General features: G+C 47.3%; 31 protein-coding genes and 1 pseudogene across 52 annotated transcripts; 18 read left to right on the plus strand and 14 right to left on the minus strand.

Moving 5' to 3' along the window:
* Positions 1-6442: 6442 nt before the first annotated feature.
* LOC117862781 (uncharacterized) lies at positions 6443-10743 on the plus strand. Its single transcript, XM_034746306.2, has 10 exons — positions 6443-6713; positions 7366-7422; positions 7599-7700; positions 8059-8135; positions 8230-8353; positions 8593-8657; positions 9219-9288; positions 9896-9971; positions 10066-10162; positions 10236-10743. The coding sequence occupies exons 1-10, from the start codon at positions 6659-6661 to the stop codon at positions 10362-10364; spliced, it is 852 nt and encodes a 283-aa protein (XP_034602197.1). The 5' UTR covers positions 6443-6658; the 3' UTR covers positions 10365-10743.
* Positions 10744-18714: 7971 nt separating this feature from the next.
* Positions 18715-23461, plus strand: LOC117864062 (protein FAR1-RELATED SEQUENCE 6). The gene is made up of 3 exons (XM_034748041.2): positions 18715-18973; positions 20606-23073; positions 23188-23461. Exon 2 carries the CDS (start codon positions 20645-20647, stop codon positions 23054-23056), a length of 2412 nt encoding a protein of 803 aa, XP_034603932.1. The 5' UTR covers positions 18715-18973; positions 20606-20644; the 3' UTR covers positions 23057-23073; positions 23188-23461.
* A 987-nt stretch (positions 23462-24448) lies between these two features.
* Positions 24449-29978, plus strand: LOC117864755 (C2 and GRAM domain-containing protein At5g50170). Its single transcript, XM_072295241.1, has 9 exons — positions 24449-25223; positions 25942-27138; positions 27255-27434; positions 27531-27817; positions 27893-28009; positions 28315-28577; positions 28668-28839; positions 29110-29382; positions 29456-29978. Exons 1-9 carry the CDS (start codon positions 24782-24784, stop codon positions 29654-29656), a joined length of 3132 nt encoding a protein of 1043 aa, XP_072151342.1. The 5' UTR covers positions 24449-24781; the 3' UTR covers positions 29657-29978.
* A 792-nt stretch (positions 29979-30770) lies between these two features.
* On the plus strand, positions 30771-33772 carry LOC117863228 (plant intracellular Ras-group-related LRR protein 3). The gene is made up of 3 exons (XM_034746847.2): positions 30771-31700; positions 32655-32821; positions 32898-33772. The coding sequence occupies exons 1-3, from the start codon at positions 30996-30998 to the stop codon at positions 33541-33543; spliced, it is 1518 nt and encodes a 505-aa protein (XP_034602738.1). The 5' UTR covers positions 30771-30995; the 3' UTR covers positions 33544-33772.
* A 903-nt stretch (positions 33773-34675) lies between these two features.
* On the minus strand, positions 34676-39567 carry LOC117863227 (protein JOKA2). Of its 2 annotated transcripts, none has more exons than XM_034746846.2 (7): positions 39353-39567; positions 36811-38147; positions 36648-36738; positions 36293-36508; positions 36014-36166; positions 35318-35926; positions 34676-35219 (listed from the first exon to the last, which is right to left on the minus strand). In XM_034746846.2, the coding sequence occupies exons 1-7, from the start codon at positions 39431-39433 to the stop codon at positions 35217-35219; spliced, it is 2490 nt and encodes an 829-aa protein (XP_034602737.1). In that variant the 5' UTR covers positions 39434-39567; the 3' UTR covers positions 34676-35216. The 2 variants fall into 2 exon arrangements, with proteins under 2 accessions (XP_034602737.1, XP_034602736.1); XM_034746845.2 differs by having other exon boundaries at positions 34676-35235; positions 39353-39565.
* Positions 39568-43908: 4341 nt separating this feature from the next.
* Positions 43909-46419, plus strand: LOC117863351 (BTB/POZ domain-containing protein At1g67900). Its single transcript, XM_034747012.2, has 4 exons — positions 43909-44063; positions 44153-44222; positions 44351-45550; positions 45648-46419. The coding sequence occupies exons 1-4, from the start codon at positions 44005-44007 to the stop codon at positions 46212-46214; spliced, it is 1896 nt and encodes a 631-aa protein (XP_034602903.1). The 5' UTR covers positions 43909-44004; the 3' UTR covers positions 46215-46419.
* A 1207-nt stretch (positions 46420-47626) lies between these two features.
* On the minus strand, positions 47627-49376 carry LOC140223386 (uncharacterized). Its single transcript, XM_072295182.1, has one exon. The coding sequence runs from the start codon at positions 48385-48387 to the stop codon at positions 47866-47868; it is 522 nt and encodes a 173-aa protein (XP_072151283.1). The 5' UTR covers positions 48388-49376; the 3' UTR covers positions 47627-47865.
* Positions 49377-49516: 140 nt separating this feature from the next.
* On the minus strand, positions 49517-51583 carry LOC117864756 (uncharacterized). Its single transcript, XM_034748856.2, has one exon. The coding sequence runs from the start codon at positions 51461-51463 to the stop codon at positions 49889-49891; it is 1575 nt and encodes a 524-aa protein (XP_034604747.1). The 5' UTR covers positions 51464-51583; the 3' UTR covers positions 49517-49888.
* An 11561-nt stretch (positions 51584-63144) lies between these two features.
* LOC117864757 (uncharacterized) lies at positions 63145-65292 on the plus strand. Its single transcript, XM_034748857.2, has 2 exons — positions 63145-63389; positions 64621-65292. Exons 1-2 carry the CDS (start codon positions 63168-63170, stop codon positions 65182-65184), a joined length of 786 nt encoding a protein of 261 aa, XP_034604748.2. The 5' UTR covers positions 63145-63167; the 3' UTR covers positions 65185-65292.
* A 484-nt stretch (positions 65293-65776) lies between these two features.
* Positions 65777-70704, minus strand: LOC117863237 (SUPPRESSOR OF GAMMA RESPONSE 1). Its single transcript, XM_034746858.2, has 6 exons — positions 70495-70704; positions 68128-68266; positions 67394-67580; positions 66786-67285; positions 66288-66557; positions 65777-66178 (listed from the first exon to the last, which is right to left on the minus strand). The coding sequence occupies exons 1-6, from the start codon at positions 70500-70502 to the stop codon at positions 66122-66124; spliced, it is 1161 nt and encodes a 386-aa protein (XP_034602749.1). The 5' UTR covers positions 70503-70704; the 3' UTR covers positions 65777-66121.
* Positions 70705-84478: 13774 nt separating this feature from the next.
* LOC117863314 (NAC domain-containing protein 10) lies at positions 84479-89937 on the minus strand. The gene is made up of 6 exons (XM_034746973.2): positions 89435-89937; positions 86954-87092; positions 86176-86362; positions 85545-86041; positions 85024-85297; positions 84479-84911 (listed from the first exon to the last, which is right to left on the minus strand). Coding segments are annotated over exons 1-6 (1107 nt in total). The 5' UTR covers positions 89443-89937; the 3' UTR covers positions 84479-84909.
* A 5458-nt stretch (positions 89938-95395) lies between these two features.
* On the minus strand, positions 95396-98577 carry LOC117864309 (uncharacterized). The gene is made up of 2 exons (XM_034748359.2): positions 98075-98577; positions 95396-96915 (listed from the first exon to the last, which is right to left on the minus strand). The coding sequence occupies exons 1-2, from the start codon at positions 98138-98140 to the stop codon at positions 95815-95817; spliced, it is 1167 nt and encodes a 388-aa protein (XP_034604250.1). The 5' UTR covers positions 98141-98577; the 3' UTR covers positions 95396-95814.
* Positions 98578-107337: 8760 nt separating this feature from the next.
* LOC117863932 (pachytene checkpoint protein 2 homolog) lies at positions 107338-112054 on the plus strand. Its single transcript, XM_034747846.2, has 14 exons — positions 107338-107625; positions 107735-107798; positions 108323-108429; positions 108519-108586; positions 108944-109047; positions 109119-109223; positions 109350-109439; positions 109510-109585; positions 109805-109874; positions 110285-110355; positions 110446-110536; positions 111010-111137; positions 111349-111477; positions 111566-112054. The coding sequence occupies exons 1-14, from the start codon at positions 107424-107426 to the stop codon at positions 111704-111706; spliced, it is 1446 nt and encodes a 481-aa protein (XP_034603737.1). The 5' UTR covers positions 107338-107423; the 3' UTR covers positions 111707-112054.
* A 619-nt stretch (positions 112055-112673) lies between these two features.
* On the minus strand, positions 112674-116735 carry LOC117863933 (uncharacterized). Its single transcript, XM_034747847.2, has 4 exons — positions 116576-116735; positions 115093-115641; positions 114853-114992; positions 112674-113570 (listed from the first exon to the last, which is right to left on the minus strand). The coding sequence occupies exons 2-4, from the start codon at positions 115635-115637 to the stop codon at positions 112963-112965; spliced, it is 1293 nt and encodes a 430-aa protein (XP_034603738.1). The 5' UTR covers positions 115638-115641; positions 116576-116735; the 3' UTR covers positions 112674-112962.
* Positions 116736-117443: 708 nt separating this feature from the next.
* LOC117864388 (isocitrate dehydrogenase [NAD] regulatory subunit 1, mitochondrial) lies at positions 117444-121048 on the minus strand. Of its 2 annotated transcripts, none has more exons than XM_034748471.2 (4): positions 120450-121048; positions 119206-119433; positions 118272-118350; positions 117444-117966 (listed from the first exon to the last, which is right to left on the minus strand). In XM_034748471.2, the coding sequence occupies exons 1-4, from the start codon at positions 120987-120989 to the stop codon at positions 117692-117694; spliced, it is 1122 nt and encodes a 373-aa protein (XP_034604362.1). In that variant the 5' UTR covers positions 120990-121048; the 3' UTR covers positions 117444-117691. The 2 variants fall into 2 exon arrangements, with proteins under 2 accessions (XP_034604362.1, XP_034604361.1); XM_034748470.2 differs by having other exon boundaries at positions 119206-119445; positions 120450-121043.
* Positions 121049-126550: 5502 nt separating this feature from the next.
* Positions 126551-128303, plus strand: LOC117865596 (probable purine permease 11). 2 transcript variants are annotated; one of them, XM_034749814.2, is made up of 2 exons: positions 126551-126691; positions 126905-128303. In XM_034749814.2, exons 1-2 carry the CDS (start codon positions 126655-126657, stop codon positions 128077-128079), a joined length of 1212 nt encoding a protein of 403 aa, XP_034605705.1. In that variant the 5' UTR covers positions 126551-126654; the 3' UTR covers positions 128080-128303. The 2 variants fall into 2 exon arrangements, with proteins under 2 accessions (XP_034605705.1, XP_034605706.1); XM_034749815.2 differs by having other exon boundaries at positions 126557-126824.
* Positions 128304-129453: 1150 nt separating this feature from the next.
* On the minus strand, positions 129454-140487 carry LOC117862485 (cycloartenol synthase). Of its 13 annotated transcripts, none has more exons than XR_011898804.1 (19): positions 140137-140485; positions 137822-138007; positions 137640-137729; positions 137367-137561; positions 137195-137279; positions 135976-136142; positions 134754-134942; positions 133801-133914; positions 133420-133542; positions 133213-133335; positions 132890-132988; positions 132507-132563; positions 132085-132131; positions 131854-131997; positions 131591-131768; positions 131378-131442; positions 130786-130866; positions 130612-130695; positions 129661-129716 (listed from the first exon to the last, which is right to left on the minus strand). XR_011898804.1 is itself a non-coding variant. In XM_034745971.2 (18 exons), exons 1-18 carry the CDS (start codon positions 140332-140334, stop codon positions 129597-129599), a joined length of 2280 nt encoding a protein of 759 aa, XP_034601862.1. In that variant the 5' UTR covers positions 140335-140483; the 3' UTR covers positions 129454-129596. The 13 variants fall into 13 exon arrangements, 5 of the variants coding, with proteins under 5 accessions (XP_034601862.1, XP_034601865.1, XP_072151233.1 ...); XR_011898803.1 differs by having other exon boundaries at positions 131369-131442; XM_034745971.2 differs by lacking the exon at positions 131378-131442 and having other exon boundaries at positions 129454-129716; positions 140137-140483.
* An 11786-nt stretch (positions 140488-152273) lies between these two features.
* Positions 152274-156547, plus strand: LOC117863375 (eukaryotic translation initiation factor 4B1). The gene is made up of 3 exons (XM_034747048.2): positions 152274-153571; positions 155340-155729; positions 156176-156547. The coding sequence occupies exons 1-3, from the start codon at positions 152394-152396 to the stop codon at positions 156198-156200; spliced, it is 1593 nt and encodes a 530-aa protein (XP_034602939.1). The 5' UTR covers positions 152274-152393; the 3' UTR covers positions 156201-156547.
* Positions 156548-156653: 106 nt separating this feature from the next.
* LOC117863374 (DNA-directed RNA polymerase V subunit 1) lies at positions 156654-167384 on the plus strand. Of its 7 annotated transcripts, none has more exons than XM_034747044.2 (18): positions 156681-157247; positions 160304-160459; positions 160544-160804; positions 160911-160961; positions 161193-161363; positions 161455-161616; positions 161703-161858; positions 161947-163527; positions 163609-163784; positions 164101-164161; positions 164244-164371; positions 164658-164824; positions 164937-165211; positions 165308-165481; positions 165579-165722; positions 165822-166588; positions 166818-166929; positions 167011-167384. In XM_034747044.2, the coding sequence occupies exons 2-18, from the start codon at positions 160358-160360 to the stop codon at positions 167167-167169; spliced, it is 4647 nt and encodes a 1548-aa protein (XP_034602935.1). In that variant the 5' UTR covers positions 156681-157247; positions 160304-160357; the 3' UTR covers positions 167170-167384. The 7 variants fall into 7 exon arrangements, with proteins under 7 accessions (XP_034602932.1, XP_034602933.1, XP_034602936.1 ...); XM_072295170.1 differs by having other exon boundaries at positions 166821-166929; XM_034747043.2 differs by lacking the exon at positions 156681-157247 and having other exon boundaries at positions 157291-160459.
* A 2319-nt stretch (positions 167385-169703) lies between these two features.
* LOC117864758 (uncharacterized) lies at positions 169704-170860 on the plus strand (annotated as a pseudogene).
* A 267-nt stretch (positions 170861-171127) lies between these two features.
* Positions 171128-172846, plus strand: LOC117865780 (uncharacterized). The gene is made up of 3 exons (XM_034750018.2): positions 171128-171386; positions 171467-171790; positions 171892-172846. Exons 1-3 carry the CDS (start codon positions 171279-171281, stop codon positions 172471-172473), a joined length of 1014 nt encoding a protein of 337 aa, XP_034605909.2. The 5' UTR covers positions 171128-171278; the 3' UTR covers positions 172474-172846.
* Positions 172847-182118: 9272 nt separating this feature from the next.
* On the minus strand, positions 182119-184361 carry LOC117865959 (BTB/POZ and TAZ domain-containing protein 2). Its single transcript, XM_034750236.2, has 3 exons — positions 183889-184361; positions 183024-183808; positions 182119-182594 (listed from the first exon to the last, which is right to left on the minus strand). The coding sequence occupies exons 1-3, from the start codon at positions 183988-183990 to the stop codon at positions 182420-182422; spliced, it is 1062 nt and encodes a 353-aa protein (XP_034606127.1). The 5' UTR covers positions 183991-184361; the 3' UTR covers positions 182119-182419.
* Positions 184362-192262: 7901 nt separating this feature from the next.
* Positions 192263-193199, plus strand: LOC117865340 (peptide methionine sulfoxide reductase A2-1). Its single transcript, XM_034749507.2, has 2 exons — positions 192263-192712; positions 192815-193199. The coding sequence occupies exons 1-2, from the start codon at positions 192374-192376 to the stop codon at positions 193049-193051; spliced, it is 576 nt and encodes a 191-aa protein (XP_034605398.1). The 5' UTR covers positions 192263-192373; the 3' UTR covers positions 193052-193199.
* A 206-nt stretch (positions 193200-193405) lies between these two features.
* LOC117864759 (protein ROOT PRIMORDIUM DEFECTIVE 1-like) lies at positions 193406-194109 on the minus strand. The gene is made up of 2 exons (XM_034748858.1): positions 193947-194109; positions 193406-193857 (listed from the first exon to the last, which is right to left on the minus strand). The coding sequence occupies exons 1-2, from the start codon at positions 194107-194109 to the stop codon at positions 193406-193408; spliced, it is 615 nt and encodes a 204-aa protein (XP_034604749.1).
* A 1449-nt stretch (positions 194110-195558) lies between these two features.
* Positions 195559-196194, minus strand: LOC117864760 (cinnamoyl-CoA reductase 1-like). Its single transcript, XM_034748859.1, has 3 exons — positions 196111-196194; positions 195943-196013; positions 195559-195889 (listed from the first exon to the last, which is right to left on the minus strand). Exons 1-3 carry the CDS (start codon positions 196192-196194, stop codon positions 195559-195561), a joined length of 486 nt encoding a protein of 161 aa, XP_034604750.1.
* Positions 196195-199158: 2964 nt separating this feature from the next.
* On the plus strand, positions 199159-200109 carry LOC117863213 (Bowman-Birk type trypsin inhibitor). Its single transcript, XM_034746832.2, has one exon. It carries the CDS (start codon positions 199241-199243, stop codon positions 199772-199774), a length of 534 nt encoding a protein of 177 aa, XP_034602723.1. The 5' UTR covers positions 199159-199240; the 3' UTR covers positions 199775-200109.
* A 959-nt stretch (positions 200110-201068) lies between these two features.
* LOC117864761 (small ribosomal subunit protein uS17c) lies at positions 201069-201560 on the minus strand. The gene has a single exon (XM_034748860.1). The coding sequence runs from the start codon at positions 201558-201560 to the stop codon at positions 201069-201071; it is 492 nt and encodes a 163-aa protein (XP_034604751.1).
* A 6659-nt stretch (positions 201561-208219) lies between these two features.
* On the plus strand, positions 208220-209102 carry LOC117863035 (Bowman-Birk type trypsin inhibitor). Its single transcript, XM_034746610.2, has one exon. It carries the CDS (start codon positions 208296-208298, stop codon positions 208839-208841), a length of 546 nt encoding a protein of 181 aa, XP_034602501.1. The 5' UTR covers positions 208220-208295; the 3' UTR covers positions 208842-209102.
* Positions 209103-214305: 5203 nt separating this feature from the next.
* LOC117865387 (peptide methionine sulfoxide reductase A2-1) lies at positions 214306-216658 on the plus strand. Its single transcript, XM_034749578.2, has 2 exons — positions 214306-214724; positions 216273-216658. The coding sequence occupies exons 1-2, from the start codon at positions 214398-214400 to the stop codon at positions 216507-216509; spliced, it is 564 nt and encodes a 187-aa protein (XP_034605469.1). The 5' UTR covers positions 214306-214397; the 3' UTR covers positions 216510-216658.
* A 138-nt stretch (positions 216659-216796) lies between these two features.
* On the plus strand, positions 216797-218659 carry LOC117865386 (probable long-chain-alcohol O-fatty-acyltransferase 5). The gene has a single exon (XM_034749577.2). The coding sequence runs from the start codon at positions 217452-217454 to the stop codon at positions 218484-218486; it is 1035 nt and encodes a 344-aa protein (XP_034605468.1). The 5' UTR covers positions 216797-217451; the 3' UTR covers positions 218487-218659.
* A 3992-nt stretch (positions 218660-222651) lies between these two features.
* Positions 222652-227952, minus strand: LOC117863323 (putative multidrug resistance protein). The gene is made up of 8 exons (XM_034746979.2): positions 227009-227952; positions 226862-226916; positions 226559-226749; positions 226009-226466; positions 225394-225934; positions 224612-225324; positions 223296-224534; positions 222652-223210 (listed from the first exon to the last, which is right to left on the minus strand). Exons 1-8 carry the CDS (start codon positions 227225-227227, stop codon positions 222823-222825), a joined length of 3804 nt encoding a protein of 1267 aa, XP_034602870.1. The 5' UTR covers positions 227228-227952; the 3' UTR covers positions 222652-222822.
* An 18103-nt stretch (positions 227953-246055) lies between these two features.
* On the plus strand, positions 246056-247949 carry LOC117863224 (uncharacterized). The gene has a single exon (XM_034746842.2). The coding sequence runs from the start codon at positions 246357-246359 to the stop codon at positions 247743-247745; it is 1389 nt and encodes a 462-aa protein (XP_034602733.1). The 5' UTR covers positions 246056-246356; the 3' UTR covers positions 247746-247949.
* The last annotated feature ends 9023 nt before the right edge of the window (positions 247950-256972 follow it).

Here is a 256972-nt window from a genome sequence, read left to right on the forward strand (position 1 = left end):
ATAGCTGCAGTTGTCCGTGAGACCATGACGCTACTCGACAATGTCAATGGGAACCCCAAGTCGTGCGCACGATAAGGATGAGTCGCAAACGTATTTGACATTGTAGAGCACTGAATTCTCGTCACTATGCACTTATCACAAAAAAGTGGTGCGGTTTTCCAACATATCGATGTGATCGAACGCAATCCACTGTGAACATCGGGGAAACGCACCAAGATCGGGTGCAGTTGCTACTGCGACTGCAAGTTAGCAACTGCACGCGATCACGGCCGTGCATTTTTCCTGCGAACGGATCAGATTTGGTGCTACAGTGGCGGACAGCAGCAAACAGTAACTGGGTACCGCACGGTGCTTTGGGTCTGCTCCGGGTTCTGCTTAACTTGCAGTCGATACTGCAACTGCACGGGAACCCGGTCCCGGGGAAACACTGATGGCACCTCGCAACAAACATGTCCCTAGCATCTCACCGCAGGACGACTCTCACGTTTCTCATTTCCTTTTGTCATCGTTTACTGATCGACATGCCATTTGTATTGTCAAATACTTCGGCTGGTACGTGATTTCTCCTTTTCATCAATCAAAAATTCAAAAGTTAAAGAGAAAAAAAGAGAAAAGGCCACCAACCAGCCAGTACTGGTCGTGTTCGTCAGTTCATGCACCAGAAGGCACTTTTTGTCCGTCCTGCTTGTCACGTTATGTGGGGAGAATATTGCGGCATGGCAGACGCAGGGGCATCGTATCGTGTCCTGAACCGTGTGATCCCAACTTGAACAGCTGATCGATTTTTTTAACGCATAATCGCTGCAGCTAGAATGTGACTGGCGGCGCACGCGAGTGCATGATCTGTGGGCGAGAGCACGCACACGTCAAGCGCTCTGACAGTGACAAAGCTCCGTGTCACGGACGGGCCATATGAGCAGAGATGACGAGGTTCTCTCTTCTCCGTTCTAAATCGCAAGTCATTTCAATTTTTTCCTAGAGTCAAACCTTTTACATTTTGACAAAATTATAGAGAGAATCACAAAAATTTATAGCACCGAATAGATATGCTATAAAAATATATTTAATAAAGAAACTAATGACACTTTATTGGTATCATAAATGTACATTTAGTACTTTACTTATATAAATTTGATCGAACTTGAAATGTTTTAATTTTATAAGAAAGTTAGAATGCCTTGGAACGAAGGGAGTATCATATCCAAAACGAAAATATATGTGATGAAACCTTTTTTCGAAAACTATATACAGCGAAGCTTACACGAAACTAAGATTGCGATAATATATAATCCTGCTTCAGACTTCTTTGTCAAATGTAATGAACCGGATGAAAGTGTTAGGCTCCTCCTTCCGTCATTGGTCCAACGAAACCTTACGCTAAATGTGATTTGGGATCAACACGCCAGAAGAAACATACGGGCGGCATGAGAAAAATTGAAAAAAAAACTGAGAGAGAGAGAGCTCCACAGCGATGTGAGAAGCAATATCACATGGGTGTACATCTAGTGATTTCTACCTGGCTAATGGGGTGCTGCCATCCGCTCGGGCCTCGGGCCGTCGTAACCCATTTCTACTAAGGGCTACAATACAATCTTTGAATTCGATGGATGAAAGGGCAAAAAAAAAGGTGGGGGTCTACATTGACGGAGAAAACGAGGTCCCAAGGGTGCACGTCTACCGATTTTCCATGATGGAGATAGCTAGAATGGCGGGGTTGCGGTTGAACGCGGTTAATTGGGCTGGTTGCGGCTGCGGCTGCTCTAGCACCGTAAGATTAGGATCACTCGGGGGTGATGAGATGAGAATTCACGGTTTGGATAACGATAAGAGGGTCGTGCGATCGCGGTTTGGCCGGGAATGATAGGAGCACCCACTGGTCACCCACCTACCCACTCAGTAGTCCACAGCTCAGTGCGGCTGACTGCTTGCTGGTGTGCAGTCCACGAGTGCACGCAAATGAAAAAGATTGGGGGTAAGAAAACCAAAAGGAAAGCTACTGAAGGCCGAAGTAGTGCGTGGGCTCATGAGATTCCCGGCTGGATGGCACCACGTCGTCACGGGCCCACGTGTCGGGCCCAGTTACCTTTTCCGCTCACAGGCCACATCCTTCGGGCGGGCTCCCCATCCACGATCTGTGAACGATGATGATGACAAAGCGCGGACTGGCCCAACACTTGGATGCAGCAGCGCGCGATCTGGTCACCAGCGGGGTGTTTGATACGAGGTGCTAAACTTTAACAGGGTGATATCAGATATTCAAATACTAATTAGGAGGATTAAACATAAGCTAATTACATAAAGTCTAATTCGCGAGACGAATATATTAAGGCTAATTAATCCATCATTAGCAAATGGTTACTGTAGCACCACATTGTCAAATCATGGACTAATTAGGCTTAATAGATTCGTCTCGCGAATTAGACTCCATCTGTACAATTACTTTTATAATTAGACTATATTTAATACTCCTAATTAGTATCAAATATCTGATGTGACGAGTGAAGTTTAGTAGGGGTATCCAAACATGCCTATGTCCATGGGTTATCGCTAGGTGGGTCTCCATTGACTGAAGTGAAAAGTATGCTCATGGTGTTGTATTTTTGTTGGTTTCGACAATATTTGTTAAACTGTATATTGTTAGTTTATATACTATGTCGCTTTAGATTCCAAGGCTGTGCTCGCGTATCAATCATGTATATATATATACCATCTGTGGGTGTTTTCGATCGTTGGTTTCGTCTTGTGCCTACCATGACAAAATCCACGTTGCGTCTGCGCAAAAAGGAAAAGAGAGTTGCACAAGTCATTGACGTTTCTTCTGAAAGTAGTCGTACACGATGAGTTGATGCGGGCGTCAAATATAGCTGCGGAGGGGGACCGGACAGTGCTCATGAACGGCGCCAAAGATGCAGGCACTAGCGGCTGCTGCGTGCCATGGTGGAGTCCTGGGTTTTATGGGACTAGAAAGTGTATGGCCACGTCCGCAGTTGCCATTTCGGTAACGTTGACGTCCACCCCAGCCGCACTCCCCAGATACCTGCAGGTGCTGCACCGTGCACGACTGCACGCCCGTCCCTGTCGGTCTCCACACACCACCAGTGCTCTTCCGATCCTTCGGCTTTGCACAAATGTTTAAGGACCCTTTGCTAAACAAATGACTAGCGACAAGTGCGATGGGTAAGATGGAATCCATGGACACCCATCTCCGGTGGTTATTATTGACGCCAATTGTTCCTCCCAATAAGCTAGCTATCCTGTGATTACTGGCTCGATCTTAGGTTCTTGCCACAGCTGGATGCTTTCGTAATTTCTTTAGGGAAAAAAATATATTGCAGGACTTCCTAGCATTTGAAAAAACAACTTGCATTTTGCGGCAGGCAGGCAGGCAGGCAGATATGAGTGTGCTCCAACTACTACAACTAGTGAGTGGTTGGTGGTGCAATTAATTACAAGCTGATGCGAGCGACGTCAAATCGCATCCCATTCCCGGAAAGACCAAAGCGTCGCCCCACAAAAAGGCCCCAATAATCTTGCATGCTCTCAGCTCCCCACCCTTTTGGTAATGGTATCTTTTGAGATACTAATATCTCGGCCAATAGTGAACACGTCGACCAATAATGAACGTTTTTGCCCGGCCTGCTAGCTTATGCGAGGATGAGGACGACACGCACGGTCCACTTGGCTGCTGCATGATTGTTGATTGCTTACTCGCTCAGTCGCACGCACGCACGCATGTCATGTAGGGATCCAATGCGCCCGTGGTTACGTTACGTACCACTCCTGTTTCGTAAAGCAAGCATTACCCACAACGGCAAGGAAGGAGAGACGCGGCTCCTTTTAAATTTGGCCTCCTTTTTCATCTTCGTTTTTTAATCCGGTTCCGTCCGGCGATACGATGGATCCGGTTCCTCACGTATACTGTATATATGCTGGTACGGCTGCAGCTTTCAGCTGGCCGTGACCTCATTGGCTCTCAGCTCCGCTGCTCGTAGCTAGTGCGCCTCATGATGCAGGATAGAATACTAGGAGCTGATGAGTACTTTTTTGGGTGTTTGATACTAGGTGCTAAACTTTAGCAGTGTCACATCGAATGTTCGGATGCTAATTAGGAGGACTAAATATGAACTAATTATAAAACTAATTGCAGAACACCTGTGCTAATTCACGAGACAAATCTATTAAGCCTAATTAATCCATCATTAGCAAATGGTTACTGTAGCACCACATTGTCAAATCATGGACTAATTAGACTTAATAGATTCATCTCGCGAATTAGACTCCATCCGTGCAATTAGTTTGTAATTAGCCTATGTTTAATACTCCTAATTAGCATCCAAACATCCGATGTGGCAGGTGCTAAACTTTAGCGGGGTATCCAAACGGGGCCTTAGATCTTTTCGTTTTTGGGAAGTCGATCAGCATTCAGCAGCAGCGTTCTTTTGAAATGGCAGTGAGCAGGCCTGCTATTGGGAGGTACGGGCAAATCCACTATTGTTCACACCTAAATCCAAATAATTATTATCCACTCCTTACCTTCCTCAATCCCACCCATATCCAATGGATAATTAACTTTGTACTATACATATCTAATTGATTAATCATACCTTCTCTATACCCTACTCTTCCCATTTCAAATGGGTATATAATTTTCTATCCATATCTTTTTCATTTAAAATCGGTGTAGATTTGAGGAGAGGATATAGGTATCCAGTAGCAGGCCTTACAGTCAGATAGCTACGCTATGTGCTCCGTCCACCAGCGATCCAAGTGCCAAGCGACGACTAACAACAACTAAAAAGTTTCTGCACTGTACGTGTTGTGCACGGATCGGAGGGCGGGAGGAGAGCAAAGCGACACCCACCAGTGACCAGCCTGAGTTAGGATGTCGAAATCACGGGGGCAGAAGTAGCCTGAGGCGCCGGTAATCCAGATGCTAGCTCCTAAGATCAGTCTCACCGGAAGTTTTATAGGAAGTTTTATGGGCGTTAAATTTCATATCATATCAGTAATTTTACTGACTTAGCAAGATCTTTATAAGGATAGAGAAGGTAGAATTTCATCATATGAGAGTAGTTTTATCCTCATAACACTCAACTAGTATGGTTATTTAGTTTCTAGTGTTAGTAACAGTGCAATGAAATTATGCACCGAGATTGGCTAATCCGAGGCTGGCTAATCCGGACGCTCCAAAGTGGAGGCGCTCGTGCGGCACAGCTGGATGCGTCCACTCACGGTCGTCCATGGACCCGCGCGAGCGTCGACATCATTGATCCTGATGGAGTGAAGGTGATGGTTCAGCAATCCAGTCCCACGGCGAAGAGGGACGGGACCAGACAAGCTAGGAGTACTGAGCTGCCGCTGCTGGGTCCGTTGCCGTGGTGCTCGCTGACGTCGTCCCGGCCGCCTTCCCGCTGGCGGGCGGGCGGCGGCAGCTCCACAGGCCGGCCGGCGCACGCCGCACTAGCCGCTAGCCCGCTAGCTAGCTGGTACAGTAGCTGCCACTGCCCTGCGGCTGCCATGCCCATCTCCACGCGCGTAGGACGACGCTCTTGCGCGCTGTCTACTACCCGGTGGCGTTTAGCGTGCTTTGCGGCTATTGTGTTTTCTACCTGCCCCGGCCGGCCAGCCGCACCCAGCTAGCCGTGTCCTTTCCTTTCGTCTGGTCGCGTGCGGACACAGGCGCGCGCACGACCGCGCCGTGGCACGCACGCGCCATCAAGCCATGCCCCCTGCGGGCTGGCGCCCTGCCTGCCTGGTCCGCCCCGCGGCCCCGTGCGCGCGATACATCCACGGCCCCGGGTCGGTCGCATATGCCGTGCGCGAGCGCACGCCGCACGGGCTCGCGGCGGTCCTCGCATGGCAGCGACCGTTCCGATTCCCCGAGTCACAAGCTGCACCTGAAACTGCAAGGGAAGCCGTTGTTTCTTGTTCTTGACCGAACAAACGGGACCATTAAACAGTGGCCCAGCCGAAACACTGGACGAATGACTTCTCAATAGTCCCCAATACCCAGTTCGGCGCTTGTCAATGTCAAGCCGCATGTCGTTGTGTCATGTCTAGCGACAAGAACATGAGCCACCTACGTTCAGTACTGGCGTGCGAGAGATCGAGGCTTGTGATAAAAGATTTTTTTGGCGAGTGATAAAACGAAAATGGGAAGTCTTCCAATCTAAAACCTCTGCGTTAATGGGAGGAAGGTCACCACGAAGCGCTTGTTTTTTTTTCTTTGTTTTTTTTTGGGAGGACTGAGTGAGTGTGATGCGCAATGAAGAAACCTCTGCGTGCACGTAAGTAAGGCCCAAGGTTGTGACGCCTATGGCCCATATGGGATGGAAGTCATACCCTAAAGAAGTTGGGCCAATATGGGCCCCTCGTCCGGAAAAACCATCTGCTCGGCTCGATCCAATCTCGCAGACGAACGAATACACAGCGACGAAAAGGGGAAGAAAAAGCAGCGGCATCCCGCGGTTGCCCCGGCCGGTGAGGCGCCAAAACCCTACGACTACGGCCACTGACTTCCCGCGCGCGCCCCACATCGTCCCTGCTCGTTCCCCATTCCCCATCCCCTTCCCTGCGGCGGACCCAGCCGAAGCAGGCCCAACGTCCAGCGGCGGCGGCACCACCGGCGAAGTCCGAGGAGGCAGATCGGCCTACTCCGATGACGTCGTGGCACGACGGCTTGGCGGCGCCGCCGCGCGTCCTCATTTCCCCACGTGAGCACACACCCGCACCCCAGACCTCTTAAATCCTGCCAGATTGTGCTTTACTGCCTAGTCCGAGCTAGGGATTTTGGCTTTGGGATTAGTACTTGGCAGAACATAGGTCTATCTACTGATTCTACTGTTCTGGATTCGGGGCATTTAGGCTTTTGCAGCACTATGCTGTTAGCTTGAAGTCCGATTAAACGTCAGGTGGCTGCAAATCTGTTCGCCCAGCGAAAAGTCTAACTCCTAACTGAAGTCACCTTTGTGCTTGAGGCTTGATTTTGATTGTTTAAGTCAATTTGCTCCGGTCAGACCTACAATTGGTATTCGGCACTGCTAGCGTCCGGACGTTCGATGAGAATTTTTTCATCGGACGCTCCGTTGCAACATCAAAACAAAACATTTGCAACATCGAAAATCTATAATTGCACCATTGAAAAATATGCGAAAAAATGACTACATCGTTCGACTATAGGATAGAAAATTCCTGCCGCAACATGAATACTATGTTTCATGCAACATTCAGTGTGAAACATGCAGAAATGATAGTTGCAACATTGATGCTTAACTATTGCAACATATGTTGAGCCGTCCGATTTTTTTAAGATTTCGGACGTCAGTTCTGTAGCATTACCGATTGGTATTCTTTTGTACCTTGCAGGTCCTTCTGATGCCAGCGCTCAAGGAAATGTTCTGTCACTTCGCCATCCAAGATCAGGTACACCAGCGCCTGCCTGGCTAATGCTTTCCGGAATGGATTTTTTATCACCGGAAATTTAGAAAAATGCGAGATGATTCTTTTGGAATGTGATAGCCTTGTTGGCACTTAGGAAAAGTCCCCATCCTTGCAATTGATCAACAGCTTGCATTGACCTTTGTCTTGTCATGAATCAGGAGATGAAACAGGGTATCTGTTTATCGATGGTCAACTTCAAGAAATCAATTGGTTTAAGGAGCGTTACGGTGCTTGGTTCTTGGGCGACTATGTTTGCGAAGGTATATACAATCGTAAACTAGCTACACATTTTACCATCACTGCTCAAATGCATGGATTTCTTCCTCCCATGTTAATTGTGCCTCCTATTATCATTGTGTAACCAATGAATAGTCGTTGCTTCCATGCCACTTCAAACAAGCCGGTTAATTTTGTTGAATAGTTAATTCAGATACTGCTCACTAGCTTAGCTCTCTCTCTAAGAAAAGGAACATACCAAAATAGTGAGATGACATTTTTCTACCATCAACGATGCATCAACATACTGAGTGCCGAGTTTTATAATCTGCTCGAAAAAATTGTTTCATAACACATACTTCAGTGCCTAACTTTGGTGTCCGATCATGCTTCTCCTTATAGATGGTGGCCTCTATTATTGCACCCCTGTTGATCCTATCTTCATTTTCCTACCAACTTTCGAAGCTGCACGTATGTCGGTATGCTCAATTGACGAAAAAAAAGTTCTGGAACATGGTTTTTGTTCAACCTAAACCCTATTACTTTACATCCACTCACCTTATTGTGCTGCAGAACGGGAAGGATCCAGGAAAATTCAGACAACTGGATGAAATATTGTATGTTGAGGGATATCCTGGATATCAGCAGCTAATGAGTGTAGTTGGTCACCATATGGAATTGGTTTGTGAAGTAAAAGGTAGATGTTTAAACGTTTCATTGTAATATACCGTGCTAAGCTGCTGCCACATTGTAAGCACTAGAGTAATAGACTTCCTTGCATCCTGGTAACTGTTCGATTTCTGGATTGAGTTAATTGATGATTTTAGTTGCATTGTAACTGTCAATCCATCCTGCACTATATGGTATGACTTCTTTCTATAGTGGCAAATAGTTTTACAGAATTAGTTATTCACATGGATATTACCTTTGTTGCAGAAGTGGCTAACATGAAGTTCTTTAGGCTGGATGACTCCAAGGTCTTATCTTGGTTGTGTTGTAAGGTAGCCTTTTACTGTCCTTACTCTTGTTTACTCAGTTTGATGGCGACATATTCTCTCTGTGCTTATCATTATAAGAAACTAGACTACTTTTGTTTTACTTATGTTTACTACTGTACATAAACAATGATATAACCTTTAGACTGCAGCTAGGCGATGAGATGTATGCTGATTTACAAAAAAAAAAATAGAAATATTTTGTTCTGATAATTAGAATGCCTTGCCTGTTTTGTCTTTTCACCCCATTTTTCTTTTGAGGGATATAAATGCCATGTTCTAACCTACCATTAAGCATACCAACTGAGACTTTTAGTGGGCTGAATCATATTGATTCTCTGGACTCTTTTACAATTTTGTTTTGGTTATATGAAATGTTGATTGTGAATGAAACAATGGCATTTTCACTTTGGTCTGAATAGGGTCTTCAAAGGAATGAATCCTGAAAGAGACTCTAAGTTGTGTAGTACATCTTTGTTGTGCACAGCATTCATATGTGAGTCTTAAATCATATTTATTTCCTTCTCACTGTTTTGAACTGCCAATATATCTTTGAATCTCTTGCAGGTATGCAACCTAAAAGAGGTCTTTCCCAAGTTGGGTAAAAATTATGCTGCTCAAGAAGAAAAGGAACAATGTATGTCCCTGTATCTTCAGTTTATTAAGTATATAATACGTGGGTGGTGTAGTATGGAAAGAAGTAGCTAGTGGTTGTTTACTGTTTATTTTTCTTCTGGGATTTTTTACCATCACACATGCGCATCTAACCAAACCGTTGAACAGTTGTGTAACTCAATTTTGTAGCATAACTGTTTGTGTAGTACCATTGATGCTTTATGCCCTAGTGCATCATTCAATCTGAAATGCCTTAAACCAAGCCAACTGTTTTTTTAAAATGGTTTGGTTGAATGTAACAATGCTCGGTAATTGGGACTAATGCCTGGTGCTGATCTTAAAAAAAATGGTACTAAGGATGGACCTTGATTTCTGATCTCAAGAGAGAAAAAGGTGCTTAATTTATTATCTCAAAAGGGAAAAGAGATACAAAATAGACATTTTATTGTTGTAGTTATGCTTTAGATCACTTGACTTTGTTAGTGCGGTTGCTTATTAGAGACTTGACTGGGCTTTGTGCCTGTAGCCTGGCACTGGCAGTGTATGAAGCAGAAGAGCGCATAGAGATGCCCTGAATATGTGGGTGCACAAATGTTCTGACAGAGGTGCTTCTATTATTTCCTCTACAGTGAAGGAGGCTGTCCAAATGATCCGTGAATATCTGAAGGACGAACCATGGCTAACATTGCTCTGCAAGAAGCTGCAGTAAAACTTCATCCACTCTTAGATTTAAGTTTAAGATGGCAGTATTTCTCTGCTTGTCTATGCTCAAGCTCCAAAAAAATCCATTTGGTTGCAGGCTGGATATGAATGAGATCATCAAAGATACAACAACCAAAACTAGTGAAGCTTCATTTTACGCAGACAGTTCTCCCGCACCTGCTTGCCCCTCTGAGGTGAGCTCCCTGAGAACGTTTCAGCTTTTCTTAGTGGCCATAACTTCTAAACTCTTGTAATGTGCCTGTACAGAGTAAGGTGGCGAATGGTAGTGCCAAGTCAAGCAAAGGGCGGCCGGTGAAGAAGCCAAAGACGGAGGTAGGATCCAAGAACATCAAAGACATGTTCCGAAGGGTCACAAGGAGTGGATCAGGATCATGATGCCTCCCCTGTAACCTGGGTGTGACAGACGCCTCACGTGGCAATTGATCTCTTTGGAGCTGCGAAATTATCTCCAAAATTGGATTTGCTGACATGTGAAATCTATGTCAGCTCAGCAACCCCTTGTGAAATCTATTTATTTGATCAATTGAGGTCCAGAGTGACTTGTGCTGCTGAACGACTGGCGATAGATTGGCATTGTAGCGTCCATATGATGATTCGGTAGTGGAGCATGCTAGTGTACAACCCTCTGGGTTGTATAATGTATTTGTATCGCAATTCTTTGTAATGCGGGTGTTTTATGAGTTATCTGAACTGATCTGTAAGCTTTTCAATTGAAGGTGGACAGAGATGACATGTCCTCTGGAGCCTTTTGCCACTTTCCTTTGAGCCTAATTATAGATAAATTGCCACTGTCTCTCCAGTTCAGCTACTCGTGAGCGTGTGGCTGTGAAGTGCACGTTCGTGCGTCAAACTGCTATGGCTGCCTAACTCATTTTACTCATATAGCATTAGTCACTGGCCATTGCTAATCCATGGCCAACAAACACCTAAACTTGGCAAGCATCACCTAAACCTGGCATCCTTCAAGCTCCAACCCGTCCCATCTAGTCCAGCCCAAGCCTCCTAGGGTCCGTTTGGTAGCCTGGACGGAGGTTGGGCAAGGCCCAGTTAGTGCAACCAGCTGTGTTTGCTAGCTTGGACGGCCTCCCGGGTCAGACCTGCGCGGTGCAAAAACGACCCGCCAACCTGCACCGCGTGGAACGCCAAAACCGGCCGTTTCAAGCGGTGCAGGCTCGCGCAAGTGCGTGTAATGCATGCGGAGGGAAGGGCAGGAGACGGCGGGCCTTTGGCGCCAGAAATTGGCTAGGTAGAGTTACCTCCCGCCGGTATATAGTAGTGGTCTCCCGACCACCTCGCCTCTTCTCCCTAAGATGCACCGCCTCCACTCGCGACTCCTCCGTTCTTCTCTCTCTCGTTCCCACTCGACTCCTCCTCTCCTCTCCTCTCATCCCGACGAGTTAGGGCGAAGGCGACAGCGCGACTGGTGGTGGGGCAACTAATCCGAAGGCGTCCGTGGTCGCCTTCATCGGCAGGTGCGGGGTCATCATCCTCGGCGATCGCGGGTACTTCTTCACCGGTGACTGCCGGGTCTTCGTCAGCAACGTACACTGGATATGTTCTTCGTCCTCGTCACCGAGCAGATCTGCTACCTCTTCATCCTCGGTCGCTTCAACAACCTCTTCATCCCGGCGTGACCTGCTTGTTCCTCTCCTCCGAGCAAATCTGTCTCGTTTAGTTGCTGTTCGAGTCCTCCCTCGGGTCCTCCGCCGGCACGCGCTACTTCCTCGGTTTCCCCACGACGATTGTCTTCGTCTTCGTCTTCGCCGAGGTATGTCCCGGTTCTGCTCCGCTCATGTCCTTAGGGTGTATTTTGCTCTTGTATTCGATGGGATTGGATCTCCTATGATAGAGTTTTGCTACTGTTATTCATTCTGTTCAATTTTATTTCATCGCAATCGACTACATCCGGCACTGATTGGGTTCAGGGAAGCAGTTCTTTACCTTCCTTTACCTTCTAGGGTGCTCTTGCATGCTTAGAAGGGTATCCTCACCGGATGTGCATGTGTACTTGTAGATCTGTCATGGTTTCTTGTTACTTTCAGTACAAACATGAACTTGTTTACGCTCTGTTGCTACCGTTCTTTGATTTGTTGCGTTTGTTTATGCAAACCCAATACATGTAGCACGGGTTGGGTTCAAGGGAAGATGTTTGTTACCTAGGGTTTTCTTGCGTGATTAGTAGGGTATCCTTGCCGGATATGCACATCTACTTGTATATCTGCCATGGTTTCTTGTTATCAAGAACTGCACAGATGAACTTTTTCACGATCTGTTGCTACTGTTTTTCGATCTGTTGCGGTTTAGTTCATCTGTTAACATGTCTTGTGTAGATTATGCATGGATGTGAAGTCGTTGGCATGAATCTATCCCTAATGAATGTTCTGTTGTGGGCAGTGAGCCTCTGGGTGGCTACATTTCGGTAGCAGTCGTGGCGATGATTGATTTTTGCATTTTTAAATTGGATCTGTTGGATGTTGTTGAGGAGGAGCTTCTGAAAGGCTACCTTGAGTAGCAGCCGTGGCTATGATCCTGTGATGGACCTGTTGAACTGGATTTGGAGTATTTCTGCTCGTTCATGATCTGGAGGAGCCTCTGATCCCTCTGGTATCTGTTCAATTGGATGAAGGTTTTTTTTGTCGATGATGTCGATGAGGAGCCACTGGGAGGCTACTTTTGTAGTAGCTGTGGCTTTGATCCCTTTAATGCATTTCGTATTGTATTCTGCCACACCACAGGAAGTCTAAAGTTCCATAGTTGTACTGAAGTTCTAAATTTTGTTCCTTTTCATGCAACAATGTAGATAGAATTGCATGAGTACCATGCCAGGATGGCTTCAAAAGCTGCTGCTCTTGTTGTTGTATACATTGCATTTCTGTATGCTACGCTTAGGAGGGGCAGATCTGATTCAGATGAGGAAGAGAACTTGGGTCCCTAGGGCAGTGGTCGATGCTGAGAGGCAGGCAAACCTTGATAAGATATATAACTGCAGCGAGGTTGAGTCCGTAAGCATGCTCAGGATGTGTAAAGCTCCTTTCTTTCAATTGGTTAACCTGTTTAGGGAGAGGCACCTCCTTGAGGACAGCATACACACTAGTGTTGAGGAACATGTTGCCATGTTCCTTCACATTGTGGGACACAACCAGAGATTTAGGATGGTGCATCACACCTTTAGGAGATCCATAAAGATTATCAGTAGGTACTTTGCACAGGTCCTTTACGCAGTTGGAGAGCTGAGGGGTGAGATGATCAGAGCTCCTGATGGTGCCACCCATCCTAAAATCCTTAGGAGCTAGAGATGGAACCCATACTTCAAGGTACTTCGGTAGTTTGCATTGTACTTTTCTACTGCACTTTTGTTTGCATAATACTTGGTACATTGATGCATGCATGTTAATTGTCCTAGGACTGCATTGGAGCTATTGATGGCACACACATTCTTGCTAGAGTGCCATGTAAGAAGCATGCTACTTTTAGAGGCTATAAGAGCAGCCCAACACAGAATGTGCTTGTTGCTGTTGATTTCGACATGAGGTTCACCTATGTCCTTGCTGGGTGGGAAAGATCAGCTCATGATGCGCTGATCCTATCTAATGCGTTAGAGCGTAATGATGGGTTGAGGGTGCCACAAGGTACACTGTCCACCTAACTTGCTACAGCCACCAGTTATTTTATTTTCTTCCACTAGGTAGCTCATGTACCTTAAATCCATTCATTTGTAGGGAAATTCTACTTTGCCGATGTTGCTATGCATTGCGGCCTAGCTTCCTTCCTCCATATCGAGCTGTTAGGTACCACATGTCGGAGTTTGAGGGCAGGAGAACATCTACCAATGCTAAGGAACTGTTCAACCTAAGGAATTCATCCCTCCGCACAACAATTGAGAGGGTATTTGGAGCTTTTTGAATGCTAGACAATAAGCCTTATCATCCATACCCCTCACAAGTTAAGGTTGCTATTGCTTGTTGTATTCTGCATAACTGGATTTTGGGGTTTGGGGTAGATGAAGTTGTTCCGGGGAGGATTTCTCCCCACCGCTCTCACAATCACAGCCTCCAAGAAGCTAGGGTATGGGGTGTTAAGAGGGATGAGTGGGCTTTGGCTATGTGACAGAACAAGAGGTCTTCTAGGGTGTAGTGTGTCCTCTGTGCTTTAGTGGAACTTTACAGAACCATGATGTGGCAGTGATGTGATGATGGCTGATATTTGCTGAGACCAACAATGTACTAAATTTAATTTGCTTTTTCCCTGCATCGGCTTTTGTTTTAGTGTTGTTTTTTTCTTACAATTTGCTTTCAAATTTGTTTTGATCACCCTATGTTTAATTTGATGTTTCTCGTGCTGCATGGTAATTTGCTGTTAATTTGGGGACACAAAGAGCTACAACGACCTAACCTATCATGTGTTTGCTACTAAATGATTTGTGTTGCGATCTCTGCTATTGGTTACCTAGGCCAATGACCGAGAAGGACGTGTTCTTTTGTTCTGCTGGTTTTGCTAGTTCTGGCCAGCTATTTGCTGGTCAGGGTTCTATTGCTGCTGCCTGTGGCCTAGGTCAGGGGTGCTGGTGGTGATGGTGTGGGTCCTGCTGCTGTTGTTCAGGTCTTCGGGGGTGGTGTTAGTGCTGGTGGTGCTGTGGGAGTGTGGGGTGGTGCTGCTGGTGGTGGTGGTGGTGCTAGTGCTGAGGGACTGGGGGTGCTGCTGCTAGTGGTCTTCCTTGTCCTCCTATGAGGTGGACCGCTGCCACCTCTGAGTTTGTCCTGCGTCGCATGTGTGAGCTGATTGGCACTGGTGAGGCCTGATAAGGGCTTCAAGGAGGTGCATATGAACAAGGTGGCCAAGGCCCTGCGGGACTGGACTGGGAAGCATTTCACCGCCACTCAGGTGTACAACCACATGCGTAAGTGGCGGCAGAGGCGGGGTAGGGTATGCAACCTCAAGGACCTCAGTGGTGCTCTCTGGGATGCTGAAACCTGCAGCATCACCCTTGAGCAGGAGCACTACATGGGCCACTGTAAGGTGAGTTGGCTTTTACTCTATTTGTTTTTTCAATAATTGTCGTAATTACTCTTTGCTAACTACTAACACATGTTGTTGTTACTATCTTTTTGTAGGATCATCCTAAGGATCCTGAGCTGCTAAACAAGCCCATTAAGAACTATGCACAGATGGAGGTCATCTTTGGAGGGGGCACAGCAATAGGCCGCTGGGCCATGGGTTCTGGAGAGCCGCTGGAAGTGTTCTATGAGTTTGGGGAGATAATAGAGAAGAAGGTGGACAAGCAACAGCTGGTTGACCTGACTTCGACTGAGCAGCAGGTGGACCAAAAGATGGTCAACAAGGCTGTTGCCTCCGTGGAGGGTTCAAAGGCCCCTGCATGTTGCACTGGGAACAAGAGGAAGAGGTCAACCATGTTCGAGGAGGAGGTACTTGTTCTTGCCAACATGACAGATGCTGTGAACAATGTGGCTGCTGCACTGAGGGAGACTGGACCTGAGCAGGTGCACCCTGACCTCTACAATGCTGTGATACTAACCCCTAACTCTCTGAGGAGGCTCTCATAGTAGCTTTTAGCCACCTCCTGGACAACAAGTCCTAGGCCAATGCGTTTGTGAAGATGGGCAAGAACCACCGCACCCTCTGGCTCAGGAGCTGGCTGGGCAAGCACTACTATATGTGATGTAGTAGCTGCCGGTGCCTTCTAGCTCAGGGAAAACAGTTGAGCAAGTCTCCATCCCTGACTACTCCCTTTCTTTTGCACAGATCACTATATACGTAGGTCTGACCTCTTAGGGTGTAGCCTCACTTGCACCTGACCTTTTGCGGTGGTTTTTGAATTCACATGGGGTGGCTAATTACTAATTAAGGTATATGACAGCATGACATGGTTAAGAACAATGGTACTAACTATTTGCTATGGAACTGCATGGTAAGTAAGTATTGTAATATGATGGATCTAGTACTGCTATATGCCTATGATGGTTGTGATGTGATGCCATGCATGCCTGTTTACATCAGATGCCTGTTTACTTTACCTATTTTGTTGCCATGTTGACATGTTCCTGCTCTACATTATTTTACTATTTGAAATGTTTGCATATTACTGTTGTTCTTTACCTATATTTTTCTAGCCATGTTAGTCCTGTTGTTCTTTAACTTGCTATTTAATTTGCTAGCATGTTCTTGCTGTTCTTTACTTGGTTATTTGCCATGTTGACATGTTCCTGTTGTTCTTTCACTTCTTGTTTAATTTGCTACAATGTTCCTGCTATTCTGTACCTACTTATTTGTCATGTTGAAGGTGGTACCATTTTCCTGCTGTTGTTTACCTATTTGGCTTGCTACCTTTTCCCTTTCTGTTCTTTGGCCATGATGATTAGTAATGGGTAGGACAATGATGAAGTGGCACTTGTCTTCTTATTCTTCTACATGCAGTCCTTTGTTTGATGTCTTTCCGCTTTATTACCTCTGTTCTAGTCTTTGTTTATGCTCTTGCGCTGCCACTTTTAAATTCACATGTCTATATGGCACTTGCTAGAGATTAAATTTGTACTCTGAGGCCCAACACACTTCTTTCCATGCCTGGGATGCAATTGTACTGAGGCAATCTCATTTTAGCTTACTTTTATGTTATGTCTACTTATTTGGGGATGATGAGCCTATTTCTTTCTGCTCTGACCTAGCAAAATCTGGATCTGACCTTTGTGATTTTTATGATTGAAATGCAGTTCTTTAAGTGCAAGTTACAGTCGCATGATGTCAGGCTGGTGAGGCAAATTAATTCATTATGGTGAGGCTTCTATGTTTTGATATTTGCTCCTAATGATTTGCTCATATTTTTGCGGATGATGATAGCTTGTGAGTGCCAATGCAAGGTTGTATTCCCCAAGCTCGATGTGGATCTTGGTGAAGTTGTCGTATGGTGACTTGATGAACATCCACTCGAGCTTGACGAGTATGACCTTTTAGTAGGACAAGCAATCCTCTCTGACGCCTTGTGTGATGAAGGTGGTAGCATGCATGCCGCAAGATGCTGCCTACATATTGAGGAAAATGAGGTATACCTTACCTCGATCGCCTCACTATTAGGCAGCTCCTTGGTATATGCATCTCCACTTGAGCTGAGCCTAACGAAGAACCCACTTGTCTCTTATTCTGCTACCTTGTTAATTTGCTTAACAGAACTGATGTTTATGTGGATGGCGATGATGATGACGATGCTCACACCGGTTACCAAACACACCCCTCGTGACCCTTGCAAGTGTTACCTCCTAGTGATGCGATCAGGGGTTCATTTAACTACCTCACTAGGAGGCAACTCGTGCCTCTGTCGTAGTTGTTAGGCAAGTGCTACACTTGGTCTGAGCCATGGAACAATTATTCGCCGATGATGACTGATCTAATGTGTTATGTCTGAAGCTTTTCTGCACTCTTATCTGCTTTCCCTAACTTGATGTTGTTTCTGTTCCCCATGTTCATGGTTCTGCTTGGTGCCAGTGATGCTTGGAGATGTTGCTTGTTGCTAAGACACCCGCGGATTTCGTAGTTTTTGATGCTTATTGATAGCCTAAGGAACCTTGAGGTGACGATGACTTGGTTTTATGCATTTTTGTTACTTTGGTTGCTTTTTTGCTCAACCCTGACCCATTACTTGTTGATATTGTAGATTCATGGCTTGGTGTACATGCTTTGATGTCAAATTTGCTGTTATTGTCATTATCCTTGTTGCAAGTGATTGTTGCCCTTAATATGGCTTCCTGCAACATTTTTCTTTGAACTGGCATGCAAGAAAGGCCCTAATTATATTGACTAGGTTGCTAATTACCTTGTGAAGTTGACATAAATTCGTTCACATGTAAATTCGGATCACATTTGTATTGTTGGTCTTCCTAATTAGTTGTATCTTAATTCAGTTTAAGGCTTCATCATTTCATTTGTGTGTTTCTGGGTGTTTGAGAAGGAGGGGTAACCTTCACCAGCACATGCGCATGGTGAGGGAATCTCTCCCCTGTGCAGACTACAAAACACCATCTTTAGATGGTAGTTTGGGTTGTTATGGGGGACCCACAGCCGGCCCACCCTAACAAACACTATCCCAGCCCAGCTAGCAGCATGGTGTTCAAATTTGCCAATCAACATCTCTGCACCCTATGGGTGTGGCCCGTCTAGCTCGAGCGTGGCTGATGCAATACAGGTTGCCAAACGCACCCCCAAAGTCCCAACTCCCTAGGGATGAAAACGGACGGGAAAACCCTCTCCTATTTCCGTTCCCACATTTTATCACCGAAAATAGGATCAGGTTTGGAATAGGCGGGAACATGAGCGGGATGAACGGAACTACGAAAATGGGGGAACGGGTACTTAAGCGGAAACTCATATTTTAATATGCACACATAAAACATTGTTGGTTTTTATTGCTTGCTAGTTGCTAACCATGTTTTGGTACCTCTAAGGACTCTTAGGATAATGATATTTCCTGAAACATGTGGCCTTTTAAGCCATAAGAGGTATTGAGCTAGGACTAAGTACATGTTAATGCATATTAAGTCTATTTCAGATTTATTAAATACGAGATAATATGGATCCATCCCGGCGAAAAATAAGATCCCGTAAAAATAGACGGAATAAACTCTCTCACTTTCCATCCTATTTCCGAATTTGTCGTAAATATGAAAACGGACGGGACGGTACGGGATTTATCCCGTCCGTTTTCAACCCTACAACTCCCAACTCCCAAACCCATTCGGCGCGCAGCCACAGAGCCACTTCCCCAAGCCCGTCACCCCGTCCACGCTCCAGATTTCGGAGTTCTGACCCCCCAACGCTAGCACGCGGCGCAGCCGACCAACAAGCAGCAGGCCCCTTCCGCAGCAGCCCGCTCCCCCGTCCTCCGCTCCTCAATCCACTGCCGCAGCGTCGCTCCTCCCTCGGTCCAGTGGAGCGGAGCGGGGATCCACCAGGACATGGATTGATTCCTCCTCTTGTTGGTGAGTAATCCGAGCTTCCTGGAAAAATTTCGTTCCGGTGGGCGTATCCTTTGCTGTGACGACGCCCAACCAAACCCAAATCTTTATCTGCCTCCATTCAGTTAGTGTTGGATTTGTTTGCTGCGGGTTGCCCTACTTATCCAGTCCAATCCCCCATTCATAGCTCGGTGTTCGATTAAGTCCTTGTTCGTGAGCGCGCGAGATCGATGCTAGTTGACATTTTGACACCATATATATTCATGGTACCAAGGTGCAGGTTGTCTTCTTTAATGGAACCACCCATGGCCCGGATTTGTCCTGCCTGTCTTTTCCCCATAAGGTTCCGATAATTGTTTTATCTCCACTCTAGTGTTCTATCCACTGAAAAGTTAAATCCTCAGTAATCTGAGATAGCCCTGGGTGTTAATCAGTCAAGTTTAGGAGGATAGTGTTCTTCTCATCACTTTCTCCTGGTGATAAGCCTCTTCCTTTTCTGACCATCAAATACACTTGATTGACAGTTCAAGTCTCATATTGTCTTGATAAATGAAATATAGCCTTAATTGCGCTGTGCTGGTGTTACTAGACAGCTACATAGGTATTTGGTAAAAGAGGATAGCATGATTATTGCTCTAGTCCTTCTAGTGCATGCATTTTTCTGCATAGCCCTGCCTTTTACTTTTTTGTTGGGAATCCCTGAGCTCGACTTGCAATAGCTTATCTATTATATGCTGTTGTTTCATTATTATCAGTGAAATTTCAGTCATAATTATTTAATTTCTAGTTGCAAGCACCACTATGCTGTGAAAACTTTATAGTAGTTGATAGTATATATCATGCTGCACCCTCTGGCTTTATGTTCATGAGAGGACTTCTCTCATTCCGAAATTTGAAAGATTTGCTGTGTTGTGAAACATGACATTCACTATTTGCTTTCCAAATATGGATCTATGCAGGCTCAGGGCAACCATGAGTCATGCATGACTCAGTGCTTGCTAAATAACACTCCCACCAGTTAGTCATTATAAGCAACCTTTCCAAATCTGGTGATATCTGAAAGGGCTTAAGCACTGTTTCTTTTTTCATCACTTTCTGTGGTACTGCACATGGGGTTTGGAACTGTTGAATAGTTATTGGAACCATTTGGAAAGTGAGAGATAAGTGGGTCGATCCGTCATTTCCTTGGGTGGGTGGAGTGGGGTGGGGTTGTTGGCAGGTGGTGGCGAGGGCAGAGAGATTGAGAGTTAGATGGTATGTGCTTTTGTGCTCTGATTTTGGGAGGGACGGAGAAGAGAAAGGGGTTTGCCTGTAATTTCAGTCATATGATCTGTCTATTTTTGCAAAAAAAGTAATGTCATTTGATGCCTAAGTTGACAGGAATTGTATGTAGCACATATTCATCAATACTTTTAGAAATCAAAACATTTAGAAGGGTCCTAGGTGGCAAATAGTAACGTTGCACTGTCATCATCATTCACTTTTTCAGTTTTTCTATTGAATTTGAGTTTGGGTACTGTTTGCTCATGTAAGTAAATTGATATTTTTCTATGCTTTGTGTTAAGGAAGTCACATAAAAGAAACTCAGGTTTCTTTGCTAAGTATTTGTTCTGTGGTCTACTTCAAGAGGTTCTTACATTCGTCTGTATTTTACAGTTTATGTTGACCTGGATTTGATAACCGAGTGCTGATGCAATGGATGCCCTTCATAGCGACCCTTATTCCAGGAGCAGCTTGCAACCATACAGGGATGTGCCTGTGTCCTTTGAGAACAACAACACAGTTTTGGATAAGCATGGGATTGTCAGCCCTCGAGTTGGCATGACCTTTGAGACGGTTGATTTGGCCTATCAATTCTACCTAGAATATGGCTATCGTGCTGGCTTTGGGGTCTCAAAGAGGACTTCCCACAGTGTTGATGGGGTTAAATACCGTGCTACATTTGTCTGTTACAAAGGTGGCATTGCTAGGATTAAGCCTGGCCTCAAAGCTCGAAGGAGGCTTGTCGCAAAGACTGGTTGCAAATCTATGATGGTAGTGAAGTTCAACGCCAATGAGAACCATTGGGAAGTGGTCTTTGTTGAACTGGAGCATAATCACCCATGCAATCCTGAGATGGTCAGATTCATGATGTGCTTTAAAGATCTTCCTGACTGGCAACGGGAGCACCGCCCATTCAATGCCAAAACTCGATTGAACCCGAAGATTCACTCTGGTAGAGGCAGGCCACCCAACCAAAACAAAGATTTCATGGTGAGATCCTTTGCTCAGTCAAATTATTCCATTGAAGGGGCAGGGAAGGCTGGAAAGTTGAGGTTTGCAGAGGGTGACGTTGAGGCACTCTTAGTTTTCTTTGATAAGATGCAAGCTCAAAACTCCAACTTCTTCTACAACTGGGACATGGATGATGAAGGTCGGCTCAAGAACGTTTGCTGGGTTGATGCTAGATCCAGAGTTGCATATCAACATTTTTGTGATGTTATTTGCTTTGACACAGTCTATTTGACATATCAATTTGTCATTCCGTTGGTCGCGTTCCTGGGAATCAACCATCATGGGCAGTTTGTGTTGTTAGGATGTGGTCTACTTGGAGACGAGTCTCCAGAGACTTTTGCATGGTTGTTCAAAAAATGGCTAAAATGTATGAATGATAAAGCACCTGAAGCAATTATTACGACTCATTCAAGGCCAGTAGTCAAAGCAGTCAGTGAAGTATTTCCAAATACTCGGCACAGATACAACCTTTGGCATATAATGAAGGAACTTCCTGAAATGTCTGGAAGAGTTGAGGATAAAGAAGCAATCAGTTTGAGAATGAAGAAGGTAGTCTATGATACCATTACATCAGCTGACTTCGAGAGGGAATGGGTTGAAATGATCAATCAGTACAATCTTCATGATAACCGGTGGCTTACAACCTTGTTTGAAGAGAGAGCGAAATGGGTACCAGCATATGTAAAGGATACTTTCTGGGCTGGTATCTCCACAGTTCGGCGTAGCGAACGATTGGAGGCCTTTTTTGACGGATATATTACCCCAGAAACCACAATAAAGACATTCATTGAACAATTTGATACTGCTATGAAGCTCAGGTCTGATCGAGAAGCCTATGATGATTTCCGTTCATTTCAACAGAGGCCACAAGTCCTGTCTGGTCTTCTTTTTGAGGAGCAATTTGCAAATGTTTATACAATAAATATGTTCCAGAAATTCCAGGACCAGTTGAAGCAGCTGATGAATGTGAACTGCACTGAAGTCAGTAGGAGTGGTTCAGTAGTGACTTACACTGTGACAGTGATTGGAAAGGAGAGGAAGTTTGACTACAGAGTGATGTATAACAGTGCCGAGAAAGAAGTTTGGTGCATCTGCAGGTCATTTCAGTTTAAAGGTATTTTATGTAGCCATGCTCTTGCAGTCTTGAGGCAAGAGCTTGTGATGCTAATACCTCCCAAATATATTCTTGATCGATGGCGGAAGGATTACAAATGCCCCGAGGAACCTAAGGAAACCCCCATTTCACCAAATGCGGCAAAAGCTACAGGGAAGGGCACAAAACCAGATAATGTTCAGGAAGATAAGGTGGACAATCTCTACAAGCACGGACACCAGTACTTTGCTGACATTGTGGAAATGGGAGCTACTGACCCTGATGCGATGGAGTATGTCCTTTCTGTGATGAAAGAAGCTAAAGAAAAAATGCGCAAGTTTGAGGAGTCCCGAAAAGAGAAAAGGCCTGGAGAGAGTCCAGTTTCTGCTGGTAAAAAAGGTGCTAAGTCCTCAAAGCCATCCTCCACAGAAGACGTTGGTAATGGAGCATCAATGTCGACACCTACAACTGCAGCAGTGACTACTGTTACAGTGGTGCCATCTGCACCAATGGCAGCAGCACCAACAATGATGGCTATGGCGCCTGCCTCAGCAGCTATGCCCCAAGGAATGTTTTTAGTACCAATGCATCCACATCCCATGGTTTTCCCACCCTTTGCCCCTGCAGTTCAACCAGCAGTAGCAGCACCCGTAGCCCCACCTGCTGCACCAGCGACCAATGTGGGCGATACCGCCACCAACACCTCAAAGAAGCGAAAGAAAAGAAAGGGCAAAAATTGATCTTGGGATACTGATGAGTAAGCTAGCTGCCTTTTGCATGCTGGTCCCTTTGTACCGTGTTACAATGCTTCCTGAAATTTGATTTGTTCATGTTGTCTCACTGTATCTCGTCCCTGAATTTGTTGTTCCAGGTCTAACACAAGATCTGACCAGTGTAGCACAAAGGGAGTTTGATCAAATTCTGCATCGGGCCTCGACATGAATGCGTGCTATCGACTTAATCATCATCTCTGCAGGATGAGCTGCTCGTGGGACTGCCTGCTATCGACTTAATCATCAATTAGCACAGAGCATACTCCCCTATTGTACATTATTTCCCTTCGTGCAATCGTGCTGGAAATAGTATAACATGTGCTCCAGTTTATAAATGTAAAGATCTGTTTATGATCGTGTTGCTGCCATCAATTTTCTCTCCATTTCAGCTCTGATGCATTTTGGCTGAGAAGATTGCTACCTGTTTCCTGCGGCCGTGACCTAACTTTTGTTATGGCTTCTCAGAGGCAGAGGATGTAAACTTCTGCCGAACTGTAAAATGTTGTGACGCAGTGTGGTTGTGACTGGATGAGCTGTCGAAGAATGCGACTTGTTGCTACCATCGAGCAGTGTTGGAGTTACTCTAACTGCCTGTTTTTATTTTCCCGGTCGGATCAGGTGCACCCGGCCCTTGGGGTGCTCCCATGCACCCGGCCGGGTGCATCCGTTGGATGCGCAGCTAACGGCCCGGATGCGCAGCTAACGGCCCGGATGCGCGCGCTGTGTATGATGCACTTTGTGTTTTAGCCCTTGTAATTTTTACAAATCTTACCCGCCGTCCAAAAATGCAGTGCATCTGGACCATTGGCTGTGCATCCAACGGATGCACCCGGCCGGGTGCACCCGATCTGTCCTCAGCAACGGAGAGGTCACGAGCACACCAGCCCATCGAGAGGTCACGCGCATGAAGCCAAATCACTCACCTCCACCTACCTCCTAAACGACAGGTTGCGGGCCGCCAGACGTCGCGTCGTTCGTGCTATAGCGCGACCCAGCGCCATTTAGGCTTTTTCCATAGCAATGGCAGCTGCTGGGCTCTCCTCGGGTCGAGCACACGGGCCGCCGATCATCCACGCACGATGCCACACAAGGAAGCCCAGAAACAGAAACTCCACTTTCAAAGGCCCAGAAAACTTGCCGTTAGCAAGCCATGTAGTATGTGTTCCTGGACTCGTGGTGGTTTTGCTCCTTGTCCGCTTCTTCTAGTTCTTCTAGAGACACGAGACCGGCGGTTACATTCCACTAGCTTGTCCCGGCATCCATCGCCGCGTCCGTACGGAGTTGGCCGCGACGTGCAGCGTGCAGCGGCGCCACGACGACGAGCAGGCAGCCAGGCATGGGCATCTCAGCTCTCGAAGGCCCAACAAGTTCTAAGCTGCGACGCGAGCAAGCCGACCAGCGCATCCGCCTCCACCTCCCCCGGCCGCGTGACAGGCAACTCCCCCCCTCCCATCTTCCCTCCCACGTTGCAGTGAGTCAAGACGCCGAACCCAAACCGCCCCGCGCCCCATCATCCCCAACACCGCGTGTCGCGTCCTCCTCCCGCCGCGTGCCCCGCGCGCCCGGCACACCTCAGCCCCCGCTCCCGGACCCCGAGACCCGCCACCTCTAAAACTCCCAGACGCACGGCGCGGCCCCATACCGATTCTCAACGGCGTGCGCTGGCTGGCTGGCTAGCTAACCGCGATCGCCATGCGGCTCTACGTGTACGTGCTCGAGGCGCGCGGGCTCCCAGCGCCGCGGCCGCACCAGCACGGCGGCGGCGGCTTGCTGCTCTACGCGAAGGTGACGGTGGGGAAGCAGCGGTTCCGGACGCGGGAGGTGGAGGCGGCGGACGCCGGGGCGGGGCCAGCGGCGGCGTGGAACGAGGAGTTCGTGTTCGCGGTGGGGGCGGAGGAAGCGGCGGAGGGCGAGGAGTTCGAGGTCGCGGTGGCGCGGCGGCGGCAACGGCGGGGAGGAGGGAGAGGCGGGAGAGAGGTGGTGGGAGCGGTCCGGCTGCCCGTGCCGGCCGGCTCCGCCGCCGCCCCCGGGGAGAGGCGGTCCGTGCCGCCGACGTGGTTCACGCTGCGGCCCGTGGGCGGCGGCCGGCGGAAGGAGGGCGGCGACGACGACGCCGCGGCCGCGGCGGATTGCGGTGCGTGCTCAAGTTTGCTTTCGCGAGCTAGATACGCTTGACATTTCTGCCGTGCGTTGGGTTTCCTCGATCGGTGCTGGTCGGCGCGCGCGGCAAGGCCTTCTCGGCGAAGCCACCGCGCGTATCGCTGGCTACCTTTGCCAATTGCCTCACGCAAGCTCGTAGAATTTTTTTAGCGGATTAGCATGCCGCTATCGAGGAGTAAAAGTCATTTGGGTTCCGTAACCGTGAGTCCTTAGCAAGTACGGATTCGGTCACATACGTGTGGTGATTTAGTTAACTGAGATGCTTACGGGGATAGCATAGGCCTTTCGCTTTTATCGGTAGTACTGGTTGTCGTAGTCTGATGAACTAATCCGTATCATGTGGCTAGGATCAGCTTCTGCAATAAACTAGTGCCTATCGAAAAGCATGCCCAGGATTGACTGCTTTTAACTTGGTAGGGGAATTATAGTGGTAGATAGTATGCTTTACTTTCTCAGGATTAGCTAGATATGATCCAGTTTTGCAAGTCTTGTTCACTGCAACACAACTCTATTTGGTTTCAGCCTTTCAGGCTTTCAGTAGAGTATCATAATGTGTACACCTTTCCTTTTTCAGTTAAGGCTGGCTTAGTCATGGTTGTTCGGGGCACCGCTTTAGAGCCATAGGTTGTATCATGATTACACTTTTCGAATGGTCTAGTGATAATGATTTTATTCTTATTGCTGTCAACCAGGGAAAATTCTCCTCAGCTTTTCACTCTATAGAGAAACTAATGACAATGCTGTCGTCCACATGTCCCCTTCATCGAGCTCCAGAAGTGACACTGATGTGGAAATCGAGAGGTCAACTGATATGGAACATTCAGGTTCTAATGGTGCGGTGGTTGATTCTCCCAGGAGCCGTGACACAGTGCGGACTTCTCTGGATAACTCCGACCGTTCGATACAAGCAGATTCCAATTCAATTACTGAAGATGATGATCTAGCAGAGGCTATTGCTGCAACAACAAATGGTGCGAGTGACACCGAACAGATGGCTCCAGATGCTAGCTTTGAAGAAGCTATGGAGGTCATGAAATCTAGAAGCACACCAGACATGCCGGAAGATCTTGATGGCGGCATCATCTTTGAGCACACTTACCTTGTGGAGTCAAAAGAACTGAACCATCTTCTGTTCAGACCTGATTCCCAGTTCTTCAAAGAACTGCGTGAGCTGCAAGGTACCATTGACTATGAGGAGCAGCCGTGGACATGGAAGAGTAAGGATCCTCCTAGCTTAACTAGGACATGTCAATACACCAAAGGCGCATCAAAGTTTATGAAAGCTGTCAAGACTAGTGAGGAGCAAACATATCATAAAGCAGATGGCAAGAATTTTGTGGTTATGGCTCGTGTTCGTACTCCTGAAGTCCCCTTTGGGAACTGTTTTGCAGTTGTTTTGCTCTACAAGATAATCCACAGCACTGGCTTATCAGGAGGTGAAGAAAGCGCGCATTTGACTGTATCGTACAATGTAGAATTCCTTCAGAGCACTATGATAAAAAGCATGATCGAGGGGAGCGTTCGGGACGGACTGAAAGAAAATTTCGAAGGCTTTGCTGAAGTATTGTCTAGGCATGTGAAACTGGCTGATTCTGTAGGGATGGATAAAGAGCAGTTGTTGGCGCCATTGCAGGCAGAACGCCAGACAATTATCAGGCTTGCTTACAAGTATTTTTGCAATTTTACTGCCATTTCCACAGTGCTATTCACTCTATATGTTCTTGTGCACATCCTTCTTTCGAAACCAGGTCCACTCATGGGCCTTGAATTCAATGGTCTAGATCTACCTGACTCATTTGGAGAGCTGATCACAGCCGGCATACTAGTCCTTCAGTTAGAGCGTGTACTGAATATGGTTTCTCATTTTGTACAGGCAAGGGTACAGAGAGGTATGCTCTTTTCTTCAACTGTTTATCTCTTGTTTTTCTTGTTATTAGGCATGCTATTCAACTTGGTGATGCCATGAATGATGAATGTGCTACTTATCTGCCACCTATTATGACAGGAAGTGATCATGGAGTTAAAGCAAATGGTGATGGTTGGCTGTTGACTGTAGCTCTGCTAGAAGCTACAAGCTTGCCACCCGTTTCTTGTGGATCAGTTGATCCTTATGTCGTGTTTAGCTGTAATGGCATCACAAGAACAAGCTCAGTTCAACTTCAGACTCAGGAACCTCAATGGAACGGTTAGTACATTCCACATATTAGCATGCTGCACACTTACTACAGAGCTTGTAGCTTTGTCTGATTATCATTTGTGACAAACTGAAAGAATATTGCAGAGATAATGGAATTTGATGCTATGGAAGAACCACCTGCTGTGTTGGATGTTGAAGTCTTCAACTTTGATGGTCCATTCGATTTAGCGATTTCACTTGGACATGCAGAAATTAATTTCCTGAAACACACATCAGTAGAACTGGCAGACATATGGGTGCCCCTGGAGGGAAAACTTGCCCAGACGTGTCAGAGCCGGTTACATTTGAGAGTATTTCTGGAAAACACAAAAGGACCGGAGACATCAATGAGAGAATACCTAAGTAAGATGGAGAAGGAAGTTGGTAAAAAGGTAACTTTTGATAACCTGTGCCCTCGATGCCTTCAAGTGTGATAACCATCTTGACAAAAACACGTGCATATGCAGTTACATGTTCGGTCGCCTCACAGAAATTCAACGTTCCAGAAGCTTTTCAGTCTGCCACATGAAGAATTCCTTATAGCGGATTACGCATGCTCCTTGAAAAGGAAGCTGCCTTTGCAGGTAATCTGCTTACAAATGTTAGTTGCAGTCGATATAGTTACTGCTAAATTTTTTATGGTAGGCTAACAATTCAATAGGTCACAGTTGGTTTTATGAAATACCATAAGGATGTTATACTTAGTTTATGTATTTGTTTTTGTGAGCAACGTTATACTTCGTTGATGATGCAATATCATGTCACATCTCTCCGGTGTTCTCTTTGGACCACTAGAGATCTCACACAAGTAGTTTATCTGTTTGAGTTTGCAAGTCATACTTGTGTATACAATTATACATGTTCACTTTGTAACTGGCTGCTACTGCAGGGGAGGCTGTTTGTGTCAGCCAGAATAGTTGGTTTCTACGCTAATTTGTTTGGACACAAAACAAAATTCTTCTTTCTGTGGGAAGATGTGGAGGAAATCGAAGTGCTACAGCCATCTTTTACAACAGTAGGCACCCCATCACTGCTGTTTACTCTGAAGAGTGGCCGAGGACTCGATGCCAAGAGCGGTGCGAAGTCCCAAGATAAGGAAGGGAGACTGAAGTTTCAGTTCCACTCTTTCGCATCCTTCAGCAAGGCTAGCAAGTGGGCATCTTTCAATTATTTAGCCAGCAGTATTAGCACAAGCGACCTCACTAATGAAAAAAAAAACTGTGTTTTTTTCCCTATCTGTAGGACAATAATTGGCCTGTGGAAAACGAAGTCGTCGGCCATTGAGCAGAGAGCCAAAATGGAAGAAGATCAGGAAGAAGACGTGAGCTCCGTCGATCTTGATGATGTCCATGCTGTGTTGAGCATTGGAGACGTGCCTCTCTCGAAGGAGTATACTTTGGAACTCCCGATCGATGTGAGATCCCTATGCTTATTATTGCCTCTTTTCCTGACAGCATTTGATAGTTATCTTAACCAGCTGGTTTGGCTAGCCTGTGCTCCATCAGTTGAAATGTTCCTCATTAGTCTTGACAGCTTTCGCTAGTCTTAGCTGACAGCTATTGCTTTCGCTACCGTCACTGCGCTAGCTGATCCGTGACAAGAGCAGAATCGAATTTAGTTGTTAGCATGCACGCGGCTATGCGCTTCTGAAAACCTGATGAACCTTGTTGGGTTTTTGTCGGAGGCTGATCTGCTGATGGGCGTGTTCGACGGTGGCCCCCTGGAGACGCGGACGATGAGCCGGGTCGGGTGCCTCGATTACTCCGCGACCCCGTGGGAGGCCGCGAGGCCGGGCGTGGTGGAGCGGCACGTGAGCTACAAGTTCAACCGGTACATGTCCATCTTCGGCGGCGAGGTGGTGAGCACCCAGCTCAAGTTCCCCGCGGAGGACGGCGGCGGGTGGGCCATCCACGACGTCGTCACGCTCCACAACGTCCCCTTCGGCGACTACTTCCGGGTACGCCATTTTTTTTTCATTCCCGATGACGACGACAAATGTTTGACAAGTATGAAACTGTTTGTGTGCACAGGTCCATCTGAGGTACAACGTGCAGAGCGTGACGTCGGAGGCGCCGAGCAGCCGGTGCGAGATCCTGGTGGGCATCGAGTGGCTCAAGAGCAGCAAATTCCAGAAGAGAATCGCCAGGAACATCTGCGAGAAGCTGGCGCACAGGGCCAAGGAGGTGCTCGAAGCGGCCGGGAAGGAGATCGCCTCGGCCGTCTCAGGCTAGGACGAGCTGGCGCTTTCGTTCTCCATCTTCCGGCCAGGACCATAGCTTAATCTCCAGATCCTTGTCACTTCTCACTGATCTGTTTTTTTTTTGTTCGATAGTTTAGCAGAAAAAGAAGTCACACAAGAAATAGTCAATCCCAAATGGCCAAATAGAAAGGGGAGAGGAGAGAATACGTGTAACGAGTGCCAACATTTTCTTCTGAAACTGTAAGCAACTAAACGCGGATGGACTCGAGGGGATAGGATGTGGGCATATGGCGCCGAGGCGTCTGTCCTGTTCTTGTATGCGCCGACATAATGTCGAAAGCTAATTTTTTTGAGCCATTCGCCGTGGCGCGGCACGTTCGCGTGGGGGCCATTTGCGTCTGCAGCGGCGGTGGCGTCGTGGAGCGGCTGGGCCGACCCCCGGCAAAGGCACGGTGCCACGGTGGGCTGTGTGTGGCGACGCCATGTGGAACGTGGGCGGCATACGGAAAGCTCGTGCGTCCGCGGTGTTCGGTCGCGCCGGGCGGTGCCAGAGATCTCACTCTCACCATCAGAGCAGTTGGCCTTTGGCCCCCGCGACCTGCCTGAGTCGGAACTCGGAAGAAGAACGTCACCTTCTCCAACTTGAGAGTTGAGACTGAAGAACCTGTAGGCTGTAGTTATCTTGACGGCTGAAAATAAAGCATTCACTAACACGTGGCGTCACGTTAAGCGTTCCTTTGCTTATTTTTAGCACGTGTCATATCGAATGTTTAGATACTAATTAGGAGTATTAAATATAGACTATTTACAAAATTAATCTATTAAGCCTAATTAATCCATCATTAGCAAATATTTACTGTAGCAACATATTGTCAAAACATAGACTAATTAGGCTTAATAGATTCGTCTCGCCGTTTAGCCTCCACTTATATAATGAGTTTTGTAAATAGTTTACGTTTAATACTTCTAATTAGTATCTAAATATTCGATGTGACGAGTGCTTAAAAAATAAGCCGGAGGAACCGGGCCACTTCGAGTCCTACTACAAGTAGTACATGCGACTTGGGAAACAAGCTCAGGATCCTGAATTTGGAGGCCTTTTACCTTGTTTGTGCGGTAAGGAGAGAAAAGGACCCATGGATCTTGCGACTTGCGGACTTGCAGTAAGCGAACTTTGACCTCGTGCAGCTGGGACACTGCAGTCTGGGCCCGGGAAACTACCCCGCGAATCTGCCGGCCAGGCCCATCCGCCTCTCCTCCTCCTCGCCGCCGTCCTCTCTTTCCCAAACCCACCGCACCGCTCCACAGGAACACCTCCCCCCAACCCCTCCACACTCCGATCTCCGCCACCCCCGATCCGGCCGGCAGCCATGGATCCGGCGCCGCAGACGCACCCGATCCTCTCCTACGTGCTGTCCCGCATCCCCACCCTCTCCAAGCCCAGACCCGCCGCCGCCTCCGAGTTCGACATCGAGCAGCCGCCCGCGCACACCCCGTCCCCGCGGACCCCGTCCACCGCGGGGGAGTTCGAGCTCGTCGAGCGCATGCCGGGCCTGCGCCACCCGTCCGTGCTCCGCGCCATGACCCGCGCCGTCGCCGATGTCTCCGCGGCCCGCTCCGCGCTCCAGGTGCTCGGCCCGCGGCCCGACCACGAGCTCGTCGACTCCTCCCGCGCCATCGTGGCCGCCGCCGAGGCCGGGGACTCGCGGATCCCCGAGGGCGACGTCGAGGCGTGCCGCGCCGTGGTGCGCCTCGAGGAGACCCACGACGCCTACGAGGCCCTGCTGCAGGAGGCCGAGGCCAGGCTCGAGAGGGTGTACCGGTCCGCGATGGAGGGGACGGACCTTGACGACGAGGCGGTGGAGAAGGGCGGGGAGGACGGCGGGCCCGCTGCGGGCGCTGACGGCGGGGACGCCGCGGTGCAGGAGGAGGTGGTGGCGGTGCTCAGGCAGGCCGAGGAGGGCAAGCCGGTGGAGAGCGTGCGCCTCGTGGATCGCCAGCTGCGCCTACTGCCTGAGGCGTTCGGGAGGATCCAGGGCCTCCGCGTGCTCGACGTCTCGCGCAACCAGCTCGAGGTAACAAACTAGTCATCATCATACTTAATTAGATCTGCTTGTTTAGGGCGCCTGTGCCACTGCTTTCTGCTGATGAGCCATGAACTCGTAGCTTTTGGGGGCTTTTGTTCTGGATGAGCATTTTTTAATCGATTCTCTGCACATATTCCACTGTGTTGGCCTGTGATGGCTGATTGTGTGTTTCACCATAAAGGAGCGAAGGATAGTGATTGTGTGTACGATATGTCTGATCCCTACTAGCTATGGACTATAGGATGAGTGCACACCCTGCTATTTTTGGAATTTACTATTATTTCAACCTATGTACATCTGAAGGGAATTCTATGATATTTTTTCAAGAGCAGAGAAATTGATATTTTTTCAACAGTTCTTATTTGATTAGGAAATACTAAATAGGCCGTTCATATGTTTGTAGTGTATTTTGGCATGACAATAACTAGGCCATGCTGGTGCTACAACTGAAGGTTACCATTAGGAAAATTTTCTGCATATATATATTCTGTTGGCAAAAAGTACAATTGAATTGTAGGAGGCTGCAACTGCATTACCTAATGAAATGCACATGGTTTTCGTTTGTGATTAACTCAAGTGTGCCGATCCATTTTTTTGGATTGTTTAATTTATCATAAATCCATGGATATCTTGTTCGTGTTTGAATTGGAAATCATAGTTTGGAGTAGGAGAAATAACTTCTGTTCTTTTTTTACTTCCCAATATTGCTTTTCTGTATGCGTATGTGATATTTATATAGTGTATAGTTTGTTTCAGCATATTATCATTAGAAGAAGACAAGCAAATGTTGGATACAAAATCTCATCATCTTTCTCAAGTCTTAATCAATAGACTTCGAATATTTTTGAGTTGTAATCATTAACAACATATTTTACATTTCCAGTTGTGATTTTGTCCCCCAGCTTGATTGATCAATAAATTTCCATTTCAATGTCATTATAGGTTATTCCGGATGCTATAGGAGGACTTGATCATGTTGAAGAGCTTCATCTCGCTGCCAATGCTTTGATTTCTCTTCCTGATACTATTGGACTGCTGTCCAATCTTAAGATTCTGAATGTGTCAAGTAATAGGCTCAGGGCACTGCCAGATAGCATCTCCAAGTGTAGGTAGGTAGCACTCTGGTTCTTTTCTTTGGCTGGTAAATAATGCTATCTGACTGATTGATTACTGTTGATACTCCAGGTTACTAGTTGAGCTTGATGCAAGCTACAACGGGCTCACATACCTGCCAACAAATATTGGCTATGAGCTGGTCAATCTGCGTAAACTCTGGGTCCACATGAACAAGTTGCGATCTCTTACATCATCAGTCTGCGAGATGACATCGCTCTACCTTCTGGATGCCCATTTCAATGAACTCTGTGGTTTGCCATCTGCCTTTGGGAAGCTTAGCAGTCTTGAAATTCTCAACCTTAGCAGCAACTTCAGTGATTTGAAGGAGCTTCCTGCTTCATTTGGTGACCTTCTGAATCTACGTGAGCTTGATTTGAGCAACAACCAGATACATGCTCTTCCTGACACTTTTGGTCGTCTGGATAAACTGGAGAAGCTTAACCTAGAGCAGAACCCCTTGGCGATGCCACCGATGGATATTGTAAACAAGGGTGTCGACGCGGTGAAAGAGTACATGTCAAAGAGGTGGCTGGACATCTTGCTTGAGGAAGAACAGAGGCGCATCGCGGCTGAGACCCCACAAGCGTCATCAACTCCCAAGGCTTGGCTGGCACGCAGTGTCTCCTGGGTCACAGACGTTTCTGGGAGCTTTGTTGGGTACCTCAGTGGGAGCGAGAAGTCGGAGAAGGATGCATATCTGGACCAGCAGTTCTGATTCCTGAGATTTATACCTCAATCGCCTGGTGTGTGCGTGACTGCGTGTGCGCCTCATGTACATACAACTATAGTTTTACCAAATCTTGACTAGGTAATCATTTTGGGTTCCTCTTGAGTCGGGCCATACAAACTCTGGTTTTACTCCATTGAATAATAGTGTGAAAACTAATACGACTTGAGAGTACACTCAAGATGACCATTGTGAAGAGATCTGCTTGTTTTCGTTACTTTGGGTTTTGTCCCTTTTTTTGTTATGAATTCTGGGAAGAATTTCTGATACTACAGTTCCTCTCCATCCGTTCCGTTTGGAGTTTATCTGGTGTATCCATGTTGAGCATGCACCTACTGCAGTCTGCAGGATATATAGTACATCATCTTATTTTCAGAAATAATCTTATTTGCGTTTCTCGGTGAGCTGCAGAGCTGCGTTTAGCATCTGATCGGAGTCGTCGAGATTTTTTTTATCGGATAGTACAGCCTTCTAAGACGACTTTGTAGCAGGCTTCGGATCTGAGTGCTTAGTTGATGTGTAATTCAAAATTAACTCTGTCTTTTTCACGTAACTCATTTGCGTTTTCGTAGGGAATTAGTCATCTGTGCTTTCTTTTCAAAAAACAAAAAAAATAAGCGAGTCTAGCGATCGTTGCTAATTGGATTATTTTTGCTTTCTTTTTGAACCAAAAAAAATCTAGTGCAGTCACAGTAAATTTGAAAATGAGACGTTTTCCTGAGTACCGCAAGGAAAACATATGCTCGTTAAGACTCAAGAAACATGGAACAACAGCACACGTCATAGAGATACAACAGCCGCGATAACGAGCACAGCGTGCCAGAGACGACGATCAACATTAAAGGTAACAGAACCACGGTAATATTATGCACAAGGAATTCAACTACTAAGAGTAGTTGGTAATATTATGCATAAGGAATTCAACTACTAAGAGTAGTTTAGATGTGCTATTACTAAAGTTTAGATATACTATTACTAAAGTTTAACCTATCTACTAAAATTTAGCACTTCCACCCATTAGCACTCCTATTTATACTAAAATTTAGCGCTATTACTAAAGTTTAGATATGCTATTACTAAAGTTTAACCTATCTACTAAAATTTAGCACTTCCACTAAAATTTAGCACTTCCACCCATTAGCACTCCTATTTATAGATATGACCAATGAATAGGACTAAAGTTCATAAAATATCACTTTTGCTCTTTATCACCAGCTAGGTGGACTAAAGTTTAACCCTCCCATTAGCCCCCTCCCCTCCCGTTTGGATGTGCTAATGCATAGAGGTGCTAAACTTTAGCACTTTTACCCATTAACACTTGGATCCAAACAGGCACTAGCTTATACCCTAGCTTATAGCTGTTTCAGCAGAAGGATCGATCACTCGTAGGCCACGGTGCCCTGGTGATCATTAACCGGCACCGCAACGCAACCGCCACATCCCACAAGGTTCGGGCACACCGCATAACTTCTGTCTACTTATTTCATGCCACTACAATCTATAACTTCTGTCTACTTATTTGATACCACTATCTGTAGAAAGGTTACTAGGAACTGCCGCACACGTCGTCATCCATCACTGATCCTTCTTCGCCTTGGTCATGAGGTCCGCCACGATGAATCCTTCGTCATCGCTGTTGTCAACCACCACCTCCTCGCTCATCACTGTGTCATCAGAATCCTAAGGGCAATCAGACAGGCCAGGTTGAGAAAGTTTCTGCGCTGGTGTCAACATATGATGTGAATATGGTGTAAATACTTACCAGTTCGGAGAACACCTCAAGGGGATCCCACTCGTTGAAGCCACAGAGATCGACAACAGACTGCTCCAGGTCGTAGTTGTTCTGCCTCAGTATCTGCTTGTTCAGGTCAGCCTGCATGAAACCCAGTACCTCAAGCTCACTCATCATCTTCTCCTCCAGCAGGTGGTTGACGACTTCCTCAGCCAAAGGGGCAGCAGGTGCTGCTGCAACCACAGGCATGCTAACAGGAGCAGCAACAGGTGCAGGTGCGGATGCACTAACAGGTGCAGGCACAGGCACAGGTTTGGGCAGGAGAATTGCTTCAGGTGCAGGCACAGCAGCAGGCATCGAAGCCAATGCAGCCTCGGCAGATGAGGCAGGAGCATCAGTAACTGGGATTTGCGCCGGTTCAACTGCTGCTGGGGCAGAGGACATATCACTAGGAACTGGTTCAGATTCCTTGGGTTCCATGGTTTCACATTCAAGCCTGCCGTGCCATCCAGACAAAAAATTTACAGGAGCACTGTTTATATTGAATGCAGAAGGCCTTGTGCTGTTAGCTTCAGGGAGCTGATTCCGGTTTATTGCAGCAGCCTGTTTGCCGCCGCTGGTTTGAATAGGCTGCTCCACCTGCACTCAAAGATAGCATGCCAATGATCAGATAATTGGAAGCATCAAGGTGACAAGGACAAAAGCAGTTAAGGGTAGAGTAACAACCTCAATATGAACCCAAATCTGCTGACCAAATGTCAGACCTGAGGGTAGTGCCAATCTCCAGTAAGATATGTACCTACCAGGCTTCGCAGGGGCAAGAAAATCAACAGTAACATCAGTGTCTTCGCAAGGATTTAGCCCCCCATTTGCTGAAATCTGCACGCACATCAAATTTAAGTGAGAATTTGATGAATTTCAGTACATGGCAAATAGATGTTCCATCCTGCACTCAACCATAAATTATCAGCTCACACAAAAGCTAAATATGTTGGTAGTACATACCGCTAATCTGAATGAACTCAGACATGTTAAGCGATCTCCACCAACCCAGAGAAGCTGGGTACCATACGGCCACTTGCTAAACCCATTGTTACGCATGCGCCAAATCTTGGTAAACGGAGTTGAAGGTGCCATTGGTGTTCCATCAGGGACAGTAACATCCTTGATGAAGCGACTGTCAGTTTTGACTGCTGGAACCTTCCCAAGGATCTTCATGTTCTGAAAGGATCAAAATGTAAGATGAAATCTCCTTATCAAAAAATGTAAGATGAATCCCTGTCATTCTTACTATTGCAGAGGTACTATCTAGTAATGGAATAAACTAAGGCCACCTCATTAAAGTGCCTTTTGAACTTACACTTTTTGAAGCAGGACCGTCTAATCTGGTATATTCAACCTCATTGCCCATGTGAGAAAAACAGGCATCACACAGATCATAGTCTTCTTTACTGTCAGTAAAGTAAGCATGTCAGGAGAACGAAAGGTTACATTGACAACTAGTATTGAAGTCAATAACTTACACATTAGACTTGTAGCAAGGCCCATCAATTGGCGTCACCCCACATCCATCGCATTGTATCCATCTATGCTGTGCATATTTTAGGGGGATGCCCCTATAATTGGTACCAAGACCTCTGTAAGAGCTCCCAAAAGAGTTGATGCCTTCTGGATTGGGTACATAACTAGACAATGGGCCTGTGCCATCTCTGTGTGAAGTCCCAGTAGAGTAGAGGTTAGGACAGCATGTACCAACAGATGAAGGTGTATTCAACTTAATAGGGCTATAGATGTTGGGTGGAGGGGGGAACGTTGAGTGCAAATCAACAGTAGTTTTTCCATTAGCTCCAGAGATTGGGTTTAAGGGGGTCAAAAATGGTGTAGGAGGGTAGAGTACAGGTGTGGGAGGTTGGTACACTGGTGGGGGAGGGAATAGCGGCATTATATCACCATTGGCCATTCCAATGGATCCAAGAGATTTAAATGGTACAGGAACAGATCCTTGAGCAGGAGCGCCATGAGAAGTGGTGGAAACCGGTGGCCAAGAGGATAATACAGATTTTCCTTTACTGTGAGCATCAGATTTTATCTTAATCTCAGAATCAAGACTTCTCTTGTGATCACCTTTCATTCCACCTGAACTAGTAAAAACCAGTGAATCCCTAACTGAAGGGCATGATGGCACCTGTTCAATTTTAGCATTGGGATCCTCAGATAGCACACCCCTAAGACCAGCTTCAGATATCCCAGAATTTTGCCCATACGAGGTCTCTGAAGCTGAACCTGTGACAAGGGCAGACTCAAGCTTAACCTTTGCACTTCTCAATTTTTGAGAACTATCAGCAAAGCCACAAGAAGGATGCATGTTGCTGCCTCGTGTTATCAGTTTAGCAAAACGGTCCAGCAACTCAGCCAATGATGGTGCAGATGATGCAGCTCTAAAACGCAAGTCATGAGATAATTTTGCAAGGACAGCAGGGACTTGCTCTGGCACAAACTTCAAAGCTTCATCAATAGCTGATTTCACCTGGGCAAGTTGATCTTCGAGAGAGATGGACCTCGAAGATTTGGAATTTGTGGCCTGCTGTTTTGTCTGAGCTGCCCCAACATTGCTGCTCTTCAACTGAACATTAATCCTAAGAGGGTTCAATTTCTGATTAATAGCAGCATCTCGTAGATCATTATCATCATCCAGCATGACGACATCCCCATCCTCATCAGTATAGGTGAGAATGAATTCAGCATCAGGACTGAACTTAAAAGCACTTGCAATCTTCAACCGAAGGGCAGGCAGATCATGATCGAAGCGTGAGCCATTAACACGAGCATTGAATCGCTTCAAAGTGTCACCATATTTGACCTGAAAACCAGTAGAAACTATACTTAGAACTCACCAAAACAATCATTAACTACCACTATGTGGCACATTCGATTACTCCTTCAAGTGAGCACAGACGTGTTAAAAATATAAATACCAAGATGTGTTAAGTTAATAAGAACACCAGGTAACCAAAAGTTAAAACAAGAGAAGCTAATCTCTAGCTTTTAATCAAATCATGTTGCAACATTGAGAAAGATCTGTTGCCAAATTGATTGATCAAGAATAACTACAAGCTTAACCTAGTAAAATAGTAGTTAAGATAAATTATCCAAATTCTAGCAAAACAGAACAAAGAGAGAGTGGTTCCCAAAGGCACGAGGAGTGTCTAGGGCTCACTGGAACATGCAACTAAGAATCGGAAGCAAGGTTTTGCCATCCTCCACATGAACGTAATAAAGCAACGCCCCGCAGAAACCCTTACAAACACAAGTGCTACAGCACGACTGAACTCATCTGTCATAAAGCATCAGTTATGCTGTGTAATCTGAGGCCGTGCAAACCTTTATATTAATGAAAATTCATGTGGGGATACTCTCCACTCGACTATAAAAAGAAAATCTCAAAAGATAAAAACTTTCATGCTACAGTATAGATCGAACTCCTCTGCCATCGAACAACAAAAATAAAAACATCGGTGCCACAGCGTACATTTCACTCGTCTGCCATCCGATCCGAAATATAAAGAAAATCTTCTAGCCCCTAAAACAAAACTCCCAGCAATGATCTAAATCCAGAACAATCTTCTGAAAATGTTCCCCTAATCTCCCCACCCTCTTTTATTAAACACGATCAAGATCAAATAAATCTGATCTCGGATGCAACCAGAGAGATGTGAAACCTCTCCTCTGCGACCGCATATGATCCGATCATCCTGACCACGCCGCACCCTTCATCCCCAGCCAGCGAGGGGGGGGGGGGGGGGGGGGGGGGGGGGGGGAGGGGGGGGGCGCTTTGAGATCACTACGATCCATATAACTAAAAAAACTCTAGTGGAAAACAAAAAAAAGGACCCCCCGCTGGACCACTGAACAGATTACCGTGCCGGGGAAAAAAATCCTGCTGCACACAACAACGAACCGGCAAAACCTACCCACGGCATTCCCCTCCTTCCACCCCCGATCGCCCGATCGAACGCGCGACGAACGAACCGCAGCGCGGAGGCACGGGGGGAGACGAAACCTCACCTTGACGACGAGATCCCGGGAGTCGTCGACGAGCGGCCACGCGCGGCCGTACCCCATCGGCGCGGTCCCGAAAGCGTCCATCGTGGCGCGAACGTCCCCCGCGGACCCTGGGTGCCGGCGGGGGGAGGAGGTTGCCGCCTCGGCGGCGGGGGCGACCGGAGGCGGCGGAAACCCTGCTGGACGATCGATCGGGAGGGCGGAGGGGCGGGGTGGGGGGTTGGGTTGGGTTGTGGGCGGAGAGAGCCAGAGAATGAAGGGGGGCCGTGGCCTCGCCGTCCAGTGTCCCTTTTATCGAGCGTTTCCGTTTCAGACTCTTTCGGTTTGCTTCGACGAGAAGGACGGGGAGGAAATAAAAGTCTCTCAAATTTCCCCGGGAGTTTATGGGTATCACGCCCGGGTCCTCGACGGACGGCGGGTCCCGCGTGTCGGTGGGAGAGGACGTGCATTTGCTTTTTGGATGGACGTGCGCCGGTGGGTTTGTTTGTGATTCTGAGGTTTCCGTGGGTGGGGGCCGAGGAGCGCGTGTCCCAGGGGCCCACCGGTCAGGCGGTGGAACGGATATGGACTGGAATATAATACTGGTTCTTTTCGCGAGGAAGGATATAATATTGGCTGTCAGGGGCGTCTGCTGCTGCCATCTTCGGGAGCAAGACGGCAGAGATACGTCTCGCGACGCGAGATTGCTTCCTCGAGGGGGTCACCGGGGCCCGTCCGTGGAATTCTGACGTGTCGATGACATGTCGGCCAGCTGGTGTCCTTTGGTCCTATCTTTGTTCACGGACATATTGATCATATTTTACGACCATGATAATTTTAAGATAACCCACCTTTATACTGTATATAATTATATATGCAAGCATAGTGCCAGAGAGAGTGAGAGAGTCAGGTTCGAGCTTGCTGCTGCTAGCTGATACCTTCTCGTCAAGGACATGGAGACATCGGGCGGATGGCACGACGGACGCGCAGCGCAGGCGGGGAGAGATGTTGCTGCTCGTCCGGCGGAGCTTTGGGGTAAGGAGGTTTTCGATTGACGGATCGGGGGATCGCACCGCACGAGCAACGGCACGAAATTCGCATGCGCGGCGCGCGGGTCTCTCCCCTCCCGGGCTGGCTCCCCGCATATACGTGATAAAACCAAAAGGCATGTTCGCGTAACAGAGCTAAAATTTAGTCCTATCACATCGAATATTCGATGCTAATTAGAAGGACTAAACATGAACTAATTATAAAACTAATTGTAGAACTCCTAGGTTAATTCGTGAGAGGAATCTATTAAGCCTGATTAATCCATCATTAGCAAATAGTTATTGTAGCACCACATTGTCAAATCATGGACTAATTAGGTTTAATAGATTCGTCTCACAAATTAGACTCCATCTGTATAATTAGTTTTGTAATTAAACTATGCTTAATACTCCTAATTAGTATCTAAACATCCGACATGACAGGGCTAAACTTTAGCCCCTTGGAGCCAAACACCCCTAACTATATGTCGGCTGAAGATATACCTTCCGCCACACGCACGGAGAGCTGCAGGGTTGCATCGCACACATTTTCTTTTCTCAGTCCATATTAGCCCATGTTGCCACGCTATGCTGATTCGCTTTCTTGTGCAACGTTCCTGCCTGCTTTCGATGCTTTTTTTTCTTCTTTTTCGTCAGCGTTTGGTAATATTTTATCTTGTTAATTTTTTTAACTTAAGACGATATGTTTTTCTTTTTGTATTTTTTTACTTCTCATTTTCTTTCTAATATGTATTATTCATTTCTAGATTCATTTATATTTCTTACCTATAAGATAGGACTGTTCTCCTTTTTTTCATTTTATTTTGGAAAACGTATGCATTTTTCCTATTTAGTTATGCATATCCATTATTTATTTTCTATTTCTTTAAACTATTTTTGGATATTTTTCCTTGAATTATAATTTATATTTTAAATTTATATCATCCATCATTATTTTTGGAAGTTACAAGCCTACATTTTATTGTCCTATAATAGTACTACTTGATTTAGTTGGTGATGCAAACTGATTTATTGATTTTACATACTAACTTGTTTTGTCACATGTACATATTTTGTTCGAGAGATAATTTGTTCGCCTTTAAAGAATAATTTGTTCACTTTTCAAGGTTATTGTTTGTCATTTGTACATATTTGTTCTGCTCCAAGAGTAATTTGTTCGTTTTGCAGAATAAGCGATGTCGACTTATTTGTTCGTAATGTTCAACTTTTTGTTCGCAATATATTATTATTTGTTCATTATGTTTAATCTTTTGTTTCTGGAGGTGAAGCATGTGTTTGCGGTGGTCAAAAATTAATTATCCTGTATTTTAAAAAAGTAATTTTTAAAATATTTTTCAAATATAGTCGAGTGTTATAACAAATGCAATGGTGAAATCAAATCTAAATTTAATTTGGGTGTTCGGTTTAGAATTTATATTTTTTTTTGTTTCGCATTTGCATGCACACGGGGTGATGTCATCATTTTTTAAATAACTTGATGTCCGACCCACGTATACTTCTTCGCGTGATGATCGCGGAGGCTTCTGCGACAGCTAACCGCCCCCGCTTCCCGTCGTCCGTCCGCGCGCTTGGCTCACGCAGGCCTTTCGTCGTCTCTCGACGGCCGGCCCAACGCGCAAGGCCCGTTGAGCAAGTCTTAGCCCACGTAAGGCCGTATCGGCTGCATCGCTTTTTTTTAAGTACAGCTGAACACGTAGACAGGAGGAGAAAAGCTTTTGTGGCATGATGACGATTCAGACAGATTCATAGACTTCGCTCGGAGGGGACCGACCCGACGCAAATACTTGGAGCGCAAGAGGAAAACGAGGGAGCGAGAAAACAACTGGTGGCGGCCTGGCGGATGTTCGTGTTCCACGGCCTGATGGCCACCAACTAACTACTGATCACGCAAATATGGCCTGATGCCTGCCAATTGCATGAGGAATCGCCATCGTGCCTTCGGATCCTTGCAACTAGAACTTCTGTCAAAGATGGTCCGTTGCTTTTGCTTTTGTGAGGTTAACCAACGTGCTTGATGACGTGGATTCGTTGAGGTTTGAGCTGAAATGCAAAACAGAGGTGGTGGGTGTTCCAGTATTCCATGGCCATTTTCGATGACGAGCATCAACGGCCTACCGGGGACTTGGGGTTAGGGGTGGTAAAAGATCCCTCTAATTTAGTCTAACAAATTTAAGGATCGGGTTTATAAGGATCAGGCTAAAATATTATATGATTTTAAACTAAAAATAGATAGAGCTGAGTTGGACAGTGAAGGAAGTATAAGAGTCGACACAGTGAGCAGCCAGCGTGGTTACTCGGTCCCTTTGGGGACAGACTCGACTCCCACCCACGAAGAAATGCCTGCCAATCGGCTATCATGCCTTCACTTTCCTGCTGCAGATACAAATCGCAGTCGAGACTGGTCCAGCGCTTGGGAGTTTAACAAACAACGTTCTTTCACTGCCAGTGGAGTGCGGCTGAAGTTACCGCCTAAAATTGGACACCGGCATTTCTTTCGTCATGGGAATGTGAGCTTCGAGTTTCCACAACTAGAATGGCGGCCCAAGTTGCATCGAGAGCGCTTGATCCAATACATTACGAGGTTGGGCTTTTTCTCCCCTTTTTCAAAATATGATTTAGATAGAGGTTTTAATAACGAACGAAATTCTTTATTCCGGGATTCTGCAGGCATGCGCCGAGCCATTTATCACTAAAGTTTTAGCCATAGGTTGAAGCAAAAACGTTGCGGTTGTTGACGCAGAGCTAGCATCCAGATTGTTGGGACTCATGAACGTGAATGTGAGGAGGAGGAGCTTTGGCTGGTCAGTTGATCACTACCGCAGTGGTCCAGTTGTTAAGGGAAAATAAAGTCTGTCCATTGTTAAAATTTCAGGGAGTGGGAGATTGGAAGCCTGGAACTCATCAAGTGACGGACAACTTTTTCATGCTAATGATGCAAGTACCTCACCCGAAGGAAGGTCTCACCTTTTCCCCTCCCTCCTGGACCACAGTTGGTTTCCTTATCGTGTCCACAACCAACTGCTAGCACAAAACAAATCAGTGAACCAAAAGCTCCAGCTTCTGTTGAAAATGCAGCAAGATATACAGCAGAGCACCCCCATCGCATTCAGCTGGGTGAAAGAAAGTGAAAACTGCGAGGCTCGGTGCACTTTCTATGAGGCAGACGCACAGTCACTTCTGTTCGCTGCCACAGGAAAACCAGAGCCAGCCGGCCGGCCACCCTTCATCTGAAACTGAAACAATTGACATTGTCAATTTTTCTGAACTCGTTGTTGGTCCCCGGCCGGCGACGTGCCACACCCTTCTGCTCTCCGGATCTCCGATCAGGATTCCTGGCACGCAGGCGCCGATAAGCTGCACAGTTCCCCTGGGCTGGCCGTGCCGCCAAACTGGTGTCACCTCGAGCTGTGATCTTGGACCCTTCCTTGCGGTTCCCCAGCAGTCCCCATCCGCGCGTCTGGATCCTGTCCCGTCCCTCCCCAACCGTAGCCTCTCTGTCCATCCATCCATCCGCGTGATATAGCCCAGCCGCCAACGATCACGTCCGGCTCCCACGCAGTTAGATAGGGGCACGCACGCGCGCGCGGTGGACTTGTGGCAGCTTCGACCTGTCTACTCCTGTCCGCCATGAAGCTCATGAAGCTCGGCGCGCGGCCGGACACCTTCTTCACCTCCGGGCCCGTCAGGTAGTGGCTGCTCTGCCTGCCGATTCGTTCCGTTTCAAATTCAATGGGTGTTCTGTTCTCTGATTGGTGTGGCTCGTCGTTGGTTCCAGGTCTGTCTACACGGAGGTGGCCACTGACATGGAAATCCTCGTGGATCACTGCCTGTTTCGTCTCCATAAGGTAGATGCAAATTCTGCATCCAGAATAAGGATGCCACAAGTTGAATTGCTAGTTTAGCAGCTCCACAAGTTGTCGAGATGTTCTGTTCTGAACAAGCTTGTTCCCTTTTCCGTCGTCGATCTCGGCAGTTCCCTCTGCTCTCCAAGTGCCTGCTGCTCCAGGCGCTCTGCGCAGAGTCCGACGCCGTCGAGCTGCCGGGCTTCCCGGGCGGCGCGGAGGCGTTCGAGGCCTGCGCCAAGTTCTGCTACGGCATCGCCGTCACGGTCGGCGCGCACAACGTCGTGCCGCTCCGCTGCGCCGCGGCGCGACTCGGCATGACGGAGGCCGCCGACCGGGGCAACCTCGCCGCCAAGCTCGACGCGTTCCTCGCCTCCTGCCTCCTCCGCCGCTGGCGGGACGCGCTCGCCGCGCTCCGCTCCACCGCCCGCCACGCGTCGGCCTGCGAGGAGCTCGGCGTCACCTCCCGCTGCGTCGAGGCCGTCGCGATCCTCGCCACCGACCCCGGCAGCAGCGCCCACGCGGCGGGCGTGCCGGTGCCGGCAGCCTGCTCCTCGCCGCCGTGGTGGGCGCGCGACGTCTCCGAGCTCGGCGCCGACCTCTTCTGGCGCGTCATGGTGGCCGTCAAGGCGGCGGGGACCGTCAAGGGGAGAGCCGTCGGCGACGCGCTCAAGGTCTACGCGCGCCGGTGGCTGCCGAACGTCGCCAAAAGCGGTTACCTTGTGGTGGAGCAAACAGACGGCAGCACGGGCAGCGCCGACGTGGCCGCCACGAACCACCGCTTTCTCGTTGAGAAGATGGCGAGCTTGCTTCCGGCCGAGAGGAACGCCGTCTCCTGCAGCTTCTTGCTGAAACTTCTCAAAGCGGCGAACGTCCTGTGTGCTTCCCCGGCGACGAAGGCGGAGCTCACGAGAAGGGCGGCGCTGCAGCTGGAAGACGCCAGCGTGGGCGACCTCCTGATACCGTCGTGCGCGGGCGAGACGCTGTACGACGTGGACGCGGTGATGGCCATCCTTGAAGAGCTGGCGCTGCGGCAAGCGGCGGCGGCGGCGGGGGGGATCCCGGAGGCAAGCCCGCCGCACGCGCGCGGGCACAGACGGTCGCGCTCCGCTGAGAGCTCGGAGTTCGAGGGAGCGCGGCGGTCTGCGTCCGCCGCCGCGTCGCACGGCGCGATGGTCCGGATCGGGAGGCTGGTCGATGGGTTCTTGATGGAGGTCGCCAAGGATCCCAACCTGGCGCTGGACAAGCTGATCGCCATTGCCGAGGCCGTGCCGGACTGCGCCCGCCCGGAGCACGACGATCTTTACCGAGCTGTCGACACGTATCTCAGAGTACGTGGAAACAAATACTAAGATCATTTTCAGTTCACGCTGTCCGGATTAATTTCGATGTCTTAACACTTCTTGGTTCGATTTAATTACGTGACAGGTGCATCCAGAGATGGACAAGAGTTCGAGGAAGAAGCTGTGCAGGGTGCTCAACTGCCGGAAGCTCTCCGAGACAGCGTCCATGCACGCCGCCCAGAACGAGCTGCTGCCGCTCCGGGTGGTCGTGCAGGTCCTCTTCTTCGAGAACGCGCGCGCGGCGGCGCTGTCCATGTCCGGCCCCGGGGCCAACCGCGTCGCCGGCGTGGCGGGCGGCGTCAAGGCGCTGCTGGCCAAGACAAGGAGGGAGGCAGACGGCGGCGAGGAGGTCGTCAAGGACGAGCAGAGGCTCCGGGGCCTCGCCGCCGGCGCGCCGGGCGACGACGACTGGAGCGTGGAGGGGCTGAAGCGCGCGGCGTCGAGGATCTCGACGCTGAGGATGAAGCTGGAGGAGGACGACGATGATGACGCCGACGACGGGGCGTTCGTGCACAGGGCGCGCCCGGGGCTGGTCCGGAGCGCGTCGTCGCGCGTCAGGGCGCTCTGCGCGATCCCGGCCGGGAAGCCCAAGCGGATGCTCAGCAGGCTGTGGCCGTCGAGCAGATCCGTCGCTGGGAGCGAGAGGCACTGAGAGACCTGCATCAGAGCAACGCGGCGTGGCGGGAAACACATCCAGCAAGGCGGCAAACTAGATTCCGGCCATTGGCAGCTGTGCATGTGTACAAAAAGGAATGCTGTAAGTTTGATATGCCATGCTCAAAACACTGATGGTTGTTTCCTGCTTGAGACTCTTACATGGAGTATATTCTTGTTCCTTGAAAAAAGAAAAAAAAACATTGAACACCATACTGTTGCACATTTAACCCTCTTAAAGGTTTGATTCCAACATACGCAAAAGAGTTTGAATATAGAGTAGAAAAAACAAGAAAATAAATTATATAGATATTTTTTGAACGTTCATGCTAGGCACCGGTATGTTCCCATCATCTTCAGAACTCCGGTAGGCTGTAGGCAAACGGCAGACCGGCAGCGGCGGCGCCACTACCCACGAGCCAGCTCCGAAGAAGGGCGGCGCCGGCGGCGTGGGGGCAGAATGGCGGCGATGGATCAAGACTAGTACTAGCACTTGTTCCCCACCCGTAGAAAATATGAGCCGGAAGCAGGGCTTTGCAGTGCCAGTCAGCCAGGGGCCAACCATTGGCAAATGATGCCTCGTCTCTTTGGCGAACACCTCAAATGATTCTTTGGCTTTGCACCTACCTTAACCCTCCTCCTGGAGGCGCCGGCATCATTGTTCGTGAGCTCTAATCCCACTACATGCCGGCATATGATTGCAAATACCAACTTTTCAGAAAGGAGAGGGACGGAGCAACAGCAGAAAAAAGAAGATGCAGTACGTGCGTGTAACACGAACACACGAACGCACGGGGGGTCATGGCTTGATGGGGAGTCAAGTGCTGTACACCAACAGCTTCTCTGCAAGTTGTTGCAACGCATGGGTCATGAGTGCCATGATCTCCAGCGGGGGGGAAGGAAGAAGAAGAGCTGATCAGCATGGGCAAACTTTCTCAAGGTCGCCTACAGCTTCGGCTTCTTGCCCTGCTGCTCATCTCATCGCTATCGTGGCATCTAGCAGCATAGCATCAATCAAGCCTCTGATTCTGCAAATCTTTTTTTCCTTCCAAGGATTGGTCATGTCTTGGCATAGGACGTTAGTGGACGGCCTGTCACTGGATGGGAGTGATCTGGACAGACACACCCTTCTTTCGGCCAGGTGATAACGTGCCACAGGGCAAAGCGTTAAGAGCTTTGGGGCTAACGGGTAAGCTATGAGGGTTGAGGAGGCCCTTGCCTAGCATCTGCTATGCTGATGGCCTGATGGGTCGCACGGCACCCATGGTGATTTCAGGCGTCCACTGAAAGAGATCAGGAAATGCCTCATGGCTTCACATCAAATGAACTTTCCACTGATATCCCTCTCCCTCCCTCCCTCCCTCCCTCCCTCCCTCCCTCCCTCCCTCTCTCTCTCTCATTGCCGAAGCAAATGGCATCACTGTCTCATTGCTGAACAATGCAAACATCATGACAAACGAGCCCTCTTTAGCCAAGAAACACATTTCTCCAAAACTGCGTACATCTGCCGTTTGATATTTTATCTCTCGTCAGATTTTGTGTTTTGCACGAGGGAATTTTATGCTTCAACTGTGACAGGCTCTGTCGGCCCAATCGAAGTCTGAACATGCTGTATGCCAAAATTCAGAAGAGGCCCTCGCCCCTCGGTGTCAGCGAGGTCCCTGCACAGGCCAGAGGGCGCGCACGAGCTCGGCGTAGCAGGCGAGGACGATGGCCAGGGCGAGCCCGACCAGCCCGGCCCCGACGGGGGCCGGCGCGCTCTGGACAACCCAGCACGCCATGCTCGTGGGCACCGCCATGGCGAGCGACCACTGCAGCACCTGCGCGGCCGCCCTCGCCGCCCACCTAGCGCGGCGACCGCGGACGCCCCCACCGCCCTCCGGGAGCGCGCACAGCGCCAGCAGCGACGTGAACACGCAGAAGCTGGCGAGCTGCGACGCGAAGACGGCCAGGAGCACGTACTCCTCGCACGCCGCCAGCTGCGCGGCGAAGGCGGCGCCGGCCACCAGGACCACCAGCGCCATCGTCCGCGTCGCCGTGGGCGAGGCGCGGGGGAACGCGTCGCAGCCGCAGGTGTCTCCGGACGACGGCACCTTCTCGCCTGCCACCACCGGCAGTAACGGCTGCTGCTTCTCCACGTCCGGCGCCCCCATCTTTGATTCCGCTTCCATTGCGCACGGTCCCGCGTGGAGCTGCACTGACAAATCCGTGCACTAGCAAGAGACACGATATATAATGCATAACAAAGCAAGAAAGGTAAACAAATGCATAAGCCGATAAAGCGCCACCACGGCGGAAACAAGAAAGACACGTCACAATGAGCTGATGCTCCATAAGCGAGCGATTTTTACGAGGCCAAGAATGAGCACACATCTGAGAATCTTAGGTAGCGACTGGAGATTAATTAGATAGGCAATGGCATTATAATTGGTAAATGTATCAGGATGATGTGATCCCAGCCTAAATTTTTGACCAGCGAACAGTGATAGATGTGGACACCCAGGTCACGTTTCTGGCCACCTAGCCTTTTTCCCATTTCTCTCCAAGGATAGGTCATGTCTAAGCACACCATCGTATGGTGACTGATGCTCGCCTGGATAGACACCCTTTTGAAAAATCTCAATGTGATTTCCAATTAGTGCTAGAGTAGACTATGAAATGACCAGGTGTTTTGGTGGATCATTCCAGCATCTTTTCTTAGCTGCCTAGAGTTCCATTAATGTAGTTGGTTCTTGGAAAACAGGAAACAAAAGAAGGTGAATTATCAACTTGTGCGTATTACATGGTTCCGTAAACAAATTATCTTTGTTCATATGCGGTTATTTGTTTAGTCACGGTTTTAGAACAGAAGCCCTGGACCATACAGGCATACAAGTACCTCAGCAATGCAGTTCTATAAAGAAAGCGTGAGCTAAAACTAAGGCTTCAGCCTGTATCTTTGCTCTTCATTGGGGGTAGATCGATTATGGACATAAGCTATGACAATTAAATGTCCAAACCAGCAAGAATGCATAAGCACCCCAGGCTGCAGCCAACTAGACAATTCCCACAGAAATCAGAAGTCAATTCTATGTAGAAACCTTTTATTCTGTTTCTTCAGTTTATACTTAAAACAGTAAAAAGGGTAACTACCAACAAAATTGCAGACAATGTGAATATGTGATGCTGTCAATGACTCAAACGGAGGGGTGATTACAATTATTCTGGCCACCACTTTTTTGGACAGGACAGGTCATTAAGTTTATTCTATTAGATTGATAGAACAACATGAACAGAGGATGTGAGTATGTGACTATGAGGTAACATTTAAATAAGCTCATTTGTAATATAACCAGACAAAAAGGTCCAGCCTTCACTTACTATTGTTTGAAGGCTTCAAAATATCAAGGATGCCTTTTCCCTTTTCATCCTTATACGTTACAGGACTTCACAGATCAACCAATAAAAGATGAACTGGCCTAAGGCTACAACTCTATTAAGGGCCGCTGTTGGCACGAAATGGCATCTTCACTTGGCCCTTATTGACAATGCTGTGAATCTTCAAATGGACAATTTGTGCTTTTGTCAGGAAATGCTATGGCATTGCAGAATGCTATTGCACAAAAGCGCAGGTTAGAGCAAGCAAGCCTTTGGTGCGCTTTGAATAGACAGGCTTATGCATTCCTAGCAAGCTCAAGCTTCTGCAGCATCTGCTGCAGCCGTTCGCTCATCTTCAGTGGTAAGTCCCTCAATTAGCGAGATGTACGTGCTGTCATCAGGGGTGATGCCCTTCTCCACCATCTCTTTCATCAGGTTCTCGGCATCATCTCCCTGGCCATTCTTGCACAGCCCCTGTATCAGGGCATTGTATGTCAAAAGTGTTGGGTTGAACCCCTTGTTCATCATCTCATCCCTGACCCTCAAAGCATCCTTAATGTCACCCTTCATGCTGTAGCCGCTGATCAGTGTGTTGTAACTGACGAGGTCTGGCTGGATACCCTCCTTTGTCATCTTATCAATGATCCCGCGCGCTTCATCAAGACGGCCCAGCAAGCACAACCCCCTCATCAGCGTGTTGTATGTGACATCATCTGGGGCAATCCTCTTCTTCTCCATCTCTGCCATGATCTCAAATGCCCTGTCCATATCTCCACCTGTACAGTGGCTATTGATCAGAGCATTGTACATGACAACGTCAGGCCTCATGCCCTTCTTTACAGCCTCGCGAAACAACCTATCTGCCTCCTGAACTTGCCCTTTCCTGGACAATGCATATATCAATGATGTGTAGGTCACCGCGGTCGCACGCACCCCTTTCCGAGACATCCCTTCAAAGACCTCCAATGCTTTCCTGTCATTACCTTCTTTGCAATACCCATTGATTAATATATTATAGGTGAACACATCTGGGGAAAGACCATTCCTCTCCATCTCCTCAAGCACTGTATAAGCATCTGATGCACGTCCAACCATGAACAACGCATGCACAAGTAAATTGTACGTTGCAACTGTCATTGCAACCCCCCTCTCTACCATATCCTCCCTGTATTGCAGCGCGACATCCAGTTTTCCCCTGTCACAGTAGGCTCCGATCAATGCGTTGTACATCACCGCAGTTGGCTCCACTTTTCCCTCGGCCAGCATTTCGTCGAACACCTTGGCTGCGTCCTCGATACGGCCGATCTTGCACCACCCGGAGATCACCGTGGCGTAGGTGTACTTGTCGGGAGCGATGCCGCCGCGTTCCCGCATCTCGCGCATGACCTCCAGCGCCGCCTGGACGCGGCCGCGCGCGCAGAACCCGGCGATGACGGTGTTGTAGGTGACGGCGTTGGGGCGGGACATCTGGCGGAGCAGCTCGAGCGCGCGGACGGGCTTCCCCGTGGCGCAGAGGTGGCGGAGCATGATGTTGAAGGTGGTGGTGCAGAGCGGGAGGCGGAGGCGGTAGATGTCGGCGAAGAGCGCGAAGGCCGGGGCGGAGGGGAGGGAGGAGAGCAGCGGGTGGAGCGAGGCCACGGGGATGGGGACGGAGAGCGACTTGAGGCGTCCGTAGAGGCGGATGGAGGTGGCGTGGGGGCGCGCGGCGGCGGAGGCGGCGAGGAGGAGGTGCGGCAGCGACGGGGACGCGGCGAGGTGCGGCAGCACGGCGAGCGGGCAGAGAGCCCGGTTCGCGGACAGCGCGGACTTGAAGAGCGCGAGCGCCGCGGCCGGCGTCGGCGCCGCGCGGGCGGCAGCCGCCACGGCGGAGGGGGAGGTGGGCGGCGCCATGGAGGTGCAGGGCTGGAGCCTGGAGGGTGGTCGCACTCGCAGGTATAGTCCGCGCGCCGTGTTTAGTCAAGGCAGCCGGGACGACGCCGCGCCCGCCGGACTCGCTTGCAAGGCAGCTCGCTCGCTACTTTTGACGATGAGTCGATGCCTGGTGCATGTTCATGGGCCGGGCCGGCAAAGTACTGTTTCTGGCTCATTTTGCTATTATATTTATATAAACCAAACAGAAATGCACCGGCAAACTTTTCTGATTTTTGGCTTTCTTGTGAACAACCTCAATCCATGCGCTGGCACATTTTTCTTCCAAACTTTGTGATCACAAATGCACTTTGCACCACCATCACACCACAAATGAAAAAATATCGCAAAGATCATCTTTTAAAGTCACCAAGAAACTAAAAATTTGAGCAGAGACCTGCGAACATGAAATCTAAGACCAGATCCACCCAAACAAGATTTAAGTGCCAGACTAACAGGGTTATTCATGAGGCAAAAACTAAACCGACTGAAGGACTCAAGGAGGAAAAGACCTCCATGTAGAGAGAGGAAAGTTTAATGTCATAATAAGTCTATTGAAACTGACAATGTTCTGTAACTTATAAGTTCTTTGCTGAGCATATTAGCGAATGCAGGACTAACAAGGACAACAACAAATTCAAAATGATAAAAATAGTCAATAGGTGACATATTACATGAGACGTAACAGAAACCTAGTGACCCTCCAAGCTTGTCTGCAGATGGAATATGACACTAAATGCCAGCTCTTGACTTGCACCTCCTTCAGCATTCCTGAACTCGTACCCACTCTGCGACCAGTTGCATTTAGGTGACCCACTCTTGCAGTTCCAGGTAAGCAGTATTGCCCTATGCAGCTTATCCTACTTGAAGTTGCACTTTTAGCAAACCGGAATAAGCTACCAATCATTTTCAACACTGGAAAATGATCACCATAGCTTGACCACAACTTCTTTGGTTCCTTGACATCTTCCTCCTCTTCATAACGATGATGCTCTTCCTCTAGATCTTTCTCATGTTGATGCTCTTCCTCCATCATTCCTGAACTGGTACCCATTCGGGATAAGCTACCAATCATTTTCAACACTGGAAAATGATGGCTATAGCTTGAGATCAGAAGCTTTTGTTTTCTGACATCTTCCTCTTCCTCATGATGTTGATCTTCCTCCTGCTCTTTCTCATGTTGATGCTCTTCCTCCAGCTCTTCCTCAAACTCTTCATCTTGCTCTCCTTCCTCATACTCTTCATCGTCCTCTTCTTTGGACACCCAATCCTTGCCATTTGGATAAGGTGGACTCGAAACAGGTGGCTCGAGCGTGTCATATTTGAATTCACCATAGTTGTAAACTATCTTCAGGGGATTCTGATGGTTTTCAATTCATACACTAACTTGATATTAACACCATCACGGTTCTAAATTTTCAGGACTGGCTGTCCTTTGATTATGAAGTTCAGACATCTTAGGTATTCTCTTGAGTAATACCCATATCTTTTGGCCTTAAATGCCAGAACCTCTCCTAGTGTGAACACTCGCAAATGATTAACAAAAGACTTCAATATCTTTTTTGAAAATGCACTCAATTTGTATCCCTTCTGATATATTAACTGCAAACAAAATAATTGTCTTCTTAACTTCATCAGATGCACTATTGCACTTATGCAAAACATCAAACTTCTCCATCATCGGAAGTGGTTCGAGTCTCACATCACTGATTACACCACCTGAAACTAGATCATTGTAGTTCACTCCTATTTTCAGAACTGTACATGCTGGGTCAAGTATGAACCTCTTGTCTTTATCTTTGTTCATCTCAAACATTATTAATACATTTATCATATTTCCAACCTATTAAGTACAAGTTTGACCCATAAATAAAGAACGTTATTACTACGTTTCTAATAGACTTATTATGACATTAAATCTTGTTTGGGTGAAGCGTGTCACAAATGCACTTTACACCACCATCACACCACAAATAAAAAAAGATCGCAAAGATCTGCACGAAAAATTTCTTTTTCTTCTTCAATAAATCCACGCTAGCTGTGCTACGGAATGACCTTTTAGCACATGTTATGTGGAGAGAAGTAAGATAAAAGTGGCTGAAACAAATAGCCAATGAGTGAGTAACATGTACGAAACATAATTATAAGAACGAGAACCAACTAATGTCTCACTTGGAGAAAACATAACAGAAGGTTGGCTAAGAGCCCATTAGCCTTGCTACTCCTAACATGGCAATGTTTTATAAGCATTTTTCTAATCTTTTTATGTAGAAGTTTGTCAAATTTACAAGGAAACATTGCTGAGTATTTGGCTAAGACTTCGTCCATGCTCTTTTTCTAAGCAGTGAAAGGCTCTACACTTTTGTACAACTTTCACTAATCATTAGTACAAAAATATCGTGACCCAAGCACTACTAGAATTTGTTACCAACCTTCCTCAGCTTATGCTCAGTGGGCTAAATGCACTACAGTTCTTTGTTATAAGCCCATCGAGTAGACTGATGCTCATTATCCTGTTGAATTCTTGCCACCTGTAAATCGGCAAACCAACACCTTCACGGTCACAAAATATCTATTGTGTACAATGTAAACAAAAAATTCAACAATTCTTTTTTACATTTGGTAATTTACTAGGGATGAAATGTAGGAATTCACTAGATAGTAATTTAATTTACTATATATTGCAGCATTCCTATGGCACAAGCATCACAAAAATTAATCTTCATTTGTTTCAAATGAAAAAAAATCAAACTAGTTCAAACTTACCATTGCGCCACAATCCTTCTTACAATGCATTTGATAGCACTCGAAGTTGTTACTAGGCATCCTTTTATTACATCTGCTTTCTGCGTGTACAAATATAATCATATGTTGCAACGCAGGAACACTCAAAAGGGGTAGATGTAAATCATTAAATGGCGTATCATGTCATATTCTCAAATTTCCAACACAGTTTTCAAAATAAATGTAACACCCAAAAATCCATAAAAAAATAATGTAAGCAACGTGTGTGGTCTAGATTTTTTTCTAAGGACTTAATAAATTTCTTTAATTAAATCTCAACCTTTAACAATTTAAACAACATTTGAAATAATTTTAGAATCAACGAGTGGTTGTTAGTGCTTTTCGTTTGCATTAGTTTTGTTTGAGTGTTTGCAAAACTTAAATCAAAATCTTCCTCAAACTCTCTCTTTTTCCTCCCTCCCTAACCCAACCCATCCCGACCTTTTCTTTTTCTTTTCTTCGGCCCAGCAGACAGCAGGCCGCCGGCCTTTTTCCTTTGTCGGCCCGGCCCACCTCCCCTCCCCTCTCTCTTCCTCACCGACAGGTAGGCCCCACCTGTAAGGGACTTCTCCCACCTCCGGCCGGCGCCGCCGCGCCCGCGCCCGAGCGCCGCTCGGTCTCCCGTGTCACTTCGCCTCCCGCGCCGCTCGCCACCTAAAGCTACCCGCGTCCGCTCGCCTCCGGGCCGCCCTTCCCGGCTTCCTCTCCCCACCGAAACGGCCGCCCCACCACCCCTTTTTCCACCGCCAATCCCTCCCACCGGTGCCGTCTCCGCTTCCCCCCTCGCTCCTATAAAATCCCCCACCTCCACCTGGCACCCCTCCACCCCTTTTTCCGCCGCCAATCCCCACCGGAGCTGCCGCCCGCACCAAGCGCCGCCGCTCCTGTCTGCCGCCGCCGCCGGTAAGCACCTCCTCGAGTTCCCCTCGCCCTCCTCCGCTGCCTGCGCCACCCGCTCGGGCTCCCGCCGCGCCGGAGCGCCGGCGAGCTTCGCCGCCAGAGCCGGCCGGCCAGAGCTATGGTGTGATGAAGAAGCCCGCCTTCCTTCATTTTAGCCCTGGGAAATCTTGTAATTCGATATCTGTTCTTTGTGTCTTGCAATTTCATAGAAAACCCCCTAGGTAGATTAGATATTCCAATCTAACCAGAGCCATGCACTTTTACAGATCTAACCCTGCTCTTTTTCATATTTCTAGAACACTATTCGCTGTGTCTTGTCAATCTTCCTTGCTAGCCCCTGTAACTATGGTTAATTTTGTTTAGGTCCTCACAACCTTGTTTACCTCGTACCTTCTTCGTTTTAACTACATTTTCAGCTATTCTCGCATTCACGCGATCGTCTCTGCGAGACCATTAGTTCTAGGAGTTTGTTTTAAGTCTTCAAAATTGTTTGGTGTATTATTTCTTATTTATTGTTTGTTTTGCTTGGGTGATCGTGTAGACAATGTGCCATTTGAGGAAGGCTAGGGGCAGCAATTAGAAGAAGATTTTCCGCAGTTTGTCGAGGAGCAAGTGGTTTCCCCTTCATATTCTTTTTCTTCCTAGTAATAGCATATTAATTCATTTTACTATTTCCTGTATTGCATAATTTGACGGGATACCTATTAAAGACCCACCTAGTCTTTTCCCCAACCCTTGAACACCGGATTTAAATCTTGTTGGGTAGAAATGCTTAGCTGCTTACTACGGGATGGTAACATTATAATTTTGAGAATATTAATCATGAATTTATTGTTGTTATACCTGGATAATTATAAGATTATTTATTTTAGTTGGAACATGGAGAACTATCAGAAAACAGTACAACCACAACATCATATGGCTCTGATCTTAGCCAATTAATTAAACATGTGGTTGGCTAGTGGCCTTACCGAAAGGGCAAGGAGAGGGAAGGTGTTGGGTATAGCCCGGTCCTCTTGGAGTAGCAGCCTTGCTAAGGTGCTGACTCATTAGGGAGGGTTATGGTCCTCGTTGCTACTGAAACTCTAGAGGGCTACTAGTTATCAATGTGTCTTTGTAAAGGCTTTGTAGTGGAACCCCAGTCACTCACCAAAGGAAGCATTTAATGGCTTTGCAAACCTGGGCGACACGGGGAACACGAGTTGTGGGTAAAGTGTACAACCTCTGCAGAGTGTAAATTGGTATATCAGCCATGCTCATGGTTATGTGGGCTTGGACCCTCACATGATAATTGAACTTAAAGATGAAAATAAATCTTGGTTACTTTGTTATTGGGATAATGTTGATTCTTCTTACTTAATTGGGTTGGTATAAACTTACACCTAGTAAATAGGTGCTTGCTAATAAAATGTGACCAATTAAAAATGCTAACCGCTGAAAGCCTATCAACCTCTCCTTGTTAGCCTTGCATATTTTCCCCACACCAACCATAAGTGTACTCGCACTTGCCCAATGTTGCTCAGAAGCTTTTGACGACGAGGAGTACTTCAACAACTTCGAGGAGTTCTAGATGTGTGTTCACCAGTCAAGTGCCTGTGGGAGAAGTTGTTCGTGTTAAGTTAACGGTGAAATGATTAAAGACCTTCGTATCTATTTTTTCTGGCACATATATGCTATGCATTCGATTTTGTCCTAAAATCAGGTGTGACAATAAAATAACTAGACTTGGTAATTTTACAAACTTTCTCATCTATTTTTTCTGGCACATATATGCTATGCATTTGATTTTGTCCTAAAATCAGGTGTGACAATAAAATAACTAGACTTGGTAATTTTACAAACTTTCTCATCGTGGTTTTAATGGTTGTATACGGTGAAGAGGCTGGCCAATTTGAATTGGATGTTTGTTTGGCACACTGCAGTTTTGTTGATAAATCGTGCAACAGGCAGTTGACTTCGTCTGAATCTGCGGAATTCTTCCCAAGTATACATGAGTAACAGGATCAAGTTTATTGTTTCTTTTTTACCAGTTAGATCTGAATAACAGGTTTGCATGAGTAACTGTCACCATAAATGTTACCTGTCTTTGTCTCGCTAGCCAGCTCATCCAGAGTTTCAGTCAGTTGATCGTGCAAAGTCTTCAATGAAAAGATCTTTGAACCTAGTATCTGCCAGCACTCTGAAATTTCGATCTGCTTCTTCTTAACCTTTGCAATTTCATTCACTGTTTGTTGAAGTTTTCCTTCTAAAAGGCTCATCGGTTCTCTTGCTATTCTCTATCTTGTATGCTGAATTTACATACAGTCATGTGTGTCAGTAATAAGAAATCATGACAAAAAAAATATTGCTGTAGAAAAAATGACACAAGGCGGTGAATGCATTTCGTACTTGGGCAAGTTTACACTATAAACATAACAGGTCTGGAAAATTTGCAATGTTAAAGGTGGCTGCAGTAATGGTACTACTATGCAATTCTGAACTTGACAGAATATTTGCAAAGAGGTTTATTTATGTAGCAAAGAAGTTCCTCCTAAGGATCAATGTCTCGTGTTAAACTTAAGTTTAAGGACTAGCCCTCCGGATGATCATATAGAACAAAATCCAGTGATGAATGGAAGGTGGAATGTTGCCCAATCTCCCATGTTCCAGGTAAACTACTAGGGGGGGACATTCCAGATTTTGCAAACACCATTCAATTCCAATGATTCATAGGTAAAATTATTCGATGCTGCTACATGTAAACTTCCGGAAAATAAACTAGAAAGGGAAACACTGCAAAGATAAAATAATAAATCTGTAGACATGCAACCTTAGAATACAAAAAAACAACAACAAAGCCTTTTGGCCCTAGGAAAGTTGATAAATTTTATGCTATTTCTTAACCATTGGCATGATTAAGTTCAGTAATGCAAACCTCCAAGTTAGTTTAACAAGAAATGTACCGCACTACCGCAATTCATCTATTTTATTTTACCTGAATATGAATTATGTGGCACATAAAACATTAAAGAATAATGTAACAAGACTAAACTAGAGGAGTATTGGTGTGTCCTGCTACCAGGGATGATAAAACTGGCACATCCCATAATATACATCTTTGCAATTTTGACATGGATAAAACGATAGAAATTTTTTCAGCTATTAGCACTATCCAAAAAGACACTGCTTCTAAACCATGCAGAAACTAAAATGGTGATGGGAGGATTAGGAATTTCGAACAAACTTTCAGGGACAACTTCAATTCATGCTACTTCTGATTTCTGTAAAATTCCCCACACGGCACAAAGAACATTGCAAAATGTTGAGAAATATACCGCTGTTTGTAGATTAGCTGTCACTGAAGCCCACTCCTTGACCATTTTTTTAGCAACCAAACAAAAATCCAAGAGAAATTAGTAATAACTCATAAATTAATGCAGCCTTATCCAACCAAAAGTTTATCATGTCATTTTGGATATAAAATAAGTAGGACTTGGAAATTTTATGGACATCCTCATCACATTCTATTTTTCTAACAACTTGCCCATTCCCAGCTACTTTGTTCTTGTACTTCTGATGCAATTTAAACATATGACCAATCTAACTTGTACCTTGTTCCTCAGTTGGACAAGAGAGACAACTTTTGTCACATTATTTCAGAAGTATTTAGCGGATTGCGGAGTGCTATATCTGTTAATATACATACCAATGTACATAGAAGTACAGAACATATGTGCAGCTTATGGTGTTGGGTTACTAAGTTGTTGATTCTAAAAGAAACTGCATTAACTTGTACTGGTTATGGAATTTGCAGAGACTAACAAACCTGACATGTCATTTTCTTCTTCAGACTCTACTCTTGTTGATAAATCATGCAACCGGCAGTTGAATTCATCCAGAGCTTTGGAATTATTTCCAAGCATCTCCTCGAGAAACTTCTTATCTTCCTCAGCTGTAATTGAGTTGTTTCACCAATCAGATATGAATAGCAAAGCGTGCAAAGTATATGTCAGCATAACTATTACCTTGTTCTGTCTGATTAGTTAGCTGATGCAGAGTTTCAGCTAGTTGATCACACAAGGTCTTTATTGAGGCCGAATCTAATCCCTGATCAATCTTCAAGTCTTCATTCTGCTTCACTTTAAGCTTTGCATGTTTAGTCACAGCTTGTTGAATTTTGTCCTCTAAAAGTTGTACCTCTTTTTGCTCTTAGTTTTATATGCTAAATTATATAAAAAATATGTATGAGATCCTGATAAATACCAAAATAGTATGTTGGTGTAGAAAACCAATCACATGCTGATAAACTCATTTAGTACTTGGGTCGATTTACCCTATATCCATAACGGCAATGGAACATTTGCACCATTGAAGGTAACTGCAGTAATGGTATATACTATGACACTCTAAATTTAACACAGAATAGATATCTAATAGGCAACGCCACGTGTTTAATTGAATCAAGGACCAACCCACTAAATAAACATGCATAACGAAGCACATTGATAAATGGGAAGATAAACTGTCCCAATTTTGCAAGTGAGAAGTGTTTAGAGCTCTCTCACAGTAAAAGTGTGAATTCAAAGGGTACATTTTTCTCTCAAACACTCATGGATATCCTGAAAAAAGCACAGCATTTAGTTCCAACATGCCATAGGTCAAATCATTTGACATAGATGCACATATGTCTTCCCAGAGAAATAAAAAAGGGAAACAATGCAAAGAGAGGAAGTTATCACGAGCTCTAGACTAGTTATACAAAGTGCACTCTTAGACCAATATAAGGATTTGATGCTTGTGAGTTTCCTAGTGGTTGAACTTTTTCATTCTTTCATGATGTCCCTTAGCATGATTGCATAGTTAAATAATCCAAGCCTAAGGTAGTTTAAGGAGAAGTACACTGCACTACTGCAATTCATCTGTTTTACCTAGAGCTGAATTCTGTAGCCCGCAAAATATGACATAATGCCATAATAAAACTAAACTAGAAGAGTATCTATGTGTTCTAAAAGAACACCAGGCTACCACCAGGGATGATATATACAAGTGGCACATCCCCATAACATACAGTTTTGCAATTCTAACACTGACCAACCAGTAGACAACATTGCAGTTTGTAGTACCATCCACACACACCAAATTGAACCCATGCAAAAATAAAATAGTGATAGAACAACCGGGATAAATTTCATGGATAACTTCAATTTGTGCTATTGAAACATACAGGATATATTGGTTCAATAAAACAGCACCACAAGGTAAAAACGTAGCAAAATATTGAGAAATCGTACCACCGTTGCAAGATCTGCTTCCACTAAGCCATGCTCACTGACCAATTTCTCTGCAACCAAACAAAAATATGGAGGGAAATCAGCAATAACTCATAAACTGAGGGAACCTTCTCAAACCAAACCGGTGGTAGAAACGAAATCAGAACCTGCTGAGATCTTAAGATGTGAGAAGCTCCCATACGAACTACCTCCAGGATTCGAGGAGGGCTTGGGGTTCCAGTGATGATGGAGAATATACGATCGATATACTTCCAGAAAGTAAACACCGTGACGGTTCTATATACAGGTGCATGGATACATTGTGGAAAGAAGAGTATCGTATTACCGTAATGAGAGTAAGCGAAAAAGATCTCTTTTCCTACTCCCTCTATCCCAAGTTACTATTCGTTTTGGCTTTTTTAGATACATAACTTTTGGGACGGATAGTCTGCCAAGATGAATAGTAATTTGGGATGGAGGGACTATTTTTTATTTGTTTCCTTAGACATTGCATATCTCCTTCCATATTCTATAGCTGTACACATTTTTATGGTTTTCCCAGAGATCATGGTATATAAGTAGCCATGCAGCATTGCCAGCCATGTGCAAACCTTCCTCTCCTTAAACTCTTTCAGTTATGAGATAATCGCACAAGAGGTCCTGAAACTTGGACGATAATTAGCACTTCCACCCAAACCCTGCACTTTACTTTTGCAGCCCTTCAACTTGGCACCGTTTGCACTCAGCAATGCATTAGAGTCAGGGGTGGGTCCAGGATTTTGACCATGGGTATTCAAAATTTCAAATGGCAAAAAAATGGCAGCGTAAATTATAGATTAGACAAATTAACAATCTCTGGCTTAGCTTATCTCTTCTTTGCAGCAGCTCTTTGCAAGAAAGACCTCAAATCAACAGTAGCTAGCACTGCCACTCTTCTTCCTCTTCATGTTTTTCGGTTGAATGAGAGAAGGATAGATTGGAAACACTGTATTGTGGTGCTATTTTTGATTTTTTTGTATATATACATGTTATATACCATGTTTGTAAAACTTTTTACCAAAAATAATGGGTATTCAACTGAATACCCTTGAATCACTGTAGGCCCACCCCTGATTAGAGTTTTGATGACATGGTCTAGGGCCTTACTCCATGCTATGTAATTGCATAAATGCCCAAATGCCTATGTGAAGTTTAATCAAGTAATGCTTTCTCGCTGAAATTTGCTTCCATGTGAAACCCTGCAGCAACACTGTGACCATGACACAGCCTTTGAGCGTGTATTTGAACAACAGAATAATCAGAAAAATGATAGATATAATTGCAAATGACAATCTAAAAATGGGCAATCACGCTGCTGTAGTTACCATTAGGTTTTAAACTCTCCATATGTGCAGCCACAATCTGCCAATAGTACAAGATTTCAAGTCTGCAGGCAGCAAGACACTAGCAAATACAAGTCCTCAGGTGGGTTGCCACTTTCCAAAATGTCCCTGTTTAGCATGAGGATTGGGTTGCCACTTTCCAAAATGTATACCACTTCCCAAAATGGGCACCATTTAGCTAGAAATATTCAAAGTGTTTCTTTTGTCTGCTTTTCAAGAGTATTTCCTGCAGAAAAAGAGACATTGCCTCACTGATTGATATATTGGCTTCTTGGTTGTTGTTATCTTCTTTATTGAACCCATCACCCTAACCCTCTTCAGTGCTCAGTTAGCCTCCTTGGTTGTTGTTGTTTGTGGAACATTTCTGACCTCGTGCTAGATATGAAAGTGGGATGTGGAAGAGATGTTTTGCTGTTGCTCTGAGTAATTTTTTGGTTTTTAGTGATGAATGCACACATAGGACACCTAGCTGTGACAATGGAAAAAAATAACCTTTAGAGGTGAAGTTCTATAGTCTAAAAGGCTCATAAAGGAAAGGGTATACCTGGTTTGCTGTAAAAGTAGCCTGCTTGTGAGTTATTACTGATTCCTCCTATCCTTGTTAGTCCAAGCATCTTTGTAGCTTTTCTCTTCGTCTCTGTAGGGTTAATACCAGCTTTTCTTAACTTACATCTCTTGTGGTTCAGTTCGTTGCTATAGCTGCAGTATATTATGACTCCATAATTATATGTTTGTTTCTCCCTGGCACCTCATGCTTTTGTTTTTTTCCTTGACTTTCTAACCCTACCTGCCTTCTTGTCATGCAAAGGTGGGTTTAGAGGAGGCCAGTTAGTCTTTATCTCATTCACCAGAATCCCTTAAGCAGAATAATCTTATTGCCATATGCTTGTAGGTGAGATACTAGGAGTCTTATCCCATTTGAAGGAGAAAGGTTATTCTCGTCCCTCCTTTTCTGTGGTGATACTAAAGATTACTGACTTGTAGCATCAATGGACTGGAAATCGTCCCAGTCAACTCCTAGCACATCAATCTCATCTAAATAGATGACACATGCTGTATCTTTTGGGACAAAATAGGCCAAACAGTTGATATCCCCTATAATCCTCATTAGCCCCATGCTCAATACTTTCCCTGGAAGCAACCAATAAGCTTTTCAAGGCAATGGCTTCTTTGGGTGTTCTAAAGAACTCTTGAGGTAGAACAGTTCCTAGTAAAAAGAACATAGGTTGTTTCTACATAGTAGATGAAAATGTAAATTTTCCGATAGTAATCCTCAAATAGCATATTTACGTGTCGAATGTCAATTACTTTTTACTGCATTAATTTCCAACAAACTTACAGTGTACTTTTTATGAAGCTCGGTTGGAGGCAATGACATTATCAGATTCCGCATATTGCATCATTCACAATGGAACTTGCATGCAACATTATCCGGGTTGCATGTTGCAAATTTTCTCATTAGAGTTGGCTAAAATTCCTATGGATGGTGGCTCAGTAGAGTTGTATGGATACATAGCAGTGCGGGATGAGCTGGACCCGTTGCTCAATTATGTCGTCAATTTTAGCAGGGATGAACCCATCGTTATCGAGCAGGTGCGTATGATCACATCCATATTTATCTGCAATTATTTCAGGGAATAAGTCTATCTAACCACCCATCCACCCACGGTTTTGAGATTTGTCCACTTATACCAGTATAAAACCACCTCGGAGCAGTTTTGGAGGTGGTTTCCACACGTGGTCTGTTATGCACACGCTACCACGTGGGCAAAACCACTACCCAAACCCATCCACTGAGAATCATTTAGGCTATAGATTTAGATGGTATGGAATTGTTTCGGGAGGCAACTACCCAATTTTGTACTTAAGTGCATTAGGTAGAGGAACCTTCATAGTTGATACTATCAAGGGAGTAGACTTATTCCTTATTTAAATTGCATTGTTCATTTCATAATGCAAGGCTAAACTTATCACATGCATAGATAGAACATATGAGATTGGATAATTACATACTCTCAATGGTAGGGATTGGGTAACTCAAAAAAATTTGGGTCGGATTTCCATGTTTTTCGAATTTCAGGTTTTGAAAACTGTTACCTGAGATTTGCCTAAATTAATGAAAACCTGATATTTTTGGGTACCCAAAAATTTGGGTTTGAGTAACCCCGAACTTCCTGATTTCAATCAACATGCAGCCAGCACAGCCAAAATAATTAGTGATATAGTAGCATTTTGCATGAATCAACAAGAAATTTTCAAACATATTAAAACCCCAAATTTCCAATCAATTAGCCGAAGCTGTACCACAACAAGCTTAAATAACAAAGGAAGTGAGACTTCATCCATGAATCGAACAAGCCAGCAAGGCGTGCAGCATTTGAGATGAGCAGAGCATTGACATTAAAAATGTTTCAGATTGTAATAAGGAGTCTGCTTGATTGCTGGTCGTTGCTGATGTTTCGGACTCTTGGTTGCTGCTTTGTAAACTACAAAAATTGATTTTCTTTTGTTTATAGGCATTATGCATAGCATTAATTATTCCATCAACACTGAAGTCATTTTTGTCTCTTTTTTCATTTCACACAGGCTCATGTAAATATTTGGGATTTGAAACAAAATCAGATGAGTAATGGGGTTGATTTCCCCATCTAACGATTATGCACTTTGTAACCAATTTTTTTATATGTGACAAAGATCTTGGTTATCAGCTGTAAATATTCCTTTAAATAAATTCGGTTACAAGTGAAACATCGTAAGGGAAGCATTTAGCTTTAGATATTTCTTCCTTTAATATGAAGAGCTGCTGAATAATATTTTTTTGCAGGGTTCTCTTATCAACATGGCTGGCCCTAAGCGAGGGATAGATATGATGGACTATGCTCTAATTGAATATGACATGAGGATCAAGTCTGGCGAGCAAGAAAAGGATGACCTACAGCTACAGCTGATCGATGGTGCATCAATAATAGGCCCTGCGGGCTTATGGTGTCCATCCAGAGTTCGCATCACTGGTGGTTGTGGTGCAATTGACCTAATATTGTCACGTCTTGAAAATGCAGTTGAGGCGACTGTAGAGGTCCTCATATCGGAAGTTCAAAGCAGTTTCAGTTTGTCTCTCGGTTGTTTAACCAGTGGGTTGAATAACGAAATCAGGCTCTTTGATGGTGCCATTGCTGAGTCATGTTGCTTAAAGAGGTCTGTGGTTGCTGTAGTGTTGGATTCTTTGATAGATTTGAAGTTCAAATTAGGCTCACTGTTATCCAGTTCAGACCTGCATTGCTGTTACTTCAAGTCGAAAACCCATGGGCATGATACTCAGGAAATAAAGACTGATTTTGCGTTAATCTCAGTGAAGGTGACTTGGTCGACTTTGCCAGGTGCAGTATAGGCTGATTGACTTTTCTGTATCTGTAACGAATGGGCAGACTAGAGTCTAGAGTCGTTGACTTGGTCGACTTATGCAGTCTAAAGTCGTGGACTTGTGGCAGCAATCAAACATTTTAATGACTTCATAAACTTATGTGTGGCATACTTGTTTTGTTAACTACTTTGATAAGTCTGTTATTTCTGTTTACATATTCGGTTCAGCGGCCATGGGTATCACAGCCGTGCTGTGCAGTAGTTTCAGATTATGATGCTTGTTTCAGTGTAGTGCAGTGGTATTTACATACATTAATTTAGCTCTAGGGGTTAGGTTAAAAATATGGAGGAATTTCCCAAGCCATGCGTGCTTAGAGTGGCTTTTCTTGTGATCTTCGCTGGACAATAATAGGGAAAACGAGAGGAGGCTGTACATGACTCCAGTTTCTGCCAGAATGTTCGGTCTTCTCTCTCCATTTTGGCTTTTGTAGGTACACATTGGTATACTTATGTCTAGAATAGCCGCTTTTGTAGGTACACGTTGATATACTTATGTCTAGAATAGCTAAAATGATCTTTAAGTTGGGGGCAGCACCCAACTGCAACCTTGGACAAACAAATAAGAATCCACAAAGACATACTCGTATTCAAACGCCAAAGCATCGATCTCTGGCCCTACTATTACTACACAACTCTCTGGACTACACACCAGCATCGCTACACTTGAGACGAGCATCACTGCAGCACAACACGGCTATGAAATACAGTTGAGCTTACGAACCTCTCTCGGTTCCACCACTACTACTGTACAAAATTTCCCACGAGATGCTGAATTTGTAGGCTTGCACAGAGCAAAGTTGCACAACGAAGAAGCATCTCATGGGGTGAGGATTCAGACACTGGAAAGTCATATACAAAACTGGCTCTTTTCAGCAGCGCCACTGCTTCCAGCTCAAGTCTTCGTGTCAGTAGAAGCTGTCCAGCCAGCCCCGGAAGCTATCCTGTGAGCCCAACTGAATGTCCTGAAATATTACAAAACAAACCCATGAGCGTTTTACCTTGACAACAAGGTTGTGACCATGTCATTTTACTGCTTCAAGTGAACAAGCTAGAGGCACGAGACAGACTCACAGCTAAACTGATACAATCTGAAGGTGTCCCAAGGCATGGAAAAGTAGTGTCAAGCTCAGGCAACCCATGAAACGGGTCGGTGTTAGAACCGTCGACGGGTATAGGTGCTTCAGGTTCAGGGTCTGGATCCGTGGTATCCCTGGGCTGCCCTGGTTCATCCCAGGCAGGAAGATTCGCAACCACAACAGCTGGTGATAATTCAGCAGACCATGCAGAGCATTCGGCTGCTTCAACCTTCACCGGACAGACAGATGTGCTGCATTCTTCTTGCTGTCACAAATTCAGAAAGCAATATGAAAGAATATTCTTCAGCTAACCGAAAAGAAAATACAGTAACATGAACAGAGCTGTTCTGGGCATGATCCATATGACCATACGAACGAGCTATTTTGATATGAACGAAGCTGTTCTGAATAACACAGGACAAAATTTGGATTTTTATACCCAGCAGCAAGTTGAGAAATCATCAAATATGAGCATTGGATTTACGACATTTACCTGATCCACCTGATTGGGGGTATACTGATCGGTGTCGCATGGGCTGTTGTTCGGGAGACAGGACTGGGGAGGATGGATCATTGGGGTTCTAGGATCGATTTTTGCAGCAGATGGCTCAGATTCTAGTTCAACATCACCCATTTCAGACTTGTCATTTTTCTTTGATGGCAATTGGTAGAATACTTTAGAGATGACCAATTCGCCATCCGGTTCATCTTCATCTGCACCAAGATGATACTGATGCATCACCCAATTGTCTCTATCTATCTTGCTGCCACCTCTCCTAGAACCTCTATAAAGAACCAGGATCTTCTTCCAGCCTTTCTTGACACCATTCTCATCATATATGGCTCTGGATGCTCCAGTCTTGTGCCATCTGATGCGCTCATCAAAAACACTGTCATCATCTCCACTAATCTTGCGACGCTTGCGATGGCCACAGCCATATGCATTTGATACTCTATGGAAGAAATGGAGGCTGCTACCATCCATCTTTATATCTACCAGAATAATAGAAATGCATACGAGTTGATCAACTTAAGGCAACAACTACAAGACATGAGATAATTTATTAGGCATTGATCAATTCAAAAGTAAGAAGCGTGTACCAGGGAGATTTTTGGGATGCGTATAGCAAATTCCCTCCATCTCTTCTATAGTAGGTATAAATTCATCAATAAGTGCATGGGAAGTCGAATTTGGCAGGTTGGATTTTCCTTGTAAATGCTGAAGGAGTTCTAAATCTGACGGATCAAATTTCACACCAGCAGGAAGTGCCGGCCACACTAAAGAAACCTGAAAACCAAGATGCGAGGTTCCAAAGTAAAACAAAGACAATCAGAATGTGAAAAATTCCAGTCAATGTTAAGCTAAGGTTCGGCAGGTCATATGGCTTAGAAAGTGCAGGTGTGACAGTGAAGCAATGACTAATAACTTCTCTGAAAAAATGGGTCAGATTTAGTTTAGCTGTGGGCTGTGGTCATTAGGCTTGGAACAGAACAGCTTACTACAAGTCCTAGTTTTTTCAATCTATCCCCCAAAGAATACATTGTCAGCTCATCAAGATAAAGGTTCATATTAATCATCACAACTACAACGATGGGTATGATGAAACTAGAACATCCATGCCATTATGTTGCGCAACAAGCATACAAACTAACCATTAAGTAAAAGAGCAAATTACCTACGAAAGGAAGTGTTCCTACAGTCCTACTTGTGTTGGATCAGAGTGCGTGTATGGAAGGACATTTTCGAAATTCAGTGAGAGGCTATCAAACGACTGCGCAATAAAATACACATAGCAGTCATAAACTCGTAACTACAAATAGTTAACTGAACTTACATCACTAGTGTCAATGCCACATTTGCAGTTGGGGCACTTGATATATGGTTCGGCAACCAATTCACCAAGTCGGAGGCTGATCAACTGAGTGGCGTTTCTTATTTTCTTAATGAGTCCCACCCCAGTCATAACCCACGAGCTGCAGAAAGGTACAACAAACACCCATTCATGTTAGATTAATGAAAGGATCTTTTGAACCTCGCAGACGATATATTTAAGCAAGGACTATTTGATGAGAAAGTGTAAGTACAGGTCGCAATGTGTAGCAGGCACATGATCAAACGAACATTGGACAATTAGGCAGTGGGCACAAGGAGATGATGCGGCGATCTCATCTCTCTACCCTAAACATGTGGTCTACAGGAGCACAACGTAAAGGCATAATTGGTAAAAATAAGAAGTCCACATTGGAGAATGAATCTATCTCAGTTTAAGAAGTAAACACATCCAAGCACAGCACAAATCACTATTTTCAATTCTTTTTTTCTGAATAGAAAATACTACTGATCTAAAGGACAAGCTATCTCTAACAATTTAATAAGCAGCATAGCTCAGAGACTAGGTTAAGCTGCAAATTAACAAAGTTCTGATAGTTTGTAAATGAATGTGTACAGCTAGGTTCACATCATAAGGCCAAGTAAGCTATTAATTCGACTACTTTACTCCAATAAAAATGGTAGGAATGCGATCATCAACCGTCTAATTTTGACCACGTTTTCTGATCTCAACATCTGATTTGACCAAGGGGAACCCGTAATGGCCACGGACATGAGTGCCATGCTACCTTGGAGCTGCTGATTTTCCCAAATCATTTGCCACATTCTGTCCAATTATGATCAAGCAAGCAATGGCCAATATCACTAATAGTGCCTGCCAAAAAGGAAGAGACAAGCTGCACCATCTGTCTCTGCTCATTCCTCCACTTGAACTGCAACTTTGTCAAGTGTGGTGCCCTGTCACACAAACACAACAGGAGGAGGCTAACAGAGCACTCTGTCACCTGACCTTACCAATCCGGTATGCCCTTCAATTAGCAGTCACAAACTGACAACACTGAGAATCTGAGACAAGGCCACGACCATGAAGTAGTACTCTCTGTGTGCGCTCCGCGCACCACGCTCATCCAGCAAATCTCACCTGTGCTTTCCATTCACAAATCTCACACTTCCACATCACCTCTTACACACAGCTAACGACAATCCACACGCACAAACCTGAAATCTCATCTGTGCTTTCCATTCACTAACGGAACCCAGTGTCAGACAAGCGGTTGCGAACCACCGGGCAGCACTGGCAGGATCGATCGGTCTCGGCGAAACAGAACCCTCCCCTGTTTCCTTCCAGCGGAAGATTCCTCTTCCTCGAGTTCTCCACAGAGTGCAAAACCCCTCCACCTTTTTCAGGGCACTTGAACGCTGGGAGCTAATCGAGCCCAGCGTCAAGTAAGCAGGGGAGATCGGACGCCGCCGCAGGATGGATCATGGATCAGTCTGGTCGGCCAAACAGAGCCCTCCTCTGCTTCCTTCCAGCGGAAGCTTCCTCTTGCACCTCAGCAGATCGCCCCCCCCCCCCCCCCCCCCCCCCCACACACACACACACACACACCCCAAAAAGAAAAAAGAAAAGAAGAAGAAGCAGAAATTTTCAGGGCACGAGCGAGAACTGTGAAATGGCACCACGACAATCCACACGCAAAAATCCGAAATCTCATCTGTTCTTTCCATTCACAAACACCTCAGGATTAACGGAGACCAGTATCTGTTCCTTCCATTCACAAACATCTGCTCGGCTAAACAGAGCCCTCCTCTGCTTCCTTCCAGCGGAAGCTTCCTCTTGCACCTCAACAGATCGCAAAGAAAAAACAGCCTTTTTTTTCTGGGCACCACGGCGAGAGCTGTGAAATCGCACCACGGCTCAGCAGCTCGCGGGGGTGCTCCGATCCCTCCAATGGCCAATCTCCGGCACCCCTCCGCCGCTGTCTCTTGCATTCCTCCGCCGCCTGAACCATCTCGGCGCACGCGAGCTCAGGGGAGCCAGATCGACCGGCCCCTTCCACAACCCCACGTCAGAAATTCACAGCACCACACCGCAGAAATCCACTCCTCCTTGATCAATCCGAGGCCAAGAAAGGGGGGTGAAACGGCGAGGCCGCGTTCCAGCTACCCAAGCACGCACGCACCCAACGGCCAGTGGGGAGAGACCCCGCAAGCTGACCCGGCTCCCGTTCCGCCGCGGAACACGAACACGAACACGAACCCGATCGAAGATTGAACGGAAGCAAATAAAGCGCGTAAAAAGAAACTTCTTTATACAAAAAAAAAATCGAAGCAAGACGGGGACCGACCCTCCAAGAACCGCTGCTCTTACCTTGCCATGGCCGGCTGCGGCGGCGAGGAGCAGCGTGAGACGGAGACGGGGCTGCTGCGGGAGCGGTGCGGGCATCCGAGGAGGGGAGGGGGGATGCAGGGGAGCGGAGGCGGAGCGCAACTTCTTGGGAAGTGAGGTGGTAAGTGGCCGGAGAGGCGATATATATAGCGGGAGGCGGGGTTGACACACACCAGGACCCCGCGTTTGTCAGGAGGCGCGCTCTCCTTTGGCCACCGCCACAAGCAAGCTGCGCCTCACGCCCTCACTCCCCATATGCGTCAGCGCCTCGCTTTGCACTGCTGGGGTGTAGTAGGGCCCGCGTAGCCATGTAGGCTTGGATGCCTTGCTGGATGTGAGCTGTGACTTGTGAGACAAGAAAAAAAGGGGGTGATTTCCTTGGAGAAGTAGCGGATGCTTACGGGAAAAACGAGTATGGAGAGAGAGAGAGAGAGAGAGAGAGAGAGAGAGAGAGAGAGAGAGAGAGAGAGAGAGAGGCGTTATCCTTTGTGAGTTGTGACAATTTACATGTGTTACATTGCCTAGATAATGGATATACCCTCTATGTTTAACTGTCTAGCATTTTTATTTGTGAAAAGTGAGCAGCATGTGTTGTCATTGTAGTTTTTTAGGCATATATTTATGTAATTATATGAATTTTTAGTAATATAGTACAAATACATGTAATTCCGTATGCACGGTCTAAACGCTACACGAGATCTTACCAATTATTTAGAAAAAAAAAGGATTGTGTCTCCATTGCAAATCTAAAAGGGGAAAAGGATGGATGCCTCCATCGCAAATATGAGGAGAGATGCCAAAGAGGTGAGGGTCAGGAGGAGGAAATGGAATGTAATATAACTCATCGAAATGTTTACAATATGGAGAGAAGAAACTGTTGATACTGATTTTTAACCAGAGTCCACCGCTAAGGATAGGGTTCCAAGAGACGATGAGGAAAGAAGGGTCCAGGATGAATCAGGCGCATTCGCTAGGAGCAATAATGGAGGGGTAAAAGTCTTAGGGCCAACGGAAACGAAGGGAATCTGATTGGGACACGATGTCTCCACCAAACGAGGGGAAGCGTGGAGCAATTATCTTAGGTAGTTTTAGGATAGAATTGTACTGATTCATGTCGTAATCGACTAGAACTTTAGCTTGCTCTAGGTATAAATATAAACCCATGAGCTTTGTATCAGAATAATCATCAATTCAATCAATACAACCTTTACTTTTTCTGGCGCCCAGCTGCCAAACCCTAGAAGTAAGAGTAGAGTAGAGTCGGCGAGTTTCTTCCAGTGAGCAGGGCTGCATTGGCTTCGATCTCCGGCGAGCTTGTAAGTATCGTCACCTCGGTCATTACGTTATCTGTATTAGAACTTTTTAGACTTTATCCAATATTCTAATCTTTTAGCGTAAGGCTAGTTATTGAGTCACTTAGATTCAAATAGGGTTGCATCATTTCGATCTCCTACTTGTCTTTGAGTGCTCACATTTATCAAGTTTGTTTGGTTTAACTAAGTTGAACCGCATCAATCTCTTAGTTATATCAGATGCTCACAGTTATTGAGCTGCTTATATCTAATTAGGTCATTTTTAACGGCTTCCTGGTCCTTTTTAAGTGCTCACCAGTTATCTGATCGTATCGGCTAGTTTAGACCTTTCATGTTTTAACTGCTCTATCTTTACTAGGTCCGATAGATCTTTACCTTTGCCCCTCGTATCGCTAGCCATTGGATCTTTAGTGTTAGGCTACTATTTTTGAGCCGATGCTATCTCGGTTGGGTCTGATCCATCCCTCTCAGTAGCAGGCTGACGTCATCAAGCCGATGGCTACGCGTGCAAGGTCTTGTTACCACGATCTAGGTTTTCAGATTAATAGATTGAAGTTAATGCCATGTGAGTTATACTATCTCGATTAGGTCCAATCTATTGGCTCATGACATTAATTAGATCTATTGGTTTAATTGTCGTGATAGTGGTACACAAGTTATCTTTAATGGCTATTGCTTTAATCATAGTTTTATCTTAACCCATCAACTCACGCAGTCGATGGCACGTGCCATTAATATTATTTACTTACTTACATTACATTGAACATATTTTAATGATGTTTATTGAAAGTAACACCTACATATGAGCTCAAAGGCTTTACCGCATATCGGCTCAGGAATTTAATGTTTCCCTTGTCAATTGCATGTCAAATTGACTGGCACGTCGTGCACCTACGGGAGCCGATTTGGAGCCTGCACTGGAGTTAAGCAAATCTCCCAAGTCCTCACGTGTTTCTGACTCAAGAGCCTAAAGTCCAGATCTTGCGCCAATAGAAACAGAGAGAGAAAAGGTAATCCTTAAGCCCCCATACACATTCCCTTCCGCTCCCACATCCTCTCTCTCTCTCCCTCACCCGCACCCCCCCCCCAGGCACAAGCACACACTCCCACAACTCACCCCCTTCCCATCACACCCACGTATAGGGGTGGGCACAAAACCCGAAATTCAAATCCCAAACCCGAAAAAGCTGACCCTGAACCAAAAAACCCGATGCCCGAAAAACCCGAAGGTATCTCGGGTGCCATGTCTAGAAACCCAAAATTATTACAGGTAATTCGGGTTTGCAACCCCGGCGCTCGAAATCCCCGAACAACCCGAAGTATCTAGCCTAGAAACTCGTGAAGCCCAACGCCCAGCAGCTAACATTTTAGCCCAGCCCACGTAGCTACGTTGGAAAACCCTCACCAACCTTATCTGCATCTTGTTTGTCCTCCTCCTCTCATCCCTCCCGCATCTGCTGGCTGCTGCAGGCCGCTCGCCGCATCTCGCACGCCTCCCAACCCCCACCACCATCCTCGTTGCCGGTCGCAGGTCCGCAGCTCCTCCCGATCTCCTAGAGTCCTAGTCTCATGTCCGCATCTCAGCATCTTGCTCTACTACCGCCCCACCTATCGCGACTCACCCGTGGTTGCCGGTGCCTCTGCCTATTTTCAATCCTGCTCGTGTGGCCACGCTGAGCCGTCGAGCTGCAGGCCTACAGCAACCGCAGCTCCATCTTCTCTGTTTGGAAACTACGGGCCTGTTCGCTTCAGCTTATTCAGCTGGCTTATCAGCCACCAAACAGTATTTTTCTCTCATAACAAATCAGCCGTTTCAGCTTTTCAGCCAGCTTATAAGCTGAAGCGAACAGGCCTGTGTGTGACAGACTAACAGGGGTAGCAGCTCGCAAGGGGCAACATGCTTCTCCAGCCGGTGGTCAAGTCTGTGATCTATTTTTATGAAAAAAAAACTCTCTCATATGTGAACCGATGTTGCCTTTTGGTTGTTTATTGCACAAAATTGGTGTCGTTCTTCTCTTCTACTTGAAACTCTTATTCTTCTGCATTTGTTTGATCTCTGAAACTCGATGTGTTTTACCGGTGTAGGTACTTGTACGGGTATTTCGGGGTTACCCGAACCCGAATTCTCGGGTACCCGAAATGCTGAATTTTACTTATTTCGGGTGAATCTCAGGTTTCATTTCTAGGAACCCGAATTTTCAAAAACTCGAATAACCCAACTCGAAATTTTTGGGTTACCTGAAGGCCCACCCCTATGGCCACATGCACACAACCCTAGACACACACACCTCACCTCAAACTCTACGGGCTGTGGAGGATTGATCTTTGGGGTTCTAGGATCATTTTTTTCAGTAGATGCCTCAGACTCTACTACAATATCATCCATTTCAGACTCATCACTTTTCTTTTATGCCAACAGGTAAAATACTTTAGAGACGACCGATTCAACATCAACTTCGTCTTCATATGCATCACCTAATTATGCATATATATGTGTTGCTGCCACCTCTTATGGAACATCTATAAAGAACCAAGATCTCCTTCCAGCCTTCCTTGACACCATTATCATCACGTATGGGTTTGTGTTTTCCAATCATTCCATATGATGTGCTCATCACAAACACTACCAACATCGCCACTAACGACCTTGGGCGCTAGCAGTGACCACAGCTATTTGCATTTGATATTCTATGGAAGAAATTGATGCTGCTACCATCCATCTTTATACCTACCAGAATAACAGAAATGCATGATTTAATCAACTTAAGACAAGTACTATAAGACATGAGATAATTTATTGGTTCAAAAAAACATTGATCCATTCAATAGTAAGAAATGCCACATTTGACACTTAATATATATACGGTTCTGCAAGCAATTCACTAAGTTGGAGACAGATCCATGGAGTTGTGTTTCTAATTTTCTTAACAAGTCCCACTCCAATCATAACCCATGAACTGCAAAAATGATGCAACACACACACACACAGAGGGGGGAGGGAGGATGGAGTAAATGAGAAGATTTATCATCTAGAAACCTTTGCCATCCAATTTAATTTTTTATGTTTGTCTTGTTATCTTGGAACAAAACACACCAAAGAAACTTGCAAAGGCATGTGTGAGGTTATGAAGAAAAAAAGGCGTCCAAATTAGACATGAGCAAACTCAACCCGGTTCACGGCCTTTACGGGTCAGACATGGTAGCCATTTTGTTGGAATGAAAAGATTCGAGCCGACGGAGCTTGGTCTGATTATTGTTTTGTTCTTTTTAAAATAAAAGATCGGGCAGCCTGGCCCAGCCGAAAAAACCAAAAAACACCAGCTCGAAAGCTGTTTGTGGGCGGGCTTGGCTTGGTTGCGTATTTTCAGTCTGAACCATTATGGGCTTTTTGTCGGTCCTACTTGGCCCGTCCTTTGCTCAGGTCTAGTCCAATAGTCCATATAATGTTATCTAAAATCCAGAAAAAAATAACTTACATTTAAAGGCAACTTTTGTTACACCTAAGGTTGAGCAACTATACTTTTGTGGCAACTAAATAGGGTCATCACAATCATATCGCTAAGAAAGCGCAGGTGTGATAGTGATACATAGGTAGTCATTAAATCATATATGAATAGTTAACTGAACTCACATTGCTAGTATCAATGCCACATTCGCAGTTGGGACACTTAATATATGGTTCTACGAGCAATTCACCAAGTTGAAGATGGATCAACGAAGTTGTGTTTCTTACTTTCTTAATGAGTCCCACCCCAGTTACAATCCATGAACTGTAGAAAGATGCAACATAAGTTCATGTTAGGATTTAGGAAAGGATATGAAAGATAAAGTATAAGTGATGATGTGTAGAAGAAACATGATAAAAAAACATTGAGCAATTAGCCAATGGGCACAAGAAGGCGATTTATACAGTGATCTCATCTCTCTAGTCTAGAAATGTGGTCTGCGGAGCAGAACAAAAATGTGTGTCATGCTTACATGTGTTTCATGCATACGCGGTATATTGTGTGTGTATGTGCTATACATAATTGTGTGTCATATGTGTGTCTCAAACATATGCGGTATACTGTGTGTGCGCGCGCGCTATGGGGTTACCAGACAATTGTACAGAAGTTATACCTAGTATATCTTATGGGAAATTTTGTACACTAGTAATATTACAACAGGGAGAGGTTTATAGCATCTCATCGTATGTATGTAACTCTGTCATAGACGCTAGTCAATCGAATATGAAGAATCAATCTGAATTGTAGTGGAACTCAACACACATGTAGGTTCATCTTCTCCAACTAAGCTCTGCCCAACCTTAGGAGCGGTTCCAAGACAATATCCCATCATAAGCAATTCTATCATAGATGCAAGTCAATCACATATGAAGACTCAACCTTGAACAACGGCAGGACTCAACACACGTGTAAGTTCATCTTCTCCAACTAAGCTATGCCCAACATTTGGAAGGGTTGCTAGACAAAATCCCATCATAAGCAACTCTATCATATATGCAAGTCAATCACATATGAAGGTTCAATCCGGATAGTAGCGGAACTAAGCACATGTTTATCTTCATCTTCTCCAACTAAGCTCTGCCCCGCCTACGCTACTCTCATAATGATCATCTACAGTCCATAAACAAGTGCAGCACCACGTTTTTCTACCTTCAATGAAAGGTGGCATTCCAACAATTTGCTTAAAAGAAAAGCATATTATCGTGGACATGTTGCGTAGTGATGTTGATAAGGAGGTGAAATCCATCTCAAAAGAGGCAAAAATATGTTGCAAGTGTCTTATGTGCCTCATACATATATGAATGAAACACTATTGTGTGTGTTTGTGCTATGGAGTTCCCAGGCAATAGTACACCATCTATAGATGGTGGATCTCATGGGAACTTTTGTACTAGAGTAGTAGTCGAACCAGAAGAGAATTATATATGACATCCAATCGTAAGAAGAACTTTTTCATATACATGTTGTTCTGACTGATCTAAATGTGGGGTCCATCTCAATAGTGTAGTGATGAGATGTTGATGCGTAGTTCATCTTCGAAAGAGGAAATAAAAGATGTCATATAGTAGCCTCCAAACATCTTTTTGCCCTCAAATATGCAAAGTTCAAACAAAAAAACTTCACACTAGATTGCATGTGCCCTCGTCGCCAAGCAAGAACTCTTATGAGTCTCTTGTGTATGTGTGTTTCATGCACACTTAGCAAATATAGTGTGTTTGTGCAGCAAGTCACATTCATTCATTAGCAAGCAGTATTAAACATGCTTCACAAATGGTATCTTCTTAATTGAAGCAAACGGATTAAAAATAATACTCCTAATATATGTCATAATGGCACAGAACTACAATTTGAATATGTAAGACACAATAGGGGTAAAATGGTCCTTTCGCATGCAGTCAATGATGGCATGAAATGGAAATAAATTGTAAACTCATGGCGATTTGATGCCTTTGTTCACTCCATGTTCAAAAATGTGAGTTCAAAAATACCCAAAAATAGTTGTAAACTAGAAATGAAGGAGAGAGAAAATAACAAGATGGAATTGACCGAAGAGAAAAAGAGTAACTAGAAGAATCTTACCTTGCCTTGGATGAGCAGGCAATATATATGGGGGCGCACTAGCACACAAAAAAATAGAAATACATCCCCGCAGAGGAATCAACCTACATAGATCCATATCAAGGAAATTGCTGACATGGGGATGCATGTGGAGCCACCTTCCTCACCCTCTTTGAAAGAGACCGTTTTCAACTCGGAGTAGAACAAGGACATATCACCTTTGCCTTAATGGATCTTTCCACCACCTCATCATATTCTAGAGAAAACAACACTGCCACTTTCTCCTTGCAACACAATGGTGATGACACCCAACGAAGTCCTCACTCACCACCGCCTTCCTCATAGGTCCACACCAAATCCAGCGTCCTTCTCTAGGGAAGGTAGTGGATCTCTCCATTCCCTATGGATCTGGTCTCTTCATACCTCAAATTCAATCATACCTCCTCACTGGTAGCATGGGAAGAGTGAGATGCCATGGGAGAGACATGACAGAGACAGAGGCACTAAGGAGCGAAATAAGATTACGGTTTGAAGGGGAAGGCATACTAGGCCAATTTTGCTCGGGACAGGTGCAACCATGGCCGTCGGATCTAGGCGGATTGAACAAATTGCACCGGCGCTTAGGTGGCTAGAGGGGATGAGTGGCCTAGCGCACTTTCCTGGCCTAGGCCTAGTTGTCGGGCCTGGAGCCCAAGTAGAGGCGCGTTGCAGGTTAGATGGGCTGGGCCAAACGGAGGCTAACTTGGAGTTTTTCCAAACCCATACATAGATTAAATTTCTATTTATTATTATGTACCATGGAATTGATGGGAGAAAAATAGAGTAATTACAAGGAGCATTCCTTGCCACGGATAAGCAAGCAATACAGGTGCACACTAGCACATGGTAACTTGCCTCACATCCTCACATAGGAATCACCCTTCATAGATCCATATCAAGGAAATTGCTATCATGGGGGGTGCATGACCCTCTATGGAAGACACCGTTGTTGACTTTGAGTAGAAAAAGGAGATCTCAGCTTTGCCCTAACGGTTCTTTCCACCACCTCATCAGATTCTGGACACAACAGCAACACCACCTCCTTGTTGCAACACAACGGAGGTAAGACCTGTGATGTCCTCATACACCACCGCTTTCCTCATAGATCCAACCAAATCTAGCGTCCTTCGCTAGGGAAGTCCATGGATCTCTCCGTCCTCTCCATGGATCTGGTGTCCTCACACCTCGGATTCAATCGTCCCTCCTCACCAGTAGTGTTAACAAAGACAAATGCCTTGGGAGAGAGGAGAGAGGAGAGAGATAGAGGCAGCGAGGATAGAAATGAGACTAGGGTTTGAAGAAGGAGGCATCCATAGCCGATTTTATTCAGGATGGGTGTTACCGTAGCCCAACTTGGGAGGTTTTTCCTAACACATACATAAATTAAGTTTTTCTATTTATTCTTGGGTTCCATGGAATTGATAGGGGAAAAGAAAAGTAACTCGAAGGAGCATACCTTGCCATAGATGAGCAAGAAATAAAATACGATGTCCTGGTCATGTTGTTATCTTATTGCTGGGATGTCCAGCCATAAAATTTTAGGAAAAGTCTTTGGGAGTGTTCTTGAAAAAACAGTTTCAGTTTTGCTTCCTGCTGAAAGTATGACTTGATAGTGTCTCTGGTGCATGTTCTTCTAGATGGCAGGGTGAAACGTAGGCAAGCAATAGACATAAACTTTCTAAAGCTATTCTTTTCACCAAAAGCAAATGCAAGCTCATCTTCTATGACCATTTCAAAAAAAAGCATACCTAAGGAACTCAAGATCATACTTCCATGTTCTAACACTACTGCACTCATCTACTTGCAAAACACCTTGCTTTGAATCATTACTAACTCTATGAGGATTACTTTTGCAAGTTTTAGAATGCCTACGCATGGTATACGTACCGTTAAACACCAGATGTGCTTGGATGTTATGCTTGCAATAATTGCAGTTTCCTTTGACTAGCACACAATTCTCCTTGATATTGGTGAAGTGCTCCCACATATTAGACCTTGTTTCCATCTCTTTCCTTTTCTTCTCTCCCTCAGAATCAACGTCAATGACTTCATTTCCATTGCTCCATCATCCCCAACTTGGTTAGTTTGGTCAGTAGGAGTAGCATCAGGAGAAAAGCAGTAGCATTGGCCTCTACAACCTCATCACCTTGGATCTGAACCCAATCATTAACTCTTTGTCAATGTCCTTCTTAAGTTGAGCCATCTCAAACAACGCATAGTACAATAGACATGAAATTGTGAGTGCATGACATTACTACACTAAAACATGTTAAATGTAAAGAATTATTGCACTAAAACATGTTACATGTATGTTCGATGGAAAGAATTACTACACTAAAACATGCATAGAACTATTGTTATTGCTCAAAGTGTTAACATTTCAATTGCCAACAACACAATGATTTCCTAATAATCTAACCAGATGACCAAATTTGTTAATTAGCTAACCAAATCTGCTAACCATATGTGCTAATCAACTAACAAAATATTCATCTACATCTAACAAAATCTGCAAGCCAATAAGCTTGTAAGACAGCTAGACCTGCTACTCTATAAAACTACATCTACAGACTGCATATTCAGATTGGAGAACACTTACGTTGCAGTTCATGGATTCCATGCTTTGAGGATGTTTGAGACATCGAGCGCTGGGTCATCAAGCCTGCCGTCCACTATTACTCGTCACCTCGTGGGGATCTTGGTGAGTTGTGGTGGTCATAGGTTCCTAAGGGCTCGAGTGGTGATGCGCCAGCGTGAGCAGCGAGTAGGAGAAGGCTCAGTTGAGCGGGATCCTGGTGAGAGGGTGGGTACTCGAGGCTCGAGCAGCTGGTCAACAAGCTCAGGAGGAGTTGAGCAGAGGTGCGAACAAGCTGCGGGTCAGTTGAGCCACCGCTGGCGCGCCGCCGCCCCTACCCTCTAGGGTTTGAGGTGGAGGCAGGTGGATTGGGGAGAAATGGGAGGGGAATGGATATTGTGCTTATATACTAAGGGTTTAGAGAGGAGGTGGGCTGGCGCGGTATATTGGGCTTGGGCTAGAATTAGAACCGGGCTATAATGTACACTTTGGTTAATTTGGTTAACCAACAACCGAATTAATCATAACTAATTCATTTATCTACTCACTAAGACCGAACCAATGATCAAAAAATTTGGTTTTGGGTAGTTTGGGTTTGGTCTAGATCATTTCATTTCAGTTCTTCAATTTCAGTCTTTTTTGCCCACCCCTACAAGTAACTTGCCATACATCCCCGCACAGGAATCACCCTACATATATCTATATCAAGGAAATCGTTGATGTAGGGTGCATGAGGAGCCATGTACCTCACCATCTATGGAAGACACTATTGTCGATTTCGAGCACAAATAGGAGATCCCACCTTTGCCTTGATGATTCTTTATATCACCTCATTTGATTCGGGACACAACAACAATACCACCTCTTCCCGAAAATGCAATGGTGGTGGGATCCAAAGAAGTATTCAAACACCATTACCTTCCCCATAAATCCTACCGAATGCAGTGCCCTTATCTAGGGAAGGCATGGATCTCTCTGTCCCCTCTAAGGATCCAGCATCCTAACACCTCAGATTCAATCATCCCTCCTTACAAGTAGCGTAAGCAGAGAGATGCCTTGGGAGAGAGGAGAGAGATAGAGGCGGTGAGGAGAGAGATGAGATTAGGTTTTGAAGGAGGAGGCATCCCTAGCTGATTTTGATCGGGATGGGTGAGACCGTGGTCATCGGATCTGGTTGGATGGAACAGATCGCACCAGCGCTTATGTGTTCGGTGGGGATGAGTAGCCTAGCGCACTTTCCTAGCCCATGCCTAGTTGTGGGGCCAAGAGCCCTTGCGGAGGTGCATGATAGGTTAGATTGGTTGGGCCAAATGCAGTCCAACTTGGAAGGTTTTGCCTGGCCCATACATCGATTAAGTTTTCCAATTTATTCTTGGGTTCCGTAGAATTGTTTGGAAGAAATGGAGTACCTATTACCTTAATGAGCAGGTAATATAGTGGCACACTAGCACACGATAACTTGCCATACAACCCTGTAGAGGGATCACCCTACATGGATCAAATCAAGGAAATCACAAACATGGGGGGTGCACGAGGAGCCATACACCTCACCCTTCAAGGAAGACACCGCTGTCAACTCCGTGCATAAGGAGGAGATCTCACCTTTGCCTTAAAAGATATTTCCACCACCTCATCAGGTTCTGCAGTGCCACCACCTCATGGCAAAGCAACAACAGTGAGATCCAACAAAGTTCTCATGCACTACCGTCTTCCTCATAGATCCCATTGGACCTTGTGTCCTCTAGGGAATGGTATGGATCTATTTGTCCTTCCACTAATCTGGCCACCTGACACCTCGTATCCAATCGTCCCTCCTTCTTAATAGCACCGTTGGGGGGAGGGGGACGAGAAATGGTGACCCTTATTTTTTTGGGACTGGTACCACCATGCACATTGGATCCAGGTGGATGGGACAGATCGCATTAGCATTTGGTAGCCGTTGGTGATAAGTAGCTTGGCACACTTTCCTGGCAGGCCTAGTTCTTGGGCTCAGAGCCCATGCAGAGACGTGTTGCAGGTCAGATGGGTTGAATCAAATGTAGCCCAATTTGAGAGATTTTTTCTGACCCATACATGGATTAAATTTTATGTTTATTCTTGGATTATGTTGCATGGTGACGGGCCAAAACATATAAATAGATTGAATTGAGTTTAAGTTATTTGCTTAGTTATTAAGTCTAATTTCTATGGGTTTCAAAGGAAAATAATGCAAAAGTAGTATTTCATCGAACATTTAGCTAATAAAGGATAGCATTTTTACTATATTTGCGATGGAATAGACTCCTAGTTAGGTTTCTTGGTGAAGGAACATCTGAGATATGATGGAAGAAATTAGCTAAAAATATCATCTTAGCAGCTACTAGTTTGTACCCTATAAGCACTTGTGCCATCTAATTTGCTAAGGACGCAGCTCGTCTTGTTCCTCAGCTTCCAACGATAGAGAACAGTGAGCTAGGAGGATTTAGAAGAAGGCAACAGGAGGCTCATCAGGCATCAACGGTGGGCTGTAGCCTGTAGGTAGTGAGGTGCGAGGCCGCCCCACTGTTGGCTAGGTGGCGGGAGACAACTAGTCGAGACTGGAGAGGATCGGACACAACGCGAGGGGTTCCATCTACCAAGGGCAGGCGAGTGGTGAAAGGGTGTGAGGTCTCAGCGTCGTGCGATAAAGAAGTAAAGGAAGAACAAATGTAGAAGAGTGACGGCATTAATTTGGGTTGTGGCCGACCAACCTCCAGATGGCACCATCACCTGATTAGGCTCAAATCATCCATTTGATGCAAGACCTCAACCCAAACTACTCACGAAATGTAGAAACCTTATAGAAGAACGCATTTTTTTAAAGTAAAATGTACGGCCAACCCTTGAACTTAGCAGCAGGTGTCATTTAGGTCCCCAAACTTCCAAAATGCATATCCATATCCCTAAACTTGCTAATCAGTTTATGTGAGGTTCAAATCACCTATGCTCGCATTAAACTGTCTATGTGGTACTGTGACTGTGTACTGACGTGGACCTGACATGTGGGGCCCACATGTCAGCTCCACCGTCTCCTCTCCTCCTCCTCCTCTCTCTCCTCCTCGGCCCGAACAATGCTGTGATGGCACCGAGCAGCGGGATGAGGCGGCCCCCGGCGGCGCGGCGAGCCTCGAGCGCTGCTGCCCCTAGAGGCGCGGAGCAGATTCACCATGGGCCGCCGTGGCGCCGTCCTTCCAACCCAGCTCCTCCCCGCTCGAATCCTTCCGGCCTAACACCGTCCCTGTTGCCATCCGTCCTCCCTGCAGGACGCGGTACCCGTCGAGGCGTCGACGCACGCCGCTGCGCCCGCTGGGCCCTGTAGCGGGCCAAGGGGTTCTCCAGGGACCGCCAGCCCGCCGCAGCCGAGGGCCATCCTTCCCCTCGCCGGCCTCCCCCACCTCCGATGACCCCTGTGCTTCCTGTTCGATGCCTTCATCTCCGACGCCGGCGAAACCGGGGCCACCGCAACTGAGGAGGACCTCGCGCTGCCGCTGCACCTCACGTTGGTCGCTGCCTTCCCGCACGAGCTTGAGTGCCTGGGATCCGTCCGCCTCCGCCAGGATCCCGAGCTCGAGCGCCCTCGAGCTTGAGCACCTTCACCCCCCGGAGTTAGCTTTCCCTCGATGGCGGGGGACGGCGGCGCTCAAGCTCGACTCCTCGGAAGTGGTGGATGGGGGAGAGTGGGGGTCGAGAGCTAGCTGGGGCGGCGGCCGGGGCCGCGACCTTGCGCTGGTGAAAGGCGGCCGGGGTTGCGAGCCTGCGATCCTGTGCTGGCGAGCGGCGGCGGCCCGTGGGAGCGGCGGCTGCCAAGGTGGGGGCCGGTGTGGTCGGTCGATGGTCGCGGCAGTAGGCCTAGGCGAGCGGTGGACGGCTCGAGCGGCGGGCCGGCGTCAGCGGACGTGCGGCGGCAGGAGGCAGGGAAGAACGGCAGCCAGTTTTTTTTTCTTTTTAATTAGAAAATGTGGGTCCTGGAGAGGAGAGATGGGCCTGACATACAGGCCCACATGTCAAGTACACGTCAGCACACGCTCAGCGGTCACGTAGGCTATTTATTGAGGGTACAGGTGAATTGACCTCACGTGAACCAATTAGAGAGGGTTGGACGTGCATTTTGGAGTTCCGGGATCTAGATGACATCTAGCGTTAAATTTAAGGACCGGCGGTACATTTTACTTTATTTTTTTACTGTAGAGGTAGAAGAAATACGTTTGTACAATCCTCCTGGTTGGGGTTAACGCTAACACGGCCCACATGCCAGAAGGACTGGTGGGTGAGGCGCGCGAGAAAAGGAGCTGCAATGTGGGCATTGGAACGTGCGAGCGGCCGCCGCCAGGGCTCACGGTGGCTGCGGATGTCGGTGGCGCCGTGGAGAGAGTTGGATGTCAGCATGTGATTGGCCACCATACAACACCCAACCGCAACCTTGGGCAAACAGGTAAGAATTCACCAAGACAATGTACTCAAACGTCGAAGCACCGCTGCAGCTCAAATTAACTATACAGCATGTTCTTTTCATCTTTTGAGGTGGACCAAACATCAACATTACTACACATGAGATGGACTACGCATCAACATACACAACAACAACATGGCTACGAGATACAGTTGCTTACAACGTACGACATGTTTGTCTGGATACCTCTCTCGGTTTCTTCCACAACTACACTTACTGTACAAAATTTCCCACGAGATGCTGAAACTTGCAGGCTTGCGCACCGCAAAGTTGCGCGATGAAGAAGCATCTCATGAGGTGATGATTCAGACGCTGCAAAGTCATTAACAAAATTGGCTCTTTTCAGCAGTGCCACTGCTTCTAGCTCCAAGTCTTCGCGTCAGTTATTAGAAGCTGTCCAAGCAGCCCCCTTAGCTATCCTGTGAGCCGAGCTGTATGTCCTGGTAGATTACAAAACAAACTCATGAGCGTTTTACCTTGACAGCAAGATTATTGTGACCATGAGATTTTACTGTATCAAGCGAACAAGCTAGAGGCAGAAGATAGACTCACAGGAAAGCTGATATGATCTGAAGGTAAGCTCTGGAAAAGTAACATCCAGATCAGGCAACCCATGAAACAGGTCCGTGTTAGAACCGTCGATGGGTATAGGTGCTTCAGGTTCAGGGCCTGCACCCGTTGTATCCCTAGGCTGCCTTGGTTCATCAGAGGCAGGAAGGTCCGCAACCACAACAGCTGGTGATAATTCAGCTAACCGTGCAGAGCATTCGGATGGTTCAACCTTCACCATCACCGGGCAAAAAGATGTGCCACATTCTTCTTCCTCCTGTCACAAATTCAGAAAGCAATATGAAAGAATATTCTCTAGCTAACCAAAACTCACCAAATTTACAGTAACATGAACAGAGTTGTTCTGGACATGATCCGTATGAGTAGAGCTATTTTGATCATTAAACAATACGGACAAAGCTGTTTTTTTAATACGATACATAAAGTAAAAACAAAGGACAGATTTTGGATTTTTATACCCACCAGCAACTAGAGAAATCTTCAAATATGATCATTGGATTTACCTGATCCACCTGAATGGGGGTGTACTGCTCGGTGTCGCATGGGCTGTTGTTCGGGAAACAGGGCTGGGGAGGATCGGTCTTTGGGGTTCTATGATCAATTTTTGCAACAGATGCCTTAGACTCTACTACAATATCATCCATTTCAGACTTGCCATTTTTCTTTGATGCCAATTGGTAGAATACTTTAGAGACAACCAATTCACCATCTGCTTCTTCATATGCATCAAGATGATACTGATGCATCACCCAATTGTCTATATGTGTGTTGCTGCCACCTCTCTTAGAACCTCTATAAAGAACCAAGATCTCCTTCCAGCCTTTCTTGACACCATTATCATCGCGTATGGGTTTGGGTTTTCCCGTCTTATGCCATCTGATATGCTCATCACAAACACTGCCAACATCGCCACTAACCTTGCGGCGCTTGCGATGGCCGCAGCCATATGCATTTGGTACTCTGTGGAAGAAATGGAAGCTGCTACCATCCATCTTTATACCTGCCAGAATAATAGAAATGCATGATTTAATCAACTATTTTTTTGAAACTAAATGATTTAATCAACTTAAGACAAGTACTACAAGACATTGGTTCAAGAAAGCATTGATCCATTCAAAAGTAAGAATCATATACCGGGGAAATTTTTTGGATGTGTATAGCAAATTCCTCCCTTCTCTTCTATAGTAGGTATAAAAGCATCAATAAGTGCATGAGACTTCGAATTCAGCAGGCTGGATTTTCCTTCTAGATGTTGAAGTAGTTCAAAATCAGAAGGATCAAATTTTACACCAGCAGGTAGCGCTGGCCATACCAAATGAACCTGCAAAGCCAAGGTGTGAGCTTTCAAAGAAAAGAAGACGACGTCCAGAACGTGAAACATGCCAGTTGTTAACTAAAATCCAGCCAAAAAAACTTATGTTTAATGGCAACATCTGTTACACCTTAGTTTGACAACTATACTTTTGTGCAGCAATTAAACAGGGTCTATGACAGACATATGGCTAAGAAAGTGCATGCGTGATAGTGATACATAGGCCTGGTTTGGTTCGGTGCTTTCCGTCACATCGAATGTTTAGATACTAATTAGGAGTATTAAACGTAGACTATTTACAAAATCCATTACATAAGCGGAGGCTAAACGGCGAGACGAATCTATTAAGCCTAATTAGTCCATGATTTGACAATGTGTTGCTACAATAAACATTTGCTAATGATGGATTAATTAGGCTTAATAGGTTCGTCTCGCCGTTTAGCCTCCACTTATGTAATGGGTTTTGTAAATAGCCTACGTTTAATACTCCTAATTAGTATCTAAACATTTGATGTGACACTTGCTAAAAATAAGCAAAAGGAACCAAACGTCCACATAGAGCAGTCATCAACTCATAACTGAATAGTTAACTAAACTTACATTGCTAGTATCAATTTCACATTCACAGTTGGGACACTTGATATATGGTTCTGCAACCAATTCACCAAGTCGGAGACAGATCGACTGAGTGGCGTTTCTTATTTTCTTAATGAGTCCCACCCCAGTCATAATCCACGAACTGCAGAAAGGTAAAACATCCATTCATGTTAGGATTTACGAAATGATCTTCGGGACGTCAAGAAGGCAATCATGCGTATCTCATCTCTCTACTCTAAAGTCTGAACATGTGGTCTGCAAAGCACAAATAAAGGTTAAAGAACAAGTCCGCATTGGAGAATGAGTCTAGATGTTTAAGAAGTAAACACATTTTAGCTTAACACTATCTCTAGCACTTCTCTTAACGATCAGATGATAGGATTTAGGATTGCATCTTTTGAACCTCACAGATGATAAATTCAAGCGATGACTTGTTAAATAAAAAAAGAAAGAACAAGTGACAATATGTAGCAGAAACTTGATCAAAAGAACGTTAGACAATTAGGCAATTGGGGCAGGAAGTGATTATCAACTGTGAACATGAGGAAATTAAGCCATTACGGATGTTGCGGTGAATTCATCTCTCTACTCTATAGCATGCTGTCTACAGAGCAGAACATAAAGATGTAAAAAACATGTCCAGATTGGAGAATGAATCTATCTAAATTAAACAGACTCAATGCAAATCACTACTGTCAATGCTTGTTATCTAACAGATAAAATACTATTGATCTCTGGTAAAGTCATCTCTAACAAACACTTTAACATCAAGCATAGCACAGGGAATATGGTAAGCAGCAAACTAAGAATATGAAAAGTTAGGTCAGATCACTGGAATTAACTGTTTTACCACTACTCCAAATAAGACCAAATAAAGAATAAATTGGCAGTTAACTATGGGACACAGGCTGTTTGAACATCACATCTTAATAAGGTCAAGTAAAATATTATTTTAACAGTTAGCGGTCCTTGAAATAACTGTGTTGTACTTTGGTCCAATAAAAATTGAAGAAATAGTATCGCCAACTATCTAGTTTGGACTAATTTACTGATCCCAACATCTGGTTTAACCAAAGGGACCCTCACGGACCCACTGACATGTTATATTAAGCTGCTGACTTTCCCCCAATCATTGCCACATTCTGCCCCATTTCCATCGAGCAATCAAAGGCCAATGTCACAGATAGTGGCAACCAAAAAGGGTCAAGCAAACCATGCCATCTATGACTGCACACTGCTAAATTCCTCCACCTGAACTGGCTGAAGTTGTCAGGTATGCTCTGCCACCACAAACACTAGAAGGCTAAACAGAGCAGTCTTGATACATGACCTTCTCCCTTAGAGGTTGAGGGACTGAGCTCCATTCTCATTGCAAAGGAAAGCATACCAAGAAAGTTTAACACTTGATCTTACTCGGGCCTTCAATTAGCAGTCATAGATTGGCAATCATGACCACAAAATTGGGATGGCATATACAAATACTAGTACTCTGTTCCTCCAGTGACAGACGGTCATTTTCGCATCACCTCATACCTGAAGCAATGGACAATCCACACGCACATTTCTCTCAAATCTCCTCATTACTTTGCAGACACATTAGAATCAATGGAGCCCATTATCAGATCAGCACGGTCAACTGCGATCGAGCAACAGCTCAGGATCAATCGGTCTCCAACGAACCAAAACATCCCTCTGCTTCCTTCCAGCAAAAGATCCCCCTTGCCAATAGACCGCACTGCAAAACCCCTCCTCTGCTTCCTTCCAGTGGAAGCTTCCTCTTGCACCTCAACAGACTGCAAAACCCCTGCACAATTTGTGAAGATTCGGAGCTCCGAATTCCACCTGCAGTTCAAGGATTCCTCGTACTTACACACAACTGCCAGATCCCCTCTCAGGCTCGCAAGCATCACAGATCAATGGAGCTCGGCCGGCGTCAATCAAAAACAATCAGGGTCAGCTGCGATCGACCACCAACCTGCACAGGGTCAGTCTCCGTACTCCACCCTGCAGCAAACAGAGCCCTCTATCTGCTTCCTTCCAGCGTAAGCTTCCTCGTGCACCTCGACGAGCCGCAGAAACCCATCCTTCTCGCGGCGAGAAACGCCGGGAAATCGCACGGGGGAGCGTCCGCGCGCCGTATCCACGGGCCCGCCGCCGGCCGATCCCGCGCGCAGCACATTCCGCCATCAGAGACCATCCCGCCCGCACGCGAGCTCAAGAGCGCGTCATATCGGTCTCAGCCAAAACCAGAGCCGCTCGCCAACGCACCGCACCGAAATCACCACCTCGCCGAACCGATCAGCCCGAGGAACAACAAGGTCCGCTCAAAATCCACGAAACCCGAATCCACACATCAAGCGACCGAACAGTGGGGAAACAGCCTCGTTTCTCCTCGGCGCGCAGAGACGGAACCGATCGTCCGACGGAAGCAAAGCGATTAAGAAGATCAGAGGAACAAAAATTAACCCAGGAAGCGCGACTTACTTTTCCATGGTGGGGGAGCGGCGGCGCGGGTTGCAGAGGAGTGGGAGCCGTCTGCCGCCGCGGGGAGGAGCGCGAGCATCCGAGGGGAGGAGAGAAGTTGTGACGAAGCGGGCAGCGGGGTGGGGGGAGTGGCCGGGTGCTGGCTGCCTGGCTCGCTGCTTTTATAGGAGGCCGTGAAGTCGCGCTTCCCTCGCGCTCGCGCCCGAAAAGCTAACGCGCTGCCTTGCTCGTCTTGGCTACCGCAACAAGCAACCTCTTCCCTCTCCTCTCTTTCCTCTCTCCTCCCCTCCCGCGCCGCTGCGGCTTCGATGGAGCTCGGGCTCCGGCGCTTGGCATGATCGGGAGACGGGAGGGACTTGTAACTCGGCAGTACAGCTGCTGCGGACTGTACGTGCCCGCCACACTGCCAGGCCACCGTCACTGTGTCCCATCGCTCGACGGGCCGGGCTTCTCCCAACGTGTAGCGAGGCGGATCCGACGGAGCTTGGCGATGGCGTTCCATTCCATGCGTGCGCGGACGACGGGTCAGGGACAAACTGGAGTCTGGAGCCAAGCCGGGCAGGCTCGGCAAGTGGGCCCTACCACTGAGGCTCGGTCAGTGACGTGGCGGCACCCCATTCGGGCTTCGGCGTACCTGACGATACGTGAGCCGACGACGATACCAGTACCGGTGGAAAAACTGCAATTGTCGGGTAACATCCGGCGGCCGCTATGGATCGGAGCTCGTATCGGTATCGCCCCGATCCTCATCACCGTGCGATGGGACTTGGTGGGGGTCCCACCGGTCAAAAACGAACCATGACTTGACTGTCAGTTGACTAGCACGTCCTTGCAGTAAACCAAGCATTAATTCGATGCAACAGGGGCACGTATCGATCATGTTGTTTGAGGACCCGTTTGGATACCCCTCCTAAAAATTAGGAGTCCACTTTTAGAACACTTTTAGGACTTGTATCCAAACATGGTTCCTAAAAGTGCACTTCTAAATTTTAGGAGGGTCATTTTCATTTAGAAGGTTAAGGGGTACTAATGGATTCTATTTCTTCTAAAAGTGATCCTCAAGTCCCCCTTTACCCCTATTGTCTTCGCATGCATTAATGACGTGAACAGTGCAGGGGTAGTTTAGAGGAGTAATTGAGGGTAAAAATGATATTTTCCCTCTAAGGTCCTAGTAGTCCATCCAAACAGTCCTGTAAATTTTAGGACTAGTAATTTGAGGATCCTAAACTTTAGTACACTACTAAACTTTAGGAATTTGTATCAAAAAGACCCTCAGCATTCGGCATTCTAGCGAGCAGGAACGGACGGCTTGAACCCGCGCAGGAAGTACATGAGCCGAAGGGCCCGGGATGCATGTGCATGATGCATGCGCTTCATACGATGGTGCATGCAGGCTGTTGGTACACGTACAGGTGAAATTGACAGCGGCTGTTTAACAGCCATGAGACCGTGACGATCGATCGAAGCAGCACAAGCAGATCGAGGGAGAGCGACGCAGGCACAACCGAGGCACTGTTTGACCCGGCCGGTCGGATCGGACGGTGCTGAGATTCGATCGTGTGTTCATTCCACGATAAGCTCGATCATTTCTGCGGACACCGTTACACATTTCTTTTCTTTTCTTTTTTTTGGAAAACATGACACCGTTACACATACCATACGGTCGGAGAGCAACAGGCTCTGGCGATGCTCCCTTTGGGGGGGGGGGGGGGGGGGGGGGGGGGGGGCGCTGCCACAGCGCCACCGGTGGAGACCGAGTCAGCGGAGCCGCGCCCCCACGTTTTCTTGCCCCGCAAGACAAAACCGGCCGGCGCCTTTCCCCAAACCTACTGACGCGTGCCAGCAGCGGACGCATGGGAGGCAGTGCGGGGGGGCCAGCACTTTGGTCGAAACCCCCTTGGCCCTCGGATTAGCCCGAATCGGCTCCATGTGAAAGCAAACAGGGTTACGAAGCCGGCAGCGAATGAATGGAACGCCCGAGGACTGGCACGGCAAAACACCCCTTGCGGCCTTGCCTTAGGACCTGCATTTTCGTGGAAAATCCCCAGACGAAGGGGGTGTTTGGTTTCCTAGAATCTTCTAAAATTTCTATCACATCGAATGTTTAGATACTAATTAGGAGTATTGAATATAAACTAATTATAAAATCAATTGCACAGATGGAGATTAATTTGCGAGACGAATCTATTAAGCCTAATTAAAACATGTGCTAATGATGGATTAATTAGGTTTAATAGATTCATCTCGTGAATTAGCCTCAATATATGTAATTAGTTTTATAATTAATTTATATTTAATCCTTCTAGTTAATATTTGAATATTCGATGTGATATGAATTTTAGAAGGCGCTGAAAACCAAACACCCCGAAGATCCCCTCCCATGCCAGTCCGCTGGCGAGCGGTCAAGCATCGCTGTAAATGCCCTTGGATTCGTTTCCGCCGGGCCTGACGACGCCTCCTTCGCGGCGAAGGCAAAAGGAGGCGAGCTGCGTGCCTGCGTGACGCGGGGGGGACACGGACACCCGGTGCTGCGGACGTTCAATTTCTCGAATGCGGATAGGGATCCGTCGTTAGGTTCTGTCAATGGCTCCCGAGGGATTGAGGGTGGTTGCTGTGAGTGAGGCGTGATGTGCTCGTCGGCTTGTGATTTGTGAAAGCGCACCGGTGTCGTAGCGTCTGGGTTCAGCGTGCGTGTGACTATTGGGGCCTCGGGGACTAACGGAGTGTATATCCTGATTACGCCCAGATCATCTGCAGAAAGGAAGCCCAACCCAACCCAACCCTGCCCTGCCTGTGCTGAAGGCCCACTATCTGCTTGGTTAACGCAGGCCCATGGATATATATCTGGTGGAAGTTAGCTCTTGGTTAACACGACCCAAACATCGGTGTAATACTGCACTCTACACGGTGACGGTGGTGGTTGGAGACTTGAACTTGAGAGCGAGGGAGGACAGGCGCCAAATCGCCAAAAAGATCGCGATCCCTCGCCACAGCCGAGGTCAAGTCGACGGATGCGACGACATGCCTTTTAGAGCAGCCAAATCGCCAAAAAGATCGCGATCCCTCGCCACAGCCGAGGTCAAGTCGACGGATGCGACGACATGCCTTTTAGAGCAGGTATAATAAGGTCCAGTCAGCAGGCTGTAACATTTTCCACGTCATTGAAATCCTAGGTGGAGAAGTGAGAAGGGAAGAGAGAGAATGGAGCGGGCGTTTCGTTCGTCGCCCGGCTGAAGCGCGTGCATCGAGAGAAAAACGCGTGCTTTCAGTTTCAGCCCGACGCGAGCAAAACAGTCGCCGCTTGTTTCTCAACCGGATCCCCTGCGTCTCTCCCGCGACCCCTCGCAGATTGCCTCGTTCGGCCGCCGCGCACCTGATCGATCTTGCCTCCCACCAAGTCGAGTTCTCCTATGCCAAATCGTACAATAAATCCCCCAATTTCACTCCATGGTTACCAAATCCGTCCCCAAATCGCCGTCTCCAAACCACAGACACCAATTCGACCTCAAGCCGCAGGCTGCAGCAAGATGCGCCGGCGCCTCGCGTGGCGCGGGAGCCATGCCCGCGACGGCATCCGGCGGGTAGCGAGCGTGGCGCGGGTGGGCTACTTGCTCAAGCCGGGCAAGGGCGAGCGACACGCTTCGGCGAGGGCTAGCGGCGCGGCTAGCTCGTGCCGAGCCATTGCGGGCTGCGACCGGCACTCAAGCAGGCCCCGCGCGTGGCGGCGGTCTGCGGGAGCAGGCGGTGGGCTGCAGGAGGAGGTCGAATTGGAGCAGGAGCCGAACATAGCTGACATCCAGTTTTTGGAATTTCCTGCACATATGTTCTTCGTCTTCGAATATCTTGTCTTGCATGGGCATCAGTCCTTCCTCTGATCTACTTTTTTGCTCCGTGATTTGCTTAACTATTTCTCTGCGCTCAACAACTGTGCAGCCGCAGCCCAACACATGCTAAACATCAACTCACGATTTCGGTGCATGAGCTTTGTTTGATTGCTTGAAGTTGTGTCACAATACTCCTAAAATACCGTCGAAATTTACCTCCACGGCCACAAAGATGCAGAGCACAGTGGATGGAATACACATGCAATCATTAAATATTGCTTCTTTATTGAAATCCTCATCTTAGCCAATCTATTAGCCAAGCCACTATACAAGCTAGCTATATTGTTAGCTTTATATGACATGGCACTAGTATTTAGCCAGCAGCAGGCTAATAAATTATTAGCCTTGCTCTTACAGGCATGGAGCTTTCAGGCGCGAGAACCGATGAGCAGACCGGGAGGGGACAGCAAACCTTTGATCGCGGCCGGGGCCAATCATCACCAGCGAGACGGCACCGGTCAAGGGATGACCACCACACTCCTCCAGGCGAGTCGGACCATGCTTGTGCTTGGCTGCCTGCTTGCCTGTCCGGTCAGCCAGGCAGGGCACCGAGCTGGAGACAGAAGAGAGCAGACATCAGAAGCTGAGCAGACAGACAGTACAGATCCGCTCGCGTTGCTTCACAGGAAGGGTGGTCAAACATTCGACGTCTAAAGTGTCAACAGGACGCTACACACATAGACCCATCAGGAGGAGTCTCTGAGCAATTCTCAGGTACACCCTGCTAAAGTTTAGCACATGTCACATCGGATATTTGAATGCTAATTAGAAGCATTAAACATAGGCTAATTACAAAACTAATTGCACAGATGTAGTCTAATTCGCGAAACGAATCTATTAAGTCTAATTAGTCCATGATTTGTCAATGTGGTGCTACAGTAACCATTTGCTAATGGATTAATTAGGCTGCGAATTAGCACAGGGCTCTACAATTAGTTTTATAATTAGCTCATGTTTAATTCTTCTAATTAGCATCCGAACATCCGATGTGACACTGCTAAAGTTTAGCACCTTGTATCAAACAGCCCAGAAAAGGTCATGTGTAGTGCACGGGTGAGAATGTGCATCAATTGCCTCACACCATGCCTGAAATTTGGTGGATCCAGCACAATCCTCAATAATTTCCTATATGTAGAACTAATCATGTATTTGAAGAACTTTTAGCATGAAGTGCAGAAAAGGATAAATACACAGCAGCATCATGAATTTGGCTGTGAAGCCATCTGGAAGACCACCACCTTCCCAAGTAAAATAGTCAAACAACACCTCATCATTGTTCAACAGTGCAGGCCAATGCAAACTTGATGGAAACTGAAATAATACCAGACACCATCTCACAGACCAATACTTATGGGCGGAGTCACTAGCTAGAGAGACAGAAAAGAGACTCCCATAATCTGATAGAAGAATTCTGTACTTGTCACATGCATAATGTGGAAGCACTCTCATGGCCAGAATGTGACCAGCATTGAAATAACAGTTGCCTGCTTATGAGCACTTTTGCCACAGCAAGGCCATTGTCAATCACACAAATCAATATAGATGGTGGCCACTGGCCAGGGAACCTTGCCCCAAACTCAACATGCTGCAAAATTTCAAACTCAGCTACCACAACTTTCCACATCCAGGGGTCTAAAAGTAAAATAAATCTTAGAAAAAGACTAAAATGTACTACCTCCGTCCTTTATATGAGCTAACTTGCTTGTCCTAAATGTCATATATTTAAAGGAGGGAGGGAGTAAAAATATGCACCCTGTGACAGAACTATCAGAACAAACCAACAGTGCAGGGAATCACAACAGATCAAACGACAGTCTAGGATCACCAATAACATTTGCTCATGTAGCACAATGCAATACAGTTTGGATATCGTCTTTTTGAAGTAAAAAAAAAAGCTTGTTAAGCAAAATTCAGTGAGGTATTGAAAATGATGTCACTCAGCTGCTGGCACCACCATGTCACGACAAGAAGTCAGAAATTTAACGCGGTCAAGTATTCTTGAAGCCAGAGGTTTGCTCAAGGAACAGAAATTTAGGGACGCTCATCAATGGAAGGCAGCACAATAGCAACCCGAAAATAGGAACATATGCGTATGTAAATTGTATGCAGAGTAAGACTGGTTTTCTACAACATGTAGTTCTGAAATATCACTTGATTTTGCAATCTACAACAGTTTTGAGTTTATATATCAATCAGGGAAGTAATGGATGACAATAACACCTGGTTGTACTCACACACACAGTTCATCATCTCGTCTGGAAGGTACAGCCCAGCCAGGATCAAGCACGCGCTATGCTGTTAGATCCCTTCCCCAAGTTCCATTACACAGCACAAAGTCATCGACTTCTCTCATCCACAGACCACTTCCCCAAGCAATTGTCTGACTATGTTAGCCAATCATACCAGATGCAACCGCCACAGCCATCTGGGCCTCGCTAGAGACAACAAATGTGCAGTGGCACCCATGCACAGCAGATTGCAGGGTAAACCATAGAATTAGCCACTTTCTCTTCTGCAGTTGCCCGGTAGAAGATATTTAAACCGGTCAACATTCTTTAGCAGATAACTAGGAAGATGAACGGCAGAATATGTGCTTGGGATCGGCCCCAGCTTGGCAATGATTTCTTGGAATGTGTATTCTTCTGGAAGCATATCAAAAAGATCTGCCCCTCTGCAGATGACATCTTGAATCCTTTCAGGGTTCAGAAAGTACTTGAACCTGATCCGGTCAACATGACTATAAGCTTGCATTTTGAAGGCAAAATCGCTAATGTAGCGGAAGCAAAAGCTGCAATGCCACCCTGAATCAGCAAGAAGCTCATCTGTCTGCCGGAAGTGTGCATACCTCGTCTTTCCAGATCGGTACCTGTGTATTGATGCCCTCCAGCTCTTATCATCCAGGAAAAACTCAAACGAGTAAAGATAATTCCTGAGCTGAAGATGAAGAATGTCTGGAATGTTGTCACACCACCTCAAGAGATCAATTGTGTGGCCGCTTGGGATTTCATCAACATCCGACATGATCAGCAGGTCATCATCTTCTATTTTTGCAATCCTAATAAGCTGGTCCAGGGCAACCCTCTGATATGACTCCTCAACAAATGGGTTCTCCCCCTTCATGAACCTTCCCCCGACCATACCATATGTCAGCCGTGATTCAGCAAATCCAAAGCGATGACGGTTTTCCTTGAAGTGGAGGGGCTTTTTCATGCCAGTGAAGGTTGAGTTGGACTCAAGAAGCACAAACTCTGACACATAGGGACTTAGTTCATTCCAACGGATTTCGAGTATATCAAGCTCATTGCTGAAGAGTACAGCATCAAACACACGGCGAGGAGTATCCCGGACCTTCCACCCATGTAACTTACAGAGATTCTCCATGGTGACATTCTCATGGTAGTAGTGAGGGATTGTCTTGAAGGGCTGGGGAGGAGATTCCCAGATTGGCCGGAGGAAGTATGTGACCTTCTGACCATGCGCATATATCATTAAGATTAGGATTGGCACACCAATCAAGAGGGCCATAAGTGCCCTGAGATCAAATCCCCGTAGCGCACACTTTAACCTTGACATGGTCAGAGCTGCCTTTGACGCAGGCTGCAAATGAATGCATGAACCATATAAGAAATCAAACAAGCAATAGTGGACAAAAGGAAATCCGTAAAACAAATAAGAACACCAGCTATCTACATACAACTACTCAACTGAACCATTTAAAACTCTAGTATCCACGTCTTCTTTTTACGAACTTAAACAGTATTCGCCACTATCTATCCCCAAAGCAACAAACTTTGGCAGAATCAAAGCCAGCTTACCAAAGAGAGAGAAACTCCTGAAGCAATATCCCAAACATCACCTTTCGCAGCACAAGGTTTGTTATTTCCAGGAAAAAGCATCAAAAGCTAAGCAGAAGCTGACTAGCACCGCACAGAACTAGCAAAGAACAAAACCTAATGACGCAACTGCATGCTCAAACGCAGAAAACTAAAGACAAAAACGAGCACGAGGTTAGCAAAATCATATAAACTAGGAACAGCGGACCTAAAGCATTAGAACTAGAAATGCCCAACTGAACTAAATCAGCTTTGGTAACAACAACACTTAAGGCCACTAACTGCCATGGTCACCAAAAGGCTGCACAACTTTTCCTATCCGTCCAAAGGGATTAACCATTCCAAAATTCTGCAAATTCGCAAAAAGCCCTAAACTCGGGCATCACGAGAGTCCTCGTGACAGAATCAAGAAAGCAGAAGAGTCTTCCCCAAACTCATCCAAAGACATATTCCCAAGCTCCAAAATGTCACGCCGGAACACGCAATTCCGCCACGTCGGGAGATTCTGCCACCCAAAAGGCGTGAGGAATTCAGACTCCGTAACTCCACCGCCAACACCTAATGCCCCCCGGCGCCCATGCCAGGGCAGATCAACGACAACGCACGGGCATGGAACAGGCAACGACCTCCACGCCAAAAGCCAACCCCCCCCCCCCCCCCCCCCCCCCCCCCAAAATTCCGACCGGCATCCTATCCAAAACCCGGAACTTTGCACGCTGCACACCACACGCGCGACGGAATCATGGCGGGTACGGGACGCCACGAGCGCGCGGCCCGAGGGCCGAATGCGCCAGGCACCCCCGGCAGAGAAGCGTCTCGGCGGGCCAAGGAACCTGCCCCCACGCCGCGCGTGGCAGATCTGGCAGCGGAGGAAGGCAAGGAAGCGGAGCGGGCGGAGGAGCGGGCGGAGGAGCGGTGCTCACCTCGCCGCACACGCCGTCGCAGATGCCGTCGGTCTTCTTGTACCCGTAGTGCCCCGCCTCCGGCATCGCGGTGCCCCGCCCACGGCCAGGAGGAACCCCGACACCCGCCGGAGCGAACGAATCCGACCGAGACGCCGGGCGGCCGGGGGTGAGGAGGGCGACGGGGAGGAACGGCAAAATCCCCCCGGGAAGAACCCGCCGCGCGCGAGCAGCAGCTCCAATGGCGCGCCGATCGAGCCGGACGCGGATGGGGTGCCGGTGGTCACGACGTCCCCGGCGATCGCCCGCCGTGGGGGCGAAACTCCGGCGGCCGGCGCTCTTCCGGGCCGGAGCTCTCCGCCGCTGGCCGTGGCAGGGCCGCAGGCGGGGACCTCGGCAGGGGGGGCTCGGGCTGGCACGCGGCGGTGATTAGTGGGGGATCCGCGGGTCGCCGGCGCAGAAGCGAGAGGGGGCGATTCGTTTGGAACCGCCTAATTATAGCCGTTTGGGTGGTGCGGTGCGGTGTGCGGGTGCGTCCCCCTCGTCGTATCCATCGCCCCGGGCCGGGGCTCCCGAGCTGGGCGATTTTGTCCTCAGCCTTGGGGCCTTGGGGCTTTGGGGGAACAATTCCTAGCCTAGCCCCTCAGGCTACGCTACGCACCCATTGACAGCGCCACTAGTGATCATTCCTGTATAATACTAGGTGCACAGTGTACTTCGGCAGGACAGGTATGCGATTTTAATCGCGAGATGCTTAGATTATCCTGTTGCTTTCTCATTGACACTGTCTATTTAAACGTTAGCTCGGTAGTGTGTATTGGTATATCGGAGAAGATTATGAAACGACGCTTTAAATGCACGATAATATCTATGAACCGTCAAAACGACTTATAATTTGAAATGAGGAGGGTAGTACCTGTGAACAAATCTCGTCGATGATCTTGGAATCAACGCTCTGATAATTGCGAAGTCTCGACAGCAACGTTTTAGGAGCTGCAGCAGTATAAAAAATACCAGCTTTTTTATCCGCTAAAAAACATCTCAGCTTTTAATCCTTATGATTAATGGCAGAATTTGGCATCTTTGCATCCAAATTAACCACGGAACTCGTCCTGATCCATGATTAAAGGAAAGAAAGAAAGAAAAGAAACCGGAAGAAGCTGAACCGTTTGCCATAGCGACGGATCCAGACTCAACTCTCAACCTGTGATGTGACGATGCCAAGGCATCCAGGTGAGATGCCGCTCTACAAACTAGCGTAAGATTACTGCCGCTGGATACTACTATCCACATTGCGCAACGGAATCAGAATAATCGAGCAGCAAAGTTGCCACAAATCCTCGTCGTCCTCGTCTAGTCGTCTGCCTCCACCAACCCAAAACGATCAATCTCAGGAGAGGAGCACGCCTCGCACAAACTATTTGCGGCATCGTATTCGCAAAAACTAGGACCAAGCTTTCCCCGACCGGCCGACCCCAATGGCATCTTTCTACTATACCACTGTACGTGAAACATGTGTCCCAAAGAACTCCCCAAAGTTCTCGCGCCCCTGTTATTTTTTGGCTCCAGATCGTTCTTTTTTTTTTCTTTAGCCGAGACGGCATCGTGTTAGTGCTACCGGGCTGGAGGGTTGACCGGAGCCTGCCTGAACTTTTTGCAGCTCCGTGTAGTCATCTTTGCAAGCCGATCGCCGATCGGCGCCCCGGCTCGAGGAGCGCGAGGAGTGGCCGCGTTCCTGGAACACCGCGCACCGATCCTAGTTTTGTGGCCGAAGGGACCCGTCCGGCCACGGTTTTTGTTGGGTTCGTGCGTGCGGGACCGGGAGCGCCGGACACGGCGAGGCGGAGGCCGGACAACTGGACAAGGGCACAAGGCGCCGGGCAAGCGGGCGACAAAGGCCAGCGCGCACGAACGGCGCGGCGTAGCGGGGCGTGGTAAGAAATTGGGGGCCAAAAGCCAAAAGGGATGCCTCCGTTTGGTACCCTTTGGCGTCTGGCTCTTCTGCATCGTCAGAGACTCCGAAAGGCGACTGCTAGTGTACAATCCAACGCGTCCATACAACTCTGATAGCAAAGCATGATAGGGGCGTAGTAGACAGACTTCGCTGACCTTCCCGTCCACCCTGTATTTTTTTCGCAAGAGGCATTTCCGTGTACTACTACCAGCTACCAAAAGTGCCATTCCTCTCGCTGTCTTTTTTTTGTTTTGTTTTTCGCTTCTCAAAGTAGCATGCCTTTCTTCTCGTATGCTAGAGCTAGTGGGAGTCTCTATGACGAGGATAACGAGTGACAAACTGAAGTTTTCTACTACTACTGCCTCAGATGTTAGCTTGATGCATCTACCCGTCAATCCGTGAAACCGTGCAAGCAATTGTCAGGGAAAGGCCATGGAAATTATGAGCCATAGGCACCCAGCCGGTGGACTCGGTCATACTACATTCATGCTTGTGTCGTTGCCGGTCATTTTCGCCGAGGAAATGGAAAAGGCCGAAAAGGCACCGCAGCATTACCATTACCAGTGGTGTGGTCCATCAGAGGATCGACTCGACCGGCACGCGCTCGGAGCGCTGGTGCCTGGTGGTGGTGGTGGATTATTTAGCGTCTCGTAATCATAGACCGTAAAAGCGAAATCATGCGAGACAGGGCGCACCCACGGGCTGACTGATAAAAACCGGCACCAAATGGCAACGCCCCTTTCGGCTTCGTCTCTCGCCGATCAGAACCTCTCAAGTCTGAAGCGGCAATTGGTTAAGGGGGTGCCGCTAAACTTTAGTATTTGTCACATCGGATGTTTGATACTAATTAGAAGTATTAAATATAGTCTAATTGCAATATCTATTAAGGTTAATTAATCCATCATTAGCAAATGGTTACTGTAGCACCACATTGTCAAATTATGGACTAATTAGGCTTAATAGATTCGTCTCGCGAATTAGACTCCATCTATGCAATTAGTTTTGTAATTAGTTCATATTTAGTTCTCCTAATTAGCATTCGAACATCCGATGTGACCCTGCTAAAGTTTAGCACATCGTATCCAAACACCCCCTAAGGCCCTGTTTGGATACACCCTCCTAAAGGTTAGGAGTCCATTTTTAGAACACTTTTAGGACTTGTGCATCCAAACATGGGTCCTAAAAGTGCCCTTCCAAATTTTAGGAGCACCATTTTCATTAGGAGGGCCAAGGGTACTTATGGATCCTATTTCTTCTAAAAGTGGTCTCCAAGTCCCCCTTTACCCCTACTGCCCTCGCATGCATTAATGACGTGAATAATGCAGGGTAGTTTAGAGGAGTAATTGGGGGGTAAAAATGATATTTTCTCTTTAAGGTTTTAGTAGTCCATCCAAACAGCCCTATACTAAACTTTAGGACTAACAATTTGAGGGTCCTAAACTTTAGTAAACTTTAGGAGTTTGTATCAAACAAGACCTAACTAATCATAGGAATTTGTATCAAACAGGACCTAGCTAATCAGAAGCGCCAGAAGAAGGGGAAAAAAAGAGGGTTATTGCTAGTACAAGATGACGTTCTTGGACAAGTTATCATTCCCTGAAACTGAGATAGATGGCCGTTCGTTCCTCAGTGATGCCCGGCCGGGCCATCTGTCTAAATCGGGCGCTGCCAGCTGAGCCACGGACACCTGACTGATCAGATCAGCGCGTTGATCCAAGCGGCATTTTCGTGATGCATCGGCAGTCAGTCGGCGTAGGACGGTGGTTGGTTGGTCGGTTGGTTGCTTTGCTTAATCCGAATGATCTCTCTCGAAACGAACACCGAGGAGCAGGGTGATTGCTTATCTATCAGCTTATCTTGCATGCCAACTTATTAGGCCGGTGCACAGCCAGTAAACGAACAAACAAGGGGGAGGCCATCGAAGCGTGTAATCTAATACTTTTAAATCGGCTGAAAAGTTAAAACGACTGATTTGTCGTGAGAGAAAAACGCTGTTTGATGACTGATAAGCTGGCTGTATAAACTGAGGATGTAATTTTATTCTACCTTGGCGAAGTATAGGGATGCTGGTCAGGATTCAGGCCCATGATGAATCTGTTCCCCTCTTTTGACTATCAGAAGACGCATCAGCCAGCACTACCAGTACCAGGTGGTGAAAAGGCCAGATGGATCTGGACGGTTTGGCGGACGGGCACGGGCGCATGACGCACGCGGGGCATGAGAGAGAACACTACTGGCAGATTCCGTCCCTGATGCGTGACGTGCTTACGCTGGTTATCCACAGGGAGCACGCAATGCTCCTAGTGATGGTATTTTTTTTTTCAAGCGAGCTGAGACCTGCCTGAGATAATGAGATAACAACAGTTCCCGCCCACATGACATGTACTCCCCCCATACTCGCAAAGGAAGTCGTTTTGGATAAAGCTTGGTCAAACATTAGGAATATAAATCATGAATAACTTTTAAATTATTGAGTTTGGAAATGTAAAAGCCATATAAATAGATTTGTCTTGAAAAATACTTTCATAAAAATATACATATATCACTTTTTGATAAATATTTTTATAAAAATAAGGAGTCAAAGTAATACTTTGGAGACGGTGTTGCTGTCCAAAACGACTTCCTTTGCGAGTATGGAGGGAGTATGTACCCCATGAACTCCACATGGAGAGTGGTCATGGCACCAAGGCTCTCCATTAGTCCATTATGCACTAGAGCCATTATTGTTTTCTGTCTCGGAAACCACCTACCCGTGCGATGACGCCGGTGCTAGTTGATGGCGCACTCGCCTCGCTAATCTTGGATCAGTGTATTTGGTATAGCTGATCAAGGCCTCCAACCGCAAGCAGATAAGTGCGCACGCGACGCGCCTGAAAGAGATGGATCTCGTTGAATATGCTAGGCATTGCAAGCAAGTCGCATCAGCTTGATGCTCGCGTTTTCGTGCTCTGGTTACGCCCATCGCCCAAGTACAGAAGCATTCTGGCTGTAAAATGTGCCCGGGGGTCGATGTCCTTGCATTGTCGTCGATCCTGCAGGCTCTCCTACCTGTTGGCTGGCGTTCGCGATTGGCATCAAGGAAGGCATTACCTTTAAGGCCGTGCCAAGTCATCGTAAGATATCACGCGTTAATCCAAAGCGAGTGGATATTATTATTGTTTTTCAAAATAGAGTGGATATTATCGTAGCTCATCCTCCCTCAAATATCATTATGTATACGTACTAGCTCATCCACACAAAGTCAAGGGAACGAGAAAGAGAGAGAGAAAGAAAATATCCCGCCATGTCTAGAAAAAAATACAAGAATTTTTTGCAGTATTTGTGTACGCATCGAGTACACTGTACACTTAACAATGCGATCTTCGCCGTCCGTCAACCGCCATTCATCGAGGGTTGATTGCGCGAGCGCGAAATGGTTGTTTACTCTAGCATTATTGCCCCCCGAACATGTACTAATCAGGATTATCCTTTGGCATCGACCAGCTTCGTTTTTTAAGAAGACGACGACACTTTGAATGAAACAATGCCTCGCATAGTTCTTCCCCCAACGACTACTAGCTAGTTTATTACACCCAAACTGATTGATCGGGGCTCGGTCTTGATCCGATCAAGGAGCATGTCCCTGTCGCACGCGGGCTGGCAGCGTGGCAGGCTAATTCAAACGCCAAGTGGGATTACAGGAGCTCTGCTGCCCGTTAACTTGTCTGCAAGCTCGGGGCTTCTTGGCGCGACGGGCCGGGTTGATCGGCGGGGAAGTTTTTTTATTCGTGGCCGTGGCTAGCTGCTGCCGTCGTTGACAGCGATCGGTAGCGTTGGTCTCTTTCGTTTTGTACGCGTACGGCTCGTGGCAGGATCCAAAGGCCGGCCTTGCCGTGTCTTTGTTGCTCTGCGATCTGATGCGCGGTTTGGAAATTTGGGTGTGGGGGGGAGGGCAAGTGACAAAGGCCGAGTCCAACTGGTTTGAAAAACTCGGTACGACTGGTACGTAGTGTTTGGATTTTTGCTTTGCAGACCGCATGTTCGAGCGGCCATTATTGGTTTTTCCTTTTAGACCGATCTTGATTTTTTTTGTTCCCTCTTCTTATCTTTCAATGTGCGCGTCCTATGTCACACGTAGAAATGAATTTCCTTTTTTCGAAACAAATCTTTATTTTTGCTAGTGCGCCTAGAGGGAGATTCGATGTCGTTCAGTAATTAGCCTGTTCGCTTCAGCTTATAAGCCGGCCGAAAAGTCGAAACGGCTGATTTATTGTGAGAGAAAAATACTGTTTGGTGGCTGATAAGCCGGTTGAATAAGCTGAAGCGAACAGGCCCACGTGCTGCTGGTTGGTGCTGACTAGACATGGTTTACAAAGATTGCAGATGGGTATGGCGCCAATATGTGTGTACGCTCGCACAAACGGAGTGTCAAGCTTACTGCCTACCTAGGTCAACCTCAACGTGTACTACGCTCGAATTAAGTGGCAAGTTACTACTTGTAGCGCTAACAACGCTCGTATAGTTGGATTATGATAATACTTTTATGATTCAAGTTCATACATTATTTGTTTGATTCTACGTAGTACAATTTCTAAATAAAAATAAAGTATAAAAAGTCCTCAGTTTGAGCTACATATGCCTCCATGTCCCGTGACAAGGATCAATAAGACGGACGTGGAAAGTGAGAGGACCCGGGGGAGGCCGGAGAAGTCGCTGCCTAGGTCAAGGAGAAGCACCTTCATCCATCACACAATGCGTAGTTGGGCTTGGACCAATACCTGCGACAACCGATTGAGGACTTGTTTGTTTGAATTTCCTGGCAGCTTCTCAGCGTGAAAAGCCAGAAGCTCAAACAAACAACGATTTTCTCATGTAGCATGTAGCTTCCGAAAAACTGAGTTTATATGAAAAGCTTAATTTTATGAGTTTTTTTTAACTTTTTAAGCTCGGAAAGTTAAACACATTTTCTAAAAGCTAGTATTGGTTTTTAAGATGAAAAAAAAGGCAGCAACAGCTTTTCAGAAAAAACTCAAAAGCTGCAGAAAAACTGCTGCTCAAACAACGAGAGAGACGGGAGCAGGATGGCACTTCTTTTATCATCGCCCGCAGCGCAGAGCGCAGTAATATCCCGGCCAGATTCCCTCTCGAGACAGCGAATCTGCTCTTCTCCTGGCCTCCCAAGGGCTCTCCCCTCTCCACCACCAGGCCCGGCGTGCTCGGCGCGTCGCCGTCGTCTACTCTGCTCATCTGCCCGCCACCGCCGCAAATGCATCACCGGTCATCGCGCGCGCACGCTCCACTTCTTCTATCATCGCCCGCAGCAGCGCAGAGCGCACTAATATCCCGGCCAGATTCCCTCTCGAGCCAGCGACGTGCATTAATCTGCTCTTCTCCTGGCCTCCCAGGGGCTCTCCCTCCACCACCAGGCCCGGCGTGCTCGGCGCGTCGCCGTCGTCTGCTCTGCTCATCTGCCCGGCACCGCCGCAAATGCATCACCGGTCATCACGCGCGCACGCTCGCTCGCCGGTTCGCGGCGGCACCGGCACACTGTTCGGTGTTTGCTTTCAGCGTTCAAGGCAGCTGCCTGCCCGCCTTGATCACGCCATTTCTTACGACCCGACGAGGCGGCGACGAGCCCCCTGGAGCCACGGAGCCAGTGAGTCAGTGACACGCGCACGGCCTCCTTTTTGTGTGATAGCGGCGGAGCAGCGAATCAGAAGCGCGGTGCGGCGCGACGCGTCGTGGTTTCTTGTAGACAGCAGATTTTTTCCCCAGGACGAACGCCTGCCCGCCCGCGCTGGGGGCATGGCCCATGGGAGAACGCAGACCTGCTTGAAGCATGGGAGGGAATGTTCCGGCCACGCCATGGGAATATCCCCACAAGGATGCCCTGTGTCAGCAACTTGCCTGCCAGCGGTGTGGAGAAGGACTCCGACACTGATCCGGGATAGCTGCAAGGTGCTAGCGTCTCGACCGGAGATAGTGTTTGTTTTGGAACCACGTGGGTTGGGTTGGAGCCGATCCATTTTTCTGAGTTGGAGCTGATCCATCTGTTATTTGATTGGAAGGATGGGTTGGATCTAATTTTTTATTTGGCTGAGCTGGTTGAGGAGGTTGGGATGGATGTTTATTTAACACCGTTAGTTGTGGACCCTACCTGTCAGCTGCGGGGCTCACCTGTTAGCCTCTCTCTCTTTTTTCCCTCCCTTCCATCTTCCTCCTCCTCTCCTCCCCGCAAGCCAACCTCCTTCCCCACCGAGCCCCCGCGTTGGCGGTCCGCCTCCCTGCGCCACCTCATCCCTGCCGCTGGAGGTCCTCCTCCCCATCAAGCTAGCCCGGCCGCGGCGGGGCTCGAGCTCGCCCGGCGCACCTCCCCAGCCCGTGCACCTCCCTGTTGGCGCCAGTGGAGGGCGGCGCTGGCGTCGGACGGGCGCGCGGACGCGAACGCGGGGAGGACGAGTGCGAGAAGAAATGGACACGGACGCCATTCAAGTGGGTTGGGGTGATTCATTCTTTTTTAGATCGGATGAACCCGGATCTATGAGGAATATTCCTCTACTAGGTTAGATCCAACCTCCATCCTCTCCAACTAAACATGGGTCGAAGTGGGTTGGCTCACTTCGACCCTAGAACCAAACAGTACCTAAAAGCCCATCTGCTACGTATATACAACTTGACCAACGTTGTCACGACAGAGATACTAAAAGTACCATCTTTCCTTGCTTTTTTAGAAGGAAATAGGATCAATATAACTATATAAGCTGAGCAGAATAGCTGCACCGTGTGTTTAGGCATGTGGCAGTATACCATGTACATTCTGAAGCACGCAAATTAACTTTTGGAAATGCAGCTGTGCCTGTTCACATTGCACACTCAGGTAAAGTTTGATTTAAGCTTTATTTTCGATTCCGATTTTTCTTAAGTTTATAGAAATATAAACAGCGGTATCGGCTTCTACTTCTTATGATACCAGACAATCGCCTCTTGTTTCTAATGCTAAAATCTCCGGACACTTCCCCGCGGAAAAGAAAGAAAAAATTATATTGGCTCCAACAATTTGTTGCCACTGATTAATTAAAAGGAAAACATTTTTTTGAGGGGGAAAAGGAAAAACATTTGTTGCCACTGGCACTGCCTGGCAGGCTAGGCCGCTTGGGCCAGGCTGGATCCAACAATTTGTTAGCGGGCTCAAATTTCGAACCAGCCCAATAGTTCTAAACACATTGTGCAGAAAGCCCATCTGCAATCCCAGTTTACAGCCCATCTCCTCGCTTCACGACTCCTCTCCAAGGGCGGGAAACCCAAAATTCGCTCAAAACCCCCCTCCGCCGCTCCGCGTCTGAGCGTCTCCACCTTCTTCTCAGTTCCCCATTCCCCAATCCCCAAATCCCCCAAACCCTAGAAAAATCTCTCGCGCGGAGCTCGGTCCCGCCCGCCATGAGCGCCCCTATGGAGATCTCCTTCTCCGCGCCCCCGCCCCCGCCCCCGCCCCCTCCGGACGCCGCATGCACCGTGGTGGCCGCCCCGTCGCTGGTGCCTGCCGCCGCGGTCTCCTCCTCGCCGCCGTTGCCACCGCAGCAGCAGGCGGAGGCGGCCGTGGTTGCTCCTTCCCCGGCCGACGAAAAGGTCCTCGTCTCAGGTGAGCGCCGCCACGCCCGCGTTTGGGCACCATCCCAGCAATTTCGAATTCGGGTGGCGTTGACGTGTTGATTTCGTGCGATTCCCATTTTCTACTGTGCCCGTTGCAGTTGAGGTACTGCTGCACGCCACGAGCGCGGCTCGCCACGAAGACGTCCAGGTGGCGGTCGAGAGGTCCGTGCTTGATCTACCGAGACTTTGTTCTAAAAATACTCTTGTCGTTGTTTTGCGATGTGGTGATGTAGCATGAGTAATGCCCGTGGTTTAGAGATGGCGGGGTTCCGAAAATGTTTAAGGCTTGCTTCAAGAAAGCGTTGGCGGTCTTATTTTGAAGTCCTGCGATTAATAGCAGTTAGGTGAATGTTACTGGCTTGTGAATGCTTAGAAGCCAGTTGTTCCAAAAAGCAATCACCATTGCCTTATTGAAATTCTGGAGAAAGCAAATATCTTCTATATCCTATTGTCATTAGTGGTATGTTCAGAAAACAATACCAAAAGGTTTGGCTTTCTTATCAACATGTTAACTGGAGCTATAAAGCCATGTAATTAACATAGCTTCCTGATGAAACATTCCAGATTTTTATTCTAGCTCATAATCACTTTATTGAATTTTGCACAATAACTGGCATCTTCTCTCACGAGACATTAACATTTATTGTTACTCATGTTTAACATTTTGTAACTGCTTGCTCAATCAGGATGCTAGAAGCTCGAAGCTTAAGCTATGTTGATGGGCCTGTGCCGATTCCTGCTGATAATTCTTATCTTCTTGAAAATGTCAAAAGGATCCAAATCTGTGACACTGGTATGCTCATTTGCTTAGGCTGGGAAGTGTTCTTACTTGTCCTCTAGTACTCATGGCTTTCTTGTTCTGAGTGCTAAGCATTTATGCAGATGAGTGGGTTGAAAATCACAAAGTTCTCTTATTTTGGCAAGTCAAGCCTGTTGTGCATGTGTTCCAGGTATGCAACTCTTAATGTTTACTGCCTAATCACTTGTGGTTCTATCCAACAGCGAGGTCATTTTTGTATATCAATATGCGCCCATGTTGGTTATCTTGCTTCTTTACTCAGTAACATGCTATAGCTGTTTTATCTGGACATCATAATATATTTTTCACCACTGCTGAATATTAGCTGCTGTTGAGTTCAAGCTAACACATGTTTTCTCTGGGGACATTCTGCTTCTGCATCCTAATATTGATCCTGAGAAATGGTTTTGTTCCAAAGCAAACATTGATCCATATTGTGTATCCAATTCAATATACTCACACTTTGGTCCAGATTTATTCACATCAAGCTCATTTGGTTATGCTGTAGCTGAGTGAAGATGGTCCTGGTGAGGAACCAGGTGAGGATGATACACTCTCAAGCTTCAACGAGTGGGCCTTGCCTGCCAAAGAATTTGATGGTTTGTGGGAAAGGTAAATACTGTTCATCCTTAACCACTTTAATCTCCATTTTATCCTGTAGATGATCTCATTGGTGTTTGCAGCTTACTGTATGAAGTTGGTCTCAAGCAGAGGTTGTTGAGATATGCTGCCAGTGCTTTGCTTTTTACTGAAAGATGTGTGGACCCATATCTGGTTTCATGGAACCGGTAAGCATCTGCAACATTATTATACACATTTGCAGCCAGTATTTTACGGAAGAAAAGATGAAGTAAAAGCTTGTACTCTATATAGTGAAACGATTCTTCATTCTTTCAGTTTTTTACAAATTACAGGATTGTACTCTTGCATGGTCCACCTGGAACAGGGAAGACCTCCTTGTGTAAAGCACTAGCACAGAAACTTTCTATTCGCTTCAAATCAAGGTCTGTACTGAATGAGATAGACCTTTTTGTATTAAATATGTGTTATTGATTCCTGACACTTTTATACTAGGTATTCTATGTGTCAATTGATTGAAGTGAACGCTCATTCATTGTTCAGCAAGTGGTTTTCTGAAAGTGGAAAACTGGTACGCCCTTTTTGTGCTAGACTGCTATCATATGTTCACATGCTGAAATCACTTTAGCATCTAATTGTACTTGGGTTTAATGTGACTGCATCTTTTTGCATGAACTGGAAATATAGTGTTCTTATGTTCCATTATTTAGTTTTTTTATAGTGAATTGGATCTAAGTATTTACTTACATAGTTACATTCAACATTGGACACTCTATCTACTATCCTATAGGTAGCCAAACTTTTCCAGAAGATCCAGGAGATGGTGGAGGAAGAAAGCAACTTGGTATTTGTATTGATAGGTACTATGTTCTTGACTAGTGACAAATGACAACTCAATATTCTATAGTGAAAGCTAACTCAAAGCTAATGAAACAACCATGTGAGTTTTCTGTTAGGTCTGAATTAAATGAGTCCACCCTCTGATCAGACCTTGTCTGTGCATAGGCGCATGTAGCAATGAATCATCACAACAGTTTATATTCTTTACTCTTTTTGTGCTTGGAGAACTATTAGAGTTCATATGCTGACTATTTATTAAATCCAGCTCAGTTTCATCTAAACTCAGCATTGCCTCCTGGCTGAAGCAAGCAAACACAGCACAAGTAGCTGTCTTATAGAGTGCTAACTGAGCCTTGAGAAAATAGATTACTTGATTTGCTTTATGCTCTATATTTGGATCTCAATCATATATATGGTATGTATATCGTAGATGAAGTTGAAAGCCTTGCTGCTGCCAGACAAGCTGCCATATCTGGCTCTGAACCTTCAGACTCCATTAGAGTAAGTTTTCATCATTTTTTTGTTGACTGTGTGTGATTCCTTGGGCTCCTGGCTAATGTTTACACTATATCTTTCCTTGTGCAACTTCAGGTTGTGAATGCGCTGCTAACACAAATGGACAAACTGAAGTCCTGGCCAAATGTTATCATTTTGACAACATCAAATATCACAACAGCGATTGGTATTAGATTTTCTGGCATTTGATTATTAACTGTAGGGCTATGATTGGCATCTTTGATAATCACATGTTATTAGTAGGCTGAGTGAATCTCTTTACTATGAGAAAGCAGTTCTGCAGTCACACCAATCAACACATTTATATTCTTAGGGTTGATGAACTGTCCATTTCCATGAGAGCAAAATTCCTACTTATTATAATTAAAATTGTATCACAGCTAAGTATAAATAGCTTCTTACCAGCAAAAATACAAATAAGATATCCTTTGTAGCCTTTTTATCTGTTGGATCAAAATCAGTCAGAATTCTAAGTGCCTTTTCTTAATTTATGAAACTCATGAACTGATCTTGCGATTTGTTTCCGAAAACACTCTGTAGACTTCTCAAACAGTAATATTGCTGACTTCTCGAATAGTAATATTGTTGAGATATAAGGACCTCTATAATTAGCAAATGCTAATTATTTTCTATTGGCAGATATTGCGTTTGTTGACAGGGCAGACATTAAGGCATATGTTGGACCCCCTACGCTTCAAGCACGATACGAGATCTTGAGGTCATGCATACAGGAACTTTTAAGAGTTGGTATTCTTACATATCCTCAGGTATGCCCTGTTTCACCAACTTGGTGTCCATGATGCCACTTTTTCATTTCATACAATGTTACTGTCATGAGCCTGACGGAGTCCTCAGGACTACTTTGACCATACAGTACTTGATACGCGCAAATCCTTCTTCTGGATTTTAAATGATACTCTTTTCAACCTTCTTGCAACCTCCCTGAACCTTGAAAATGTTATCTTTCTCCAATTGTAGGGTGGTAGTGTGCCATGTATTCTGAACTATTCAACACTGAAGGAGAAGAAGCACTGTCCTGAGGCTGTAGAACCCCATGGCGCGCTTCATCTCTCGAGTTTACTCTATGAAGCTGCAGAATTGTGCGAGGTAAATAATGAAGCTGAACCACGTGCTATTTGCTGTAACCAAGGCTTGTCCATCTGGTTGATGGCGGCAGTTCGTTTCTCTTTTGCAGGGACTTAGCGGACGGTCATTGAGAAAACTCCCTTTTCTGGCACATGCCTCTGTCGCCAACCCTTCGCGCTGCGATGCTTCTACTTTCATGCATACATTGATACAAACTGCACAAAGAGAGATCTTGGAGTCGCGTGGTTAGTTCAAGCTTGATGCCTTTGACTTTTTTTGGAGGAGCAAAATGCTAACAGTCCATTCAGAGTGCCATGCCCCTGAATCCCCGATATGGTCAGGATAGATGTACAATCGTCTAAGGTTGCTAAAAGCACAAGAAGAACCATTCTGTCTCTAGGGTTAGGTTAAGAGTTTCAGAACAGATGCAATCTGTGCCTCTCTGATTGCTGTTTCAGTACAATTGATCTTCTGTAAATCTTTACACAGTACGAGAATCAGTACCGTGAGGGACGTCATGCTGTCGTCCATTGCAAATTAGTGACATATTCTGGTGACTGAAATCAGGGTTGTTTCCTTCCCTGCAACTTTGGAACCATATTTTTGTCCAGTGCGTTAAACGGAAACGGTACTTGGTGCGTCGTCTGGACCGGTTTCTAACAAGGCTGCTGTTCAGAATAAACTGCTTCCTGCTTCCAACTTTCACAGCCTCTGGGCGAAGCTAGAGCCAACGTTCGCCTTTAGAGCTGATTGCATGCGAGCTTTGTCAGCTTGAGTTGGACCAAATATGCCATGTCCTTCCTACCAAATTGTAGCTCGTTTTCCTTCCAAATTATGTCCTTCCTTCCAAATTGTAGCTCGTTTTTCTTCCAAATTGTATAGGTCGTTTTCCTTCCAAATTATAGGTCGTTTTAACTTTTTAAGTTCATAGATATCATTGTGCATCTAGATATAATATATATCTAGGTGTATAATAATATCTATGAACCTAGAAAAGTTAAAATGACCTACAATTTGGAACGGAGGAAGTATTTCCCACAAGGACATTTTCAAAAAGCAGGATAATGCTAGGGTCCAGTCTGGCAAGGGAGTTAGAACTAGAACACAAGCAAATCCATTCCATGCCCGGAGTTAGAATAGGAGCTCGGAATAACTGAATAACCGGCGCCTCCACGATTGCCCTTTTGGAGACATCAAGCTTTGACTTTGGGCCTGACTAGTGCAAACACGAATCAAGATCCATATACCTACACTTACAGAAACTGATGGTATAACAAAGCATACAGTATAGGAATGCCACGTTTTTTTTTAGATTTGACAACGCCACATGCTGACTGAATCATCCTTAACCAACAGTTACAGCAATCAACTCAAAAGTACCAACAATTCAGCATGCATCTGACTCCTCGACATTGTCGCTAAACCTATCTTCAACTGCATCTACATAACAGAACCATGAGTTAATCTACATCAGGGCAAGCAGTCATCTGGTTCACATCCCGGATTTCACCTCTGGGCTCCTCTTGCTGGGTCATATGTGCCCGGGTATGGTGCTGCCGGTGGTGGTGGAGGTGGAGGTGCTTGCGCTGCATTTGCGGTGCCACTGCTCGGCTGAACTTGCCCAGCAGGATATCCAGTGCTACCAACCACGCCATACATGTTCCCGACATCCGTTGCCGCACCGCTGCTTATGGGTTGTTGCGGAGGCACAGCATAGGCACCAGGATAATTAGGCACTGCAGTTTGCGCATAGCCCGGAACTTGATAGCCAGGGTAACCTGCATATGTGTTAGCTTGCGCAGCATGCATTTGGTAAGCAGTTGCATTGTAAGCATAGGCGTATGCCCCAGCCTGGGTTCCCTGCTGATATGCCGCAGGCTGGGTTCCTTGCTGATATGCTCCAGCCTGGGTTGCTTGCTGATATGCCCCAGCCTGGGTTCCCTGCTGATATTCCCCTGGCTGGGTTCCCTGCTGATATGCTGTGGGGTAATTGGCATATGCACTTGCATATGGGTTTGGGGCTGCTGCTGACACTGCTGTAGCCTGTGCTGTCCCAGGCTGTGAAGCTGCCACCTGCGCACCTGCCGCCTGTGCTGCTGCTTGAGCTGCAGCTGCTGCTCATTGAAAGAATCAGATAGAACCAAGAAACATTAGAATTTGCCATTATACAGACAAAGGTGAAAAATATGTACTCAAGTATGTCTCAAGACAAACTATGTCCACATGCACAGAAATGTAATTATGCCAAATTCTCCAAAAACTACACATGCAAAGGTCTTCTCTACAGTCTACACATTAGAGGCCCAGAACTACAAGGCAATTTGCTACTGACAAGCTCCTATATGCTTCCAACTATGATACTAAAGCCCAAAATAAAATGCTTGAGAGATGAAAAATAAAATAATTTGCAAAGTGTAGCCATCATCTCATCAGGTAAGTCTGAAAAAAGAAAAACTATCATATGCACATCAGCAACTAAAAGCTTCTCAGTTAAGCTGCCCCACAGAAATCAGTCGCTGTACCCAATTTGCTAGAGAAGTTAAAGCTTAGTTTCAACCAATCACTTTTGATGGCACATTGATTCAAAGGATTGATATGTAACTTATGCCTACCTCTAGAACTGTGAACACCTACAGTTTCCAGAGGAAAATCTGGCTAGCATAGTTCTAGGATTGATGTGCAATTTGTGCTATGTCATAACAATCAACTAAATGTTACAGTGCTGGTGGTTATACGCATCGCGCTAAGCTGTTAACACTGTTTTGGCTATTTTTTTTCAGAATGTGGCATGATAGACAATAGACTGAAATTGTTCATAGACCCCTTGATCCACCAGTCTATAGTCTTAAGCTGATCTCCTACTTGACTTTCCAAATGCAATTAGTATATAATCATATTGAATTGTAACATAAGATTGGTCATCACCCATGAGACCCTGTATTCCTTTCATTTCAAGACAACTTTCTCAGTTGGTCATTTTGACGTCCACTAACTGTGCTCCAAAGCTCTCGACAATCAAAAACTCGATCAATGATTACAAGTACACAGACTAAATCCCCTAGCCTGGGTTACTTTGATTTATTTCTGCAAATCGAGGCCTCAATGCTGCTCATACTGGTTAGAAACTATCTGCTACGGACACGCTCTGCTATATAACATTGGATGTCTGCATCATGACCTACAAATAATATCATACTGCAAATACTGTTAAAGATGGGGAAACCAGGATTTAAAATGGGAAGCCATTGAACAGAAAGTTCAGCTATTGTTCACTAATCAAACACAAAATAGATTGAAATAAAAATATATTGCCCCTCGTACAGCCTAGTCACAACCTAAAATGAATGGAAGGAACATAAAGAGCAGGTAAAACGTTAACAGAATAAGAACATTTACCCTGTGCCCGCCTTTCAGCATTTGCCACATCAGCACGTAACTTCTCAGCCTGTTTAGTCATGGTTATCAGGTTCATCTCCATTGTCCGCATCTGCTCAACTTGCTTGACGTTTGTATTCTTCTCAAATTCAAATTGAGTTCTTCCAATGGAAAGGGGAAAGCACAACATTTCAAAAAATCAGTTTACCACAAAAGCTCAGGTTAGTACGAAAAATGCAAGGAAGGATCATTGTAACGGACCGTAGACTATGATGCTCTTTCCGTAGCCCATCTAGCTCAGCAAGCAATTCAGTAAGGCTTTTATTGTCACCTGAGGCAGAGAGTTTCTGTAATTCATTATTCGCATTCTCTATCTCAAGGTTTAACATCTGCCTTTCAGCAATAAGTCTCTTTGCCTCCATATGCACTTGGTGAAGCTCCTTTTTCACTGTATCACCACTTTGTATGTCTGCCTCCATCAATCTGATTCTCTCCAATAAATCTCTAATCTGTAAATCAGTCTCTGTCTGAACTTCACCTAGGTGGGTGCGAATCAATTGCATCTCTTTCTCTGTATCAACAATGTCCTGCCTCAAGACCACATGGCTTTTTGCTAACCGTTGATTCTCCCTGATAAGCTTTTCTACCTCCGCAGTCTGCATAGCAAGCTTGTTCTCCAGCATCTCCAGTGTGGATGAAGAGTCCAAAGGTGAGCGATTAGAGAGGCTGCCTGCAGCGAAGGAACCATGGCGCAGCAGACCTGGAGCTTGGGCATTCAGTCCATCCAGGTGTCCACGATGAGCCATTATCCTGAAAAAGGAAATGCCGCTTATACAGAAGCTGAAAAGAAAATGCGCTTTCAACAAATTCAAGTGATAATTAAACATATATAATTACATCAGGTTAATTGACATGGCATCCTCCTGAGATTACAGAATCACTTAGCAAATTTTACATTTGTATTTTCATTAGGAAGATTGCAGCATGTAAATAATTCATGCATTATGCACGATGGAGTGCACACAGGACTCTTCCAAGCCTTACAAGCTTGAATTACAGCCAACTGGACATCAATACAATAAGACAAACCTAACTGCCACCATATGGACTCAAAAACCCATCATCTCAGTATATACATTATGGTCAGAGAACTCATTGCTAGGATCTGCATACATCAACTGCAGCCATTTTAAGGTAAAAACAACGCAGGAAGGTCCACAGGGAGGAGAATTAAACCATATAATTAGCATTGAACTAACATTTCAACTGGTATATCCAAGACACTATGCAGCACTCAATTCCAGGGATTGCAGGTTACGGCATCCCATGAAGCACTCGCACCATCTGATCATATACCACGCATTTCCTCTCAGGAAGCACCATCTTTCACGAACCTAGCACATATGGAAACAGAAACAGTCTACGCAGCGACAAACAAACAAATCAAATCAAACATGGATTATTGTCTGAGACACCCGGACAGGGATAAGCGGATTGGCCAACCCCTTAGCAGCACTCTAGGGGCAGATGGATGAGGGGCGGGATTGTACTCAGCTACTCAGGGGCGGACCCAGTATAGCACATGTACACCCGACAATTTTAGCAAAAGAAAAATCGAAGTTAGTAGGTATAATACACGTGTATACTTGTAATTGGGTCAGATCCGAATACAGATAGCTTATTTTAGGGTTTGGGGCGCTCCGTTTCGCACAGCAGGAAGGGAAGAGCAGGGGCAGGCATATACCTGGTGGGTGCTCGTCACCGGCGAGGCGAAGACGTGCCGACGGGCGTCGCCGGTCGCCCAGTCGGCGCCGCCAGGAAACAAAGACCGCCCACGAGAGGGGGGGTCAGGTCGAGAACGGGCAGGGAGGGGCAGGGAGAGCTGAACGGGAGAAAAGGGAAAGGGGGTGCAATCGGGCTACCCAACTCGACTTGCCAGTGGTGCATCAGGCTGGCACGGGCCAAGATTTCAGCCTTTTACCAGGCTGGATTAGGCCCTATAATACAATCCCCGCCCAGCGGGGTCGGACCTATAGCTTGGGCCAGAAAAAAAACACATCAGGTTTTGCCGGCCCGACCCAATCCCAACCCTGCCCCATCACGATAGCTGGTTATTAGAGTTTATCGCTGATCTTTTAATCATCAGTTATTATTTATCAAAAAGTTGTGTTATTGTATTTGGTTATCTGAGCCACGCCCCCGAGGGTGATAGATTTTAATCTAGGTGAGTAACGAGAAGGATTGGAGGAGCCACGCCTGGGGGTGATAGAATTTAATCTTACCACAAAAAAGAAGCAAGACATCAGCTCACCATATACAGGGATTAGGATAGCGCTTACTATTTCATTACTAGATTACAAATAAGCCCCTTATACCAACAAGGTTGAATGCTGGACCGCAGCAATCGGAGCGGCACCATGTGACAGTTTCACGAACAACCATACCGACGGTCGACGGCAGCCAAAAATCAACCCACTCAAACAGGCACATCTTACGTTTCAAAAAAACAGGCACATCTTAAAGTCTCAAAAGCATGTAACAGCAGGTGATAACTCGAAGAAGAGATCACTGCTCAATGACAATAAAGCGACAACCATGATTGAAAACTCAACTAGAAAACTAAAATTATTTTGAGACTGCATCCATTCACTTTGTAACTCAAGGTCTTTACCTTGGAACACAGTATCATCCTCGTGGGTTCCTTGATTATTTTCTAAACAAAATCTGAAAAATGGATTCCTTGCAATCGCTCTGGAAAAATGTGAATCTAAATCTATGTGAAGTAGAATAACACTCAGGAGTCAAGACTAGCCAACTAGTCCCCCCAAAGAATTAACAGTTCCAGTCATGTGCCTGGAATCTAATCCAGATTGGCAATCACCGCATCGGTGACTTCCTGTGTGGTGCTGGTGCCGCCCAGATCCTTTGTTTTGTATGTGCCTTCTGCAACGACACGCTTCACTGCCGTCTCCAGCCGGTCAGCGAATGACGGGAACTGCAAATGCCGCAACATCATGGCGGATGATAGAAGCAGAGCGACAGGGTTTGCTTTCTTCTGCTCTACGATATTCTCATTTCCGACATTTCCTGCAGAAGCACCTTGCTCGAAGATGGCATAGTCCTGACCCACGTTGCCTGGAACATAATGCGGCGTCAAGGATTAGTAAATCTGAACACCCAACTTATGTTGGCCCCAAGAAACTCAAAGCGAAAACATGCTCCATGTGTGCCACAAAAGCTTTGCACACGTTGCAATAGGCAGAAAGGGAGTCAAGTGAAGCCCACAGTATTGTTTCCGAAATAATTTGCAACAAAGAAATCTATGAGAATTACACTTGTCAGGCAACAGCCAGTATTGTGAGATTTCCAAGAAATTTTTGGAAGCATCCATTATTTTTATTAAGGGGTGAAACACAATAAAGTATGAGGTGCAACCCTACCTCCAGGCATGATACCAGTCCCTCCGACAATACCTGCAGCTGTGTTAGCCACCAAATTGCCATAAAGATTAGGTGTAACCTACCAAGAGAATCAAAAGAAAAATAAGTGAGATACCTGCAGGTAATCCTAATCCATGGCATACTTAAAAGGAAACATTTGAGAAAATCAGGAAAGTGGAAAAGAAATGGGATGACAAATTGAAGAGCGGTAAAGTCAACAACGCTGGGCAGCTATAAGCTTTCTATAATGCATCTAGCTTGGCTTAACAATGGTGTGCTTGTGTCACTTAAATATTGTAATCATAAATCATATAAATCATCAAGAAACATGTAATAACAATTTCCATATTTTAACAATAATGAGATTTCCATTAGTCCGATATATCTTCGGTAGGTTTGATATGTATATCTCAAAACAAGGAATTTTATCTTTATCATATGGCAAGCATGGTACCCAAGCAGAGTGCAATTTTTCTCGTGTTGTGCAAGAAATTATGAACAGTGCTTTCTGATTTTACCAAAAGAGTGAAATGCATTGGGAGTCCTTGAACCACTTAAAATCTTGACCCAGATCCTCAATTTGAGAGTTTATGGACCCCTAGTGCATTTCACTCTTACAAAAAAAAAAAGGAACTCAAAATTTTTCAATAAACAAAGAATTACTCTTTACACAAAAATACATATGCATGCTCTTAAGGCCAGGAACTGTTCTTCTAGCAAAACTAAGCAGGCTTCTATAATAACTTCTCAAAGCTCAACAGTTCTATAATTTGGACACTGGGACCCCTACTTTGTAGTCAACAATAAAAATAAAAATTTGACAGTTAGGTTGTACAAAGCTCAGGTAGTAAATAAAAGGTAAGTTCAAAGTCTCAATAGAAAGCGACATTCCAGATTGAATGATAGAAAAGTGCTCAGACATTTAGATGCGTACCATGACATCAAATTGTTCAGGCTTTGAGACAAGTTGCATAGAGCAGTTGTCAACAATCATTTCATTGTACTGAATACCAGGATACTTTGAAGCAACCTCACGGCAAGACTCCAAGAACAAACCATCAGCAAGCTTCATGATGTTTGCTTTATGCACTGCAGTGACTTTCTTTCGGTTGTTAAGGTAAGCATACTCGAACGCATATTTGGCAATCCTCTCGGAGCAAAACTTTGTGATCACCTAGGAAACCCATTCAGTAAGAGTAATAATAGAGAAACAGGCTCAGATAAGAATTAAAAAGGAAAAACATAATATGGATAAATTTATTTCAACAATATTTTCTTATTCAAAGTCTCAGAGAACCTTATGGTACATAAACTATAACAAACCTGCTTAAGCTGTAAAGGATTAACTGAAAGCAAGAAATTCAAGACAAGTGATTAACATTATGGACCATTGAGTGAAGGTATACTTTCAGTATATTTCGATAAAAAGATATATTCATGCATTGGCAAAATTCAAAATCACAGCAGTAGATTTTCCACAAGTCCTATAGTATATGGTACATAATACACTTATTGTGAACTAAAATAGCAGCTTTTCAAAGATGAATGAAAGGCAAATGTATAATTTACCTAAATACTAACCGGGCTAACAATGACTTAACCAGTGTATATATTGATAAAAAGAGCTTAGCAATCTACATCTCAAGATATCCCATCAAAGCACACTTCAAACATGAAAGGAGAAAAAAATTCCACTGAACTGGCCATCTCATCCCCTTTATAGGACCATAATTTTTCAGACTCATTTTGCAGTTTCACGTGGTCTAACTAGCAATTGTACTATAGCTGCAGCTGCAACCTTATGACTTATGAGGCAGGAATTGATCACTATAACCTTACATACTATCAAGCAAACAGTAAATTTTGGCGACCACAAATTCAGATGAGCTCAATTTTCACGCAGATTGAACTAAAAGGTTCACTCTAGTTGCAAATAAATGATGCGACTAATCAAATGGTAGCAATTTTTGATATAGGAAATTCTCCACTCATTAGTGGAAAACCCATGATTTGCAAAATCTAGCAACTGTACGCCTTGTGCTAGTAAGGGCCCACGAAGTTCATGATAAGATCGGAAAAATCACATAATTCAATCAACGCACGGTAGGCAGTAGCGATCCCCCAAGGGCCCAACCAAGTAACCAACACGGAGGTAATCGCGGGCGCAATTGACCGTACCTTGAGGCTCTCGACGACCCCGGGCACGACCTCGTGCTCGAGCCCCGAGTACTCGCCCTCGGTGTTCTCCCTGATGACGACGATGTCGACGCCCTGGTGCCTGGTGGGAATGCCGGGGAGGTTGGAGCAGTGTACGAGCGAGGCGTAGAGGTCGAGCTCCTTCCGGAGCTGCATGTTGAGGGAGGAGACCCCGCCGCCGACGGGGGTGGCGAGCCCGCCCTTGATGCAGACCTTGTTGCGGCGGATGGACTCGATGACGGCGGGCGGGACCGTGGGCATGTCGCCGTGGACCTCGTAGGTCTCGAAGTAGACGGGCGCGTGCATCGCCTCCATGACCTGGCGCACGGCACCCGTGACGAGGGGCCCGATGCCGTCGCCCGGGATGAGCGTGACGGCGCGCGGGGTGCCGTCCCCGGGCCGCGGCATGTAGGTCACCGTGCGCCGCGCGAGGCCGCCGCAGTGGCCCGGGAGGGGCTGCGGCGCGGGCGGGGAGGAGGCGGAGACGAGGCGGCGCAGGAGAGGGGCGGATCGCCGCGCCATGGGTAGGGGAGGGAGCGGGGGGCGGATGCGAATTGCGATCGCGGAGGCGGGCGGGCGGCGGGGGAGGGAAAGGGGAGGCGACCGGGAAGACGGGGAGAGAGAGAGAGGAGGAAAAAAAAAGGAAGGTGGAGATGAATACGTGAGTTGTTTTCGCGGTTTAGCCCTCGGGTTTGCTCGGTATTTGCCATTAATCGACTGGATTCAGCTTATTTCCCAAGAATATTGGAGGGTCTCTGACAAGTGGGTCCAAGCATAAAGGAATTTAAAGATATATCCTAGAGAATTTTCTTTTGGCATTCCACAGTCGAAATGGTACACGAATTCCTATGCATAAAAATATATTGTCCAATGATGCCAGATTCTAGGCATGATGGGTGGCCGTCGCCATCAAATTTGTCACAGCAACTTCTAAAACTTTTCCTAATTCATATATTCGGGTCAATCTCAGTTGGCCTTTCGGCAATGAGAGCCCGATCCCAGCATGTCGCTTTCGTGTGATCGTCGTTGAAGTTAGCCAGCTTGGGCTTTCTTAGGTAGAGGTCGGACATACAAAACTGGCAACGAATCTGCTACCGTGCAGCATGTCATATTACTCCGTACTACTCTGTTAATATTAAAGGCATCAAGATGGCAGTTGCGAAACGATGTCCGTCTTCTAATCACAGCCGTTCTGTTCGCTTCAGCTTATCAGCCACTGAACAGTATTTTTCTCTCACAACAAATCAGCCGTTTCAGTTTTTCAGCCGGCTTATAAATCCAGCCGAACAGGCCCAACATCTTCCAGCGTCGCATAGGTTCTATGCTGGGTTATGTCCTTGCATCCCTGAATCTTCGCTCACTGCGGCGGAGGAACAAAATGATAGCGCAAGCCTGCACACACCCATTCAGCCTTGGGACCTTTATGCTCTATCTTTAGAACCTGTCAGGTGTCAATCAAGATGGGTAGAAAGGTTACTGCAGCAACAAACACCTTGACGGTGTTACCACTGATGTTTACGTGAATGAGGCCTAATGGTTATCTGTATTTTTTTTATATAATATCTTGAAGAGTACATGCAAAGCATGCTGCAGTGAATTCCAAAGACCTCTGTTGGAGGATGCAAGTACATCAGTTACACCAGCACAGAACAAGAATCTGTTTACTAGCAGCTGTGGAAACATAAGGTGAGTTTTATGTAGTTCGAACATACGGACAAGCAAAACAAGGATCAGCATTTGAAGCAGTGGTGGATTCTCTAGAATGATTTAACCATCTAAATGGTGAAGCAATACGCAGCTGTCAAGCGAAAGATGGCAGAGATGCAAGTAAACAAAACAGAAGACATAATTAGAAGAACAAATGAAAGCTTGCACATGTAACTCACATTAGAACAAAATTTCCCAGCAAATTGTCCCATGCTTCAAAGTCCCTTTTCATATAAATTAAATGGGCGATGTGATCATAATCACTAGCCAAGATCAACAGCATTCAACCTCGCTCAACTTACTCCCAAACATCCATGGGATATAAACTGCGGTGGATTGATGGACTCCTGGTATGTAAACATGAGGCCAACATAAGGGTCTACTCACAGTGAATCTACATAACACGGCACAAGGATTCTAACTGCTTGTCTGTTTCGACCAGTTTAACCGTTCAAGTGCAAAGACGAAAAGAAATACTAGAGTAGCAAGACGCACTTCAAGCATAAGCCCTACTACTAGAAGCTTGGACTGTAGTTTGTACTTGTGCACATCAATTATAACCTTAAGTTCAACAGATTATCCAGAGAAAGGAAATCACCAATTTGCATTTCTGACAACTTAAACCATCACAATCATAACAAAGAACAAATGTTATATCCATGAAAGGAGCAGTATAAAAGGTCGTTAGCGAATGTCATTGTCATTTCCAGCTGACTTAGCTATCTGGGTTCTGCAGAACAGGTGTCGGCCTATCAGGCTACTCCCCACCTTTTTTAATTATCACTTCATATAAGCCCTCAGGACGCCCTCAGAGATGCCAGCCAAATCATGTTTTTCCAATTTTTTTTATTGGAAGTAAGAAATTCCATATTGCAGATTTAAAGCCATATGTTCTACAACAAAATGAACCTCGATTCTGTGTCCTGCTGACGCACATCGCTACAATTGCCATGTTCCTACTAAATTTATCAGCAGTTAACTCAATAAGAAGTACATGCTTATCTGAAGAGTAAGTCCTGACTTTCTGATGGCAAAACAGATCTTTCAGAAGAAATTGGTTTCAGACTCTCAGTAGGTGGCATAATTCTAGTCCTATGAACTCCAGTCTAGCCTTTCTCTATCCCCCAAACCATTTCACATGCACAAGTAGACCTTACCAATCAATCAACATTATGCAAGACCAATCATTCTCAAGCCTGAGCTATAGCACACTCTAAAATTTCTCTTTGCACCAAATGCGATTACCTGACTTACCTAGTTATGCCGATAATCTTGCCTCCCTGCAGATAAGAAATGCTGTTTCATGGTCCAGGTCTCCATGAGCAGATTGAAACAACTTAGAACCTGAATCCAACATAGACATTCGAAGCACGAATAGCTGAAACTCATATCGAATCAACACCTGCTGGAGCACGAGCTCGTTACTCCTCTACACCTGCCGTGCAAAGTGCAAACCCCTCCAGTCTCAGCATCCCGGCATAAATCTCCTCCATCTCGGCCGCTTGCACAGCCACGGAGGTCACGATCCCCTCCACCCTCGTCATCCCAAACTCGTCCACCACCCGATCCATCGCCTTCTCCTCTCCAATGCCGTAGGCTGTATGCCCCACGGGCGACCGCGGCGGCATCCACGGTACCGCAGAATCCTCCGCGAAGGCATAGTATCGGTCCCATAATCCGGGGCCTACGCTGGCGACGTCGAGGGAGGCCGGGACGTCGGCACCGTCGGCGATTCGACGACGTTGAAGAATGACGGGAGCGGGGCCGTGGCCGGCGGGCGCGCGGCGCGGCTGAACAGGATACCGTCGTAGTCGCCTTCGGCGGCTCCGCAGCAGGCGAGGATCTCCGCGAGGGCCGCGCCGGAGAAGGAGAGCTGCGCGGCGGGGGCGGCCATTGCTGAGCTGGGGAGTGGGAACTGGGTGAAGCTTCTGTTAGCTGGTCAGGGAAGCGGCGGACGTGGAGATGAATCGGGCCTGGGCTTGCATTTCTGCCCGTCCATTTCCGCCGGATTTCCTTGTTGAACCAAGCCGGATGGCCCATGGGGTGCAGTTGGGCTTTTGTATTTTTACGATCAAACCTGAGGCCCCAAAAAGTCAGGAAATGCGCGCGTGCGGCTAGACACGTCGCGCAGGAGCAGTGTCACAACGTTCCCGGTACGAGGGGATCTTAGGAACGTGAACCATCTATTTTCGGAACGATAGTTCAGGATGGTATACTAAAAAAATACAAAGAAAGAAACACTAGAAAGAATAAAGAAAAAGATATACTATTTGACTGTTATTTATGGATCTATTCAAGGCCACGTGACTTCCAGGCCTAGGTAGCAAGCGGCGCCGCCTCCTTCCTCTTTTCTTGCAGTCTGAAATTTCTCTCTACCAATCATCAATTCGCAATTGGAACTAAGTACATCACCGCATAAGTAGGAGACAACAGAAAACACAAACATTTTCTAACCTTGTCGTTGGTTGAGGACTTGGAGTGATTAATAAGCGAAAGCTTGTAATGCATGCGTATCGGAAAAAAGAAGCACGTAATGCATGCGTATAACGATATGTGGTTGGCTAGCTGACCTCGCACGCAATTGAAACTTTCGTTGGATGAATGTTTTCCGGGGCATGAATCCCGGCGGCGGCGATGACAGGGACGAGCCAGCATGTGTAACGATCACAGCGATGACATCGAGGCCCGTACGTCCTCGCCGAAAAGAATCGCGAGTTCGGCGCGGGTCCATCCATCGGTCGAGAGGTCGAGAAGGCGTGTACCGCCCCCCTTCTCCACGGAACACATGTTGCGGATGAAGGAAGGCTCGCCGCGGCGCCGGTGCACCGCCCGCCCAGCCGGCCGGCAGCATTCGCATGCCGGAACGAACGCGCATCCGGAGGGTTACGTGCGCGGCGTAGGGTCACTGCTGGAAAACAGTTCCAGACCCCTTCGTACCGGTTCAGTTTCGATATGTTACTAACGTGAGCATTAGTACCGGATCTAACGGCTAGTTCCCTAGAAGCTCCCGTGACTCCCTTTAGTACCGGTTGGAGCTTTAATACTGGTTGGAGCCTCGATTGTTGGTTTTAGTTTTTAGTACCAAGTATATGATAAATGCTTAGTTCATTGTGCTAATTAAGAATATGATTTATATATACATATGCTAGATAATGGGATCTTGGGAGGAGCAAGTTAGGTAGTTCTTGTTGGAGGAGGAGGAAGAGTATGATGAGCTATTTTTTTACTTGTTCCTGCCATAATTCCGTACCTACCAGAAGAGAAAATGCCGTGCACACATCTCCTCTTCCTGGTGTTAAGAAGTCGTGTCTTTTTTGTATGGTCTCTAGTGTTGCTTGAGCTAGCAGCCTAGCATCCTACTGGTTGAAACTAATATCATTAATGTTACATGTTTTTGTGATGCAGCTGTCTGTTGTCTACCTCCAGTGCTGCTACAAATGAAAACCAAGATGTCCACTTTGCATGATGAATACAACTGCTGTTTTAATTGATCTAGTGCCTTAAGTTATGATACTTTCTTGATATAATGTTCATCGAGATTTAAACTTCCAAGTTGTTTTCAACTATTTTTCTGTTCGTTGAGATTCTTATGTCGAGATTTAAACTTCTGGTGTCTGACTTATGTTGTTGAGATTCTGTTGTATATAAAATGTGTTTAGCATGTTCTGCACGTTGCTTGTTCAGTCTTTCTGTATGTTGAGGGTTTGCTTGAAAGCTTGTATGTTGTAAGGTGCTCGATACTGCTTTCAAGAAAAAATGCTGGATTTTTTTTCTTGATTTTCTGAGTTTTCTAATTCTCATATGCCTGGGCTTGTTTAGAAGCAAATGGGTTGCTGGTAGTAAATGGTGTCGAACGCCACATGTGTGGGATGAGTGCTAGCAGTCATTTTTCTATGTATATTTCCAGCAATTTTCTAATTTCCCTTTGTTTTCTTTCTTTGCTGCCAAACAGCAACGGGTAGGGGGCAGCGGTGCCCAGGGAACTCACGGGGAATCAATTTGCCACGAAATCCCCTTCGGTGGTTATATTCGCTGGGTTAATAACCCTTTGCTCCCAAACTAGAGTATGCATGCCCGGAACAATTCGCGGCAACCAGCATGTGAAGAAAACGGAAGCCATGTGAACATAAAAACAAACGTTTTTTCTAACTACTGAAAAAAATACAACAAATTTGACCTTAATTTTCTTTTGCGAAAATATGCTTGTCTTTAATAAATCCTTCACCGGACTGAGAAAATTCCATCAATCACTCAATGATGGAATATAATTGGAGTTAATTTAAAACTGCTGGTTTATTTTAACACCGGAGCTTTGATGATAGTCGGAGTGTATATAAGATGCCACAGGTTATGGGTGCACAAGTGCATTGCTCATTGGCAAGGAGAGCAAAAGAGAAGTTGAGGACTGAGGAGTAGTTGAGGCGGCAGAGAAAGCATAGATCTCGTGCTGCCATAGTGCCGTCGAGTTTCAGTCAGTGACATGGCACACGCTCATGAAATTCAGCCTCAGATCAGAGGTACGTCCCGTACATAGACATCAGAAGCAGAGAGCCTCGGTCGTCCCTACTTGGTTTAGCTTCACACTTTCATGCATGGATCCTCGTATATCTTCCAATACGTACTAGCATGTCACTGGTTGAGGACTTTGAGGTAAAAGCTAAGTCATGCACATATATGATACTGTATAATAATAGCTGACCTTGTACGCAATTTACTTTCGTTCGATGAAGGTTTTCCGGGGCACGAAGAATCCGGCGGCGGCGATGACAGGGAGTGGCCGGAACCCGCCACGCGTGGCCCGAACAGACGCGGCATACGGTGGTGGGTGCTGGTGCTAGTGGACATGCTGATGCTGCTCTGCGGGGAGGCCATGGCGCCCCTCCTCACCCGCCTCTACTTCAACTCCGGGGGCGGCAGCATGTGGATGGCCACGCTCGCGCAGTCCGCCGGCTGGCCGCTGCTGCTCGTCCCGCTCCTCCTCACGCCGGCGGCGGCGGCGGTGGCGGCCGAGGAGCCCCAGCCCGCGGCGGCGGGCAAGGTGGCGGCCGTCTGCGTCGGCCTCGGGCTCCTCATCGGCTTCGAGAACCTGATGTACTCGTACGCCATGCTGTACCTGCCCGTGTCCACCTTCTCGCTCGTGGCCGCGACGCAGCTCGCCTTCAGCGCCGTCACCTCGCGCCTCATCAACGCGCGGCGCCTCACCGCGCTCGTCCTCAACTCCGTCGTCGTGCTCACCTTCTCCGCCGCGCTGCTCGCCATGGGCTCCTCCGACTCTGACGGCGGCGGCGCCGGGGCCTCCGGCAGCAAGAAGCGCGCGCTCGGCTTCGTCATGACCCTGTCCGCGGCCGCCGTCCACGCGCTCATCCTGTCCCTGTTCGAGGCCACCTTCGAGAAGGTGATCAAGGCGAGCACGCTGCGGTGGGTGCTGACGGTGGAGATCAGCACGAACGCGGTGGCCACGGCGGTGGCGGCGGCGGCGCTGCTCGCGTCGGGGCAGTGGAGGGCGATCCCGGGGGAAGCGGCGGCATTCGAGCACGGGGCGGCGGCGTACGTGGCGACGCTGGCGGGCGTCGCCGTGGCGTGGGAGGCGGCGTCGCTGGGGACGGTGCGGCTGATCGCGAGGGCGTCGTCGCTGTTCGCGAACGTGACGGGCACGCTGGACGTGCCGCTGGTGCCGGTGTTGGCGGTGGCGATGTTCGGGGACAGGATGACGGGGATCAAGGTTGTGGCCATGCTCATGGCCGTGTGGGGTTTCCTCTCGTACGTGTACCAGCACTACCTCGACGATCGTCGCGCAGCGAAGCGGAAGGGTAGAAGCCAAGCCCAAGCAGTTGTTCCGGCTCTCGATGACGTGGCCTCACAGAGGCTCTTGGAAAGGACGTGTGTGATCCAACTATCCAAGTGAGACGCGAGCGTAAATAATGGATAAAATAAACTACTAACTACCCACACTTTGCATTGCATACTTTGGAGCAATCTCTCCCTCCCTCCTAAATCTCCACCAATGAGCCTCTGCGTTGTGTCTGTCCTTAATACTCGAAAGAAAACATAGGTGAAACTAAAGTTAGGTTCACATGATGTAAATTGTTTTTTCAAACAATGGAATAGAAAGATCTAGTTTCTACACCATGAGATAGATCCTTTAGCCATAAACATTTAAACAATATAAACTGTTAAATGTGTAAGAACAAATTCTCTACAAAAAAAATGTGTGAAAATAAAGGGCGTGCTCTACGTAACTATTTCTTCTGTCTCAGATCCTATACATTATTGACCTTTTCTCAAGGACGTGTTCTACGTAGCTATTTCTTCTATCTCAAATACTATGCATTATTGACCTTTTCTCGGGACCATGCTAATTGGTAGCGCTACCAGCCATCGGTTCCGACATCCCATTCCGCTCTCCTTGAACTTTTCATTTTTGGAAAGTTTTAATTCCCACACCTTTCTATTTTCAGAATATCATAACTTCGACGCATAATTTCGTACTAAGAAAGTTACTTTCTTATGAGATAATTTTTTAACACAACTTTGGCTTACAAAATTTATACGTACAACTTCTACGTACAATTTCTATAGGACAACTTCGAATTTTCATTTTTAGAAATTTATAACTTATACACACGATTTATACGTATAACTCTTTCTGACAACAACTTACGTGATAAATTTTGTAGTACAACTTTCATAATATATACAACTTATACGCATAACGTTTGCCATAACTTTACGAGAATGTTGTTAAAGAATTTATGCACATAATTTATATGCAGACAATATTTACTTGAATACAAAATGGTATGGAAAAAGATAATTGAATAGAAAAAATTGAAAAAGAGAAAAAAAAACGGTCGCTCTATCACCGCGGTCCTCGTGGAGGCAGCAGCAGCGCCATCACGTGGTCTTGCGAACCCCACCCCCGCCGCTCGCTGCCTCACCTTGTGCGCCAGAAAGCGAAGGCGGAATCAGCTTTGCGCTTTTCTCATAATGTTTAACCATGTTTTATTCACTGTATAGCTATGTGACGACATGGCTCTGTGAAGCCAATTTGCACATGATAGAGCATTGGGCCTGCAGGATGCACACGTCGAATTCAGCACGTGTGCACTCCGAGCCAGCTCGTGTATCGCTCACACCGCACAAGCCGCTTGGAGTCGATGGCGATCGGGGCGGAGCAGGGGTGAGCAGCCAGAGAGGTTAGTGGAGGGGAGGGTTGGAGTTGTAGGCCACGGCGGCGGAAGGTGGATGGCGTACACTGTTTCTATCCGGAATTAAATCATAGGGGAAAGGTTAAACTATTGCATTTCTTGCATATCGATATATTGCTCCAAAGTTACATTAATATTGTTCTTCAACTGTACACGTAGCTCAGGAAGGAAATGTTTATTTTGTCCAGAACGAGGTAAACAAGACAAATGTCGGCTAGTGCTTGGCTTTTGCCAGGACCCGGCAACGGTACTCTCCGAGGGCCCATACAGGGAAGATGGTCCTGAACTGGGAGTAACTGATCATGCAATTTCTGTTGAACACTCCCGAGATCTCCTGTTGTACACGGTATTAAAGTTATAATCACATATATGAGGATGGTCGATAAATGAATGTACAGCGACTATTTGCGTAAAGGAACGAGATTTGAGTCAAGTTAAAGAGCCGAGCCAGCCGCCATCTAAAAGCCTTAACACACATCATTCGAAATCATGTACTCCCTCCGTTTGAATTTATAGGTCGTTTTAGCTTTTCTAGATCCATAGGTGTTTGTATGCATCTAAATATAGTGTATGTCTAGATGCATATAAACACCTATGAATCTAGAAAAGTCAAAACGACTTATAATTTGGGACGGAGGGAGTACGAAATATGGTGCCTGGTATGTGGTGTCAAAGTCTGCTGTGGTATTCCTAATTCTAGCATGTGTACAATTGCCTAAACAAAACTGAAGTTGTGTCTCCAGTTCTAACCCAGTCATGTGCATGGCACAGGGAACCCTATCGTATACAAAACAACTGATATAAATGAAGATTAAGCTACTATATACATCTTGTATGACATGTTTCTTGTTTAGCACTCTAGTTGCTACTTGCTAGGCTGTTGTTTGACTGCTGCATTATGACAAGATCTGCTAGATTGGATGGGAAATTTGGTGCAGCCAAGGGTCTACTCTGATTGACAGGAAAAACTGAGATGTTTACATATATGGAAAGAACTATACTATGCCAGCCAATCAGTCATAGGCTTTGCTGTTTTCTCAATTATCAACCATGCGCCTAGAATATTCATCTAATGTATAGTTTTACCTGTAATAAATTGAACTTCTCTAAAAGCTCATTTTGAATTCAGTCCAATTTTATTCTTTGGCTTCTAGAGCAGAGTTATGGAGAATATGAGATGGTGAAAGGAAGCATTAACATTTGTTTTCCATGGAACAATTATAACTTACTTGCTGAGGAAATCCACCATCCTCTGATTGTAAGTTGATCAAAACCTTTGCAGCTCTATGTAGAGGAACTGGATCTCTTTCAGCCTATACAATGAAAATGAAGTACCATTGTTAATGCACACACTGTAAGAGCATACCAAAATTTACAAGCTAAATCATAGGTACAAAACAGACCTGTCCTGCATCAATTAGGGCCAAAAGGGCCCAACTAGTGTTTACTAAATGAGGTCGCCTGCCTTCAAGATCAGTGTAAACCTGATTAAGTGCAGATTGAAAGATGGTTAGAGCAAAGGTCTTATACAGTCTCTAAGAAAGCTATCTGCATCTAAGAATCGTGACTAAACCGTTGCTTTACCTACTAGCTACATGCGCTGTTAAAGGTGAACATAGGGGAAGAAAGAAGGTAAACTCTTCATCAGATAAATAATGTCTCTCTTTGAAACTGCGTGCTCTATTGAGTTGCATGCACCAACCAATTCAATCCAAAAGCTTAAGCTGATGGGGAGAAGTGGGTAATTCACTTATACTCCAACACCCCCCCTCACGTGCAGGCTCCTTTAGGCCGCATACGTGGAAATTGGAGTGGGCTGCAGTTATTTTATTTTAATCGCGCCTGTAGTGGTGCGCAGAATGTATTGACTGGTGCGCGCACGTGCACGATTGAGTGCGTTTTGTGTGGGTCCTTTGTGCCTGTTTTCCTCCTAGTGAAATGATACGCAGCTGTCCAGCATGTTTGAGAAAAAAGTTGATCTTTAACCTACTATACCCCAACATGCTTGGGAATAAAATCCTTTGTTGTTGTCGTCGTCTCTTGAGTTGATCTTCACTGTCCTAAATTAGGAAACCAAATAACACTACAGGAAATGTTAATAATAACTCATAAATTATGGAGATTTGATTAGATAAACACATTGCAATAGTAAACAAGATCACAGGTATGTCCATGGTACTGATAGTAAACAAGATCACAGGTATTTACCTGGTTTTGTGATGACAAATAGCTTTCTCCCCAGCCACCACAAGGAAGCTGTTTTGACAACAGAAAGTCACATGCCTTTCTGATTGCAGGACTGTTCCTGAACGTCCAACCAGCAGCTGTCAATCCCTTCACTCCAAACCAAGTGCCGTAGGTGAAACAAACAGCCCATGAACCATACCTGTTGGAAAACAGAATTATCAAACTTATGCAGAGCTAAATGCATGCAGTATTGGTATTATTTTGCATGCAGTCCTAATACTAACCAGGAACCATCACTTCTTTGAGCACTCTCGATGAAATTAGCAGCTTTGATAATGCAGTTGTCCACCTTTTTTCTGTGGTGGCCAGGGTAGAGTTTTCTGAAAGATGCCAGGGCCTGAATCGCTGACGACGTACATTCAACATGCCTGCCATTGAATTTTGCAGTCTTCAGTCTGTCTTACATATGACAAAGTAGCAAAAGAACTGAAAATGAAAAGGTTATCGCATCTTACGGGTAATCAATCATTATGTCCTCAAAAGTCTCGGAAGGATTAATAAGCTGAATAAATTTAGTAAAGCATGTCATTGTAGAAAAAAGCAACAAGGAAGAATGCTTGAATGTTGATGTGAAAGATACCATGGATAAGTTTTGCTGTGCATTTCATATAAAAACAAGCACATAATCAAAGAGCCAACCAAATATGTATTTTATTCAACATTGAATAATTAAGAAATATCTTTTTTAATTAACATTGAATAGTAGGCATCTATTTAACTTGGCACGCTGGATTACAATTACTTCCAAAAGTGCAAAACGAATGGTAAAATCCCAGTTCCACTGAAAGCACAACAAAAAATAACCTGCAGTACTGCCATTCTTAGGCATGGTGCATGCACAGACAAAGAGGATGATTCTCTAAAAACAACACCTCACCTCCAGCCATGCATAGGACCTTGTGAGTTCATACGTTGCAAAGCCACCATCATCATTCTGTCAAGGTTAACACAAAGTTACGAGATATGTGCATGTTTGAGAAAAAAAGTTACTAGGCAAGTTTACTTCCATAGAAACATGCATGTCTTATACTACCTCCGTTCTTATATGTTTTACTGGTTAGTTCTACGTCAAACATTCAAGAATGGAGGGAGTATTTTGATGTTTTATGAAAAGCTTACCACCTCATTAGTTCAAGGACTGATGAGCATTTACATAATTAATTAATTTCTTTTTACAATTTTACATTGACCATATAATAGAAACTTGATTCATTAGCAACAGTGGCAGCAGGCAAAGAAAAGAAGTTCAAAGATGCGTACCATATAAGACATCAAACAATTGACAGCATCATAAAGTCTATTGGTTTCCACTGGTTTGCCAGCAATTTCAGGAGAAATCTTTGATAATAACAAAGAAGTCTGGAGGTAAACAAAATCAATATAAGTTATGATGATGAACTATACTGCCAAGAATAACAGAACTCAAATGCCACAATAAGTTACATTTGTAATTTTTTCCGATTTGTGCCACTGAGTTTAAAGATGCTGATAGAAAAAAAAAAGACTCCTTGATCTCAGAAGAAATAAATTAAATTTTTCTTTAAGAAAATTTTCTTGTTGATAGTGTCGATGACTTAATTCACCTTTAATCCTTCTGCAGTGCAATCTGATGCAGGCCAACCTTGATCCACTGTAGAAAAGGGCCACCCACCTCTGGATATGTGGCGGTACCAGTAGTTCAGATCTCCAGGGCAGTCATCAAGAAACTATCATAGCAAACAGCCATTTATAAGTACTGATTTGACCAAATGTTATCTGCTATAGACAGAAATTATGCTTACAGCATGTACCTGTGAATTCTTAATGTAGTCATGTGCTAGTTTTAGTGTGGGACCAAACTCTTCGATAAGGTCAGCAGCCAGAATGGCTTGGACAGTGAAAGCTGTGTCCCATAGCTGGCTGCCATTGTAACCCTACAATGGACAAAGTTGATTCTCTTATGCTCAAAGCAAAATGGTGGACTAGTGCCTGCACATATCTCCATAATTCTGCATCACTGACAACTTTGTGGAGTTAATAAACAGCGAACAAATAGGGGGCCAATTGAAGATTTCGAGATAATGTGCCAATGCCATTAAGAGGCAATATTTTGTATTAGTGCTGTATGCTGTTGCAGTAGTCAGTAGAATGGGGAGTAAAGGAAATGGGCCATGAAAAAAAGCAGTACTTACCTGCATCTTCATGCCATCTTCAGCAAGCCACAAGTAATCATATACTCGTGGAATATGGAGTTTGAATGCCTCTGAGTTCGGATCTTCAATCCAGCAAGCAAGCATATTCAATACCTGTATAGTTTCTTTTTCACTGATCAGTTGAACAAGTTGAAGATAAGCAATTGAAAATTTTCATAACCTATGAACATGAATCACTCATCATTGAATATGTGGATAGAACCTTTCTCCCATAAAGGAATAAAATGGGGAAAGGAATAAGTTGACAAAAGTGAATATCAGAAACATAATATAGTCCAACATGACTGAGGAATTCAACTCAGACATTAAGGCATTAATAGAAGGATTCTGATTTTGTTGACACTTCATGGTTGCTTAATTCGTATACATTTGAGAAGAAAATAAATTCCCCAATATGAAGTTTAATCAATGATCTAAATAATCTCTTGTTTTGCATGATTATATTTTGTTGCAAAGAACTGAAAATTTCATGTACAGTGTGTTGCTGGGAACTCCTCATAGCATAGTAGTATACAAATTTTACCAATAAAATGATACAGCTCACAAGATTTAATCATGGCACATACACTGGCAGCAGGAGTCAAGAAACACTGAACTTGCAGCTGGCGATTGTAATGCAAAAGAAAGCTGCATATTGTGGAAATATGTTTAGTTCTTACAAATGGTTTAAATGCAGGTAATTTGGCAATAAGGAGGAGGATGGTATGCGCGAGGAGGCATCATTACCACAAACAATGATAAACAAAGGCAGTAAGAGATGAAAGTTGAAATGGGCATGGCGTGAAGCTATATAATCATGGCTAAACAAAGTTGCAAGAATATAGCCTTCTAGTGTGATGAAGTTCTTGATTCTTGCAGCACAATAAGGACAAAAGAAGACTCATAATGTTGTAAATATCAAGCTCAACAAGCAATCAAAGTTCTCATTTCACCTTGTTTACAGAGCCAATGCAAATGTATCTAGTGTTCTCATCTCCATAATGAATGTGCTGCATGACTATATCCAAAGCTTTCTTCCTCAATTTGCTCCCAGGCCAATCCAACATAACTGGTTCAACAAACTTATGGAGAGCGGCCCATAAGATATCCTGAACGAATGAGTGTGGACAGTAAAGATCTTCCTGCAAAACAGATTTTTTAATCAAGCTTGTTTTACACCAAAGCTAATCCTAGATGTGTTCTTTCTTGCAGTAAAGTAAGGAATGATTGATCTCTCTTTTTTAAAGGGGACACAGGCCTTAGGTCTAGTTCTAGAAGGTTGAATGCTTACGATATGCCCGCATAATGAAACATGTCTTAGAATTAGGTCCTTGTGAAAGAACAATCAAGATGCCAAATAGATCGCACAGAAAGCAAAATAAATAGGAAAAGCTATATAAGCTTCAGGGACAATAAAATTCTTTTAAATAACATCACTTGATAATTAGTAATAGCTATGAACAAAAGGAATTTAACACGCACTGTTCTGTATGAAAGCCGCATACCAACCGTGTTACACATCCAAATCAGTCGAACTATCAGTCAATAACTTATTATATTCTCAATTAACCAGGAGTAAGGCCCCCATTGGCCTAATGAGATACATCACAAGTTTCTAAGATTTTAGCTCCATTTCAAAAGTTTTGACTCATAAATCCTGGATTTTAACAGAAGATTCATAATCTCGATATCTTCAGAAATTTCAACAGAATCGGTTTAGGAAAACCTATTAGTGAACCTGAGGAAAAACCTGCCATCCTTTCAGGTTTGCCTTCCCTCGCTCTTTGGCATCCTTTCTAGTTTGTTGTCAGTGACTCAGTGTGGTGCGGGTGTCAGTTGAGAAACTGTCAATTACATCTCCTTCACTAATAGTGTTTGAATTCCCACCTCTTTTACATATGTGGGTGGTGATGGATAAAAGCATACAGTCAGGGTGCATGTTTGGGGAAGATGCAAGAGGCGAACTGAAATGGAAACCATTGTCGTGTCTCAAGCAAATGCACTGCAGAAATTTCTAAACATATGTCCCTTCCCCTCCCACAGGGATCATCTGATATCTCCAATCAACTCAAGCTTCTAATGAAGAGTGGATTTTGGTGTCCAAAACTGAGGATATAATCAAATTACTATATTCATAAAATAGAAAATGCATAAGGTAAGTATAAGTTAACAAACCTTAGCACACTGATTACGAACTTTGTCCCAATTAATCTCATCGTAGGCATCTCTAAAGAGTTCCTTCCTTAAGTCCAACACAACTTGGGTAATTGGGCCAACAAACCTCTTTCCATAAATGTAACTCATGGGCAAATGCACCAGTCGGCAATGACTCCATAATCGACCTACATAATGTTGTAAAGTGTAATAGCCTATTAGCAAGGGATTGCTTTGCAATCTACAAGTAGCCACTTAATACTCTGTCAATTATATTTCACTCGACACTAATATTTTTTTTCTGTTCTTCGAGACCTATCTTTGACCACTACTTTATGACATGTAATTATATTAGCACTAGTACTATTTTACACCTGATCATAAAATAGTATTCCACACCCACCACCCCTGCAATTAACTAAAGTGAAAATTTGGACATACCCAATCATGTTTAGTAAAGTTATTCATAGTGAGTGTCAATAATTTTTTGCCAACGTTGTAATATTGACTTATTGAGTGGGTGTAGCCACAACACAGGTATAGAATAGTTTATTTAACTATACTAATATAAACTAACGGATTCATACTGTTTTGAAATGATTCTAAAGTCAAATCTAGTACTATAATTCTCATGTAACCAATCTAGATTGATTTAAAAGTATAAATGGTCAAACTTTAGAAAGTTAGATGGCACAGATTCTAGGGTACAGATGAAGGGGTAATGGTATGGTTCTACAAAAATGATTTTATTGATGGATATTTGATTGACATACATACAAGTGGTTGCATGCAAACTCAATGCAAAGGCTTGGACCTTATTTTAGTGAAATAAAGCTCCATTTATCTAAGAAAAGGACATACAAAAAGGTGAAGAATTTTACAATATGACATCACTGGCGTTGGACAGATGTTTGCATAGTTTCTGGTAAAGATACTATGAAACCTTGTTTGTGGAGAACGATAATGTTGAAATGCCAACTATATGTGATGATGTTCGCAACTTCTAGTAGCACTGTTTCTCTAGATTTAGCTGCCTAAAACATACTACTTGCATGTCAAATATGTGTACCCCAGAAACAGAACTACAACCATGCTTTAACATAAAGATACACAACTCTCCCGCGTGATCGAGAAAAAAAATGTATACTTGGCAGTTTTACCATTTTAGCCATATAATATATCACTGTAAATATATGGCATTTTGGAAGGAAAATATATGCCTCGAGAAATAGAGCAGAACCTGGGTGAAATGGCAAGCAATATGGCAGCAGCCATACTTCAGGTGGCACCGGGTTGTTGCCAGACCAGTGAAATACACCAAGTACCTTAAATGAGTGCGTGAATCATGAGAAGGAATTCTTTTAAAGCTGTGAAACTAAGCAAATTGAATAACGAAGATGGTTGAACCCTACTGAGAGCCAAAACTTCCCCCATGATGTTGTAAGTGTTGCTCCTCCATGGCCTAAGATCCAATTTCGACCTTTCTCCATAGCTCCATCTCCACCACTGGGACTCTCTCCAAGCAATCTTAAACTAACATAGTTCAAGACTGAGCCAAACATGGTGCTTGGGCCCTCAATGTGCAATCCCCAGCCTCCATCTTCATTCTAAAATTACATTCACAAATATGAAATTCTTTGCCCAGATTGCAGGCTTCTTGTCAATTTTAGCAATTGAATCCTCACCTGATGATTGTAGAGATACCGACGGATCTCCTTCTGATGTTCTGATGACAAAACTGCGCTCATTGCTTCAGTGACATATAATGTTATAATCTGAGTAAAGGGAAGTAAAATACAATAGTTAACATAATTTCTAGAGACCAAGATATCCGGAACATAAGTTTTTTTACATAGTATATAAATACCAAGCCTGGAATAAGAAACATAGGACCACCATAATCGCCAGGCCAGTGCCCATCATGTGCCTGAAGTGTAGACAAGCGGCTGATTGCCCTTCTCAAAGAGGTTGATACAGCTTCCTCTGTAACATCTTCTTCCTCTTCCAGCTTGGTAGCTGAAAGATCAAGCTTAAGAGGATTTGCTTTTGCGAACTGCAGTATGAACAGGAGAACAAAATATAAACAACTTGTTGTACATGCAGCTCAGAGTGAATTGAGAAGAGTTGACACTGGGAATTTACTGAGAACACTGACACACAGATAAACTATATCGACAGCAAGCACCCCACGCGTTGCAGTGGTAAGGGAGCTACAAAATCATGGCAGAAATAACCACCTAATTAATTTACATTTTACAGTAAAGCTACACGATACATGGTCACGACATGTGAGGAAATACAAATAGGATTCTGCTGGACTTGTTTGCTCAATCCTCAATCACTGGAAAGTACTTATTATATTATATATATCTAATTCAGTAATGAGTATGAAAAATGCACTGACAATCATGGAGCTAGCAGGACTAGCATCGCAATGACCCCTATAACTGAACTTGCCTAGCTTGGCGCGGGACTGAGTTTCCCATCTGGTAGTAGAACAAACACTACCGTTTGGCGATGCAAAACGGTGGCGTGGTGAGACTGGGGCTTCCCCTGAGGAGACCAGCCGGTTGAAGAGCAGGGAGGTTGGGGAGTGGGGACCGAGGGGCTGGCACGGAAGCAGGTGGCCGGAGGCTGGCGGATTTGGGTTGGCGTAGCCAGGAGGATGAGGGCAGCGGGAGGAGCCGCGGCATTGTGTGGGAGAGCGCTTGGCCGGAGCACGAGCGCTCGGCAGCGGAAGCAACCACCGGCGTTGGGGCGGGCGAGTGCGGCCGTAGGAGCCATGGCGGCGGGCGCGCCGGGTGCCGGACGGCCGGTTGGAGCTGCGCCGTCAGCGTGAGGAACCACGGGTGACGGCAGCAGTCAGCGCCGTTAGTCCAACGTGAGCAGCAACAGTTTTTTTTTTCTTATGGGAAATGTGTAGGAAAATGAAATCGACTAGTGGCAAATGGTGTTTGGTCAAGGAGCGGTGGGATCATCTCGCTCCTATTTTTTGTTTGAATTGAAAAAGGTTTGGTGTTAAAAAATCAAATATACTGATTTATCACCACCTCATCCTCTTAGACACATGTGTAGTACAAACATGATGAGAAATGAAGTCATATGGAACAAGCTATCAAGAATCAATTTACTCTTCAAGTAGGATGCTTACTAGGGAGAGAAAATCTCTTATTTGCCATTGAAAAAGTTTGTCTTCCTTATTTGTCATTAGCTCAAAATTTCATTCCCTATTTGTCATCAACGTAGTTAAGTTGACACGAAAAGATAGTTTTACCCTTATGATATAGGGTTAGTAACATTTAACCAGCTGCATATGCATGGGATCAACACATCTTTAAGAAACATTGAGCTGATATGAAGAATGCAAAACTAGTTGGATACAAATTTTATAATGGATGTGTCCCTATGTCATGAGGGTAAAAGCGTCTTTTCATATCCAACTTAACACTGTTGATATCGTATAGGGAATAAATTTTAAGTCGATGGCAAATAAGGAAGTCAAACTTTTTCGATGGGAAATAAGAAAGCGATATAAATTCCAATGGCAAATAAGGAATTTTCTCATATAAGGATATAAGTTTTACTTTCTCTAGGTGGATTGATACTAAACTCATACAAACAAAATAATTTGAAAGCATAAAAAAATGGAACAAAAATAAACTAGGACTAGGAGAGTGACCCAGTACTACCAAGATGCCACTTAGCTCATATATGCGCATGCGCCAAGAGCAAGTAATAACCCTCGAATCAAAGTCCCTAAATATCAAATGGGGTTCTCTCTATTTATTTGGGCTATAAAATGTCTCCAGCTCCAGCAATCGCCCCTATGGATAGAGGGTTTCCTAAAGACCCTAGGAATGGAGGGTGGAGGAGGAATTTGGAGACCTCCCGAGTAGGTGCATTTTTTTAAATTTATCCCTCTAAATTTGGAGTAGACGGCTGTTTAGAGAATCTGCTGGAGTTGCTCTTTAGGGTGTGTATATTAGTGAAGCTAAAATTTGTCACCTTCCTTTTGTTTTCCTCCTCTTCAATCGACTACGAAATTACATATACGTACGTCTGTCAATTTTTCTAGCCATATACGAAATTTGTGTACGTGTAATGTTACTTATTGTGTAATCTTTTTGCATGTTTCATCAAGTATGTAGTATATATGCAGAGTAGTGCAGTAGTATACGTTACCTGAAGGCGCATGAGATGATCGGCGGAATCCCTCAGCTCGAATCGGTGGTCGGCGAACCCCCGTCGTGCCTCCTCCACCTGAGCCCTCTCCTCCGCCGTGCCATGGTCGGGGTCGAACTCCCACACCTGCCGGCCGGCGAAGTTGTTCGTCGACCACAGCCACGGGCCGCCGCCCTCCGCCACCTTCAGCCTCCACATGCTCTCGATCGACTCCAAACCTGCTAGCTACTAGCTGATTTGGAGAGCTCGCCTAGTCGCGTCTCGCCCGGGGGCTGCAGGCTTTTCAAGACGAAGCGACGACGGCGTCGCCGGCCGGTGGTGAGGATGAGCTCGTAATCGATTCTTACCCGATCGATATATACTGCCATCCCGGCCAGCTTGGAATAATGGGATCCTTCTTCGAACGGATCGGCAGGGCGATGCCGCGCCTACGGGGGCGTTGGGTTACTGGCACGTGTCATCTCGAATATTTGATACTAATTAGAAGTATTAAACGTAGACTATTTACAAAACCTATTACATAAGTGGAGGCTAAACGGCGAGGCGAATCTATTAAGCCTAATTAATCCATCATCAGCAAATGTTTACTGTAGCAACATATTGTCAAATCATGGACTAATTAGGCTTAATAGATTTGTCTCGCCGTTTAGCCTCCATTTATGTAATAGATTTTGTAAATAGTCTACGTTTAATACTCCTAATTAGTATCAAAATATTCAATGTGACGGGTGCTAAAAATAAGCAATCGGAACCAAACCCTGCCTTATATCCTTGAACAGAGATGGGCTTCAGATCGAGCCAATGCAACAAACCAAAAATAATCAGCCGGCAGCGGCGGCATGCATGGGAGAAGTGAATTTGTGTTGGGTCCATGCATGTAGCGGAGAGATCGACACGGTATCGCTATTCCCTGTTCCAGCACAGCTCCGGAGGTCCCGCTAGATTTCGTGAGTAGTGACTAGCCCCATTCCGGTCCCACCGTCCGGCGCCGACGAGAAACGAGATGCCTGCCGAGATCCCTCCACGCGGCCGCGCCCTTTTCTTTGGTTGACGGAGTGTGGACGGTGAGTGCCCTGTGGCGGCTGCGCGTGGCCAGGTCGTTGTTTCCAGTACAGTTTCGATCGCCTCTATAAGCCTCACAGCTATATCAAGTACCCAACGCCATGCCTCAAGAGTATACAAGTTAGGGAGCAGCGCACCAAGCACCACCCTACCGCACATTCATTTTGATACAGAAATAACAATGGCGGCCTCTCACTGTTCGGCCCATACCTCTCCATGATGTTACCCCATTTTTAAAATATATCTTTATATATAATTAATTAATTAATTTTGTGCGTTTCTTATGAAAGAGAATGAAATCTTCTGAAACTCCGAGCAGCCTAACCGCAGCTCGCCACAAGTTTGGTTGCTGGAGTTACGGTCGAGTCACATCTTGCCAAAGCGATGCAGTTCAGGCCTTGTTTAGTTGCTAAAGTTTGGAGGTGCTAAAATACTGTTACAACACTGTAGCACACTGTTAGCGTTTCGTTTGTATTTGTGAATTATTGTTCAAACATTGACTAATTAGACTCAAAAGATTCGTCTCGCAAAGTACAACAAAACTGTGCAATTAGTTTTTAATTTCGTCTACATTTAGTACTCCATGCATATACCGCAAGTTTGATGTCATGGGGAATCTTCTTTTTACATAGTGCCAAAGTTGGGAGTTGGGTTGAACTTGTTACAAGGGCTCAGTTTCGCATCATCAATACGGCAATTTGCGGCGTCATCCAAATAGGCCCTAACTCTCATATGGCTTGTCTGCCATTTCACGGCGTCATTTCAATGTTACGTGCTGTCAAGTGGGAGGGTAAAGACCTTTTTACCCTTCTGTGCATGGAGTAGATTTTTGAAGTTATTTCCTTCCATGCCATCGCTCAAATGCAAAAGCATGCCAAAAGACATGATGTTCACAAAAATATCTCTTAGAAGTAAGCATATATAAATCGATAATCATCTCAGAACATCTCATAAATAAATATCTGACAAACAATGATCATCTCAGTATATCATTTGGGTTTCTCACAAATTACCACGAGTTCAGGCTCTGTCGATGTAGTTCTGTGTTTTACCGTGAGTCCGTGATGTTGGTGAATTTTGTTTTACAGACGTTGCAAACTGCAACTTTTTTTCAATCTTCCTTTTGAAATGTTAGTTTTTCTTTTCTGAGAGGAAATGCGAGGAACGGCGTGTCTGAAGAGAGCGTACAAACAAAATTTGGCCTCGTGATGAATGCCCAAACAAATGTTCCTTCCAGGGCAGCTCGGCCCATATTCCTTGCTCCTTTCCGAAACGATGGGGGAGTTCATCGGCACAATCACGCAGGCCTTTCTAAATGATATGATGGTGCTGCCCTAAAAAAAATTGATATGATGGTGCTGAAAATTTTAGAAATAATCGAATCAAAAGCTAGGCAACTCAATAAAATCTTACCAATTAGCACGTAGAACTCGCAAACAATACCTACCCGAAGCATTGTCCAGTCAATCGATTATCAATTGGCCGATGCAACGAACACGCGGTATTGATAATAAAGGTGAAGTCGACTTGCGGGCGGCGGTTTGGCTGCTTGATGAAGATCTTGGTAGCAGGATAACATTACTCACCATTCTGACGGCAATAAAAAAACGGATTCATGACATGGAGTACTGTGGCGAGGCCTCCACGCGTGGTGTTTCTTCGAGGCGACGAAAGTGAGGTGGAGTCCAACGATGGAGGTGGCGAGGCCCCATGCATTATATTTTCATGGTGGTGACTGCGAGGCAGCCTGCAAGAGATCCAGATCTGGTGATATTACTCTATCGGTGGAGTACGATGTTGCAGCGACACTACGGCGAAGGATCCCGCATGGCGGTGACCTTCTCAGTGCAGTGCGGTCTGTTTCTCTCGATTCCCTATCGACGTAGAGTCACGTCTGGAGGTTCGACGACTACATGAGCGTGAGATGCCGAGTACCACGATAAAGACTTCGGCTCGGCGTTGTAGTATGCTCTGCTGCCGCTGTTTGAGTGAAGTGGTGCGACCGCGTTGATGTCCCAATCCAACCGGTTAGGTTTAACGATTTTTGAGTCGAGGGACGTCCCAATCCAACCATGCGAGTTCAGCTGTTTTTTCCTTTCTTTTCGTTTCTTTTCCTACCTATGGTCTCTCAGGATATAGTCTTGTATTTTTTTCTACTGTATTAATGGAAACTCGCACTACATTTGTCAAAAAAAAATCATCATGTACACGGCGCTACGGAAAAACTGCAAAGAGGATCAGCTTCAGTTTGATTAAAAGCCACCCCGGTTTGTCCTCCTCCCCGCACTTCATGGGACGCTCGGCGATCAGTGACCGTCCCGTCTGGTCATGTTGCTAAGAAAAAATTCAAATTACTATCTTGAACTATAAGTAAAGTTTAAATAACCTCCTAAACTATAAAAACGTTTAACTCCTACGATTTCCAAAACCAAATGCACAATACACCTGATCGAAACCAGTTTTGCTCATGTGGCGGGCGGTTTAATGCCACATAGGCTGATTAATGAATCCACGTCAGCAGTCTTCTTCGTTCATCCATCGTTCTCTCGTCGCCTCCGCCCTCCTCACCACCCGGTGCTCCAGGGTTGTGTCGAGCGTCGGCAGCAGCCGCCGCCGCCAGCAATCACGCAGCAACAGCAGCAGCGCGGCGACGTCCCTGAGGAGCTCGCCGGTGCTCACCTCCTCAAGTTCGTTGGCAAGTGCAGGGAGGAGTGGTCAAGCTCGAGGCCCCCATCAACGTCTGCGGTCAGCTAGCAGAGCACTCTCCTCTGTTTAGTTTCTCTGTCCTACACTGGCGATGCAAGCAGTTTGCTGATCAGGCGTGCGTCTGTGGCTCTGCATGCAGGGGACATCCACAGGAAGTTCTCGGACCTGCTGCGGCTGCTCGAGTATAGCGGCCTGCCGCCGACGGCCAACTACCTGTTCCTGGGCGACTACGTGAACCGCGGCAAGTAGGGCATCGAGACCATCTGCCTGCTGCTGGCGTACACGATGATCACGATCCGGCACCTGGGCACCAGCCCACCACAATGTTCTTTGGCGCCACCTGAATAATTGGATATATGTGAATTCTCTTGCCACCTGAACAATAGCTGTGATGAACAATGGCTATAAACTATTAAGAAACTATGTATGCCAACTCAATGATGCAAGAACACAAGTTTTGCCAAACTGAATTGACAAGGTTGTTGTTCTGAACTGATAATACTGAAATCCAAATAGTTTTGCCAAACTGAATTGACATCAAGAGACTGACACAATTACAATATCATATTCTCAAATTGGAAAAATAATTAGGCTCCAATTGACACAAGAAATTTTATACCACATTCAATTTACAACTCAATTCGACCCTGTGATGGTGTGGCCCTTGGGAGAGATGCAGCTGTGGCCGGACCCCTCGCCGGCGGCGACCCGTCGGCAGCACTCCGTGATGGTAGATGCCATGGCCATGGCGTAAGGGGCAAGGGAGGCATGGTCTCCGGTGGCTATGGATGGATCCGGCGCTGTGGACACCGACGGCGCAGTGGGCGGCGACGAGACGCGCGGCTCCCAGACAGAGGCGCCCAAGAACGGAGAAGAACTTGGGCAGGGCCGATGTGGAGGGGATTTTCTGCGCCTTTATTTATGTTGTCACGTTGGACAACCTGGGGGGTTATGTGGACTTTCCTGGTAGTCGAGGGTAGTGATTTGGACTTTTTCCTTTTGCAAAAAGGCCCTCCGCTTTTCCTAAAATTGCAGCGCTCGACCCGACGCAACCTAGCCTCCTCTCTCCTCCCGTCTCCCGAGCGTCCCGCCGCCCTCCTCTCCCTCTCACCTCCCCGCTACAATGCCCCCAGCGAGGTGAGCTATGTCCAAAGACGCAACTGTTGTCGGCCACGGTGAATGCCCGACCAGGCTTTCTCCAAAGGCTCCCAAAACCAACTCCGCATAGTAGACCATCGAGCCCAGGATGATAGCCAAAGCGATGGGATGGCAGTGAGTAATCCGTGGCGACGACGATGAGGCGTCTGCAAGCACAACAAAAAGGGGCCGATATTGTAATATCCCTAGTTTTAGTGAAACTTTCAAAAGGTAAATTAGAGTAATTAAGAGTTCAAACCACACTTAAGCTCTAGGACCTTGCCGCATAAAAGACCGACAATGTTTGAAATTCAAATGCACTTAACACTTAAAACCCACAAAAGGGGCAAAATAAAGTCTAACTAGGTCAAATAAGAAATTAAGTGTATAAAACCAGCAAACTAGGTTTGAAAAGTAGAAAAACATTCCAAAGTCCAAATCCCAACTTTTGGAAACATTTCAAATCCACTAAGTGTCCAAAAATACCTTAAAAAGCTCTTTTGGGGTAGTTGTTAAATTCAAAATTTTATATAACAACTTAACTTTTTACCAATATAAAAGTGGTAGAACTTTTCAAATCAAACCACTTTTGTTATTTGAGCTTTCACTGATTTGGAGTGGAAGGTGTTAAAAATTTGAGTCAAAGTTCAGTCAAAATTCAAACTTAGTTCATTTTCAAACTACCTTTCTAAATCGGCGTTCCTCCAATGTTTGCACATGTTTATATCCAAACCTAGCTAAGTTTTATCTCGTGGATAACAAGCAATCTCTAGAACTGTGTGAGAGGATGGTGAAGCGGTTGGTGGTGTTGGCCAAGCACGGGGTCGGGCGGAAAGGGGAGCTCCACCGAGAGCTCAGGTGGCGGCGAGTGCGGTGGAGAAGAACAGAGCATGTATTGCGGCAAAGGCGGTGATGGCAAAGGGGACTCTGGTAAGAGGCTTTGGTACCTTTTTTAGATGCGCGGAAGTGCTCGGAGGAAAGAAACGAGCTCGAGCGGATGAGAGGATAAGATCGAGGAAGAAGGAAGTGCTCTGTCGCGGTGGCGATTGGTCGGCGCCTCCATTGGCCGGAGAAGCGGAGTTCCGGGGACAAGATCCTCCGAGCATGGGGCAAGGAAGATAGCATCAGACAAGCGCGATTTTGCCGGGCGGGAGGATTGGCGAGGTCGAGCGTGTGTCTGGTCGCGTCAAGCGCCGGATTGGGGGCGGCGGCTCGGCCGGTGTCAGGCGGTGGTGTGGCGTGCGAGGGGAAGGAAGACGCGGGTGCTGATTGGGCGAGCGGGCAAAGGCGTGGGACGATGGCGGTGTGGTGGCTTTTCCAGCAAGCGGGCAAAGCTCCGGTTGGCGGGCGTGGATGCGCGGCAGGGGCGAAGGATGTGCTCGGCCGGCGATTGACCAGCACGACGCTCGCCCCGTCTTGTCGTGGGCGCCGGTTAGGCGTTGAGGCTCCCGTCCTATCGCTCCCCCGCTAGGGATAGGGCGCCGGCGAGCTGCCGGTGGATGGTGGCCACGCGGTGGGCGACGCGCGGGCGAACATGCCCAGGCGCGCTGGCATTGAGGCAAGGTCGGGTAGCGCACACTATCGACTTTGGGGCCCACTCCTCACGATTTTCAAACTAAACATTCGAAAACCCCTTAAGCAAACTTGTAGTAATGTGGTTGTAGTTCAACTTTATTAAAAGTATTTGCTCAGATTTTGAAAGGATTTGGAGGAACACCTTCGCCAAGAGGCGCACTCTGGACGGTTTCCCAGATTTAGAGCTGGAACGCCTAGAGGGCTGAGTTGACTATTTACCCAATTTTGACCAAAAATTTTGAGCAGGTTCGGTTACGATTTAGACCTGGGTCAGCGTAACAAAGTCGGAACACACTCAAGGGACTACAACTTTTATTAAAGGTCTGACTTAAGGTTAGATAGGAAATTGTGAGATAACAGGTTGCAAAGTTGAAGAAAAACTTGAATTCCAGGACTTAGGTTGTTTGCAGGGTCTTATAATACTCCTATTTTGATTCTTGTTTTTGACCTTCTCCCTCTCCGAATTAGCCAAAGTGTCTTTAACAAAAGTTGTTTGAAATTAAAAGTTTTACAACTCTTATTTGGGCAAAAGATTTAAGTTTATATATAAAAACTCAAGTTTTAAATTTAACTTCAAAAAGAGCTTTTTATGGTCAAAAAGGACATTTACCTCTTTTGCTTAGCGACTAACAAGTTGTTTAGGTTTAAGTACACCTAATTAAGGCAGAGTTGTTACAGCCCTGCTCCTCTCCTCACTCGTTCGGCACCGCTGCCGCCACCCGCCCTCCTCCTCGCTCTCCTCCGCCGGGGGACTCCATCCGCGTCGCCTCCGTGCGCTGCCACGTCGGATCCGCGGTGGAGGAGCCCAGTGACTCCATTTGCGCCACCTTCGTGCACCGTGCAACCGAGCCGCCTCCGTGCACCACCCAACCGAGCTGCCTCCGGGCACCCAATTGATATGGCCGGACCACTCCTCCTCCATCTGCCGCCCAACCGTGCCTCTCCGGGCACCCACCGCCGGCGCACCCCTTGCCCGGTTGCCCCTCCGCACCAGTGCCCCCTTCTCGGCCTTCTCTCCACGCCCCCCACGGTCTCCCCTCCACGCCGACTCGCTGGTAGACGGACGCCTCTGGCTACTTCTGTGCTGGCCGCGCCGCCGCCAAGCTCGCCCCTACGAAAACAGTAACCTCTTCTGCACATCTCCATGACAATCCATTTTTATGCATCCTTATTGAGGCGGATCTGGTGGTTTGATTACATAGAGGAAGATAATGATTAGTGGATTTGCTTGGTTGGCAACATAGTCCATCATTTATTCTCCCGTTCTCCATTATTAGTATTGTGAAATTGCTTGACAGATGGTTGGTCACTTGTTTTTTTAGTGATTCCAATGGTAATTAGATCATACCAGACATAGATAGAATGTAATATGAGATGATGTCGTAGACTGAGTCATCTGATTCTTGCAGTCTAATTCTAGGAGTTTTAGGTAGTGGCATGTGAATATTATTAATACTTCTGCTTTAGTTAACATATGCAACTTATGGGCACTCACATAGCAGGTTGTTTTTCTGTCCTTGTTCTCAAGACACAATGGAGCTACCAGCATTTAGGCAATCATCTTGATTCCCTAAAATCCATTCCAGCAGCAAATTGTTTTCCAGAGATGGGCAACCCATCTACCAATCAGTAGGAAAATCAAGAAGTAATCTCACATCAGTATGTGCAAAGTGCTTTGTAGGAAAATCAAGAAGAACTCTCAAAGAAATATCAACCAAGGTGGGAGTTGCTCACATTAAATAACAGGGGATACATACATATGAGGCTTGGGTCCCGGAGCTGATTTGGGGCTCTGAAATGCGTGTAAATGTAGGTGGCTTCCCATTCAGGCATTTGTATCTTTGGTGATTAGTTCTCAATATTATGCTTGAAACCTTGAAGGAAGTAGAGGCTTATATATACTAACCTTTTCCATCCAATGTTGTATGTCTAACCCTTTTTCGTTGACAGGGGGTACTTGTGATGTACAACCATTGATAGAATGTACTTGTGATCTGCAACCATTGACAACTAACATTGTTTCCCATCTCCTTAGTTGGCTTCACATAAGCAAACTAAACAAAGTCCACCACGAATAGTTTCATTTATCAGTTGTGCAGACTCCTGGAGAGGTCAACTGAAGCAGAAAAGGTTTTTTAGACATTTATAATTATCTTATTCTTTTATTCAAATTCAGACTGTTTTATTTAGATATTACAGTAGATATATTTATCAAATGATCAATAATGTGCGTCCACTTCACGAAAACTCATGAAATCATGTGCATTACTAAATAAAGCACCGTACATCTACCATATATCGTGAACATATAACGATATGCATTAGGCTTTTTAGTACGGGTCTGATTGCGATCGTCCTGGAAACCCTTAGTACCGGTTGGCATTATCAAACCAATACTAAGGGGCCACACTCCATAGTTGAATTCAAAAAGAAAACATCTCTTAAGTAAGTCAGATTTGCTAAGTAGGTGCGATGATAAGAAAATTACGCGTAAGATGATAGGTTCCCACCTCTTAGTCTCAATTGGATGATACCAGTTCCAATTTTGGTACTAAAGGGGGTTTGAAACCGATATCAAAGATCAATTTTTCTAGTAGCATGGAACGTACCATTATTGGAAGCCGCTACCTAAAACTAGTAGATCCCGTTGTGTGAGGTTCATAAATTCTTGCGAAAGTTTAACCACATCTCAAGCTATTCCTAGTGCAGGATTTCATTCCACGGTTTCTAAGGCCACTCCCAACGAGGATTTCATAAGGGTTTCAATCTCATTAAACGAGGTGCCACGTAGACAAAAGAAATAATGACATAGCAAGAAATTTATAAAGAGATAGAAGAAATATGTTTCATTCGGAGGTACACTATTTCCAAGACTATAAAACTTGTTGAAACTAGCATTGGGGTTAGAAAGTTTCATTTCATCCAATTTCATCCCATCACGTTCATCGTGATTGAATTCGATGGCTTGTTTATGAAAATGTGAAATGAAACTGTGTGCATTGGGAGGTCTTATTTCATTTATAGTTTCAAAATCCTTTGATGATGTGTCACTCTTGGTAATTGCATATTGAAACTTTGCACTAGGAGTCTGGGAATGAACTAAGAGTGACAATCACATAAGTAATTATTTGAGTTGAGGTATGAAACAAGGTCTCCCAATATAAAATTTTATTTCACAGTTTCATATGCTACCTATATCATCTAAATGTTGTATCTAAATAACCAATCAAAGTTGATGAAACGCGTGGAGATGGAACTCAAATCCTCCTAATATAAATTTCATTGGGAAAACGGTGAAGACTGCTCACATATGTCTCTTTATAAATAAGGTTATTCCCAGTGGGGAGTTTCATCTCACAGTTTCCAAGAGTGACATGTTATCGAAAGAGGTTTGAGTTGATAAATCATGCATGAAACAATGCCCCGATGCTTTTCATTTCCCGATTTCATAGGTTGCTCATACCATTTAATTGCGAAGCATGTGATTAGATATGATCAGATGAAATGAAACTCTCTAGCTCCTAACGTCAATTTCATCAGGTTCTATAGTCTTGGAAATAGTCTATGCTGAGTTTCATCCTTGTGAAACTTCTTCCGTATCTCTCTTCATAATTAGCATGCTATGTCATTCAAATTGTTGATATGTCACATCATTAAATAAGAATGAATTTTTTATGAAAAATTTAGTAAAAATAGCCTAGTACGGCAATACCATCAAATTAACTTCTATGAAATCTCTACGAAACTCTCGCTAGCAGTAACCTCGTAGGCTTCCGCTTCCATCGGTCTCGAAAGGCGACCCAAAAGCGTCAGGCGCCTGTCCAATGCCATACACCGTATGCTGAACTCCACGCCGGCCGGCAAACCGTTCCCTAGTGTTACCCACGATCAAAAGCTCCCTTCAACTATTGATGTCTGTACATCTGTCTTGGTTTCAAGCCTTCAAGCATTCTGGTAGATAAGTATATACTCGCCGGCCGGCCACAAGTGAATAGGCGCACTAGTTCTCTTCAGGCAGGCCGGCTGTGAATCCCAAAGGTCGCAGGCTTCACGCTCAAGGGCGGATTTAGCGGCAGGGCAGGCGGAGCTCAAGCCTCCTACCGTGGTGGGGTGGATGGAGCTCAAACCCCCCTACCGTCGCTCGGATAATGGAGCTCCCCTAAACCTCTCTATGTTCTTTAGAAGAAAGACGAAGAAAAGAAGGAAGGGAAGTACCAAGAAGAGGTAGCCCCTCCTGAACTCAGGAACCGCATCCGCACTCTTCATGCTGCATCGTCAGCATCGGTGGTGCCGTCTCTGCAGAACCTTACCTTGAATAGTGGCTGTCAGGCTGTGGTTTCTCAAGAATTTACCATGTAACAAAAACGAAATTGACGGCGGCGCCAAGGAAAGCACGATCCGCCGGGACCAGTAGCGTGCCCGGAGCCTGCGTCAGGAGTCAGCCGTCAGGGAAAGGATGGCACCACCGCGCACTGCGATTGCATGGCGCGCATTCGAAAGCGAAAGGGAATAAGAGTAGTCAGATGGCCAAGCGCCCAAGCCTTTCTTTTTTTAGATGATGATCAGATGGCAAAGCTAACTTTTTTACGCCAATACCAACCATCGATTGGTAGGCCGCCTATCTTTATCGTCTCCTCTCGTTCTCGATCAGCTCATGCATCTGTGGAAAGCTGACGACTTTGGATGCTCCTTTTGTATGATCAAGTCAACGACGCATATGCAGAATTGTTTTTAGCGATCGATTCAACTGACTTGCGCAAATGCCTTTCTCTTTTCACAAAAAAAAACTAGTTTGACAAGTCACAAAGAGAAATAGAAGAATATGGTGGAAAACCATAATAAACTTTGCAAAAATTACGTGGTCAAATAAAAAGATTTTTTGTTATAAAAAAACAAGAGATGAATCGGAAAAAGAAAAGAATGAAAGAGAGGAGGGAAAGCCACTAGATTATTCTGGTTCCTTTTTCATTCCGTGGCTAGCGGAACGGAATGGGCTGTAGCAAATTAGAAAAGACCAAGACTTTCTGTGCCTGGAAGGAAATATTCTCCGTGGCAGTGAGTTTGTACCTGTTTTGATGCCGAAGTTCTTCCTGAAATGTGCTACTCCGTATTCTTTTATGATCAGCCGACAAGGCGTGGTACACCGTGGTTTGCAAGTCTCACCAACCTGCACAATTAAAGATTGCGACGAATTGAACTCCGGCTTTTGCGTTTGGCTTCTTCGGCTGAGGTTGTAGGGCATGCAAACGCATTCCTCCACTACGTGAGAGGCTCACACCACGGTGGCAGAGGGAGAGAGGAAGAAGCTGAACAAGTTCGCCGAAGAGGTGATGTGCTGATGGCACGCGACGCCTCTCCTCCCGTTGCCGCACCGCACGCCCACACGACCGACACTCCGGCCGCACGCCCTCCCACGCGCCGGCCACTCGCCACGTCCCTCCGGAAGAATTAAAACCACATGTGCACGGCGGCACGCCACGCACGCACGTCGTTCGACCAGCTAGCGCCTAGCGAGCCCACAGTCCCACTCCCAACACACAGCTCTGCCTGCGCCGTCACACACGAGGCCAGGGGCGCCAGGCGAGCCGCGGCTGGCACGCCTTTTTGCGGTTCCGCCCCTGGGGGCACCGCCTTTTACCACCCAACCCCACCCCACCCCACCCGCACAGCCCCGCAGCAGCAGCAGCGCCTTCCTTCCTCTCCTCGATTTCGCACCCACCTCCCTCCCTCCGCCTCCGAGCACCACCAAACCCTAGATCTCGCCACCGGCGGCAGCCATGTCCAAGCCCTGGGGCGGCGTCGGCGCGTGGGCGCTGGACGCCGAGCGCGCCGAGGAGGAGGAGCGCGAGCAGGCCGCGGCCCTCCCGGCCCCCGAGCCGCCCGCGCCCGCCGGCGGCGCCGCCAGCTTCCCCAGCCTCCGCGAGGCGGCCGCCGCGACCGGCGGCGGCAAGTCCAAGAAGAAGAACAAGGGCACCACGCTCTCGCTCTCCGAGTTCACCACCTACGGCGCCGCGGCGGCCCACCGCAGGGCCGCCCCCGTCGAGCCCCGGGGGCTCACCCCGGAGGAGATGATGATGCTGCCCACGGGGCCCCGGGAGCGCTCCGCCGAGGAGCTCGACCGCTCCCGCGGGTTCCGCTCCTACGGCGGCGGCGGGGGCTTCGGGGGAGGGGAGCGCCGCGGCGGGTTCGACGACGAGGGCCGCCGTGGCCCGGGCAGGAGCTCGGATCTCGACATGCCCTCCCGCGCCGACGAGGTCGACGACTGGGGGGCCGGTAAGAAGTTCACCCCGGCGGCCGCCGACTCTGGCCGCCGCGATAGGTTCGGCGGGCCCTCCCCCCTCGGCCGCGCGGATGACATTGACGACTGGTCGCGCGACAAGAAGCCGCTCCCGTCGCGCTACCCCAGCCTCGGTTCGGGTGGTGGCGGTGGATTCCGCAGCTCGCCGGGTTTCCGCGACTCACCGGGCTTCCGTGACTCAGCGGCTTCCTCAGATTCCGACCGTTGGGTCCGTGGAGCCACCCCTCTGCCACACAACGGCGAGGGGATGGGGGAGAGGCCGCGCATCGTTCTCAATGCTCCGAAACGTGATCCTTCGGCTACCACTACGCCACCTGCTGAGGTGGCACGCAACCGGCCAAGCCCATTTGGGGCTGCAAGGCCCAGGGAGGATGTGCTGGCCGAGAAGGGGGTGGATTGGAGGAAGATCGAGAGTGAGATTGAGCAGAAGACCAGCCGGCCTACCAGCTCGCACTCCAGCAGGCCAAATAGCGCGCATTCCTCCCGCCCTGGGAGCCCTGGTTCGCAGGTTTCAGCAGTTGGAAGTGAGGGAGCACCCAGGGCACGGCCAAAGGTTAACCCATTCGGCGATGCCAAGCCAAGGGAACTGGTTCTGCAGGAGAAAGGGAAAGATTGGAGGAAGATTGACCTTGAGCTGGAGCATCGTGCTGTAAATAGGTATGATGTCCGTGGAACTGTCACTTGATTATGCATAGCATTTCTAGAATTCTAGTGCTTGCCGTATGCAATGCTGAGTACTGATATATAAGTTAGAAAGCTGCAACCTCACTGGAAATCTTTTTTTTTTAATGGAAGCACTTGCCTATGACATCTTTTACCTGTGGTATTTGACATGGTCACTTTGCTAAAACTGACCATTAGCGATGTTGTGATGAAAGCACTTTCCTATGACATATCTTTTACTTGTGGTATTTGACAAAGTCTGCTTTGCTAAAACTGACCATTACCTAGTATGTTCCAAGAACAAGTGAGTCACACTTTTGTTATAGTACTCTGGTGCTTAGTGCATCAAGACACAATGTCCCTGAAACCCTGCCCCACGCTTGACATGCCTACACATGCTTACACTTGTTCTCACTTAATGTAAGTAGGTTAAAACAAGGGTATTATGTATTTATGTTTGTGCCCAGAGGCATTATAGGATAACATGCTATTCCTACCATCGCAGCTCACCGAGGCCACTAGTAACACACTGGGTTGGTCATACCATAGGCATTGGATATTGATGTGTAGCCCTTGATTTTATGATGTTATCCAAAATTGGTTTGAACATTGTGCAATTAATCAATGTTTACAGTGATATGGTATTATGGTGATTAAACTTGTGGTTTTGGTGAATTTGATGCTGGGTCTACTGGTCAGATCTAGCAAAATGTAGCATTCCCTTTGTTAGTAAATCAGTTAATCATCTTGTGTAATTGTGTTTTTAAGGTCATGGACTTATGACTAATAAATTAAGCAAAAACATGAAATGGTGCACAGTGTGACATTTTAGTGGATTCTAATGATACATGGGAAAGTTGTATTGTATTCTATCACTTGTAGATTTCATTTACATCACTCACTGCAGTATAGTGGCCTTTGTGTATAGTTTTGTTTCTCATGAAGAAATATTAGAATGAAACAACTCTTCCTTGCTTTTTAGATGATGGAATAAACACACATCCCAAGCCTCTAAATTGGTGGTGTATATGGGTGTAACAGCTCTACTTCGCAATCTACTAGCCAATAAAATTCATGTTATTTTGTTTGCCTCATTTGGTTAAGTGTGATATGTAAAGCAAATTAATTTTACTCAAGTGCTTTTTGGCTGCTGATATTTTATTACTTTTTAGCAGAATTCTATGCTGCTGAAATTTCTGTAATGTAAAGAGTCCATTTTCTTCCACATTGAACAGGCAATATGTTATTGTGTACAATTAGCTGAAAAGAATGCTAACTTCTGCATTTTCTCCTGTGATTGTATTATTGGTTGCCAAATAATGGTGATATGTGCCTTCTTGAACTCTGATAACATGCTGTTGGTCGCTAGTTTTATCTGCTTCGTGGTTGCGAGGGTTTGATGTCTGTAACTTCGCTGGTACTTGAACCACTTTAACACCTCACTTTGAGATAAATTACATGATGCAAGGGTAAACATATTTTCTTTTATTCCACCTTTCTGGCATGGTTAACTGTTTTCAACATGATATAGTAAATACCAATTTTGTTTTGGGGAAAATAATTTTAATAATCTAGTTCAGTTTCGGCAGCCTATTCAATCCTCCCTGAACTCCTGTTTTAGGCTTTGAAGTAAATTAACTAGTTTGGTACTTTATCATGTCAAACACATGCTTGTGTTGATATTTCTCTGCAAATATTTCCATTTATTTTCTTGGGGCTGTATTCCCATGTGATTTGAATATTCGTGCACCTTACTTTTCAGGCCAGAGTCAGATGAAGAAAGAAATTTGAAAGAGGAAATCAACCTTATGAAGGTGGATCTGAAAGAAATTGAGGGAAAGATAAGTGATGATTCTGACCAAGCCTCAGTAGATGCAAAAAATTTGGCTGAGAAGATAACCCAGTTGGAAAGTCAACTTGAGCAGCTTACAAGGGAGTTGGATGACAAGATTCGATTTGGGCAAAGACCGCGTTCTGGTGCAGGCAGGGTTACAGCACTTCCACCTAGTCCAGCAGAGGAACCACAAGCTACAGTTGTGGACAGACCGCATTCTCGTGGTGGTATGGAACCACATGCAAGGCCAGAAGAAAGATGGGGATTTCAAGGAAGCAGAGAAAGGGGATCTTTTGATGGAAGCAGAAGTTCAGATAGGTTTGTGCAGTTTGCTTACTTAACTCGATATTGTGTGCTTTCAAGAATCATATAGTTTTGTTCATGTTGATATTTTGCTCAGAAATATTGAATACTTGTGCTTTGATGGTTCTGCATGATACGTTAGTTTTACATGCCTGTCCTCTTATACCAAACTGTTTAGATATTGATTTCGTAACAGGATCCATGTACATTGCGGAATTTTAAATGGTGTCCTAGGTTTGCAATTAGTCAACTAAACATGACCTCTGATATTATGGCCTCCAGCCCAGTGTGAGTGTCCGTGTTCCTGTTCATTGACTGCCCCTCTAGGCCTCTACTGCATAGTGTAGGTCTCAACATAGTACAAGGCTGTGCTATTTTAATTGATCTTTTTCTCTCTCAAGAGTTTAAACCATGCACTGGTGCCATTGGTTCTCATCCAACTCTGTCATTTTTCTTTACAGGCCAATGACCAGGCAGAGGTGGTGAAATTGGGACTCCGAGCATCTGTTAATTGTTAGGGAAACTTCAGGTTCCCAGTACCTTTTTTGTCTTGAAAAGGATGGGCAAAATAAGTCATTTTGTGTTCGTCTTGTTGTTTGGTCTAGAAGATTGGAGAGGATGGAGATAACTCCACATGAAGTTATTGATTGTCACCTCTGTAAGCTGTAGGATGTTTTCCATTTCCCTTTTTGCAGTCTTCCATGTCAAAACAAGACTTGGCAACTTGCGGTACTAACTGTATCATGGTTACTGAATTCAAGTTCAGCTTTTGTCGCAAGGCGTTTATTTGGGAATGGTGGAATGGAGACCTTGAATTTGATGTTTTGTGTCAATGCATGTGTTAGATATCTTCGTGCGTTTGGTTTTATCAGTATCTGTATATATTGGAGTATTGTCTTTGCCGTGTAATATCTCTGCCTAGTGTTTCAGAAGGCAGAGATGTGGTATGGCATATGCTCTATCTTGTTTGTAGTCTATCATTCTTCGGTGTCATTTCATTTGTCTTCTTCACGGAACGGCACTACCACGGGCCCACGGCTTCCCCCCCTCTCTCTTCTCCCTCGTGCGGCGGCGGCCTCGTGCGGCTCCGGTGGCGGCCTGTCCGGCGTGCCCCTTCCTTGGCTTCTCACGCTCACGGGCAGGGAGGGGAAAAGGGGAGCCGGCAACGGTCGCCTCCTCGCCGGTCCTCCCTACGTCCGCCGCCCTCAGCCCTCCCGCTTCCAGCCATGTAAGAGGGGGCTTCGCGCGGCACGGTCCAGAACGGCCTCGAGCTGGCGGGAGGTCCCGCGCGGCCCCCGGCCGAGAAGCGGGGAGGGAGCTCGGCCCGCCGCCGGAGAGAATACGCGCGGAGGAGCACGACCGGCGCCGGAGATGAAACTGGGGACGGCGCGACCTCCAGGCGGAGGGGCGCCGTGGAGACTGGAGTCGATATGGAGGACGGGCAACTCAGCGGCGGCACGTCACGCCCGCAGGGGAGAAGCGGCGGCGATTCCTCCCCGCGGAAACTTTGGGCTGAGTGGGCCAACCTTCCCGGTAAGCATGTTGCTGAGAATTTTTTATTTTTATATTTTTTTTACAATTTTGCCGAAATAAATAGTCAAATAAAAATTTGTAAAAATGGACCTATGCCGCCGGACCAAACGGTAGGGGTCCTTTCGCCGGTTAAAATGGCGGAAGGGTGCCGACTGCACGTGCAGCCGTCTTTTGCCGGTCGAAACGACGGTACGGGCTCTACCGCCGTTTCGTACGGCGGTAGGCGGTCTACTGCCGTTTCAGGCGGTAGTAAATGCCTGTAGCCGGTTGGGGATGCTATAGCCGATTGAAACGGCTATAAGTACTTTTAGCCGTTTCAGCCGGCTATAACTCCGTTTTAATTATTTTTCCTTTATTTTTATGATATTTATGAAAGTAAACTATGTAGTTCCAATGCGACATGTAGTACCTCTATTTTAAATATTGTTCCTTTAATTTTTTATGATATTTTTGGAGGTAAAATATGTAATTCGTAATTTGAGAGAGGCAGAGTGATTGAAGAAACAATTGAAAATGATTTAACTCCCGACCTGGATAAAGTAGTCTGCGGATGACTACACATCGTACGCTATACCATCGTACACATAAAAACCTGCACTAACGTAAAAAAATGAAAAAGGTTCTACGCACTAAATGCGTCCTCGCTTGAAACGAGGCTCACCGCGACCACGACCACGCATCGCTGCCCGCTGTGCAGCTCTGGTCTGATGCTGGTCGTACGTCAAGGGGTCCCGTGGGGCAACGTCGCGAGGCGGACGTCCTACTGCGGCCGCGGGTGGTGTCACGAAGTCCTGGGTCGTGCCTTATGCAGGAGTTGTTGGGTTGCTCTTCTTCACCCTGAACTGACGCTGCAAAGATAAAGTGGACCATCTCTTCACAGCTGCCTTCACCTCGTCCCCACTAGGGTACCAAGCACCACGCATATCTCATTCTCCCTGTATTCCCAAGGGATATTTTCCCCTACATTAACCTGTAGGACGGAATGGTCATAAGTTGACCAGTTCTGCGGGATAGGTAAGCATCTTCCTTGCCCAACGAGTCATCATCCATGGTACCATTTGCCTCCTCTCCTTCCCTGTCCACCTGCTCAACTACCTTAGCAATTTCTTCCCCCTCATCAGCCTCCTCATTTGGCTCACGGGTTACAATATTATCCTCTGCATCTCCCCCTTCTGCCCCATCATTATCAAGTTCTTCATTTGCCCCATTAGTACTCTCCACATCTTCCTCCACTTCAACTTCAGCACTTCCCACTTCTTCTTCCATATGACTGCTAGACCCAGCCTTCGTGAACAGTTGAACATACCATGAGCGGTAAACCACGCCTCGTGCAACCCTTTACATAAGCTCGGTAGCTCGAGGTTCATTCAAGCAGGAGCAGCTCCCAAAAATTTATGTCGGGCCGTCTCTTCACTACAACCCTCACAAACACATCCACTTGATCTTTATCAACACCGAAATCCTTACAAAGCCACCTGCATATGCCCCCCAAGTCCTATCTCTTGCTCTTGGTAAATACTTGCAGAAATACGAAAATCCACTCAAATCTACCCCTTCTGGACCATATCTAACCTCCCCGGACTATAAAAGATTTGGAAATATAAACTATCCAATATGCCTGCCAACATACATGAAACGAGCAGTCCAAATTACTCTCAATAACTTAAATTATAACTAGAACGACACCTTCATTTCAATAAACGGTGGAATCATTTAATTCTATCATCCACACCAACAACTATTTAAGAGTAAACCAACCTTACGAACTAAATTTATCATAGTCATCTATCCAGGACAATATACGCGACAGGTTCTCACTAAATCTAATAAATCCAACTACCACTATAACAACTATATTGTCAATAACTAAACAAAATATAACCCTAGTAATGCAAATAATATTCATCTAAATTTAATCTATATAAATCAACAAACTAAATTTACTGTAAACTAAATATCTAAGCTAAATCTACTGTACTAGCTATGGTGCATTTTTCTATGTCTAAAATCCGCTAGATTTTTCGTACTGGCTATGCTACATTTTTCTATGTCTAAAATCTGTTAGATTTTTCTAAGTTCCAGATCCACTAAACTAACTACTAGGTCTATGTACTACTAAATATCTCCATTAACTAAACTACAAGATTTTAAAAATACCTTAAATGAAGCGACGACCGAAACTTCAATCTCCCCTCCCTCTCCCTTCCTTCCTTCCTTCCCCTCCCTCCCTCCTTTGTTCTCCTCTCCCTCCCTACCTTCATTCTCCCTCCCTTGCTGGCTGGCTCGCTCCGTTTGCTCTGGCGCGTGGGTGGGAGCGGCTGCGCGCTGTATGTATAATGGGAGGCCCTGAAGGATGGCTTCCGCTCTTACCGCCAGATGAAACGGCGAAACTTCATCGAAACCAGCGCCATTCTAACCTGTGGGCGGCCCGCCGGATGGGGGGCGGTAACCGGCAATAAGTTGCTACCGTCGTTTGGTCCGGCGGCATAGGTCTATTTTGTGCAAATTTTTTGTTCGAATATTCTGCAAAATCATAAAAAATTATAAAAATAAAAAAAATTGTTCCTGAACTCGAGAGAGCCCAGTTGTTTTGTCCGACGAGGTGGGCCTATTCATCACGTGGGCTTTTTGCCTTCCTTTCCCAGAGTTGAAATATGGGATGGGAAGTGGTGTTCTTGCTCTCCCTCCTCCCTCCTCTCCTCTCCCCCCACTCAACTCAACATCTGGTTCTTCTTTCAATCCCTGCACGGCAGTGTTTTGCACCGATCGCCACTTTTCGATTCGCCTGCCTCGGTTGCGTTTTTTCAGGTTGGTTGGTTAGTGTGTCATTGGGTTGGTGTTCTCGCTCTCCCTCCTCCCTCCCACTCAACGGTCTCCCTCCTCCCTCCCACTCTACTCAATATCTGGTTCTTCCTTTTCTTTCTATCCCTGCACGCAGGTTTTAGCACTTGTTTTGCACCGATCGCCACTTTTTGATTCGCCTGCCTTGATTGTGTTTTTCTTTTTGCAACCTTTGATTCCCACTGCATTGGTTGTGATCGTACTTTTGATCTCAGTCATTGGAAATAAAGCTCACCATCTCATCTGGTTTCGGTTGCTTGGACTGAGAAATGGCGGATGACGATCCGGGAGCGGCAGCTGCTGCCGGCCTGACCATCCCGGAGGGCTGCATCCGCCGGATCAAGCTCAGCGTCGTAAGCAATGAGGAAATCGTAAGCGTCTCTTCCCTTCGTCTTGTTGCCTTGCTGGCTTGCTCATCCATCTTCTGATGAAAAATGCGCATCGGCCGTCAAAAGCTCAAGGCGCAGCCGGTGGACGCGCAAGGGAAGCCCTTCCCGATCACGCACGGCAGCCAGCTCCAGGACAACCCCTCGCTGGGGCTGCCTCTGCAGGTCGGCAGCTGCGAGTCATGCGGTGCCACCCAGCTCGACAGATGCGAAGGCCATTTCGGCTTCATCGAGCTGCCGGCCCCCATCTACCACCCCAGCCACGTCGCCGAGCTGGGGAAGATACTCAACATTATCTGTCTCTGCTGCCTCCGGCTCAAGAAACCCAACGTACGTACTAAAGCCAAAAACCCTTTTGCTGCAAGACAACAAATCATATTAGTATCTGTTAGCAACATGATGCCTCAACATATACATGTTTTTTTTACATCTCCAGGAGAAGGGCACTGGAAAGGAAAGGAAGTTCAGTTCATGCTCATATTGTCAGGTGATTTATCACACAATGCATCCTGTCATGTTTTACCCTGTTCATACAAATTTGCTCACATGAGCCAGTACACTTATCCTCAAATATCAAATCATATTTTTCCAGTCATTATTTCCCATGTAACCGCTGCAAAGCCAACAAAACCATGCTGATCTGGAATTATCACTTTGCTTGAAACAATGAAATCCTCTGTTCTTACTTCTTACCAATCCCGAATTCCCCTTGTTCCAGGATATCCCACCACTATGTGTTACTCAAGTCAAGAAATCCAATGGCGCCCGTAGCTTGGAACTCAAAGCACCATTAAAGGAAGAGGTTGGGGATGGATTTTGGAGCTTCCTCGATCAGTTTGGCTTCCACACGATCCTTACATCTCATCGCCGCCCTTTACACCCAAAGGAGGTACTCAACGGTTCTGGACAATATCTATACTCATGAAACCTTTCAGATGTAGGTAGTAGAGGGATTCACATCTAGTTCTTCTATTTCTCAGGTTCAGAACATAATGGAAAAGATCTCTAAACAAACAAAAATAAGACTTGCTGCTAGGGGGTATAATCTTCAGAATGGATTTGTCATGAGTTACATGTGTGTTCCACCAAATTGCCTGCATATTTCAAATCTTTTAGATGACAACACAGACATGTACCCTCCTGTAAGTACCTCGTCATAAAACGCTACGTCTACCACCCCCTCCTTTTCAAATGCACCATTACTCCTGATGATTCCTTTCATTTGTAGGACACATCAAAAGGCTTGTTACAGAAAGTTCTACGTATAATAGAACAGATAAAAAGCTCAAGTATTAGCCACCCAAATTTCGAAGCTTGTGAGGTAGGGGAAGATGATCTTCAGGTTGCTGTCGCCGATTACATCAATATGGGAGGAACAGCAAAGGTAACAGGTTAATCTGTAAAATAAGTAGACATTATGTTCTTGATCATTACAGCAACATCATAATGTGTCATTAAACTGTATTTCAAAGGGTACCCAGAGTGTCACCTTTTCAAGACAGCCTGCACCAAAACAGTGGCAGCAAAGGATGAAGGCACTCTTCATCAGTAAGAGTTCAAGCTTCACATGCCGTGCAGTGATCACTGGTGATCCATACATTGGTCTTGATGTGGTAGGGGTTCCTAATGAAGTAGCAAGCAGAATGTCAGTAGAAGAACATGTCACAGACTACAACATTGCTAGACTGCAGTACATGATGGATAAAGGACTATGCCTGACGTACACTGATGTCAATTCCAACACATACGACTTGTCTGGGGAGAAAGGAAGAAAGAAACACACCATGCTGAGGGTTGGTGAAACTGTAGACCGAAGAGTTCTTGATGGGGATCTGGTCTTCCTCAATAGATCACCAAGCACTGACATGCACTCAGTTCAAGCCTTATATGTTCTTTTGCATGATGATCACACCATAAAGATCAACCCACTCATCTGTGGCCCGCTTGGAGCAGATTTTGATGGTGACTGCGTTCATATCTTCTTCCCAAGATCAGTTTCAGCAAGGGTTGAAGCTACAGAGCTCTTCACTGTGGAGAATCAGCTAGTGAACTCCCACAATGCGAAACTGAACTTTCAGATCAAGGAAGATTACTTACTAGCTCTGAAGATAATGTGTGACAGAAGGTATTCTAGAGAAGAAGCAAACCAAATTGCCATGTTCTCGTCAGGGATGATTCCACCAGGTGATCCTTATTGGACTATTTCTCAGATTCTTCAGACTACCGGTTCACTAATAACCCTACCAAGCCATCCCAACAAAGAATCTGTTGGGGCCTTAGTTACTGCTATCATATCATCAACTCTTAAAGGGAAGGGTCCAAGGGAGGCCATAAAGCTTCTAAATCTTTTGCAGCCCCTCCTAATGGAATCACTGCTTATGGATGGTTTCAGCATGAGCTTGAGAGATTTCAATGGCCCAAGTGCAATGCAGAAGGTAATTCAAAGTACTTCCCTTGAGCTCGATGAGTTACGAGAATCAACTGTGGACTTCATTGCTCATTATTCTGCCCTTGGTCTGCTGGTTGATCCCAAAAGTGATTCAGCTCTGAGGAAATTAGTTGAGCAGCTTGGTTTCTTGGGCCGTCAATTGCAAAACAATGGCAGACTATACTCTAGCAACTTAGTGGAGGATTGCTACAAGTTTATGAACAAGTGTAGTGGAAGCACCAAGTGTTATGATCCTTTAAAGGCACATGATGTTGTTAAGAGTTCATTTTACAATGGTTTAAACCCGTACGAGGAACTACTCCATTCAATATCAGTAAGGGAAAAGATCGAACGATCATCATCTAAAGGACTAGCGGAACCTGGCAATCTTTTCAAGAACATGATGGCAATACTCCGAGATGTCATAGTATGCTATGATGGAACCATAAGGACTTCATGCAGCAACTCGATTGTCCAATTTGACTCAACAGATGTATCAAGTTCTGTGACACCAGGTCCAGGTGATCCTGTTGGTATCTTGGCAGCCACTGCAGTTGCAAATGCTGCATACAAGGCTGTTTTAGATCCAAATCAGAACAACATGACCTCGTGGGACTTAATGAAGGTGAAGTGCTCACTAGATCGGTTTCATTCTAAGTATAACTTCACATGTAGAGTATGATGACTTCTATTTGTTACTTTACAGGAAGTACTTCTCACCAAAGCTAGCTCTATAAGTGATACCATTGACCAAAAGGAAATTTTGTATCTGGACAAATGCTTTTGCGGATTCGAGTTTTGCATGGAAAGAGCAGCACTCAGGGTGCAATCCTGCTTAAAAAGGATCAAAATAGAGGATTGTGCCACTGAGGTCTCCATCAAGTATGCACTTCTTAATTATTTATGCTGCCATATCACAATGCTTTTGTTAAATACAGTTAGTCCACTTGATTTAAAAGCATGCCCGTCCTAAACTGTGTATTGCTAGTATTATAAAGATGTTTTTTTTGAGAGGGGTATTATAAAGATGACTCTAAATAGCACTTGAAAACTATAGATACCTGAACTGCTGTGAACTGGCATCTTATTCAACTTTGATCAGTACAGTCCAGGCTTCAGCTGTGATTTGAAGTTACAACAATAACAATAACTTTTTCGAATGTGTGTTGTCATCAGTAGAATTGTTGTCTTATTTCAGGTACCATCCGGAAGCAACTCAAGCCGCACATTGCCTTGTTGGTCATATCCACCTAGACAAGGTATATCATCCTTCTTCTAAAATAATATCTATTTGTTATTCAGAATTACCACTAATAGTATAGCTTTCTGTTGCTACTGCAGGAGCAACTGAATCGAATGGAGATAACTACAGAACATATTCTTCAAAAATGCCAGGAAGTTATCAGTAAACATGAAAAGAAAAGTAGGCAGATGAGGCAAATTTGGAAGACAACTGAAATGATTTCAAGGTGCTTCACCCTTCTACAGTATAGTGCTGAAATAGCATGAATTCTTAATTTCACATTTCTTCTGAATGAGTATTCAAATGTTGCATTTGCTGTTCATAACCACAAATACTTGAGTTCTCTGTTTAGTGCAAGGTTAACATATGCATAGTTCACATATCAGTTAAAACCTGTGTTAATCTAATATTTACCTCATAAAATGTCTGGTTCTTCCGTTTGAATTTTTTTTGGTCCAGTTCTAGTTCCTACTTTCTTAGTAAACTTATCGTTATATATTTCTTCTTTGCAGTGAATATTGTTTGTACGACCAGGATATAGGTGATGAGGAAGCCTTGCAAGTTTCCTGCTTGGAGGTTTTCCTTGATACAAGCACTACCACAGGACTATCTGAATCTAATGTTGCCCATCTGATGACGAATACCATTTTTCCTATACTCTTGGACACGATTATAAAAGGTACAAGAATTCACATTGACATAACATCAAATGGAAAACACAAATACTTATGCTGATACTATGCCTTATGAAGTTATGCTTACTTAAGAACCACTCTTGCTTCATCTCATAGGTGATCCTCGAGTTCAGGATGCTAAGGTAATATGGATCGAACCAGAATCAACATGTTGGGTCCAGAACTCCAGTGCAGAGCAGAAAGGGGAACTGGCACTGGAAATCACAGTGGAAAAGGTGGCGGTTGCAGAGAGTGGTGGCACCTGGGGAGTAGCAATGGATGCATGTGTCCCTGTGATGGATCTAATCGACACCAAAAGGTCTATGCCTTACAATATCCAAGAAGTTCACAAAGTGTTTGGCATTTCCTGTGTCTTTGATCGAGTCACACAGGTCAGTTCTTTTCTTTCACCTTTCAGATGAATTAAACTACAAGTTATATTGAAATGTTTCTCATGTTCTATTCTCCTCTCCGGATCATCCTTTCAGCACCTTTCCAAGGCCGTTGGAATGGTTACAAAATCAGTCATCACAGACCACCTGACAACCGTGGCAAGCAGCATGACCTGCACAGGTAGCTTGCATGGCTTCAATAGGTCAGGATACAAGGCCACATTCCAGTCCCTGAAGATTCAGGCACCATTTACGGAAGCTACACTGTCTGTAAGTGCCATCCATTTATTTTGAGTTCCCTATTTTGGCGCACCAGTGAAATTTAATTTTGCCAACCATAATACAAAAATGAGGAAACATGCTGCAGAGACCAATGCAATGCTTTCGGAAGAGTGCAGAGAAGGTCGACTCTGATCAGCTGGCTAGTGTTGTGTCAACCTGCTCTTGGGGTAATCATGCAGCCATCGGCACTGGCTCAGCTTTCAAAATTCACTGGAAGGATGAGATCCAGGTACTTTGGCCATTTCACTTATCTATGTCACTCTTATTGCACAGAACAAGATCATCTACTATTTCCTATCTGTTCTGACCTTATTTTGGTCTCTCACAGTCTTCAAGCGATGAAATACTTGGAGGGTATGGTTTATATGACTTCCTCGCATTAGTAGGAACAATAGGAGCTGCTGAACTCAAGACAGTTACTCCTCATAGTTCATGCTTGTATGATGTTGACAAGATTCCGGAGGATGAAGTTCAAGAAGATGAGGTGGTATGTTTGGGTGGAAACCTTCCAATCTCCTGGACGGACAAGACAAAAGCCGATTCCCTGCTGCATGATTTTAAGGGTAGGAGTACTGGAATACACAGGACTAGACAGGAAAGCCAAGGAACGCAAAATAAGAGTGACTGGAACTCAGTTGCAAACTGGAAAAATGATAGGCCAAGGGGTCCTCTGCATTCTGCTTTTGCAGGATCAACTAGCACCAACGAATGGAACAAGAGGCGGTTTACCGACCATGTGTTTGAGAGAAAGCAACCAAAGCATAGCTGGAGCTCAGCTGTGACACACCAAGATGACAAGCCAAGTTGGTCTAGCAAAAATGTTGCAGGCGCGCAGAAACATGGCATTACATTATCATCTAGCTCGGGTGGATGGAACAAGAAGAATAGTGGTTTTGGTCGTGGTGGCAGTAGAGGCATGCGGAAATCAGAAGGATCACATAGTGGAGGCAGTAACAGCCGGAACTGGAGAGCTCAGAATAATAGCAGTGCTAGACAAGGAGGTATCAGTTACAGTTTCACACCAGTGGAGCAGCAGATATATGCACAAGTTGAGCCAATCATGAAGAATGTAAAGAGGATCATCCGCGAATCAAGGTAAATTTCCTGGCTAATGCAACTTGAGGGACAAAACAGACCTGCTTGCAAAGTAGCTAGGAATCTTACAAGTAGTATGCTGAAAGATAAGATGGCCATGATAACCTTTTTTTTCTGTTTCCGTTAACTGCAACAGTCGCTAACCTTTTTTTTTCTGTTTCCTTGATACACCAGGTGGCTCCTTTGTGTCTGTGTCCCTTATTGACAGTTTCTTTCATTCAATGCTTAGCAGGGACGGCGTGAAGCTTTCTCAAGATGCTGAGATGTTCATCGTCAACAAAGTTTTAATGTACCACCCGGAGAAGGAGAAAAAGATGGCCGGTCAGGGCAATTACATTATGGTAAACACTAAGCAGCTCATCTTTGCATGAGATCTAAGAACTAGGGAATATCCTTCTGATCAACTGTTTCCCTGCTTGCAGGTTGCTAAGCATCAAACTTTCCATAGCAGCAGGTGCTTGTACGTTGCGTCCTCAGATGGATCAAGTTCAGATTTCTCCTACAAGAAGTGCCTAGAAAATTTCATCAGGATTCACTACCCTGACTCTGCGGACTCATTCTGCAGAAAGTACTTCAAATGATGAGCCATGGCATGTTAATATGCCTTAGTACTGCTTTCTTGCAGTAGTGCCACTTTCCAAGTTCCTGGAGTTAGAGTGACCAGGACCATATGCAATTTCAGCTACCATGTTGCCTTTGATGTCCACTAACTTTAATGTGCTTGAAACTTCTGTAACTGTGATCTTATTTCTAAACAGTAGCAAACAAAAAGACCAAGATGCATAGACTTTTGAAAGTTTTTGAGTTGTCTTACAGCTGCTACTAATGGTAAATGCTAAAATTATATGATCCCTACTCACATAACCACAAACTATCCTATCGTGACCACACTCGTAGAGAAACATAATTCATGGACCTGAACCAGTATACTCAAGATCATATAGCATGATCATAATCTCATGTTATTATAAATAAATTCTCATGTTCAGTCATATTATTATAGATTTCATCAAGTTGGTAAAATAATCTGGGAGCGATAATATGGGCACTGCATGAACGTATCTACTTTCCATCAGCTGCACAGTAAAAGACATGTAGGAGCAATAGAATAACCAAATGGTTGATTGCCTAGTATGATTACTCTTATGTTCTGATATCATTCAACTCTACAATGAACTTTTGATGATGAACAATGCCTGGTACATCAACTAGCATACAACTAGTTAACTGAGACAAGACTTCACACTCCCAGCACTAGCAGATCAGCAACAATTTACCTTCTCGTACACCTTGTCACGGTTCTCACTCCACCAGCTCTCTACTTGATGCTCTCCAAACCGCTTCCGACTGCACAGAAAATTTAAGACTAGAGGAAGACACTGGCGAATTAGACACTACTAAGTGCAAACAGATGTGCAAAGAAACAAGCAACCCTTTCATGGTTCATGACAAGATCCACTATAATTATTGTGCCATTTGATGCCGCTGGGTCAATTGATTATTTAGATTTTATTGCACAAAAATTTGAGCACAATGCTGATAGAATGTTACTCTTTATGGAAAAAAAAAACAGACTGTCTTGTGTTCTAGTATAATATTGTGCCGATATGGTCTATGCCAGGAAAGGCGATCTGCACACCAGCTTCACATATTTTTCTTCACAATAAAACTCTCAAAAATGTTTAATATATGCATGATGATGCACATATAAAAAAATTCGAAAATTTTCTTAAAATACGAGGTTTCATACTTTTGTGACCTGCAACGGAGATCCCAAAATTGTGTAATAAAAAAGATGCAAAGAAATGGCGTAGATGATAGGAAGGAATACTGCAATATATTATAGGTCCAAGGCAGAGAAATGACGCCACCAGTACGGCTACACAGCACAGTGTTGAAAAAGGCTGCACAGCTTCTCTCGCTCTCCACTGCAGTTTGTCAGTGTTATTCGATCACTGCAGATGTGTTTATTACTCATGTTATACACTTAGGTGCTGATTCTGTTACACTAGTAAGTCCTCCCATCTGAAGATTCATGCTACTGGAATCTGACCTGATCAGGTTGGAAAAGCTGAGCACTTGCTGTAGAACTAGGGCCTCTAGTCGGAAACTGCAGGTTTGCAGGGATCTTTGGTACTTGGTTCATGATGCTTGACCGCCGGTTAACACTCACCACCGCTCCTTCAGTCTTCCCCTCCATATCATTGCTGTTTCAATGACATTTTCAGAATTCAGCTGAGGAAAGGGATATTTTCAGAGTACTGGGTTTTTTTTGCAGGCCCGAAACTTCAGTGTTGGTACTTGCTACTAATAAGCAATTGAAGGTGAATTATAGTTAGGGATTTTCGTAAACTTTTGCCTCGCAGACCAATAGACTGAGCTGCAGACCAAATTATCCTGTTATCCACAGTCATTATCAGTTGCAAGGAGTTGTATCTGATCGAAATAGCATGGGTTTCCTCCAGCATCCTAACACCACCCAGTCCCTGCTTTGAAAGGATAAAGATAAATGATGAACATTTTATGCCCCTGCATAATAGAAACTCAGGCATCAACTGAGGGTTGCAAGCCTAAACAATAAGCAGCGCTACACTTATTAGTGTTACCTTTATATGTGTTGCTCAATGATCACAGACTTCACAGTTTCTATGGCTCATGGATGGACATGCAGCTACTAGCTTACTACACACAAAGAGGGTCATGTAGTTCCAATGCATGGAAGGTCAGTTTCAATTCAACCTAAGGCTCTCTGAATCTTTGACGTGCTTGTTGTAGCAGCACAAGAGGAGTATGAAAAGCAAGCGTTCAGCGTACTGAAGATCGCCAAAAGGTGCTTGCTGAATTCAGTTTGTGGGAAATGCACGACTCAGGAAAACTGTTGCTGGGTACAGATATGTTAGTATGTCACTGAAGCCATACTAATGAGGCAGAGTAATTTGCGTGTGTGAAGGGATCTACTCCTGCTGCTGCAACCTGTAAAGAGGCCACTCAGTTTATTTCCAATGACTGCATGAGCAGGCAGTAGGCACAGCCCGAATCCCACAGTGGAAGAAGCCCTTGCAGACCTGCAGGCTGCAGCACGGTTGCCAGTGTCACACAAAGTACCCGGTGCGGCATGTTGCTGGTAGCCTGGAACGTGGGCGCCAGGTGCCGTACGGAGGTACGGCCGGTCAGAGAAGCATCTCCATCTCCGTGGCTCCTCCATCACACTCTTCTGGTACACCATTCACGCTTCCTGGCCGCAGTGCAGAGCCAGTAGAAGTAACAGCTCTCCTGCACCAGGCACCAGCCAGTGCGCCCAGTCGTCCTGTGGAGGTCGTCTACGCGCTTGTGCTTTACACCATGGGCATGGTGCGTTCTTTTTTCTCCCGTTGCGCTCCTCCTCCTCCTCGCGCTTGCCCTCGCCGCCAGCAGCAGCGGCCACCCAGGCCCAGCAGCCGCTGCGGCGGCGCGATCGCGACGCGGCGGCCGCGAGACCTCCCTTGTCGTCGTGAACCTGAGGGGGGAGGACGACCGCGACAGGGTGGCCCTGGCGCTGCACGCCCACGACCTCTGCCTCGCCGGCTTCCGCAACCGGAGCCACCACTGGCACGCGTTCCCGGGGCACGAGCACGCGCTCCCGGGCTCCACGCCGCTCCCGTTCGGCAGCACATACCGCGACCTCATCGGTGGGCTGGCCAACCTGCCGAGCCTGCCCCTGGGCCGGGGCCCCGCGCTGCAGGCCGCCCGCGCGCTCGCCGCCTACGACCCGGCATCGGACGACGCCGACGCCGGCGCCGTCGGGCCGGCCAAGCGGGGGCTGGCGGCGCTGGCGGTGGCGACGAGCGAGAGCCCGCGGCTGCGGCCGGTCAGGGAGGCCGTCTCCGAGGGGTGGGAGAGCGGCGAGGCCCGCGTCGCCCCCGAGCACCTCCTACATCGAGCACTGGGACACCATCTGCTACGAGGTCACCCGCGCGCGCCGCACCGGCGTCTGGGGCGGGCCCTTCGCCGAGCTGCTGAGGGAGCGCGCCGGCATCCGCGGCGAGGAGGACGCGCTCGCCGTCGTCGACGTGCTGGTGAACCGCACCCTAGGTGACGTGCTGACGGCTCACGCTCTCCGTCCCTGAGGTAGCCGTACCCGTACGTCCTGACTCCTCGGTCCTCACCCCTGAAGAGTTTCCTGGCTTCCTGCTGCAGCAGAGGCAGAGAGACCACGCGGTTCGTATCCATTTTCCAACAACTTGTTTGGGAACGCAACGGTGGCGTTTCACGCACGGTGGCGCGGGAGACGCGAGAAAATCCGCCAATCGGGCTCGCGTTTTCGCGTTGCAACTCGTACGCAGCCGCGCGTCGGGCTCGACCGCTCGACGCGGAAAGCGAATCGCAACGCGGACGCGGCACGGGCCTCGCTTCTCCGCGAAACGCACGCGTTTCCCACCCCCAAGGGCCCCCTCCCACTCGTCTCGACTCTCGTAGGGTTCCGGCACCGACCGCCGGCGGCGTGGTCCCAGATCCGACAGCGTGGCGGCTTCCCCTCCCATCCCGGCGGGCGGGCGCGTGGCCCTGCGGCGCCGGCTCCAGCACGGCCTCCTCGCGCGCGGCCGCGCCGTGCCCGCGCGCACCAGGCGTCGGCTGCTGCGGCGGGAAGGACGCCCGCCCGGCGCCTTTCTCTCCCGGCCGACGGGCGGCCTCCGGTGCCTCGCTCTCCGAGATGAAGCCCAGGAACGGGGGCTGCAGCGGCTGCTTCTCATCGAATCCTCCTGTGGGAGGTTGCTGCTGCTGCCGGTCTCAGCATCAGTGCCACGCCGGCGACCCCAAGGCCAGTAACCTCACGATCCTCGACATTTCTTAGCGAACCTTACACCTTGATAGATAATAGCAGCTAGATATTAATTACAGATGGAAAAAAAGCCTGCAAAGGTTCAGGCGAAATGGGATCCTTTCGCCGCCAAGCATTTCAACGAAATCTGCGTGGAAGAAGTTCTCGCGCACAACAGGCCGCACCAATGCTTGAACAGTCTGGGCTACGCGAATCTCGTAAGGAAATTCAAGGAACGTACGAACAGGTCGTACACCCAGGAGCAGATGAAGAACAGGTGGGATTCGTTGAAGAAGAAATATACCCAGTGGAAGACTCTCAACGTGAGAGCTGCTGGGTTCGGGAGGAATCCTCTGACTGGGTGTATCATAGCCGGTGATGATTGGTGGGAAGAGCAAAATGCGGTAAGATTTACTGATCTGTTACTGTTTTGAGTAGACTTTCAGCTTGTTACACGGTTAGGGAATTGGCGTGGCGGATACTTATGTCAAATGAACTTTTGCAGGCTATCCCAGGTTGTGCAACTTTCAAGACTTCACCACTTGAGCATGAGGACTTGCTGCAGATCATGTTTGAAGCTACTAGTGTTACAAATGAGACCGCATATGTTCCTGGATGTGATGATGATGATGCTCATGAGGGTGATGGTCAAGGAGAGGGTGATGTTGATGGAGAGGGTGGTCATGAGGGTGATGGCGAGGATGTGAGCGGCACGCTTTTGGTCACACCCAGTTCTGGTATGTGTGGTATGGAGAAAAGGCCAGCACCCAATTTCTTACCCAAGGGAAAGAAGAAGAAGACTTTTAGAGATCAATGTCTGAAGCGGCTGGTGGATGCATATGAGTTGAGGGCCCAAAGCAGTAAAAATTCAGCAACTTCACAAGTGGTTGATCATGTTAGAATTGAGATTGCAACTATGTTGGATCAAGTTATTAAGGATGGGGCTGAAGAAGGGAGTGATGAGCACTACTATGCCACCCAACTTCTTAGAAAAAAGGAGTATCGCGATGTGTTCATAACTTTGAAGACAACAAATGGGAGGTTGAATTGGCTGAGGAGGGCATGGCAAGACAGGGAGAGGCATTAGTGGTGTTGTGTTCAACTATGTGCATTCACCCTTAGAAATTTGATTGAGCGTTCAATTGGAGTTCTAAAGATGAAGTGGCGCATTCTCTTGGAAGCTATGCAATTTGGAAGCAGTAACAAATTGTAACTGTGTGTGTGGTTCTTCGTAATTTCATTAGAGACAATGCCATGCATGATGTAGATTTTGAGATTTTGCGCCTGAGGAAGGTGCTTGTGCTAACCAAGGAAGCATAGGGGATAGTAGTGTTTCATGGGATGCTATCAATATGGGTGCTTTTGTGATGCTATTGCCTCTGCTATGGTTGTGTGATTATTGTACCTATCAGTATCTTTTCTTTGGACTCGAGTGAATGAAATTGGTGCTTCTTTTGCTAGTTTGATGACTTAGTATACACTATTCATAATTGTAACCAAATTTCTGTTTTACGACCTTTTAAAATAGTGTTAATGTAACCATCAACTGAAGAGCGGTAACTTCTGCATTTTTCTCCTGTAATTTTGTTTTATCGAGATACCAAATCACGGTGATATCTGTCCTTGAATTCTGATAATATACTGTTGGTTGCTTATGGTTTTATCTGCTTTGTGATTGCAAAGGTCTGATGTCTGAAACTGCTGCTAATTGAACCAGTTTAGCACACCTGACCGTGGGATAAATTACATGGTGTTTGTTGACTAAATTTCACCCGTCCTTCATGTCTTCCACTGCGTTCCAGAGCTCATGCTCGTCCCTGCCAGAGCGGAGCGCGCGGCTGTCCAGTGCACTCCGCTCGACGCGCCTCCTGCGCTCTGCCACCATGGCCATGGAGCGTCCCCCTTCCTCCAGGGTCGCGTTCATCCTCTTCCAAGCTCTCGCTCTCGCCGCCCAGCTGCCTCAGCAGCCACGCAGACCCAGCAGCAGCAGGAGCTCCAGCGGCGGCGGCGCAGCGCGGCCTGCCCGCTGGCGGAGAGCCCGCCGTCTTCATCCTCCCCTTGCCGCGACGAGGCGGCCCTGGCCGTGCAGGCCCACGACCTCTCCCTCGTCGCGTTCCGCAACCGGAGCGACCACTGGCACGCGTCCCCGGGGCACGGCCACATCACCGACGCCTCCAGGTCCACGCCCCTGCCCTTCGGCAGCACCTACCGGGACCTCATATATGAGACGCGGGCCGTCTCCGTGCTCTCCGCCTACGACGCGGCCGCCCTCCATATTCTTGCTGCGGGTGGAGGGATTGGTGGGGGATGGTGCTAGGGCACTGCGGCGGGGATTGTTGGCCGCTGTGGGGCTTCGCGATTCCGGCGTCAAGGGCGGCGGCGGCGGCAGACCGGCGGAGGAGGAGCCGACCACGACCACGGGGCTATTTGAAAATAAATAGGGGTTAAATGAAAATAATCGGATCGCGACTATTAATCGCGATCCAATTTAGGGAGGTATTTGTAAATATTAGGGGGTAAAGTGGAAATATTTGGATCGCGATTATTCATCGCGATCCAAATTAGGGAGCTATTTGAAAAATAATCGGATCGCGATCCGATCCGGGGCGCTTTGCAAATGTTTCGGGCCGGCCGGCGACCGCAGCTCCGCTGGCCTTGTCCCGCGGTTGGCCCCGCCATGATCACGCGCTCGCGCAACTCCGCATGACCATCAGAGCAAGCTGTTGGTGACGACGATCGAGGCCGTGCGGCTGCGTCCGGTCGCGGCGGCCGTCTCCGAGGGGTGGGAGGGCGGCGACGGCAGCGTCGCACCCGAGCACCCGGCCTACACGGCCTACATGGAGCACTGGGACACCAGTTGCTACAAGCTCATTCGCGCGGGCCGCAATGGGGCGATCCCTTCACCGAGCTGCTCAGGGAGCGCGCCGGCATCCGAGGTGAGGAGGAGGCGCTCGCCGTCGTCGACCTGGTGGTGAACCGCACCTTGGGGGGAGCTGCTCATGGCTCACGCGCGCAGTGCCTGATGAGCTACTTAGCCTGCCGCAAGTCCTGATGGCGTCTCGCTCCTGGGAGTAGCAAGCTAACGTTCTACTACTGGTAGCTTGCTTGTTAGCTCTCACGTGTGGTTTAAGTTCGAACTGCTTGGTAGTTGTTGGGCCATTAGCTGAATTGGGTGTTTGTGAGATGGATCAGTGCGTCGTAGTCTTGTTGTCAGTCTCGCTGTTAAGTGTTAGCTTGTGTCGGACAATTTGAGGTTACCGATTCCTCTGTAAAAAACCGGCTGTGTGGACGATGCTTGAGTTGAAACAGCCGTTGGTTTCAATCCCTTTTTTGTTTTGAACCATCGAATGATGGTGATATCTGTCCTTGAATTCTGATAACATACTGTTGGTTGCCTATGGTTTTACTCCCTCCGTTTATTTTTATAAAGTATGATATGACATGGCACGGTCTCTCAAATTACACTTTGACCATTAATTTATCTTATATTATATTGTTTATGGTTATAAAGTTATAATCATTGGAGAGTACATTTGATTATAAATCCAACCAATTCAAATTTACATCATAAAAATAAAAAATTATTGGTCAAAGATAACAAAGTTTGAAGTTTGATATGCGCGTATGTCTTATAAAGATAAACGGAGGGAGTATCTGCTGGTTGCGAAGGTTTGATGTCTGAAACTTCTGACAATTGAACCACTTTAGCATAACAAAGTTTGGGATAAATTACATGATGCAAGCGTAAACGCATTTTCCTCTATTCCACCTTTCCAGCATTGGTGGTTAACTGATTCTCACGTGATCTAGTAAATACCAATTTCCTTTTGGGGGCAATACTCTAATTTTAATCATCTAGTTCAGTTTCTGCAGCCTTTTCATCCTCCCTGAATTCCTGTTAGGACTTTAAAGTGACACTTGGGTACTGGATTCCTGTCAAATGCATGCTTCTGTCAATACCTGTTCTCTGAAAATATTTCCATGTAGTTTCTTGGCGCTGTATTCCCATGTGATTTGAATATTGACGCACCTTACTTTTCAGGCCAGAGTTAGATGAAGAAAGAAATTTGACAGAAGAGATCAACTTATGAAAGTAGATCTGAAAGAAATCGAGCGAAAGATAAGTGATGGTTCTGGACAAGACTCAATAGATGCAAAAAAATTTGTCTGAGAAGATACCTCAGTTGGAAAGTCAGCTTGAGGGGCTTGCAAGGGAGTTGGATGACAAGATTCGATTTGGGCAAAGGCAGCGGTCTGGTGCAGGCAGGGTTAGAACAATTCCACCAACTAGTTTAGCAGAGGAAAGGAAACATAAGCTACAGTGGTGGACAGACTTTGTTCCCGTGGTGGTAGCACACCCAAGTTCAGAAGAAAGATGGGGATTTCGAGGAAGCAGAGAAGGGCTCTTTTTTGTGGAAGCAGAATTTCAGATAGGTTTATGCAGTTTGCTTCGTTAACTTGATCTTGCGTGCTCCTTTCAAGAATCAAGATAGTTTTGTTAAGAAACTTGTTTTTCTTAGAAAGTGGCATGGTAAGTTTAAGTGCTTGTGCCTTGATGGTTCAGCATGATACATTAGTTTTAGGAAGTGTTTGGTTCTTTAGCACCTCCTAAAATTCCTGTCACATCGAATGTTTAGATACTAATTAGGAGTATTAAATATAGACTAATTATAAAATCAATTGCACAGATGGAGTCTAATTTGCGAGATGAATCTATTAAGTCTAATTAGTCCATGATTTGACAACATGGTGCTACAGTAAACATGTGCTAATGATGGATTATTTAGGCTTAATAGATTCGTCTCATGAATTAACCTCCATCTGTGTAATTAGTTTTATAATTAGCTCATGTTTAGTCCTCCGAATTAACATCCGAATATTCAATGTGACATGAATTTTAGTCCGGACTAAAAAACCAAACACCCCCTAACACTGCCTGTCCTCTTCCGTTTACTTGATTACTTCCCACCATGTTACTGTTTAGCTCATGCCAACTGTTCAGACAGTGATTTCCATACAGGATCAATGTACAATAGTGAAATTTAAGTGGTGTCCTATGTGTGCAATTAGTCAATTAACCATGATAGGCATAATCACCCTTCTGATATTATGGTCTCCTGTCCAGTGTGCGTGTTCCTGTATTTTTTTAGATTCAGGATAAAATTCGGCCTTCTACATCCACATGGTGGATATATACAGCCAAAGGTTACAAAGAATTCTTAGACTCTAATCCTCAACAATGAGGAGCTCAAAAACACAATAAAGAAAACTCTAAGACAAATAAAAAATTAGAAGACTTCCTGTATGACTAACCCTCTTTACTGTGTAGGTCTCAACTGCGCAATTTAGATGCAGATCAGTTTTCTTTGTTTTCTCAAGCAGTTAAACAATACGCTGGTGCCATTGGTTGTCTTCCAATGACAAGGCAGAGATGGTGAAATTGGGACTCCGGGCATCTGTTAATTGTAAGGGAAGCTTCTGGTTCACAGCCCCCCCTTTGTTTTTGGAAAAAGATGGGCAAAATAAGTCATTTTGTGTTTGTCATGTTCGTTTGGTCTAGAAGATTGGAGAGGATAGAGATAACTCCACATGAAGTTATTGATTGTGACTCTGTACACTGTAAGATGCTTTCCATTTCCCATTTTGCAATCTTCCATGTCAAAACAAGACCTGGCAACTTTCAATATTAATTGTTATTCATGCTTGCTGAATTCGAGTTCAGTTTTTGTCGCAAGTCGTTTATTTGGGCATTGTGAAATGGAGACCTTGAATTTTGATATTTTGTGCTAATGCATGTGTTAGACATCTTCTTTGTGCCTTTGGTTTTTATCATTTTGTATATTCTTGCATGAGGTGCGTGTGACTCTTGTAGGGCGATGGAATTTTGCAGGGATCTTCAGCGCTTGGTCCCGTTCATAATTTTTTTTCTTCAGGTAACTCAGGTTAATTTGATGCGTTCATAGTGTTAACTTCCCCAGTCCCCGCGCTGCAAGGCAAACCAACTGCTGCAAAATTTTATCCCCTGCAACTGCAACCTGAATAATGGAAGCTCTACACTAATTTTTATCAACTGGGGATTGCAAGTCTAAACCAACAGCAGCTCTACACACCAATTACTGTTACCTGTATATGCGTGAAGTCGTGAAGTGGCTGCATGTAATCAAACAATGGAGAATTGTAGCCGGGTTCAACAAGACATGTTTTAGAGATAGAGTTAGAGTTAGATTTGTTTAAACTCATATCATGTCTTGTAACCTTAACAAACTCTTGTATTATGTTGGCCTTTGCGCCCTATACGTGGGGATGCCGAGTTTGGCAACCACATTACCGATCCTTTCATGCAGGACTGTTAAGTCGACAGGAATGCCAAGATGGGAGTCAGCTTGACGTGTTTGAAATTTGTGTGTACATTAATTTTTCAGGACCTGTAATTTGCAAGCAAAAGGTCTCTGTGGAATAATGGCGAACCTTGGCTGTCCTTGGGCGAGGCCTCGACGACGAGCGTCCTGCGTAGCGCGGAGAGGCGCGTACCACCGGTGGCGCCGCGCACATGGCGCCGAGGAGCAGCAGCGCAAGCAGAGAGAAAGCCACCCCAGATGAGTAAGCCATGCCTGACGGGATGGCCGGTCTAGCACGCTGCAGCTGATGCGGGAGGCGGGCTGTGCGTGTGACCTGAGAACTGATGGAGACAACGCGACGAGAGGCTCTGCCATTTGCGAGTTCAGGCCTTCAGGGTGCCATTCGCGATGAGACGCCGATTGGTTTGTGTACGAGGCTCCCGCTAGACAGGTTGAGTGCATGCCACACTGCAATGTTTGGTTGCTTGAATGCACTCGACCTGGTCGAGGTGAGATGGTGTTTGGTCATGTTGCGTAAGATAACAAATAGATATACAAACATCACTATAATATTTAATATGCGTAACTATTCTTTTATAGTCTTAATTCATCTTATTACTCCTTAATATCATTTAAAATATGTTAATATTATTTAATATACGCTAATTATGCACTGATAAAATTATTAACTGATAAATTGCTCGCATCCAGCGAGCTTGGCCCAGAAGAAACAGCCACCATCCTCATTTCCTCGGAGCCACGATGGGGACACATTTTGCATCCAGAGAGCAGGCCCGAGCAACGGTGCAGGCAACCAATCAAAAAGATTATGCGTCCGGGAGCTGGCCCGAGCAAAAGAAGGCAACCAATGGCAAGCGACTCTCCTCCAAAATTTCGGGGAAGCGACGGGGCTCAGAACGAACATCCAAAAAACGAGTGTCACATCGATCAGCTGCTCCCACGATATCTTCCAGGATCTGCTCAGTGACCTCCCGGTCGCGCGGAGGAACTTCCCGATAAAATACCTAGGCCTCCCTCTAACGGTAGAACGCCTACGCCGCATTGATTTCCAGCCTCTGATCGACAAGGTGGCGAGCAAACTCTCAAAATGGAAGGGCAGAAATCTCACGCAAGCCGGCAGACTATGCCTCACCAAGTCTGTCCTATCCTCACAACCCGTCTACACGCTGACGGCCCTCAGAACGCCCAAGGAAGTACTAGAGGACATTGACAAAATCAGAAAACGCTTCCTATGGGCGGGAGACAAAGAACTGACTGGAGGCAAATGCAAAATCAACTGGACGAGGACAACTCTACCGAAAAAACATGGTGGCGTCGGAATCCTTGACCTCCATAAATTCGCAAGAGCGCTACGCCTTAGATGGTTATGGCATGCATGGGCTTCCCCAGATAAGACGTGGGTTGGAACCGAAACACCCTGTGACGACAAAGATAGACTCCTTTTTGCGGCATGTACGACGATCACACTCGGCAATGGGGCCAACACACGCTTCTGGCAAGATGCGTGGGTCGCAGGGAGACGACCAAAGGACATCGCTCCACATCTCTACGCGAAAACCAAAAGGAAAAAGAAAACAGTACGGGAGGCCTTCCACCATAACAGCTGGATTAGAGATTTACAACACAGAACAGGCTTCACAAACTCTCTATTCAGCGAATTCGTAACCTTATGGCCTCTAATCCAACAATACCAGCTAAACCCGGACCAGGAGGACGTAATTACATGGAATTTCACCCAGAGCGGTCAGTACACCTCAGCTTCAGCATACAAGGCCCAACTATTAGGTAGCATCAAAACGCCAAACCTGGCAACGGTGTGGCAAGCTTGGGCACCGGCAAAATGCAAAGTCTTTGCCTGGCTGATCCTCCAAAACAGGGTTTGGACTTCGGACAGATTAGCAAAGCGGGGCTGGGACCATACTCCTACTTGCACCCTATGCCGCTGCACGATGGAGACGGCGCATCACCTCCTAGCTGAATGCAGATACACAAAACAAATCTGGAAGCTCATAGCCCAATGGCTATCACAAGGAATCCTGCAACCGGAGCAATGGACACGCAGTACAAGGGCCATTGATTGGTGGATCGGCATCACATCAACACCAGGGACCCCACGTAAAGCGTACAGAAGCCTAACCCTACTGATTATGTGGGAGTTATGGAACGAACGAAACTCCCGCATCTTCCGCCATAAGGGTTCACCGACAACACAACTAATGGCAAAAATAAAATCCTCAGCTAATATGTGGATAGCAGCGGGAGCGAGAGACCTAGCGGCCCTGCTACCGTAATCACGCCGCTCCGATGCCTCTGCGCCGTTTTTTTGTTTTTCCCCCTTTACTTTTCCTTTCTCTTTTCTTTTATTTTCTTGACCGCTCCACCGGTTGTATCTCCTCTATATCAATGAAATAGGCACACTCTCGTGCCCTTTCCGTTCAAAAAAAAACAACACATGCTATGCCGCATTTCAGTGTTTAGTAGCTCAAACATGCTACGTGCTACAGCAGTGCAGTTTTGGTTTCATGACGTGAAATAAAATATTCAAGCGCTTAAAAAAAACAAACATTCCATCCTCTGCGTCACCGATGCATACGGCCGTAACAGTAAGCTTTGCTGACCAGAAAAAGTACAGCATCTTGAGAGTTTCAAGCTGGGTGAATGGTGATCACCCATTTTGCGAGTGGCGTGGATCCCTAAAAGGAGCGTTCCTGCCTTTTTGCCGAATGTGCCGCGAAATCACCGGGTGCATTACATTTACATACCGCGGCCGCGTTCTCCTCCGGTGTCCGATCCTGTTCATATCGGCGGACGGCGGCCCGGCCTCGCTTTGCGTTTCGCCAGCCGTACAAGCAGACCAAAAGGCTTGCTCCTACCGCCGATCGAAAGAAAAGCAGGTGAGCAGGCAGCGATCACATGCGATCGCCTGGGGCTCCGCGGAAAACACAAACAGAGTGTCTCCGGGGGGTCAGAACGGTGTCTAGGCTTTTGACCCACCACCTGTTTGACCCACCACCGTGGCGTGGCGCGGAATGGCGCGGCCCCTTCGGGAGCGTTGCCTTTTCGGAGCCCCTTCATCAGACGTGCCGCCTGCTCGCCGCCGTAAGGCGGTGGCCGGCGGGCTCCTCCACGGCTGCACCATCCAGCCGTTGATCACGACGGCGATGCATACTCATTGGCCACCGGCCAGTGCTTTTGGCTGTCGTGGCGATAGGCCTGGGCGTGGGCGGGGAAGCCGGGGAAAGGCGAGCGGGCAAATGATAGGCCGCACTGCAAAAAAAGAAATATTACGTACGCGCGCATGCAGAGAGTGTGCGGCTTTGGAGCAGCGATCTTGGACGTGTGGTACTACTCCGGTACGAAGAGGAGGTATGTCACCGCGAAGCCTGTTCGCCGGTGGATGTCGGCCACCGGATTGAGGCGTCGAGAGCTCCAACTCCCAACTCGACCGTACTCGGAGGGAGAACAAGCGGGCACGCGAGGCAAGCGAGGACTCCGAGGGCCGACACGAGCGGCCGTACAGCGCGGCGGTTAAAAGAACCCGCAACCGAGACGACGCCGGGGGCCCTGCAGCGAGAGACGAAATACGTGCACCGAACCGGACGCTGGCGGTGCGGTGGTGGTCTGGCCGAGGTCGAGGCCAAGGCGGGGGAGGGGCGACGTGGTTGGCGGCCTGGCCGAGGGACGGACGTGTGACCTTGTGGTCGCGCTCGCTCGGCCGTGGAGACCGAGGCCGCGCACGGGGCCGGACGGGGACGAGCAGAGCAGAGCAGGGCCGCCCTCGACACGAGGCCTGGCGCGCCGCGCTCGCCAACGCCCCCCCGCCCCGCCGTGCCGTGCCGCCGTTGGCGGTTGGCCTATTGCCTTGCTCGTTCATACGACCGGTGGCAAGGTTTATATTTCGGAAAAAAAAGGGTCTGGGGTTGGGAAAGCAAAAGCGGTTAGCTCCGCCGTAAGTCCAGCCAAGGCCACCGGTGTTCGCGGTAATGGGGGAAATCAAATGAGGCCCATTTATCTGCTCGGGCGGGGCAAGAAGAAGTCGTTCTCCGTTCGTCAACATTTATTGGTGGCCCATGAACGTTGGGCCGAATTTAATCAAGGGCCGAGCCTCGGCAACATAGGCCTTGGGCCTTTACGCGTACGTGGCCCAATAGATTCTAGCCCATAAATTGATTAAAATAACAAGAGTATGCAAAGCTATTATAATAACATTTCTATAAAAAAAACTACTCCCTCCGTTCCAAATTATAGGTCGTTTTGACTTTTCTAGATACATAGATATTATTATGTATCTAGACATAGGGTATATCTAAGTGCATAACAAAGTCTATGAATCTAATAAAGTCAAAACGACCTATAATTTGGAACGGAGGGAGTATTATAATAACAAATCTGCTTCTGACTTATAATATATACCAAGTCTAAGTTGAATACACATATATTAAATATCTATATAATACTACCGTCCTAATCTCCCTATCTCCAAAAAAAATATACATTTCCTATCCTGCATGAACCGGCTCCGCCTAATTTTTCGTTCAGACCGGCTCATGCCAGACTCACATGGCGAGCGTCGCATTGCCGTAGCCCCAACGGCCAAAACTTTGCAGGAGGATTTCGGGCTACGGCGAAATCATGCATGCCAGATGGAGACTGCTCCGCGCGTGACTCCGATTTTCATCTCAATTTCGCCCATTTGCTGCTGCCGATGTACCTCGCCCATGACATGGTCACAACCTCCGGCACCCGCCTGTCGGCCAGGCCGGCCATCGCCCTGGCCCTCGCCACCTTCTTCACCAGCAGCCGCCATGTCTTGTCCGCCTTCTCCGTCCGCATCCTCGCCGCGAAATGGCTGCGCACAAGTTAACAAAGAACACGTCAGAATCCCCAATCCTGAGCACGCGATGAGAAAATAATCTAGCTGCGAGTATCTGGTGCGCTACGCTACGCATGCATCGATCCGATATTTTGATAGAGATCCTCAGAGAGGCTGTGCCCTGCCGTTCGCGTCGTTGTCACGGAAATGATTGGAAAACTATGCCCGTACGAGTACGAGCGGAACGAGTCCTATTCGCAGAGCGGGCATCTCGCTGGCCAACAAGATTCTTGGTTGGCGATCGATGGGCATCGTACGATCGCCCGGACTGATTTGTCTGGACCCTCGTGGAGCCATGAAGCTGGAGCCCAGATCAAAAGATCGTCCTGGCGTCCTGCTGCCGGGAGAGATCTATCGATTCACCGTTCGCAGAAGGAAGTAAAAAATGCCGGCCAGTCATCTCACCTGCAGAGCGGGACGCGGCACGGCCGGTCCAGCTCCTGCTCCGCCGGCCGGTCGCAGACGGCGGCGTGGAGGCGGAAGAGCTGCAGCAAGCGCTTGCACCGCGCGCATCCGCCCGGCGCGGCCTTGCGCGCGCAGGCCGCGAAGTGCCGCATCAGCAGCCGCAGGCCCTGGCAGGTGGCGTCGTCGTCCTCCCTCGCGCACGGCTTGCCGGTGCCGCCCGTGGTCGAGCACGCGTCGTCGGCGGCGGCGAAGATGCGGTCGAGCGAGTCCATGGCCTCGGCGAGCTGCCGGCAAGCCTCCCGCGACGCCCGCTCCCGCGCCCACCGCTCCCGGCGCCGGTACGCGTCCTCCAGCAGCTGGAGGAGCTCCAGCTCCAGCGCCGGGTCGTGGCGCCGGGCGAAGCGCCACCCGTCGGAGGCCTCGACGGCGGCGAGGTCCCTGTCGGCCACGCGCGCGCATGCCGCACGCAGCCGCGGCGCGTCGCAAAGCCCCGCCAGCTTGAGCATGTCCACGGCGCGGTCCGGCGTGAGCCGCGCCGACACGACCGCCTCCGCCGCGCGCTTCAGCCACCCGACCCGGTATGCGTGCGCCAGCGCCAGCAGCTGCGGCCCGTGCGCCGCCACCACCTCCTCCTCCGCCCCGGTCCCGGGGTCCACCCTGGAGGCGTAGAGGAGGTGGAGGAACGCGAGGACGGCGTCCGAGGGCACGCCGAGCACGCGGATGGTGCACTGGCCGCCGCGCCACGCCCTGTCGATCATCCTCTCCAGCACCGGCGACGCCGAGGCCTGCAAACCGAAACGATCAGCAACCACGCCAGGGGGAAACAGAAGCAAACCGATCCGCCAAAGATGAGCCGGCGGCTTACGAGGACGTAGGAGTGCGCGGCGATGGTCTGGCCGTCGGAGGTGACGATCCGCACGTCGGCCGCCGACGCCCGGAGCGCGTCGAGGTCCGCGTACAGCGCCATGGATTCTCCTCCCCTCCCCTGACCCCTGCCTGAGACCCTGCCCTCCTAAGTAATCGATCGAGGCAGCAACAAAAGGCGCCCCTGCCCAAGGGCGAATGAAGGCTGACAGCCTGGCGGCGAGCGCGATCTTAACGAACCGGCGCAAGAATGGATCGTCTCCCAAGCCTCGTGGAACGCAACGACGAACGGATTCGGAGATGGAGCAGCAGCTCGAGCTCAGCGACAGCTATATAGGGAGCGGGGGAGGCGGGAGGCGATATCTCTGCGGAGGAGACAGCTATGCTACGCGGGTTTCGCAACGAGCGAGGAAGGCGAATTCGGGCTCGAGCGCAACGGCACGGCGTTGGGCCGACGCGTCGGTGGCCATTCCCGGGACTAGGATCCGAGTCAGCAGGGCGATCTCGGGTGAGGCCGCCACCAGGGAGTGGACGCGGACGACACGTCAGCGCGAGCGCTGGCCACTAGTTCGGCGAGGGGAGATTTGGTTGGGGGTGGGTTCTTTTCGCGGCTACCTGCTGCTGAAGGGACAAATCTGAGGAAGTAGAAATCACAGATCACGCGTAGTCACAGTTAATTAGACCGTTTCAATGCGGTTTGTTACTTCCGTATATTATTTCAGCACGGTTGATTGTGGCTGTTGTGGCTGAGCAGGTGCATGCATGCAAGAAAAGATAAAATTGCTGATGTCATCTCACATGTAAAATCGTTTGAAATTTAAAAGAACTATAAATCTTAAATCGAGCACCAAAATTAAATTCCGATTGCACTATTGGATTGTTGACATTAAAACTTCACAACAAGATCCCACTAGAGTATATTTGAATGAACTTTTTTTATTCATATTTTTTAATCAAGGTATACACGAATAGAACAAATTCTACAAACTTAAGAAACAAAACAATCATACACATCGAACAAAATACATGAATTCAAAGAATAAAAACATATACCCTTGAAATAAATTATACAAACTCAAAAATAAATATAATAGAATGCAATAGAGGACGAAATTGATGACATCACCTCACATGCAAAAAAGTTTGAATTAAAAAAAATCTATAGAACCCCATATCTAAATTAAATTCCAATTCCACCAATAAATTTCTTACAATAAGTTTAACAAGATCTTCAAAACAAGACCCACTTATTATATTTGGATAAATATTTTTATTAACTTTTTACCAAGTTGGAAAAATTTCTAAAATATATATATCTAGAACAAATTTAATGAATTCACAGAAAAAATAATTATTATAGGTGGTAGAATAATTAGTTCTAATTCTGCGGATAAATGACTATTTTCTGCGAAAAAATTAAACATGACAAAAAAGTATAATGCGAACAAAAGATTGAGCATCACAAACACAACATTTGATTATGTAGGAAAAGAATAAATAAAGGATAAAAATAAGAAAACTTAAGGGGAGAGAGAAAAAAAATAAGAAATAAAAAAGAATAATTACATAGTAAAGTGTAAGAGGGACAGAGGAGGAAAATTTTAAAAAATATAAAATGGAGTTAGTATTATCGACATAATAGGGAGAAAGTATTTAAATATTTTCCTAAATCAGAATAATTATAACTCATAGAGTGGTGTAGGGGTGGTTCAACTCACTCCCAAGTGACAGGTCTTGAATTTGAACCCTCCTTGCGGCAATATTTTTGATGTATTCTCACGAAACAAAATATCTATATACCTCAAACAAATTGCAGAACCCACGGAACAAGTATTATACACATAAAATAAATTAAAACAAATTATATGAATTCACAGAACAGAAATATATACTTCTAGAACAAGTTATGAAACTCATAAAATAAATATATGTATATACATAACAAATTATATGACTCAGACCTTTTGATCAATCGAACAGTAAGAGAAATCAGACTTGAAATGACTATTGAGCTGAAATAAACAAACCAACCCACGCGGAGATCCATACAAATTGATATAGACGCGGCGGAAGCTACTGGTGCTGGGGCTGAGTCGGCGGCACGCGTTGATTAGTCAGCTAATCACCGGCTGTGCTGGACGCATATCCTATCCGGACCGGACTGGGAAGTATTTAATTTCGTACGAGTACACATTTTTTAATTTAGTAGTGCTGCTGCTGATCCTTTCTCTTTCTCTTGCACCTGATAATTGGATGACGGTGAGGATCACCTTGGATAAGGAAGTGAGTCTACCTCAATTGATTAGGGTGAAGGGTGTGGTTGTGCACGCAAACCATCTAGGTTCGAATTCTTGACTTGAATTTAGGTGCATATTTCTTCTTTTTAATAAAAAATCACCTGATCTATTTTTTTTATCACCTCGGATGGATGAACTTGCCCACATGCTCCGTATCCTCCACTCCTCTAATCAATAATAATTCTTTACTTTAGTAAGATAGTACGGAGTATCTAGAATATACTCGCTCCATTTTCTTTTGACGGGGATATTTCACCAGTGATCAAGGATAAAACAACTCTATTTATCATCTAATTAATGGAAACAAGTTTTTTATTAGTCCTCCAATGTTTGCCATGATGACTCATCGTTGTTGATGCAATTTATTGCCGCAGTCCACATTGTTGATAAATAGACTATTATTTATAAAATTTGAATTTTGAAAATATCATTATAAAAAAAGAATGGATGGAGTAACTATTTTTTAACTATGATTCTCACCACTGATCCGGTAGCCTAACTAATGACCGGTCTGGATTTTCGTTATACGGGCAGGGGTGAAGCCCAAGCTTATAATTTTATATAATTTTACTGTTAACCGCAGTAATACCATTAGATTAATCGCGAGATATTGGGGCCTGTTCGCTTCAGCTTATTCAGCCGGCTTATCAGCCACCAAACAGTACTTTTCTCTCACAACAAATCAGCCGTTTCAGCTTTTCAGCTGGCTTATAAGCTGAAGCGAACGGGCCCTTGGTTCGCGCCTCTGAGTTGATAGGCAGAGGATGCCAAAGATACGCGAGGTGGAGTATCAGTTCGTGTCGATACGTACAATCGCGATAAGCCAGGCGAGATGATAATTGAAGCGACCTCCTCCTCATTGGCCGGGAAACCGACGGCCCAGACTCGCTCGCGCGGTTCGGCCTCCAGGCTTCAGCGCCCCATGTACACCGTGCACGTCGCCGTCGGAGCAATTAATTGGGCGACGACGACGACAAGAAAAATAAGGACGCGGCCAAGATGAAAGTTGCGTCGTTTTCAACGGGTTTGTTGCGGCGATTTTTTGTTCTTCTGGAACTGGAAGCGATGTCTCTGTCACTCTGTTTTGTCACTTGCATGGCAAAATATCTCGGACTCCGGCCGGAGCTCACAGTAAAAATGGATGGACTCGGGCTCTAGTGTGTCGAAGATTCATCGAACCCCACGGCCGCCGCCCCAGTGGCCACTGATCCGCCCGTGCACCCTGAGACTGACCCCAGGAAAGCTAGCTGAAACTGAAACTGACGGTGAGATGGATGGGGGTGCTCGTAGCCGTCAGCACTTCGCATTCAGAGTACATGCATGTGGCCATAGCGCTAACTTACTATCTGGTTTCCTTTAGTTCCTATACTAAACTTTAATCCTTTTGAATCCAGGGATTAAAGTCCATTAAAGCAAATGAACAAAGATGATATTACCCCTAATCATTCACTATGTGTGACCATCTGTTCAACCGTGCCGCTACTGCCCCTCTCCCCTGCCCTGCCCGCCTGTCACTTCCCCTGCTCCCCTTGTCTTCTCCCCAGCTCGCCGAGTTAGCTGATTGGCCACACGACGGGATGGAGGCGGGGAGGTTGATGCGAACCAGCTAGCCGTGGTGGGGCCGCCGCATGCGGTCGGGGCGGGGGCGGGGTCGTGCAACCTCCGCGACCTCCTCAAGCTCCGCGACGAGGATGACCTCGCGGCGGGGCGGCGCGCCGCGGTCACGCTCGCATCCGCCATGGCTGTCGAGAGGCAGGTCTCGCTGCCGTCGGCGTCCACCGCTGCCGCGGCGGCGGCTGCAGTGGCGCGCACCCTCCTCGACATCATCCGGGACGACCAGCCCCCTCCCGCCGCCGCGTCGGGGGACGACCTTGGTGCTGCCGACCCTTTCCTCGTCCGCCACACAGTGTCGCTACCCACCCCGACCACGTCAACCTCCCCGCCGACGGTCACGCCCTTCTCCGCCTCCCCCGCCCCTTCTCCCGCTTCGCCTCCGCAGTCGCCCGCGGTGGCGGAGGAGGAGGAGCAGGGGAAGAGGTTCTCCTAGATGGCGCTCCTGGAGTAGACCGACAGTGAATGATTAGGGGGCGGCGGCGGCGGCGTGGGGAAGAGAGAGTGCGGTGGCGGCGGGGAGGGGAGCGAGCAAGGGAGACCCGGAGGGAGGGTTCAGGACGGGTGGGATGGGTAATAAATGAGGGGCAGAGGTGTCTTCCAGATCTTTTAGTCCACTTTAGTCACCCCAGGGACTAGAGGACTAAAAGGTTTTAGTCCTCATTTTAGTCCCTATGTTTGGCACTTTAAGGACTAAAAGGGGTCAAAATGGATGGACTAAAGTTTAATCCTATGGAACCAAACAGGGCCTAAGCCATAAGCCAGCAGGGAGGAAAAAGCAAGCAACAGAGTGGAGGAGTAATAAAGTGTATCAAACAGGGTTGTTAAAAGTCTAAGAATGATCATTAAGGTGTTAATGGTGAAGTTTGGATTGAAGGAGTTATTATGGGCCAAAGTCAAATTTGAGTCAAATTTGGCAAAAAAATTCAAATTTGGAACAATTTGACAAAAAATATGGAATCAAGTCTTGAAGGTACTTAGAATTCAAAGGAATCAAGTTTAAAGTCAAACTCAAGTCAGAGACACCTCAAATGCATAGTTAAAGATGGATTGACTTGAGTTACTGTTCACTGTCTGAAAATGTTGAAGTCTGAAAATAGTGACAATCAACCAACTTTGAAATTAATTTCTGAAGTAATTTTCATCTAATCTTTGGAAAGTTTTGGGTGACAAGTAGACCTGGATGTTCAATGAATCTATTGGACATGTTATTGGTCAGAGAAAACAAAGACGTCATATTTTAAATGGGGTTTAAAGTTTAAAGGTTATGCAGTTTCAACTTAGCTGATAAACTGAAAGTCTGAGAATAGTAATGGATGACCAACTTTGAGCTTAAATTATGAGAGATTTGATATTAAAAACTTAGATCTTTTTGGAGCCTAAGTACTCTTGGATATTCAGAGAACAATTTGAACTAGTTGTTGGACAGGAAAAAGAAGGATTTAAACTTTAATTGGGAGCTCAAATATGGAAAGTGCACACAGTTTCAGACTTGACTGTCGAACTGAATGGCAAATGTCATCGAGTATGAAAACAGTAAGGAGTGGCATATTTTGGATCTAGTTTTTGAGAATGTTTATATGTAGACCTTGGACAAAAACATGCAAAATGAAACCCCTGATATAAAGTTAACAAGTTTCTGTAGTCAGTGGACAAACAAAAATGAGTTGGATATTTAAATTGGAGGCCAAATTTTGAACTATACAGAGTTCGGCATGGACTACATAACTGACGGGTGAAAGTTCAGAATGAACTCGTGTTTCTCCTAAAGTTTAGAGGCCTTTATCTCTCAATCCTTTGATCCTTGAAACAAAAGTGCTATCTATCACTTGTAGCTGAGTGAACCAGCTACATTTTTGTTAAAGGCTCTGGACAATTTGAGGAATGGTTTGGTTGATTTTCATCGAGGAACAGGCTGGTTTTCCCCCATATGTGCTTTGTTACCGCCTTGCTCCAGCTGCTCGCCTGGTTGCTTGCCGACAGCGCCGCTGCCTTCCCTCGCCTGGCCGCCACGCAGCTGCTGTCTCTCCACCAAAGCTCCCTACGTGTCGCGCGCACACCATCTTGGCCACTTACCTTCTACCGCCTTCCCCGGCCTATAAAACGAGCTGCTGCCACCGTCTTTTTTCTTTTTTCCCTACCCGCGAGCAGAGCCGCCGCCGCCGGTCGATTCCGGAGCTCCGCCGCCTCTCCCTTCGTTTCCTTTCATCCATAGCTCCACCACCATCCCATATTCGCTCCCGGCTCCGCAGCTCCGCGCCGGCAAGGTCATCCTCGGCATTTTTACCCTCCGCCAGCTGCCATAGCTGCCTCTCTGGTAAGACCCTTTGCGCCGCCCCTTTCCACCCGGGTTCTTAGCTCTGGGCGCTTGCGTAGGTCCTACCAAAGCTCGAGAGCGAGTCCTTCGATATCTTCTGCAGGATGTAAAGTGGTTCGAATCACCGTAATTCTCCGCAATTCTCGGTTATGAATGCACTTGATCATCGCTTAAGCATTGTAGTGCAATCAAGTTGAATGTAATATTTTTTCTAGAATTAATACGCTGTATGACTTAGTTCTATCTGATTGCTCAAAAGGTTTTATCAAAAGGTTTTATCCACCTAGACTCGGTTCCACTGATAGTAAGCTTTTTCCGTAAAATGTGAGTCAGCACACAGCTATCATACACCATAAAGCTATCATACAATATTTTAAATCTATCTATATTTATATCGATTAGTCGGGTCAGTCTTGTCGAGTATCCTCATACTTAGGGATCCTTTTTTATGTTTTCAGAAACACATACTTAGGGATCCTTTTTTATGTTTTCAGAAACACAACAGGGGACCACTGAAGAAGAAGTTCCGAAGAACTAGGAAGAAGAAGTTCCGAAGAACTAGGGTACCGTACGAGTCTCACGGTACCTAGAATAAAACTTGGTGTATAATTATTTGTCTTGGAGAGTATCCTCGCACTTAGGGATCTTTTTTATGTTTTAAAAAATAACCACTGAAGAAGAAGTCCCGAAGAACTAGGACGAGTCTCACGGTACTCTAGAATAAAACTTAGTGTATAATTATTTGCCTTGGACTTGTTTTGTGTTAAAAATTACTAGTAATCCCGATAGGGTATTGTACGAGTCGCACGGTACCCTAGAACAAAATTTAGTGTATAATTATTTATTAGACTTGTTTCGGTACCCTAGAACAAAATTTAGTGTATAATTATTTATTAGACTTGTTTTGTGTTAAAAATTTCTAGTAATGGTCTAACTTGCACTATTAAGTTTATTTCAATTTACGGTTTGTAATAATTCGTGTAAAAATGTAATATTTGTTGATAATCTACGGTTTGTAATAATTCGTATCTTCTGTATGTATGTAAAAATGTAATATTTGTTGATACTCTCCCTTCGTGGAATCGATCATGATGTATGGTTATGAAACACATTGTGGATGTTTCAAGGAGTCCTAGGGACACTCAACGGACTATCCGGTTTACACCGGATGTTTACACTGTTTTAAGTACGTTTTAGATAATTGTTGTTCTGACAGCGATTAGGTGCACTTAAGCCAGCTTAAATCGTACGGTTCCGCCACGTAAAGCCAGCAACAATATCCGTATCTCTACTACTCCACTTCACACTTACACAGAATGTAATACTTCCTCCATCCTAAATTGTAGGTCGTTTAGCATTTCTAGGGGTATAATTTTTTATGCACTATTTTATGTTTAGATGCATAGTAATATCTATAAATTAGAAAAACTAAAACGATCTATAACTTATATAACTTAAAACAGAGGGAGTAGCACTGAAATCATTTATGCTAACTGCTACTATTTCATATGGTCCCAAAATTCCAACCTAAGCCTACTTAATCGAGTTGCGGATCTGTGACGAGCGGCGAGTTGTGGATTTGGAGCCTTCTCCTCATGCATGCCAAAATGCGAAGAGCTTAGCTCTTTTTCTCACGCTAGCATCTCACGCTAGCATGGAAAATATTTGCCTATCGCTCCTTTATGGTGGGCAGGTACGTATGCTAGCTTAGAGATAACCGTTGGAGGAGAGCAAAGCCTAAAGAGCCTCGCGCTACAATTAAACATATATCATGTACCAAATGTCCAGATCCAACTAACTACTGATGAAAACTTCCAAAGTTTTTACTTTCTAAAACCAAAAGATACCCGACATAAGGTGGACGGATCGATGGAGTACAGGTGTAACATTATCTTCGGATTTCACTATAATATCGGGTTCAATTATAAATGCACAGATAGTAGTATATATACTACACACCATGTACCTTCCAGTCCAAGTTTAATCAGTCTCCGACTCCGACAATCTGATTCTCAATAGAAGCAAGTGGCCAAATAGACATCATTCTCATTGCTCCCAAGCTAAATGACAGTAACCGCAACCATAGAAAAATGCAAACGAAGGCGACGGAGTTACCTGCATAAGTGCTTATAAAACCAAGCAATCAGCAGTGCCGGATCAGTCGCATACTCACAACCATCAGTGTCAAAAAAAAAAAGGCCACAGTACCCTCCATCCAAGTCCAGCCACCACGCACCAGTACCAACATCGTGACCATCGCCATGTCGAGCTCCGCTGCAACCACCACCGACGGCGCCGCGAATCCGGCCCTGGAGCCGGACACGGACGCGCCCGCCGGCGAGGGCCTGGAGGTGGCGCAGTTCGCGGCGGGGTGCTTCTGGAGCGTGGAGCTGACGTACCAGCGGCTCCCCGGCGTGGTGCGCACGGAGGTCGGCTACTCGCAGGGCCACCACACCGAGCCCACGTACGAGCTCGTCTGCGCCCACGGCACCGGCCACGCCGAGGTGGTGCGCCTGCACTACGACCCCAAGGCGTGCCCCTACACCGCGCTCCTCGACGTGTTCTGGGCGAAGATCAACCCCACCACGCTCAACAGACAGGTGCGTCGTCCGGCCAGGCGGCAAGGTTTACTGCACAGTATGGTTTATGGACACCTTGGTTGCATTGTTTGATCATGGATGTGTCGTCGTCGTCGTCATCAGGGTGAGGGCGTCGGGACGCAGTACCGGACGGGGATCTACTACTACACGGCGGAGCAGGAGAAGCTGGCGCGGGAGTCGCTGCCGGAGCAGCAGAAGAAGTGGGAGGACGAGATCGTCACCGAGATACTGCCGGCGAAACGGTTCTACCCGGCCGAGGAGTACCACCAGCGCCACCTCGAGAAGGGCGGCCAGTCCGCCAAGAAGGGATGCAGCGACCCCATGCGCTTGTACGGTTGACGCCGCCGCCCGACCGACCCGGCTATACTAGTCGGGTGAGAACGTACCGAGAAGTTGATTATTCGTGGTCCTTGCATGCATGTCACTCCGCTGTGTTTCTATGTACTACTATGATGGAAATAAATCGCAAGACTTGTGGAGGTTATAATGGATGTATGCAATAATATTCGTACACTTGGTAGGGGCGATGCTAGTACCAGACTGGTCGATTCCCCGATAGCCGGTCCCACGTGCGTCCCCAGTCTATCTGCGTTTTCCTTTTCAAAAAAATATGTACGAAAAAAACTGGGGAGAAACCCTTCAATATTAGGTAGAGATCTCTAAGGTTTCTCCTCAGTTTTTTTTACGTCGTGGTCATTTTACAAAAAAATCCCTTAACATTTTAGTAATCAACCCGCAGTCCAAATTTTGAAGAGAGAGGGGACTCGGGTGAAAAAAGGAGGGAAGTGAGGGTGCTAAAGGGGAAAAAGTTTCTCCTTTCTTCAAAATAGAGAGGCGAAGGGTGGGGGAGGCCAGGAGCTCGACGAAGCCGTCGAGGGTGAGGCGGAAGAGGGAGCGGTTGGACTGAATGATGGATTCGGCGAAATCGTCGGGGAAGTCGAGGTCGCGGCGGAGAAGGCGGATGTGCTCGAGGCGGTGGTGCGGGGGCGCGAGGAGGAGGAGCTTGCGGAGGCGGATGATGGAGGCGGAAGGGAGGCTGGCGGCGACAGCCTCGACCTCGGCATGGAGCGCCGCGGCGGCACGCGGGGTGAGGCGGGTGTGGAGCATGCAGTGGACGGGGTGGAGGAAGAGGTGGAAGGCGTGTGCTTGGCGTAGGAGGAAGCGGCCGGCGTCAAGGGGTGTGAGGCGGAGCTGGCGGCGCGCGAGGGCACCGAGGTGGGTGAAGGGGACGGACACAACGCCGCTACTGCCGCCGCGGGAGGCGCGGTCGGGGTGGCAGCGTAGAGGATGAGGGAGTAGGGGGCGTGGAAGCGTAAGACGCTCTTCTGGACCTCCATGATGCCGTCGAAAGCGTGGTCGCGGACGCACTGCTGCTTCTGAAGGGTGAAGGTGGACATGGTCGCGGACCCATCAGAGCGGCCGCACGCGGCAGTGGTGGTGGCCGGAGGGTGCGATGTGGTGGAGCATGGAGACTTGGGAGGGGATTTTGCACGGGGGTGACTGACTGGAAACTTAGGCTTGGGCAAGGCTCGAAGCCACAACCTGAGGTTCTACTGGAAGAGGTCCCACCATCTGGGATACGATTCGTTTGTGTTTTAGGGACGCATTTGGTTATATTTGATCGTATTCAGGGGACACCCCACAAACGCCCACTATCATATGTCATCATACAATATATATAGACACATACATTTTATTATTATTACATTTTAGTATTACTAGCAAATTTGCCCGTGCGTTGCAACGGGATGCAAGCGCAGCGAAACAACCACAATGGTGACACGCGCAGTAGAGCAAGAACCTAGAGGTCCACAGTTGGAGTGGCGCCTCTACTTTCCCTCCGTCGCTTCCAAGCTGCCTGCCACTGAGTCTCCTCCGTTGAGCTCCTCCTCAGCATCCCGCTCCACTTCCTTCCCCCTTCCTGCAAATAGGGTGCTGTCGAGTTCCGCTTCATCCATCGAGCATCTGCCATTGGCGGTGCCAATGCGAACGCATGATAAATCATGTGATGCTGCGGAGAAGGAGGGGAAGCTAGTGCTAGTGGTGATAAATGTGGAGCTTACGTCATAGTGGCCAGCTTCCTCATGCTTCTCTGGAAGTCAGCATAGGGACAGTCGGCGGCGCTTCAGGTTTTACTGGCGTAGGCAGAGGGTGCATCACGACGACAAACATGTTCGTCGGAACGGCGGAGAAGGCGCACGCCGTGGGGGTGTCAACGGCCGCAGACACGCATGGAAGGCAAGGAAGAAAGAATTGCGGTCAGTTTAACTCATAGGATAACGGATTGATTATGAAAAAGGCGAGTTGCAACAACGGACTGGTTCGTGGGAACGATGGAGGGGTACCACGTGGGGACGATGGAGGGAGGCACCACAGGTGCGTCGGCAGCCGTAGACACGCGCGGTTGGTGAGGAAGAAAGAACTACGGCCTGTTTAACCCACGGGATAACGGGATGATTAAAAAAAAGGTGAGGGATTTATTTGCAAATCATCAAAGAAGTCATGTATGTTACAGAAGCAGATGAAAACATCTAAAACATCGTCCAGATATGAGATATGTATTTGCACGCTAGCAGTTTATTTGAGCTACGAAACTATTGTATAATAGTGTTCCATATAGAGCACACTTCACAAGCTAGATAAGTCCTTTGCTCCTCAAGCAATCCACAGTGTCTCTGATGGTTTCGTCGAATGGAGTGAAACGAACACCCAATCCGATCAATTTCTTGGAGGGGTCCTTTGCTCTCACCACCCACACTTGTTTATCCTCCTGGATTCTGATGTGAAAGAAAAACGTTAGTTGGAGGAGAAACATTGTGTCCGCGTAAGATGTTCTAAGAGACGTATCACCTATGAACCGGATGTTCAGGGTAAAGATCAGCAATGCTATTGGTGAAATCGACGAAGCGTTCAATGGATTCCAAGCACAAGTGGCGTCCTTGTGCTGATGAGTTGTCGTACAACACCATCAGAGAATGTGCGATGTCCCTCACATCGACGCAGCCAATGTAGATGTCATCCAGATCAAGCTTCTTCGCCTGGGTAGTTTGATCACGCTTCTCGCCTAGGTACTTTTTGTACCCAGTACCATCCCATACATTGTACTCGTTGCAAAGTTCCAATTCATCAGAAGATAAAAGTACCACGTGGCCCCTAGCGTCTAATGATGTGACTGACCTGCCAAAAGTTGCAGAAGCAGTCGAAGACTGGTGTTAACTGATGGTGCTAACATTGGACCCAGTACTATCCCTGGATTGAGCACAGCCATTGCAATCCCTCCTTCCCAGCGAAGTCCAATACGCTATACCAAAACTGCAGGCTCAAGGAATAAAGTCAGCACAGACCTCAACCTCAACCATAGCACAGATCAGAATACAGGAGCTAGTTTTAATCTGTACCTGAACTTTCTTGAGGAGCTTGATGTCGGCCCAACAGTCCTCATCTACAACCTTGTTCGTGGGCCAGTTGGGGTTCGGTACCATGGCCGCCTGCGACGACATCAGGACGACGCGGCCGACCCCGCAAATCTTTTCACGGCGCGCAGGACGTTGAGCGTGCCCTTCACCGCCGGTTCCAGGAGCTCGTTCTGCAATAGCAGAATCATCAGCAATCCAATCCAAGGATTACCTACTCGAGCAACGGGATACTGGACTGTGATTTGCATCGATGGGGTGATTAATTATTCAGAAGGAAGAATTGCCTCTGGGTCCCTCTGCCTGCACAGTATGAACGGGGACGCTAGGTGGAAGACGCCGCGGGTGCCCTCGACTGCCGGCCGGACAGAAGCAGGATCCAGAAAGGTCCGTCTGGAATAGCTGGAGACGCGTGTCGGCGCCACTCCTGCTCCACAGCCTCCCCGCTCCCGATGCGGGGCTCCCCATCCTCCCGATGCACCCACTCCCATCCTACGCCGCCACTTCCGCTGCCCACTCACCACCGCCGTCCACGCCGTCAAGCAGGACGCGGCCGTCTGGATGCCCGCGCCCGTCTCCGCGGTCGGTGCGGCCACCACCCATCTCCGCGGAAGGGAATAGGATTGCAGGTTGATCACCGAAAACTTGAGGGGGTGTTTTTCAAAATATCCACGACGGTTGACGGAAGAATATACTCTCTTTAATATTAGGTATAGACTATAGAATAAAAAGTTCTTTGCAGGAAAAAATGCATCCATATGTAATATCATAATTTTTTAATTTGTATATCTAATTTTTAAACATTAGGGATCATTTATTTGTTTGAAAAAGAACAAAGTATGTATGAAAAGTCCAATACTACTAAAATAAAAAAGTTATACAGCACGATAAAAAATGTGATGCGCTACACGACACGATAAAAAACATCATGCGCTAAGCAACGTCGTTTCGCCGTAGCAACGCACGGGCACCTTGCTAGTATAATATTAAAGCAAGTAAGGTTTCTGCCTCCTTTTTTCCGTCCATCGTGGTTGTTTTGTAAAAAAGTTCCTCAACTTTTTAGTAATCAACCCGTAGTCCAAATACTGAACAGATGGAGGGCTTGGGTGGAAAAAGGAGGGAAGGAAGGGGGTTAAACCGAACAAAAAGTAATCACTTCTGCCAAACTTTTTCGGATCCCGCTCCGGCGGCGAGCTGGGGTCCAGCGCAGGCCCACCTGCCGCGCTGAGGCCGGCGGCCCCGTACCCCAGCCGGACCACGCCGCCGGGGTCGCAGCGGCCCATGCTCGGCCCGTGCAGCGCCGTGGCCGGCCGGCACGCGCCCCTCCTTGGAGCCACGCCCATGCTGTAGATATTGCTCTTCGAAGTTGCCAATATATTTAGAATTTACTTCTTTATATGTGTAAATATTGGCAATCTACTGTATCATGGAATGTAAATATATTTGCCGCTGACATGTATGTAAAATCGTTGCAAGTGGTAGTTGCCAAGAATTTGAAATAAGTGCAAAAATCATATCTAACTTGTGTCACAAAGAAAGAAAACTTTGTCTTGGGTACGAGATTGACATGCTCATACAGGCATGGCACATGGCAGTGTCTCAATATGTAATTTTCGCTTACATGATCTAATACTTATTTAATTAGCATGGTTATGAATGGCACAAATATATAACCAATCGACCTTAATCACATCTATATTTCAGTGCCTGAAAATGTTGATTGTTTCTGGCAACGCATTTCACGTTGTAGATTTTTTAAATGTGTTTTGTTCTTCGATGCTGTAGATATTGCTCTTCGAAGTTGTCAATGAATGGAAGACGAAAATAATATTGTGACTCCGACATTAATGTTGTAGAAGTTGTTTTTTGATGTTTTAAACTTGTTTTCTGATGTTGCAACTCGTCGCCTGAAATTCAAGTCAAATTGAAGGCACCTGAAGTTTTTGCAACTCACAATCTTAATTGAAAATGAGGACCTGCTGGGTGCCTTACAAAAAAATCAGGGAGAAAATCATTCTTCTTCGAAAATTAAATTTGATTGTTTCCGCTAATTATTTTCGAAATACATGTCTGTCTCAGACGAACATCTTTGTTAGCAAGATCAGCAATTCAGTATTACTTTCCTGTTAGGGCACATAGCTTTTTCCTTGAAATGAAAATTTTTGAAATTAGCAGTGCCATCGATATGAAGCGCTCATTCCATCGATATATATAGCATTGTTGGCAACCGTAACTCTTTGCATGGTTAAGCACAGATTAAAGATCATGTACTACTATGCCAGCACGAGTCCAGAGCACTAAACATAGTACATAGAGCTTGAAGAACAAACCAGCGGCGAGGATATAGAGCTGGTGGTCCATTGCCCATCATTGGTGTCAGGAAAAAGTGGTATGAAGTATTTTTTTTTTTGAAAAGCAGTGGTACGAAGTACCAGTAGCTAGTAAATAAACGGAGAAAATGGATTATGCAGAAATAAAATAGAGAATATGGTCGGCCGTCGAAGCAGCTAGCGGAGGCGCGTGGAGCGGGAGTGGCCGGTGAAGAGGCGGTGAATCAGAGCTCAACCCAGGCACCCAGCTCCGGCGTACGGTACAGGCTACCGAGCCCCGGAAGGCTCTGAGCAGAAGTGAGCAAAGAGGAGTAGAAACTGGTGAACGAGCGAGCGCGTTAGCCGTTGGATTATGCACGGGGACGAACGTTACGGTGGATGGAGAAACTGCACTGCAGGCCGTTGTCGTGACTTCCAACTCTGCATCCGCGTCCGAACCACATGCATGTCATAAACTTGCTAAATAAGATGATAGCTACCGTATGAGGTGTGAGATGGGCGCGCCGCGACATTTCTCCTCGTGCCGTGCGTGCGTGTAGTGGATGCATGGAGCTAGCACAAGGATTGATCGGACTGACCACACACGCGACCGTCTCCAAGGATAAGATCGACCACGCACGCATGGACACTTGGCACATCTCTGTATCGTCCGCACGACCACACGTGGCGTTGTGATTGGCTGAACGGGTCTACAAGTACCGCGCGCCTGCGAATCACCAAGAACCTAGCCAGGAAACACTCAACTTCATTGATCAGAATCGCAGAAACCAAAGCAGAGCAGAGAGATGAAGATCAGCAGCGGCACAATGGGCACTAGTCCCATCGTCGTCCTCGCGACGCTCGTCGTCGCCGGCCTCGCCGCCACCGCCGCGGCCAGGCCTTCCGCCCACGCCAACCCAATCCGCCTCCCCACCAGCGGCCGGCCGTGGGAGTGCTGCGACTACGTCGTGCGGGACCCGAACTTCAGGCCGGGGAGGTGGCAGTGCAACGACGTTGCCGACGCGTGCTCCCCGAACTGCCACGAGTGCGAGGCGTCGCCGGCCGGCGATGGCGGCTACGTGTGCCGCGACTGGATCGTGAGCCTGCTCGAGCCCCCGGTGTGCACGCCGCGGCCGTGGGACTGCTGCGACGTCGCCGTCTGCACCAGGGCGTACATCCCGTACTGCTGGTGCGCCGACAAGGTGGAGGCGTGCCCGGGCAACTGCAAGGAGTGCGAGCTGGTGGAGTCGGACCCCGCGCCTCGCTACCGCTGCGTCGACCAGTTCCACGGCTATCCTGGGCCCAAGTGCACGCCGTGGATGATCAGCAAGGGCAACTAGCCCAGCCCACTACTACAGTACGTCCACAAATAAAACGAGCTAGCTAGCGTACGAGCTAACTGATTGTCCATTCCAACATGGACGATTAGCCTAAGCTTAGCTAGCTGCTGCTACTCTATTTCCTGTCACTAATTGACGAGAAGCCAATAAGTAGTTAAAGCTAGGGTGGTTACATATCTAGTGCTGTGGTGCCTCATGGGTACATGCATGTATCAAGTCTGCACCAAGTTGTCACTATCCCTTTCATTTTGGATTTTTGTAAGGAAGAGGCGAAGGACGTCCTATCATGAATTTGACGGAGTCCACCTCATCATATATTTGGGATTTTGGGCCTACTCATGGACAGCTACATTCAGACCATATATCAAGGAGGGAAGTACACAATATTGGTTTGAAAAAAAATATGGTCTCATCATATGACAATTTCAACTTGTTTCAAAGAATCTCAATGTAATTTATTACCTTATTAAGGGCACATAAAAGGGATCTTTTAGTTTATGAAAACTACATATATACAGCCATACATGTCTAAGCACTTCAGAGGGGAAATTTGGAATAGTACGGCGGGCACGTCACATTTGGATTAAGTGGGGATAGCCACAAATCTTCTCCACCTCTACTATATATCAGCGTGTTTGGTCAGTGGAGTCACCTCATCCGGAATCACTTGAACCAGCATGTTGCAGCATCGGGTGGTCAATGAGACTGGCCTCGTCAGCAAACCTGCTGGTTTGGCATGGTCATCAATAGGAGAGAGAAGTAGAGGTTTCATCAAAACTCTGTCGGATCGGTTAGCTAGTCCGATGAAACGGGATGAACCCCGCACTGAGGGGAAGCAAATTGGGAGCAGCCCGGATGCAAAACGCATCCGGTGCACACCTACTCCCCCCGAGCGACGCGTGGAACAAATTGCATCCGTCCGTCCGTCGGTAGCCCCAGCTCCGCTTCCCTGCGTACGTCCTCGGCTCGGCTCCCTCCCAGTGTTGGCGCATAGGCTCGCTCGGATCCCTTTCCCTAGCTGGTGCGCTCGCTCGGCTCGATCTGTTCTTCCACGCCGCACCGCAATCCATCCTTCCTTCCCTCCTCCGCGCCGCCGACGCCGCCGCGCCGCAATGGAGCTGCTGGCCAAGGCATCTGCTGGGCTGCGCGGGAAAGAGGCATCGCCGCTGGCGCGCCGCAATCCCTCCCTCCCTCCCCGATCCTCTCTGGGCAGTTCCAATCTCGTTATTGCAATCCATTTTTGCGAATGGCACGGATTCAAACACTCCTCTCATCAAACACAAGTAGTAGGGAATCAAACACAAGTAGCAGTAGGAAAAATTGCACAACTAGAGTGAGCAGTGGGTTCATTCCGCATTGCTGCTGATGCTGGAGACGGCGGTGGCTGGTCGCCGTCGGCCTGCTGCGACTGGAGCGGCGGGAGGAGCTGCGACTTGCGGCGGGTGTCGCGGGGCGGGAGCGGGACGGTGATGAAGTGCTTGGTCTTGGAGATGGGGCGGGAGCTACGGAGCTCCACGACATCGCCGACCTTGAACTGGTTCTCCGGTTTGTGCACCTGGTACTTCTTCTTGATGCGCTCCCGCCGCTTGTACTTGGGGTGCAGTGCCAGGCGCACCACCTCCACGCCCACTGTCTTGTCTGCCTTGGTCGTCACCACCTGCCCCGTCAGCTGCTTCGCCACCTCGATCTGGAGGAGCCCCGCTGGCCGTGGCTGCAGCTGCTGTGGGGAGGGCGAGGCCCGCAGCGACGGCGGGAAGAGGACCCCAACCAATGTGTCCGGAAGCATGAGAGAAAATGCTATCAAAATATTTATAAAGATTCACTTTTGATCAAGTTCATCATATTCAAAACATTAGGTAAAGCATGGTACTAACAAGTAAGCCCATTTACTATCTAATAAGTAAAGCCCAGTTAAATACCTCTCCCACAAAAGCAACGCACTATCCCATCTTTCTCTCTAACTAGTGGGGCCACGCCTATCCTCCTCTCCTACTCTGAAATGGCCATCTGTGAACCAACTTCGTACATAGTGATAGAAGCCACATTCTCTCCATCAGCGTCAGCAAAATCCTTCGCTCCCCCTCTCCTTCTTTTTCCCTTTGTCCAAAACCCCCCTCTTCTACACTGCGGCAGCCACCACTGCCGCAGCAGCTCTGGTGAGCTTTCTCTCTTGTCTACCGATTGAAAGATTGAAAAGACACTCCATTCTGCAGCACCACTGCAGCAGCATGACTCGTCGCCGTCCGCCTGCCTTCACACGCGCCGCCCGCCAGCGATCACCCCAAAGGTTAGCGTCTGACCGCGGGCTCCATCATCTGCGCCCTCCCCCCTCGAGAAGTCTCGCAGTTTAGCTTGTCTGACATTTTTGCAATTCAATGCACTTGTTCCTCTACTGATCCGATGAGCTACTGCAAAAGGAGTCACCTTTCGCCGCAGCAGTGCATGATTGACTGATCGTCGTCGCCCCCTTCTCGTCCCGTCATGTACTGGCCCACGCGCGCTGGCTAGGCTAGTGGTCCAACATTTTTTTGGGGGGGTTTGGGACCAGAGGAGGGGCCGAAAGAATTCTGCGATTGCAGTCTTCCACCCTTTGCTGCGCCTCTGCCAGCAGCAGTCTGCAAGTGCTGTGCTTGATCTATGCTGATCTGCTGCTCAGGTTAGAAAATTGCCTGATTTTTGTGCACGCGTGCGGTTGTTCCTGGTCAAATTGCAATATTTTGTATGTAAAATTCCAATCTTTTGAATGAGCATCAGACTCATTTCTTGGAGTGCTACTACTTGATCTGTTAGAGAAGCTAAACTGCGAGACTTCTCGAGGGGGGAGAGCACAAATGATGGAGCCCGCGGTCAGACGCTAACCTTGGGGTGATCGCCGGCGGTCGGCGCGTGTGAAGGCAAGCGGATGGCAACGAAATCTGTACGCTCCTGTTGCTGCAATCATGCTGCAGAATGGAGTGTCTTTTCAATCTTTCAATCGGTAGACAAGAATGCTGATAGAAAGAGAAAGGTCACCAGAGCTGTTGTGGCAGTGGTGGCTGCCGGAAGGGGAAAGGATCTCCATCTCCTCCCTCGTTGTGCAGTGTAGAAGAGGGGGGGTTTTGGACAAAGGGAAAAGGAAGGAAAGGGGGAGCGTAGGGTTTTGCTGACGCTGATGGAGAGAACGTGGCTTCTATCGATGTGTACGGAGTTCGCTCACAGGTGGCCGTTTGAGAGTGGAAGAGGAGGACAGGCGCGGCCCCACTAGTTAGAGAGAAAGATGGGATAGTGCGTTGCTTTTGTGGGAGAGGTATTTAACTGGGCTTTACTTATTAGATAGTAAATGGGCTTACTTGTTAGTACCATGCTTTACCTAATGTTTTGAATATGATGAACTTGATCAAAAGTGAATCTTTATAAATATTTTGATAGCATTTTCTCTCATGCTTCCGGACGTTTTGCTAACACATTGGTTGGGGTTGTCAGCACCCAGCGGCCAGCCGCAGAGGATCCTAGGGCCCTCTACCGAAGCAAGCAAGCATATAAAACTGGAAGAAAATTAGGTGCAACTGGATGGAAATCGCATCCGGTGCACGCCCGTGCGCTCGCGTGATGCGTGGATGCCGATTCCAATCCGACGGAAGCACTCGCGATACTCGTCCAGTGGCTCGCTCGCTCCGGAACCGCGTGCGCTAGCGGCTCGCTCGCTCCGGAACCACTGCTCACTCGGCTGCATGCGAGGGTTAGGGGAACGCGAACCGCCGCCTCGTGATCTCCTAGCGGCACCGTTGCCGTCGTCGCCTGCTCCGCGGCGTGCGTAGGGATTCTTCTGCGCCACCTGCTCACCTGTCTGCCGCCACCGATGATCCCTGGCGCGCGTGAATTGTTCTGCGTCACCACCTGCTCACGAGCCGGCTGCCACCGGTGATCGTAGGCGCATGGGAATTCTTCTGCATCGCCACCTACTCCCTTATCCGCCGCCACCTGTGATCCCAGGCACGCAAGGATTCTTCTACGTCGCCACCTACTCACCAGCCTGCTCGTCAGATGGATTCTTCTACGTTGCCACCTGCTCATCAGATAGATTCTTCTGCGTCGACTCTTCTCCCGGACGATCCTTCTTGTACATCAGATGCGCATGAGGATGATGCAATCACTGACGGTGGTCATGGAGTCGTTAGAGAGCAGCCATCACAGGTAGGGTCATCGCATGTTCATTTAATACGATAATGCAAAAAGATCGCATGTTACTCATCTATTTTGATATGATCATGCATAACATGACTGAATAATTAATCATCATCTCATTTTACAACATGTGGCAGATAAAGTTGGGATCACGTGTGAAGTTGGAATGAGTTTTGAATCAGAGAAAGAAACCTTTGAGATGTATAACACCTATGCCGGTAAGGTAGGGTTCAGTGTTAGAAAGAGCAATACAAAGCATCGAGTGGATGGTAGTATATCTCAAAAATATATAGTTTGCAGTAGCCAAGAACATCTGCAAACTGAGTCATCAAAAGACACTACAAGAACGGGTTGCGATGCTCGTGTTCAGTTTAGTGTTAGCAGAGAGGGGATTTGGACAGTGCAAAAGATTGTAACTGAATATAATCATTATCTTGCTAGTCCAGATAAGTCACACAAGCTGAGATCCCAACGACGTGTCACTGAAGCAGACAAGATGCTAATTGGCCAGATACGAGAAGTCGGGATGAAGGCAACCCAGGTGTATGAGTTCATGAAGCAGTTTTATGGAGGAGTCGAGAAAGTGCCATTCGCAAAAATGAATTGCAATAATGAGATTGGAACTTCCCAGACAGGATCGGGGAGGAAGGGAGAGATTGCGGCGTGTTGGTAGCGACGCCTCTTCCCCGTGCAGCCCAGCATGGGCGCCTTGACCAGCAGCTCCATTGCGGCGCGACGGTGCCGGGGCGGTGCGGCGCAACGGTGCCGAGGCGGAAGGAGGGAAGGATGGATTGCGGCGCGGTGTGGAAGAACAGATCGAGCCGAGCGAGCGCACCAGCCATGGAAAGGGATCCGAGCGAGCCTATGCGCCAGCGCTGGGAGGGAGCCGAGCCAAGGACGTACGCGGGGAAGCCGGGGCTACCGACGGATGGACGGATGCAATTTTGTTCCACGTGTCGCGTGGGGGGAGTAGGTGTGCACCGGATGCGTTTTGCATCCGGGCTGCACCCAATTTGCTTCCCACTGAGGCCGTCTTTGTTTCATGGGAGGATCAGCTGTGCTCCGACGCGCCGCATCCGCGCCCCGCTCTCCGCGCTTGCGCTCGCGCCAAATCCGTCACTCTTCCTCCAAATCGCGGGCCAAATCCGTCGCGCTCCCCTCCAAATCGTGCGACGAATCCCTCGCTATCTGCTCAAAATCGATCGCCCTTTTACCCTTCCAGATCCGCCGTTCTCCGCCATCCCCGCCCTTCCATCGTCTTCCAGTGACCGGCGGCGATGGTGGTGGTGAGGCGCAGCATAGGGCCCCTTCATCTCGATGGGCGAGATGGCCCCCGGCAAAGCGCAGCGGCAGCGGCACATCTTCCCGGCAGGTCCAACTCCAACAGCAGGTTCAAATCCTCCGTGGTGTTCCCCACAATCTGCAAATCTTCTCCGGCAGCTCCAACTCCAACTCACGTGGAGGTAGCAGCGGCCAGAGCTCTTCCCGCAATCTGCAGATGTGCTGCAGATAGGCAGTAACTTGTGTCCTTTCATATGAATTCTGTAAGTCTAGGAAATGCAGGAGGTAGAATTGGATGTGGCAGATGCCAAACCTTTTTCCAGTGTTGCAATTTGTAGGAAAGAGACTGGTATTTTTTACGTTACAAAATTGACCCTTCTGATCAATGGCACTTGCAAAATACATCTGTCAAGAACTTGCAGGTATCATTGGAATTCAGTCTCTAGTTTAAACTGTATTGACAGAGACTTTTGGTTTTGTGTAGGCATGCAGCTTTAACCTGATTGCAATTGTATGATTCATGTCGATGATTGCTATATGGAATAAATGATAACCTGTCAGAGGGCTTTTTCTTGTCGAGTGTTGCACTATATAGTCTATCCTGATGAATATAACTCTGATAGTTGACAGTAAATAAGCATATCTGTAGGTGTTATAGTTTGTTGCCTTGTTTCTGATATCTGAATGTGTATGCTCCATATCTCAATGAGTTTGGGCAGTTGGATGCGATTGCAACCTGATGGCAACGAGCTCAGTGAAAGATAATACTGTACACTATATATAAAAAAACTTAACTTCATATGTGAGAGTATTTAATATTGTACGAATATTGAAGTTAAACGTCACATTTTTTTGGAAAGCAATGTTTATTTACCTATATGGATTTTTAATATGAGAGATGCCACACATGACCCATGTTTGTTTGGTAACATCACCATGTTCTACTATGCAAAATGCTACACAGTTCTAATGGCACATTTGATCACAACACAGTGCGAAATTTAAATGTTGCACCATGTCTATGAAATAGACATGAAATTGTGCAGTGAAACATGCACTGAGAGTGACAGTTTCATTTCACTGAAAAATTAACGTCTCAAGTAACAGTACTCGTGAAACTGAGACTGACCTGAGCAAGTCATGCAGGTTTACATTGGTGGATGGATGGCCAGGTGCCGGACCGGTTGAGGAGGTGACGCTAACCAAACGCGAGGACTAGATTCGGATTTAGGCTCGGGTGGTTTCGCACCGGCCAGACTGGCAAACCAAACACGGTATATGTGTGCCTCTTGATTATATGCATTGGGCTAGGTTTTTTCTAATACAGTTTGGTTTCCAAGATTTTTTTTTATGGGCAACGGAGGGGGAGAGAATGCCCCCACCTGATTCATTTATCGTTGGCCCCAACCGGCCCAGGTGATAAAGAAAATTTTTACATTAGCGGTGTTTGGTTTTACATTGCGTTAGCAAACAAGGAGCACCAAGCTTGGGAGACGCTTCGCGAGGCTCTCGGCATCCGGCAGCCCCACAGCCGTGCCTCTTCCTTGCAGGCGATCAGTGTCTGGCGCAGGGTGAGTGCTTCGTCTCGGAACGCAACTCCGTTGCGTCGCTTCCAGAGAGTTGCTAACAACAGGGTAAAATGAATCCCTCTTAGTGGATTATTTCAGGGACGCCGGCCGGTCTCGGCGTCGTGTGCAGCTCGCTCACCTGGTGGTGTCGAGGCAAGGCGAATCCCACAGCTGAGCAGAAGGAGCGCGCGAAGGGACACTCGAACATGATACAGGGCATGGGGATGTTTGGTTCACCATTTGCCACACCTAACTTTTAGCAGGTGTGGCAAGCCATAGAAAGTATGATAAAAAAATTTGAAGCATACTTTGCCATGGCAAAGGAAATCTTGCCACATTTTTTGTCTTTATGACAAGTGAAGTCCAAAGAATCTTGCCAAAGATAAGTTCTCCAACTAAACACTTGCTAATTTGGTTAAACTTGCCTAAGGTTAGGTGTGTCAAAGTGTGACTAGGAATCAAGTACCCCACGATCTCTATGCCAAAGCCGCAAATTTCAGAGGCCGCGTCATTCTCACTTGGAGGTTAGCCCTGCTTTGCATATGGTCGTTTGTGAGCAACCATCCGAAGAACTGAACACGTGGTAGGGCAATGTTGTGCCACATGAACTTGTCAACTTGAAAATAAATATAGCGAGCTGCCTACCAATCGTCAGCCCCAAAAATAATTTCAGTGCAGCCTCTCTATGCATTTATAGAGCCACAAACTAATTGCGGCGTGCCTATCATCTACGGGAGAGGAGGCTTGGATGACTCTAGTGATCTCTCCAGAGATATGGTCTTCTGGTCCGAGTTGCAGCTCTAATTCTGGTTGTGCATGTGCAGCGTTGTGTGAGGAAGTGTGCCTGTATAGTATTGGTGTGCATACGCATGCGCGTAAACAAATGCTACAACTGTACCTACATGGGAGGAGTAAAAAAACGTGCTAAATATCTACTCCTTCAGTGTTAAATATAATTAAATTTAGTTTTGTTCTACGTCAAAATTCTTTACGTTTGACTAAGTTTATAAGAAAACTATATAAATATCTACAATATCAAATCAGTTTCACTAGACAGAGGATGGAATACATTTTTATAATACATTTATTTGATATAGTAAATGTTAACATATTTTTCAATAAAAATTGATGAAAAGCTAAATCATATATATATATATGTATATATATAATAATTTGGAACGGGAGCAGCAGTATCTAGAACTATGTTGTCTCATGTTATATGAGGTGTGACACATGCTCGCGGTGCTCATTATACTAACGTGCATCTAATGGATGCATGGAGCACAACAAGGACTGACCGCTGACCACACCTGCCACTGTCTCAAAGGATAGTGTTGAAGAGACCGACCACGCATCCATATCAGCCCGTTCATATCCGCAGGACCACGCGTCGCGTTGTGATTGGCTGAACGGGTCTACAAATAATACCCGCGCGCCTGCGAATCAGCAACGACCAAGGCAGGCACACTGTAGCTAGCATAGCACTCAACTCAAACCAACGCAGAGAGATGAAGAGCAGCGGTGCCATGGGCACTACTACTCCGGCGGTTGTCCTTGCGACGATGCTCGTCGTCGCTCTTCACGTCGGCCTCGCCGCCGCCACGCACTCCGACACCGACACGATTATTCGTCTCCCCACCGGCGTCCGTGGTGATGACTCGCCGTGGGAGTGCTGCGACTTCATCGAGCGGGACCCGTCGTTCCGGCCGCCGAGGTGGCAGTGCAACGACGTCCTGGGCGAGTGCTCCGCCAACTGCAAGAAGTGCGAGGAGGCGCTCGCCGGCGACGGCTACGTCTGCCGCGACTGGGTCACGAGCATCGTCCAGCCGCCGGTGTGCACGCCGAGGCCGTGGGATTGCTGCGACTTCGCCGTCTGCACCAGGGCGTACGTCCCCACCTGCTGGTGCGCCGACAAGGTGGACAAGTGCTCCAGCCACTGCAAGGATTGCTCGGAGGTGGAGAAGGACCCGCGCCGCTACCGCTGCCTCGACCGATTCCTCGGCTATCCTGGGCCCAAGTGCACGCCATGGAGCAGCAAGGAGGAGGGCAACTAGCTCGATTGGCTCGATCAGCTAGTAGCTACACGACGTAGTAGCGTCCACAAATAAAGCTAGATGCTACTAGTAGCGTACGATCTCATCTTTGTTCGCTGTTCCAAGATCGAGCGCTAGATTGCATTGATTTCTTGTCAAGAATCAAATGAACAATATATATATATATATATATATATATATATATATATATATATATATTACTTGGATATTGTGCGGTACTTCCTTCGTCCTTAAATAAATAATTTTTGTTGCTTCTCTGTATATGCTTCAATTTCAAAAAATGCCAAGAACACATGCTAAGCATGTAGCCAAAGGTCGGGTATTGTTGTGCCTCACGTGTACGTGTGGATGCATCAAATTGCACCATGTTGTCTTTATTCCTTTCATTTTTGGATGTTTCTAAGGAAGGGACAAAGAACGCCCCTATCATGAATTTAAAGGAGTCCACCTCATCATCTATTTGGGGTTTTGGGACAAGGCCGGATTGATGTACGACTAAAGGTGATTGTGCCCTTGAAACATTATTAGAAGTTGATGAAAACTACATATATAGGTTTAACTCTTAAGCACTTCAAAAGGCAAATTTGTAACATGGTGTACACATCACATTTCGATTAAGTGGATAGCCATAATTTTTTTCTGACCTCGTACATGTGTGCTTTTGATTATATGCATTGGGATAGTTTTCTTTAATGTGGTTTGAGTTGTAATGTTTGCTACCATTTTATTTGGCTCATACATACTATCACAATTTAGAGGCCATGAACCTTGACCATTTCTTTTACAATTTTTTCTATTATAAAAAAAATATTTCATGTATGTAGAGCATGAGCTCAATCAGGTTCATGTAATACAACCCCTATTCTTTTAGCACATGGATGGTAAATAATTTGATTTTTTTATATAGCTTCAGTACAGTGGTTCATATGGAAGAAATAAATACTATAAAGTGTGAAAATTGATTAGAAAATGTTATCTAAGCAATGTTGATGTTGAGAGTTTTTAAAATTTCAATACCGTTTATGATCTTAGAAAACATGTGCTGCACACAATTCATAATCCATAAGGTCAGAAAAACATAGCCAAATCCAAGAGTTTTGGACGCTTCAAATCTGTCTCCACCTTGCAGGCTAGCACTACATGATCAGGGAACACATGTCTAGACCTCCTCCGGTCCTCCCTCCGTGATGCCAACATCTGATGCGTGCTGGGGCTTAATTTTGTTGCGTGGAAACTTTGAGTTTAATGCAGAACGCTTTTATTTGCCTAGATCTTCATGGCGAGACAAAATGAGGCCGATTGTGTGATGTAGCCCGTGTGGGTGTTCCACAAAACGGTAACCATACTGGACCTGTGGGCCCAAAGCACCGCACGTGCGACACTGTGCTGTCTTGTGGGCCAGAAAAAGATGTGGGCTATCGCTTATGCAGTTTAGACGTAAGAGATGTGACCTCTCGGACATAGAAGATGCGGTCAACTTACACATGTTTTTGCTACAATATTTCTAGTGGAGTTATAGTTGGTGATGCAACCCGCAGCTCGGCAGCCTGGAATGGAGCTCTTTTTTTGCCCGACCCTAGCTTGACCCGGCCCGTAACCTTCAAACTCAGGCTGGGGCGGCTCGGTGGCTTGTGCCAGGCGTGGGCCGAAACCTCGACACGACGGGCGGCACGACCCAGCCTGCATACCAACGGTCGGCCTGTAGCTCGCCCGTATAAGCCAATGGTCGGCACCAGCTCAGCCCGATGTCCCGGGAGAGTCATATATAACTCCCCCCGGCAGCCTCCCCCCACAAACCCTAGCCTCCCAGTCTCCTCTCGGCGGCCGCCCTCCCTTACCTCCCTCGTTCTCGGCTTCAGCTCTTCCGCCACCACCGCTCACCCGCCGCTCTTGCTCTCGCCTCTCTCCCTCTCATCTCCGGTGATGATGAGATCTTCGGGTCCTCCTCTCCTCCTCGGCTCCTCCTACTACTACTACCGGTCTTGCTCTCCTATCTCGTCCTTCGCGCCACGAAGTGGTGGAGGTCTCTGTCGCCACTGTTGGCCTTCATCCTCTTGCAGTCTCCCCTCTCGGCATCTCGTCCCGTCGTCCTCTCCGGCTTTGGGCTCCGGCTGCATAGGTAACCCGTAACCCTAACCCTAGATCTTGATCCTAAATACTGATGTTGTTCTCATAGTTGTAGATCTAGGATGTATGAGTTCTGATCCTCTCCTTCCTTCTTCTTCTTGCATGTCTCCGGTGGGGGGCCGCGCGCCGTTGAGGGACAGAGCTGCCGAGGCGACAAGGTCAATGCCGGAGGGCTGTCGCCTGCCGCACGAGGTCGTCATGATGGATGAGAACTACACCATCAACAACAACCTCATGGCTTGTGGGCTGCCAGGCAACGATGAGGACGACCTGGCTACCGGAGCTGTAGCAATCTTCGGTAGCTCTGCTGCTCCTATCAATGTGGATGCTGATGCTTCTACTGGTGATGCTGCCGGAGGTGGATCTGCGACTCCGACGCCAGCTTCTACCCCATCTTCGATGCCGACTACCTCAACGGGCACCAGCATCCGCAAGGTTACCAAGCAGAGATTTGCTGCATGGAACGGCTTCGAGGAGTTGTTTTAGGAGGCGCCAACGGTAAGAAGGTGAGATATGCTGCCAAGTGCATTCACTGTTCTTCAATTCTCACTGGACGTTCTTGTGCTGGTTCTGGGCATTTTCTCCAGCACCAAAAGATGTGATTGGCTAAACAAAATCATTCTGCTCTAGTTCAGTCTCGACTTCAGTTCAATTCTGATTTTTCTGTCCATACTTGGGAATATGAACCTAATGTTTCTCGTAAGGAGTTGTGTCGTTTAATTGCTAGACTTGATCTACCTTTTCGCTTTGGTGAGACAGAGGCATTTGAGGAGTACATTCAGCGTGCTCACAATCCTCATTTTGATAAAGTTTTTAGGCAAACCACTACTAGAGGTTTTACCAAGTACTTTGCTTAGCGTCGTGCTTCTCTAATTGAATGTTTGAAGTCTTCTATTTCTTTTATATGTCTTACTTTTAATATTTGGTCTTGCAATGCTAAGGAAGACTATCTTAGTGTTGTTGCACATTTTGTTTCTGCTGATTGGAAATTAGAGAAGAGAGTCATTGCTCTTACGCTAATTGATTGCTCACATTCTGATATTAACATTGCTGAATGTATGGTTTCTAAATTTGGTTTGAAGGATAAGATTTTGTCACTCTTGATAATGCTTCTTCTAACACTTCTGCCATAGCCACACTCATTCCCAAATTTGTTGGTTATGTTGGTCCAGACCCTGAACTACTTGACAAGAATGACAAAGATCCTGCGTGGTCTCTTGCATCAGCGTTGTGCATGTCATATTATTAACCTCATTGTCAAGTCTGGTTTGAAAAGGACCAATTCTTATCTTGAGGCTTTTAGGACTGCAATATCTTTTTTGAACTCTTCTAACCAATACATTGCTACTTTTCATAACTTTTGCATTGTCAAGGGGGTATGCCCTCGTAAATTTGGTTTGGATATGGATGTGAGATGCAATTCTACGTATCCCATGCTCAAACATCTACTACCGTATAAGAGCACCTTTTCTATCTTTATTTCAGCTCATTATGGTTTGCACAATGGCCAGACACTATTGAGTGATGGCCATTGGACAGTTGCTGAGAAAATTTTGTGGTTCCTTAAAAACATTCGACTGTTGCTTTTTTTGGTGTTTACTATCCAACAAGTTCTTTGATGTTGCATCATATTATTGAGATTGTTGTTCATTTGCATGGCCAAGAGACTGAGCCATTGCTCAGAAACATTGCTGTTCCCATGAAGCTCAAGTTCCTCAAGTCTTGGCAGAACATACCTCTGTTGTATTCCTTTGCATTTATTTTGGATCCTAGAGCCAAGATGAGAGGTTTTCATAATGTTCTTCAACTTTTTTCTTAGACAATTGATGTTGATTCCACTTCTTATTTCAGTGAGGTACGAACTGAATTATATAAGTTGTTATGGAAACAAGTTTGGTGCAGTTAGGTTGCAGAGACCCTCTCAAACTGCAGGAATTACTGATAAGAAAAAAACTGCATGGGGTAAGATCTTCGGTGCTCCATCTGGTTCAGGTGGTTCTCTTGTTCTTGCATCTACACCTCCTATATCTGTTATTTCTGAGTTGTCAGCCTACTTGTACAGTGACACTGTCACTTGCTATGAGGATGACTTCAACATACTTAGTTGGTGGCATGAGCACAAGCTATCAGATCCTATTCTGTCCATACTAGCTAAAGATGTGATGTTTGTTCTAGTTTCCACTGTTTCTTCGAAATCTTGCTTTAGTCTTACTGGCAGGGTGATCGAGGAGCGGCGCCGGTGGTTGTTGCTGGAGACGGTGGAGATGTTGACCTGCATCAAGGATTGGGAGTTGGAAAATGCAAGGGCACATCATGATGTTGAGAAGGAGATCAATGAACTGGAAGAAATATTTAGCAGCCCCCTACCCAGAGCAAGCTAGTGGAAAACAGTAAGTGTGTACATGTTTAGTTTTGTTCTTCTATTGGCTATCATGATTCATTGATTCTTTCTACTAGAGTAACATACTAACATGATTAATGTTTTGTTCCTACTTGCTAGGCCTACCCCTGCCAATGCCAATTGATCAAGAGCAAGCTAGAGTCATGGAGTGTGGCCTGTGGAGTTTGGAAGACTACTGTTTGTGCCTTTATGATCATGTGATGTAATGTTGAACTTGAACCATTGAACTTTTCTAAGCTGGTTGTACTCTTTTTTCCTTCCTACGGTTTTCTCACGAGGTGTGAGTTTTTACGTAGGAAGATTTTTAATGAGGCAGCCAACACTTGATCACATAGATCAAGTGCTGAACTAGTAACAGCTTTATCTATATAATTATGTCATTCTGTGTGAAATGTGAATGTGTGATGAACTTTGATTTTTGTAAATGTGTGTTGTATGATGAACTGATTGTTGAATTGATCTTTATATCTAAGTTCAGTGTTGAATTTGAAGTTGGTGAAGGTTTTTTTTGCATCCACAGGTTGTGGGCTGGCACGGCACGTGAAATTGGTCGTGCTCTGCAGACCGACCCGGTACGAAAAAGACATTGCGAGCTCCTGCTTGAACCATCGGTGCAGCTCGTGGACCAGCACGGTACCACGATGGCTAGTGCCAGACTAGACCCGACACGAAAATGGCCGTGCCTTATCGGGCCCGTGCCAGACCGAGCCGGGCGGCACGAATGGACAAGAGTTTCCATCATTTCAAGCACACGCCATGGGCCACAATTTAACCTCAGATCCGACCACTTGATCTTGTGATTCTTGTCTGCCAGCAAGCGGCCAAACGTCACAGCTGACACCCGGCTGGGGGCCCTCATAAAATAAATTACAAAAACAAAAAAGGGAGGAAAACAACATAATCACAACCGGCTATAAAGCCATCACAGGAGGAAGCGATCCAATCCATCTCCACCGCCAAAGCCTTGACAAAGTCATCGTCCACCCCACACCAACACCCGGAGCCAATCGCCCACCACGGGCGCCTCCATGTCCACCACCACCGACGGCGCGGCGAGCCCGGCCCTGGCGCCGGACGCGGACGCCCCCGCCGGCGAGGGCCTGGCGCTGGCGCAGTTCGCGGCGGGGTGCTTCTGGAGCGTGGAGCTGGTGTACCAGCGCCTCCCCGGCGTGGCGCGCACGGAAGTGGGCTTCTCGCAGGGCCACCGCCACGCGCCCACCTACCGCGACGTCTGCGGCGGCGGCACGGGGCACGCCGAGGTGGTGCGCGTGCACTACGACCCCGGCGCCTGCCCCTACGCCGTCCTCCTCGACGTCTTCTGGGCCAAGCACAACCCCACCACCCGCAACAGACAGGTGCGTGCTTTTCTTCATCTCCGGCGCCGGCGCCGGCGCCGGCCGAGCCGGGCCGAGCCGATCCCGTCGCCGGCTGCAACTTGCTGCAAGGTTCATTGAACCTGGAACGGATTTATTTTATTTTTATTTATGACCTCTTCAATTCTGCCGCTTACAATGCGCCAAGTTGCTTTTTCAGTACCGTTAGGCACAGCAGGGAATCTCTGTCTCAATATTGCTCCACGTGGCTAGTGACATCCTAACCGGTTGAATTTAGTTCAAAATTTAGCTCTTGGGATCCAAACAGGTGGGCTAAAAGTGTAGAATAGCTAAACTTTAGCTCCTAAATTTTAGCCCCCAAAGAGGCCCTAAAAGGGGCTAAAAGTGCTCCTCACCAATTTCCACACCTGCCCCCCTTCCTCTCTCCTGCCCCGCACTCCCGCCCGCGGTCGGACATCCCTTCCACCGCATGCGCCAGGACCGGCGCCGCGAGTGCCTCCCTCTGCACCGCCACGGCGCCGCTGGGGGCCGTGCACAGGAGCTCCAGCGCGGCCAACGCGCGCTCCGCTGTGGGCCCCACCGGCCCGGACGCCGCCACCGCCTCCACGGCTGCCGACGCCGCGCCGGCTTCCACCGCGGTCTCCCTGTTCCCTTCCTCCAGACACACGAAGAGGAGGAGCGCGGCGGAGGCGGCCGAGCTCCACCACCGGCGGCGCCGCCGATGCTGCTGCTGCTTCTGCAGGTGGTGGTGCCGCCTTCGCCCGGGCCCCCGCCTCCGGCCGGCGTCGCCGCCTCCGCTCAGCCCCCCGCCTTCGACCGCCCCGCCTCCTCCGCCCGACCCAGCCGCCACACAAGCGCCGCCGAAGAACGGGAAGAAGGGGGACACCCCGTCGCCTCCGCCGACCCTTGCCTCCGCGGGCGCGGGCGCTGGAGCAGTTGGATGCAGGGAGAGGAGGGGAGGCGGCGGCAGATGCGGGGGAGAGGAGGGGAGGTGGCGGCGGGGAGAGGAGGGGAGGCGGCGGCGGAATCGGGGGAGAGGAGAGGAGGTGGCAGCGGAATCTAGGGAGATGAGGGGAGGAGGCGGCGGATGCGGGGGAGAGGATGCGGTGGAGAGGAGGGGTAGGGAAGGAGGATAAAATTGTCTTTGTTCAACAGTATTTATGGATTTTAGTTCATTTTAGTTCATAGATCCAAACACCCCAGCAGAACTAAATTTTAGGGGCTAAATTTTAGTCCATGAACTTTGGATCAAATACCACCTTAGCTATTTACTACTCTTACTGCCGGTAAAATTGGTAAACATCGATCCTAACTAGTGTAGGTCGACAAATCTTACAAAGTCAGTATCTATCGATATCATGTAGCAAGCATCATAAAGCCTGAATAGCAATGGGCAATGTTGTTGTTTGATCGAGTCCATAAACGGAACTTACTGCTGCCCACCCACATCTTCTGACGAGGAGATTGCGACGCATGCATGATGATGTAGTGTGCTGTGCTTAGATTGGCGCATCCCAGTAAGACGACGTCTCCTGACTGTTTAATTGTCTGCGTTCATCGATCCGTCAGGGCAACGACGTCGGGACGCAGTACAGGTCGGGCATCTACTACTACACGGCGGAGCAGGAGAAGCTGGCGCGGGAGTCGCTGGCGGAGAAGCAGAAGGAGTGGAAGGACACCATCGTCACCGAGATCCTGCCAGCGCGCCGGTTCTACCCGGCCGAGGACTACCACCAGCAGTACCTGGAGAAGGGCGGCCAGTCCGCCAAGAAGGGATGCGGCGACCCCATCCGCTGCTACGGGTGAAGAAAGCCATGTGTGACGGCCGTGCTGAATTGTATCACCAGGGACGACTGAAAGTACTGCGCTGTGATTTGTGTTTGTATCAGTACGTGGACATGGACGTGTTGGAAACTTGGAATAACACATGAATTGCAAAAGGTCACGGTTAAGTACACTGATGTTATTTTTTCATCATAAAAAAAAGAAGTAGACTGATGATATCGATCAGCAGGAGTTAGATGTTTCCTCATATGCCTGGGAAACTCTTTATTGTGAAACGTAATCTTTTTCCTTAAAATTAAGGATGTTCGTTGAGAATATTTTACTTTCTTCGATAAGAATATAAGCTCACCTAGGTTTGCCGTATGCCAAACTTGTTTAAATTTGATCGACAATATCTAAAACAAGCTTTAAAAGACACATATAGCTCTATTGACTTAAGATAATATATAATTCTTGTAGATATTGATAGTCATATTTCAAAAAAAAATATTTGACTTAAAACAAAACCTTCATGGACTTATATTTATGATCGGTCAAAGAGCTCTGAATCACCAACTCTATGTTGATTTCTAATTTTACGAGTCAATTTGCGTATTGGGAATCAAATAAAGAAGCATGGCTGGTGGCTCAAGGTGGGGTTCCAAAATTGACACCGGACTCCGACAGGTTGAAATATAAAATGGCCCATCCTGGCATCTTCCTGCAGGATCAAGTTCTTGATGGACGGTTGATTGGTTGAAGATTAGTGCTACCAGGAGCTGGTGATTAGGGACCATTTCGAATGGCGCTGGCGCAGCCGCACGGCGCGGCACAAACCACAGATCTAGTCTTTTATAGATTCCCCCACAGATCTCGAGCGCGCGCACCAGGTCCTGGATCGACCCCGGGACCCGCGCGGCTCCTACACGGCAGCCCACCGGTCGCCACACTTGCTCGCAGCAGTTGACCGTGAACCCGACGAAGATGGCCGCCGGCGGCGACCTGGGCAGCCTCGCCGCCGTCGTGGCCGCGGTGACCGCGTGCATGTGCTACGCCCGCTACGCCGCGCGCCGTTTCCGCCCGGGCCTGCCCCGCCTCGCCGCGCTCCTCCCCGTGCTCGCCGTGCTCCCTTTCCCCCCGCTCGCCTTCCGCGCGCTCCACCTGCGCGCCATCTCCGCCTTCTTCCTCGCCTGGGTCGCGGAGTTCAGGCTCCTGCTCCTCGCATCCGGCCAGGGCCCGCTCCACCCGTCGCTCCCGCTGCCCGCCTTCGTCGCCATCGCCACGTTCCCCGTCACGCTGCGGGATCCCAAGAAGTCCGCCGCCGCGAGGCCGGGCCTCGGGCTCGTCGAGTCTGCCGCCATGGCGGCGCTGCTCACGGCCGTCGTGTCGCTGTACCGGTACGAGGAGCGGATCAACGGGTACGTCCTGCTCGCGCTCTACTCGGTGCACATGTATCTCGCGCTGGAGCTCGTCCTGGCGGCGTCCGCGGCGGCGGCGCGCGCGCTGCTGGGACTCGACCTGGAGCCGCAGTTCGACCGGCCCTACCTCTCGTCCTCGCTACGGGACTTCTGGGGCCGGCGGTGGAACCTCTCCGTGTCCGCGCTGCTCCGGCAGGTCGTGTTCCGCCCCGTGCGCGCGCGCCTCGGCGCCGCCGCCGCGGGGGTGCTCGCGGCGTTCGCCGTGTCCGGGCTGATGCACGAGGCCATGTTCTCGTACATCACGCTGCGGCCGCCCACGGGGGAGGCGACCGTGTTCTTCGCGCTGCACGGGGCGGGCGTGGTGGCGGAGTGGTGGTGGGCGGCGCACGAGCGGTGGCTGCGCCCGCCGCGCGCGCTGGCGACGCCGCTGACGCTGGCGTTCGTGGCCGTGACAGGGTTCTGGCTCTTCTTCCCGCCGATCACCAGGCCCGGAGCCGACAAGCAGGTGATCGCCGAGTCCGAGGCGATGGTCGCGTTCGTGAGGGACGCCGCGGGATGGGCGGTCGACTCCGTCCGGTCAATCTTGTCCGGCCGCTCGTAGATTGTGGGTGGCCGGGCGCCGTGCTAGCGCTTGTTGTGGTTCTTGAACGTTCGCGAGAATCGGCTGTCAATTTTGAGTGCTGATTATTGGTACGGGTGCCATTTGTGCATTATATGATGTAAAACTCCTATTACTATTACTACACATCGATATCTTAAGAACATTTACACACAGTGAATTGCTCGGTCTATCATGGTTCCACACTGGTGGACAGTTCGGACGATTGATCTAGTACTTGGCTTGCCTAGCGCCGAGAGCCTGGTGACCGCGCCGCCGATGCTGGCGTTCCTGGTGGGCCCGGGGTTCTGGGCCAAAGACGAGACTCGACGCCGGCAAGCAGATCATCACGGAGTGCCATGCCATGGCAGCGTCTGTGCGGGACGCCGCGTCTAGCGATCAGCCGACGCACCATGTGGTTCTTCCAGGTAACGAAGTCCGCGACATACAATGGATAAGAGAATCCTTGCTGTTGGCAATCTGGAGTCTTGATCGGATGTGTGCAGGAACATTTGCATGCTCAACTACCTCTTTATACGGCTTCCAATTAGATTCGGATGCTAAGTTCGTAAGAACATAATGAGGTCTAGCTTTCCCGCAATCAAAACGGCCTCTTAATATCATTTCATCCACTCCGCATCCATACTTTCTCATTGCACGGTCACTAAATCTTTAAAACTTGGACGAGCATCGTACAATTCCACTACCTCATTCATATTCTCAACCTCCCCATTCTCTTTCACAGTCCCACCATGAAACGTACGAGCTAAACGATCCATCTACAAAATACAAAATATAGCTCATTTATGAAGAACAATAACAATAAACTACATTAATTAGACATTTTAGACAAATAAACCTACACATATCATGTACAGTACACCAATGCATCAACAATATTTTTTTAGTTAGTAATTTTTTATCCATATTTTTTCAATTTAAATCGTAGATATGTGCTTGAATGTATTTAATTGACCCTAAGTTTGAGCTACATTTTTAATGTGGAAATCTATATTATCATCATTCCTCTGTATATTTATAAATGGTGACACACATTATGAGTATATACCTTACTTATTATTTTCTATACCAACAATGTAAGAAATAGATAATTTAGAATTATATATAAAGGGACCGTGACACCCTAAGAGAGAGGGGATTGAGTGTTCTAGAAAACCAAGGCTCCAAGAAACGTATAAAAACCTATTTCAATTCTATCTAGATGTATACTAGGTTTTTCTATGTGTTGTTATCTCTACCGCAAAAGAGTTTTTGCACCCTATATTCCAATCCTATAAACTACACATGGCAATTCTAGGAAAGGTAAATGCGGAAGGTAAAGTGCAATATGAATCATGAAACATAAATGAGGTAAAAAAAAAGGCAAACTCCTGGCATGGCGACATGATGATTTTTACCGAGGCATCGGAAAGCAAAGCTTTCCACTAGTCCTCGTTGTTAGAGCCCCTCTCAAAGGGAATGCCCCGCGCAAGGTCATAAGCTCCCCGATCAAATAACTTCGTAGGATAGCCGACGGGACCTTCCCCACACACAAGTGGGTCCCCTCCTAGCCTCTCTTGGATGCTCCTGGCTATCACTTGGTAGAGCTTCGGCAAAACGTTAAGAACCTCTCCTCCCTTTCACATGCACCAGCGGCCACTCCACAAATGCGGTTGGAGGTCTCGCAAAATTTGCAAGCCACGGATTTACAACTCTTGGTGCGCGCAAACACCAATAACAAGAAGGTGTGCAAACCTCGCCTAACTCTAGGCTAAATTCTAAAGCAATACGGTAATAGACCTAACTAGCACTAATTAAGACCTAAGCCTTATGCTAATTACCTTAATATTCTCTTTAGCACTTTGGTGGATAGAGTGCTTGTGCATATGTGAGAACCAAGCCTATAGCTTCTCCAAGCTCTAACACCTATAAAATGATCAGGCAATGGGGTATTTATAGGCTCAATCCCAAAAATTAGCCGTTGCTCCAATAGTCACGGAATCACCGATAGTCACGGAATCACCGACTGATTCGGTGCTCCCAGCTTTGCACCACCGAATGGGTCAGTGGTCTGCTTTTAGGTAGTCCTTGAGCCATTGTCGCTCAGGCCCCACATGTATCACCGATTGATTTGGTGACATGTGAAGGGCATCACCGAATGCGTCAGTGACCCCTGAGCTGCAGTCTTCACATGCCTTCGTTCACCAACCGATTCGCTGCTCTGGTCACTATGCCCATCGTATAAATTGGTGAGGCCACAAATAAACTTCAAAACCTCCAAAGCCGATCGCGAGTCGAACCAATCCTCATCGACTGATTTGGTGAAGCTCACTATTCACACCGAATGGGTCGGTGTACACTGTGCAGGTCCTTAGTCCTGCTGTTGTTCCTCTTGTCATCGACTAGTTCGGTGCCTTTGCCAATGGTCACAGTATGAATTGGCGGAATGTTTTGGTGCACATTTCCAGCAGGATTTTCTTCAAGTCTTCACGTGTCTTTATCCCAGTTTTATTACCATCATTTGTTCCATCTCTGAATTTTTACTATCATTTAGATGGCATAGAATTTTTCCAAGTGTTTTCGTTTTGTTTCATTTCGATGGTTTTATAATTCATTCTTGGGACCTATAAAACACCTACAAAGGTACATCTTACAGACACATTAGTTACAATAACCATGTTATCATTAATCATCAAAATTATTGTGGCCTAGGTCCACTTTCCTTACAATATATTGGTGTACCCTCAGGTATATTTTTAATAAAAGTATTTTGGATTTATTTAGAATTACCTCATGTTATTTTTAATAATGGTATGCGTGGGTGGGTAATTAGATGCAAATCTAAGTGGTTAGATTAAATTATTTTTATAATACTTTGTGGTTGGCAATTTAGATGCAAATTTAGGAGGTTATTTAAACTATTAATTTGTAATTTCATCATATCGCTAAAATTGCTAAGACAGTCACGTGAGGTCCAAATTTTACTAATCACTGTGTAATTTTCTATTCTGATGAATCAAGCAACGCCCACGTGGACCAACATTCTATAGATGCAATGCAGACAAATTAACACAAATCCAGAAGATTAGAACATTGAGTGACATGCCAGGTAGGAGTTTTAAAGTTTTAAATTAATAGTTTGGGGATCTAAATGGCATCCTTGGATCAGTTCAAAAACCGCTTGGCCACTTTACTCGACAATGAAACCTTTCTAACCGCTACAAATCAAACATCCTACGCAGTTTAATAAGTCCATTTATCTTCTCCTGATAATACGTGTCCAAAACTCTGTCCACATGCACCACATGAACAAACCAGATTAAGCTCTTTTTCCTTAAAAAAAACAAACTCAAAGCTCTCGGCTGTTCCAGGTTTTCGGCCCGTGATCTGCTGGAACCAGTTCCTGTGAGAGAGCTCGGGAGAGGTGAGTTGGTTTCAGCTTCAGCTTAACTGTAAGAGCGGGCTGGCGCAGCTGAGCTTCTCTGTCATAACAAAGAAGCCACCGGGCTGACAGTGAGCTGGGTGCCGGTGGTTTTCAGTTCAGTGTATCATTTTAACTCAAGGCAGCTAACGTCTCCCTCGCCGGCTCCCGCTCTCTCACTCAGCCGTTTCAATGAGTGGTCCGGGTGATTTCTGAGCTGAGGCTGGTCAAGGAAGGAGAGAGGCGGCCGGGGCCAATGGATCACGGGGAGTCGTCGCTTGCGCATGCGCATGAACTGCGGCACAGGAACCGTCCCGCGCAGGACGCTAGCGCTACCGAGGCCCTGGTGGCAGAGGCGAAGAAGATGAAGCAGTCGGATCCAGCTGCAATGACGCCGGAGGCGGAGGAGGGCGCCGCCGGGCACTGGAAGCGTCGCCTGCTGGCTCGCGTGTTGGTTTTTGTTGGTCTTTGCGGTGGTGGTGGTGGAGTTCAGCTGGCAATATTCAGAGATCGAAATTATTCAGCAGCACGCCAGCGAGAAGGTCGCCGAACTTGTAACCCTGCTGCATTACGCCATGCTCGCACTCTTGGCGCACGTGGGACTACGCCGCCGCTCGTAGATTAATTTCTTACAATCTAAAGAAAGGAGAGGGAGTGGATTATTGGGTTGTACTAACAATCTAGCATGTGGATTGTTATGATGTAAAATTTGTTTGCTTCAGCGCGCAAATTGTATGTACACAAACACAAGCTGAAACAACTAGCGTATGGAATAGATCGTGAACATTTCATACTTTTTTTTACAAACTGTCTGTCAATAAGCACGCGGAAAACACACATAATTTGCATTTTAAGTGTAGGTGTTACTGAAAAAAAATGCATAGTAACGTTCAAGTTATGACTCCCTTCGCTAACTTGTTATATAGGACTAAGACCGGGTGACGTTCCGTGTTGCAGCTTGATCAGGTGGTAGTACAACCCACCACGCCCCGCGGCGACGAGCTCCCCGTGCCGCCCTCTCTCCACCACCTTCCCGTTCCTCACCACCGCGATCACGTCGGACTTCTGCACCGTGGAGAGGCGGTGCGCCACGACCACGCACGTCCTCCTCCCCTGCAGCATCCGGTCGATGGCGTCCTGAACCAGCCTCTCCGACACGGTGTCCAGCGCGCTCGTCGCCTCGTCCAGCAGTAGTATCCTCGCGTTCTTCAGGATCGCACGCGCCAGCGCGATCCGCTGCCTCTGCCCGCCCGAGAGCTGCGCCCCTCGCTCCCCGACGCGCGCATCGTAGCCACCCTCCATTCCGCTGTTGCACAACAGAATCAAAAAGGTTTTAGTTGAAAGAACGAAAAGGTGCTGCCGTGCAGGGCGCAAACCAGCAGAATTTGTACCTGATGAACTCGTGGGCGTTGGCAAGCATGGCGGCGTTGGTCACCTCGTCCTCGGTGGCGTGCTCTTCGCCGTACATGATGTTGTCGCGAATCGTGCCGGAGAATAGCGTCGGCTCCTGGCTGACGAGCGCGATGTGCGACCGCAGGCGCGCCAGGCTGTAGCTCCTGATGTCCCGGCCGTCGATCAAAACCGAGCCTTTCTCCACGTCGTAGAAGCGTTCGATCAGGCTGATCACCGTGGACTTGCCGGACCCGCTCGGTCCGACGAGCGCCACCGTCTTCCCCGCGCCTATCTCAAGGCTGAAACCATCGAGCACGGTCACCTCTGGCCGCGTCGGGTAGCTGAACTGCACGTTCCTGAACTCGATGGCGCCTTTGATCTCCTGCTCGTGTTTTGTATTCTTCTTTGGTTCCTTGACTTCATCGCCATCGTCGTCATCCTTGATCATTGGTTCACGGTCCAACGTGTCGAGGACAGACCGCACGGCGTCGCCGCCCTTTGCTAGGTCGGAAGTCAAGCTCCCGGCGTCGGCAATCACCCTGCCCATGGTCATGAGCATGAAGAACACCTGGAACAGGTGCGTGGGCGTGATGAGCCCCCTGGCCATGAGCCTGCCCCCGTACCACAGCGCAAGCGCCATGCTGCCCGTGTTGCTGAACTGGCATAGGGATAGGCAGAAGCCGGAGATCCAAGACTGCACCCTGTTATCCTTCCTGGGCCTCTCCTGTGAAGTCTCATACAGGCGGAGCATCCTCCGCTGCGACGAGAACGCGGTGATCGTCCGGTGGTTCACCACGGCCTCACCGGCGAGCTGGCTTCCTTGTACCTGTGCCTTCTTGGCCTTCTTGGACATGGTAGTCATGAGCACCTTCTTGAAGTAGAAGCTCGCGATGACCAACGGCTGCATGGCCATCATGACAAGGGCGAGCCGCCACGACACGGCGAGCGCTAGAGAGAAGCCCAGCGTTGCGTTGGCGGCCGCCTGCACCAGGAGGCACATGCGGTCGCCGACGAGGGAGCGGACCTTTGTTGCCTGCGTTGCCAAACGCGCACTGACCGCCGCGCTCGAGTTCTCGTCCTCGTCGAACCACCCAACCTCGAAGGACAGGATCTTGGCGAGCATCTGTCCCCGGACGCGCTCTGTCAGGCGCTCACCCATCACAGCGAAGTTGTAGTGCTGCACGATGTTCGCCGTGATGCAAACGATGGCAATGCCAAAGAAGACGAGGGAGTACAGCCTGTACAGATTTAAGACAAACGTCACTGGCAATTCCATTTCCATCACACGAGCACTGCTGAACACATTGTAATGTACCTGGTCTTTGACCGGATGAGGTCATTGTCACCGAGGAAATACACCTCTGGCAACGAGCCGAGGCTGTACGAGTACAGCGGCAGCACAGCACCGAATACGATTGCGCCGGCGCACCCGAGAAGAGCCTGTTTCCACTCCGGCTGATTCATCTTGAGCAGGCGGAGCTGGGAGGGCTTGTGGCCGCGCGCCACCGTGTCGTGGACGACGAGGTCGTCGTCTTCCATGTCCACGGAGCGTTCGACCGACCGGAACGACGGCACCGGGCTTGGATGGAAGTCGCTGGGCACTGACATGATCTCGACGCTTCGGAACGACACCCGGCTGCTCTCCAACTCCACTTCCACCACGCGCTGGCGCTCCTCCCTCGCCACGGACGCCTTCTGCAGGCGCGCCATCCGGGCGTAGACGCCGCCGCCCTCGCCGGCGTCCGCGCCGACGAGCTCGTCGTGCGTGCCGCACTCCACCACGCGGCCCGCGTCGAGCACGGCGATCATGTCGGCCTTCCGGATCGTGGACAGGCGGTGCGCCACGACGACGGTCGTCCGGCCTACGGACGCCCGGTCCAGCGCGTCCTGCACCGCGCGCTCCGACTCCGAGTCCAGCGCGCTGGTCGCCTCGTCCAGGAGCAGGATCCTGGGGTCCCGGATGAGCGCGCGGGCGATGGCGATGCGCTGCTTCTGCCCTCCCGACAGCTGCGTCCCGAATTGCCCGACCTGCGCCAGAACATGATCTTACTAGTTGTCCATTTTGTGGCCGGAATTTGATTTGAAGATGCTACTTACATTTGTTTCGTATCCATGGGGTAATTTGGTGATGAAGTCGTGTGCATTGGCCATCTTCGCCGCCACAACGACTTGCTTCAGCGACGCCGCCTCGTTGCCGAACAGTATGTTCTCCCTTATGGACGTGGCGAACAGCACGGGCTCCTGGCTCACCAGGCCGATCTGGCTCCGGAGCCACTCCGCGTTGAGCGCGCCAATGTCATGGCCGTCCAGCAGTATCTCGCCAGAATCGGGGCTGTAAAACCTCTGCAGCAAGGAGATCACGGTGGACTTGCCGGACCCGCTCCCGCCGACGAGGCCGACGGTGGCGCCCTCGGAGATGGTCAGGTTCACGCCGTCGAGCACCCGCGTGTCCGGCCTCGACGGGTACGAGAAGCGCACGTCCCTGAACACGATCCGGCCCCTGATGTCCTCCCTGGTGGCACCCTTCTTGCCCTCCTCTCCGAGAGGCTCGAACTTGTCCATCATCTCGCGCATCCGCGCCGCCGCCGTCGCCGCGTCGACGAAGTACCGCAGGTTTGGTAGCGCCATCATGATGGACCTGAAAGTTCAAAGCAATTGCGCGTTAGCTCTGAAATCTTTTAGCTTACGATGAGCTGTGGCGTGCTTAGTTACATTCCGGCCAGGACGATGCAGATGGAAGCGACGAAGACGTGGCCGCCCTGCGCGTGGAAGCGGATGACGAGGACGCTGCCGATCCACGACATGAAGGACCAGACGGCGTAGATGACGCCCATGCTCCCGATGACGGCGCCCTTGATGAGCCCCTGCCTGACGCCGAGCGCCGTGCTCCGCGCCATCGCGCTCCGGAACCGCTCCAGCGTCCGCCGCTCCCCACGGTACGACGCCACGGTGCGTATGGACGACACCGCCTGCTCGGCGACGCCGCCGGCCTCCTCGTACGCCGCGCGGGCCTCCCCGGCCGCGGCGGCCAGGCGCTTGCCCAGAACCACGCTGGGCACGATGAAGAGGAGCGTGAACGGGAGGCCCGCCAGCGCCAGCCGCCACGCGAAGACGAAGGCGACGGCCAGCGCGCCGAAGAAAAGCGTCATGTTCGCCAGAACGTTCGGCAGCTGGAACATCGAAATGTGATTCTCAGTACCGACGGCACGGAGATCGAGTCTGCGTTGCATGCATGTTGAATAAGGAGCGAGTGAGCGACGACCTTCTCGGCGAGGAAGTCCTGGATGGTGTCGGCGTCGTCGGAGATGGTGGAGATGACCCGGAACGTGGTGGCGTGCGAGGACGGCGCTGACGCGTCGAAGAACTCCACCGGCTGCCGCAGGACGGCCTCCAGGTACAGCCGCCGCATCCTCGACGCCTGCCGCTCCGCCGTCTGCGTCCAGCACAGCCCCTCTATACGCACGCAGATCGAGCAACATTTTCACAACGTGAACGAACATGTGGAGAGACGAAGTGCTCCGCCACGTGATCAGAAACAGAAGACTGGTGTCCGGTTGGTGCTCACCTAGGAACGCGCAGGCGCCCACTGCAACCGCGACGTACAGCAACCGGAGCGCGAACTGCAAGTGCGCGCCAGATTGCGCTCATTTTCCTTCTGACACGGTCCATATACGTGACAGCGCACGCGTACATGGCAGAGTTTGTTACCTACCTTGTCGACGGCGCTGGAGCTGAATGCGCTGCCGGCTGTCCCGACGCCGCCGTAGCTGTTGACGATGTCGCCGAGGACGAGCATGGAGAGCGGCTGCATCATGCCGTCGCCGAAGCTGCCCAGCGCGCCGAGCGCCATGAGGCACCGGTCCCGCGCGTCGGCGTAGCGCACCAGCTCCAGGAACGACGCCTTCTCCCTGCTGCCCCCGGCGGTCGCCATCGGACCTGACGTTTTCCCGAGCAGCACAACCAAACAGCACACTGGCTGTCACCTTGCTCGAACTGAAACAGATCAGGAAGAGTTCGATGGGGCCTTGGGGGTTAAGAAATTGGAACAGAGACAGCTAGTGACCGACTGACTGCCACTGCCACTGCCACTGCAGGCCGTGTGTTGGTGTGCTCCACTCGGGCGGCTTGATCCGGGGAGCTTCTTGTCACGTAGTCCAGCGCTGCGCGGAGGTTCTGAAGTGAGGAATATGCTGCTGCCGAAGGAGACGTCGGACCAGTCTGATACTCTGATGACCAAGGTCTCGCGGCGCCCGCTTATTCCTGGGGCCTGGAGAGGACAGCTTGGGAGCGCGCTGGGCTTGTCCCGGGCGATACGGCCAAACCGAGCGCATGGGAGAATAGACGAGAAAATATGCGACCGTACTCGCGACCTCGTCAGAAAATTTGATGGCACACTTGCCTTGCTTATCGGAATGTTCGTGGGCCCTGATGGTGTTTTTTTTCTCAAGACGACTTCGGAGCCGGGACAGGCAGGTTCATTCCACAGGATCGGATGATTACACGCGAACGTCTAGCTGTTGGAGTAGTGTAATGTGCCGGCCTTGCTCGTCTTTTCCTCTTCGCATCCATGGCGCCCGGAGTGGCAGCAAGCATCACCGTGTTTATCTCCGAAAGCCATCTCTCGACTGGTTCGTTCCAATCGTTGGGCTCCAGCGAGCAGAGAATGTCGGGTGGATCAAAGAAATCCTAAAGTACTTGCGGTTGATCTTACCGTCTCTTGCAACTTTGCCTATTGTTTTATGTTAGTCAGCTGGTACGTATTTTTCTCGACTCATCAGTGGTGCTCGTATTTTTCTAAATTTATTTGCAGAATTTAACTAGAGCTATTTTTTAAGTAGTAGGTGAGCTAACCGTCGATAATGAGGTACTAGTGGTGACTTCGTCAATCTCGAGAATCTGTCGGCTTAGTCTCTCAAAATACTCATATAGGTAGGGTTGCTTACGAGTAGTTATTGGGTTGGGTGCGTGCGTTTATGTGAGCGCCTATTTGTACTATTTTTTAACTACCAAATCTACTCTATCTCATTAGGACCCAGAGGAAAGAACCCATCATGGAGATAAGGCTAATCCCAGTGGGAGTTTCATAGAGGTTTCATGCACATTAAATACGGTGACACATCAGCATATGTGATGACATGGCATGGTAGTTATGAAGTGAGAGAGGGAAGGAGTTTCATCAGGATGAAACTGTGTATACACTGTTTCCAAGACTATGAAACCTATTGAAACTTGCATTGGGGACTATAGAGTTTCATTTCATCTAACCATATCCGGTCACATGCCTCCAATTAAATGTCATGGGCATCCTATAAAATCGTGAAATGAAACTGTGCACTGGGACTCCCTGTTTCATTCATGAGAATACACCTCATGGGATGATGTGGCATCTTTGGAAAGTGCAATGAAATCTTTCACTGAGACTAGCCTAATGGCCCATCGGAATATGCTCTGTAGGGTTCGGTTTCCTAACAACCATGACGGGTCGTGGAGATAACGATGCATCGGAATATGGTCTCTTTATCACATCACTACCTCGACAATCGTCCGATATGATGCCAACAAAGGGCCAGTGAGGGCAGCTCAGGGTAAGGTATGGTTTCTCCAAAATCTATACTAGTGAGCCTGCATCGAGATGAGGCATTTGTAGGTCTAGTGGTGAAGGATTGCAAGATTTCTAACCTAAGTTGATGGAATGATGGACTATCAATGTCTTTTATACCTCGTTGTAGCAGCGAGTGATTATTATGGTATTCAAAGCCATATGCCATGAGGGCATTTGTAGATGTCCCTTTTTCTTTTTTTTTCTCGGCACATTTTTCGAGCTTCATCGGGCGGAGTAATATGGAATGAGGAGAAGACAACTAAAATTTTTTTAGTGTAATTTTTTTTAATAGATTAATTTGTGTCAAGTTATCCTTCTTTTGTATCAGCTACTTTTTTCTTTGATCAATATTAGATATGAGCCACTATTTGGACGCCCTTCTAAAAAGATTCGCACTATAAACTATAAAGCACAAACACTTTTGAAGACGTTTTGCACCCACAAACAACCACCGATATAGGCATGCCCCTCACAACGGACCCATATGTCATATTAGCGGTGTAAAAGTTTAGTGACAAAACACATATTCTAGCGTACGCGAAGATAACGGCGCTGCGGAACACGAAGATGCTGGTAGTTGCCAATATGCAAAAGACCGTCGAGGTGCTACCAAAGCAGATGCGACCACCGAGGTGCGGGCGGATGTGAAGACGTTGATGGTTGCCAACATGCAAGAGATCACCAAGGTGCTACCGGACGCGGAGACGCATGTGGTTGCCAACATGCAAGAGACCCTCAAGGTGCTAGCTTCTACAGTGGTTGCCAACATGCAAGAGGAGATCGTCACCGCTTGATGCAGGATACATTGCCTACGAATCCAATAGGTTCGAGAGGTGCGTGGACATTGCGATGTTGTTCTTCATGTGGTATACAATCGCCGGTGGTCAACGATTCACTGACAATCTTATTTTCAATATCATTTACACCCTTGCGGTCTTTGTTGTGTCGCTGATCCGAGTGTGACAGGATTATATCCCTTTGTTTAATTTCTCCAATAATTTAGTTATTTGATCAACGATGTGCGCTGCTAAAACTTTATATAGTTTATTATCTTTTTAATTCTGCGTTGTAACTAGTTAGTAACTCTATAATATTTTCATCCATATTTATAATCTTTAACTTTTCACTTTGCATCGCAGGTATGCGCTTGAATTTGTTTAATGAACCCTAAATTTGGGATACAATTTTAACATAGAAATCTATATTCACATCACTTTAGATCTTTATAAATGGTAACACACATCATGTATAGACCTTAATTATTATATCGTATACCAATAGTGCAAGGTATAGATGATTTAGAATCATATATATATATATATATTTAATTAAGGTTATTTGATTCAAAGTAGGGTTACCTTATGTTATTTTTAATAATAGCATGCGTGGGTAATATAGATGCAAATTTAAGGGATTACTTTAAAAAAATTTAAGTAATAGTGATGAGCAATTCAGTTGCAAATTAGGGGGTTATTTTAAATATTGTTTATAATGGCCGAAGTGGGTAATTTTGACGAAGATTAGGGGTTGCTTTAGTTTATTTTATATAATGGTATAGGTAGGTAATTTATATATAGATTTAGTGGGTTACTTTAGGCTATTTTTATAATGGTATAGGTGGGTAATTTTTTAAAAATATAATAGATCCAATGGCTATGATGATTTGAATCTATCTATTGATGGTCGGATGTTTTGCTTTTTTTGAGAATTTTTAGGATTTCTCTCTTTTTCCAAAGTGTCCACCTAGGAATCCTAGGTGGCTTCACCTAGATGCTTCAAAAGGAACCTTCAATTAGTAATAGTAAGATAAGATACTCATACTGTCATACGAATAATATATACCATGTTTTTATGTTTTTATATCTCTTTTCAGGTATAATAATTCTATCTTGGATAATCATATGCCAACACCCACGAGTTCATTGTTATGTAACTAATTCTACCGAACTTATCTCCTTCAAATAAAAATATTGTTTGATTCGATATGTCATACGTGCTACAAACCCAATAAAAATGTCATCTGACACTTTAACTAAATTTATGAAAAAAATATAACAACATCTAATTACCAAATAAATAAATACACTAAAAACATATTATAAAGCAAGCCATTATAGCCTCCGGCCCATAAACATTAAATATTTGCTGCCAATTAGATCCGAGCGCAAATCCAAGTGATAGCCTTTTTATAGGAACACAAAGAACCAAAGTGAGGGATAGAAGAATCTTTTCCCCTCCGTGCTAATCTGTTTGATATTTTAAGTGACCGTATTTTTTTTGGGACGGACGAAGTATTCATGGTATATTGAGTTATTTATAAACTATAATTTCACACGTTAGATGTTGATGTCTTTTATCTATAAATTGGATGAAGCTAATTAAAAATACTCTAATGGGGTGTTTGGTTTTAGGGACTAAAGTTTAGTCCCTGTCACATTGAATGTTTAGATACTAATTATGAGTATTAAATATAGGTTAATTACAAAACCAATTGCATAAATGAAGGCTAATTCGCGAGACGAATCTATTAAGCCTAATTAGTCCATGATTTGACCATGTGGTGCTACGGTAAATATGTGCTAATCATAGATTAATTAGGCTTAATAGATTCGTCTCGCGAATTACCATGGCTTATACAATTAGTTTTATAAGTAGTTCACGTTTAGTCCTTCTAATTGGTATCCAAACATCCGATGTGACCTAGTCCATCGATCCAAACATCCCCGGGAGTCTCAATAGTCCAGCAACGTACTAAGGGAGGAGTCGGCCCGTAGAAAAGGAGGGGATAGGGTCGAGGTCCCCTGGCAGATGGGCTTCCAAAAGGCAGGGCACATTGGCCTATTGCCGGAAGGTTGTGCGGGCCTCCAACCCGAGGAAAAGGCTAGGATCCCGCTGAGGTTTCGCGTTCCCAAAGGGACCTAAGAGGGTATTATTAGCACACCGTCTCTAAGCAACGTGGCCCGGGTACATTTAGATGAGCATAGCGACCCATAGGCGTCCTCTTGTGGCGTGCACAAGAAGGGAGCTGAATCTACATGCGATTGATGGTTGGTGGACTTGTATTTGGGCCTGGGCTAAAAGCAATGAAACAAACCTTGGATTTATTTATGGGTTTACCACGCACGGTCCACGACGGGTTTGATTTTGCTCCGACAGCGTGATCAAGCAAACCTGGGTCGCAAATTGCTAGAAAACCTATCCATCTTCTTCGCGCGCCTGCCATCTTCTTCGTGCACCTGCCATCTTCTTCGTGACGCTCCGCTGCCGTCAGGGGGGGGGGAAGCCGGGAGGAGAAGCTTGCGGAGGGGTGGGAGGTAGGCGGGGGCGACTCGCTGGTGAAGTCGCCGCCAGCCGCAAGCGTTGATCGAGGCCGGTGGTACTTAGGGTTAGTGTTAGGGTTCGGGGGTTTGGATTTTGGGAGGTTCTAATGTCCGCTGACCTTAGAGAAGGAGGGAGGTCGGCGGCGGCAGGCTCAACGGTGGTGGTGGTTCGGCCGGCGAAGGAGGCAAGATGGCATGGGAGCGCTGGCGGCTGGGCAGGGCTAGATATTCGGTGGATGGTGGCCGGCAGCGGGGTCGCAAGTGGCTTCGGGTTATGAAGGACGGGGTGGAGGGCGGCAGTCGGTGGTGGGTGGGTGGTGCGGCGGCGTGGCAGCCGCCGACCGGGGAGGTGGAGGAGGTGGCAGGGGTGGGGAGCTGGCTGGGAAAGAAGATGAAGGGGAGGATGGGCCGGTTCCGATAGATAGATAGATAGATAGATAGATAGATAGATAGATAGATAGATAGATAGATAGATAGATAGATAGATAGATACATACATACATACATAGATAGATAGATAGATAGATAGATAGATAGATAGATAGATAGGAGCGCACGCAAATTGCTGCAGACTTTGCTGTATCCGATAATCCAACTAGTAGCATCGGGCACCAATGGAACCTTGATTATCAGCAATAAACGGTCCCAGCCGGCTCCCTTCGTCAGCTTGCTCAACCCAACTGCGCGGACCACGGTGAGGATATTTTATCGTGCTAGCCAGGGCAAACCTGTAGGGCACCTACGCGTGGTGGCTTGGACCCCGTGGACGTTCTGCACCAGTAATAAGTTCCCATGATGATCAGCTGCTCAATGTCTCCCATGCCAAACTGACCAACGGAACAAATAAAGGACATCTCGCCGTGGCGCCGTTGTTAGGAAACGCGGTATGCTACTCGCTAGCACATAAAAATATAACCGCGTAAGCAAGATCACTTGCGAGTAGATGATCATAGATTATACCTTCACTTGTCACGCATCACAGCGGAAGTCTTGATGAAGCGCGAGTAGTCGATCCGATCGACGTCAAGGAAATAGTCGTACGATCTAACGAAGTGCTCAACCTAGCGACACCTCTACGGCAGTCCACACGTACAGGATGGGATGACGGATCGGAGCGTGATAGCACTCCACAGCACGTACTAAAAAATCCCCACGATCAACCTTTGATCTGGGAGGGAAGACTGCAGGTGCGTGTGACGGCGGCGCACCAGAAGGCGTGCAGCAGGAGCCTGGCTTGCGGCAAGAGGAGCCTGGCATGCAGGAGCCTTGCGGTAGGAGGCTGTGCGGCAGGGTAGATTGACCATTAGGGTTAATCACTTGATTAGCATTTATAACTCTTGCATAATGGGCCAACACATCCTTATTGGGCCAGGCCCTCCTGGGCATCCCCAACAGTCTCCCACTTGCACAAGAGTTAATTATGCAAGTATCCATGTGTTCCAATCCCTTAAGTGTGTGACTCATAGGTTCATGCAACCAACGTACATGACTTAGAAACCATCTCCAAACAATAGTTAGGGTTGGCCTCTAGCAAGGCGTACTGACTCCTGAAGGTTCATGAAGATCATATCTTGCATAACCTGTAACACTTGCCAATATTATATCCTTCTGCCACACAACACCTAGCCAAGTATAAGGCGAGTGGAGTGCTACCCTTATTCTTAGCCATTTCTCGCTTAGTGAAGAACTTTTCTGATCGACTAACCTTTAGTCGAGGCATGGCCATGCGCCTTCAGTTCATCACATCAAGAGGGCCTAGAGGAGTCTCTCCCTGAAAAGAGAGGCAGATTCCTTCTTGACTTGGTACACCCTGCGACTTGCTTCAACCACATCTGAAAGTTTCTTTTATAACTACCCAGTTACGGAATAGCGTTTAGCAACCCCAAAATGTGATGCTCCACAATCCGGGACTCTGCACCGATCCCAGGTCAGAGCATGTAATATGCGTGTCATTACGAGACTCACCGATAGCAGTGTATTCGCGGTGTCTCGTAGTAGGTCTATCCGGCACCGTGTTCCTAACACATGCCTACATTGTTAGCTCAATATCCCATATTGCCATGATCTGTGAAACAAGATCATCCAACTCAACACATGTACCAGCTTATCTCTACATCACAGTCCCGCATGACGGATGGAAGCTGGGATCATTTTTATACAATGTCAATATTGTATCATGGAGTTTCACTAACGAATCACGTATTCGCTAATTACATATAATGACAAAAGTCATGAAACATATCACTAAAAAATACAGATTACAGACGTTGACATGATGTCATCATCTTATGACTACCTTTATGGAATACATCATCATAAACCTCCCACTAATGCTAGTCAGTTATGCCAGCATCTCATGCCCATTGATTTTGTATGCATCTCATGCTTTGCTTGTGGGAGTAGCTTAGTCAACAGATCTGTAATGTTCAGGTCTGTGCACCTTGCATATCTTCACATCTCCTCGATCGATGATTTCTCGAATCAGGTGATATCGCCGTAGTATGTGTTTGGACTTCTGGTGCGACCTAGGCTCCTTTGCGTGTCGATAGCACCACTATTGTCATAATAGAGGTCTATCGGACTAGAGCAACTAGGGACCATGCCCAACTCATAAATAAATTTTTTGATCCATACAGCTTCCTTGCAGCTTCTGAAGCTGCAATATACTCGGTTTCTGTTATCAAATCTGCAATTGTCTCTTACTTGGAACTTTTTCAGACCTCCGAACCTCCACAGACTAGGAACATATCATTAGTTCTTCGAAAGTAATTAAGAATATTTTTTACTGCAACCCAGTGACCATCACCTGGGTTGTATTGGTACACGCTTGTAACACTTAGAGCATACGAAATGTTTGGGCACGTGCACAACATGGCATACATGATCGAGCCAATAGCCGACGCGTATGGCACCCGACTCATCCTTTTTTGCTCATCATGCAACGACGCACACTGAGTCTTGCTCAAGGTTACACCATGTGACATAGGTATGAATCCTTTCTTGGAATCATTCAGGTTGAACCTATTCAACACCTTGTCAAGGTACATGCTCTGGCTTAATCCAATTAAGCGTTTAGACCTATCTCTATAGATCTTTATGCCTAGTATGTAGGCTGCTTCTCCAAGGTCCTTCATAGAGAAACTCTTTCTCAATGAGGTCTTGACATCCTCCATAAGCGGAATGTCATTCCCAATTAATAGTATGTCATCCACATATAAGATTAGAAACACAAGTGCACTCCCACTAGCTTTCTTATAAACACATGCCTCTTCTTTATTCTGTGAGAAGTCAACGATTTGACTATCTCGTCAAAACAAAGATTCCAGCTCCGGGATGCTTGCTTTAGCCCGTATATAGACTTTCTAAGTCTACACATTTTTCTAGCATTTTGCTGGTCGACAAAACTTTCAGGCTGTGTCATGTAGACATCCCCACTTAGGTTTCCATTAAGGAAAACTGTTTTGACGTCCGTTTGCCAAATCTCATAGTCATAATATGCGGCAATCGCTAGAAGGATCCGAATAGACTTCAGCATGGCGATGGGCGAAAATGTCTCGTCATAGTCAACACCTTGAATTTGATGAAAACCTTTCACTACCAGTCGTGCCTTATAGATGTAAACCTTTCCATCAGCGTCTATCTTTTTCTTGAAAATCCATTTACACTCAACGGCTCTCACGCCATCGAGTGGATCAACCAAGTTCCAAACCTGATTCTCTCTCATGGACTCCATCTTAGATCGCATGGCATCAAGCCATCTCTCAGACTCCGGTTCCATCAATGCTTCTGTGTATGTTTTACGCTCCTCATTGTCCAGCAATAGGATGTCCTGCTGCCCTGTAATCAGTAGCGTGTACTTATCAGGTGCGCGATGTGCCCGTATTGATCTTCGTGGTTGAGGTTCGTCATGTTGGTCAGCAACCATTGCTGATTCATCATGTTGCACCTCATCAATGGGAACAGAAATATTTTCTTGTGTTTCTTGAACTTCTTCAAGTTGCACTGTGCTCCCACTATTTTCTTACGAGAGAAACTCTTTCTCAAGAAAGACAGCGTTTTGAGCAACAAACACTTTGTTCTCTTGACGGTTATAAAAATAGTATCCTTTGGTTTCCCTAGGATACCCCACAAAGACATATTTATCAGATCTGGGCTCGAGTTTAGTGGGTGTGAAATGCTTCACGTAGGCTTCGCAGCCCCAAATCTTCAAGAACGACAAACTGGGACGCTTCCCAGTCCATATCTCATATGGCGTCTCCTCCACAGATTTAGATGGCACATGGTTTAGTGTGAACGCAGCAATCTCTAGCGCATAGCCCCAAAAATACAATGGAAGATCAGCTTGACTCATCATAGACCTCACCATGTCCAACAAGGTTCGGTTGCTCCGCTCAGACACACCGTTCCACTGCGGTGTTCCTGGCGGAGTCAGTTGTGGAAGAATTCCGCAACTCTTCGAATGATCGCTAAACTCATGGCTCAAATATTCTCCACCACGATCCGATAGTAGGAATTTAATTGTCTTGCCGGTATGATTCTGTACTTCATTTTGGAATTCTTTGAACTTTTCAAAGGATTTTACCTTATTCCTCATCAAATAGATATATCCATACCTACTCAAGTCATCAGTAAAGGTAATAAAGTATTGAAAACCACCTCTTGCGACCGAGTTCATTGGATTGCATACATCTGTATGTACTAGACCTAATAACTCGCAAGTACTGAAAACCACCTCTTGCGACCGAGTTCATTGGACCGCATACATCTGCATGTACTAGACCTAATAACTCGCTTGGTCTCACGCTTTGTCCAACAAAGGGAGTTTTAGTCATTTTTCCAAGTAGGCACGACTCGCATGTCTCAATTGATTCAAAATCAAAAGGATCGAGAAGACCATCTTTATTAAGCCTCTCTATGCATTTCTCGCCTATATGGCCTAAACAACAATGCCACAAGTAAGTCGGATTTGAGTTATCTACGCGAGTTCTCTTAGTACTAATGCTATTGATTTTTGTATCTTCTAGATCAAGAACGTGAAGTCCATTCACAATGGGACATCTCCCATAGTACATGCCATTCATAAAAATAGAAAAACACTTGTTCTTTATTATGAATTAATAATCATAATCCTCTAAACATGAGGAGGAAATAATGTTCGTATTCAATGCAGGAACAAAATAACAATTATTGAGTTTTAGCACTAATCCAGAAGGCAATGATAATGGATAAGTGCCGACAGTCAATGCAGCAACCTTTGCTCCATCCCCGACGCGCAAATCCACTTTGTCTCTCGCAAAACGTCTAATTATTTTCAGCCCCTGCAACGATTTGCAAGTGTGAATCATTGCACCAATATCAAATACCCATGCATTATTAGAACGCGTAGCAAGATTAATTTCAATAACATTAATACCTTGAATAGAGGTCCCACCTCCTTTCTTCCTTTTATCTTCCAAGTACTTCTTGCAATTCCTCAACCAATGCCCCTTTACACCACAGTGAAAGCAAGCATCATCAGGAGAGGCACCAGCTTTCTTTTGTTTTTTCTTTAGCTTTGGACGCCTGCCCGGAAGTCCCACTTTCGGCAGGTTTCTTAGCCTTCGTTGGGTGCTTACGTTTCTTACCCTTCTAGACTGTCATCACATGATCAGGAGTCTTCCTAAGACTCACCTCTACCGTCTTTAGCATCCCATGCAACTCAGTCAGTGATTTTTCCAAACCATTCATGTGATAGTTCAGGATGAATGGCTCAAAGCTAGCAGACATGGACTGCAGTATCACATCGGTGGTGAGATCATCATCGAGGGGAAAACCCCGTCTCTGCAAGCTCTCAATGTACCCAATCATCTTAATTACATGAGGGCTGACTGGAGTATCTTTAGCAAGCTTGCAACCAAACAAGACTTTTGAGGTATTAAACCTGTCAACCCTCACCTGGTTTTTTAACATGCCACGTAACCCCATGATCATATCGTACGGGTTTGTGCTCTCAAATTGCTTCTGCAGCTCAGAGTTCATGCAAGTAAGCATTAGGCACTGCACATCCACCGCATCATCAGTATGCTTCACATAAGCACGATTTGCCCTAGTCGTGTGCGCGACATTCTGAGGCTCTTCTGGATAAGGCATATCGAGAATGTACTCTTTCTTCTCTTGTCTGAGAACAATTCCTAGTTTCCAATTCCAATCAGCAAAGTTTGTTCCGTTTATCTTTTCTCTATCTAGGATCGATTGCAGATTGAAGTTTAATGTACTCAATATTTTCTACAACAGTAAACGGCTAGCACTTGTTTTATTATCACTTATAATAAAAGAATTCCTGCTATGTTGTGCGAACGTCCCCCGGCGTTGCATAGCAGGACGAGATCCAACGTTTCCTGTGATACTAGTGAGCTTTGGCATCACCGCTAGCATCATAGTGAACAAGGCAAGCAATACTAGCCAATCGCATCCAATGCGACTCTCGTTTGTTTGGCGACATTATATGTCTCGGCTCCCAACACTTATGCCTCGAAGCCCAAGTCCGACTTGATAGCATTGTCAAGCAAACCAACACTATGCCGTGGTGTCTGACACCACCCAATGGATCAAGATAGAAGATGACACCCTGCTTTGGTAGAGCATCACCTACTAACAAGACCCCAATGGTGCAGCTGTTGGAAGGACATAAAATCTTAATTTTTCGTGAGGGATTCATCATTCGTGAGGGATTCATCATGCTCATCAGGCAATGCATAATAATAATCATCACAAATAATCAAATTATTTGTGATAGTATGGCCTTTCTTCATCCAACGAAAATCAACAGATGTCGACGACCGCCAGTGTGTACGCCTACACTGAGACGTCGCATCTTGGGCCCCTTCTCCAAGGTACGACGGTCGCCGAGTCGCTTCACTCGTGTCGATGAATTATATAATCTAATTTAGCTAATACACGCTAGTAGCTAAATTAAAATTATAAATTACATCACAGGAGTGGCAGCAGGCCGAAAATGAACAGCCTCAACCCGGCTGTAATAATTTGTGACATGCAGGCTACACAAATATATTACACACATATCATCACATGATTTTGAGGCCATACCATCACATCTTTCTCTGCAAAAACAAGTTAGGCGCTTCTACGAACGATGCTACGCGTCCCTTTTTTTATTTAAAACATGATCTGGTCCCGTTAGCCGATAACAAATAGAACAATAGATTTTTCGCATGCTGCCAGCGAGCTAACAGACATGACGTTCTAGCCGACATAGCCGTTTAGCCGCGTATCGACTGTTTCGCTACACGAACTCACAACCTCGTCGTCAGCCGCGCGACGCTCGCGCGCTGTCGTAAAGAAGGCCAGTTAGCCAGTCACATAATGAGGAAGCGAGAACAGAGTAAAAGAGTCCAATTCGCGCGTAACGCTATTCGCCAAAACGATCTGATCTACAACCAACGATGTAAATTTTTTTAATCTAGATAAAAAATAGCACAAGCATAGCCCTGCTACCACTGTTAGGAAACGCGGTATGCTACTCGCTAGCACATAAAAATATAACCGCGTAAACAGGATCACTTGCGAGTAGATGATCATAGATTATACCTTCGTTTGTCACGCGTCGCAGCGGAAGTCTTGATGAAGCGCGAGTGGTCGATCCAATCGACGTCGAGGAAGTAGTCATACGATCTAACGAAGTGGGTAACCTAGCGACACCTCTAGGGCAGTCCACACGTACAGGATAGGATGACGAACCGGAACGTGCTAGCACTTCAGGGTACGTACTCGAAGATCCCCACGATCAACCTTTGATCCGGAGGAAAGACCGCAGGTGCGTGCGGCGGCGGCGCACCAGAAGGCGTGCGGCGGGAGCCTGGCTTGCGGCAGGAGGAGCTTGGCGTGCAGGAGCCTTGCGGCACGAGAGTTAATCAGCATTTATAACCCTTGATCAGCACATCCTTATTGGGCCAGATCCTCTTGGGCCAGGTCCTCTTGGGCATGTTCAACAGCCGTCCCCTTCGGCGGCCGGCCGGCATGGTCCGATTCGCATGCTCCTTTGTACCGTCTGCCGAACATCAGCTTCCAGGCCCCCAGGGACATAAACTCACCGGATGCCATGTGCCCACCGGAGCCGCGCATGGTCGGGTCGCAGGGTAGGGGCCATACAGAGACTCTCGGTCGCTGTCGCGGGCGGGGGCGGAGGCCCATCCCGCCGCTTTGCACCGACCAGTATCTCCGGATCGCTCGTCCCGGCCACGTGTCCTGCGAGGCGCGCGGAAACCGCTGTCCTCGCCGTGCCCTCCTCGCTCGCGGGGATACCGACGCCCGGGCACCGCAGCAAGGCAGCCGGGCGCGCGACACCTCACGCTGGACAAATTCCCTCTTCCTGGACTGGACTAGCTAGCCCGACCGATCGATCAGCTAGCAGCTGATCGGCTAGATATATAGCTGAGGGATACACGTACGGTCGCGTCGTCTAGGCAGACGCTGATGATGGATGGACGGAGCGTGTCCTACCAAACTTCCCCATCTTCGCTCGCCGCCGGCGTCGTCGATTTCCTTTCGGAAACTCAAGCAACAGAGACAGACAGACAGACATGAAAGGCAACCACAGCACCTTTATCACCACACCACAAGCAGTCAGGCACGGTAGAGGATGAATACCACGGGCAATCAGGTCAGGCCCAATCGAAAACCGAAGAAGAAGAAGAAAAGAAGAGACGGCTCTGTTGCGCAGTTGGGATTTGAGAACCACGCACGCCGCTTTTCCCGTTCCAAGGGTCCATGTCCATCATCTTTTCCCAGACAACAACCAACAGAGACCAACCGCTCCTTGCACTCATCATTCTAGCCATTGACACCGACCGCTTCCTCCGCCGCTCCGATCAGCAGCCGGCCGGGGCGCACGCACGACGGCACGAGCACGGCATATGGCGCGGGAAAGCGAAGCGTTAGCCCGGGCCATTTCGGGCGTCGTCCAACCGGGTCGGGGCAGGTGTTCTCCGCCATGGCCTACCGCCCTACCATGAGGCCGAGGCCTGAACACAAGCGAGCATGTGGCGCCCTGCCCGTGGCCTGCTGGTCGCCCTCTGCGGCCCCACCCGAAGCACCACCACCGCCCAACCATGGATCCTTTCCTTTCTTCTTCCTGCTGCCTGCCTGCCGGTTCATCGTACAAGCTTTCAGGTCCCTACTCGATCGATGATGGGGCTCGTGACCTACCGCCCGCGAGGCCGCCACCTGGAGGCGCCGAGGACCGGTGGTGCATCATGATGGGTGTCGCCGGGCGACGGCAACGCAATCACACCGAATGCGGTGATGCCGACGGCCTTTATTTGGATTCTAGTACGAGAAAATCAGCCACACTCCGAGCTCGATCGATCAGCTTTCTCATGACTAGCTAGCTACTGCAATAATTTGAGGATTTTTTCAATTAAAAAAAGCGTTATGGAACATCGAATGTCGCCTTTTACTTGATCATCATCTGATTTCTCTTTTTTTTTTACATTGGGTGCTTAGTGATATCGCCAGAGATGAGTGCAAGCAAATGACGAACCCTTGGAAATGAAGCAAACGGACTTTCCAGAATTCCAGCTCTGCATGCTTCTCTGGCTCTTCTATGTTCTACCTGTCTGACAAGGTGCGACATGTCATCCTCACGCAAAGATCATCTTAATACTTAGTATACTACTGCTCCCGCCGGTCATCTGGAGCATACACACATTTCGGCCATTTCGCCGTCGAGCACACGTCGCCGCTTCGTTACGAAGGCTATCATGAATCGGGCGATAATGAGCCGGCCGGCCAGGTGACGATGCGCGCCGTGGCGTTCTGTACACATGACTGGCCACTTGAGCGCCCAACCCGAAGTCGCGGCCGTCAGCTGCGTGGCACGGGTGTCCGCGATTTGCTAGTCAAACGTTGTGCGATGCACGCGACTTCTTCCTGCGTGGCGTACTGGCGTGTGATGAAAAGGATACGCATGGGCGCATGGTGTGTGGTTACTCCTGGGCGAGGAGCCGAGGAGTGGGTACAAGAATACGGGAGGCCCTCGCCCGGCCGGCCGTCTCTTTCCGCGGCATGGCCCGTCCTACCTGCTCCTCTTTTATCCATCCCGTCGCCGGTACAGCGCGAGCCCGTCCATCACTCGAGGAACGCCATGTTGCCAGGTGCCCGATGGAAGAGGAGCTCGAGCCCCCCTGCGCTGCATGGCCACCGATTCACTCGACCAGTGGCAGCGGCAGTTGCTGCGACCACACGTCGGAGTCACGGAGGCCCCTCCCCTCGTCCTCGGTAGCTCGCTTTGCACCGCCGGACGGGACGGGAGCACCGACCGCGTACCCGAGACGGATGGATGGCCATGCGCCCATGCGACGACACCTCACGCCGTGGAGCTCATCACCGGTCGTGGTCCTAGCCTCCTAGCCCGGGCAAGCTCAATGTCTGTAGTCCAATTTAACCTTAAGGGTGGGCCATAGGTAAAACGGTCTTAGTTGAAGAAATTCCCACAACACCGGAGCTGCCCCTATCCTCTCTGTTCACATCGATTCTGGTGGACTTGAGCTAGTGGGAAGAGAGAGAAAACGAATTTTCTATTGCTTATGGCTCACCTTAAGCTTTTTTTTTGATGAAAGGCTCACCTTAAGCTTGTTGCCACAATGGTTATGGTCAACAAAAAAAAATCTTAAGGTGCAGCTTATGTCCCCCATTGTGGCTGCCCTAAAACTGGCCACTCTGTCCCGCAACCGGAAAAGCAGCAGGTTCAGAGTTACGCGACTCCCCTCCGATCCTCCCTCCCGTTTTCAGGCCGAGTTTCCAGACAGCCAACAAGACCAAACGCTCCGTTCAATCATGATCATCGGCACCAATATAATGGCACGACCTTTCCACTGATCAACTGCACAGGCACGACACGATCCGATGCAGCCAAGCACGGCGCGCACGACGCCGGACAAAAGGACGCGCTGTTCCGGCCCATTTCGGGCGTCGCCCAACGAGGTCAGGCCAGGTGTTCTCTGCTGTGGCCTACCTGAGCACATGTGCTTGTTGTTGACTGCGCACAAGGTTCAGGCCCCTCTGCTGCTCGATTGCAGTCCTTGACCTACTGCGCCTCCGTGCTCGCCACCTGGACAGCTGATCGAGGGAGGATCGAAGGCAAACCAAACCGCACCCAGCGTCAGTCCCACCAGCGCAATGATATCGACGGCCACCATTGCCTGGACCGTACGAGAAGACCACGCATCGTTGGAGCTTTTTTCCCCGGATGATTCGTAGTACAAATGTTGCTGCAATTCTATAATGTGTCAGTTTTTCGTGCCCAAAATCGTGCTCGAAATCTCCGTACGAGCCATTGACTTGTTGCACAAAACACCCAACGAATTAAATTATGATGGGTCGCCTTTTTGCTCTGTGGACCGTGGTGCTTTCGCGCTGGTTCTGAAGGCTCCAGGAACGCATGCAGTGGCAAGCAGCAACAGCGCTTGGAAACGAAGCATCCGCTCGGGCTTTTCCCAGCTCTGCGTGCTCCTCTGCATCTGCCCCAGGCCCCCCAGGGTCACTGTGCGACCACGTCACGCTCACGCAAGAAACGTCCGTAATAATAAAGTTAACAAAACCATCCAATTCGTTGCAGAGACAACACTCGTTCAACGATCAGCCGTGCTACTACACACATGTTTCAACGTCGAGCCCGTCGCCGTCGTTACAACCGTTTTCAGGCCTATGAATTTGATGTATCTGCAGATGTAGCTTGACACCGATGTAGTACGCATACAAGAGCGGCCACTTTGCTCGACTGGGTTGACCGGTCTCCTAACCGCCGTGCCTGCACGGTTGCTAGTCAAACTTTGTTCAGTGTTCAGTGTTCACCACCAGCCGATTATCGACGACTGTCCAATGCACTCCTCATCACCATAATCCATGTAGAGCTCTTTTAGTTTCACCAATCCAAAAGAAAAAAGAAGTGCCACGCACCAGTAACTTCTGAATAGAGTCTTGGGCTAGTCCAAATTCTGAATCCCAAATTTGTTCAAGCACATAATTTTTTTTACTGCACCACTTGCTACGACGGAGGAGGCCCAATGAAAAGGTCTCAGGGCGTGACAGTGGGAGTATAACGCCGGAGGGAGAGAACACTTATTCTTTGCGACTTCTCCACTCAAACGACATATGTATATGGCGGTGGCGCCATGATATGATGATATTCCTTGCACCCTCGCCGCGCCATTCCATTTCCGGGCCTGCTTGCTTCACAAGTTGACCAAATTTCTATGGGAACGCCGAACATTTTGAGATCCGAGCTGACTGCGGCGCAAGCTAACCTAACATAGAACCGTATTCTAGGGCGGCTACAACGCTGGCAGGGAGACCAGACCAGGAGGTTGTTCAATTCAAAACTTGCTAAATTTTTTTGCGTAAAGTGAAGCACGCTCCGATAGCATAGCAGTTGGGGAGCACACAGCCACGCAGGGATTGGGACATGATCCTCATCTGCGTCCCCCTTTTTGTGATGCTGGGAAGAGAGAGAGCTTTAATTATCGTAGCTCCGTCGTCATATTCACTAATCACCACCACACAAACATATTTTAGCTGAGATTTGTCGTCCCACCCCTTAGCTTTTCCGCCCATTGCATGTGGGAGCATAATCTTTCCCCTAATCACCCGCTTTCTGGGCAGAACGTGCTTGGAATTGGGATTGGATCAAAGAAAGCCTTTTCTGGAACGCAAGTACGTACTGTGTTATTGGTGGAGCAGCTGAATGGCTGTCGTAACGCTTGTTCTCTTCTCGATTTATAGAACTCTAGCTTTCGAAGCACGATGCAGTGCCAGTGTGCCACTACGCTACAATCTTGTCTTTTTTGCATCGTAGACGCAAAAGGATTTGTGCTGAAATTTGTTATTTTTTCGAGGGGGGTTTGTCTTTCATCCGCCATTTTGGGTAGTGTCGCTTTGCTAGATTTTATTCCGTCTCCAAATCTGTAGCTTTTTTTTCTCTCTCTGAACATGCTGGATCAGAATACTGCTTTTCGGTCGGGCGCTAGTTATTTATATGGTTTTACTTTACACTACAACAGAAGCTAGTTGTTAGTATCTGAATGCAATAATAATACCATGTGAAGTGAGAGCATTATCTGAGTGATCATGATTCCATCATCCATGACAACTGATGGATTGGTGTTTCATGGCCGCTGTCTGCTGATCACACCCCCATTGAATTGCATCATGAACATAAACACACTGCGATACCGAGAATGTGTTGCTGAAGAAAGAAGGAAAACACATGGAAGAAATTGTCTGGACATGCGTTGCAATCAGTGGCTGAGTCAGAAACTCAAATTTTACCTTGTTAGGAGGGGGCCTTGGCCCCCTTGACACCCCTTGCTACGCCACTAGAGTAGTTAGCAACTGCGAGTAGCTTCATAGTACTGCCAACTAGCTAGAAATGCGCCACATTTCAAGTACCGAGGATTTACAAACTCTCACCATTTTTAGCGGAAGACGAGGGATGGCGCCGCCGACTGCGAGCACGATTGACATATGAAACCAGCTGCTGAAGTTGCTTGCCACCAATACGTTGGCATGCATCTTGGTTGCAACCCGCAATTTTTCAGAGATTTTGCGGCGGCGCCGGCGGGCGCGGCTAAAGCACAGTAAAAATCGTTCCAAAATTCATACGGACTGACTGAAAGTTTGTACTACTGCAACGCTCTGGCCCGACAGTGCGCCAACACCTGGGTCGGCTTGATCGGGACTTCTTCCGGGAAAGCTCACACACCCGTTCATCACATCACACATCGAGTTGACACGGCAGCGACTCGATCACACATCCAGCGCCTCCGCCGTCGCCGTCGCCGTCGCCAGCGCCGGACACCGCTCCTACTCCCAGTCCCAGCCTCCGATACCTTGTCCCGACCTGTCAACAAGCCGAGCGCGTGCTGACGGGTCACATCAGGCCGATCCGGGCCGTCCGAGCTCTCCTCGGGCACGAGCTGTCGCGTCCCGGGCCGTCGGATGCCCCGCCACGGGAAACCCGCGCCTTGTACAAATAGGAGACTCCCGTTGCCGTCGACCTCCAGCTGACCCGTCATTCTACTCGAGGTCTCCAGTCCAAGCCCCCTGCCAGCAGCCAGCCAGAGTGGTAACCCGTCGCGCTCCGAATGCAGCTTCTCCCGCGGCTCTGCATGGCCACCGGCAACGGCGACGGCGACGGGGAGGGGAGCGGCAAGGGCGACAGCAGCAGCGGCAAGCTGGCCACGGCGGTGTCGTCGTCCTCGTCGACCGTCTCCACGTCGTCCTCCGCCGCGGCGGCCGCCGTGTCCGAGGCATCCTCGTCGACGTCCCTCCCTTCACTCCCTTCGCTCTCGGCCGCGCCGAGCGCCAGCCTCGCTGCCTCGTTCGTCCACGTCACCACGCTCCGTCCCCTGTCCGCGGCCCCCGCGTCATCGGCCGCTGCCGTCGTCGCGGCGGGGGACTACTCCCTCCATGGCCTCGTCGTCGCGCGGCCGTCGTCCGTGGCGCTCCACGACATGTCCACGCTCGAAGTGACCTCCACCTCCGACGCGGAGGACGCCGCGGCGGGCGCGGGCTCCGTGAAGTGCGTGGCGCACCTCCACGGCGGCGGCGCCGCGGTGACGGGCCACCAGGACGGGCGGCTGCGGCTGTGGCGGGCCTCCTCGCGCACGCCCGCCAGGCTCCGCCTCGCCGCCGCGCTCCCCACGGTCGCCGACCGCCTCCGCCGGTTCCCCGTCCCTTCCAACCACGTGGCCGTCCGCCGCCACCACCGCCGGCTCTGGATCGAGCACGCCGACACCGTGTCCGGCGTTGCGGCCTCCGCCGACGGCCGCCTCCTATTCTCCGTCTCCTGGGACAAGACCCTCAAGGTGTGGGCCCTCCCGTCGCTCCGCTGCCTGCAGTCGCTGCCCGCGCACGACGACGCCGTGAACGCCGTCGCCGTGGCGCTCGACGGCACCGTCTACACGGCATCCGCCGACAAGCGCGTCCGCGTGTGGGCGCCCCGCCCCGCGCCCGACGACAAGCCCCGGCGCACGCGCGGCAAGAAGCACAGGCCCGCCTACCACCTAGTCGCCACCCTGTCCCGGCACACGGCGGCGGTGAACGCCCTGGCCGTCGGGTGCGGTGGCCAGGCGCTGTACTCCGGCGGCAACGACCGGTCCGTCGTGGTGTGGGAGCGGGAGGACAGCGCGAGCCACATGGTGGCGATCGGGGCGCTGCGGGGCCACCGCAAGGCCGTGCTCTCCATCGCGTGCGCCGCCGGCGGGCTCGTCGTCAGCGGGTCGGCGGACCAGACGGTGCGCGCATGGCGGCGCGCCGCGGACGGCAGGGGGTACGCGTGCGTCGCCGTGATCGAGGGGCACGGCGCCGCGGTCAGGTCGGTCGCGGCGGCGCCCGCGCCCGCGCTCGCGCCGCAGAAGCGGCGTCCGCGGGGAGACGGCGGCGGCGAGGAGGAGGAGTGGCGGGTGTGCAGCGCGAGCTTCGACGGCGAGGTGCGGGTCTGGTCGCTGCGGGTGTCGTCGGGCTTGGAGTAGGTGCGATTTGGCGCGATCTTTTTGACGTAGGGCGGTGTTTTCTATTCTTATTACTAAACCAAGTTTTGGTTTGGCACTTGGATACGCACGTTTGTGTAGATACTGAGAGAGGGGAGTGTCGATTGTGTAGCTACATTTTTGCGTTCTTGCAAAATTGTATCACGATTGCAGATTTGTTCAGAAAATTCTTCATTTTCGTTTTAATTTTTGCACCTGTGCCCCTGTGGTTTACCTTTATTAAGTTAACTTACACAGATGTGGTGCCAACTATTTATTGACAAAAGTGGGCAAGACAGCCAGGAAACATCCTGGTTGCTTGTTTAGGTCCATGTTCCTCGCTGTCGATCGACTGCTGCTTTTCAAAAAGCAAAAGCAAAACTATTCGACTGCCATCTTAATCAGTCAAAAGACATGTCAAACCCCATATAGGTGTAAAGACATACGTACTCGGTATTTAAAAGACACACAAATTCCGAATATAAATCTCAAGGCTGACTATGCTAACAGAGGTTTTGGTCAAAACGCATGAATTTTGCTACATCTGATAAGAAACATTCCGTTCCCCGTATGAATCCGGAAAATTCCCATCATAGTGGGCGCCAAGACTGTTCAGCTTTTGATAGCTAAACATGCAGTGTACAGAAACTTTCACAGATTAGCAACAAGCCCAAAAGAATTTTCAGATCTTTTTATTGTCGCAAGTACTTCAACAAGTACTAAAAAAAAACAATGCCAGGTGCCGATTCCTGGCGCATGATTGTATCCCACTAGCTGTGGGCAGGGCAGCAGACGAAACGCATGAAGCTGTAAAGAGATCGCCGGGGAGCTGGAGATGGATCGGCCGGCAGGTGAAGTCGTTCTCAGCCTCTCCCAGTGGTGGCGTGGCTGATTGGAGCTGACGTGAGCGTATCAACTGACGATCTAGCCACCCGTCTGCTGTGATTGACCCCGATAAGGTTCTACCTGTCACCTTTCTCAACGAGCTAATCATCCATGCCACCACCACCACCATGCTCCCCATTTCGCCGGCCGTTCAGCTTCACACTCCTCTCCATTCCGGGCGCTTGATTTGCCTCCCGTGCTAGCATTTGTGAATTCCATCGTCCAGTTCTTCCTCCAAAAACATTTCAGCTTTTATGCAGTGGATGCAACTAATCGGTTGACCTCCACTACGTACATCGTCGTTAGTGTCAGTTGATTCCAAGTCCTTGACATATAACACGGCGCCGGAAGGCTAAAAAAAGCCGGCGAGCTTTTGCACAGCATGTTCTTCTGCATCAGGTAAATTTTTTTTGAAATTGTGGACCGGCAAAGATTGCCGGACCTGTATTAATTAATAAAGAAGAGAGTTACAATGAACTAAGCTAAAAAAATGGAGAAAAGAATATATACAGAATTTATAAGTCTTCGTCAGGTAAACTAAACTAAAGCATCTCCTTTGACAGTATTCGCACCGTGGATCATTGTTAATCTTATCCTGCCTCTGTTGTCTACTGGCGCGGTTAACCAAAGGAACAAGCTGCGTATCTGCCGCAGCCTTTCCTGCTGATATTTTGGCAGGGGGGGTTGGTGACTGCATGCATCAGGTGGATAACAATCGACAATTGATGAATCGAATCGACGCATGCACGCATCACCTGCCTATTGAAATTTAACAGCAATGCAGCTTAGCCCATGCAGATTTAGTTTGTGGACACGTGTCACCATGTAGCATGTGGTAAACCATGTTTGGTGATCGCTGATCGGAGAAAATTAAGGCCTGGTTTGGTTCCTCTAATCTATTTTTAAGCTCGCATCGAATGTTTAGATACTAATTAAACGTAGACTATTTACAAAATCCATTACATAAGTGGAGGCTAAACGACGAGACGAATCTATTAAGCCTAATTAGTCTATGATTTGACAATGTGTTGCTACAGTAAACATTTGCTAATGATGGATCAATTAGGCTTAATAGATTCGTCTCGCCGTAGCCTTCACTTATGTAATGGGTTTTGTAAATAGTTTACGTTTAATACTTCTAATTAGTATCTAAATATTCGATATGACACGTGCTAAAAATAAGCGAAGGAACCAAACACCCCCTAAAACAGCTACTCCCTCCGTTCCAAATTATAGGTCGTTTTGACTTTTCTAGATACATAGATATTATTATGCATCTAGACATAGTGTATGTCTAAGTGCATAACAAAGTCTATGAATCTAATAAAATCAAAACGACCTATAATTTGGGACGGAGGGAGTACCATACATGGACGGACAGCCTGAACTCTGAGCTCAGAATTAGCAAGCAGCTTGTTTGGTCTGGGCGATGGAGCCGGCCGGGGCTGCTAGCTACGCGACAAGCGAGTGGGATTGCAGAGCTGGATAGAGTTAAGTAATGCGAGCACCCTAGTTGCGCTGATTAGACGTTGACAGAGCCGCGAGGTCGCGGGGGCTGGCCGAATCCATGGAGCAACGGTGGTGGTGTGCGGGAGTGGAAATAGTTTCTTAATCGCCTCCACTAATCACACTGGCATCTGATTGAGCAATCCATCAATCGAATCATCAATCTATCTATGTATCTACTATGGACGTACAGTACTGAAGGCTCAACGGAGACAGTAGCAGCTGGTTAGTTCGTGTGGATTAGAATTCAAATGTCGCCACACGACAGAGTGGCGGTAATGCCTTTTTGTCAACCTGCAAAATGCAAAGCAAGTAATGGAGTGTAAGTGTTTCTCTTGTTGTGATTGTGTCCAATGCTGAAGTCAACTACCACTGCGAACCAAACCCGTTCTACTTGCTCGGTTAGTTTAAGACAGGTCTGAACAATACTGCGCAACTAAAAACAGCATGAAATTAGGAAATGCTCCTGTTTGAGTTCATTTATCTTATTCTATTTTTTTTGAAAAAATGAATCGGCTGGAGAGCTCCTAGAAGGCCACATTTGTCCTAGGGGTGTAAAAAAATAGCTCCACTCCATCAACTTCATCTTTTTGTAGCTTCACTCTACCAACTCCAGAAAAACATGAAGTTTTTGTACGTATTTGGCTGATTGCGATACTCCACCTTCAGAAACATGAAACCTTATTGTGAATAGTATATTTTACCCATTGTGAATGTACCCACCTATCAGTCTCTTTTCTCTCCTCCTCTTTCTCTCTATGTGGCGATGCGCAACCCCATCTGTGCTAACCGCACGCGGGGCGGTCGTGCTCGGGGAGGTATCCCTGGAGGACCAGCACCTGCACATCGAGAACGCGCGCGTCAAGGATGAGCTCGACTGTGTCTGCGCGCTCGCCGGCAATTTGCTGGACACGCAAATCCATCTGCTTCAACATGCAGTGCACTGATGTGATGTGCTAGATGCACATTGACTTGATCTTCTCCCTCTCTCGATTTGTTTCTTCATCAGCATCAACATTGTTTATTGATTCCAGTGGCTTCCATCAATCAATTCAATACAAATGCGACTACTACCGGCCGCGACACCTGGGTCTCCCTCGGCGTCGACTCCTCTGCTTCACCGACAGCCGCTACTTCAGCGTCCGCAGGGGCCAGGGGTGCGCGTGGCATGGCGGCACAAGCGCTGCCGCGGGGGGCAGGGGCGGCACGACCATAGCCCTGGGGGCAGCGGAGGCGCGCCCGGGCGAGCTGCTGTGGAGGGGCACGCGGCTGGGCCCAGCGGGTGGGGGCGGCGAGCGCAGTGCAGCCCTCCCCGGTTGGCTACGACGGCGCGGTCCGGCAGGGGTCGGCGGGTGTGATGGTAGGGAAAATGACGAGAGAACGGGGAGAGGCGACGGGAGGAGGCACTTTTCTTTTTTCACTAAGCGGTAAGTTACCAGTGAAATAAATAATCTCCAACTCCACGAGAAGGTCTAAAACTGGTGCTTCTGGAGCACCGCATGAGGTACTGCACGAAAAACATGGATCTGACCCCAACTCCACATTTTTTCCGGAGCTGCAGTCAGTACTCATTGGAGTTGGACGTGTTTGGCAAAAAGTTTTGTGGAGTTGGTGGAGTAGAGCTGTTTTTTGAAGTGGAGTGCTGTCAAACATCCCCTTATTCTTGCTCTACCGCATTTTGCATACTAGTCCATCAACCCGTGCTCCCGCACGGGCTAATATTTTTAAAAGTTATTGTATTTAAAATTATTTAGAAATTAAACTCCTGACGAATAATCAAAATTGTTTACCTACTGCTACCGCCGACTAGTGATTATACGCCACGCCCTCCTCACTTCCAATGGCTAGAACACAAGAGACAAGGGGTTATACTGGTTCGGGATCCCTACGTCCAGTTTCAGCAGGAGTCGTGTTCCTTGGATCGAGTGCACTGAGCTTACAATAGGGTGCTTGTAAGCCAGCGATGTGTGGGTGCGTGTATGTGTGTGAATGAATGCGAGAGAGCGAGAAGGAGGGCCCGGTTCCCTTTATATAGGCCAGGGATCGAGTGACAATGTTGAGAAATGAAGGGGGTCCCCGACCTTAGAGGTCGGGGGTCGTGGTGTGGTCGGGTAGCCTTGCACCAAGGGGTCTTCTTGTCTTGTCTTCTTGTCCGGTCGTGGGTTTTGCATGCCTAAGTGGCTCTTGTGCGGCGTGGGCTGCTACGCACGGCTTGGCCTGCTCCGCAGCATGCCCCGTCCCGTCTGCCAACCCCGTGGCATTGAACGGGACGGAAGCTGCCATTGATGTCCATACCGGAGATGAGTGGGTGAACCTTGGTCAGCGAGCTGGACGGGGCATGCTGCTTCTCCCAGCTTTCCCCGACCTCCTTGGCACGCTCATGGCCTCCCCATGCCGTTACGCCTGACATTGGGTCCCGCCTCACCTGTGGGCCCGTACCAGACCTGGTGTGGTGGCATGGCCTTGATCTTGACAGGTCGCCTTGGCGGCGAGGGTGATGATGATGTCAGGGCGTGTGGGCACGTACGACCGCGCGTGGCCTCGTCTTGCAAGCCGTTCTGAGCGGTCCGAAGGGCGTAGCCTCACCCTTAGACCCCCTGCTAAAGGTCAGCTCCCCTCACCCAGTCATGTCCCAGCGTGGGACGGTCAGGAGGGGGCCACACCCTGTATTTAATGCCTTCGGTACGATATCGGTCACCCCTGGTCAACAAGGAACGGGTGGGACGTTGTGGGCCCCTTGCAGGCCCCGCCCCTAGTCTGGCCGGATCGGGGGATCACAGCCCTCAACCCTTGACCAAGGGAGGTCGGGAGGTGGGCCGCAGCGTCTCCTGGGCCGCGTCCAGTATGTTTCTTGCTATTGGGCCCCTAGCCTTTTTGTGTCAGGCTGGTTTGAATCCCTTCCCTAGGTACCCTTGGTACAGGAACCGGTCACATTGTTTTCAATAACTTCAACATAATACTTATATAGATGTGTACTTATCTTTTTTGAGTTGTGATTGATCCTTAATTAGTAATTACTCTATACACTTTTCACCCACATTCACACTTCTCTCATTTTGCATAGCACCTAGTATAAAAATCAATATTTTCATCACTTTCTCACATACATGTACAAAATAGTCTACATGGTGACACTCATCGTGCCTATATACCTTAACTTAGTATTTATATATTAACAATGACATAAGTAGGTAATTTACAATCATATATTAGTTTACTTTTGTACAAATATATACTTTTGGATAAATGTATTAGTTTACTTTTAGACATTTATAATTAGATTAAGATTTAGGTGTACTTTAGATTATTTTTTAATAATAATATACTTTTTAGAAAATATAATAGATCAACGACTATTATTATTGAAGTTTACATGATTGATGCTTGATGTTTCTTTTTTTATGAGAATTTATAGGATTTGTATTTTTTTCTAGCGTGACTCGTGAGAACTAATGTGGAGTCTTCAATGGAAAAAAAATAAGACAATATTTCTACAGAAGTATTATCTTGTGATACTTCTCATTTGTTAAATATTCGAATACAATACCTATATAGATATATACTTATTATCTTCATCCAATTGTGATATATTTTAGTTAGTAATTACTCTATAACATTTTCATCCAAATTTATAATCTTTAACTTTTCACTTTGCATCGCATATATGCGCTTGAATTTATTTATTGGACCCTAAGTTTGAGCTATAATTTAATATAGAAATTTATATTCCCATCACTTCCTCTATATCTTTATAAATGGTGACATGCATCATACCTATATACTTTAATTATTATATCATATGCAAATAGTATATATTTTACAATCATATATTGGTGTATATTTTAATTAAGGTGATTTGGAATCGAACGTAGGGTTACCTCATGTTATTTTTAATAATAGCATATGCAGATAATTTAAAGAGTTACTTTAAGTTATTTTTAAGTATTAGTGGTGGGCAATTTAATTACAAATTTAGGGGGTTATTTTAAATATTTTTATAATGGCATAAGTGGGTAATTTTGATGAAGATTAGGGGTTACTTTAGTTTGTTTTATGTAATGGCAGAGGTGGGTAATTTAGATATAGATCTAGGGGATTACTTTAGACTATTTTCACAATGGCATAGGTGGATAATTATTTAGAAAACATAATAGATCCAAGATTTGAGTCTACCAATTGATAGCTAGATATTTTACTTTTTTTTAGAATTTTTACGATTTTTCTCTCTTTTCAGTGTGTCCATCTAGGATCCTAGGGTTCACCCGGATAAGATGCTCGGAAACCAAAATGAGCGATACAGAACATACATTTGCAGTGCGCGCTAGTGCTCTTAATTATAAAACAATTTTAGAAAATGAAAAAAATTGTTTTTACCAACAGCAAACAAAAACGCGAAGGCATTGATGGACGCACCTTGTTTCTTAAATTGCCAAGTTGGAAGCACACAGCAGCGTGGGAGAGGAGTTGGTACTGTACCAGTCCAACTTGTTGCAAGATGCCTTGTCAATGTCAAATCCAAGTGGCGGCCGCCGGTCTTTGTGTTTGTGTCTGGTAGCCTGAAAACCACCGGCCGCTCGCGCGTGGTTTCAACGGGGCTCCCTCCGAAGGTGCATGCACGCACGCACGAATAATATGATCCGCGCGCACGTCACGCGTGCTCGCAAGCAGGCCATAGAACTAAGATCGTGGAGTATCTACAAATAGATGTATGCTCTGCTGGCACATGGGGCCACGGGACTTGGAATATTCTGCCGCCACATTATCGGTTTAGGCTCAGCTGGATCAGCTTAATTAGCAAGGTCTTGTCTCAACAGCTGCATGGATGCATGCATCATGCATGTGTGCCAATGTGTGTGTGTGACTGTATGGTGTATGCCCAGTGTGAAGCATAGCTAAACGATCTTTGATTTCTTGACGCGTTCCAGAAGACCAGAACCACGCTGCTGTCTGCCTGTCTCCAGCATATGTGTTGCTGCCGATAGCGTGCTCGATCGTAACAGTGCGGTGGCGATTACGACAAAAGTGCCGTCACTCGTCACTACTAATCTCTACAACTGATCTGCATTACATGGTGGGTACATGCATGTGTGGGGCGCGACGAGAACGAGCGCTTGCCCCTCCTCTTCCCGGCAGCGAGCACTCTCAATTTCAGTAGGCCATGGAGAGGGCGAGAGGCAATGGATATGAGGTGGCGTTTGGTTTGCCTAATTTATCGTAATCCGATTACACCTGGTGAGCAAAAACGTTCCGGCCGTTTGTTTCTAACAACCCGTAAACAGTTAGCAACGTAATCAAATCATAGCCTATACAAATCTCATACCGTTGCTGCTACTCCGTAATCAGAAAAGGGATGCGGTGCCGCCCAGCTCGAGATGAAACGAGATGCCAGGCCGCGCACGTCGCCACCGCCTGAGGCACTGACCACGTTGCTCTGACCTCTTCGAGTCACCTCCGTCGCCGTCGGCAGTGGCCGGTGACGCGGCGGCAAGGACGCTGGCCACTGCCTCCTCCACCTCATCCTTCTCTGCTTTCTTCTTGACACGTCACCACCGATGACCATGCTGCTCTGGCTCAGCGACCTCTTCGTGTCGTCTCCGCTGGTGGCGACGGCTGCCGGCGATGCGACGACGACAATGTCGGCCACTGCTTCCTCTGCCTCACTCCCATCTGCTTTCTTTTTGATGCACCGCCGCTAATGACGCCAGCTGCTCCAGCTTCTGCTCGAGGTCGACCTCCTCCTCGAAGCTCCATTTCCTCGTGGCTGTAGCATCCTGGAAGGCTAGGCTATCGGTCTGTGAGCATTCTGGAGGCTTCGTTTCCTCAGTGAGCAGTGAGCGCACGATAGAGATAGAGAAAAGCAGGCCTGACCAGCAAGATGCAAGGAGAGAAACGGGGAAACGAGATGATGATGGCAGGTGGGTGGTTAGAGATGCAGGTTTACATTCCCTTTACAGCGTGCGAACCAAACAAAACGAGCCATCTGTTTCATTATTAACGTTACCGATGGTTTCTGATTACATTTGCGTTTGCGTTACATTTTTTTGAAACAAACAGCACCTAAGTAGTTTGGAAAATATCCTATCTAGCGATCGAGTCAACTAATAACCAAAGCTCGTGCCCGGTGGCCCAGTAGTAGCAGTGGGAGTGCAATAATATGCATGCATGATTGGACTCGATATATTCCCGTTCCAGAACCTTCACAGTACGCGCGCAAGCAGGCGGGCGCGGTGCAGTGCAGTCGATCGAAGGAACAAGTCGTTAAGAAATGCATGCGTGCCCAGTAGTGGTGGCGACTGGCCTGGCGCGCGTTTGGTCAACTGTCACCAGTGCTGTGTGTCGGCGGCAAGCGGAGAAGCAGCTCGCAGAGCAATCAGCAAAGCAAGCCGACAAGGGAGGGGAGGTCCGGCCGCCGGCCGGCCGGTCCACGCATGATGGGATGGCTGGTGAATGGTGATGATAAGGATATTATGGATCCACAGGGCTTTGAAGTCTGACCGAAGAACTCGCTGCTGGTTGCTCGGCAGGCCGGCAGTGTGCGTTGAGAACTGGATGCAGACCTTCGGGGCTAACGAGCGAGCGATCGCCGGTCCGTGGAGCAGACAGAACCTGACCTTCGAGAAGGACGCGCCTGATGGTACTCCGTTCTGCATACGCTGTGCCTCTGAGACTGTGACTCTGAAGTGTGTCAGCGCCGCTCTGAGAAAACTCTCGCACGCAGATGCAGTAACTCCTGTCGTCTTCTAAAGTTCTAACTCTGTGCACGCATGTCGACGGGCACTGCTCCATGAAGCCCCCCTACTATACGCTACCCACCACCAGCTGCGTCGCGCATCGCACGC

This window comes from Setaria viridis, chromosome 7, assembly GCF_005286985.2.
Source record: "Setaria viridis chromosome 7, Setaria_viridis_v4.0, whole genome shotgun sequence".
In the NCBI taxonomy this organism is placed as follows: Eukaryota; Viridiplantae; Streptophyta; class Magnoliopsida; order Poales; family Poaceae; genus Setaria; species Setaria viridis.

Coding starts and splice junctions, on each gene's coding strand:
- LOC117862781 (XM_034746306.2), top strand. CDS start 6,659: ATGACGTCGTGGCACGACGGCTTGGCGGCGCCGCCGCGCGTCCTCATT. Junction 6,714..7,365: donor GCGCGTCCTCATTTCCCCAC/GTGAGCACACAC, acceptor TGTACCTTGCAG/GTCCTTCTGATGCCAGCGCT. Junction 10,163..10,235: donor CACCTGCTTGCCCCTCTGAG/GTGAGCTCCCTG, acceptor GTGCCTGTACAG/AGTAAGGTGGCGAATGGTAG.
- LOC117864062 (XM_034748041.2), top strand. CDS start 20,645: ATGGATGCCCTTCATAGCGACCCTTATTCCAGGAGCAGCTTGCAACCA.
- LOC117864755 (XM_072295241.1), top strand. CDS start 24,782: ATGCGGCTCTACGTGTACGTGCTCGAGGCGCGCGGGCTCCCAGCGCCG. Junction 25,224..25,941: donor CGCGGCCGCGGCGGATTGCG/GTGCGTGCTCAA, acceptor GCTGTCAACCAG/GGAAAATTCTCCTCAGCTTT. Junction 28,010..28,314: donor AAAGGAAGCTGCCTTTGCAG/GTAATCTGCTTA, acceptor CTGCTACTGCAG/GGGAGGCTGTTTGTGTCAGC.
- LOC117863228 (XM_034746847.2), top strand. CDS start 30,996: ATGGATCCGGCGCCGCAGACGCACCCGATCCTCTCCTACGTGCTGTCC. Junction 31,701..32,654: donor TCTCGCGCAACCAGCTCGAG/GTAACAAACTAG, acceptor ATGTCATTATAG/GTTATTCCGGATGCTATAGG. Junction 32,822..32,897: donor GATAGCATCTCCAAGTGTAG/GTAGGTAGCACT, acceptor TTGATACTCCAG/GTTACTAGTTGAGCTTGATG.
- LOC117863227 (XM_034746845.2), bottom strand. CDS start 39,433: ATGGACGCTTTCGGGACCGCGCCGATGGGGTACGGCCGCGCGTGGCCG. Junction 36,167..36,292: donor TGAGTTCATTCAGATTAGCG/GTATGTACTACC, acceptor ATGTGCGTGCAG/ATTTCAGCAAATGGGGGGCT. Junction 35,927..36,013: donor AGATTTGGGTTCATATTGAG/GTTGTTACTCTA, acceptor CTTTGAGTGCAG/GTGGAGCAGCCTATTCAAAC.
- LOC117863351 (XM_034747012.2), top strand. CDS start 44,005: ATGAAGCTCATGAAGCTCGGCGCGCGGCCGGACACCTTCTTCACCTCC. Junction 44,064..44,152: donor TTCACCTCCGGGCCCGTCAG/GTAGTGGCTGCT, acceptor CGTTGGTTCCAG/GTCTGTCTACACGGAGGTGG. Junction 45,551..45,647: donor CTGTCGACACGTATCTCAGA/GTACGTGGAAAC, acceptor ATTACGTGACAG/GTGCATCCAGAGATGGACAA.
- LOC140223386 (XM_072295182.1), bottom strand. CDS start 48,387: ATGGAAGCGGAATCAAAGATGGGGGCGCCGGACGTGGAGAAGCAGCAG.
- LOC117864756 (XM_034748856.2), bottom strand. CDS start 51,463: ATGGCGCCGCCCACCTCCCCCTCCGCCGTGGCGGCTGCCGCCCGCGCG.
- LOC117864757 (XM_034748857.2), top strand. CDS start 63,168: ATGACATTATCAGATTCCGCATATTGCATCATTCACAATGGAACTTGC. Junction 63,390..64,620: donor AACCCATCGTTATCGAGCAG/GTGCGTATGATC, acceptor ATTTTTTTGCAG/GGTTCTCTTATCAACATGGC.
- LOC117863237 (XM_034746858.2), bottom strand. Junction 66,558..66,785: donor CCCCCAATCAGGTGGATCAG/GTAAATGTCGTA, acceptor AATTTGTGACAG/CAAGAAGAATGCAGCACATC. Junction 66,179..66,287: donor CAGATTGTATCAGTTTAGCT/GTGAGTCTGTCT, acceptor GTAATATTTCAG/GACATTCAGTTGGGCTCACA.
- LOC117863314 (XM_034746973.2), bottom strand. Junction 86,363..86,953: donor GTGAAATTGATACTAGCAAT/GTAAGTTTAGTT, acceptor TTGGCTTTGCAG/GTTCATTTGGTATGGCCAGC. Junction 85,298..85,544: donor CCCCCATTCAGGTGGATCAG/GTAAATCCAATG, acceptor AATTTGTGACAG/GAGGAAGAAGAATGTGGCAC.
- LOC117864309 (XM_034748359.2), bottom strand. CDS start 98,140: ATGCCGGAGGCGGGGCACTACGGGTACAAGAAGACCGACGGCATCTGC. Junction 96,916..98,074: donor GCGACGGCGTGTGCGGCGAG/GTGAGCACCGCT, acceptor ATTCATTTGCAG/CCTGCGTCAAAGGCAGCTCT.
- LOC117863932 (XM_034747846.2), top strand. CDS start 107,424: ATGAGCGCCCCTATGGAGATCTCCTTCTCCGCGCCCCCGCCCCCGCCC. Junction 108,430..108,518: donor GATCCAAATCTGTGACACTG/GTATGCTCATTT, acceptor GCATTTATGCAG/ATGAGTGGGTTGAAAATCAC. Junction 109,586..109,804: donor TTTCTGAAAGTGGAAAACTG/GTACGCCCTTTT, acceptor ACTATCCTATAG/GTAGCCAAACTTTTCCAGAA.
- LOC117863933 (XM_034747847.2), bottom strand. CDS start 115,637: ATGGCTCATCGTGGACACCTGGATGGACTGAATGCCCAAGCTCCAGGT. Junction 114,993..115,092: donor AAAGAGCATCATAGTCTACG/GTCCGTTACAAT, acceptor TTCCATTGGAAG/AACTCAATTTGAATTTGAGA. Junction 113,571..114,852: donor TGCTGAAAGGCGGGCACAGG/GTAAATGTTCTT, acceptor TTCAATGAGCAG/CAGCTGCAGCTCAAGCAGCA.
- LOC117864388 (XM_034748470.2), bottom strand. CDS start 120,989: ATGGCGCGGCGATCCGCCCCTCTCCTGCGCCGCCTCGTCTCCGCCTCC. Junction 118,351..119,205: donor CTGAACAATTTGATGTCATG/GTACGCATCTAA, acceptor TTCTCTTGGTAG/GTTACACCTAATCTTTATGG. Junction 117,967..118,271: donor GACTGGTATCATGCCTGGAG/GTAGGGTTGCAC, acceptor ATTATGTTCCAG/GCAACGTGGGTCAGGACTAT.
- LOC117865596 (XM_034749814.2), top strand. CDS start 126,655: ATGGCACACGCTCATGAAATTCAGCCTCAGATCAGAG. Junction 126,692..126,904: donor AATTCAGCCTCAGATCAGAG/GTACGTCCCGTA, acceptor CGTTCGATGAAG/GTTTTCCGGGGCACGAAGAA.
- LOC117862485 (XM_034745971.2), bottom strand. CDS start 140,334: ATGTGGAGGCTGAAGGTGGCGGAGGGCGGCGGCCCGTGGCTGTGGTCG. Junction 137,280..137,366: donor GGGGGAAGTTTTGGCTCTCA/GTAGGGTTCAAC, acceptor CACTCATTTAAG/GTACTTGGTGTATTTCACTG. Junction 132,989..133,212: donor GCACTGCAGAAGGATTAAAG/GTGAATTAAGTC, acceptor GTTTACCTCCAG/ACTTCTTTGTTATTATCAAA.
- LOC117863375 (XM_034747048.2), top strand. CDS start 152,394: ATGTCCAAGCCCTGGGGCGGCGTCGGCGCGTGGGCGCTGGACGCCGAG. Junction 153,572..155,339: donor GAGCATCGTGCTGTAAATAG/GTATGATGTCCG, acceptor CTTACTTTTCAG/GCCAGAGTCAGATGAAGAAA. Junction 155,730..156,175: donor GGAAGCAGAAGTTCAGATAG/GTTTGTGCAGTT, acceptor TTTTCTTTACAG/GCCAATGACCAGGCAGAGGT.
- LOC117863374 (XM_034747041.2), top strand. CDS start 156,654: ATGTGGTATGGCATATGCTCTATCTTGTTTGTAGTCTATCATTCTTCG. Junction 157,248..160,910: donor TGAGTGGGCCAACCTTCCCG/GTAAGCATGTTG, acceptor TTACATCTCCAG/GAGAAGGGCACTGGAAAGGA. Junction 164,162..164,243: donor GTCATATCCACCTAGACAAG/GTATATCATCCT, acceptor TTGCTACTGCAG/GAGCAACTGAATCGAATGGA.
- LOC117865780 (XM_034750018.2), top strand. CDS start 171,279: ATGAAGCCCAGGAACGGGGGCTGCAGCGGCTGCTTCTCATCGAATCCT. Junction 171,387..171,466: donor GCCACGCCGGCGACCCCAAG/GCCAGTAACCTC, acceptor TATTAATTACAG/ATGGAAAAAAAGCCTGCAAA. Junction 171,791..171,891: donor GGTGGGAAGAGCAAAATGCG/GTAAGATTTACT, acceptor GAACTTTTGCAG/GCTATCCCAGGTTGTGCAAC.
- LOC117865959 (XM_034750236.2), bottom strand. CDS start 183,990: ATGGCGCTGTACGCGGACCTCGACGCGCTCCGGGCGTCGGCGGCCGAC. Junction 183,809..183,888: donor CCGCGCACTCCTACGTCCTC/GTAAGCCGCCGG, acceptor TTCGGTTTGCAG/GCCTCGGCGTCGCCGGTGCT. Junction 182,595..183,023: donor TGCCGCGTCCCGCTCTGCAG/GTGAGATGACTG, acceptor ACTTGTGCGCAG/CCATTTCGCGGCGAGGATGC.
- LOC117865340 (XM_034749507.2), top strand. CDS start 192,374: ATGTCGAGCTCCGCTGCAACCACCACCGACGGCGCCGCGAATCCGGCC. Junction 192,713..192,814: donor CCACCACGCTCAACAGACAG/GTGCGTCGTCCG, acceptor CGTCGTCATCAG/GGTGAGGGCGTCGGGACGCA.
- LOC117864759 (XM_034748858.1), bottom strand. CDS start 194,109: ATGTCCACCTTCACCCTTCAGAAGCAGCAGTGCGTCCGCGACCACGCT. Junction 193,858..193,946: donor GGCGGCAGTAGCGGCGTTGT/GTCCGTCCCCTT, acceptor TCCTACGCCAAG/CACACGCCTTCCACCTCTTC.
- LOC117864760 (XM_034748859.1), bottom strand. CDS start 196,194: ATGGTACCGAACCCCAACTGGCCCACGAACAAGGTTGTAGATGAGGAC. Junction 196,014..196,110: donor AGCTCCTCAAGAAAGTTCAG/GTACAGATTAAA, acceptor GTTTTGGTATAG/CGTATTGGACTTCGCTGGGA. Junction 195,890..195,942: donor GGGATAGTACTGGGTCCAAT/GTTAGCACCATC, acceptor AACTTTTGGCAG/GTCAGTCACATCATTAGACG.
- LOC117863213 (XM_034746832.2), top strand. CDS start 199,241: ATGAAGATCAGCAGCGGCACAATGGGCACTAGTCCCATCGTCGTCCTC.
- LOC117864761 (XM_034748860.1), bottom strand. CDS start 201,560: ATGCTTCCGGACACATTGGTTGGGGTCCTCTTCCCGCCGTCGCTGCGG.
- LOC117863035 (XM_034746610.2), top strand. CDS start 208,296: ATGAAGAGCAGCGGTGCCATGGGCACTACTACTCCGGCGGTTGTCCTT.
- LOC117865387 (XM_034749578.2), top strand. CDS start 214,398: ATGTCCACCACCACCGACGGCGCGGCGAGCCCGGCCCTGGCGCCGGAC. Junction 214,725..216,272: donor CCACCACCCGCAACAGACAG/GTGCGTGCTTTT, acceptor TCGATCCGTCAG/GGCAACGACGTCGGGACGCA.
- LOC117865386 (XM_034749577.2), top strand. CDS start 217,452: ATGGCCGCCGGCGGCGACCTGGGCAGCCTCGCCGCCGTCGTGGCCGCG.
- LOC117863323 (XM_034746979.2), bottom strand. CDS start 227,227: ATGGCGACCGCCGGGGGCAGCAGGGAGAAGGCGTCGTTCCTGGAGCTG. Junction 226,750..226,861: donor GGGCGCCTGCGCGTTCCTAG/GTGAGCACCAAC, acceptor GCGTGCGTATAG/AGGGGCTGTGCTGGACGCAG. Junction 225,325..225,393: donor CCCATGGATACGAAACAAAT/GTAAGTAGCATC, acceptor GTTCTGGCGCAG/GTCGGGCAATTCGGGACGCA.
- LOC117863224 (XM_034746842.2), top strand. CDS start 246,357: ATGCAGCTTCTCCCGCGGCTCTGCATGGCCACCGGCAACGGCGACGGC.